Source organism: Phalangium opilio, unplaced genomic scaffold (assembly GCF_054372755.1).
Source record: "Phalangium opilio isolate 3A_F unplaced genomic scaffold, DU_Popi_V2 ptg000206l_1, whole genome shotgun sequence".
NCBI lineage: Eukaryota > Metazoa > Arthropoda > Arachnida > Opiliones > Phalangiidae > Phalangium > Phalangium opilio.
This window is the reverse complement of record NW_028324216.1, coordinates 764,377-966,802: the sequence shown is the minus strand read 5'-3', so window position 1 is coordinate 966,802 and position 202,426 is coordinate 764,377. Positions and strand designations below refer to the sequence as shown.

The 202,426-nt window shown below is 36.1% G+C and overlaps 10 protein-coding genes and 2 long non-coding RNA genes across 15 annotated transcripts; 1 reads left to right on the top strand and 11 right to left on the bottom strand.

Moving 5' to 3' along the window:
• Nucleotides 1-6,827: 6,827 nt before the first annotated feature.
• LOC149621416 (fatty acid synthase-like) lies at nt 6,828-60,926 on the bottom strand. Its single transcript, XM_089853856.1, has 15 exons — nt 60,809-60,926; nt 17,347-17,763; nt 16,624-17,121; nt 16,322-16,555; nt 15,417-16,262; nt 14,742-15,327; nt 13,874-14,679; nt 12,454-13,812; nt 12,167-12,388; nt 11,650-12,099; nt 10,395-11,582; nt 9,791-10,326; nt 9,423-9,713; nt 8,800-9,054; nt 6,828-8,585 (listed from the first exon to the last, which is right to left on the bottom strand). The coding sequence occupies exons 1-15, from the start codon at nt 60,897-60,899 to the stop codon at nt 8,469-8,471; spliced, it is 7,896 nt and encodes a 2,631-aa protein (XP_089709982.1). The 5' UTR covers nt 60,900-60,926; the 3' UTR covers nt 6,828-8,468.
• Nucleotides 60,927-88,986: 28,060 nt separating this feature from the next.
• Nucleotides 88,987-90,805, bottom strand: LOC149621415 (uncharacterized). Its single transcript, XM_089853757.1, has 2 exons — nt 90,395-90,805; nt 88,987-90,334 (listed from the first exon to the last, which is right to left on the bottom strand). Exons 1-2 carry the CDS (start codon nt 90,713-90,715, stop codon nt 90,164-90,166), a joined length of 492 nt encoding a protein of 163 aa, XP_089709883.1. The 5' UTR covers nt 90,716-90,805; the 3' UTR covers nt 88,987-90,163.
• On the top strand, nt 90,559-100,742 carry LOC149621414 (uncharacterized). Its single transcript, XR_016375100.1, has 3 exons — nt 90,559-90,701; nt 98,316-99,982; nt 100,609-100,742. It is a non-coding gene; the product is annotated as an uncharacterized LOC149621414 (long non-coding RNA).
• DNAlig1 (DNA ligase 1) lies at nt 97,829-107,076 on the bottom strand. The gene is made up of 10 exons (XM_089853756.1): nt 106,865-107,076; nt 106,716-106,793; nt 105,168-106,646; nt 103,590-103,827; nt 101,753-102,123; nt 100,595-101,003; nt 99,519-99,971; nt 98,308-98,505; nt 98,138-98,230; nt 97,829-98,052 (listed from the first exon to the last, which is right to left on the bottom strand). The coding sequence occupies exons 1-10, from the start codon at nt 107,017-107,019 to the stop codon at nt 97,963-97,965; spliced, it is 3,564 nt and encodes a 1,187-aa protein (XP_089709882.1). The 5' UTR covers nt 107,020-107,076; the 3' UTR covers nt 97,829-97,962.
• A 2,638-nt stretch (nt 107,077-109,714) lies between these two features.
• On the bottom strand, nt 109,715-123,698 carry Helz (Helicase with zinc finger). 2 transcript variants are annotated; one of them, XM_089853754.1, is made up of 12 exons: nt 123,413-123,698; nt 122,970-123,173; nt 122,683-122,866; nt 122,132-122,618; nt 121,759-122,071; nt 120,271-120,578; nt 119,611-119,721; nt 119,192-119,529; nt 118,258-118,600; nt 117,067-117,504; nt 115,569-115,644; nt 109,715-115,207 (listed from the first exon to the last, which is right to left on the bottom strand). In XM_089853754.1, the coding sequence occupies exons 2-12, from the start codon at nt 123,139-123,141 to the stop codon at nt 112,116-112,118; spliced, it is 5,862 nt and encodes a 1,953-aa protein (XP_089709880.1). In that variant the 5' UTR covers nt 123,142-123,173; nt 123,413-123,698; the 3' UTR covers nt 109,715-112,115. The 2 variants fall into 2 exon arrangements, with proteins under 2 accessions (XP_089709880.1, XP_089709881.1); XM_089853755.1 differs by having other exon boundaries at nt 123,501-123,698.
• Nucleotides 123,699-124,454: 756 nt separating this feature from the next.
• On the bottom strand, nt 124,455-140,136 carry LOC149621411 (uncharacterized). 2 transcript variants are annotated; one of them, XM_089853817.1, is made up of 12 exons: nt 139,408-140,136; nt 138,697-138,784; nt 138,387-138,423; nt 136,366-136,407; nt 134,272-134,360; nt 134,061-134,190; nt 133,852-133,970; nt 133,598-133,767; nt 132,116-132,662; nt 130,513-130,967; nt 129,402-129,960; nt 124,455-128,413 (listed from the first exon to the last, which is right to left on the bottom strand). In XM_089853817.1, exons 1-12 carry the CDS (start codon nt 139,571-139,573, stop codon nt 124,837-124,839), a joined length of 5,979 nt encoding a protein of 1,992 aa, XP_089709943.1. In that variant the 5' UTR covers nt 139,574-140,136; the 3' UTR covers nt 124,455-124,836. The 2 variants fall into 2 exon arrangements, with proteins under 2 accessions (XP_089709943.1, XP_089709944.1); XM_089853818.1 differs by having other exon boundaries at nt 134,061-134,175.
• Nucleotides 140,137-140,329: 193 nt separating this feature from the next.
• Nucleotides 140,330-142,626, bottom strand: LOC149621410 (organic anion transporter 3-like). Its single transcript, XM_089853775.1, has 9 exons — nt 142,473-142,626; nt 142,234-142,337; nt 141,923-142,077; nt 141,686-141,854; nt 141,475-141,622; nt 140,997-141,333; nt 140,827-140,943; nt 140,559-140,763; nt 140,330-140,495 (listed from the first exon to the last, which is right to left on the bottom strand). Exons 1-9 carry the CDS (start codon nt 142,584-142,586, stop codon nt 140,399-140,401), a joined length of 1,446 nt encoding a protein of 481 aa, XP_089709901.1. The 5' UTR covers nt 142,587-142,626; the 3' UTR covers nt 140,330-140,398.
• Nucleotides 142,621-143,335, bottom strand: LOC149621409 (uncharacterized). The gene is made up of 4 exons (XR_016375102.1): nt 143,215-143,335; nt 142,986-143,153; nt 142,687-142,910; nt 142,621-142,639 (listed from the first exon to the last, which is right to left on the bottom strand). It is a non-coding gene; the product is annotated as an uncharacterized LOC149621409 (long non-coding RNA).
• A 3,489-nt stretch (nt 143,336-146,824) lies between these two features.
• LOC149621408 (organic cation transporter protein-like) lies at nt 146,825-153,709 on the bottom strand. The gene is made up of 10 exons (XM_089853774.1): nt 153,662-153,709; nt 152,737-153,111; nt 151,886-152,144; nt 151,642-151,810; nt 150,493-150,640; nt 150,284-150,381; nt 149,656-149,870; nt 149,407-149,588; nt 149,015-149,154; nt 146,825-148,393 (listed from the first exon to the last, which is right to left on the bottom strand). Exons 2-10 carry the CDS (start codon nt 153,109-153,111, stop codon nt 148,321-148,323), a joined length of 1,659 nt encoding a protein of 552 aa, XP_089709900.1. The 5' UTR covers nt 153,662-153,709; the 3' UTR covers nt 146,825-148,320.
• Nucleotides 153,710-153,863: 154 nt separating this feature from the next.
• On the bottom strand, nt 153,864-155,494 carry LOC149621407 (longistatin-like). Its single transcript, XM_089853776.1, has 4 exons — nt 154,925-155,494; nt 154,522-154,608; nt 154,340-154,440; nt 153,864-154,277 (listed from the first exon to the last, which is right to left on the bottom strand). Exons 1-4 carry the CDS (start codon nt 155,131-155,133, stop codon nt 154,165-154,167), a joined length of 510 nt encoding a protein of 169 aa, XP_089709902.1. The 5' UTR covers nt 155,134-155,494; the 3' UTR covers nt 153,864-154,164.
• A 694-nt stretch (nt 155,495-156,188) lies between these two features.
• On the bottom strand, nt 156,189-191,790 carry Myo10A (unconventional myosin 10A). Of its 2 annotated transcripts, none has more exons than XM_089853772.1 (30): nt 191,458-191,790; nt 179,279-179,407; nt 176,850-177,049; nt 176,672-176,735; nt 175,081-175,265; nt 174,788-174,988; nt 174,648-174,711; nt 174,092-174,367; nt 173,912-174,028; nt 173,227-173,838; nt 172,702-173,148; nt 172,439-172,614; nt 172,243-172,327; nt 170,185-170,592; nt 169,527-169,932; nt 168,843-169,122; nt 167,602-167,872; nt 165,226-167,364; nt 163,308-165,156; nt 162,616-162,924; nt 162,016-162,519; nt 159,583-159,878; nt 159,091-159,498; nt 158,875-158,957; nt 158,399-158,799; nt 157,823-158,120; nt 157,265-157,454; nt 157,106-157,189; nt 156,818-156,952; nt 156,189-156,730 (listed from the first exon to the last, which is right to left on the bottom strand). In XM_089853772.1, the coding sequence occupies exons 2-30, from the start codon at nt 179,342-179,344 to the stop codon at nt 156,614-156,616; spliced, it is 10,671 nt and encodes a 3,556-aa protein (XP_089709898.1). In that variant the 5' UTR covers nt 179,345-179,407; nt 191,458-191,790; the 3' UTR covers nt 156,189-156,613. The 2 variants fall into 2 exon arrangements, with proteins under 2 accessions (XP_089709898.1, XP_089709899.1); XM_089853773.1 differs by having other exon boundaries at nt 173,912-174,013.
• Nucleotides 191,791-193,488: 1,698 nt separating this feature from the next.
• Nucleotides 193,489-201,048, bottom strand: LOC149621405 (uncharacterized). The gene is made up of 3 exons (XM_089853854.1): nt 200,562-201,048; nt 195,866-197,168; nt 193,489-195,785 (listed from the first exon to the last, which is right to left on the bottom strand). Exons 2-3 carry the CDS (start codon nt 197,121-197,123, stop codon nt 193,870-193,872), a joined length of 3,174 nt encoding a protein of 1,057 aa, XP_089709980.1. The 5' UTR covers nt 197,124-197,168; nt 200,562-201,048; the 3' UTR covers nt 193,489-193,869.
• Nucleotides 201,049-202,426: the final 1,378 nt, after the last annotated feature.

Here is a 202,426-nt window from a genome sequence, read left to right as displayed (position 1 = left end):
CAATAAACAATGATATACAATACAGGAATCGATATAATATTTACAGTTAAACAGTTAAACACTTAAACAATTGACTAAGTACATCGACGAATTGCAGAACAGGCTAAGGTGGGCTTTGTTGGCGCAAATTGGCCCATTGTCGGAGAATGCTTTTTGTCGTCCCTACCAATTCTAAGTGTAGCCCCTCGCCAAGCGCCAGGGTATCCTCAATCGCGGGCAACCCAAAGGTCCTAAACGGCGCCCTCGCCAACTCCAGGGCTGGACATTCCAAGATGACATGCGCTATGTCCTCTTTGACCGCGCCACAAAGAGGGCAACTAGTATCTCCGGTCCCAAAAATGTGGGACAAGCGTTCGCTGGTTGGCAAGGCCCCCGTCCTAGCAAGGAAGAAATAGCCACTCGCGAGAGAATTGTCGTAGAACGACTCTAGGCTCGGGCTTTCCTTCAGGCTGTAAAGGGTTAAGCTCGGATGACGAGCAAGCTCCATCCGCCATCTTGCCTGGGAAGTAGCTACCACCGCTCTATCTATTTCTAGGTACCATTCATGCAGCGATGCAATAGAGCTGCGCGACAAGCCGGCGCCATATCTTTCGTGTAGGTATTCTAACCTCTTTAGCCATGTAGTTTTACGGCGCATCGTGCGAACATAGCGATACACCCAATGCGCGACGCGAGTCTCCGCCATAAACCACAACCTCCCGAGATACCGCAGCTTACTCTTGGCCTCCCTCTCCTCAAACTCGGACCACGCCATTTCACCCTTGACGGCTGCATAGGCCGTCATGAAATTTCCCCCCAACGCAGCTTTCCCAACCGAAAACTGGGCCCTATCTAATCGTCGACATGTATCCGCGCTTATACACAGGACGTCATTGGAGTAGGTTAGGGCCGGGACCGCTACCGCCTTCCATAGAGTTCTCATGACGCTATATTTGTTGTAGGAATGCAACGCTTTGTGCTTAATAGCGCCAGCCAAACGGTTTGCCTTCGCCGCCAAACTAATCTCCTGGCTCTCCATGGAGTGGCGTCCACTGTTAAATTTCACACCTAGGTATGTCACCTCTAGCACTTCCGCCAAAACCCCACCCTGTAAATAAATGGGGTCCGTCCCGCCAGGTGTTGGTGAAGTGTTCGCGAAGACGACACATTTGTCTGTGCTAAAGGTCAATCCATACTCGATCGCGTACGACCCACAGATATCCAGAATGGCTTGTAGATAGACCCTTGACTCAGCCACAGCAAAAATATCGTCAGCGAAGAAACCACCCGGGATCCTTTTTTCCTCATAGGCACTGCCAGGGTAACGAAGAGGGAACCCATAATTGCATTTACTGAGGGCCCTATCTAAGGGTTCCAGGTATAGCGCAAATAAAAGTGGAGACAAGGGACACCCCTGCTTCAAACCCACCCCGCTAGGCATAAAGTCCGTGACATCCCCTCCAAACCAGAAGCGATATTTTACGCCGTCGTAAAGTCTAGCCAAGAGATTTACGAAGCTAACAGGAATGCCCAAGTACCTTAGGGTCGCCCACAATCGCGGACGGCAGACACTGTCGTAGGCCTTACGTAAGTCCAGAAACGCGAAAAACACTGGGCGTTGCTCAATTCGCGCAATGTCCATCAACTGCGAAACAACAAATAAACTATCCGACCCTCTCCTATCCCTCCTGAACCCGTTCTGCAGCTCCCCCATAATACTGTTTTCCTCGACAAATCGTTCGAGCCGAGTCTTTAAAATCGCCATGAAGACCTTCGATACACATTGGGAAAGGGCTATTGGACGGAACGATGCGATATTCTCAATGTCTTTTCCCCCACCTTTGAATAATAACTTAATTTCTGTGAGCCCCCACGAGTCGGGAATAGTAGACTGTTGCATGATATCATTAAACAATTCACACAAAACGCGTCGCGAGTAATCGTCCAGATGTTTTAGAAGGTCATAGGATATTGAGTCCTCGCCTGCAGATTTCCCCGTGGGTAGGGCTTTTAAAACTGCGTCAATTTCCTGAACCTGAATGTCCTCAACAAGAGAGAGATTGGGATCGATACTTCGCTGTTCAATTGGGATGGTAAGGGATGCGTGGCACTGAAGGAAAGCGGCTTCCTCCGCGCGGAAGAATTCTAAAACCCTCGTTCGTATTGCGGCCGGGCCTGATAATACCGTGCAACCATCGTCCGCCTTCACCGCCGCGACGGTCTGAGTCTGAGGTGGTGGGTTAAATAACCGCCAGAATTTTTTACTCGCCAAACGTTTATCCGACAGGATATCGCGTTCCGTAGCTCGGTTAACTTCTCCAATCTTACGCGCAACAAGCTGTGCCACGCTCCGTTTCAGTTCGCGATAGGAATTCCAGAGCTGCGATATATATTCCGGCGAAACTGTATTGTCAAGACGACGACCCTCACGCGCTGCTTTACGGTACCGACGGTTCGCCTCCTTGCGTTTATTAATGGCCATCTTCACTTCAGGGTCGAACCAATGCTTCAGCGGTTTTCGCGTGCCAGTCCCCGACGTACGGCCCAGCGTATCAGATGCTGCGGAAATCACGGTAGCCTGAAAATCGTCCAGCGTCAAGGACGGCCTACCACGCAGCGCTTCATGAGTCGCCATTTTGAAGTTCTCCATTTTTACCGGGTCACTGGTCCTCCAACGCGGGCGGCACGAAACCGGACCCACCTTCGTGTGACGTCTTACCGAGACATCTAAGGTCAGAGTTATGGCGTTATGGTCGCTACCGAGGCTAATAAGACCGTCTTCATCAATATCCATGCGCGATAAAAGGGAGAGGAACTGATCATTCCCAAGAGCATAATCAATGGTAGTCGACAGCCCCCGAGCCGACCAAGTGGTCTTGCCGACACATACTTCGCTGAGGGTATTTATGATCGTTAGGTCGTGATCCATAACCCAAGTAATTAGTTTACGACCAGTCAAATTTTCGCGACCATCCAAGTCTGGAATGTGGGCGTTAAAATCACCCAAGATGCAAAGCGGTTTGCGACCATGGGCATTTAGATGGGCTAGATCTCTGGCAAGACATTGAAAAATACTTTCGTTCCAACTTGCCATGGCCCCTGTAGAAATGTTTACACTGCCTTGCATTAATGTATTGCATGCGAAGACAGCATTTAGGCGGAATTCATCCCATGTTAAACGTACGGCCCCTGTAGAAATGTTTACACTGCTGCACTTCATCCAAAGTTTTAAGCAAAAGCAAACACCAAACCTAATTTAAATTAATTTATTAAAATCGTGCGTAGGATTAGGCTTAAGTGCTCAACATATTAATTAAAATTATATTAATACTTTAATATTTATCTTGTTTATCTACACACTTATGAAATATAAAGCAAAAACAACAACAAAGTTTAAGCCTTCGTTTCTAAAAATATTGTTAGGTTTATTAATAATGACTTAAGTCTTTTCTCGCGCTAAGCCTTGGTTAAATAACAATAACACAAAATCGGGCTTGAAAGGGAGTGACCTGGTAACCTTGAACTTTGTGTCCCTTTTTTAGCCCTAAACTTGCGGGGGATGTAAAAGGGGGGGTTGTCATTTAGGACCCTCCCTCCGTGACCCTATGACCTTTGTAATCTCCGAAATGTTTTAAGCCTTTGCCTATTTCTGTCACGTTAACTTAGGATGTACCAAGGCTTACCCTTATCAGGTTGAATTTGATCGTAGAGTGGTTTTAATTTATTCTAGTTAAAGTGTCGTTGCTGTGTTTAGTTAGGGTAGAGTGAAACCAGGTTAAGGTGGGAATGAGTTTTTATACGGGGGTATGGGTTTTATAGTGGTGTGAGGTTAGTTTGACGTTATAATGGTACACCAATGGAGTTAGGCGTTGAATGTAGTATTGATTTTTCACCGCTGACCTAGAATCGCTAGTCAGGCTTGATTGTCTGTGAGTTAAAGGCGTTTATATTGGTAAGTTTTAAGGTTTATGTCTTGCCAACACTAATTGACTGTATATATTATACATTCGTTTAAAAATTTGCAAGATTTCTTGAAGAAATAAAAACAGTTAAAATATTTGATTAAATATACTAATACGATATTTAATGAATTTTAAATTTGATTTCTTTGAAGAAAAAAAATGGAATTTTATATTAAATTTTAGATTTAATGGAAGATTAAATATTCAAATTAGGTTGATAGGCTTAGATATTTGTTTTGAATTAAAAAAGTTTTTTTTAATTTATATTAAAGGTTAGATTTAATGGCAAATTAAATATTTAAAATTATGTTTAATAAGAAGGTTGAAATTCGAAAATAGGTTTAGATATTTGTTTTGAATTAAAAGAATTTTATATTTTATATTAAAGGTTAGATTTAATGGAAAATTAAATATTTAAAATTATGTTTAATAAGAAGGTTGAAATTCCAAAACAGGCTTAGCTGTTTGTTTTCAGTTAAAAATTTGTTTATTTGGTATTTAAAGTTAAGTTAAAATGGAAATTCGTTTGCGATATTTTTACGTTTGATTTTAGGCTTAGATGATTCGAATTTAATGTGTTTTGTATTGGGAATTAGGCTTAACTGATTTGAAATTAAATGGGGAAAATGATTTTATCTCCTAGCTGTTGTGTAGAACGGTGAGGAGAAATTTACGTCTAAATTGAGAAGTTCTACGTGTCGCATCCTATTAATGTTCAAAGCGTAGCTCGTTAGTAGGCCTAATTAGAAACTAGCCCTTGTGTACGGTGATTTAATTTTAAAGGGAAGGTGAAAGGTAAATAAAGGACCATTCTGCGTGTAGTGAAACATCCAGAAAACACCTCGGAATGATTTTAAAATTCAAATGAGATTTCATTCGAGAGAAACCGCGAGCGTGCGCTTTTAAAGTTCAAAGGTCAATATTTTACACACCTGCGCGTGAATCTCTGAACTGTATATCATCTTAGCATTAGGCTTAACGAAATATGAATGACGTAACGGAGACCGAGGTCAACACGTTTAAAAGGGTTCCCAAAAACAACTCCGAAGCCATAAATTATTATAAGAAACCCAATAAAGGGTATGCTGCAGTACAATAACAGACTAACGATTATAACGTAGTATCTTTTACTAGTTATATTAGTTGGAGATACGCTAATTTTGAAATCAAGGCGATATCCGTCTTAATTGCTTTTAAGGTCTTAAAAGGTTTCGTAACCTTTGCAAGCGTACAAAGGAAAGCGCTTTTAATTGTTTAGAAGACTGGAGGTCATTTGAAATCATTAAGTGAACGATTCACCATCCTTAAGTTATCCACTTTAGTTACCTGTACAGGGTGTTCTTCCAAAAAGGACTCAGGTTAATTGTTGGAACGAAGCACATACAGTGTGTGGGAAAACGTGGTTCTATGGGAAATCATTAATCAATTTTGAGAATCGAAAATGTAACTTCTATACTTCTATGACCATTGACCAGTAGATTTTGAATGCCCCAAGTTATGATTGGACATTGGAAGAGTGTTTTACGGATGACCCCCTTAAATTTATTTAATTAATTAAATTAATTAATGGCTTTGGACGCTACTAATTTGGGAGAACCTGAAAATAAAATTAAGTTTTTAAAATTTTCAAATAAAATATGTTTGAACCTTATGGTTCTTGGCGTTAGTTTAGTTTTTATTTATTTTTGGGTTTCTTTTTTTACCTTTTTCTGAAGAAGATAAATGGTCTGTCGATAAAAATGACCGTTGGTTAGTTGGGCCGGATCCCCCGCTAGGTTTTGAGGTCACCAACGGGATTATTGAGTCCAAAAATAGACCGCAAAGATAAATGAGTTTCCCGAACTGAGAATGATGACGTTCCTATGGCTACCAACTTGCAACTTTTTGCTAAAACTAGATCCTTTTTCTACCCCGAATTTTTCTTGTTTTCTTAATTTTTTTGGGGGGGACATAAGCCTTAAGGTTTATCAGAAAATATGATTTTATTGAAGAAATATTGTGAATTTAAACTGATTTTAACTTATTTCTTAATTTTTATTTTTATTTTCATTTGTGAAGTAAAATTAAATTAGAAGTTTTTGGCTTTAAAAATCTTTTGGAAAATTCTTGATTCTTGGAAATTTTGAGGGTTGGTATTTAAAACACTCCAATCCAATGTTCAATCATAACTTGTGTTAGGGTGTGCTTGCATCCCTTATGGGGACATTCAAAATGTACTGCTCATAGAAGTTACATTTGCGATTCTCAAAATTGATCGATTTCCTATAGAATCATCCATCCCACTCAATGCATGTTCTTCGGTACCTGTATTGTTATATGAGTGATTATGTGGAGAAGTGACACTACGTTTTATTGTTATTAAGATTATAACGCTGTTAAAGGTAAGCCGCTGTCATTACTAAATCCCATTTGTGTTTTGAGACATAGGTTGGCTCTAAAGTCAATCGATTATTGATTTGAAACACCTTCGTTTTACAATAGGAAATATGTTACTTTGTGGGTTTATATTTTTAAGTTAAATTATAGTATTTAATTAGTATAATTTCTTTAATTAAACTAAGATAATTAACTGACATAAATTTAAAATCTCGGTAGATTGCGTTGGTTAATTTAGTTTGAAACCGAATCCATAGAAATATATTGATTGATTCGAGGGAGTTACATCATAAGAGTGTAATATCAATGGCAAATAGAATTCACAGAAAGTAAGCTGGTACTGTGAAGGTTAATGAAAGCCTTAGGTAGTAGCAACACCTGGTGGCTGATAGATGAAATTCTAAACTTCACGAAGATAGTTCTAAGTATTTGTTGAAAGGTTAATGAGAACATATCAATAATTAATAAACAATTAAAAGAAAAACAATTAATATTTTAAGAGAAAAAACTTTATTTTATGTTACATTATTATTTATATTACATAGTTTCGCGGCGTTTTTAACTTTTATTTCTTAACAACATTTGGGCAGTTCATTTATTTATTTATTTATTTATTTCGTTTTTTTCTATAATTTTAAAATTTATTTCCCAAAAACTTAGAAAATATATTTTTTAAACTTGATTCGAAAATAAATCATACACAAAAACAATCAGCACCTAATTGCCCTGTCAACGTATCGCGCGCCATTTTAAAATCATTCCTAATTAATCGACATTAATCCTAACGCGCAATTAAAGTATAACGAAGAAAAAATAACATTAAAAAAATTAAATAAATTTAATGCAATAATAATAATAATTAATAATACCGATAGTCATGGGGTTTTAAGCCAAACAATTTATTTAAACAATATATATTGAGTTTGGAGTTAATTAACCCAAATATAATTAATATTGGATTAATTAAGCTCATCCTTAATTAAAAATATCACGTTTGGTTGTTTATTTTATTTAATTACTGTATATACTTTTAAAATATAATAATTATAATTATATACTTTTTAAAATGTAATAATTATAAGTTTAATGTTAATTAATAGTAGCTCAACAACTCCGGCCTTCCACTGTACTAATTAGTCACTTGTCAGTCGTTACTAATTAGTTAATTGGGGAAAAATAATTAAAGAAATAATCAAAATTGTTTTTTAACGTCAACTTCGAAATATTTCTGTCGTCTGCTAGATTGTCTGATTATTTTCGCCTCTATTTTGTGTAGAAAAAGCAGACGATATTTGTTTCTTATAACAAACAAATTCACTAACTTTAATTAGATGCAATTATAAATAAAACTTGAAATTAAATATACTTAATGTTAATTAAAGGGGGTATTCTTGTAAGCGTACGTCTCTCATGAAATAATTAAAAATGATATTAATTTGAGCTTTTAATAATAATAATTCATATTAATTAAGGTAATTAAACCGTATAATGTTAATTAAAACGAGTAATTTATGGTTAATTAATTAATTAAGTTTAAATATTTCAAAACTTACGATTATGATTTTTTTTTCTATATTTTTAAATATTTCCAAAAGTACATAATTTGAAGTAAACAAATGACGTTTGGGGTGACGTCATATCATAATACTTCAAATTTATATATTTCTGTTAATATTATTAATTAACTTTTATCGTATCAAAACGCTAATTACCCATTTAATAATTTAGAATCTATAACCCTAAACGATTTTCAACAACTCCAGTTAATATTTAATTTATTTTAATTATCCTTAATTATGAAGGCTTTTAATTGGTCCACCTATTTAATTTTTTTTATTCATTTCCTATTAATTTTCTTTTAAATTTTAGCCGTATAAAAAGCTGTTCATTTAATAATTTGTATTTTACGTAAAAACACATACGTATCAACTCTAAATTATTAATTCTGTTTTTTGTTTTTTCACAATTAACACATTTTAATTAATTATACATTAAATTTTGTATAATTAATTGTCCTCATGATTTCTTTCAGCACTTGTATTTCATAGTTTGTTTTCCTTTTAAAGTCTATTTTGTCGTTTTAATTTGTTTATTTATTTAATTGGGCACTGTTTAAAATGTTTATAAGTTTTTTTTATAATTTTTTTTACCCTAGTTGTTAATTGTGAGTTCGTTGAGAAGGGTTGCAACGTTAACCGCGCTGTCCGCTTGGAGAAACGTTTCATGGGTTCCTTCAACGCATTCGACTCGCACTTTACCACTGCACATCTGTAAGTTTAATTAATAGTTCATTAGTAATTGTTTAATTATTTCTCGATTGCGATGTCAGATTTAAGGTGGGTTTAAAATTCAAATTAGTTTTGACGTTTCATAGATAATTTGAAATTTGCGTAATGCCCTGCCTTCTTGTTAAATAAATTAGTGAACGCCTAGCCTAGTTGGGGTCAAAGTTCATACATAAGAAGGTATTCATGAGACTTACTTCGGTCAAACCGTAATCTTGGGACAAATGTCCAGTTAGTACTCTGTTTTCTTTGGCCTTGATGAGTGTAATATCTCCGTTATATTTGGCCGAAGCCCTGTATTTGTCGCAAACCAGTAGTTTTCGACTGAACGAGAATACAGCGTTTTCCAAGTCTGTCGTGTCGTATTCCGCTCCGGCGACCTCGGCTACTCGCTTGACCGCCGCTTGTTTTTGGGCTTCCCACGTTGGTAAACTTATTAATTCGTTTCTTATCTGCGTGGAAATAATAAACGTGAAATTACAAAAATGAACGAACCACCACTGACCGCCGGACACAGGGGTCAAGAAAATTTACCTTAACTTAAAGATATTTTTATTTTATTTGAAAGAGCATATAAAACCATGAATATTTCAAATTGGAACCATGTATCTACCTACAATATTAACGAAGATACGAGCAATTCAGTTTTATAATTGTACCCACGCGTTAGGCCTTTAAAGCATATCTGACGTAATATGTTGTGGGGACTGTGATTGGCCACCTTAGATCGGTCTATCTTCTTTAATATTATAGATGGATATATGGTTCCAATTTGTAATTTTCACAATTTTATATGTTCTTTCGATTAAAGATAACTTACCCCAACTGGATCAATGTCCATGAACCACATCATGATGGTAATGAGAGCCATGACTTGTACTTCAGATTCCTGATACTTGTCTCTGAATCTCATTTTGAATTTTTCGGTATGAGCTGCCAAGAATTTTGGTGAACCTTCCATTAAGGTTAGAGAGGAAACAGCACCGTCTATCGTTCCTTTTTCTTTCATGGCTTGAGCTTGTAATTGCAAGGACATTTCGAAAGCGACAACGGCTCCGAATGAATAACCGCATAAGTTGTAGGGACCTTCAGGTTGAATGGCTTGGATTTGCTGTTCAAATTGATTTTGATTAATTTAGTTTTAAATCTATAAAGAAGTACTTTTATTTGATGGCAAGTGTTAAGTACCTTTAAGAAGAAGGTAGCCGTATCTTCAATCCTGTTTAAGGGGACATTATTGGTACATTGCAATCCGTAGGTCCTTCTCGTTAAATGCGTCTTAACGGTGTCAAACGCCACAACGAATCCCTCAATGGGATGTACCATAAATAGTGGTCTGTCTTGTCCAACTTCGCTGTCATTTAGAGTGACTATCGTTTCAGTTGGCATGAAACTGGGTATGAGGACGGGTAATTTAAAGGGGTTTTCTGTTAAAGACTTCTGTCTCTTGAATCCTGGTCTGTTTTTGTTTTGTATTTGAATGTCGTTCATAATGGCAGCCGCCGCTCCATTGGCACCACCGCCGTTTCCTCCGCTGATTGTTACGGTGCCTCCATTCTCGATCTCACCTAATTGGCGAATACTGACGTGTCGTATCTCTTGCATGGACAACTGCAAATCAAAGTCCCGTTCAAGGGTCTGTTTAACTTCTACACCCATTAAGGAATCCATTCCTAATTCGCCAAGGGTTGTGTCAGGGTTAAGGGATGAGGCGTCTTGTAAACCTGTTGAGGATTGAAATTCAGATTAAGACTTTTAAAAAGGACATGATGGAATTTTAATCGCGACTTACCTAATATTCTGGCGATCATGTCCAAAATTCCTTTACTGTTTTTCCCCTTGTTTGATTTTCTTTCCGCTGGTACGATGCTAGATACGACTGTGTTCTTTTGTTGCAAAAATAGTTCCAATGTATTTAGGCACGAATGTATTCTCTGTGGTAAGGTTCCTCCAATGACAATGTCATTTCCACCCATGGTTTCTTGGACTACGCCAACGTCTCCAACTGCTCCCCATTGAATGGCCAAACCAGGTAGACCATCCTGTTGTCTTCTTTCGCATATCCTTTCCATGACGGAGTTGGCGTAACCGTAATTACTCTGTCCGGCGTTACCGCGTCCGCAACTGACTGAAGAGAAGACCACGAAGTAGTTCAACTCCGGGCACAATGACCGTGAAAGTTTGTCCAGGTTCGTGCTGGCTTGGACCTTTGGCGCACAGACCTTTTGGAAGTCTTCTGGCGTTAGGTTTTCTAATAATCCGTCCTTAAGTACCATGGCTAAGTTGAAGATACCACCGACTGGTCCCAAGGAGCTGGCAATGTTTATTAGGTTGGTTGCTGATTGGATTGAGACGCTGTCTTCATTGGAGACTTCGACTTTAACGCCGCGTTTCCTCCAACGTTCCAGACACATTTTTTGGTATCCGGTAGTTGGTCCACTTCGGGAAGTTAGAACCATTTGACGAGCACCTCTTTCTATCAACCATAAGGCCAGTTCAATTCCGAATCCTCCCAAACCTCCAATTATGACGTATGTCTTCTTCGGATTACATACTACTCGCGTCATGGCGGGTACTTTCAAAGGTTGAGGTACTGTCTTAGGTGATTCTGATTCCTCACTGCGAACCTTTAGGACAACCTTTCCGATGTGTTTACCACTGGCCATGTATCTGAAAGCTTCCTCAACTTGGTGTTTTTCAAAGACGGATGTGTCCAATGGTCTCACTGTTCCATTGGCGATTCCTTCATTGACTAAGTCAACTACTTGACGTTTGTAGGCGGGACTAACGTGGTCCCCGAATAGGGCGTCCAATAAGATGCCGTGGAATGTGATATTACGTAAAAATGCGGACATTCCTAATGGATTATTGCTAGACAAGTCGAATTTTCCTATTTCCAAAAAGCGACCGTGGTATGCTAAACAACGAACACTCGCTTGAAGTTTTTCTTCAGCTAAGGAGTTGAGGACCACATCGACTCCTGGAAAGATTATTTAAAGGGAAATTTAGTACCCTGAAGTTGGCAATCATCGGATTTATTACTGTACCTCGTCCATCTGTGGCCATTAATATATCATTTTCGAATGACATATCTCGGGAATTACTGAAATTATTGTCAGTCAACTGTGGGAACTTTTTCTTCAAGTATTCTCTCTTCTGTTCCGAACCGACGGTGGTGTATACTTCGCAACCGTAAGACAAGGCAATGCTGATGGCAGCTTGTCCAACACCTCCACTTCCGGAATGGATTAGAACAGCTTCTCCCGGTTGAAGATTTCCTCTGACCACCAACGCGTAGTAGGCCGTCGAATAGGCCACGGGAACGGTACACGCTTGTTCCAGCGTCCAGTTGTCCGGGACTTTCCATAAGAAGTTAGGATCAACTATGACTGAAGTGGCCATACCCATGGCAGGAACCAAACCCATGACGCGATTGCCTTTCCCGTCGCGTCCAGCGAATTCCAAACCTAGAAGGCACTCGGCTGTGGCTAGGTCGCCTGTGTTAAAACACCCATTTATTAGTGTCTTGTTTGTTAATTAACAATATAGTTCTTAATTACTTACCGGGGATTGCATCAGGTGGTAATTTTCCAATTGCTAACATGATATCTCTGAAGTTTAATGGACAGTAATAAACGTGGCACATTTCGCCGTCCTTCTTCAAGGTAGATGGCGTTTCATTCCAGAAGTTAAGTGATGATTCAATCCAACGCAAACTAGACAAATCTCCTCTGGTTAGGACATTCAAGTAGGCATGGTATGTGTCCACCGTTTGTTGTAATTGACCTGGAATTAAAATCCAGCAACGTTAAACTCCAACAACTTAAAGAGCTCAGTAATCAAGTAATTACCTTGAGGAATAGTGACGTGTCTGTAGGAACCTAGTTGACCATTTCTGATAACATTCACAACTAAATCCTTTCGGAGGATATCAGAATACCTTTCATCTTGGAGGTCGAAATTTTCGTTGGTTCCCACATTAAACAGGCACCGTAGAATGGCCCCACCTGGTTCTTGTCTCAAACATTTTATAGCACCCATTACTCCACTTAATGGGTCATTTTGAGAGACCAACCATATGGTTTGTCCTGGTTCAGGTTTTTCTTGTAGTTCTTTGACCTTGTCTTTAAGTTCGGTGACCCATTCAAAGTCATCCTTATCCTTAATCGTGATTGCAGTTGGGATTTGTCCCTCTCTTTGTTTGCTAAGTTTCTTAATCAAGTACGAGGTTGCAGTCATTGAATCTGACTTCTTGCTGACAATTGCAAGTCCTAAGTCCCCGCATGCTTTTTCTATTTTTTCTTCTTGTCTTTCTACGAACGATTGTTCGGTTACAACAGCCAGGAATGTTTCAGCCGGTGTCACGTGGGTTCGTTCCACCAATAAGATGAACCCATCGTCCTTAACAATCTTTGTCAAGTCAGTCAGTACCGATTTGGGCGTTTTACCGTAATAGAATGTATCTTTAGCGATGACAAGGTCCACTTCTCCTGGGCCTTTACCTTCGGAGTTCAAATCCCACTTCAGAACATTAACATCTTCGGGTACTTTGTCCTCGGGTGATGGCTCTTCCGTATTGGCAACAATGTAATTGGTCTGTAGAAGTAAATGCGAGCCTTGTAGGAGTTGAAGTACTTGTTCACTCAAACGCATCTTGGGGCTAAGTTCAACGACACTGAGTTTGCGTCCGGTTAAGTTCTCGGCTACGATGTCCAGCGCTGGTCGTAAAACACGTTCATTTAGAATGGCGGTGAAGAGGATATCTTTCCCTATGTTTTTATCGTTTTCCGCTATGACGTTTTTGACGTTGTCTCTTAGTCCATTGTCAACTGTTGTGGATTTTAAAACGGTCTTCAATATGGATAACAGGACGTGGTTTTCCGCCGGTGACTCCAAGTAGTTTTTGATAACATCATCGGGGGCTTCCTTAAAACCGTTCATTACTTCGCTGATTTGCGCCTTGCTTTTACCACTCGCTTCTAGAATACGGCGAGCAACCGCGGAGCAAACTTCAATGTATTCCTCTAACTTGTCCCGTTGAGATTCGGTAATTAGGTTGGTTTCGTTGTGAGGAATGAAATTGTAACTTTCAAGTATTGGTGCCGATTGCATTAAACGACGTCTGGGGAAAATACTGGTCTTCATGCGTTGGACCTCAATACCTCCTGATGTACAGTACTTCAAGTTTAAGTAGTTCTTGCATGGAATTTCTGGAAAATAACAAGTGGTTACAACCATCATGATATTTGAGGCAAAGTTTATAGTACTTACCGTTGTTTTCTTCCTCGACACATTTTAAATGCAACTTAGGATCGACTCTAACGTAGGTGACCGTCGTGGGTAAATACAAGGCCCTCTTATCCTTGGACAAGCATGAAAATTGCAACATATTGTCCATGAAAACAACCCAATTATTGCTCCACTTAATCTTGGACAGTTGAGCTTTGTGGTCTGATTCGAGTACATTTTGGAAAGTTGGTCCATAATCGTAACCTCTTAGTCGTAACTCCTTGTAAACATCTTTGCCGCTTAGTTTAATTTCGGACGGTACAATCGGGTACCGTTCAAGCTTGTTTTGATGTACAAGCACCTCTCCTTCCGGTATATAAACCCGCCCGGAAGTGACAACAGCATTACCCTCTGATATTTCAAACTCTCCGCTGATTTCCATGATTTTAACCATGAATTTCACTGTTCCCGTCTTGGGTAAAACAGTAGCTCTCTTGAATTGTACATTCTCAAAACACACTGGCAGTTCCTCGAAGTTCTTGTTCCTGAGTTTGGCTATAGCCTTCCAGGTCAGGACCAAGTACCCAGTAGCTGGGAAGAGCACCGTACCATCGATGCAATGTCCAACTAAGTAATAATCTTGGGAACTGGGGTCAGAGACGTCAATTTCGACGACGCATTCGGATGCGCGACCTGACCCGAAGTACTTTTCCCAAGTTGCGACTGTCCACGTTTGAGAATGGTCCCATTCGACCAAAGGTGAGAGCATTGGTGTACCACGTGGTACTGGGAAGGTTACGGATGGATAGAATTTCTTGATATTTGGGTTCAAACCAAGTTGGTACAATCTGTTAAAGTTAGCTTTTAAATATAATCTGATTATACTTAAAACCTTAAGCCTTTTACTTACTTTCCAATTCCGGAAAGAAAGAATTCCATATTATCGGGATGGTTTTTCTTCAATAATCCAACAGTGGCGCAAGCAGAACCCAAATTTCTCTTAAGGACGGATTGTAGTAGACAATGAGGAGCTAATTCGATCAGGAGGGCATTTTTGGGGGCTTGCATAACGGCTTCGTAAAACAGAACAGGCGACAATAAGTTGTTAACGTGGTAATCTGCTGAACACAGTTTGGCAAAGGGTTTGTCCATATCATCCTTATGAACTGACGAACTGATCCATCGGGAACTACGCGGTTTGGGGTTAGGTATTATCTTCTCTAACGCTGGCTTCAAAATTGGTCCCGTATTTGCCATATATGGGCTATGGAAGGCAATTCCGCAACTGTCAACTTCGCGAGCGAAGATATTCTCGGCTTTTAATTCTTCGACGAATTTCGCCACCAAATCGGCTGGACCCGAAACTGTAATTGTGTCTTCGGCATTGTGGCATGATGGGACGATGTTTTCGGGACATCGTTTCTTAGCTTCTTCCCACGTCATACCAACAGCGGCCATACCACCAAGCACCATCGATGCTTCGTCAACGCATGTACCTGAATTGGGAAATAATTGTAAAATTAAGTACCAAGTATCCAATTACGATTTTAACCAGCAACGAACTATTTTTGCGTTGGACACCTACCTCTCCAATAAGCCGCTAAGACGGTTTGTTCTTTCGTAAAACATCCATCGGCATAAGCGCAACCCAACTCTCCACCGGAGTGTCCAACAATTCCTTCTGGGTGTATACCCAAGTAACTTAAGGTATCCACTAACGCAACTTGAACAGCGGCGATGGCAGTGAAGGATGCCGCTGTAGTTTTGACTACTTCTTTATCGGGGTTGGTTAACAAGTCTATCAAGTCAACACCAACGGTCTTCAAGGGAATCGTCAGCTCATGAATGGTCTTGGCAAAGACATCCAATTTCATTAGATCCCTAGCCATACCAGGCCATTGGCTACCCATTCCTGAGAAGACGAACCAGATTGGTCGTTTCTCCAAGGTGTTTCTTTCCACAGATTTGACTAAAGGCTTGCTATCAACGCCACTTTCGGTTGAATCAATAGCGTAACCTCTGAATGGCATACTTGAAGTTGGCGCCTTAGCGATATCGTCCAGCATGGCTGCGGCTTCCGGTGTAATCTTTCCGGCTTCTATTTCGGCTTGGATTTTTTTAACAGCAGATTCGGTTCTACCGCAAGTTAGGTGTAATCGCGGTAGTTGATATTCGTTTAAGTCTTGTATGGCTGGAGTTATGGGCTTCTTCGGACTGGGATTCGATCGTAAGATGACGTGAACGTTAGCACCTCCAAATCCGAAACAGTTGACGCCTACTAATCCACCATTCCAGACTGTTGGTTCATCAACGACTCTTAATCGACCATCTAGCAATGCTGGTATGTTAGGACTTGGTTCGAAGTAGTGTAAATTCGGTGGAATGACACCTTCTTCCATAGCAATTAATACTTTGGCAATTGAGCATAAACCTTTAATCGAAAAGATAAATTAGTTACTAAGTACTTAAGGTATTTGACTTAACACTTACCAGATGCTGGTTCTGAATGTCCCATATTAGACTTAACGGATCCAACCATCAAAGGACCTTCTCTACCCTTTTTACAAAATACTTCAGCGATGGCTCCGGCTTCTTGCGGGTCTCCAACTTTGGTACCCGTTCCATGGGCCTCAACGTAAGCTACGGTTGATGGGTCAATACCGGCTTCACTGTAAATCGTCTCCAAGAGATATTTTTGAACTTCTCCAGATGGGAACGTCACTCCTAAGAAATAATTGTATTTTATGATAATACTGAAAACATTCCGGATACTGGAACTTTCTAAATCATACCTTCTGGTTTGGAACCATCGGTATTTGTCTTGGCATGAACCACTGTGGCGTATATCCTTCTAGCTGAGCTGGATTTTTGAAGAAAGATGACAGAGGCAGCTTCGCTTCTAACGTATCCATCTCCAGCTGCGTCGAACGTCTTGCATTTGCCATCAGGGGCCAACATTCCCAGTTTATGGAAAGCCAATGAGGATGTGGGCATCAGGCATAAACTAACACCGCCAACAACGGCCGCGTCGCATTGATTGCTTCTCAATGCCTCGACGGCTTGTTCCAGAGCTAACAAACTTGAGGAACACGCGGTATCGATGGAGAAACTTGGTCCTTTGAAGTCAAACGCGAATGATATTCGATTGGAGAACATGGCCCTGCAACATCCGGTTAGGCCGTAACCATTAATGGCTTCTGGGTTGACGGAGAATGCCGCGTCGCTTTCCGATGCGCTGCAACCAACGTAAACACCCGTTCTGGTACCTCTTAAAGCGTGTGGATCGAAACCTGTAAAGTTAAATGGATTTAAGCTTACTTCATTGCGTTCAAATCCTTTCAGAAGGGATTGGCTTCGTTTAATTTGGTCGAAAAGGGGTTTCGAAGCTTTAATAACCACTGTATTAGCTGAAAATGCTTCTGTTTGATCCTTATTGGGGTCAAAGACTATTTCGGTCTCCAGACCTATAACTTCCGATTTAACCCCGCCATCTTATTTAACGAAACATATCTTACCAGCGTCAATGATCGCTTCGTAGGTCAACTCCAATAACATTCTTAATTGAGGATCCATGGCGTGACTCTGTTTTGGATGAACTCCGAAAAACGCGGCGTCGAATTTCGATAGCTCTCTAAGTTTTCCGTTTCGAGTTGGTAATCCGAATAGACCCGGTTGCCATCTTCGGTCGTCTTCGGTGACCAAATCCTTCTTGGAGAAGAGATTCTCCTTGAATTCGGCTATGGAATCGGATTCCGGGAATCGACCGGAAATGCCACTGATGACGATCTCTTCCGTCATGTCCCAGGTAGGCATTCTGGCCGGAAGTAAAGGGAATGTTGGTTGGCGTTGAAGGATTCCTAGTTTTTGACCTTCTGCTCCTTCGTGAAGGTCGGACGACGGAGGTGGAACCCCCTCGTTAGCCGGCATTGCGACTATAATTAAAAATAAATAAATTTCACATTAATTTAAATTTTTTCAAAGATTTTAATAAATGATTAGTAATCAAATATTTTCTACTTATACGATAATTTCACATCTATACTTATGCTTAAATATTTGAAACAAAAGTTTACGTTCTTAAGCTAATCATAATTAAAGATAATTTAATAATTATATTTATATATAATTTTTCTTTCATTACAGAACTAATTCAACAGAGGAACAATGTTTCCACATTATCGACCCAATCATCTGTCCAATCCATCCAAAAACTCTAATTCCCATTTCACAGTTACAATTGCTGACGGTTACGACTTAATTCATTTCAAAGTAAACAAAAGCATCACCACCACAACAACAACATAATTAGGCTTTTGGTAAGTACACGGTTCTTTATTTTACTCCAAACAAATTAAGGTTGCGGTTAAATTTTCCTCGGAATCGAACGAACCATTTTGCTGTATCGATTACGATCGATTAGAAAAGTGGGGAAAGACCAAAAAGAAAATCACTCGATAGACTTATCAAAAGTGCGTGTGCCAACATTGACCCAGTATTATAATTGATGACCTTTCAATTCTCGTAACAAAACCATCCTTCAACCCCAAACTACAAGAAGAAAACAAACACGAAACGTTTTTTAAAGGTATAACGAATCATTTGTAAGGTTACGATGTGGTTTCACTAAAGGGGAGGGGCTTAGCGAAGAAGATGTTGTGACGTTACTTATTGTAGCGTGAAATCAAATCGAAACGTTTATTAAAGGTAGGTCACACTAATTTTATTTATTTTTTACATTATTCTATGTGGTTTCATAAAAGGGGAGGGGCTTAGCAGAGAAAGTATTGCATGACGTCACGAGATTTGACTTAACTAGTTTCTCGTGATTTTTAAATTTCACAAAATGTTTAAAAACCTTATTTTTTCTAATAATCTTTTGATCTACTGGAGTAGGCCATTTTATGACGTAGTTGGTATAATTGCATTGTACCTTTATCATGATCCAGCCAATGAAAGAAAGGCGATGATAAATATATCAATTTATTTTCTTTTAAAAAAGAATAAGTTTAAACTAAAGTAGATCTAAGAATCGAATTTTAGGCTTAAGAAAAAGAGCGGGCATTTATTTCGTTAAGTGTGTTTCTGACGCCTGTATAGATTTTCGATTTTATTAGATTCGATAATTTGAGAAGCAGAGGGGAATCCCTATCGTAAATTTTCCACCTTAAGCCTTTGCTCTGTGATTAATTTCGCAAAATTTTAGGCTTAGGTGGTAATCTCGGTTAGAATTCCCAAGTTCCTAAGGGGGGTTTTCTAATACCGTTAAGCCTTGTTTCAACTTCTCGATTGATGGCTACCTCTACTCTCTAGTATCGTCTTTATTAGACCATCCACCTGCCCAGTATGACGTCACGGTCATTTCGTCGTCTTACACGTTAATTCCCCTTAATTAAATGAGACGCGATTTAACACTTTAATCTCAAACGGGCAGCAGTGACATTTTGACAAGATGAAACAACCAAAGGTATTTCCAAGATATTCGAAATAGGCCAAGGAGTTGAATGTTTGAAACGTTCCCATGGAAACCAAGCTAAGCTATGTTTTAGAACGTCTCGCGCGAAGTCACGTAAAAATTGTTTCTTGTAGTCTTTGTTAGGCCTAATTTTTCAATTTAGGCTTAACAATGTTTATTTGTTAAATTAATGAAGGCAAAGAATCGTGGAGAATTTACCCATCATTCCTTTCGACAGTTTTAAGTTTGTCATTTCTTAAAACTTACAGATCGAGATTGTACAGTTTTGAAAATTTAATAATTAGGCTTAACAAAATTGGCGGGAAATATTTATTTCTGTAAATCAAAACAAAGAAAACCTTAAAGATAGTTATCTTAGTTTACCATCCCTTTAAAGGGAAGATAACCCCACATCGATTTACCCTTTACCAAAACGACAAAATGCTTTTAAAACTTTTCGCCCATGCTATAACTTTTAGTTTCTGAAATATTTTAAAAAAATTCCAAAGAAACTTTGTCACTATCTATGACTATCCTGCATACATGACGCGACGTACGTGTTTTGAATATCGAAGTCGCATTTCCTGTTAGCGACATTCACAGTCGTATAATAATACCGAGGGACAAATCACAAAGTCAAGGATTAGGGTATGAATCTCACAGAAGACAGTGTGTAAACCCGATCATACTTGGTGATTGGCCCCTTGTCACAATACCGATGACGTCATCCCGATGAAAAATTTGAATAACAAAATATATCAATAGTATAATCCTACTACAGTTGCATGGTAGAGCCCAAAAAAATATAAAGATTCCCTATGAATCGATCCTAGATTTCTTATAAGACCCTGTTGAGACCGAAATATATCTAGATATTCTGTACTTAGACCCCTGTAGGAGATTTAACCTCAATAGATGATATCAGAATTGTTTTATTTTTACCATGAATATTATACCAAGAAGTGATATGTAGTTTATTAGTAAGGTTTCCCACAGTTCAGTTCAAACAGTTCAGTTTTCGGTTCAGTTCAGTTATTTTCGGTTTCAGTTTAGGCCCTAAACTGATTTGATTGCTTCAGTTCAGTTTCAGTTTGCAAATCTCCAAACTGATCAGTTTTCAGTTCGGTTCGGTTTATTTCTTAAACTGAACTGATGAAAACTGAACTGAAGAGATAGTTAAGTACTCTTTCGATCTATCGCGAGAAACGATATCAATACGTTCCCACAAACATTAGTAGAACAATAGAAAACTGGCATCGTTTAGTATTGCATGCTGGATGATATTTTGGGGGATGTGTCGCGTAAATTAAGATACCTTATTAGTGTCGCGTATATTTCATCATTTATGTCTCTCTGCATAGAAATAAGCTATTAATTTAAGTCCCGTGATTAGCTGGGACCCTCTGCAGAGAGACACAGGCTAAAAGAATACCAAAAATTAGTAACTAAAAAGGGTATCATAATTAGTTAATTAGTCAAAATTAAATTGTTCAATGTTAATAATTTGTAGTTAGTGAAATAAACATGACTTTTAAGGGGTGGAACTTCACGATTCCAAAATACTTAGTAGTAGTAGAAAATGTTAGCGGTTAATAGTTACAATCTGGGTATTTTCGGCCTCTGACACCGAATTTTTCTTCTTGATAACCTCTGAAGGGGTTTTCGGTTCAGTTCAGTTATAACTGAAAACTGAACTGATCAGTTCGGTTTCCTGGCTGAACCGAACTGATAATTTCAGTTCAGTTTCAGTTCTTGAAAATCTTAACTGAAAAGTTTCAGTTCAGTTTCAGTTTTAGTCCAAAACCGATTTGAACCGAACTGTGGGAAACCTTATTTATTAGGGAGAAGGTATGAATTTGCCCCACATTTATAATTCAGCTTTATCTACAGTCCAATCGTTACGTAGGTCCGGAGTTAATCCCCGCCTCTAAATTATACAACCAGCATCTCATTGGTTCTTGAAAACTCACGTCAGCGCGACCAACGCGAATGATAAAAAAAATTACAGTCATATTTTCCGACTGAGGAGTGGCTGGCGAAATAGCCCGGGGCCTCCTTTTACGTCCCCCCTTGTATTTTGAAAGGGGGACTGTATGGGACTATGGCCTAGCGCGAATACTTAGGCATCTTCTCCCTAATAAACTAGATATCACTTCTTGAGTTATGCCACTAGACTTATCAGAAACACCCATAAATCTACTACATTCTATATTCATGGAATAAATCCATGACTTCATGACGGCATATCAGTAAAGCCGGTCGTTAGTGAAGAGAGAGAAAGCGAAAAAATATATTCAATCGGAATCTTATTTCTTATTCCGGAAATAATGAGTTTCTCTTCCGCCCTCTTTTTCGCAACAACTGTTCGACTTATTTGAATTAATGAATAGAACTTAGTCCCGGGAGAGAATCAAGGTAAGTGGGTGCTTAGTAATCCACCCCCTGTAGCCTTTAATTTTATTCAAATTCAATTTCCAAAAAATAAGTAAAAAGAGAGATAGATATGATACAAAATATTTTTTGATTAAAAGAAATATTTGGAATTTCCAGAAAATAGGCTTAAGATGGGAGGAAAACTTGTCTAATTTTTTGAAAGAAATTCTAGATTTAAAGGTCGAGGTTCAAGTAACGAAAACGGAGCTTTAATAATCCTTTATCGGATTTTGTCTAACTAGTGTCATATTTTTAATTTTATATTTTTTTGTTGGATCTCAACCTTTAACCTCACTATTTGTTGAAGCTCCTGTCTTATCTGAGCAAAATGAGTTTGAAGCTTGAAGCTTATCTTAATTGCTGCCTGAATTTTTGGGTGTTTTGTTGGTGGGCAAACTTCTCAAGCTTGATCTAAGCACGAAACGTGCTCGAGGGTTCGTTCATCTTTTGGCAGAATACAAAAGAAATCCTTATCTTCAAAAGTTCTGTTGGGTTTGGGCTTCGTTTCTTCTTTCTCAATTAAGTTACTGAAGCGTTTGTAATTAAAATAAAAAAATTGTGGGTTATTATATGTGTATTGTGAACTCGTGGGTGTCAGACTCGTTTGAAGTATGTCTTTATTACTTAGATTGAGTTTTGTTGAGTGTAGTTTTTAGCAGTTTCGAGTAGGGCTTTTCAAGAGCTTCAAAATGAAACAAACCGCGTCCAAATCGGTTCGTAATTAAGGAAGTTGGAAATTTTCAAACTTGTGTTGATGACGTCATGAAAAAACATGGAAAGTTTGACTTAAATTTTTTATTTATGCTATTGTTCGGGTAGGGAATTTCAAGAGCTACTAAATGAGACTAACCGCGTCCAAATCGGTTCATAATTAAGGAAGTTGGAAATTTTCAAATTCATGTTGAATCGTGACGTCACCAGAAAACATGGAGGAAGTTTGAAAATTTCCAACTTTTTTATTTATGGCTCGATTTTGACGCGGTTGATTTTGTTTCGAAGCTTAAAGTGAGATCTATTCGAATCAGCTTAGAGACAAAATGTAAGTAAATCGCCTCATACCAAATAATCACAGAAAACGAAATTCAAACTTAAAACCTTTAAACACTGAATTTGAACATCAAAAGAGAACGCCTGGAACTAAACCAGTTATATTTTCAATTTCACTGAGTAAAGAAAAAGCAAATTGAAAAGAGCAACGAGAAAATTAAGTTTGTGAAATATTCGTCGGGATTAAACAATGGAAGGGAACTTAAACTTAATTTGAAAAATGTCCCCGAGCTCAGGCACTTTTATAATAAACTGAGAAACAAATATTCTACAATCCCAATTTTCCTAGCTTCCATGCTTATGAATTTAAACAAATGGCATGTAATATATTTCGCAAATGGAAAATCCCCTTATTTCTAAACGAAATTGAACCTGAAGCTAAAACGTATCGCAGAGAGTATTATAGATTGTAGTACTTAAGAATGACCGCATCATGACTGAAAACCGTTCAGTAAATGGGTGGAGCTTAGTCCCCTTAGTATTTAGCTCCTCCCCTTTAATGTTTCAACCAATAAATAGCACGAAAAAGCAATACCGCTATATATACTATGTGTTTCATCATTTGAAGTTCAATACAGCCATTCCTAAGCACTACATTCAATCAATTCCTGTAAAGACACGTGACAATGATAATATGAACCCATTTTATTAATAACCACGCCCATAATGAACTTGCACATAAATTACACAGTGTAGTTGTAAAAATTATCGAAATAATTGTTGTAAAATAGAACCGTCTAGGAATAAAGCTATGTCCGAAGCCTTAGTGTGACGTCACTGTAGAACCAAAGTGGTAGTGCCCACTGCCAAAGCTAAGCAGGTGACCTAGGCACTGACGTCATAACTGAGATAGCTCTGTTTTAGCTTCTAAAAAGTTTCCCAAGATAAGTATTACCACATTTTTGAAGCATTTTCTTATTCTTAAGGAAATATAAAAATAATTCTATTTGAATTAAATTTTCTCGTTTCTCCAAACTCAAACGCCCGAAATTATTCGCTGATGTCATGTAAACCAGGTTCCCCAAACCCTCATTCCCCTACTCTGTTTCTTAATGCTTGAATACCCCCGAGATTCGGACGGGAACGTCTATGCCCCATTAGAAGTTTATTAGATCCTTTAGAAGTAGTAACGTTTCGCGTTTTTTAAAGTCAACGGTCGAAATTTATCACCTAGCGCCATCTTTAACAGATTACCCTTTAATAGGCCCTTTTGAAAAGTCAGGTATATAAATTCAAACAATAGTCTAGTGCTACCACGAACATTCTCGTGACGTCACACCCTCCTATCTCTTGCCTCAGTTTTTGGCAACCATATTGGAAGACGTCAGATCAGGCCATACACTATCGATATTGACGTCACGTCCCCGTAGCTCCTCCCCTTTTAGTACAACTCTACAAGGACCAAATTTCGTGCAGGACTGGTAACGTTAAAGCATTGACGTCGCGTCCCTTAGCTCCTCCCCTTTCAGTACCACTATAAGGACTGGTAACGTTAAAGCCCTCTCTAAGGTCTTTGCATCATCCCCATACTTGAACCTTCCCTGTTAACCCAATATTAAGCAGACGATACTGGAGGCTCTGTTCATTACTACGACGCTTAAAATTTTGAGTCTCATAAACTTCTGTTATAGCAGCGTACGAAACGAAACGATCCGTGAAACACTGAAGCTCCATAGACGTGCCATGCCAAGGCCTATATTACCCTGCCAAGGCTTATGTTACCTGTTAAGGTAAAATTTTTCTTTGAATCCCTGTCCTTGTCAGGCAATTTCGTGAACGTATTTTTCAATTATTTGAAAGGCGGACTCCGTGCCGCCGCCGCTGCCGTCTTTACTAATTAGTTTTACACTAAATTAAGACGAAAGAACTCAGTCTAGTCTTTGAGACGCTTTTAACATACCAAGGTTTAATAGAAACTTTAAAAAAAGGGGGGAGGCGAAGTATAGTCTGCTTCATTTAGGCTTAAGACGGAGCATTTATAGGACGGTGTGTTGATAACAAAGACTATAGATTGAGCTACAACGTTACCAGTCCTGTGCACCAAATTTGGATGGTCCGTATTGTTCGAAGCCTTAACTAAATTAAATAAGTCTTTGTTGACCACATACCCATAAAATTTTTGTCTCCAGTAGTCAAGGTGCTCAACACACCAGACTTTTCAAAAGGATTTATTGTAATTTAGTATTCTAAGCCTCCAAAGGACTATAGTTCCAGTTCCACCTTTTAAAAATTGGTCTGGAGAAAATTTTATCGTTTTGAAGTAAATTCTAATTAATACGGTTTCCTGTCTCTCTTTCTCTCTCAAGAGTTTTTAAATTAATTAGGCAGGTACTTTATTTAATTAAGTTATATGTATATATACTAAATGAATGTGTTTCTTTCCCTCTGCATCTCTAAAATTAATTAAATATGCTAATTATGTCAAATTGGAATATGTTTAAGGTATAACAGCAAATATTATAATGATAAGGACCGTCTTAAACTGTTTGTTTGTTTATTTATAACTCGTGAAGTGTGTGTTAAGATTACATAACTTATTTATAATATAATAATTCAGGGTGTTACCAAACATAGATTTAATTTTAGAAGTAGGAATGGAGAACAGAGTAATCTGAGCGTCTATTGAAGAGTAGCCTACTTGATCACGCGTCAGTCAGGCATGATTGAGTGAGCTATGGCTAACGAGGTGGCGCCATCTTAACACAAACTATAAACCCTTACACGAATTTTTTACGTAGTCGTTTACACGTGCGTTCTAACGTAAAATTTTGTCTAGTCTGAACAGGCCTTTAAAAGTAGGCGTGGCCTAATAAAAAAATTATTCGTTTTATAACGAAAGTCATCGAAGAGAGAGATAAATCGAATCACGTCATGAAATATGTACATAGATACAAATTCAATTTCAAAAACCCTTCGGTATATACATATGTACAATATGATGAGAAATAACCTTATTTCATGTTCAGTTTGAATTCCACTGTCTTTAGATGTTAGAACATTTGTAAGATTATATTTTTCTCCTTTTCTGTGACAAGCATAGACGTGTGTTTGCCACGCTAGACTATTCAATCATCCGTTAGGGTTAGAGTTAGGCTTAGCCAAGCACTGACTAGCATTACGTTATTTGCCTATCTTGCTCCAAACACAATTTTTTCATCCCCCTTCTCAAGGAAAATGGCAATTCTAAGGAAGAGGTTATTTCTCTTACCAGAAGTAAGATGATTTACCATAAGTGCTTGCTTAAGAATTTGTACCTAGTTTAATAGTCTGTCCTACTCATTTTTAAAATGATTGGGGCGCAGTGTCGTCTGCTTGGAATCGAGTTAAAACGGAACATTGATTGGATATGTGGACACACAGAAGATAGAGATGGCTACAAGTTACTAGTCTTGTACCAAATTCCAGTCTCTACACCGACTCTCGAAGAGGGTTATTTCTCAAGTAGCAGACGATGCTAAGCTAAACAGACATATTTTTTGATTGAAAAGATATACCAAAGTGTCATACTTTCGATTGCTTTATTACTTATGATATGCAAGGAATAAGGAAAAAGTCTCACGGTATAATATAAGGAAATAAATGTACGAGTGAGGTTGACCATAAAGTCTTTTATAAATTCAATACACTCTGACCTCAATACGCACTGACAAGTAAGCTTGTCTATCTTCAATACAACATTCTTTCCTTCTTTAGGGTATGTCTGTCTGAGGACAGATCCTACGTCCAGTGCCATGCACCTAATCAGAAATTCAAAACGCGTCTCGTCTCCGAGAAGAGACTCTTGAAGTTAAGGCGCGAACTGAATTGGACTAAACTGTACACTGGCCCCATGGATATAAAGTGCGTGGAAAATTGCGCCCAAAATCCCATGTCAATATACAGTAAGGAAACAGTGAACCGGATGTTTGCTTTTGGCGGGAACAAGCTCGTGCAACTATACCTCATTCGTAACTTGCGCGTGACCACGATGGCGGGAAAAAAAGCTCGTGCAACTCTAGCGCTTTCGACCAAGGTTTCGAAAGCGCGGGAAACACGATGGCGGGAAAAAAGCTCGTGTAACTATAGGCCTACCTCTTTCGAAAGCGCGGGAAACACGATGGCGGGAAAAAGCTCGTGCGACTGTACCTCATTCAAAAGCGCGGGAAAAAGCTCGTGCTTGGGTTAAGCCTTAAAAAGGAGATGTATACACCACTTTTTCCAATAAAATCACGTGCCAACCCGGCGATTTCTATTCAACCACGCGCTGCTGAGGAAGCAACTCTCTCAGGGGAAATCCTCTTCCGGAATAAATTTTTCCCGCCAAAATTCTCCGGGCCCTAGTTTTTGTCAGTTTGACCTTTCGCGACCCCCTAGGGAATAGGAGCAAAAAATAATATCCCTATTGCGAAGGCCTACGCTTAATTGGGTTGCTAGCAAAGGCGGTTCTGTCTAATTTAGGAAGAGATGTGTTGACAGTGACATTAGTAACAATGTAAGAGTATCCAACAAAAAAAGGCGGGAAATTGTTTTGGGGGAAAAAGGCGCCAAACCCAACAATCATTGATCGGATATCGCTGCGCCCCTTTTTCCGTTTTTTATGTAGACAAATTGCGCGCTGTGGAATGACATCACTTCCGGTCATTTCCGGAGAAGCCAATAAGAGTGATACACTGACAGAGAGCCAACCGGATGTATTAATGGGTTTTCCGGATTGAGACAAAAGAACTGTGTAGTCAATATGTCTTGTTTCTTTTTTCCCGGACTTTTTATTAAGCCTAATGGATTAAACGTTAACGTTTTATTTTCATCAGTAGAGACGAAATATAAAAGATTTAGGGAATAGAACACATTGAAAAACATTAAGACCTTGAGGTTTAACTCGGGTTCTATTAGAGATACGGGGATGTCCTTTGAGTATGTTATAGTCCTATTTGTCCCCTATCCAACGATACTAAAAACTTGAGGATCGAGTAAAAAGGGGCCGAGTAATTAAGTAAAATGTTCATAACCATACCCACCATAGGAATAGCATTACACCCAACTTTGCAGGCTCATAACTCTGGTTCTAATAGAGATACGGGGATGTCCTTTGAGTATCTCATAGTCCTATTTGTCCCCTTTCCAACCATACTAAAAACTTGAGGATCGAGTAAAAAGGGGCCGAGTAATTGAACAAAATGTTCATAAACATTCTCTCCATAGCATCCTCCATGTATGGGGAAAAACCTGGAAAACTCAGGAAAATCGGTTTTCCAAAAGTTGTATGAGCCCTGGTTGGTCCCATCCCATCTTGCCGGGTTTAGTGACAATATCGATATAGCTGCGCTGCGAATCTGGGGCATAACATACTCTGCGAAAACATCCAAACCATCCCAGAATCTCGGTAGATGTGCACCGATCATCTTAAAAGTACATCAGTTTAGTTTCTGCCTATGGTAACTTTGGTATTGGGACAGTGTTTTAAGGGAACTTGAAGGGCCTGGCTAAGTTGAATTTGAAATATTGCAAAGATCAGCTCTTACAAGCGGAACCCGTTGAAGCGTGACAGGCCGACCTAACAACATTTTACCGGGGAAAAGCGAACTTGAGAGTGTAACGCTTTATAAATGACCCAACCCTTTCATCCATACAGAAGTTTCCATCTACCTTGACCCTTTTTATAAAGGGAGTAACACAAGTATTCCTAAAAATGTTAAGGAAACCTTGCAGGAGAGAGAGAGGTTTGAGGTGAGATCAAGAAGTGATATCTAGTTTACTAGGGAAAAGGTATAAATTCGCCTCCACATTTATAATTTAGCTTTATCTCCAGTCCAAACGTATAGTAGGTCCGGAGTTAATCCCCGCCTCTAAATTACAACCAGCATCTCATTGGTTCTTGAAAACTCACGTCAGCGCAACACGAATGACGAAAATTACAGTCATATTTTCCGACTGAGGAGAGGCTGCGAAATAGCCCGGGGCCTCCTTTTACGTCCCCCCTTGTATTTTGAAAGGGGGGACTGTCTGAGACTATGGCGTGCGAGTACTTAGGCATCTTATACCTTCTCCCTAGTAAACTAGATATCACTTCTTGGGCCATGTACGGCAATGAGAATTTTGTTAACAAGAAGGCGGGGCGTTACGCGATTGGTCGGAGGTGATAATTTCAAATTATCTCTGTAGATAAGACCAGACTTCCGTTTGTAATGTTAAACGAAAGAAATCGTACTTTTTAGGGTTATCTTCCTATAGGAAAAGCATTTTTTTTTCAAGTTTATGCTGATTGGTCTATTAATTAGTAGAAGAATCTGTTTAAAAAAAAAGATCCCTGGATTTTTTCCTTTTACCCTCCCTTGAATATGTGTTTTTTCGTTCTTTGCTTGGGTTCCATATTGGGGGCAAACTTGGATTATCTCCCATGTTTGTGCAACCGTATTTGATAAAATAAGAAAAGGTGATGCGGATGAATACACGGTGTTAAAGTTCCTAAGAAAGAAAGTGTATTTAGTTATTTACTTTAGCTTACAAAGGCTTAGCTTAGGGTCTAGTCTAGCTCGATTGGACCAATATTTGCATAAAATGAGTTTTCTTTATATACTACACTTTAGAAAAAAGAGCTTTGCCAGATGTTTATTTGCATAAATTTCGACACAATATACTTCCAAGTTAAACACAGCGTTTTAGCTAGCTAGTCTTTCTAAATCTATTGAGTTTCCCTACTATTTCTAGTGGTTTTCCTTCCAAATTTCCCCCTGTTTTGATTTTGTATAAAACTCAAGAAGAGATTTTTCAAAAATTACTTTTTTTTTATAGTAAAAACAATGGTCTCACTTTCTATAAATTCTATTTACTCTTGTTACTAAATGTTTCCACCGGGGTTCGCTAAACATTTACGTAACCAGAAGGTATTGTTTTTTATTTTCTTTTCTCAAAAAATGTTTTGAAATTAGTTGGAAAACCACTAAAACAGCTGTTTTTTAGTAACAACAAGGAAGTAGAAAAGAAGAAAAATAAAATCAAAGAGGTTCGAGTATTAGCATAATTGTTCGCTTTACCGAAAGTTTTAAAACTACAACCTTAAAATTGCTTTTTTTTTTGTTCGGTTTTTTTTTTGTACTTTCTCAAAATTCTTTAGTGAAATAATTTTTTTTTCATAAAATCTATATTTTTATAACTATTTTTAAAAGGAAATGTGAAATAGAGTATTTAATAATTAATAATTAATTAATTATTTAAAATTTCTAATTAATAAAAGATACATCTTACAACCAGAGTATCTAACCCCTTGGATAAAAATACCAAAGATGTTAGCACAGACATAAGACCAAGGACTAAAAAGTTTTATTTTAAAATTTAAACCGAGCGTTAGACCATCCATGCATATTGTTGAAGAGTTTGGAAATATTTTAACTAAAACACACGTATAACCCCTTCTTTAAAATTTGATCGCTTACCATGTCGGTTGACACTAAATATCAAGGTAAATATAGATTATATACCTTAAGTTATACTGTAAAGTTATGGTAGAACATATCTATATATAAAATTGCGTAACATCTGTGCCCTTAAATCATCGGAGGCTGACTTGACTTTCGCGCCCTTTTACTTTTCGCGCCTTTTCTACTTCAGACTAAGGGCGCGTTCAGTAACGCTCAACGGAGGCTCCGTTGAATGCGCATTCGCCACTGAACGATTTTCCGAACTTCCGGTTTGACGTCACGATTGTAAGCGAAGAGGCATCGCAGTCATCGGCTGTAAGAGCCGATTACTTCGTTGAGCAACGCATTTGTGACGTAGCAGCAATGGAGGAAACTTATCTCCCTGAATGATTTCGAGAAGTTAATTTGACGGATAATTTCGGAACTATTTATAAAATCGGTGTAGCAGCGACTGAATACGAATGAATAATGTCTGTTAATTATTTTATGAAATTTTTTTCGATTATATCTATGAAGCTTAAAAAGTTATTGGGTTTTAAAGCTTAAGCCTTGGCTAAGTTACTGGTCAGAGTTTTCTCTTATTTCGGCTAGCAGGCCCTCGCATATCCATTTCCATGAACAGTAAGCAGACGATACAACGTAAAGTTTGCAAAAAACCGTTCAGTAGCCTAATACGTCACATGACATCACGTTGATCAACGGAGCTCAACGCGTTTGGTCTCCGTTGAGCGTTACTGAACGCACCCTTAATGATAAGGCTCTCTACCGGTGCGTTGCACCAAGGAAATTCGTCTGCTTCTTAAGCGAAGCTCATTTCTTGAAGTACTAAGTACTTAGATTTATCCAAAAGCAAATGAAAATAATGGAAAGTGTGATACAGACTCAGAGCAATCATGATTGTCTCTGTTTCACTACCATAAATGTATTAACTGCCCCTGGTGGTATATTAGGGAATTATTTAAAACTCGTGTAGTATTGCGTCGCAAACTAAACTTACTCTATTAGTAGACCTACAGACCAATTATTGCTACTATATTTCAAACGAAAAACGTATTAACTGCCCCCTAGAGGAATTTAAAGCTACTCTACAAATTACGAACTTCTGTCGCTTTGTGTTTAAGCGAAACTGTTACGTAATGGAGTCTACATAAATAGGAAAAAAATGGAAATAAATTTTCCGCATGGCGGCGTTGCTAGGCAACTAATTTTTGTCATTTTAGTGGCGTTTGATAAATGGTACCGGATATTAACCCATCTTACGAAATCTTAAGCGTTAATCTTCTAGAAACTAAACTTGGCGTTCAACTTTCTTATAAAGATAAGGAGGCGATACAGTTCGCTAAGTGTTTGTTAATAGTGTGTAAGTAAGGGATTCAAATTGATTAATTATAATAACCTTCGCAATCCACTTCCCAGGTCATCTTTTGACTTCATTAAATAATTAAAGTCGAACAGAGTATTCGATATGATCGATTTAATGCGTACATACCGGTTTGGGTTTTAGTTATAATTCGCTTTTCATTACGCCCAAGTATTGACTGTATTAATCATTGTAACTCGTATATTATTATTAATTTCATTGGGAAAGTTCTATGTTGTTTATATTGGGAAAAGGGTGGTATTAGCGTCTTATGCGTGGAAAGTGTTACTGGGATGAACCAGGAATACATACAGCTACTAGGAATCATTGTGCGTGTCTCATAATTCTTATGACGTCTTTCTAACTGTGATTTCATTGGTTGGTAGCAAGCTCTTCCCACAAAACGCTGCCTAGGCATGTTGGGTGAAAATGGCTACTACGCAATCATTCCAATCTACTGTATGTATTCCCGGATGAACTTGCAGTTGTTTTTTGACATTTCCATCTTGGCCTGGGATTCGTTATTAATTAACAAGAGTCAAGACGGTCATCTATCAAGTGTTTTTTCTAAGACTAAAATACCCTAACAATAGACTTAGTCAACAATGGACTTCTGTATTAGTTTATTGCCAATATCAAGTAACTTTTAGGGTTAGGAAAGGTCAGTAGTTATTGCGGTTTTGCTTTGAAGCCTTGAAGTATTTATAACCAGAGAATGAAGACCCAATTACAGTCTTAAAATACCATATTTCATAATGGGGTAAGTGGTCTGGTACATTTAAACATTGGCATACTTAGCCTGTAACTAAAATGCTTTAGAATAGGTTGTAAGAAATGGAGACAAGTCTTATCTTTTTTATTTGTATTTGTGTTTGTGGTTTTATTTCAAGTCCCTGCCTTTGTGTGTATTAGTTCAACCAAAAAACTAGTAATATAAAATTCTCCTATTTTTTTTATTTAAAAACGCAAATTTTACATTATTAACTTTATGAACACCCCCTTAAAAGTATTGGTTAATTTAAACGACCTTGAAATTTTAACCATACATAAAGCGATTAATAAGGGGGTCATCCATAAATATCATCCTCAAGTTAGTTATGGATTATTATTATATTGATTTGTAGCTTCATTTTTTTTCTTATGGGTAATCATTGGCTGCCATCCATCAACGTCATAACGATGGAACAGGGACATCATATACTGACTGCTAAGTAGCCTAGGGGGGGGACTAAATCGGGTGCAATTTTATATGTTGGAAAAGGGAGAATGTATGTATGTGTGTATATCCCTCATGATGCAGATTTTGATTGATTTCCTATGCCCGCGTTACATGACAACCAATTTGGCCCTTTTTGGATGTATATATCCTTTCTTTATCCCTTAGGTTTTAGGGGTTTTCTTGAAGAGATAAGGATAAAAGTGTGTTAGTTAGAAGTGATGAAAGTTGTGAAATTATATTTCGAATCTTGTGATGCCAAGAAATAGTATAAAACTCAAGGAATATGCTGTGTTCCTTTTAACATAATTTAACCAAAATTACGTCATAGCCAATAGAGAAACATTTATTTTGAATTAATTTAAGTTCAATTAACGAATTAGTTTTAAATTAGCACACTATCTCTTTAACAATAAATAGTTCAACTTAATGAACCAATTGACATCGTAGAACTATCGCTAGAAAATCTAGAAACATTTGTTTATTTAAATTTTTAATTACGCTTCAGTAATGAATTTGAAATTAACACACTTAATTTTATACTTAATTAATAATTATAACACACTATCTCTTTAACAATAAACAGTTCAACTTAATCAACCAAATGACATCGTAGAACTGTCCCTATCCAATCTAGAAATGTTTCAAATTAACACAAGTTTAAAAACCAACACTCTTCAATTCAAACGCGACTTCCAAAATGCTCAAATAGTATAATTCACTATTAATAATAACCTTCACCTAATTTACTTCTGACAAGGGTGAGATATCTTATATAACCTCCTCTTTTTCTATTACCCCAATGTCAGTTTAACTTGAAAGCGATGTTAAACGAAGGGGGTCATCATTTAATATCGCTACAGTTTAAGCCAGGTTAAAAATGACCTTTCAAGATAGCTACCGATTAAAATTATTCAACCGTTCTTAAATGGATGGGTTATGAACCATCCCGAACCATCCTTATTTTTTTCAACCCATTTAACTTACTAACAAAGTTAAATTGAAAATTAACAGCCCATTTTCACCCCCTATTGGTACTATATTTTTATGTAAATAGAGAGTTTAAGAAACTAACCGAAAACTGCCATAGGAAAAATTGGCGCGAGAACTGTCACGTGGGCTTACCTTAATTTGCGTTTTTCATTTCAAATTAGGTTTAAAACTTAGTCAATATAAAGTACAATACTTCTTAAGACGTTACTCTGTTTTTGCCTGTTAGTTACTTAATAAACTTTCTCTCTCTAATTTTAGACCAAAAATAGGCTAAATTTATCATTAGGCTTAACAAGTTAACACGTCTATGCCGTTTTCGGCTCCATGGTGGCAGATGGTTAGCTGCCAATGGAAAACGGCATTAAACTCTCGAATCTCAAACTGTAGTCCAAAAAGAGGCCAATAGTAGGCCAATAATTTCATTTATTTAAACTTTGAAACACGCTCCCCGCTGGGTTGATATTTTGGCCTAATTTTAGTCATTAGCAGGTTTGATTGGATCGGGTGTTGTTCGCGATACTTCAAACGGTCGTTCTTAATTAATTATGAAGTGTTTTAATTAATTAATTAATTAATTACTAATTAAGCGCGTAGTCTAGCCTCAAATATCAAAGGAATTTAACGTAAGTTTCCTCTCTATATATAATTAATTAAATTGTAGAAGGAAATTAGTTGCTAAGCCTTGGTTGTTATAAACGTTCTTCAATTTTGCTTAGTAATGCTTGCATTTATACTGAAAAACAACTAACAACCAGCAGCATAAGCATAACAAGTTCCCAACCCAATTTAGTTATTTAACCCTTGGCTTTAATGATATTAATAAGCCTTGGCCACCTTAACCACTTATTTTACTAAGCCTTGGTTACTTATTATTCAACTTTCGATATTACGTTACGTTACACCCACCCACTTTAGCGGATGTCTACCTATGGACGGTAATAAGTAATGTTTTGGGTTCAGGGTTAAGCTAGGCCTTGGCTAATCTTTAGATATACAGTATAGATAGGTACCTACGCGATTGGGTTGTTTAAACTGTTCAAGGGTAATAGGTCAATAGCATTACAAATTTTTAGAATCCTCCTTAAATACATAATAAATCTTTAAAGTAAGAAAAAAGAAATCTTAACAGCGAGCTGATTAGTATGTCGTAACCGATTTCAATTTTCAACCATGACCAACTCAGATTTGGTTTTATTTATTATTTTTATATCGATACGAAGGTTATTATATAATTAATTTACGATTGAAATATTTGAAACGTGTGTTGGGCAAATTTCAAGCAAGGATGTGAATTTTTTTCTTTGCAAAAATTACCCCTTTCATTTTAATATAAACAAACATGAAATGTTTTCTGTCTGTCTGTTTATAACGCAAGGGATTTTCATGCCCCTATTCATGTTATCCACGTGGTCTAGGGATTTTTACGGGGCCATTTTAAGTTATACACCTGATCAAGTATTTTCACGCGCCTATTTCAAGTTATGCACGTGATCAAGTATTTTCACGCGCCTATTTCAAGTTATGCACGTGATCAAGTATTTTCAAGCGCCTATTTCATGTTATGCACGTGATCAAGTATTTTCAAGCGCCTATTTCATGTTATCCACGTGATCAAGTATTTTCAAGCGCCTATTTCATGTTATCCACGTGATCAAGTATTTTTACGCGCCTATTTCAAGCTATCCACGTGGTCTAGGGATTTTTACGCGCCTACTTCAAGTTATGCACGTGATCAAGTATTTTCAAGCGCCTATTTCATGTTATCCACGTGATCAAGTATTTTCAAGCGCCTATTTCATGTTATCCACGTGATCAAGTATTTTTACGCGCCTATTTCAAGCTATCCACGTGGTCTAGGGATTTTTACGCGCCTACTTCAAGTTATGCACGTGATCAAGTATTTTCAAGCGCCTATTTCAAGTTATGCACGTGATTTAGGGATTTTTATGCTGTATGTAAAGAAAAAATTAAAAGCAAGGAGTACTAAAGATAGTAGCGCAATAGTGTTTGAATAAATTATGTTATGAAATGTCTAATATTTATAGATACATTGTATTTAAATTATAATGGATAACGTGTAGACCTTAGCCAGACGTAGCAGACTATAAATAATATATGTCTACATGTAATTGTCTAACTCGGACTCTAATGATTCTTGAGGTTATCCAGGTATGAAAGTAATTGATTGTAATGATAGACATCACCGCCGCGTTAGGTAAGGGGGACCTGCTGGGTCATTTCCAATCCATTAGGTTCAGGTAATCATTCAAATCAAGTGGAGTTGATAGCACCTGTTAATCTATTCCCTTTGCTTATCTCTGTTAGAGATAAAGAGTGGTTATAGCTTTGCACTCGCTATCATTTCATCATGAGATAAGTGTATATGGATTGGTAATGCTATGCCACCATGCGAACCCCTAGATCTTGTTCGGGGAAATTGCTAGAAACCATTTTATTTCGAGGGGTTGGATACTCTAAGACAAAATTTTCGTTTTTCTGGTTCACCGAATTTCCTTGCATTTCTAGGCGCCATCTATAGGGAGATTTTCATTTTGAGACTTAGAAAAAGCTAAATATTCTTTGTGGGAATTAATTTTGCATTTAAAAGCTCAAAAATAGCTAGATATTCTCTATGGGAATTCATTTTGGGTTTAAAATATCAAATTTATAGGTATTCTCTAACTGAATCTCTATAAAAAGTTCATTCTCTATGGGACTTAATTTAAACATAATAATATAATAAACTTCTCTATTTTCTCTATCGTAATTTAGCATTAGCATCTCAAAAATCTTAATTGTTAATTCTTCATGGGAATTAACGTTAAAATTAAAGAAAAATCTCTGGTAATTCTATGGGAGTTATCATTTGAATTTGAAAACATCAAATAATGACTACATTCTCAAAAACACTAGTAAATCTCAATAGCAATCAATTTATTATAAAATATTCTCTATGGGATTAAACTTACCATTAAATCGAACTCAAAATCGCGGTTAGTATCCAACCCCTTGTTTTTACCTTTACCTTTACCTTTGGCTCGAAGCTACGAGAAGTCAATTCTAATACCAATATCACTTTACACCAATATCAAAGGCTTCGAAACCCTTTGGTTACATTTCACCCAATGCCAAGATCAAAATGACAGAAAATATATATAAATATATATTTGATTACAGTCTGCGTTTGCTCTTAGAAACAAAGGGTGCTTTTATACTCCATTAATACATAAATAAATCATTCTTAGAGTGTAATATGTTATACGGTTGAAGGGTTAAAAAAGTCATTGGGTCATTTCGCCTGGGCGCCTCGCGACGCTTCATGAAATAGCTACTTTTTCTCTTTTGAAATAAAAACTACATTAAGTCTATTGTTTAATACTTTAATTGGGATATCATTATATTTAAATAACTTAAGTATTCTTCCATTTAATGGAGAAAATACCCATTTAAGTTGGCTCGAATCATAAATGAATAATTTTTCTATAAGTTCCTAAGACCGGGCACCGAGGAAAGTGTTTAAAAAATATTTCACTAGCCACGCCCACAATGCCCAACCACATGAAGAGGTTCATTTTTAAACTCTTAAAATTCTTAGACAATGTAAAATACCCATTTAAGTTGGTTTGAATGATAAAATGAATTATTTGTTCTATAAGTTCCAAAGACCGGGCACCGAGGAAGTGTTCAAAAAATATTTCACTAGCCACGCCCACAATGTCCAACCACATGAACATATATTCTTGTAGCGTCGACAAACTCGGTATTTTTAGCTCGGAATTGGTTTTGATATTGGAGTATTGGTTGTTTAAATCGGATTGGTGTTATATAGCGTTGCCTGCTATTGATTTTATGGCCTCGTGCCAGAAAATGAATTGCAGTCTATAGCGATTGGAAAACCTCTTCGGGGTCAAAATGGGTCAACTTACAACACGCAAAAAGGCTTAGGATTCTAGAGCTCCATTTCGGAGACAAAAATGACATCAATTCAAACATTACAGATAAAAAACTATGTCCATAAACGTTTCACTTGGCATAGTTTCTATTTTCACGAGATTTCAGTCATGTGACTGGACTCTATGGGAGTAAAATTTCACGAGATTTCTATCACGTGACTTTACGGGAATCAGTGAAGCTCCACGTGACTTCATATTGCACGTTCGCAATTCTCGCGGTTTTAAAACTTTATTCAAAATATTTCGAAGAATCTTTGAATGTTAATTTATGTTTGTATAGGAAATTCTTTACTGTTTTTCAATAATATTTTACCCAAATTATTTCGAAAGGATTACGTACATCCATTAATTATTCAATTATACCGGCCAATATTGGTCTAAAATTTTTTGGAATTATTTTGCTTAATAATGAAGTTACAACATCACACATCTCCAAGAAAACATTGACCTACTAAACCTTATTTAGTTTTAGATAATAAAAAAAATCGGGTGATTTTCTTTAAATGGACTTGTGTCAAGGCAGTGTTCTTCTTCACTAATAAATCCACTCTTAGTGTGAGTAAATATAGCCTAAATTTCTTCCAACTGTGCATACAAAACGTTTGTACAAACTTCAAAGTGATACTGTCACACTCACAGACCTTTCTTAAAGTTCGAATTGAAAATCGACTCATTTTCGTTAGTTAGGAAACACGTAGTATAACAGGGTTACCATGTTTTATTTCAAAATTTCATGACGTCCTAGGTTGTCTACTCTAAACTCTTACCTAACCAAATTTAATGCCACTAAAATGTTATGGTGCACTCTAAAAATCTAGTATTTGAAGCTAAGAATAAACATCTTAGGCCTTGGTCAAGAAATAAAATCTGCTTGTCATCCTTACTTTATGGGAAAAAGTAAAGATACTGTTAAGCCTTGGCCCACTTTTTAGGGGGGAATAAATTCTTCGGTATCGGGTGTCTGTGTCTCAATTCAATTTAATCTAATCATTTCCCGCTTCTCTTTGCTTAATTTCATTAGTATTCGAAGCGTTTCCCGCCAAAAACTAGACTTAAGCCTAACAAAGAAAAAGGTGTAGAAGAAGAAAGGAAAGGGCTAACCGGATTAATCAGTTCTTTGTTCAGAACTAAATGTTTGTTAGGGTTCGTGTTAAAAGATGTATATAGCGGCCTGAGAGTCTAGAAAGTTTGAAACGATCCCTGATTGGATGTTAGCTAGAGGCGATAACTAATGTCGACCAATCGATATATAGTCCGTGTTTAACAAGCTACGACGTTAACTTGCTTTATTAACGACATTTTTTCCTTCCTTTCTTAACCCTAATATTTAACCCTAATTAGAACCTCGCGACTCCTTCATAATTTTAGCGTCAAACATTGGTCTATGTTTGTTTTATTTCACCTAAGCCTAACGCGACAATTTTGGTGCCAAATATTGGTCTGTTTATTTTATTCGACCTAAGCCTAATGCTACAATTTTGGCGCCAAATATTGGTCTATATTTATTTTATTTCACCTAAGCCTAATGCATCAATTTTGGTGCCAAATATTGGTATACATTTATTATTTTTCGCTAAGCCTAAAGTTTCAAAAACGCGCGCCATGCCAATAATTTTCGCGCCAAATTTGCTAAGCCTAAAGTAAAAAATAAAAAACGCACGCGAGACTCTAAACCGCTGTCACTTTTGGCGCCAAAAAAAAACCTATCGTATTAATGTCACGTGGAGTTTTTTCTCCCGCCCTAAAAATGTTACACGTAATTGCTTGTATTTGACTATCAGTTAACAATGAAATGCCTGAAAATTTGCGAAATTTATTGGAAATTTAAACAATGTACTTTATTAGCGCGTTGAAGTAAGTTTGAAATAATACCTTTGGTTACGTGGACTTGAATCAACTTAACCTTTTACTAAAAAAAATTTCATTGATTTTTGGAGTTGAACTCTATCCGGAAGAAAATTGGGGTGAATGTCAAATTAACTTGGCAGTGAAGTAGAAGGTGTCAATCGTTATCGGTCAATAAGGTAATCGAAGCATTATCTAAGTTGAAATGCTCGTATTAAAGTTAAGTTGACGCGTAAACCCTCTTGTATGCGATCCTATCGAATTTCGGTCCAATCAAAAAGGTTTTTCTTTTTTTATTTTTCTCAGCCCCTTATATAAATTTGGAGGACCCCCAAAAATTCAACTTGTTTACTTAAGCGCCCTTTACGTTAGGGTCCCCTTTTGTTAACTTAAGTTGTCCAATATTTGTTGTATATAAAAAATGTACTATTATACTTTAACATATAGCTCGAGAATTTTTAAAAGAAGTATTGATGTTTTAAATGATTGTAAATTTTAAGAATAATTAATTTTTAAATATTAATTTGCTTATTTGTTAGTGAAGTTTTGGTAATCATGCAACGAGGTCACGTGACCTTTGGCCCCAATTTGAATTTAATTCGATTTACATTTTAAAAATCGTACGTTTCCATGTTTGAAATGTTGATTAACAATCAATTAAAATGGTTACCTAATCAAAATAAATTTTTACCAACTAACTAAGCCTAGGTCCTATCTTTTTAGGCAAGGCCCGCTCCAATTAGCTTCCTACTGGAGTCCATTTAGCTACATTAAAGACCTGCAGTAAGCCTTTGTGCCCAATAAGATCAAAGGAATAAAGGAACCCTTGGTCAACCACACGACCATCACCTAAGGAACGCTTTTATCCTATTAACTTTCAACCTTACCTAATCCTCACCAAACAAACCAACCTTAGACGCGTGGCGTGGGTGTAGGTCTAGGTCTACGTTACAGATACCGGTACTATATGCTTGTAGATGTTTTTGGCGGGTAAAATCGTGCGGAAAGCGCGGGAAAATCCCATACAGTCCCTCGTGTTTATAGAAAACTAGGAAAAATTCCAATAGAAAACGTGATCCTTCGTAAATTCGAAATTCGAAATTCAAAATCTCAGGGTGTTTTCACGAGACAAATTTTAGTCATGTTCGCATTAATATAGTTGCAATTTAAAAAATCGAAAATTCTTAATTAAAAGTCATAATTTTTGATTTATTGTTTAAATAGATACCTCCGTGATTAAAATATGGTCACATATTAATTTTTTTCGTAACTGGACAAACGCTAAGATGAAATTAATTACGATTTGTTTAATGTGAAAATTGTTACGTGTATGAACAGAGCTAAAACTCGAGTAGAAATGTTCTCGAGAGCTCGAGGGGCTTTTTGGAGTACGATTCTAATTAAGGAGTATTATATCTTAACAACCCGTTTCCAACACGCTTTCAAGTTAAGTTGTGGCCGCTTGACAGGCTTTTATTGCCTATAAAACCAGGGTTACGACAATTTAAGTATCGCAATCCCTTGGTTTTGAGCGCTTTTAAACCCCTGAAGGGGCTTGAGCCCCGAACGATCGTCGTTCGTAATCACAGAGAGAATTATGAACGGGAGTGGAAACTGTGCTGTTTTTTCTCTTTCCACACCATCAGTTCAAATAGCGGCAACCCAACCTCATGATTAGTTTTGAACAAAGTCGTATGGGATGTTCCTAAGGATTTTTAGGAACTCAACTTATACTGACTGTAAAGAAGGCCTTATACTGACTGTAAAGAAGGCCTTAGACTTATTGAAAATCGATCTACGCCTCTGAAATCCCCTTTAATTGGGGATAATTGGGTGTTTCAGTCTTAAGCCTTGGCGATGTGTTATATTTAACAGTTAGAAATAAGTTTCGGTATGTAATTTTGAAAAGGGACCAGTTGAAAGTTAGTTGCCTTAAATTCAATTTATGCTCAATAGATAAATTACACACATGGAGGATTCATACCATTTACACCAGGAGGCCGGGCTACCCTGTAGGACTGAAACCCGTCTGCTTTGGTCCTTCAGGTAGCCAGGCCCTCTGGTGTAAATGGTATGAGTCCTTCATGTGTATAGAGAGCTTTCAGTTGGAGAAGGAGTTGAGTCTCGTGACATAATTTAGGCTGCCATATTGGTGGTGGGTTTAAAGCAGGAATGAAGCTGAGACCACCTAAATTGGCTCCAGAACAGCGGTAAGACTTGGGTTGGGAAGGTGTGACGTATTACTATCCCATCTGAAAGCTCTCTATATAGAAGCCCCTTTTGAGCATAGGGTAGTGCTGACCTTTTAGAAACGTTTGCGAATTTTACAATAGAGCTGCAAAAATAAGCCCAGTTAATTCCAGATGAGAAGCAAACATCATAAGGGCGATGAGGTCACCATCTTGGGGTATTTCCATGACACCAACCAAGAAGCACCACCGTTAGAGGCAGCGCAAGTTGGCTATAACCATCCATAGCGTGTAGTGCATGAACTCGCCTGAACTCCATTTGGTGTTGCCTCTTGGTTGGCGCCCGCCAGGAGAAATAAGGTTACCTTAGAGGGTGGGTAGCCCCGCCCATCTGCGATGGTTTTTGTGCAGGTAATTATTGGAATGGTCTATTTAGTCCTATTTAGACCGAAAAAGAAAATAAACCCTAAAGTAACTTTGATGTCTTGACAGATTTTATTTTTTTGTTGGTAAGAAAGATGCGGTCCCCCCAAATCGATAAAGAATATTATCTGCCATCAAAATATGTCAGTCGACTTGCTTGCAGTTCTTTTAAGTCATAGCAAGAGATCTAAGGGTAGTAGTTTCTTATCTTTTTGGCCGTAGGATCTTGCCGCCGCGAACTCAGCGAAACTTTTATGAAAGGGATTGGTTGGATTGGTTTGGGGGAAAACGCAACAGACACTTATCCGAGACTCGTCAGTTTTCCTTACAATTACTGACAACCAAGTCCTAACTCGTTACTGAAACTGAATATAATTGGTTGAGGGGAAATAGATATAACCGTTCCGTAATTAGATTTAGATCAATGTGCGTAACTTATGACACGTCTGATTTGGTTATCTTTAGAAAGGCCGATTAGAAGCTCCAAGGCCTAAGTATCACTTTCCCACCATTTTAAGGCATCTTTACTCGAGCCTAACACTTGCACTTCCCCCAAGTTCCCCGCCAATTCTGCCTAAACCTAATGCTAGTACTTTCCCGTCAATTCTTTCTAATCCTTACACTAGTACTTTCCCGCCAGTTCTTCTTAAGCCTAACGCTTGTACTTTCCCGCCAATTCTTCTGAAGCCTAAGACACTAGTATTTTCCCGCCATTTCTTCCTCAGCCTAAAACACTAGTACTTTCCCCCAAATTCTTCCTCATCCTAAAACACTAGTACTTTCCCCCAAATTCTTCCTCATCCTAAAACACTAGTACTTTCCCCCAAATTCTTCCTCATCCTAAAACACTAGTACTTTCCCCCAAATTCTTCCTCATCCTAAAACACTAGAACTTTCCCCCAAATTCTTCCTCATCCTAAAACACTAGAACTTTCCCTCAAATTCTTCCTCATCCTAAAACACTAGAACTTTCCCCCATATTCTTCCTAAGCCTAACACTAGTACTTTCTCCGCCAATTCCTAAGCCTAACTTCCAGTAAAATTAGCATTTTTTCTATTAAATTCGTTTAATAATCGAATTTAAAGTAGATTACGTGGAGTCGAAACGTATATAAAGTTATAATAAAAAGGGTGTTCAAAAATGAAATATGGAACTAGATAAGGGGTTCATCTTTAAGGCGTGTCTATTTTTTGACACTTCTAAGCCTCGGGACTTGCCACGAACTTTATCAAAGTTTAATACACTCACACCTCTTTTTTTTATTTCACTGATAAAATAATACCCATGTATTGATTCGTAGAAGACTCAATCCCCTAAGCCTTTGAACTACTTTTTTTAAAGGAGCAGTATCACATGGTTAAATATAATACACACCCTTTGTTGTCAAACTCTCTATACTTCAATGCATTCTATTCCTGATAATTGTCCTTTAAAACTTGGTTCCCTTTATTATTCACTCAGGCTCCCTTGACAGGGCTGGGCTCTCTTGTCTAATCTATATTTTGAATATTTTAAATTGAAATTTATTTAGCGTATAGTTTGATTTTAGTCCCGGTGGAGGGCGCCACCAGCCACCATATTTCGGGGGGTATTTCCCATGAGACACCACTCAGCCAAGGCTCAGAAAGAACCCCAGACGTTATTATTAAAGAAATAAATTCAAAAAACAAAAAATAAATAAAATCTTATCTTGGGAGACTGGGTACCTGTTCTGTTCTCATACCTGAGTTCGTTGAAAAAAAAAATTCCCAAAATTCTATAGAACGTTTTTCAAAATTCACGGTCAATGATTTTCAACTGTACAATATTTTCTTTTTTCTTTATCTTCATAAAGAGTCTGAAAAATCTCTATTGAACAAAATATCAGCAAAGGCTTAACGCTTGAATATACCTATAGACCAAATCCCACGTGATAGGAAGTTAGGCTTAGCTCTCTAAATCAATTCAAAACTCTTCTTCTTCTTAAAGATTAATTTACGATTACACACGTAATAATGTTAGCGCGTGTCACATGGTTTCACGAGACACGATCTGTCCTAACCTAGTTACATTGTAATCATTTTACCGCGAGCTCACGTGAATTACGTAATATCACGCGCTCAAACAATTTTTCTTTCTTTATTTCCCGCCAAAATTGATGCGCACGTGCGATTAGCGCGCGCTTTTCAAAGGCGCGCCATAATTTGGCGGGAGATGGGTGTAGGTTTCCCATACAATGTTACGGATTGTGGTTGGTATCTATCTCGTTTAATAGCTTTAAAATGAATAGAAAGTATAGTCCCATTATTATTACCCCCAAATGGAATTTATTAATAGATTTCGGAGACGATGAAATATTCCAATTTTGGACAAAGGCCGTCGTCCGCCGCTTGTATTATATTATTATTACATTTGGGTGCGAAGTAATTTATATATGTATACATATACATATATATATTTGAAAAGAGGAACTGCTGAAACCGCTTTTGAAACGTCCTCAATTCAATTGTGCATTATGCTTTTATCATCCATAAGTTTATAAGATATGTTGTTGGTTCCATAAGTTTGTAAATTCTGGTAACTTAGAAACTGGAGCTTGTAATTTTGAAGTGAATGAGGTAGGTCATAGATTCAGGGTAAAGCGACGTACGCCTGGTGAGTGAGGCGCTGCTGTCAAAGGCCTAATTAGTAATGCAGACTAAAATAGGAGCTATAAGGAACTTAAGTCCTGCAAAATTAATTAACCCACCGAGTGTAGTAAGTACTTCAATTGACTCGCTTCCGTCGTTCTCCTTCTCGAACTAGTTATCTCGAGCTGTAAGTCTCTAGGAGGTAGCATTACGAATATTATAGCTCGTGTCATACTTATCATGTAACATATCTTATAAACTTATGCCTTAGCTAATAAAGAATCTACACAGGGTTTTTCTTATGGGTCTGCCAAAATTAAAGGGTTAAACTGAATGGAAAGGGTTAAAGAACATTTAGTTGCTATTGGTAGACTTATCAAAATCCACCTGTATTTTCCATAAATGTATATATTCTTAGCTATATTTTTGCTATTTAAGTATCTTAATGGGATATAATATAACATAATTTATGCAAATGTAATGTAGCTTAGGTAGTTGTGTGTGGCATCCAATGTTACATATGGATGGGGCTCAATGATTCCTGTTAGCTGTATGTATTCCTGGTTATAGCGAAACAATGTATTCCTTTTCCCGTGAAATATCAAAAATTTCTTAGGGGTTCCTTGATATATTCTATTGTTTGTAATACCTGGGAGGGTTGTAATTTTTGCGCCATGGGATTGACATAGTTCACCTTTCGCTTCCCAGGTGGCGCCATTCCCAACACCAAACGATTTCCCTTAGATCTTAACCCTTTCTTAGTTTTGATCGCGACTCGAGACAAAAATTGAATGACAATATGTTGTAAGTCAAATTCGTCTGTTATTTAATTTCGATTAATTTTGTTTGAACCTTGGAAAGCGAAGTCTAACGTCGAGAACTTATAGTCACTCGTTGTAATCACTTCATGTGTGTACTAAGTACTCTTAATTGAGGCGCAGTAAATCTTAGTGGTTGGCCCCTCTTTTAATGTAGTCGACGTGAAATTTCAATGTTTGTCATGCGCTTACAGAGAGCACTTTCCACATCTATAATTTCTAGGGCCATAAGTTCATAAGATATGTTCCATTTATAAGTTTGTAAAGTCTGGTAACTTAGAAACTGGAGCTTGTAATTTTGAAGTGATAGCCTAGGTAGGTCATAGATTCGAGGTAAAGCGACGTACGCCTGGTGAATGAGGCGTTGCTGTCAAAGGCCTAATTAGTAATGCAGACTAAATAGGAGCTAGATGGAATTAAGTCCTGATACAAAATTAATTAACCACCACCGAGTGTAGTAAGTACTTCAACTGGCTCGCTTCCGCCGTTCTCCTTCTCGAACTAGTTATCTCGAGCTGTAAATCTCTAGGTGGTAGCATTACGAATAGTATAGCTAGTGTCATACTTATCATGTAACATATCTCATAAACTTATGCTAGTTTAAACCGTTTAAAAATCGAATTCTTTCTATAAAAGTAAAAGGGAAAATTCACCTAAATTGTACTTGCAACGTTATTGCTTTTAAAACGACTTTATTTTCGACCTTTTTGGCGATAGATCGATCTCCCCGGGCGCTATACCGGAGAGAGAGAAAGAGAGAGAGAGAGAGAGGGAGGGACAGAGAGAGGGAGAGAGAGAGAGAAATTCACAATGTTAGAACTATCTATCCATCCATTCCCCTTCCAGCCTCTTACCATCATCTCCTCCTACCATCTTTCTCCTCCATCCGTTGCTGCTCTTGGGCTTCCGTCACTCTTTTAGATCCCCCCTCTCTCTCCTTCCCCCTAGTTCCTGCCAACCTGCCACTGTCTTCTTTACAACCGCCACTATATACACTCTCACGTTTTCCCCAACTGAAGTTAACAAATAGAAGTTGCTGTTGCTTAGAAAAAAGGCCGTCGTCCGCCGCTTGTATTATATTATTATTACATTTGGGTGCGAAGTAATTTATATATGTATACATATACATATATATATTTGAAAAGAGGAACTGCTGAAACCGCTTTTGAAACGTCCTCAATTCAATTGTGCATTATGCTTTTATCATCCATAAGTTTATAAGATATGTTGTTGGTTCCATAAGTTTGTAAATTCTGGTAACTTAGAAACTGGAGCTTGTAATTTTGAAGTGAATGAGGTAGGTCATAGATTCAGGGTAAAGCGACGTACGCCTGGTGAGTGAGGCGCTGCTGTCAAAGGCCTAATTAGTAATGCAGACTAAAATAGGAGCTATAAGGAACTTAAGTCCTGCAAAATTAATTAACCCACCGAGTGTAGTAAGTACTTCAATTGACTCGCTTCCGTCGTTCTCCTTCTCGAACTAGTTATCTCGAGCTGTAAGTCTCTAGGAGGTAGCATTACGAATATTATAGCTCGTGTCATACTTATCATGTAACATATCTTATAAACTTATGCCTTAGCTAATAAAGAATCTACACAGGGTTTTTCTTATGGGTCTGCCAAAATTAAAGGGTTAAACTGAATGGAAAGGGTTAAAGAACATTTAGTTGCTATTGGTAGACTTATCAAAATCCACCTGTATTTTCCATAAATGTATATATTCTTAGCTATATTTTTGCTATTTAAGTATCTTAATGGGATATAATATAACATAATTTATGCAAATGTAATGTAGCTTAGGTAGTTGTGTGTGGCATCCAATGTTACATCCCCCATAGAACTTAATACAGTCAAAGAAGGGGGGATGCCATTACTCTATACTTTGGAATATCGCGAGGAATTTAGGCGTGACCTTCTATCTTTTAAATATAAAGAGGTAACGTGCAACGGCGCGCGGGAGGATACTTATGACGTCATCATCATCGTAGTCGGCGTCGTCCCATATTAGATTCTAATCGCTTCTATTTCGTTTTGTTTCGTATTATTTTAATCCTACGTTGCTATACTATAGAAAAATTTCTGCATGCAATTTAAGATGGTTAACAACTTCTGTATTCGTTCATATACAGGGTGTAAAACATCCCTGCAGTGTTCAATTGTAACTTGTGCTATTAGGGGGTGCATGCATCCCTTATGGGGGAAATTCAAAATCGGCTGCTCATAGAACTATAGAAGTATAGAGTTATACATTTTCTATTCTCAAAATTGATCAATGATTTCCTATAGAACCATCCACGTTATCCCACTCCCTGTACGTACTTCGGGGTCCTATAATTACACCCTCCCTTTTTGGAATAACACACCCTGTATATAAATGTATTGGGAAAAGACCTGGTATCGGATTTAGTGAACCGTGATATGGAAATAACATTGAATGCATTTCTATATATTTATTTAGAAAACAAATTTGTGTTTCGAGGAATTTATTGGCTTGGGAATGTTTGGGAAATTGTTTGAAGGAAAATGAACAAATGAATTTTAGGAATTAGGCGGTCAGTTGAATTAAATCTTATTTAGTTTAATAGTAAAGTTTAAACTAGGTTAACTGTCATAGAATCTCCGTGGTTTCGGCTGCTTTTAGCAAAGGCAAATATTATTTACAGAAAGTAAGCTAGTCTCTGGGTTAACGTGTTTAGTCTCTCTCTTTCTCTCTCATTCTAGCTTCTTAATTAGTCTGTATGGACCAATTTGACCGACCAATCAGTGATTGCAATCAGATCTACTTTAATATTATACACATATTACAGTATGCAGTTATCTATGTGATCACATTTAATTTCCCTCTATACCCAGCTGCAGAAAATAGCAGTAGCCAACAACTGCTCCAATTCGGTTGGTGATTGGTGACATAATTTGTTAATTCATGTGGTGAATTTTGAGCCTGCATGCAGCGTAATTGACACACGGGAAAAATTAATTAATGAGTTAGAATGATTATATTTTAATTGCTTCAATTGGAGTGATTATTAGCAAGCATAGATTAGATTTAGTTGTAGTGGTAGACCTGCAACACGTGGTTGGTGGCTGGTAAAGAAGATTAGATTTAAGGTGATATTGCATGATTGAAATCATACTCCCTTATGACTATAGTAATAATAATAATACCCCAGTTTTAAATTCCCCTAATATAGCCTACCACGTGGGGAAGGCAAAAATAGTTCTTTATGAATCATATACCTTACTTTCTTTTATATCTATTTACTCCTGGTATAAATAAACCGAACCAACACGACAAAACAGATTTTAAAAATATAAAGCGAACAAAATATCGATGACAAGAAAAATGTTTTTTTAGAAGTTGTAGTACGAATCCAAACAAATTGGGCGGGAATTTTGGTAAAACACGAGATCTAGTATTTGGCGCGCTCTTTTATATGTAAATCATAACGAAAAATTGGGCGCGTGCGTGGAGCGAGACGAACGACCAGAATGCGGAAGCTCGCGCTAAAAAAAAGTTAAAATTCCTTTTTTAAAATCCGAAATCAGAATCAGCCGATCGGGATCGACCCCACCACTTCCACCCCCTCAATTTTGGGCGGGATAAAAAATGAAGAACATAATCTCGCGCCACTTTTAAAGGTAACCTAGAATTTCAATTCTAATACCGGTATCTTTATATCTATCTATATATATGTTTTCATTGCCGGTTCTGTGTGTGTTGTGTTTTATTTATTTTTTTTATTATTTTTTCTTTAAATCCAGTTTTATTTTTATATCCAGGTTGTTCTTCTAAAAAGTTCGAAGGTTGAATACATGTAGGATATTTTAAGCATTTTAAAGGGAGAGTGAAAATTAAAATTAAGTGATTTTTTAAAAAACAAGATTCTTGTAGTAATTATAAAGACTAACCTGTGCACATATAGTGAAACATTAATGGAAATACCTTCGAATAATTTGAAATTTGCATTTCCGACCAATCACGTAACGTTTAAAAAATTACGTGGCAGCCTCCCTTTAAGTACGCAACCAATCACGTAACGTTCTGCCTTCTTGTCAACAAAATTTACGTGTGGTACTCTCCCTTTAAGTTCAGCCAAAATTTTCTTGCATACCAGAGTCAGAGTGTGTTAATATCGACCGCTCAAGGCTGTTTTTTAATTAACTTGTAATTAAATAAATTTTTAATTAATTTTAATTAATATAATATACACAAATATAATTCCGCCAGCAACTTTCTTAAAGTTAAAGGGGGGGGGTCCAATAAGAGAGCATTTGACAAACTTACTCAATTAATATTAAAATATCCCCCAAAACTTGGTTAGTTAAAACCATCCTTAAGTCATTTTTCTTTCACGACCTTTTGACCCCGTTCCGTTTAGCCTCTTGGGAGGGAAAGGGAGAGGCAAGGCTTAGCTACCAAGACAATCTATCTATACCCTACCACAAATCGAAATTGGGTTCGAGATTTGCAATGGGTCCTCATTCCCCATCCATGCTTATGGAGTTTGGTATGTTTCCAGGAATGCATACAGCTACTAGGACTTATTATGTCTCCCATGTTAATTTCCATGCTGGTTTTATGGGCGGGCTTGAGAACTTACTAAACGTCCCGTCGCCTATTAATAATTCTGATGGCGTCAGAATTTCTAACTGCGATTTCAAATGTTACAGTTGGTAGTAGCAACGCGAATTGCAGCAAGATAGGTTATATTTTTCGCTTGGGTAAAATTCGTCATATATTATGATTAGTCCATAGCTAGCTCTTCCCACAAAAGCTGCCTAGATACGTTGAGAAATTAAAATGGCAAGTACACAATAATTCCTTTTATCTGTATGAATTTCCGATGTTGTCGATTAGTCAAGGGCCAAGGCTTAGCTAGTTTAACATAAACTCTCCCCCCCCCGAAAGTTATTTGCATAAAACCCGTTTAACTTAATGAACTTAGATGCTCGCGAACTGAATGTATTCTAGTTGGTTTTGTTGACTTTGGGCGCCGCCAACAGTTTTAGGTTTTGAATAATTGCGCTTCAAACGGAGTTTTCTCACTATTACAAGCAAGGGGGTATGAATTTTTACAAAAATATTAGTATGAAATTTAATTATTCCAAAAGTTTACCTACGTTTTTATTTTGTTATTAAAACATTTAAAATAAATAAATAAATGGGAATTTTTCATTTGATTGGCTTTAATAATAATAATATTTTTGTGGTTTTTAAATATTAGTTGTACCATAAGTTCATAAGATATGTTCCTTTCATAAGTTAAAATGGTCTTTTTGAAATTCCTTGAGTTTGATAATAAATTTTTGAAATTCCCTGAAAATCTTATTCGAACTCCCTGATAATGCCAGGATTTTCCCTGAATTTCCACAGTAACTCAAATATCTCCAAAATATTTAAAAGTCTTGTCATATTAAAAATTTCGAAACTAGAAATTTTGTTAAAAGTTTCAAATGGGAGTGTTTAAAAATATAAAAATTATGATTAACGAGCTCGAACTTTAAAATTGATACGAGGGACTAATCACTCTGTGTAATTACACGCGGTACTTCAAAGAGATTACGTTGTAATCTTTAAAACCCTTTAGTATTCAAAACAGAGTGATTAGCCCTTCGATTTCAGTTGGGAAGGCTTCCCAAAATTTCAATCGATTGAAAATTTGCCTAAAACCCGTCCCCTTAATTAGGATAAAGTAAAATTTTATGCAAATTCAATTTGTCTTTTAGACTTAAAACTTATTAACTTTTACTATAGAGTGCATTAACTTTAATCACTCTAATTAAGTTTACGCTATTATAACTTAGTAGTAGCTTTTTAAATTTTTGTGACGTTTCTTCCCCTGGGCAGCTCTTTTTGATTGGTTTAATTTTCAGTTTCATACAAAGGCTTAATTAGGATATTAATTTTATTTTTTAATATATGGGCGAATGAGATTTTTGAAAGCATTGTATTTTAATTTAAACTATTATTTTAGATGAATCGAAAATTATTAAATTAAATCTAATAATTTAATAATCTTAAGTAAAATAATTAGTAATTAAATAAAAATAAATATACAGTCTTACGTGGATCGTTAATTAATAAAATTTAAATTAATAATTAAGTATTTTATTATTAATTATTAATAAAAATAATTAAAAATTTAAAAATAAAAATTAAAACTTACAAGAACATCCTGTGCTGTATAACTCAGCCGTGGCATTCCGAAAATACCATCCAACCATAATTATAATTAATTATGATTAAAATCCAATTAAATAAATTAATTAGTGAAAAATCACAACTTCTTATTATTAATATTTTTTTGCACAAACACTTTAACTAATAACTAGAACATATTTAAATCATCCCTTATCGCACTCAATTAGCTAAATATTTAATTAGTTTAAACGTATACTGAAGAATTAAAGTTATAACAACAACACCTCACCACGAAATAAACAACTTTAAATATTAATTAGTAATTAAACTGTTGTTTTTCTAAAAACAAATTTCCCGTCTAGGAAGGGAACACTCTTAAGAACTTGTTAACGAATGACCGATTTGATATAACCAACCGTACTGTCGTATTCAGAATTTGAAATGAGATATTTTCCACGCCTGTGACTTCGCTAAATATTTGGGTTTCAATACAAAATATAATTCAGTACTACTCCCTATACCTTGTGAATAAATAGTACCAGGAAAGTTTTGTGGTTGAAAAAAAAAAAAAAAAAGACTGAAAAACATTTGCACTGTACAGTGTGGTGTGGAAGAAATTCGGCATAATAAGATACCAACTGAACAAAAATAGGTATGGTTTAATGCAGACTATATGAAACTGTAAGTTCTGAGAGACTGACTGATAATTAAAGCCCAGGCCAAACCGCTTCATCTAGAAGGTTGAAATTTTGCAGGGATCTTAATAGTTATATGGAGATTCGGGTTCCACACAATACCAACCGAAAAAATAGGTATGGTTTACTGCAGACTATATGAAACTATAAGTTCTGAGAGACTGACTGATAATTAAAGCCCAGGCCAAACCGCTTCATTTAGAAGGTTGAATTTTTGCAGGGACCTTAATGTTATAAAGAGATTCGAGTTCGACACAATACCAACCGACAAAATAGGTATGGTTAACTGCAGACTATGTGAAACTGTTAGGTGTTCAAGTACCTGCTGTTTGATCGATTTATAATCAACCCCACGCCCAAACCGCTTTGTATAAAAGGCTGAAATTTTGTAGGGACGTTACTCTTAAATAGTAGGTACGCTCTACGAAATATTGTTTCAATCCGTCGCCATCTTGAAAAATGGCGGTCAGAATTGTAACCTAAACCTTATTTATGTAATAACGTCTGTGCATTTCAACCGATTTGAATAATAATTAATACTATGGTTCCCCATATTATATAGAATAGATTTATTGCTTTTATGTTCTAATTTGTCGCCATGTTTTAAAATGGCGGCCGGAAAAGTGACCTAAACCTTTATAAAATGTTGATTGCGCTTTTCAACCTTTCCCACTAATATTTAGTTACACTGGTTTCCTTTATATTATAATATAATATATAAGAAGTAGAATCAGTAATCATTGTACAGGGAGTTTAAGAGTGATTAGCCCCTTTATTTTAAACTCTGTAATTAACTTAATTATGAATGAAGAAAAACAACGATGATTTCCGGTTCTCTTTTCGCTTTCAAAGAATTCTGTGTCCCTCAAGGCGTCTTAGGATATAAACGTTCTACCTCAAAATAGAAATAATTTTAATAGATAGTACGATTTTCCTTTTTGACCTCAATTCGACCCCCCTCCCCCCGTTTTTTGCACTAATCCAGCCCATACGCTATAAAAAAGTGTTTACAATTTTAACCACTAAATCTTTCAATCTAAGATCATATTAAGTACGATAGTTGAAACGTGTACTATCGTTTAGTAATAAAATTAAGCTGAATTAACGCTTTGGTTTATGGTGCAAAGATAAGTTGACGTCGACGCTTTAGGAAACACGTGTTGAAGCGCGTGATTTTGGGGGAATTTTAATTTGAATGAAAATAACACGAAATTGGCGGGAAATTTTGAAAAATTGACAAACGTGGATATGAGAAATATGTAAAGATTTTTAGGCTTTTTGTAATTTTGAAGTGAATGAGGTAGGTCATAGATTCAGGGTAAAGCGACGTACGCCTGGTGAGTGAGGCGCTGCTGTCAAAGGCCTAATTAGTAATGCAGACTAAAATAGGAGCTATAAGGAACTTAAGTCTTGCAAAATTAATTAACCCACCGAGTGTAGAAAGTACTTCAATTGACTCGCTTCCGTCGTTCTCCTTCTCGAACTAGTTATCTCGAGCTGTAAGTCTCTAGGAGGTAGCATTACGAATAATATAGGTAGTGTCATACTTATCATGTAACGTATCTTATAAACTTATGATTAGCCTAACTCTATTACTTACGCTATAACGTGAAAACTCAAAGATTTTTAGAGTGATTTTAGGGAATATTTTAATTCATATGAGAACAACAGACTTTTTGTAAAAAGTTCTATAAACCTTTGCTGCAGTGCTAATACTAAATTTAAAAAAATTTTAGCACTTAATTGACGATATTTGCTAAAGGAAATGTCACTTTAATGTTAAAATTTGTGACGTTCTTCGTTACAATATAATTTCTAGGAAAAAAATATTGTTTATTTATGTTTAAAAAATTTTTATATTTATTTTTACATGCTTTTCACGGACCGTCGTCTATTTGATTTGAAAATTGCTAGATTTTAAAAAACCAAGAAATCTTTTTGAAAGTATTTGAAAAGGGAAATCACGACGTGCATGCTCTAAAAATACATTTTTTGGTAATACCGCAAATTAAGATACTATGGGTTTTTCCCCCTATAATTTTGACCCCTTTAAAAGCTATCGGATTTTCCGGTTACCGGTGCGGTGCATGTTGGGATATTTAAAGTAACGAAAGTGAAATTCTTCGAATAACAACTTGGTGGTTATTGAGTATTGACCCCAATTTACAGCTTGGGTTAGTTATTCTACTGTCATGTAGCAGTTTTCCTACCATTACAATAATAGTCTGCTGAACATTGACGAAAAGATAGAGGTTTTTTTTTGGTAGGGGGAAAACTACTAGATTATAGTAGAATAATACTACACGCAATTTGTATTTTACTCTAATGTAGTAGTTTTCCTCCTACTACCTGGGAAATGTTAGGATGTTAATGACAAAATTCGTGTAATGATACTCTATTAAATACCATGGGGAAAAGATGATTAAGGTTTAGTTGGGTGGGTAGGGTTTAAACCACTATTTTAGTAGAATAATACTGTCATTATGGTACTATAGAGGGAAAAACACTATATTGCATTGGGAAAGATCCTACCATGGTCTTTAATATCTAAACTATCCTGGTTTACAAATTCCAATCGTTCAAAACAACTACACGTGCATTATTCATTATGTTGTAGTAGAAAAATACTATTCGTATGGTACTATAGAGGGAAAAACTCTATATTTCAGTAGGAAAAATCCTCCCATGGTCTCGAATATCTAAACTACCGTGTTTACAAATTTCAAATTTTCAAAACAACTACACGTGTATTATTCTTTGACAGTTGTTATTGTGAACTGTTTTTCCCTTATCTAAATTTTGCCAACCCTCAAGATTAAAATTAAGTCGATATTAAATTATTTCCGGTGCCAAAGGCCTAAAACTTTAATTTATCCATAATAACAAGCTACATAATATTATGTTACCGTATTCTATTCCTTTTTTTCCTATTACTATTAGAAAAGACAACATTGCCTCTAGCCTGAGAATCGGAATAAGCTACAAAATATATCCGGCCTATACTTTTTAATATTACTGGGGGGGGGGACACATACTCTAGTTTTGGACAAGCTCATTCAACTTATTGTTGGTCAAGTGCGCTTGAATTGGAGTACATTTCGGGCGAGGTTAATTCCCTTTTATGACAACTTATTTAGACCACAGATTACTATTTTGGCCGCTATTTTTACAAATGACTGCGGATTTAAACCAAAATTTACACAGCTGTAGTATAGAATTTAACGAACAAGTGTACGAAATTTCATTTAAATCGGTTGAAAATTACGACGTGTTTTAGAAAAATGCACAATCGGGAAATTAAATATTTAGAGTCTGAACATTGATGATACGTTTTTGGTCGCCATTTTTACAAATGACTGCGGATTTAAACCAAAATTTACACAGCTTCAGTATAGAACATAACAAACAAGTGTTGCAAGTTTCATTTAAATCGGTTGCAAATTACGACCTCAGTAACAAAAATGCACAAACGGGAATTTAAAATTTCGAGTCTGAATGCTGAGACTACCTTTTTGGCCGCCATTTTCACAAATGACAGCGGATTTAAACCAAAATTTACACAACTCTAGTATAGAATATAACAAACAAGTGTGCAAAATTTCATTTAAATCGGTTGAAAACTGTGGAGTCAGTAAGAAAATTGCACAAACGGGAAATTCCAATTTCTTAGTAATTTCACATTACGAACTGCTCTTAAACGTATAGCCTGAATTCTCTCAAATATTCATAACGTATTATTCTGTCTGTGTAAGGAAAATATTGTTCCAGACACTCTACTACGTCTCTCTACGGCGCCTCTAGCGGTTTTTACACAACAAAGGAGTTTATACACTGACTTTTGTATTTTATTATTTACTCTCGTAACGAGGAAATTGTGTTTTTCTTTCGATTATTTCACGCTTGCAATTGAAAATTTATCTAGCGAAAATAACTTGCACCCTGGCGCAAAAGAAAAACCCATCCGTCCACCTACGCGGCACCACTATACCTGTTCACAAAGTATCATACATTTGAAAAAATTATGCTTGCGTAAACTAACATAAGTTTAGTAATTCAACTTTATAAGTTTATAGCGCATTGTACCATGACGTTACGGGGGTAACTAGGTCGATTTTTAATATTATTATTATTTCTTATTATTTGGATAAGGGTACCATCTTTTAATTGAGAAGAGAATTAAATTAGTTTAATTTGATTTAGATTTAAGATTAAATTAGATTCAAATAGTGCGTGAAAAATTATTATTATTTTTTCTTTTTTTGAAAATAGCTAGAGTTTTTAAAAAATATTCTAAAGATGACCAGATAATTAAAAATAAATTATAATTTTTTTTTGCGTTACAAATTTAGTTGGCATAAATTATGATTGCAGGACTTCAGCTTAGGGGAAATAAATTAATTACAAGTATTTGAAATTAATTAATTTCTCGGAAGTGACCTTGATATACCACCATCCAGAAAACAGAGTTAGTAATCACCCAATAAACTATATCATTACACTAAGTTGCTAATGGACTATGAAGTAATGCAAACGTAAGGTTCAGTTTCTGAAAAATGCGAGGGTTCACGTAAAAAATCAAAGAAAAATAAATACAGTGTGTTTCAAAAAGGTTGGTGAAGTACAATAGATTCTATTGACAACCGTAAAACACTCCAATCCAATGTTCAATCATAACTTGTGTTAGGGGGTGCATGTATCCCTTATGGGACAAAATCCGCTGTTCATTTCGACTCAAAATTTATGATTTCCCATAGAACCCATCCCACTGCAAGTATTTCAATCCTATTATTGCACCCTTCCTTTTTGTAACACACCCTGTATAGAAAAGAAAAGACTTAAAAAAACTACAACCACCCGCCCTTCAGTTTTACTGAGCTGTTTTTCGTTATGACCTATCACCGATTAAAATCACATTTTTCCTCTCTGTTTCCATGGTAACCATCCAGGATGGAAGATGGGGAAGATGGAGTTAGAAAAACGGGAGAGTTTACATCTCACTCTTGATCCCCTTGTAGTAGCAATGATTCTCCTTCTCCCATCCTCTTGCATCCGTTTAATGCGCTTTTATTTCACAGAAACAGAAAAAAAGAGACCCTAACCCAACCCTACATATAAGAGAAAAATAAAAAATAAGAGACCAAGGCTTAGCAGAGATGAGAAAGAGAGGTTCACTAAGCCTAACTTAAACTTTACTACAAGTTCTTCCAGACTCTATTTAAAATCGTATATAAGAAAAAAGGGGTCTGAGGGCTAGAAAATCCCTTAAAAATGAGTGTTTTTATCCAGTGCTCTGTTGTAATATTGTGTATAAAAGATTGAAGTTGAGGGAGTTTATTTCGGTATATGGTTTATTTGGTTTTAGTTTAAGGCCTCGTGATGTTCTATGGGTTTTAGAGATTGGTGGTTGCTATGGAAACAAGGCCTAGCTACTTATGGTCTGTCTCGAGATTCTTGTTTTGTAATTCGGGATGTTTCTACTTTCCTAGTTTGTTTAAAAATTGTCACACTTATTGTGGATTAAGATGGAGATTTTAAATGTTGTAAATAAAAGATGCGGGGAGATTGGTTGCTATGGAAACGATCTCCCGCCATTATATATAGTAGAAGAAAATCAGGTTTCCATGGAAACCATCTCGCGCCAATTTATAAAATAGAGAAACAGGTTACCATGGAAACCATCTCGTGCTAATTTATAAAATAGAGAAACAGGTTACCATGGAAACCATTTCGCGCCAATTCCAATTTATAGAAACCGGTTACCATGGAAACCATTTCGCGCGCCAATTCCAATTTATAGAAACAGGTTACCATGGAAACCATTTCGCGCGCCAATTCCAATTTATAGAAACAGGTTACCATGGAAACCATTTCTCGCGCCAATTCCAATTTATAGAAACAGATTACCATGGAAACCATTTCGCGCCAATTCCAATATACAGAAACAGGTTACCATGGAAACCATCTCCCCGCCATTTTATAGAATACAGAAAACAGGTTGCAATATCTCGCGCCAATTTATACAGGTTGTACTGGAAATAACCCCTTGCCCCAGTTTATAAAATAGTCTTGAGAAACAGGTAACCATGGAAACGGATCTCGCGCCAATTCCAATTCCAATTTACTCGGACAGAAGTAACCATGGCAACCACCACCAAATCCCATTTTTATATTGCACGTGATATCAAAATTCACGAGGCTTTTTAAACCATATAAAAGAGAATTTATATAGTTGCTTATGCCTTTTTGTGGGATTTTAAGTATTTAATCTGCTCGTAACATCTAAGCATCTAAAAGAATATAAAATTCCTTCCAAATATCTCTTCCCCCTCCCCTCCGGAGTCGTCTGCTCTAGAAGAGTACAGAAAAAAGGGAAAAGCAAGCTCAAAACCCTAATGGGAGTAGTGGAATTACCGAACGGCAAAGGGTTAAAAGGTCTCCCCGAAGGATATGTTTCAAAATAATCGTTTTATGTTCTTACTATATTAGCCTTTTGGGGTCTGGTCTGCCCACTAAATTTTACTCTCGATTTTTATCGTGTAAATCCTCTAAGGACTACAAAGCCCTAAACTTTTCGAAATTAATCATAAGTCAATACTTCGCCCCTATAAGTAAGTAACCCATTTTATAGACGTGATAAATTATGAATAGAAGCTTTCAAAAGGGGTGGGGCGAAGTATCGTCTGCTAGATTTAGGGGTTAGGACTTTATGTAAGCACAAGGACGTTAGATTGGACCTTCAGAGTCATCAGTCCACTACCAAATTTGAATGGTTTGTATTGTTTGAAGCCACTTCTACCGTCTTTAAATGGATCATCCGAAGTACAACACTCCAATGTTCAATCCGGGATATATGCAATTTTAGAAGTAGGAATGGAGAACGGGGTTTGTATTTACTTCAGTTATTCCGACTCATAGACCACCCAGTATAGAGCCCCTCCCTCCAACACGTAACGAAAAGTTTAAATCATATCTTATTGGCTGCTCACTTAAACTATACGTTTTGATGACGTTGCTGACGCGGATGGCGAAAAATACTACGTAATTCCTTTTTACCTCTGTCGCTATGACCCTCCCGCCTCTTCTTTCATACTCCCCCCCGGTCCCGTGGAAGGGGGTCCGGGACTTAGACGCGCGCCCAGATATTACTCTGTTCTCCATTCCTACTTCCAAAATTAAATCTATCCTTGGTTCTATGTTGAATCATAACTTGTGTTGGGGTGTGTATGCATCCCTTATGGGTCATTCAAAATCGGCTAAGTAAAGATGTTACATTTTTGATTCTAAAAATTGATGATTTCCCATAGAACCACATTATCCCACTCACTCATTGTACTAATTCAGTCCCTCCCTTTTAGGAATAAAACAATGTATTTTTAATTAATACACGCGTTTCTTTTCTTTCTAGTCTGCAATTAAGTATTTAAATGCGTTATCCCCCCCCCCTTACAAACGGTTAATTTTTAACGGTTTTAATGTAAGGTGTATTCATTAAGACGATAAAAGCGATAAAATCTAAATTCTTTTTTTGTTGCAAATAGTTGATGACTAAGCTAGGTATAAGAATACCTGTACATTATGCGGGTATAACTATAAAGGTACACCGGCGGGGCCGTGGGTTCAATACTTGGGGATTTCTTTTTTTTTTTTACTTTTGCAATTGTCTTAATCATTATTTATTTAATTAATTTATGCATTTATTCGTCTTGAAGGGATAGTATAGCGTTGATATAAATATAAATATAATATAATTCTAAATTGAGTCATTCATTCTGTTTCTATTATGTTATTTAGTAATGGAAACGTTTGATTTTTTTTTTAAGAAAATTATACAATGTGTTTGCGATATTTTGAAGTAAACAATACTTTTTGCTTTTCTTCTGTAGTTACGCAACAAAAATTTGTTTTTAAATTAATTCATTATTAGAAAATATTAAATTTAAAATAAATTTATTAAATTTTAATTGTTCTTTTCGTGCCACGATTGTCGAAATATTAGAAATATAAATTAATTACATCTCAATTTAAGTTAATTTGTCGTTAATTAGTAAGTAATATATACATTTATCACGTCACGGTAATTATCAAGGGGTAAATTACCACAGTAATTACGCAGCCTCAATTTTTGTATAAATATCGTAATTATTTTATAATTTACTAAATATCTAACACTTATTAACCGACGCAACGTAATTTGAGCAGACAAATTTACCAAATTACGGTAATTCAAGGGTAATTTGCACCATGGTAATTACATCCCCTCAATTTTTGAATAAACCGTAATTCACAACAATATCTAATCCACACATTACGCGACATAATATATTCAATTTAAGGAAACTTTTTGGCAAAAATTTCCTTTAAAATAAAAAACACACATTTAAAGATAAGATTTTGACTGTCTTACCTTGCAATCTCCTAAACCTTTGTAGCTGTCTTCCAACACCGGTTCCTAACAGTTCGTCTAATGTAAAACACTGAGTTGGCCGCGTCAACATTTTTTCCTTTTTTTCTTTATTTCTTTTTTCAATTCAACTATATATTTTTTTTAAAATATCTCACATTGAACCTACAATTCATTTCCACCCCCAACGAAACTTGTAAACCGGAATTGGGAATTTAACTTCGGATCTTAAAATTTTCAAAATCCAAATAATATAAAAAATAAAAAAATAAATCAAAATCCAAGACCTCTTCAAAGTTCGAAAATTCAAAAATTCTTTTAAATAAAAAAAAAGAAGAAAATAATAACTAGCCTTAAGGTATTTAAAAATAAATTGCCACTGTTATTGTTAGATCCGTTTTTCTATTTTTCAATAGTGTTTTCCAATTTCCACTAGAGTAAATTTGAAATTTAACTACGGTTATTGTAAAGTATTTATTTTATATTATTGCACTATTAAAGGCGGGTATTAATCTCGCGCTTAAATTCAATCGAAATGCACCGTTGGTAAAAGTCTCGTGATCTTGAAAGCGCGCGCGAGATTTTCTGTATGGTCTGTTTTTTTTATTTACGCCTATAATCCTCCAGCCTTTATCAACGTTTAAAATATTAGTACTTTCAAAGGCGGGGGATGTTAACGCGCCGTATTACAACCGAAATGGGGGTTATTTATGTTAAATAAAAACGCGAGAAACTAGTAAATCCACGTTCTTAAACAAAGGAAGATTTTTAAACCGTTAACTTTAACGGATGCAAAAGCGTTGCCTTTTAAAGAGAAAATACGCGCCTTTTTTTACTACTACTATTATTATTATTTGGCGGGACTTTTTGGCGGGAAATAAAAAGGTTAACCCTATTTTACAGCGCGCGCTACTTAACGCTTGAAGATTTCATTTTTTCTTGCTAAATACATTGCAAATACATATTTCGTTGACTCATTACGGTATATATTTGGATAGACCATTATTTTAAATGGAGGTGGTGGTCTACACCCGACGCGCCTACAGGCGGTGAGTTTTTGAACTTGTAAAGCTTTATAACACTGCGAAAAGCAGCTCACCTGACGCGATCTGTAGCGTCGACATCATGGGAGTGAGTCTCAAACGGATCTGAGTGGAGCGAAACCTTTCTCCGGAGATGAGTCTCTCTCTCTCTCAGAGGCTGGAAGAGGATGCTTTTCCGGAGAAGGGGAATTTTCCCGAGGGGTACGACACTTCGGGGGAATTTTAATTGAGGTTTGTACGTAGAAACGTCTATTTCAATATGCAGGTATTTTCCAAAAAGGGCTCAGGGTATAATTATAGGACATAGTGGGATGCGTGGAAGGTTCTATGGGAAATCTATCAATTTTGAGGGTCAAAAATGTAACTCTATACTTCTTTCTATGAGCAGACGATTTTGAATGTCCCCATAAGGGATGCATGCACTCCCTAACACAAGTTATGATTGAACATTGGAGAAGTGATATCTAGTCTACTAGGGAGAAGGTATAAATTCTCCACATTTATAATCTAGCTTTATCTCCAATCCAAACGTATAGTAGGTCCGGAGTTAATCCCGGCCGCCTCTAAATTACAACCAGCATCTCATTGGTTCTTGAAAACTCACGTCAACGCAACAAACGCGAATGACGAAAATTACAGTCATATTTTCCGACTGAGGAGAGGAGGCGAAATAGCCCGGTCTCCTCCTTTTACGTCCCCCCTTGTATTTTGAAAGGGGGACTGGGACTATGGCACGCGAATACTTTGGAATCTTATACCTTCCCCCTAATAAATTAGATATCGCTTCTTGATTGAACATTGGAGAAGTGTTTTAGGGATGACCCCTTAATTAAATTTGATTAAGAAACTGATGCTATAAGGGGTCATCGGTGAAACACTTAAATAAATCATAACTTCTGTTAGGGTGTGCATGCATCCCTTATGGGGCATACAAAAATGGCTGGTCATAAGAAAGATTTCCCTTAGAACCACGCATCCCACTCCCTGCACTTCGGCTCCCTTTTGGAATACCCTGTAGAGTGTTTAGCCCCTCGGGAAATCAGTTTCTACCGTGAAGCACCAGCATCTTCGGATGAAAGTACTCTAAATGATTCGAAAGGGTTGAGATTGTTCTTTTATACTGACTTGAGTTTTTATCGTGAAAGAAAATAATTCAATTTAATTGAAATACTTTGCATTTAAACCATGACTACTCGGCTTTGAAATACAGTAAACATTCCCGTTGAAAATTGAAACATTTTCGAATAATAAATTTTAATGAGTGATCTTAACCGCTTTCAATCTCTCGGAGCTAATTAACTAATTAATTACATATTTTCTTAATACTGAAAGCTTTGATCTTAATTAAATTTTTTTTTTTGTAACTTCGTAAATTGAAGTATGTTTATTTTAATTAATTTCTCAAAAGATTTGACCTGATTTTCGTGACAATTTAACAATTTTGTAACAAATCTTGAGACAGGGTTTCGCGATCGAGATTAAATTTTAATTGAATGTTTTGGGACATGCGCAATAGTGATTCCATCCAGAAGATTGTATTGTATTGTAGGACCGCTTTTGCAATTTTATAGAACCATCTGAGATTCAATATTGAACCTTTCCCTCCAGAAGATGAAACCCAGCAGTCCTATAATTCTTAATTCCTATATGAAATCCTATATTTTTTTAACCTGTCCTATATTATCACCTATAATTTCACGAAAGGTACCCCCCCCCACCACAATATTCTATAGTTTAGACTTAAGTCGAAGTTCTTCAACTCTTCCAGAATTATTTTGCTTTGCGAAGATTTTGGATGAGTTACAGCAAGAATACATACAGCTACTAGGAATAATTGTGTACATTTCTTTTTCACTCAACGTATCTAGGCAACGCGTTCTCAAGCCCGGTATACCACCCACAAATTAACACTGGATATATGGATGGGGCTCAATGATTCCTGTTAGCTGTATGTATTCCTGGTTATAGCGAAACAATGTATTCCTTTTCCCGTGAAATATCAAAAATTTCTTAGGGGTTCCTTGATATATTCTATTGTTTGTAATACCTGGGAGGGTTGTAATTTTTGCGCCATGGGATTGACATAGTTCACCTTTCGCTTCCCAGGTGGCGCCATTCCCAACACCAAACGATTTCCCTTAGATCTTAACCCTTTCTTAGTTTTGATCGCGACTCGAGACAAAAATTGAATGACAATATGTTGTAAGTCAAATTCGTCTGTTATTTAATTTCGATTAATTTTGTTTGAACCTTGGAAAGCGAAGTCTAACGTCGAGAACTTATAGTCACTCGTTGTAATCACTTTATGTGTGTACTAAAAGGATTAAGTACTCTTAATTGAGGCGCAGTAAATCTTTGTGGTTGGCCCCTCGTTTAATGTAGTCGATGTGAAATTTCAATGTTTGTCATGAGCTTACAGAGGAGCTCTTCCCACATCTATAATTTCTGTGACCATAAGTTCATAAGATATGTTCCCCATAAGTTTGTAAAGTCTGGTAACTTAGAAACTGGAGCTTGTAATTTTGAAGTGACAGCCTAGGTAGGTCATGGATTCGAGGTAAAGCGACGTACGCCTGGTGCATGAGGCGCTGCTGTCAAAGGCCTAATTAGTAATTCAGACTAAATAGGAGCTAGATGGAACTTAAGTCCTGCAAAATTAATTAACCACCACCGAGTGTAGTAAGTACTTCAATTGACTCGCTTCCGTCGTTCTCCTTCTCGAACTAGTTATCTCGAACTGTAAATCTCTAGGAGGTAGCATTGCGAATAGTATAGCTAATGTCATACTTATCACGTAACATATCACTTATAAACTTATGCTAGTTTAAACCGTTTAAAAATCGAATTCTTTCTATAGTAGGAAAACGGGAAAATCCACCTAAATTGCACTTGCAACATTATTGCTTTTAAAACGACTTTATTTTCGACCTTTTTGGCGATAGATCGATCTCCCCGGGCGCTATACCGGAGAAGGAGAGAGAGAAAGAGAGAGGGAGAGAGAGAGAAAGAGAGAGAAATTCACAATGTTAGAACTATCTATCCATCCTTTCCCCTTCCAGCCTCTTACCATCATCTCCTCCTACCATCTTTCTCCTCCATCCGTTGCTGCTCTTGGGCTTCCGTCACTCTTTTAGATCCCCCATCTCTCTCCCCACCCATAGTTCCTGCCAACCTGCCACTGTCTTCTTTACAACCGCCACTATATACACTCTCACGTTTTCCCCAACTGAAGTTAACAAATAGAAGTTGCTTAGAAATAACTCACCAGGGATAGATTTAATTTTAGAAGTAGGAATGGATTGAACGGTTAGTATTTACTTCAGTCCGACTCATAGACCACCCAGTATAGAGCCCCTCCCTCCAACACGTCGTTACGAAAAGTTTAAATTATCTTATTGGCTGCTCACTTAAACTATACGTTTTGATGACGTTGCTGATGCGGAGACGGTGAAAAATACTACGTAATTCCTTTTTACCTCCGTCGCCTGCTATGACACGCCTCTTCTTTCATACTCCCCGTCCCGTGGAAGGGGGGGTCCGGGACTTTGACGCGCGCCCAGATATTACTCTGTTCTCCATTCCTACTTCTAAAATTAAATCTATCCCTGGTCCAACTTACATAAGGTTATGAGCTTCGGTACAATTTCCTTCTGTTTTTGGATTGTCTCAGCTCGGGTTTCATTTTCCTATAACACGCGGTAGTATGGGGTTTTTCCTGTCCATATTGAATTGGCGCCTGATTAAATTTTTGGCGGGAAACCTCCAAGGTATTTCATTTTTTTTTTCTCGGTTCTTCAGGTGAGTTTTTTGTTTTTAGACATATGCTACTACTATCATATACTCTACAGGAGGTTTATGCAGGGCTACCAGACAGTTGGAGAACCAAGCTTAGTAAATAAATATACAGCATTTCTTTTTAACTTATATGATTATTATTATTATTATTAACTTATGAAACGCATTATTTACTTGTTGGGCGAAACTCCAAATTTCACAAGAAAACAATTTTCTGTTTTAAATAAATATGTCGGTAATAAATATTTTTAAAATATTCAAAGTAGTACATTTTAAGTAATAATTTAGTCAGATTTATATAAATATAAACAAATAGTTAAATTTAATAACAATAATAATAATAATTTTAATAAAGAAATGCTTACCATTATATTAAATAAATTAATCAAAATAAACCAGGCTAATTTAATTTGTATTAGCTTTAGTGAAAACATAATTGTCATTAAGAAAGCGTTAAGATGTTTGTCAAATTTCTTTTTTCTTCTCTTGCCTTTCTTGGGTCGCTGGAGAATACCATTTCCTCAAGTACTGGTGGCCATGTATGTTTCCCCACGAATTTTAACCCCAACAGGCACCTTATGTTATTTACCCATTGACCTTTAATACAGTGGAAGCTATTTCACTGCCATTTCTATCTAACCATAAACTACTTCTCTCTCTCTGGAAGTTGATAGCTTTTCTTTTGCACACCAATTTCGCCTTTATAAAATCATTTCGACCACGAAATTGTTCTTTGGTCAAGTGTCTCTCAAGCCAAGTCTCCCAGGATTAAGTATGAATTGAGTCATGTACTTCATGAATATGTAATTCCAAGATATTTACGACATACTCCAACCAGTCAAGTTTTAATTTTCTATCTCTAGCTTATTTTATTAATTTGTCTGTAGACCAATTTGACCAATCAGTGATTGCAGATCTACTTTAATATTATACACATATTACTGTATGCAGTTATCTTTGTCATCACATTTAATTTCCCTCTATACCCTGCTGCAGAAAATAGCAGTAGCCAACAACTGCTCCAATTCAGTTGGTGATTGGTGACATAATTTGTTAATTCATGTTGAATTTTGAGCCTGCATGCATGCGTAATTTACACACGGGAAAAATTAATTAATGAGTTAGAATGATTATATTGTAATTGCTTCAATTGGAGTAATTATTATTATTATCCCATAAATTAGATTTAGTTGTAGTGATAGACGTGAAATTAACACCTGGTGGTGGCAATGCATGATTGAAATCATACTCCTACATACATTTCCTGGAGAAATTGAAGTTATTCTTGCGGTAACGTTATTACAAGAAAAGAACAGTTGTCGCCTTGGACTCTGGTACAATTTCCAGGTGAAATTTGATGGAGAAATACCCTGGCAATGTCTGTAAGGTCATCATCGTTTCGTGTCCTTTATGGCGGCGTAGAGAACTTTGTGTTTTCTTAGTTGTCCTTGGGCTTTGTACTTTTTTTTGGCTATGATGACCGGACACTGTCCCGGCTTCTCTCTAATGATTTGGCTTATTATTTTACGATAAAAGCAAGCGCAATGCGTGATGTTGTTGCCTGTATATTGTTGTATTGGCAATTCAACTATACGCGACACGACGACAAAGTCATTGTCAACAACATTTTGTTTCTCAAAAAAGGGTTGAGGGGCCGTCCATAAATGAACGAATACAAATTGAAAGTATTTATTTGTGTAAATTCAGTGACTTTCGAGTTTTCAAGGGTTACTTGTATATTTTTGACTTAGTTTGGGGGAAGTTTTCGTTTATAGTTTAGCATCAAATTTATCCTAAAATTTAGTTGTCTCTTTTTATGATAGAGATCACATTTGATTAGACATGTTCACCGAAATTGCTTCAAAGGCTCGCTCAGGATTTTTTTATATTAATTATATCATTTAGTTTAATTAAGTTCCTCTGAATTTTCAAAGTAAAATCCAATTTGTTATTTTTTACCGATCTTTTTGACCTTTCTATAAAATTCCCCAGTTCCATAACATTTTTGACCTATTCGGACCATTCTCTGACTTTTCCACGTGTTCCATAGCCTCCAGGCAACCCTGACCAAGTCTTAAGGAAAAATCCATTAATCCCCAAGTACTTAACCCAAACCCATCTAGCTTGTCTCTCTCATCTTCCTAACAAAAACATTCAAAGTCGAGGGTCAAAGGTTATCAGGTCGAAACTGATTAAGGTCTCCAACGAGATAGGGGGGGGTGACGTAATAAGGAAGGTGCATGGGCGAGTCAGTAACTCGGAGACTGACCACTGGTCCATACTGAAGATGGCATGCAATACCTCCTTTGAAACCGCTTGCTTGACTGGTCAACCGGCTTATAACCCAGGTACAATAAAACTTGACCATTCTCGTTATGTGAATTAATAACCATTCGTAACTTCGGTAAGGCTGTAAGGTAAGATTGTCCGAGAGGAACGACGTCTTTCGCGTTACGACTTGCAATAAAATACCGGCGGCGGCCTTCCGGAGAATAAGTACAATAAAATCGTAGGTTTGACTGCGAAACTCAAGTATCTTTGTCTGTAAGGTTAATTGAAGTTAAGTGTTTTCTGTTGTAAAGTTTATAAGTACTGTCTGTAATTCACTGCTATACCACCGTGGCCGGCCACTTTTGTATCTTGTTCTTCGTTTCAGTCTGAGATTGCTTTAGTTACGTGTTTAAATGTATGGTTTAGTTGCGTTTGGTTTAAAAGCAATCTTAGGTAGGGCTAAGGTGCCATTCAAACTATAGGTTTTATTATCCAGGAACCACATAGCCACATAACCGTGGATTTAGTAGAATAAAGGTGTCGGACAGTTAGGGTTAGAAACCTGCATTGTAAATCCTAAATCTACTTTACCAGCCACTAACCACGTGTTGCAGGTCTACTACTACAACTAAATATAATCTATGCTTGCTAATAATCACTCCAATTGAAGCAATTAAAATATAATCACTCTAACTCATTAATTAATTTTTCCCGTGTGTCAATTATATACGCATGCAGGCTCAAAATTCAACATGAATTAACATGAATTATGTCACCAATCACCAACCGAATTGGAGCAGTTGTTGGAAACTGCTATTTTCTGCAGCAGGGTATAGAGGGAAATTAAATGTGATCACAAAGATAACTGCATACACTAATATGTATAATATTAAAGTAGATCTGATTACAATCACTGATTGGTCAAATTGGTCAATACAGACAAATTAGGAAGCTAGAGAGAGGAAGAAATACATAGACTTCAAGTAGTGCCTATTTAGTTACTTTCTGTTATATTTATTTGCCTTTGTTATTACTAATACTTAAACCCAAGATGGTTGCAATCTATGGTTATTTATTTACAAGTTTCCGACCTCTTTGTATTGGGAATAAAATAAAATATTATTATTCTTTACTTTCTTTTGGGTGTTGGAATATTTTTCATGGTCAGTTTTGACCATATAGTAACCTTACCAATTCTACGAGTTAACCCTATATGGTTAGCCCTTTTCTTCAGTATCATTTCAAACTGAAATCAAATCAGTACTATACCAACGTATGCAGATTTTTCTGGATTTAATGTGATGCCCTCAACTTCGAGAGGATTTGTTTCAAGATTTTTATGAGCTCCAATATATATATATATATATATATATATATATAGTGTAGTTTATACATTGCAGTAGGAATATACTATATTATGTATTGATATATACAGGGTGTTATTCCAAAAAGGGAGGGTTTAATTATAAGACCAATATGTTCAGTGAGTGGGATGCAAGGTTCTATGGGAAATCATCCATTTTTTTAAGTCGAAAATGTGACTTGTACTTCTGCCAAGAAGTGATATCTAGTTTATTAGGGAGAAGGTATAAATTCGCCTGCACATTTCCAGCTTTATCTCCAGTCCAAACGTTACGTAGGTCCGGAGTTAATCCCCGCCGCCTCTAAATTACAACCAGCAATCATCTCATTGGTTCTTGAAAACTCACGTCAGCGCGACGCGAATGACAAAAATTACAGTCATATTTTCCGACTGAGGAGAGGCTGCGAAATAGTCCAGCCTCCTTTTACGTCCCCCCTTTGTATTTTGAAAGGGGGACTGGGACTATGGCGCCATGCGCGAATACTTAGGCATCTTATACCTTCTCCCTAATAAACTATAGATATCACTTCTTGCTTCTACTTATGATATTTTGCTCTATATGTGTCATCCCATATATTTAAGGACATTACCGTCTAGTATAGACCAAAAATCGATTTACAAGACGTAAAACCATGATGTTGTCTAAGCTTCATTAGTGGATTAGACCTTAACGGGGTCGCAATCCTGCAAAGATGACATTGTTATGTACACAGAGACATTTTCGGTTATGTACTTAAACGCACCAACACTTTGCGCCTAAACCGTAGACTACAGGGTGTGTGGTTCAAAAAGGGTCCTGGTAATCATAGGGTACAGTTAGTGAGTGGGATAACATTGTTCTATGGGAAATCATCAAACAATTTTGAGGATCGAAAATGTAACTCTATACTACTTTCTATTACCAGCCTGTTTTGAATGCATGCACACCCTAACACAAGTTATGATTCGAATTGAACATTGTGGGAGTGTTTTACACACTGTATTTGAACGCTATTCCCCTGATAGCGATCATAAATAGACTGGAAGTCATAAGTAAGTCGAAAATAGTGTATTGTTTTCATATTCTAACTCCCCCTTATATATTGAAGCACTTTTGGTGGGACCGTCGAAGGAAGCTTACAAACTCAATTATTTCCATAGTAGGCCTATAGCTTCGTCAGCGATAAGGAAAACCATCAATTAAAATCAACTGGCGCGTGAAACGGACGAACGAACGAACGAACGACGTTCGGTGAAAGTAAAGGGGTTGGAAAAAAGGGCGCCAAATCGCTCGCGTGGTTCAATTTCCCGCCTTTCCTCTTAACCCTTTTTCCCGCCATTTAGCTCGTGCTCGCGATGTATTGATTAGAAACGAAACAAAAGAGTAGTAGACAGAACAGAACAGAAAGCAGCCTTCCCCAAGCTCGTGCCATATTTCATTAAAACCTACTGCTATGGAAGAAGATGGCGCGAAATTTTTCCCGCTCAAATTCTATATAAGCACGTGCGTATGTTTGAAAGGTCGTGTTCGTATTATCGAGATAGGATCTAAATTAAGAAATAAATAAACTATGATATATTTCTAGACAAATGACAATTTTGAATTTGAAAGGAGTTTGTTTAAATGTGTAGATGTTTTTGGTTTTCTAATGATTTTGAAGTTATTTGTTGAAGTTAGTGGGGTGTGATTGGGTTCACTGAAGGGGCTAAATAACTTTGAGCGCGCTTCAGAGTTGTTGCAAAACAAATATATTTCAAATTAGGCCTAGTTCTAGCGTGGCGTTGTTCCCAAAACCCCGGCTTGACCTTACTTGACCTCACCTCGGTAGGAACGCAAAACCTGTGCAATTAAAAATCCCGCTAATAATTAAGACTCAGAGAAATTATAGACCGAAAAGTAGGCCTTGGGTGGTAATTCTCGTTTTCTGGGTTTCAAATTATTATCAGGCGACTGGTACTAGGAATTATAACAAAAATAATCACTTTGTGGTAGGCCTTTCTTAATTACTTCATTAAGTCGACGGTCGTCCAATCCCGGGCGGATTTAGGGGTTGGTCTCGCTTCGGTCACTCTTTCCCCCGCTCTCCCCCCTCTCTCGCAAGGTATAAGGTAACGTGTTAGGTTACTAGCCTCCCGGGCATCTTTGGGCCTTAGGTAAGATCACATCGCACGTTTCCATGGTAACCCCTACATCCCTCATCACGTATCCCGGTAGCTTCATAGTCTTAACGCTGTCATATGTAAATTTATTTTGATCTAAGTTTAGGCGATAAGACGGTAACTTGACCCCCACCCCATAGTATGTTCGGTTAGGTCATGTAAGGTTAGGTTTAGGTTGTTGTAAACTTTGGCTCAGGTTTTGTTAGGCTTGGGTTAGGTTTGCTGAAGGTTTTGTTAGGGTTAGTCAAAGGTTGGGTTATATTAGGGTTTGGCAAAGGTTGGGTTTTGCTAGGGTTTTGATAAGGTTGGGTTTTGTTAGGTTTTGGAAAGGTTGGGTTTTGTTAGGGTTAGGGCAAAGGTTGGGTTTTGTTAGGGGGGGGTAGCCCTAAGCTACTTTAAAACGGTACGATCTCAATCTAGGTGTGCTTGAACGACTTTCAGTTTCAGTATAAGCACTTGCACGATTAACATTGCAAACATATTGAGAAAGATGCAAACTTGGATAAAGATAATTTTACTTATGACGCTGGGAATACTGAAGTTTTGATCCGAGCTTACTGAGAAGTGCCTTCATATGAGCTTTATTGCAACTGTATTGCCAACGGAATCGAGTTCTAAATGCGAAGTGTATCGTATTGCCAATGTTATCTTAATTATTCCCAATGCAAGCTTATAGCGTGTAAACTCCAGCAAAGAGTATGCAAACTCCAAGACCTTGGAGTAGTAATGTGTACAGTCAACTCCAGGTATTGCTTTCTCTTTGGTATTAGAGATTTTGTGAACAGGGATAGAGATTATGGCGCCATCCTTACAGTGGCGCGAGATTTAGAAACTTGAAACTCCTGTTGTTGGTATACGAGCTTGGTTCCCGCCATTTATAATCATCCCATTTTGGTGCAATTTCAAAATAAGAAACACGTGGGTTATGAAAAAAATTCTCGCGCTTGATTCCCGCCATTTTTAGTGCTTGCATTTTGGCGCAATTTAAATAAAACATACGTGTCTTTCGCACGTGGTTTATGGTAAAAAAATTCTCGCGCTTAATTCCCGCCATTTTTAGTGCGTGCATTTTGGCGCAATTTAAAGGAAACACGTGTCTTTCGCGTTCGCACGTGGTTTATGGTAAAAAAATTCAGTGCACAATTTTGATTCCCGCCAATTTTAAGTTATTTCATTTCGCGCAATAACTTATCTCTGTCGCACGTGGTAAATGTATTAAAAGTAAGTTATTAAGTCTCGTGAAGAGTTTTGCACAACCATTTTTTAAAAATATTTTATTGCGCCTATATGGGAGTCCGATTACAGGAAAACTATGTCAAAAAAGTCTCGTGTTATAAACATTAAACTTATATTTTCCGTTCCGGTATGGATTAACATAAGATTATCTACGCTTGAGTACGTAACACTCGAGTGGAAGTTACACACTGCCCTACTACCGTACTAGCTACCACTATCTAATAATATTACTGGCTGAAATGTACCACGTGGACTGTATTATTAGACTTAATCATTATCCTTACCTAAAGCATTTACATTCTGGGGAAATCCGAATGGTTTTACTTTTTATGGATTTAAGTAATATAGCTTTAGTTAACGCGTTTTTCCGATTTTAAGCCTCCATACTTAATTAATCATCCTTGGTTTTACATGTACTGTATATTCAACGGTGGAAGCAAAGAGTATTGATTATGTTTAAGATTGGAGTGGTTATTAAAATAATTTATTTTAATTTCAAATTTGGTTGTAACTGAGGGGGATTAAGTGTGGAATGCAAATAATATCCACTTAAAAATGTGTGAATATTAATTTAGGGCATGAGTTAATAATATATGTTACGTTATAACTATGACACTAGATATACAATTCGTAATGCTACCTAGAGATTTACAGCTCGAGATAACTAGTTCGAGAAGGAGAACGACGGAAGCGAGTCAATTGAAGTCCTAAGTACATTCGGTGGTTAATTAATTTTGCAGGACTTCTTCCATCTAGCTCTCCTATTTAGTCTGTATTACTAATTAGGCCTTTGACAGCAGCGCCTCATGCACCAGGCGTACGTCGCTTTCCCTCGAATCTATGACCAACCTCACGCACTCACTTCAAAATTACAAGCTCCAGTTTCTAAGTTACCAGACTTTACAAACTTATGGATGGCCAACATATCTTATAAACTTATGTTTAAAGGCATATTTATTTTAATATAAATTATTCTTTATTACTAAATAAAAATGAGGACAGAAATATATGGGAAATTTTGGTAAAATTCTTGTAAATTTCTTCTACAAAATTTTATTTAATATAAAATATACAAAATGTTTAAAAGTGAAAGTAAGATTGAGATTGTATTAAAGCGTTTCTCGAAATCTCTCTTAAATTTCTTATTTATTTTATCTACGTTGACCCACTAAGAACATTTTCAACTGCACTAGCGAATTATTAAACAAATAAAATAAACACTAGAATTTTTTTTTCAAAAAATTTAATTCAACTCTCCATTTAATCTAGTCCCATTTCTTCATATTTATTCTTTAATAGTTAAACAATAGCTCTTATATTATCTTCAAGAAAACGTAATAGATGATTAATGGGTTGGTAACCTAGCTTTTCTTTAATTAATTTTTTTTCTTTTATAATATTAAATCATAAGTTTATAAGATATGTTGTTGGCCATAAGTTTGTAATCTCTGGTAACTTAGAAACTGGAGCTTGTAATTTTGAAGTGAATGAGGTAAGTCATAGATTCGAGGTAAAGCGACGTACGCCTGGTGCATGAGGCGCTGCTGTCAAAGGCCCAATTAGTAATGCAGACTAAATAGGAGCTATATGGAACTTAAGTCCTGCAAAATTAATTAAACACCACCGAGTGTAGTAAGTACTTCAATTGACTCGCTTCCGTCGTTCTCCTTCTCGAACTAGTTATCTCGAGAACTGTAAGTCTCTAGGAGGTAGCATTACTAACTGTATAGTTAGTGTCATACTTATCATGTAACATATCACTTATAAACTTATGATAAGTTATATGTTCATGATTTGTTTACATTTTTAGACCTAAAAATTAATTTTTAAATATTTTACTTTATTTTTTACAGCCTGTTTAATTTGGTGGCAAAGTTTTGGGTCATTTGTTGTGAAAATTTCGTGGATATCAGATAACAACTCCCGAATGGTAATTACACGATAAATTGAAGATATGACGTACAAAAGATAAACATCATATGGTGAGTTTATTTCAAAAGTTATTTATTGTTATTATTACCAGGAATATACAGGGTGTTTATGATAGGTCAGAAACACCCTGTATGGTAAACATTGCGCCAAGTGTTTGTTTATAAACCATATCTCAAATAACCCTTACATATTAACACCTTTTATTATAAACCCCAGTTTTTATTATCAAAGACTTCCGTGCTGTGATTAGAGAGTTGGGATTAAATTATTATATTAAAAACACTTTCAATTTCAATTTCAATTTCTCTCTCTGAAATGATTCGCTGGGGAACAGTCATAAATGGGTCCTCAATTTTTTAAGTATTGACTATGAAATCGGTGTCAAAAATATACCGAATTGTATAGGTTCGTTAATGCAAGAAATATGCTAGCCATTTTTGAATACAACACAATTGAGTACCATATAGATTCAATCAGGCAAAAATTCTTAAAAAGATGAAAGTATGTTTTCTAAATGAAATGAAACTAGTTTTTTATATAAATTATAAAATATAAAATATTATATTCATCGTAATTGAAAAAATATTCAGAAAGAGGTCCCAATTATATAGAGAGAAAATCTCTTTTAAAATTTTTAAAGTTATCTAACCTCAAAAATACTTATACCAAATAATAATAATGTGAAAGTAATTATGCACTGGGGTAGGTTAAAGAAAGCTTTTAGTATTAGTGTAGTCTCAATATGATTTACGACTTACTCCAACTTCTACTGCAAGTCTATGTATTTCTTTGTCTCTCTCATTCTAGCTTGTTAATTTGTCTGTAGACCAATTTGACCAACCAATCAGTGATTGTAATCAGATCTACTTTAATATTATCAGATATTAGTGTATGCAGTTATCTTTGTCATCACAGTTAATTTTCCCTCTATGCCCAGCTGCAGAAAATAGCAGTAGCAACAACTGCTCCAATTCGGTTGGTGATTGGTGACATAATTTGTTAATTCATGTTGAATTTTGAGCCTGCATGCAGCGTAATTAACACACGGGGGAAAAATTAATTAATGAGTTAGAATGATTATATTTTAATTGCTTCAATTGGAGTAATTATTATCCCATAGATTAGATTTAATTTTAGTAGACCTGCAACACTCAGAAACAATGTGTAGAGCCAGTATCACACGTTTAACACTGATATTTTTAATCGATTCCATTGAAAATGATCGATTAAAATACATAACCAATGTTTCGATTAAAAATTTTATTTCATTTTAATGAAAAATCAACTCCTAGATTATTACTCCCTGCTTTCATGTGTGCAATCACGCGTGAATCTAATTACGTTCATTATCATATTTCACCTTATTTTTAAATCGGTTTTAACAACGTACTCTCTTCTCTTAAAATGAGATCCAATCTCAATTGACAATACCATTTAACCTAACTCTAACGCACGCTTAATGGGTTAAGTATATCTTTAACTTTAAGACAGTGCAAACTTGAATTGACTAGGGGATTACGGTAATGACAGATAAATGAATAAATTGTATCCGTTCTTATGGGAAGTTAACATTACCTGTCATTCAACGTCTGTCATTATTCATAAACGTATAATTTAAATAATCTAATGACTTCCGTAAACCAGACAAACGTTATTATCGCCTTTTATTGTTATTACCTTTATTAAGGAATGCATACAGCTACTAGGAATAATGGTGTACCTGCCTGTTTCACTCAACGTATCTATTTGGACTTTGTGGGAGGAGCTAGACTAATTGTGACGTATTTTACCTTGTGAATTATATATCTAGCTACGCTTTGCCACCTTACGCACGTCTGCACTTTAGGGCCGAAATTTAATGCACAAATTAAATTTTTATTACTCGAAATCGAAATATTTCAATAATTTTAAAATATTTAATATTATAATTACATTATTTACTATCTATTAATGGGTCAAGTTAAATTAAAGGTATCATTTAAATTAAAATCAGCGTGAACTTCGGAAATTCCATTGTTCCGCGTTTTGAACTAGTTTAAAGTTATTGAAATGTATTGTTTTACGTGACTATTTTAAATTTAATTTCTTGACACGTGGCCGTGACAGTTCTTATCAAAAGTATCATTGTCACGAGCGTATTATCAATTATTTAACAAGGCAATATAATTATCCGTCTGGAACCAACCCCTAATTTTGAAATTGTTTAACTTAATTTCGCACGTGCTTGTGTGGTTTATTTTCGATTTCAATATTTTAAAGGGACTGTACCACCCGAAACTCTTGTTAGAATGAGATATAAAGGGGGCTAGATAAATTTCCTCCCCTTTTAAGTTTAAGTTTAACTTTCACTGCGCATGCGCTTGGTGTTGCCAGTAATTTGTTATTAGAGCGTCTGCTTCAAGTTATTGGACACTGAATGATAGTTACTGGGATCGAACAGAATACTACAAGCTTTTTAGGACTTCCGTTGTAGAAAGTGTTTGGTTGAATTGATATGCACACGTCACAAATGACTGGCAACACTTGTTGTTGGACGTTACTGTATCATTTCAATTTATCTATCATATTTTTAAAAATATAATTTTTGAAAGTGCAATGTTTTTTTTAACAAGGTTAAAAAAGTACGTTTGAATTGAGAATAGTTTTCAGGCTAGGCGGATTGATACAATTTACACTGCAGGAGGCCAGACTACATGGCACTGCACTTTGTCCACCAAGTGTAAATGGTATCAATCCTCCTTGTATTAAAACTATATATACATATATAAATTCTTTTATTTGATAATGTTCCTTTAATGCGTATAAAATTTTATTGTACCAGCCGTTATGGTACCACTTCACGGATTTATATCGCGTTCACGCTAGATGGATAATTGATTAGGGGTGACACTGTACCTTTAAAAAATTAAAATTTTGATTGTTTCAACTTCCTGAACTCTTTAAGGATCAATTTTACTTCGAAAACAAAGCATTTAAAGTTGAACTAGATCATTAAGCGATTATATTAGCTGATTTACATCCAAAAATTATTTAACGTGAGCGTGAAAGCGTAATAAGGGGGAAAATTTTTTTCGTGAAAGTCCATAGTGAATATTTTAACATAGTAAATACTTTACGTTTGGTACAATCATTCAAGCGATAAAATTATTATAGTTGTTAATTAACCACCACCACGTTAATGTAGATTTAAAGATTTGAAGAAAAAAAGGGAATATGAAATGATAGGTAACAATTTTTATTTTATTTTCTTGGTAAGAAAAGGGATTATGAACTGGCAAATAATTATTATGCTTATAAAATAAAGGGGGTATGGATATTTCCTTCCCCCCGTTTATTAACATTAACTGCGCATGCGCTCCAGGGTTGTCCTCACACTAACTAATGATAAAATAATATGAAAATTATCTTCTTCATTTATTAAAATTATTTAAAATAAGTTTAATTTTTTTTCCAACACTAATTTTTCTAATTAGAAACCTCCAACTACTTAGCGGTTTTTACAAAGGAAAACTCATTATTTTATCAAAGTTATCATTAGGTTTTAGTAGACATTCAAACTTAAGTTTAATAAATAATTAACCGAAGCTTTTAGATATTTTTTGTTTATGATTAAAGATCCGCAAACTTTTAACTAATAAAAGGAATAAATAAAGCTACTAGGAATCATTGTGCCCTAAAATATATATCCCATGTTAATTTCTATGAATTCGGGATTTGTGGGTATACTGGGCTTGAGAACTTACTACACGTGTGACGCCTATTAATAATTCTGATGGCTGAGATTTCAAATGTTACAGTTGGTATCAACGCGAGGTCAGGCAAGGGGCATGCAGCGAGATAGGTTATATTATTCGCTAGGAAAAATTCCTCTACCTAACCCCTCCCACAATAACCGCCTAGATATGTTGAGAAAAAATTGTTATACGTTATTATTCCAATTATCTGTATGCATTCCTGCAATAATAACAATAGAATATCTATCTATTAAAACATTATAACTAATTAAAGATATATTATTACTGTTATATAATTCAAGGCTTAGCGTACCTTTCCCAAACCTTATGCTTTACAATAACTGTAATTAAACTTTATTTTTTTTTTTCATTACGCTAGGATGAGTTTAGAAACATGTTTTTGTTTAAACGTAATGTAGTTGTAATTTAAGATGTTTTTAGTAAAAATAAGAAAACGAAATCTCGCCTTAAGGACGCATAATTAAGTTATTTTTAAAGCATGACTAGCGTGGGAAAAAAAATAATAAAATATTTTTACTATTTTATTATTTTATTATTTTTAAGAAAATGTTTTCAAAGATTTTGTTTTTGAGAATCGTTGGAGAGTAAATTATCGTATTTTATCGATACTTTCGATTTAAAAAACTCTAATGTGTTATTTTAAAATCAGCCCTGACATATTACATAAAAATATCCACATTTCGGCATTGAAATATTTAGTAATAATTTTATATTTTAGCTGTAAAATATTATATATTAAATTTGAAAAATTTTACTTTTTATTACGTTTTTTATGGTCAAGGAATTTATAACCCCTTAATATAAATAGGATAGGAAATCCGTAACTCGAGAATATGGTATATCAAGGTCACTAGGACAGCGTAATTTAATACTGGCGACTCAAAAAATTATCACTTTCTAGTCCCATTTACTAATATAGAGTTGCTTGAAGTGGTAGGTAAAGTTATGAAATTTTAAGTATTTCGTCAATGTTAGAGGAAAGGAAGATTTACGTGTTTAAAATAAATAATTATGTGCCATGACTGAATTTGAATTTGCGTGTTAAAATTAACTGAGTTATATGATTTCAAATAACTCGCTTAATTTAATTTAAATTAAATTAATGTTTAACTGAGTTGGCAAATCAGTGGCTCTATATCAGCATTCCCCTAGAGTTGTTTGTTAGATCTTTAAACTCATTGAAGAATCTTAATTACTAACTTAAGTAATTAAGTATATATAAACAACTGCATTATTTATGATACTTTTTTTAAAATGTCTTGTTGATTTAATTACTTAAGTTCATGATTATAAAATTAAAATTATGTAGTTTCCCCCTTTTTTAAGTACTAAGTTTAAATGGATATAATGAATGAAAAGTTTGTTTAATGTGCACAATAAAAACTAATTACGTATATATAGAGAATAATATTATAATGAGCCGAATTTATTTAAATTTAAATTAAAATAAATAATTTTAAAGATTCGATGAAAATTTTCAAATTTTTACTAATTTTTATAATTAAACGAATTATTATCATTAAATTAATTCTAACTGTAAATAATATTATAAATTTTTGACTAAACTGTGCTAAATTCACCAAAAAAATAAATACCAACACCTGATTAAACATAATACTCTCTTAATCTCAATAACTAAATACTTTTAAATTAAATTCAATTAAATTAACATAACTAATACTAATTCCGACCATATTTACCAAAAAAAAATAAAAATAAATAAATAAAATTTAGAAGATAAAAATAAATATTATTAAACTTACCTTAAAATTCGGTGCAAATTTCAACGCAAAAGTTATTCAATTCAACTTAAACACTTTGATTCTTAAAACCTTTTGAGTTCAGAACAAATCACACGGATATAGTTTCACTATACGGTTTTTTTAAATAATCGGAATTAACCCGGATTTTAATATTTTAAATAAATTAAGACAATAAAAAGTTAAAAAAAATTCACGCACTATTGCCAATTAATTAAAATAAAACGAAAAATTGTTATTATTCTAAAACCGTTAAACCGTTAATCTTTAGAAAAATTTTAACACGGTTATTAATTATTAAATTTTTGTAGAAAAATAATAGCGTAACGTTATAAGATAGTTATAACTGATTTTTGTAGTCAACTTAACTTTGACGTGAAAAGAGAATTTTATGTGACCGTTCACCGTGAAAGTCTCAGGTATATTTGAGAATGTTTTGAACCAAAATTTATCTACTTTCACTTTTTCCCGCTGATTTTTAAGTGGCAGGAATCGAGAACCATCCGATTCCTTGATTTTTATTTTATTTATTTTTTTATTCTTTTTCAAATTTACGTCCCTCCCTCTCTATCTCTTTCTCTCTCTCTTGAAGAAGGTGCTTACTTACTTTCGCCGTGTGTTAATAGTCGTTTTAAAACTGCCCCAAGTGATGGGGAGGGGGATGAGAAAAATTTTAAGGGAAATTTTTAAGGTCAGATTTACCTAGTGGCTAGGGAAATTTTTTTGATTGAATAATAACAGACTACGATCTCTTAGCTGCTACATCGCGTTCGAAGCAGCACTATATCGATTGTTTTAGTTTAATTACTAAATGGATGAGATGTAACTTGAGTTTATGATTTTAGCGCGTGAATTATGTATTTTAGAAATTGCACGAGATTTTTTAATCTGTTTAATTTCAAACTGCTGCACGAGATTTAGTGAGTTAATTGCGGTGTTTTAAACTGCTGCACGAGAGTTAAGCGCCTGAAACTACGTGGTTTTAAACTGCCACTGGGTTTTTGGCGCCTGAAACTACGCGGTTTTAAACTGGCACTGGGTTTTTGGCGCCTGAAACTACGCGGTTTTGAACTGATACTGGGTTTTTGGCGCCTGAAACTACGCGGTTTTAAACTGATACTGGGTTTTTGGCGCCTGAAACTAGGCGGTTTTAAACTGGCACTGGGTTTTGGCACGTGAAATTACGCGGTTTTAAACTGAGACGAGATTTTAGCGCGTGAAACTACGCGGTTTTAAACTGAGACGAGATTTTAGCGCGTGAAACTACGCGGTTTTAAACTGAGACGAGATTTTAGCGCGTGAAACTACGCGGTTTTAAACTGAGACGAGATTTTAGCGCGTGAAACTACGCGGTTTTAAACTGAGACGAGATTTTAGCGCGTGAAACTACGCGGTTTTAAACTGAGACGAGATTTCAGCGCTTCACTACGCGGTTTTAAACTGAGACGAGATTTTAGCGCGTGAAACTACGCGGTTTTAAACTGAGACGAGATTTCAGCGCTTCACTACGCGGTTTTAAACTGAGACGAGATTTCAGCGCTTCACTACGCGGTTTTAAACTGAGACGAGATTTTAGCGCGTGAAACTACGCGGTTTTAAACTGAGACGAGATTTTAGCGCGTGAAACTACGCGGTTTTAAACTGAGACGAGATTTCAGCGCTTCACTACGCGGTTTTAAACTGAGACGAGATTTCAGCGCGTGAAACTACGCGGTTTCAAACTGAGCCGAGATATTACCGCGTGAAACTACGCGGTTTTAAACTGAGACGAGATTTTACCGCGTGAAACTACTCGGTTTTAAACTGGCACGAGATTTTAGCGCGTGAAACTACGCGATTTTAAACTGGCACAGTGTTTTGGCGCCTGAAACTACGCGATTTTAAACTGGAACGATGTTTTTTAAGCGTGAAATACATAGTTTATTAACCAAATTTCGCATTATTGTAGCTTAAGATAGTTTTAATTCTCTGCTAACTTCACAGATTAAATTAAACATTTATATTACTTCTAGGTATTTAAAAAGCCAATTCCAAATTAGTCAATTAAACAAATCAATAGCGAGTTTAAAGTCTGTAAAATAAATAATTAAACTCTGCCTTTAAAAAGACAGATGTAAATATTTTCATTATAAAATGTGGAATAAATACAGCTGTATTTATTCCTGGTATAATAAAGAGTATAAATCTCTTTTAATTATTACACCTAAGGTGAATCTAAATTAAATCTCGAATTAATGATTTTTAAAATACTCTGGGGAATTCCGGTGTTGTTTGAAAAAATATTATTCACTCTCCTTTAATCCCTTGAGGGCATAATGATCTTCTAGAATAATTTTATAAGGGATTTTACGTGTAATTAGGAGGTTGGTTTAGTTACTTCTTTTATTTTTTAATGGATATATCTCGAGTGGAAAACTTTTCATTTTGCGATGGGTTTTAGTACTGGGTTTTTATGCCTTGTACGGGGAATTTTTGAATTTAAGGATTTTATTTTAAAAAAGGGTTTTTTCGTGTCGTAGTCAATATGTTAAATGGTTGGAAAGTTTGTTATCGTGACCCCTGCACGCAAGCTATTTAACCTTGATTGAATGGAGGTTAATTCTAACTGTCACTTCTATCAAAGGCTTGAAAATGCCATGGATCTTTATATGGGATGGGAAAAGTGGGAGAGCTCTTAGTCAGACCACACGTGTTGATTGGTGTCCTTAAGATGATATTTTCTTTCAACCTTATTTTCTCGTGCCATGGTTGATGTAGAACCAAGTTCTTGGTACCATTATATAGAGGACAATTGTATTTATCATACCCCCAAAGCTTTTCATCGTGTCATTTAAAATACCAGAGTTCTGACGTCACAAAGTTTAGGACGAATATTTACAAAAAAAAACTTACTAGCCCAATTTTGTCTATTTTCTGACATCTTCACAATAGTGTTATTTATACGAGTCTGGGCCCGAGTATTTAGTACAGTTAAGGGGCTTAGCTTTAAATGCGCATGCGCTTCAGGGACGGGTTGCCAGGGACGGTATGTTGACAACAAAGGCGTTAGAGAAGGGCTTCAATGTTGCTAGTCCCTGAACCAAATTTGTGTCGTTCGTAATGGGTTTGAAGCCATTCATATCTTAATTTAAATAAGCCTTTGTTGACAAACAAACCCATCAATGTCCCTTCCATCTTAAAAATCACATGATGGTCAACACACCGGACTCTGCACCTGAATATTTTTAAAATTAACGTAAATTATGTTTTGATATGTACGCAAAGGTATGAATGAACTCCAAAGAAAACGAATAATATTTACGATTTATTTAAGTTGGTCCGGAATGTTTTCGTGAATTATGACTGAACAACCTCTCCTATTGTTTCCTATATAATCATATTGAGAGGTTGGTCATTTCCTCATAGTTACCTCTATACAGGGTGTTTGTGAAAGGTCCATCAATAATGAAAGGGCGTATTTATTGGGCCATTTTGAGTCGAAAATGTTCTATGACATTTTTCCGTTCGGGCCACTGTTTTCAAGTTATGATTGGAGTAATTTACGGATGACCCCTTAAATTTAATTAAGAAATTGAAAGACAGCGCTAATTTAATGAAGGGGTCATCCCTAAAATATTCAAATCATAACTCGAAAACCGTGGCTCGGACGGCAAAATGTCATAGAACATTTTCGACTCAAAATGGCCCAATAAATACGCCCTTTCATTATTGATGGACTTTTCACAAACACCCTGTATAACAAAGAAATAAAAGTTAAAGTTTTTCCTTAATTTATATTAAAAATTGTCCGACCCCTTCGTAATTGTTTAGGAGATAAAGAATACTTTTAAATCTAATTTAACGTTTTTTTATAAAGAATTGGAATAAATTTTTAAAGTAGTTTGATGCCGATGACCTATTATGATTTAATAATACCTAATATCGAATTTTATTTAAAAAGAAAGAAAGCAAGCGCAATTTTTAATATTTTTCTAGTTCTTACAAGATGTTAAGAGACTAAGTATTTACTTCAATCATTAGTGGTTTTTCTGAAATTAACCATTATTTTTTCTAGTAATATCAAAGGCAAATAGAGCTAATAGAAAGTGAGCAGGGCACTGTGGACGTTAATAAAAACCTTAAGTAGTAGTGTGGTTTACGACGTACACCAACTGCAAGTCTCTATTTCTTTCTCTCTCTAGCTTCTTAATTTGTCTGTAGAACAATTTGACCAATCAGTGATTGCAGATCTACTTTAATATTATACATATTACTGTATGCGGTTATCTTTGTCATCACATTTAATTTCCCTCTATACCCTGCTGCAGAAAATAGCAGTAACCAACAACTGCTCCAATTCGGTGATTGGTGACATAATTTGTTCATTGGTGACATAATTTGTTCATTCATGTTGAATTTTGAGCCTGCATGCAGCGTAATTGACACACGGGAAAAATTAATTAATGAGTTAGAATGATTATATTTTAATTGCTTCAATTGGAGTGATTATTAGCAAGCATAGATTAGAATTCGTTGTAGTAGACCTGCAACACCTGGTTGGTGGCTGGTAAATGAAATACTATTTTCGGTTTCCCTTATTACTTTCTGTTACTTCTATTTGCATTTGATAAGATGCCAAATAACTTTAACTAACCTTAACTAATTATTATGATAAATTAAAATTAAAAAATAATTTTTATTCTTTTTTTCTTTCTTCTCAAAACCCAGAATTAAGTTTGATTGAAAAGTAATAATATTTTTTTTCATTTGCGAGTACGTGTTTTTAATGCCAAATTTAAACATTTTGCTTTAGGCAATTAAGTGAAATTGAGTTGGAATTTACATCGCTTTTGGTAAGGATTGGCGGCTTGGGAAAACCCCAACTTGATCCGGGTTATTTTTAAAATATTTTATTAGGATGTTCATGTCACGATAGACGTAACATTGCATAAGTTTATAAGATATATTCCTTCCATAAGTATGACACTACCTATAGTATATTTGGTAATGCTACCTCCTAGAGACTTACAGCTCGAGATAACTTGTTCGAGAAGGAGAACGACGGAAGCGAGTCAATTGAAGTAGTACTTACTACACTCGGTGGTGGTTAATTAATTTTGTATCAGGACTTAAGTTCCATCTAGCTCCTATTTAGTCCATGCATTACTAATTAGGCCTTTGACAGCAGCGCCTCACGCACCAGGCGTACGTCGCTTTACCTCGAATCTATGACCTACCTCACTCCTCACTTCAAAATTACAAGCTCCAGTTTCTAAGTTACCAGACATAACAAACTTATAAATGGAACATATCTTATGAACTTATGGTAACACTGCCACTGTAGACAGTTCTAGAGAGACACTTAGGCTAGGTAGATTTTGAGAAAAATATGTTTTGCCAAAGTTAAGATTGCCTTGGGCCTAAAGAGTTGGTGGTTGACGTTCTTAAGACAAACGTTCGTGTTGTTTTGAATGAGTCCCTTCAAAGGGAAGATGAAGTGTTCTTGCTTAATCGATTCTACTAATTATGAAACCATTCTGCATATAGCATAAGTTCATAAGATATGTTCCATCCATAAGTTTGTAAAATCTGGTAACTTAGAAACTGGAGCTTGTAATTTTGAAGTGACAGCCTAGGTAGGTCATGAATTCGAGGTAAAGCGACGTACGCCTGGTGCATGAGGCGCTGCTGTCAAAGGCCTAATTAGTAATGCAGACTAAATAGGAGCTAGATGGAAGAAGTCCTGCAAAATTAATTAACCACCGAGTGTAGTAAGTACTTCAATTCTCCCTCTAACCAGTTATCTCGAGCTGTAAGTCTATTGGTACCATTACTAACATTATAGGTAGTGTCATACTTATAAATTTATGGTTTACCTATTACGAAAATTTATCATTATAATATTTGACGTCATAGACTGTGTTTGTGCCACGTGTATATACTTTTATATAATTTTATATTGAATAATATTTTATATATTGGGAACACGTATTATTGATGAGGAATTAAATTCCTCAAAAAATATTGACATTTGATAAACCTAACAAAGACCAGAGAGAGAGAGAAAGTTCAAATACACGATATTTATTTCAACCTGACCTATTTTATGTATGTTTTTCGACCCTATTTCATACTAATTTAGCCTATTAATGTGAAAGAGAAAGTTGTTTTTAATTTCGACAATATTTTGGTTTTAAATATACTTAATTGAAAATGTAAAATTTGATTTATTAATTAATAACTTAGTTAAGCATCGACGTAATTACGAGCTAGGTTTCAGTCTTTCCTTCATGTTTTAAAAGTCTGTCTTAGTACGTGTAGATAAGTGTTGCCAGTCATTTGTGACGTGCATTTCAATTCAATTCAACTCTATCTAAAACAGAAGTCCTTAAAAGCTTGTAGTGTTCGGTTAGATTCAGTAATTACCATTCAGTGTCCAATTACTTGTAGATTCTCTAATAATAAATTACTGGCAGCCCTGAAGCGCATGCGCAGTTAAAGTTAAGAACAAGGGGAATTAATTTCTCTAGACTCTTTAGCTCATTTATTAAATTTGTGAACAAAAAAAAATCATTTTAATCCAAACTTTATTTATGTTCCACTGCCCCTTTAAATTACTTATCTGTCAATACATATGGATGGTTATTATAATTAAAGCAAACAATGCTCTAGTTTAAATTAATTTAAGAACGAACCTATTAATTAATTAATTTAATTAGTAATTAGTAATTATTTAAAACCATTATAAGTTAATGACAACCCTATCTAAAGTCTGGAATTCAAGAGGGCAAACACATTTTTTCATAAATAACTATTTAGCTAAATTAAGATTAATGAAATAATATTGAGATAATAAATTTTCAAGTTATAGCCAAACGTAATCTATTACATCATAATTAAACTTGTAACATAAACAACTCCTCAATGGGATTATTTTAAAATTAAATAAGAAAAAAATCCGAAATGAGGTTAAGTAAGAATGGTATCAACATCGGGTGATTTTCTGACGATCTTGAAATATCGTACATGATATAGCTTTGCTACGTGAATCTCCTACCAAATACTTCCGTTTATCCCTTCCGGCTAAGAAACCTAGTTCCTCTTTTAATAACAGAACCAGGAATGCATACAGCTACTAGGAATCATTGTGTATACCCATGTTAATATCTATGAATTCGGGTTTTGTGGGTATACAGCGGGCTTGGGAACTTACTACACGTCGTCACGCCTAATAATAATTCTGGACTTCGTCTTTCTTACTGCAATTTCATTGGTTAGTAGCAACGCTAGGTCCTAGACACGCCCTAGTAACAGGAAGCGAGATAGGTTATATTATCGCTTGGGTAAAATTCGTCATAGATAATGATTAGTCTAGCTAGCTCCCCCCCCCCACAAAAGCTGCCTATATACGTTGAGTGAAAATGGCTTACTACACAATTATTCCTAGTAGCCATATGAATTCCTGACTTACGTGGGGTCTTGTTTCGATTTTTATCATATTTTATTTTGGGTGGTTTGGGGGCTAGTTTACTTTCTATAACCCAAGTTATTTAGGTTATATAATGGGGGTTAAGGTTAGCAATGATTTGTATGAGTTCTTAATTGATTTTTTTTTTTTCAAATTATTTCTCGACCTCTGTTAGGATCCTAGAAGGTCGTGTAAAAGTCAGGGGATTTTAACAAAGTCAGGGATTTTGAGTTAAGTATAGAAAATTTCTTGTATTTTCAAAAATTCCCGTTGTTTCACTGTTTTCAAGTTAAGATTGTAAAGAGAATTTTACGGATGACCCCTTAAGAAACTGATTAAGACAATGATTTCTAATTTAATTTAATTAAGGGGTCATCCCTAAAACACTGAGTCAAATCATAACTCTAAAACAGGGTGTCCCTTGTGGTAAACAAAATGGAGAAAGAAGTATAGATGTTACATTTTCGACTCAAATCGATTTCCCAAAGAATTAGCATCGCCCTTTATTTATGCCACAACAGACTTATTAGAAACACCCTGTATACTAAAGACTTTCCCTTGTATTCATTAATACTCTTTGGTTACAAGTATGACCTTTCACCAAAGTTGGTAAGGTCAATAAAGATCTTAGATAGCTTTTAAGTATTTAAATAATTTTCAAAGAAATCTTTAACCAGTTATTTATTTTCAAAGAATTCCTCTCTAACCAAGTATTTATTTTCAAAGATTCCTCTCTAACCAAGTATTTATTTTCAAAGATACCTCTAACCTAAACAAAACAGACACCCTATTGACCAACCAACTAAATTCATGGCGATTTTAACCTTGGTTAAGTACTGGCATTGAATTCCAAATTAGTTAGTGGAGAAAAACACAACCCCAATTTTCTAGTTGTGGTGGTAATTTACCCAACCAAAAAATAAAAATTAACGAAACTTAGAGATTAAGTAACTGATAATAAATTAATCGTGGGATCGGATACACAAATGGGCGTTTTGGGCAGTTTAACCCCCCCCCCAGTGTTGCCAGGCCTTAGAATCAAAATATTGCATAGAGATATGTTTATAAGATATGTTACATAAGTATGACACTAGATAATGCTAGAGAGTTGCTTACAGCTCGAGCTAGTTGAAGTCCTAAGTACACTCGGTGGTTAATTAATTTTGCAGGACTTAAGTTCCATCTAGCTCCTATTTAGTCTACAATCATTACTAATTAGGGCTTTGACAGCAGCGCCTCATGCACCAGGCGTACGTCAGTCGCTTTACCTCGAATCTATGACCATACCTCACTCACTTCAAAATTACAAGCTCCAGTTTCTAAGTTACCAGAGATTAACAAACTTATAAATGGAACATATCTTATGAACTTATGGTTTGAATCAGTACTTGACCAACTTGAATTCCAGAGGGCCTGAGCTGAGGTAGAGGGCTAAACCTTTAATATTTAAATTTTAATTTTAATTAAAATAAATTAATTTACACAAAAATACAGGCGTTAGTAAAAGTAAACAAAGAATTTTTTAAATATCTATTTTGCATATTAAAATACGACTAGAGACATTTCCTCTTAATTGAATTAATTAATGTATTAAAAAATCAGTTAGTATTTGCAATAACGTCAGTATATTTCGTGGAAAAGCCCTTGGCCCCTTTTAAAAAGAGTTTTAGATCGAGTAACAGTTTTCAACCCCCGCTCGAACGTGTTCTGGAACGTGTTGTTTTTCAAAATTTTAAAATAACAATTTTTTAGCAATAGTAGAAAAACAGTTAATTTATTTTTAATTTCCCTTGGTAATTTACCCTAAAAACATTCAAATTAATAATATGTTAATTAAAAGATAATGTGTTTTTTAATCGTAAACATAGTAATCTAATTTTCAATTTTTTAAAAACTTACCGTAGTCAAATTAAAAACCACTATTATTATTTTCAAAAACTAGCAGCAAATTTTCCAGACATTTTTTTATTTCACTAAAGATAAAGTTAAGATATTGTTTAAGAAATATTGAAGGTCATTATATTTTTAAATGTCTAATGCGTTAGGGTTAGACCAAGCATATGATCGATCTGTTATTATCGTTAAGGTTATTTAATCGATTCTATTATCGTGTCTATGTTCATTATTTTTATCGTATTGTAATTATTTTACGGTTTATGAATATTTTCAGGATAAAAATATATGAATTTAAAATAAGGTATCGTTGCTTAAATTAGCTTTAAATATTTTGTGATTATTTTAAACAAATCCCAAAGAAATGTGTTGTTTTGGTAAGACGACGGTTTTGTTGATCAAAAACCCAAGGCCCAAGAAACGTTCTGTTAAGCCTAAACGCAGTACTGAGTACTTAACTATGATTGATTTTACTATGTTTAAAATTTAAAGGTCCTAGATATGATTGGCTAAGCCTAGTTTGAAGTTGAATACGTAGTGTTTACGTCACGGATGCTAAGCCTAGTTTGAAAATAGTCACTAAGCCTAGTTTGAAATTCGTCGCTAAGCCTAGTTTGAAAATGAAACTTTAGAACTGTTTATATTATAAATTAAATATATATATTTATTTATTTATTTATTCATAAAACCATACAATTTGTTTAAAACTTTGATAAGTAATAGTCTATAGGTGGTATTTAGCTGGTATTGGTTGGGTGTAAGCACTTTTCCCGGTTATCTTGGCCTGAGGAATTTTGAACAAGTAACGGGTCAACTTGACACGTGGTGTTATGGTTCTCAGAGTATAGGGAGCTTTATAGACTTTGGGTTTGAGTTGAATAATTGGTTTGGGTACCTATAAGACAAAGGTTTAAGTACACTTATCCCCACAACACCCTTGTTAAGCCTAACTTACCAAAAAGATCGGTTGAGGTACTTTAAAGAGGACATCACGTTGCTTCACGATTGGTTTCGGTGCCTCGATGATAGGTGATGGTAAATCGAGGTACAAGTCTTTATTTTCGATTCTGTTGCCAGGCAAAACGATGTTGGAATGAGGAATATCAACTACTTCCGGTGGACCTTTGGGTAGGGTGATTGCTGGCGCCTTGACATCCAGATGAGGAACTGGTACGTCCCAACGCGAGGGTGCAAGTTGGTGAAAGCCAGATGATTTCTGAGCGTCAACTTGAAGACTGACAGCTGTTAAAGACAAGACTAGGGTAAGCAGAAACATTTTTAACAGTTCTGGTACAATTCCACTCTGATTATCGGTTGCTTCTGCGGGGTATTGGTTAATGTCGGTGCTCTTTATATGTGGGCCTATTATCCTTCTAGAATATTTAGTTTCCTTTCTCAAGTTATTTTTATGAAAGTTTGAACGTCAATTGAGATCAATTACACTTCAGATATTGTTTCACTAGATTTCAAAATACTTTGTTCATTTTAAAGGCAGAGGCCCCATAAGTTAATAAAGATATGTTCCTTCCATAAGTATGACACTACCGATACTTCGTAATGCTAGAGACTTCCTGAGAGCTACACGCGACAATTGACATATCTTATGAACTTATGTCGCTCGTATAGTTAAATCTGGATTTTGTTGGCAATAGACAAGGGGGGCAGTTACGTTTTTGGCTGCCATTTTCTAAGATGGCCGCTGATTTTAACCAAAATTTATACAGCTCTGCATAAAGATATAATAAACCAATGTGCAAAATTTAAACGTAATCGGTTAAAATTTAGGGTAGCTATCGCGTAAGTAAAAAGGTGATTACTTATCTGGCCGCCATTTTCCAAGATGGCCACCGATTAAAACCAAAATTTAACTTATACAGCTCTACCTTAAGATATAACGAATTAATGTATAAAATCTCAGGTGAATCGGATGGAATTTAAGGTAGTTAAAGGCGTCTAAGTAATATTTATTACTGTTCTGTCAATCATTTTTCAAGGTAACTGTTCAGATTTAAATGAAATTTTTCATCTCGGCCTGATTCATAATTTCAATCGACTTGATTGAAGTTTTGAAGTGCAGCTACTTAACGCCAAAATCAGAAAATCAGCAAATCAAAGCTTAAATAAATAAAAACAACAAATATATACACACATTTTCCAAATAAGTAGTTTTAAGCGCATGATTGATAAATATTGTTTATGATTTCATATTTTAAGATAAAAATTATTTTAGAAAAGAAAAAAAGTGGTAAACCTTGAACAGGATTATTATTTAAAATCGAATGTATTCCCATCATTGCAAACTCTCAAATTATCGTCCAGGTTGGCTTGTCAAAAACCTATTTAATACTACCAAATTACACGGTACATTGATTGACCATTCATTTGGGGTAAAACCCATAAATAACAATCTTATATATAAGTATGCCTGACGGAGAGAACTGTTACTTGTGTCCTTGAACTTGATATGGAATTAGGATTTCTTTATTTTACAGTCATTCCAAGGGACTCAAAGCGTATGGTATCTGTATGTCTAGGAAATTATATAGGTGGCACATGGAATGGTTTTTTGTGCAGTTTGTATCAAAGCCCTTTATTTACCTTTTCAAAAATTCTGGTGTTGTTGTCTATAAATAAATTCGAAAGCGAGGCCGCCATTGGAGTACCCTCCCTCTCACCAAGAAGCTCCATCAGAATTTGTCTATAGACTGAACCATAAGTTCATAAAATATGTTCCTTCCATAAGTATGACACTATACCTATACTATTCATAATGCTAGAGACTTATAGCTCGGGCTAATTCAAGAACGACGGAAGCGAGTCAATTGAAGTACTACACTCGGTGGTTAATTAATTTTGCAGGACTTCTTCCAATCTAGCTCCTATTTAGTCCATGCATTACTAATTGGGCCTTTGACAGCAGCGCCTCATGCACCAGCTGGCGTATGTCGCTTTACCTCGAATCTATGACCTACCTCACTCCTCACTTCAAAATTACAAGCTCCAGTTTCTAAGTTACCAGTGACAAACTTATGGTACATATCTTATGAACTTATGTTATTATGTATACATTTTTGAAGGTTAAATTTGTTCCATTTTCAAAGCATTCGTGTCATTTCAACTTGCTTTCACTGCAAGCACGAGTTGTAACTAATTTGCAATACGTTAGTAGCTAACTTGAAACGTGTTTTATTTGTTAGTTTAAAAAGCGAATGACCATTACCCTTTTTAAGAATTCTGAATACGTTATTGTGTATTATTGCGAAACTGTGTATAGGCCAGCCAATTTTGAGTTTAAATAAGTTTTGCCTGGATTTATAGTGACGTAAGTCAGTACGGCGTAGTTTTGTATTCTGCTATAGATTCATGAAAAGACTTCAATCATTATGACATGTTTTTTTGGCGTCAAAATTTTGACTTTGTAACTCATCAATTTTAGGGATATTAAAATTATGGAGGAAAAAGTATTGAAAATATTCGTGACAAATTGTTATTTTAAATTAAATTACTCGTTGTATCAAAAGCAAATAGAGCTGAGGGAAAGTAAGGCGATGGCGACGAAACAGTAAGCTTCTTCGATGCATGAAAAGGGGGTAGGCAACGCTCTGTATCGAGCCGTCTCTGCGCACTCTCTGGTCGCAAAATTCCAAGAGCTTAAAATTTTAAAATTATTAAAGAAATATTTTTATTTAATCAACATACTAAACCCTAAATTCTTAAACTTTAAAATACATAAAAGTTTTATTGTAACTTTCCAAGCGTGTAAATACGGCTCGCGAAGTTAACACATAATTCATATGTAACAACTATAATTTCTTTAAGTATAATCATATTATGAAAGAGACATTTTATAGTTAAAGATTGGCGGGAAATTTACGCGCGAACTTTTAACCCAAAAATATTGGTAATTTCAATTGATATTTCAAACTATAACCATTTTTAACAAGTTTCACGTCCATTTCTATAAACCAACTAATTTGTTTTAGATTTCTGGATAATTTTCCAATTCTTACCAATATGTTATAGTTTTTGAGAGCCTTGAAAGATTTCCATAAAAAAATAGGCAAGATTTAAATTCCACAGGTGCAACTTCCAAAACTAGAAATATTATTTTTTTATATTTCGAATTTTTTTCAAGGTGTTTTAACATTTTTCGTTACACTCCTGTAGAGATATGTGACATATGTCAATACACATAATTATAATAATATTTATAACCAGAAATACATAATTTAAACTTAGTATAAAACAAATCAAAATTTACATTTTGAATATCTAAAAATTTCGACTTAAACACGTACCATATCAATTTCAGAACTTCTTCTAGACGAATACAGGGTGTACTGTCAAAAAGGAAGGGTAATTAAAAGGTAAAACACTCCAATCCTATGTTCAATGTTCATAACTTGTGTTAGGGGGTGCATGCATCCCTTACTGGGACATTTAAAATCGGCAGCTCATAGAAAGAAAGAAGTATAGAGATTCTCAAAATTCATTGATTTCCCATAGAACCACGCATCCCACTCACTGTATGTATTTCAGCCCTATAATTATACCCTCCTTTTTTTGGAAGAACACCCTGTATATTTTATAGTTTATTACACATACCAGGATTATATTTAATATCACATGTTTCAAAAATTGTACATGAAAAAAATATATATTTTACTTTAGCTATAGTTATATAAATTATGCCTTGATGCAACTACAGGATTCATAAAATAAGATTATGAATTTTATCCGCTTCAGGTAGACCATCATAATATATTTTATATAAAATGAGTTGAACCTTGAAATATATTTCTGTGAATGAGTTAAGCCCCTTTAAGTTACTTCCCTTTATATATGTATAAATTTGACCCAAAGTAGTGTAGTCCAAGGACTGTCAAACTTACTAAGTATAATTATTTTACGTGTGTCCTACGCAATTTTCGCCCAAGTAGACGTTGTAACACCAAGAAGCCATATCTAGTTTATTAGGGAGAAGGTATAAGATGCCTAAGTATTCGCGCGAGGCCATAGTCCCAGTCCCCCTTTCAAAATACAAGGGGGGACGTAATAGGAGGCCCCGGGATATTTCGCAGCCTCTCATCAGTCGGAAAATATGACACTAATTTTATTATCATTCGCGTTGGTCGCGCTGACGTGAGTTTTCAAGAACCAATGAGATGCTGGCTGGTTGTAATTTAGAGGCGGCGGGGATTAACTCCGGACCTACGTAACGTTTGGACTGGAGATAAAGCTAGGCTATAAATGTGGCGAATTTATACCTTCTCCCTAATAAACTAGATATCACTTCTTGGTAACACGTTGCACACGCTCGCTGACCTTACTGTTACATTTAATTCTATCAGAAGGGGATAATTGAAGAAGTTTGACACTCTGTAGAAGTCCTCTTCGGTTTAGTGTAACCTTGCTATAATAAATGTTAATTCTGATGTTAGGAGTAAGGTTATAATACTTCTCGTTATTTGAAAAAAAAATTCAGGAATTTGAAAATATTTGCACAATTACCTACGTATTTATCCCATCAATAATACCACTAATTTTATTTTTTAACTCTATCATCTTTAAGTAACAATTTAAAATATTTAACCATCCTTGAACTTAAAGTTATTAACCCCTTGATCCCAATAACCATGAAAACGCACGGAAACCTTTTTATTACACGCATATTTTATAGTGTCCTTTTTAGTACCCAAGTACTTTTGGTGGTTTTCTTCAAACGCCTTTGACAAAGTAATGTTAAAATTAAATACCTATGGAGTTACAGAAAATAATATGTCGTTATAGGGCCTAGGCCTAACTATTTAAAACCCATATTTAACTTAAAATATTATATATATTATAATACATTTTATTTAGAACTTGAAAACAAGTTTAATGGGTGTTTTTATTAGCGCTCCATGGTTTCCAAATATGTGGAAAAACAACCCTTGACCGGCGGATTAAATAAATGTGAGTCCACCCCGCTAGGCTTAGAAATATACTGTTTGGGAAATCACTACAAAACGTGACAGTTTTACTAAAAAATCTTTCAAAGAAAAAAAACTGCAAAACACGTGGATTAATTTCCCGCCAAAATAATGTTTTTTTGAGCGCGCGCTCCCGTTTCACAATAATCAAGGCTACTGAGGTGTAAGGACGGTCTTCCCGCGCAAATTGAACGTTTTTCCCGCCATATTTTGTTGCACGTGACCTTGTGTCCGAATAATATATTTTATCTTCCTACCTCGGTTTTAAATAAGTTTTTGACAACAACTATCAAAATGCATTTCACAATATTTATTGAATTTTTAATTCATATTAACTTTAAAAATATTAAATAGTTTTTTACCAATTTGACCTAATATTAATTAGGTTAAATAAGGGTTAAAGGAAATTTTAGGAGTAAAAAGCAATAATTTAGAAATGCATTTAACCATTTCCTTTATTTTCGCAAGAATTCGACTTTTGCCCTACTTTTTTTAAAAATAACATTGGCGAGATTTTAAATCAAAATACTTAATTACTCTTAAATTAACTGTCAGACGATTTAATTATTAGTCTCATATTATTCTTCATGATTAGACGTATAATTGGTCAAATTTTGGTTACAATTGACCGTACCATTAAGGAGAAACGTGGACTTTGCGATACTGATAACGCCAAAATTAAAATAATTAATATTTCCGAAACTAATTAACATATTAAAAAAATACCGATACCGGTACATTTTTCATTAGTAGGCGTATACTTGATTAAATTTTAGTAGACATTGACCCTTCCCTTGAGGAGGAAAGTAGACTTTTGTTTGACCTTCACGCCGGAGACCACGATTCAAACACGTGATGATTACCTAATCAAAGTCCTGAACCGGTTAACGACCATTCCGACGGGTCTTCCCATAGCAACGAGAAAATCCAAATTTGTAAGAAATAATTTTATGAATATTTTAAACCCTAACACCAAAATTTCATTAAAAATATGCAATGTAACATAAGTTTATAAGATACGTTACACTATAAGTATGACACTAACTATACTATTCGTAATGCTACCTAGAGACTTACAGCTCGAGATAACTAGTTCGAGAACGATTAACTACACTTGGTTAATTAATTTTGCCGGACTTAATTCCATCTAGCTCTTATTTAGTGGCAAACTTATGGAACATATTTTATAAACTTATGATATTTATAATATTCAAATTAAACTCCTCTAAATGCATGCATTATTTTTTAATCATATTTATTAAAATATGATTAAAAGATTAAAACGAATAGCAAGTTACTCTAAATAAATATTAAATAATAAATTTTAAATCAATAGTTATATAACATATAACAGCTTTAACTTGTATTTAATCTTGATAACTTTAAAAAACTAATCGTGGAAATTTTAATCTTGGGTTTTTAAACATTCGTCGGTGCATCAGCCGGGCTGCAAATACTATCTCTCTGGGATTTTCCAAATAGCTTATAAATTTTAAAGAGCCCGAATAATATTTTAAAGTCACTGATCTCTCTCTTAGATAATTTAAAATTTGCATTTTAAACTCTTTTCACTCGAAGATGAACACGTGGAATAAAACGTGTCGATATAAAAAATAACATTTTGAGTGTTTCAAAAGGGAGGGTTTAATTATAGAACAGAAGTACAATGATGGAAAATCATCCAGATTATTTTATGGATGACCCCTTAAATTTAAGTATGAAAAATTAGCTCGGAAACCTTAGCGTCCTATTGCCAAAGCAAGAAGCGATATCTAGATTACTAGGGAGAAGGTATAAGTGGCTTTAGTATTCGCGCGCCATAGTCCTGCAGTCCCCCTTTCAAAATACAAGGGGGGGGGACGTAAAAGGAGGCTGGGCTATTTTGCCTCTCCTCAGTCGGAAAATATCACTGTAATTTTCGTCATTCGCTTCGGTCGCGCCAGAGAGAATTTAGAAGGGGAGTGGAAGGCCCCCCTTTGACTCTATTAAACGTGATGACGCCCAAACAAGATGTCGCGTTGAGCTTTTTGGGGTAGGCGAGTTTCCGGTCACATGTTCTGAAATCTCTCTGTTACAAAGGCGTCATACCGGAAATCGACCTGCCTAGATAACGTTTAGCAGACGACGTTGCGCTACATTCCAAACCACCCCTTCCAATCCCCTTCTAAATTCTCTCTGGTCGCGCTGACGTCAGTTTTCAAGAACCGATTAGGCGGGGATTAACTCCAGACCTATGTTTGGACTGGAGATACCTTCTCCCTAGTAAACTAGATATCGCTTCTTGGCCAAAACTAAGCCCGTGACGTTTTACATAAGCACTGACGTCACAACTGAGATAGCTCTATTACCCTTTTTGAAACACAAGCTGTATAGTAATTAAACTTGATCCCGATAATGAATTGAAGTAAAATAAATAAATATTTTTTTATTTATTTACGAAGACAACAAAACAAAATTTATTGAAAAAGTGTTTACAAAATTAAAATTCACATAGAAACGAAACAAATGTAATTAAAGACACCGGAAGAAAATTATTAATTACAATAATTAATTAGTACAAATCTTCATCGTCATCCGCGAACTTATGTTCCTTCTTTTCTTGATTTTTAACTTGAGTTTGATTACTGTACATATCAGCAACCTTTTAATTAAAATTAAAAATAATTAAAACGATTAAAATTGCCATTAAAAATGATTAAAACGATTAAAAAGTAATGAAAAAGTACCTGACTCGCGCTTGTAGCGTTTTCTGGTTTCTTATCATCCCTTATTCTTAAAAATCTGGGAAATCTCATGGAAATTCCCTTTTCAGGGTCAACCTAATATTTAATTAAATTTAATTTTAACTATGGTAATTAAAATTAAATATAATTAAAGTAATTATTTCAAAGTTTACAATTCCAGCGGCCGCTTTGTGTACGGGTGATATTGAAAAATCGGCGCATTTAACTTCCCAAACTTGAACGGCATCGAACCATTCATCAGGAGCTAAACCGTGATCATAACGATAGTACGACTTTGGATTTGGTATGACGTGTTGCTTTAAGAAGGTTGTATGTTTTTCTAATTGTTCGTCTTTGAAACCAGTACCGATCTAATTAAAATGTTAATTAATAACCAATTAACGCGTTAATTCAATTAAACATAATAGTTTATTTTTAATTTAGGGAATTTTTCTACACTAATTAATACTAAATGGTGGCAGAAGCAACAAGCTCCCAACCAATGAGAGGACGGTAAAGTGGCAGAAGCAATTAGCTCCCAACCAATGAGAAGACGGTAAAGTGGCAGAAGCAACTAATTCCCAACCAATGAGAAAACGGTAAAGTGGCAGAAGCAACTAATTCCCAACCAATGAGAAAACGGTAAAGTAGCAGAAGCAACTAACTCCCAACCAATGAGAAGACGGTAAAGTGGCAGAAGCTACTAGCTTTCAACCAATGAGAAGACGGTAAAGTGGCAGAAGCTACTAGCTTTCAACCAATGAGAAAACGGTAAGGTGGCACAAGCTACTAACTCTCAACCAATGAGAAACCGGTAAACTGGCAGAAGCAACTAACTCCCAACCAATGAGAAGACGGTAAACTGGCAGAAGCTACTAACTCTCAACCAATGAGAAGACGGTAAAGCGGCAGAAGCAACTAGCTCCCAACCAATGAGAAGACTGTAAAGTGACAGAAGCTACTAACTCTCAACCAATGAGAAGACTGTAAAGTGACAGAACTAACTCCCTAAACCAATGAGAAGACGGTAAAGCGGCAGAAGCTACTAATTCCCAACCAATGAGAAGACGGTAACTTGGCAGAAGCAACTCCCAACCAATGAGAAGACGGTAAAGTAGCAGAAGCAACTAACTACCAATCCCAACCAATAAACCCGTATTATTAATAACATAATTTTCAAAGTAACCTTAGAGCACTATCAAAGCCACGCCGGTCCATTTCGCGCTCTAGCCTTACAGTGATACCATAATACTTTTTCAACATAAAATTCAACATAACCTTAGACCGCTACCAAAGGCATCAAGTCTCGTTCTACCCCTAATATCGCGATGCGCTTAAACCGAATTAACATAAGCTTTTAATTAAAAATAATAATAATAATTACCTTGCAAATGGTTTGAAATTCCTCATTCTCTTCATCATAACAGGCCAATAAGAATCCTCCGTAAGTTCCAGTACGTTTACCTTTCCCGAAGTATCCACCGATGACAACTAAATCCAAGGTATCTCCAACTCCGTCCAAGTAATCCTTTTTTAACTTTAACCAATTCCGGGATCGTTTTGATATTTCGTAAGTGGCGTCTTTATCTAATGTTTTAACCATTAATCCTTCGCAATTTCCTTTAATCGATTCTTCTAGGAACAGTTCGATGTCTTCCAACGTATTTCCGTCCATGGATTGAGCAAAGGTAACTTCGTTCTCGACTTCGATTAAAGCGCTTTTTAATAAATCTCGTCGTTCTCCCAATGGTTTTCGAACCAATGATTCCCCGTTCAGGAATAAGATGTCGAAGACGAAGACGCACACTTGCACTTTAATTTCGGCCTCGTTCGCATTCTATTCAAAGAGTAGGTTTTGTGTGTAAATAAGTAATTAACGCGCGGTTTTGTGTGTAAATAAGTAATTAACGCCCGGTTTTGTGTGTAAATAAATAATTAACGCGCGATTTTGTGTGTAAATAATTAATTAACGCGCGATTTTGTGTGTAAATAATTAATTAACGCGCGATTTTGTGTGTAAATAATTTATTAAATCGCGGTTTTGTGTGTAAATAATTAATTAAATCGCGGTTTTGTGTGTAAATAATTAATTAAATCGCGGTTTTGTGTGTAAATAATTAATTAAATCGCGGTTTTGTGTGTAAATAAGTAATTAACTCGCGGTTTTGTGTGTAAATAATTAATTAAATCGCGGTTTTGTGTGTAAATAAGTAATTAACGCGCGGTTTTGTGTGTAAATAAGTAATTAACGCGCGATTTTGTGTGTAAATAAGTAATTAACGCGCGATTTTGTGTGTAAATAAGTAATTAACGCGCGATTTTGTGTGTAAATAATTAATTAACGCGCGGTTGTGTGTGTAAATAAGTAATTAACGCGCGATTTTGTGTGTAAATAATTAATTAACGCGCGGTTCTATGTAAATTAATGATTTCAAAATTAATAAAGACTTGGCAATTAACCTTTCGTTTTCTAGTGCTTAAAATTTGGAAGGGCAAAATGGTCTTATTCTCAGTATCCCAGGCAACGGCTTCGCTATCCAGAATACAGGATTTCGTCGTTTCTTTCAAAGCTTTGGGCATTCTTGAAATGATGTCCGGATATTTTGAGGTATTATCTTCCTGATTTCGACTAAATATTTTAATTTGTCCATTCTCCAGGACGTGAATTTGAGCTCGTTCCCCGTCGTATTTATATTCGCAGGTGAATTTGGCGTTATCGAAACGGCGTAGAACTTCCACTATCTCTTTAGTCGGATGAGCCAGCATTGGTTTTAACGGTACACCCGGTACTAACGGACATTTTTCAGGTAAGGCTGATATGCCGTGTTTTAAAATTACTGGGATTATTTGGTCGTAGTTCGGGCATTCACTGAAAAGTAATTAAAAATTAATGATATTAATGTATTTAATGTGTAACTAACGCTATTAATGTGTAATTAACGGTATCAATGTGTAAATTAACGGTATCAATGTGTAAATTAACGCTATTAATGTGTAATTAACGCTATTAATGTGTAATTAACGCTATTAATGTGTAATTAACGCTATTAATGTGTAATTAAAGCTATTAATGTGTAATTAAAGCTATCAATGTTTGATTAACGGTATCAATGTGTGATTAACGGTATCAATGTGTGATTAACCGTATTAATGTGTGATTAACGGTATTAATGTGCAATTAACGGTATTAATGTGTAATTAACGCTATTTATGTGTAATTAACGGTATCAATGTGTAATTAACTGTATTAATGTGTAATTAACGCTATTAATGTGTAATTAACGGTATTAATGTGTAATTAACGGTATCAATGTGTAATTAACTGTATTAATGAGTAATTAACTGTATTAATGTGTAATTAACTGTATTAATGTGTAATTAACGCAATTAATGTGTAATTAACTGTATTAATGTGTAATTAACGCGATTAATGTGTAATTAACGCAATCAATGTGTAATTAACGCAATCAATGTGTAATTAACGCAATCAATGTGTAATTAACGCAATCAATGTGTAATTAACGCAATCAATGTGTAATTAACGCAATCAATGTGTAATTAACGCAATTAATGTATAATTAACGGTATTAAAGTGTAAATAATTAAAAGTTAATTTACCAATAAGTTGTTTTTAAAATGAGAGCCTCTTCTTGAAGTTTACGTTTAAATGATTCGGGTGAAATTCCTTTTGAAGCATCAATGATTTCAGGAGGGTAACTTTGATTGGGAGGCGTCACTGTAGCCGCTTGCGCTAAGGCCATTAAGACCGACTGCTCGGCTAAACCGATACGGAGTTTTCCACTCAAAGATCTGATTAAGAATCTGGCCTCGGAATGTTGACATGCCACGAACATGCTTTGTATCTTTTCAACTTTCTTTCCCATAACGGATGTTCCCGCCATTTGAGCAATTTCTTTTAATTTTGAGAAAACGTGTTTGACTGTAAGTTTAGGAGGAGCGAACATGATGCGTTGATTACTACGAGAAGTCTACCGGGGAAAAAGGTAAGTCAAATTTGAATAATTATTTTTTAACCAAGGTTGTAACTTTGAAGTTAATTTGCTTTTCTTCCTTCAACAATAACAACCCATTTCCAAATTCCTTGCCATTCCCTTCAACAATAACAACCCATTTCCAAATTCCTTGCCATTCCCTTCAACAATTACAACCCATTTCCAAATTCCTTGCAATTCCCTTCAACAATAACAACCCATTTCCAAATTCCTTGCCATCCCCTTCAACAATAACAACCCATTTCCAAATTCCTTGCCATCCCCTTCAACAATAACAACCCATTTCCAAATTCCTTGCCATCCCCTTCAACAATAACAACCCATTTCCAAATTCCTTGCCATTCCCTTCAACAATAACAACCCATTTCCAAATTCCTTGCCATCCCCTTCAACAATAACAACCCATTTCCAAATTCCTTGCCATCCCCTTCAACAATAACAACCCATTTCCAAATTCCTTGCCATCCCCTTCAACAATAACAACCCATTTCCAAATTCCTTGCCATTCCCTTCAACAATAACAACCCATTTCCAAATTCCTTGCAATTCCCTTCAACAATAACAACCCGTTTTCCAAATTCCTTGCAATTCCCTTCAACAATAACAACCCGTTTCCAAATTCCTTGCCATCCCCTTCAACAATAACAACCCATTTCCAAATTCCTTGCCATTCCCTTCAACAATAACAACCCATTTCCAAATTCCTTGCCATCCCCTTAAACAATAACAACCCATTTCCAAATTCCTTGCCATCCCCTTCAACAATAACAACCCATTTCCAAATTCCTTGCCATCCCCTTCAACAATAACAACCCATTTCCAAATTCCTTGCCATTCCCTTCAACAATAACAACCCATTTCCAAATTCCTTGCCATCCCCTTCAACAATAACAACCCATTTCCAAATTCCTTGCCATCCCCTTCAACAATAACAACCCATTTCCAAATTCCTTGCCATTCCCTTCAACAATAACAACCCATTTCCAAATTCCTTGCCATCCCCTTCAACAATAACAACCCATTTCCAAATTCCTTGCCATCCCCTTCAACAATAACAACCCATTTCCAAATTCCTTGCCATCCCCTTCAACAATAACAACCCATTTCCAAATTCCTTGCAATTCCCTTCAACCTGCCTTCAACAATAACAACCCGTTTTCCAAATTCCTTGCAATTCCCTTCAACAATAACAACCCATTTCCAAATTCCTTGCAATTCCCTTCAACAATAACAACCCGTTTTCCAAATTCCTTGCAATTCCCTTCAACAATAACAACCCGTTTCCAAATTCCTTGCAATTCCCTTCAACAATAACAACCCATTTCCAAATTCCTCACGATTTCCAAACCCAATATAAGTAGGCCTATAAAGTATAATCAATATAAGCTTCAAAGTTACAATTATAGCTTCTAATGAGCACGAATTACTAATAATGAAATCACCTCAGCTACAATACCGAGATCTCCTTTAATGCTAACATCCACTTTTAACTTCTCAACTGTTCGTCCCGTTGCTTGAGCAACAGCTTTGTACAACAACATATCCCCAACCCCTAACTCTAAACCCTCGCTTTCTGGCGCCACGCGATTAAGGCACAGATAAATTGACCCTAAAAGGTCATCTGGAGACAGTACAATAACGGATCTGAAGTAATTTGACAATATTTCAATCATACGAAGCCTGCAATAAATTAAATTAAATTAATTTTAAATCTAGGAGGTTAAATTAATTAATACAATCAGGGTTCATACAACTTTTGGAAAACAAATTTCCCTGAGATTTCCAGGTTTTTCCCCACATACTTCCCTGAATTTTCCAGAGTTACGAGCCTCCAAAGTTTAGTGTAATGCTATTCCTATGGAGATGGTTGTTTGTTTACGTTTTGCTTAATTACTCGGCCCCTGTTTACTCAATCCCCAAATTTTTAGTATGGTTAGATGGGGGATAAATAGGACTATAACATACTCAAAGGACATCCCCGTATCTCTAGTAGAACCAGAGTTACGAGCCTCCAAAGTTGGGTCTAATGCTATTCCTATGGAGGGGCAAGTTTACGTTTTGCTTAATTACTCGGCCCCTGTTTGTCGTAGCCCCAAGTTTTTAGTATGGTTGGATGGGGGACAAATTGGACTATAACATACTCAAAGGACATCCCCGTATCTCTAGTAGAAAAAGAGTTATGAGCCTCCAAAGTTGGGTCTAATGCTATTCCTATGGAGGGGTTGTTTGTTTACGTTTTGCTTAATTACTCGGCCCCAGTTTGTCGTAGCCCCAAGTTTTTAGTATGGTTAGATGGGGGACAAATTGGACCATAACATACTCAAAGGACATCCCCGTATCTCTAGTAGAAAAAGAGTTATGAGCCTCCAAAGTTGGGTCTAATGCTATTCCTATGGAGGGGTTGTTTGTTTACGTTTTGCTTAATTACTCGGCCCCTGTTTGTCGTAGCCCCAAGTTTTTAGTATGGTTAGATGGGGGACAAATTGGACTACAACATACTCAAAGGACATCCCCGTATCTTTAGTAGAACCAGAGTTACGAGCCTCCAAAGTTGGGTCTAATGTTAATCCTATGGAGGGGTTTGATTGTTTACGTTTCGCTTAATTACTCGGCCCCTGTTTGTCGTAGCCCAAAGTTTTTAGTATTGTTGGATGGGGGGCAATTAGGACTATAACATACTCAAAGGGTATCCCCGTATCTCTAATAGAACCAGAGTTATGAGCTGCCAAAGTATAGTGTAATGTTAATCCTATGGAGGGTATGTTCACGAACATTTTGCTTAATTACTCGGCCCCTGTTTGACACAAATTTCCCTGATTTCCCTGAATTTTACTAAAAATTCGAAGTTTCCCTGAATTTTACTAAAAATTCAAAATTTCCCTGAATTTTACTAAAAATTCGAAATTTCCCTGAATTTTCCATGAGGTTTTTGTCAACTATTTATTTCCCTTATTTTTCCAGGTTTTCCAGGTTTGTATGAACCCTGTACAATTGCGTTTATTATTATTTTAATTCCCAACCTAGCGGAGGTTTCCTCTATCAGTTCAAAAGTTCTAGCCAGGGCTAAATAGGGTACATTTTCCCCCTTTTTCCATATTGCATCATCTATTGGATGGTATTTTGTTAGGGCAGGGTTGTAAAGGTCTTTTTTGGGTGCTGATTCCTTTGTTTCTTGAGGTTTTGAACCTTTAGCACCCGCTCCAAAGAAAGGATGAATTTTAACAGGTGTTTTATCATCCGATAAATCCATTTTCTCAGTTTTTATCTGAGTTTTGGCTGATTTAACATCAGTTTCCTCATCAGAATCAGAAGAGGCCAATTTTGAGGTTTTTCTGATTTTTTTTCCATTTTTGTCTGCTTTAATATCAGTTTCCTCATCAGATGAGTTGATTTTGGTGGTTTTGTTAGATTTAGAAGCCATTTCGTTATCGTTAGAGGCCAATTTTGAGGTTTTTATGCCTTTTTTACCATTTTTGTCTGATTTAATATCAGTTTCCTCATCAGATGAGTTTATTTTGGAGGTTTTCTTCCCATTTTTGTCTGATTTAATATCAGTTTCTTCATCAGATGAGTTTATTTTGGAGGTTTTGTTAGATTTTGAAGCTTTTTCGTTATCGTTAAAGGCCAATTTTGAGGTTTTTCTGCCTTTTTTATCATTTTTGTCTGATTTAATGTCAGTTTCCTCATCAGATGAGTTTAATTTAGAAGTTTTCTTCCCATTTTTGTCTGATTTAATATCAGTTTCTTCATCAGATGAGTTTATTTTGGAGGTTTTGTTCGATTTAGAAGCTTTTTCGTTATCGGAAGAGGCCAATTTTGAGGTTTTTCTGCTTTTTTTCCCTTTTTTGTCTGATTTAATGTCAGTTTCCTCATCAGATGAGTTGATTTTGGAAGTTTTCTTCCCATTTTTGTCTGATTTAACATCAGTTTCCTCATCAGATGAGGTGATTTTGGAGGTTTTGTTAGATTTTGAAGCTTTTTCGTTATCAGAAGAGGCCATTTTTGAGGTTTTTCTGCCTTTTATACCATTTTTGTCTGATTTAATGTCAGTTTCCTCATCAGACGAGTTGATTTTGAAGGTTTTCTTAGATTTTGAAGCTATTTCATTATCGGAAGCGGATGGTTTTGAGGTTATCCCACTGTCATCATGTGAGGCATCAATTTTAGAAGGTGTTGAGTTTTCAACAAAGTTTTCTTGTTCTCTAGTTTCCTCTTTCCAATTTTCATCAGGATTTAATTGTTCTGATATTTCATCAATTTCGTTGTTCATCTTTTCAGTTTCTTTCAGATTTTTTCTACTAATTTTGAAGCTATCATCCTTATCCTTTTCCTCTCGATCATCGATGTCCTTATTTGATTGGTCTTTCGTAGTTTTCCTTATCTTAGAGGATTTCAAACCCTTCGCTTCCTGATTTTCATCATCACTCTCCGATAAAACCATTTTCTTCCTCTTTGCGGTAGTTTTAATTGGCGATTGCGAGTCCTCATCCTTTACAGTACTATCGGAGAAATCGGTAACTATAGTTCAAAATATATAAATTAACAGTTAAACTTGGGATATTTTGTACCTTAAACTCTCTTGTTTAATTTTAATTGGTGATTTTTCGATCGTAGTTTTCTCAATATTACTCGATTTGAAGAAGGATCTAAAAAAAAATCAAATTAACGTTAATAGAAAAACAATTTATACTCTAAGCCTTGGCTAATTTTTACTTACAGGATTGATTTTTGAGCCATATTCGATTTATTACACCGAAAATATCGTTGTAAATTGGTGTCAATAAATTTACGTGATCTCGGATTTAATATTCCATTACAAAAAAGCCGATAATTCGATAAATAATTAGGTATAATTGCCAGTGATCTAAACATGCAAGTTTCTCTCTCTAGAAGCGAGAAGCGTGAAATTTTGGCGCCAAAAGTTAAAAAAAAAAAAAGAAAAAAGAAAAAGAAAAAAAAAAATTCAAATTCGAAAATGACGCAAATGCCGTTTTTACCTGAAAACTCTATGCTTTATGCTGTTTTGTTGTGTTTTAAGATGTTTTATACTATTCTGTGCTCTTTTATGTTTTATACTATTTTGTTCTCTTTTGTTTTATTCAATGTTATGCTCTTTTATAATGTGTTTTATTGTGTTTTATAGTTTATCCATGGATGAAGGATGCGCGTGAGGAAATTTGTTTTCACGCTATAGGATCGGCAACTCCCTATCTCGAACGACAGAATATTCTGTATATACTCTGTTACAACGTCGGTTGTCAGCACGCGTAAAGCTAGGTCTCTATGTAACGTAGCTTTGTACGTGCTGTCAAGAGACAAAAAACTTCAGAATCTTCAGGATTTAAAATATCCGCGAGTTTTTTAGCTCGAATGCACGGACCTCTAGGCCTAGTTTCAAATACGCGTAGTAGGCTGTAGGTAATTTCACACGTATTTGAAACTAAGGCCTAGAGGTCCGTGCACTCGAGCTAAAAAACTCGCGGATATTTTAAATCCTGAAGATCCTGAAGTTTTTTGTCTCTTGACAGCACGTACAAAGCTACGTTACATAGAGAAATAGCTTTGCGCGTGCTGACAACCTACGTTGTAACAGAGTGTATACAGAATATTCTGTCGCTCGAGATAGGGAGTTGCCTATCCTGTAGAGTGAAAACAAATTTCCTCACGCGCATCCTTCATCCATGGTTTATCATTGTGTTTTGTAGTTTATTATTGTGTTTTATAGTTTATTATTGTGTTTTATGTTTTATCATTGTGTTTTATAGTTTATTATTGTGTTTTATAGTTTATTATTGTGTTTTATGCTTAATTATTGTGTTTTATGCTTTATTATTGTGTTTTATAGTTCATTATTGTGTTTTATAGTTTATTATTGTGTTTTTTTAGTTTGTTATTGTGTTTTATGTTTTATTATTGTGTTTTATGCTTTATTATTGTGTTTTATAGTTCATTATTGTGTTTTATAGTTTATTATTGTGTTTTTTGTTAGTTTGTTATTGTGTTTTGTAGTTTATTATTGTGTTTTGTAGTTTATTATTGTGTTTTATAGTTTATTATTGTGTTTTATGCTTCATTATTGTGTTTTATAGTTCATTATTGTGTTTTATAGTTTATTATTGTGTTTTGTAGTTTATTATTGTGTTTTGTAGTTTATTATTGTGTTTTATAGTTCATTATTGTGTTTTATAGTTTATTATTGTGTTTTTGTGTTTTATAGTTCATTATTGTGTTTTATAGTTTATTATTGTGTTTTTGTGTTTTATAGTTTATTATGAATGAACTTTACAATATAAACTTATGCCGACACATACTTATCGCATCTTATAAATTTGATAGTTTTAGCAGAAGTATATAATACTTCTCTTCGAGAGAAGTGTACCACAAAGCGGGGTAAGTGTAACGTCATTCTTCCCAACATCGGAACATTTGGAGCAAGGTTACTAAACCGAATCACATACGCGATAAATAGTTCCCTCATAATTAGTCTATTTGCGTTAAACTATTTGGCAAGACGCACTTGTGGATTTTTGTTTCACCCCAAGACGAGGTTAGGGAGTTGATTGCTGAGGATTTAATACCAAACAGTTATAGAATTCACCTTACGGTGAGATGCCCAATTGCCCATCTGTAGTTTCTTGAGCGGGAGAGCAAACAAAAAGGGTGAGCCTGGGAAGAATGACGTTACATAACTAATGTATTAAGATGATACAGAGTGGCATCCTTCTTCTATTATCCCCTTCTGGTTTTAGTGATTATCCCCTCGATGAATTTACAACATAGACTTATACCGACAAGTGCATAGTCCAATTTGTCCCCCATCCAACCATACTAAAAACTTAGGGCTACGACAAACAGGGGCCGAGTAATTAAGCAAAACGTAAACAAACAACCCCTCATAGGAATAGCATTGGAGGCTCGTAACTCTTTAAAATTCAGGGAAGCATGTGGGGAAAAACCTGGAAATCTCAGGGAAGTTTGTTTCCCAAAAGTTGTATGAACCCTGGTATAGACTAAATAGGAAGATGTAGCTGAAAGTCTCAAACATTACGAAGCATAGGAAGTGTCATACTTATGGAACAACGAGTCATTTCTCCTTTGACAACGACCTTTTTTGGACATTTCTCCTTTGACAACGACAAATGTGGACATTTCTCCAATGACAACGACATTTTTGGAAGTAATCGAGTAGCAATGCAAAGACTTTATCTAGTATCTCAGAGAGAAGGTATAAATTCGCCAGATTTCCAGCTTTATCTCCAGTCCAAACGTAGGTCCGGAGTCAATCCCCGTCTCTAAATTACAACCAGCATCTCATTGGTTCTTGAAAACTCACGTCAGCGCGACGACAAAAATTACGTATTTTCCGACTGAGGAGAGGCTGCGAAATAGCCCGGCGCCTCCTTTTACGTCCCCCCTTGTATTTTGAAAGGGGGACTGGGACTATGGCGCGCGAATACAAAGGCATCTTATACCTTCTCTCTGAGATACTGATATAACTTCTTGACCTTATCAAATGAGCCAGGAGAATAGATTAGAAAATCCGGAATTTTGGCAGAAAAAAAACAAGTTTCATTTTAATCTGCCTAAAAAAAATTTATTGTACTTTTCTTATGATTATACAGCTGACAAAAAATAAAAGAAAAAACCCAGAATTTTTTTTTAAAAAAAAATTAAACACAAATTCAAAAAAAAAAAAAAAAAAATTATGCACACCAGCTAGATTAATATTAATATTAATATTATTTTGGGTTAAATTTACACCGTGATTTTAAGTCCTAAACATACGTTTCAAAAATGCAATTAAAAGCAAATGATAAATGCAATTCACACCATATTAACACGATTATTTAAAAGCCAATAAGTATTAATTAATTTTTTTTTGGTTATATTCTTTAGCGTCTTAAAATTCAATTTAATCTGGTTTTTGTTTGTTTAGTTTATTTGTTTGTTTGTAAACATCTTTAAGTGTTTTTAATATAGCAAGGAGGGGGGGGACTCGAATATTAATTTCAAATATATTTTAATTAAAATATAATTAATCAGCTAGATTAATTAATTAATTAATTAATTAAAATTAACAAATTTTAACCGAAATGTTTTTTTGCCATTACCTTAAAACCTATGTTTTTATTTACTGTATAACAATATTGTACAAATAACGTTAATGCAGAATAATTATAATTGACATTTAAGTTTGTTAATAATTGTTAATTATTATTTGTTTTTTTTTGGTATTTTTTTAATTTTTATTTTTTTGTGTAATTTTTTTTATACTCACAATTTATTTATTTTTTTTTGTAAGGATTATTATTTTTCAAGGAAAAATTCCGTAAATGTTTTTTTTTTGTATTAAATCTAAAACTTACTCTACATATTTTTTTACGCTAATTTGCGATTTAAATTTGTTTTTTTTTTCAATTATTTCTGTCCTTTTACATCAAACACACAATTAGTACAAAAACACATGATGTAAATTACTCGTTTATTTTTTCTTCAAGAGGACTTACTTTTTTTGTTTTTTAGGAATTGTCATTGTTGTTATTTTGTTGTTGTATTTGTATTTTTTTTTTTTACAAAATTTACAAGTTGTTTTTACGTTTTTAATCATTTTTTTTTCAATTATGGTTAATTTTTTTTTTTAATTTTAATTTGCAAATGGGGGGGGGGGGTGGAATTCTTTAATTTTAATTTTAACGAGATTCAAAAAAAAAAAAATTAAAGAATACGGATGAATTAGAATTTTAGCTAATTTAAAATTTCATCTTTAACGAAATATTCAAATAATTTAATGTTTTTTTTTTATTTAATAATTAAACTTACCGTTAACAAATGATTAACGTCATAGCTTCGCGGAGTTCATTGAATTAAACCAATTAATAACTGAATTATCTTAACATTAATTAGCTAGGATAATACTTAACTAAATTGTAATTAAAACTTAGCTTCGAAGTTCAAATTATTTAAAAAATTATCCTCTGAAAACTAAGCTATTATTTTTTAAATAATTGAACACGTCATCAACAGTAAAAGTCATGTATTAGGCCTTGGTAATTAAAAAACAAAGGCTTAGCTAAGGATAAAATAACTGCAACAGAATAAACGTGATATGATTATTATATATTTGCTTACGTAAGGTTTAGGGTTAGGTTTATATTATACCATAAATGTATGTTGTTTTCAATGTTTTCCTTTTTTTTGTGAATTTTTTTTTTCGTTTATTTATTTATTTGTTTGTTTGTTTATCAGCTTGTTTACGTGTATTATTATTTACTATAACCACTATTTACATTTAAAATTTTAAACGTATAGTTAGAGAGTGTGTATGTGAAGACGAAATGAATAATATATAGGGGTAGGAAAAAAAATAATCAAAATTAAACAAATCCTATATAAATAATTACAAATTCCACAATAGGAACATAATATTACATACATATTTTTTTTTGAATTTTTTTTGTCGGTTTTTGGTACTTTTTTTTGGTATTTTTTTATTTTATTTTTATATTGGGTGTATTTTTTATTTTTTTGATAATTTTTTGCTATTTTAGGAAATTTTTTAGAATTTTTTTTTATTATTTTTTTTTGGTTTTTTTAATTTTTAATTTTTTTTTGGAGTTTTTTTTTTTAAATTTTTATGATATTTTACACAATCAAAAAATTCACGATTATTAAGTTATAATAATTACGCCTAGATTATTATAAGGCTATAGATTATAATAGAACACTATGACCCAAAAAATCCGTTAAAGATAAAGTCAAACCACCGGAATTTTTAATTACAAAAATTTTAATATCGTAAAGAAAATGATTAATTAATTAAAAAAAAATTTGATGTAAAATTTTTTACATCATTTCACATTCTTTACGATGTTATTTAAGAAATTTAAAAAAATCGGGATTTACGATACCTTTACCGCGATTATCAAACTTTTTTTTTTTTCAAAAGCTACGGGCGTCGGTCGTATCATTCAAAAGACGTTACTATATAAACCCTTACTATCTTCATTATCATTGGTTAAAATGGTTTTATGATGAAAAAGGTTAAAACCTCCGCCAGCTGATCGTAACTCGTTCTTATCCAGAGTTAGACGCGTTCCAAGAAGATGTTCCGAAGACTCTGGTTGCATTCCTCCTCCGTGGGAATGGATACCATTGGCCATATGTCCCAATAATCGACTCTCCGTTAAGGGTGGCATCATATTACTCATATTCCCGCCACCACCACCAAAAATTGAGGGTGGTCCGTGACCAGGTCGAAAACCTTTCATATCAGGGTGATGTTGTTGTTGTTGTTGTTGCGAGGCTTGTTCCTGATTGGATGCCGCCGCCATAATTGGTCCCATGGCTGCTGCAACGGAGTACGACCCAAAAGGTGGCATGGGTTGACGATCAAGCTGGTGCCTTTCAAACAGTTCGTTTTCAGAAAGGGCACGGCCAAAGACATTCTGATGTTGAAGAGCGGCTTGTACTTGAGGAGGAGGTGGTGGTGGTGGTCCTTGAGAGGAATGAGATTGAGGGTTGTTCCGAGGAAATACGGGTTCGGCCCACACTTTCTGACTGACTTGAAGAAGTTTCTCCAAGGCGTAATCTTGAGATGGTGAAGAATTCTGGGGTCCCCCGGGGTCTTTATGAATAAGGGGTGATTGGGGACCATTTTGTGGTCCAGATTGTTGTTGGGGTTGGGGTATCATATTGGTATTTTGATGACGGTTTTGATCCGGGATGGGTATTCCGCCCTTGTTGAATCCTCTATCGTTATTCATTGGTTTGATATTCATTTGAGAAACCCGTTCGGATAGCGCGGCAGCCTCTTCGAATTGTAACTGCCGGGTCATGTAACTATCGGAGAATCCATTAGCGTGGGTAAAATTCTCCTCGCGAAGTTTCTGACGATGACGTTCTTGTAGCATTAAACCTCGTTGGATTAAACCTTCGTTACCACCACCACCAGGCACGTTCATACCATTCATGCTATTCAAGGAATTAATTCCGTTAATTCCGACCAAGTTTCCTGTCCCGCCAGCCAATAACACGGCTTCCAATTGTTCCAGAGTAATGGCGTGGTTCGAAGGCAAGGATCTCCTTCTAGGAAACCCATTCTCAACAATGGGTTCCAAGAAAGGATCGTTGTTAAACCGTGGCGGGGGGAAAACTCCACGGTCTTGAAAGTGTTCTTGTTGATTCATTTCATTCGAGGAAATTAACGAATTCATTCCTGGATGTCTCCCAGTGGCGGCCATCATGGGTGGTATACCACCGTTCATACCGCCAAGACCATTGAGTCCATTCATCCCGTTGAGACCTTCGAAATTGTTGAAGCCCTTGACGGGGAGGCCATCAACGGTTGTCGTGAACATTCTGGGGTGCGGAAATTGTAAATGAGGGGGTGGTGGGTGAGGTTGTTGCTGCTGCTGTTGTTGTTGTTGAGGATGGTGAGGATGATGTCCTCCAAATTCCTCAGGATTCAAAAACCGTTCCTGATGTTGTTGTTGTTGTAACTGTTGATGTTGGTTAAAATGCCCGTTAAAGTTGACTCCCGTATCGTGATTCATTTGATGTTGTTGTTGAATCGGAGGTTGCTGTTGTTGTTGTTGATTAAGATGAAGTTGTTGAAGTTGGTGCGGGTTGTTTTCATCGAGATCTTGAATATGAACGTTGCCGTTTCTCTGAGAACCAACGGGATTGGGTAATCCAACTTGATTGTTGTTGTTACCGCCTTCCAAACTATTCCTTCTCGGCATCTGATTAAAAACGTGTTGCTGAAACGCTTCCAGAAAGCACAGTCTTTGTTTTTGTTCGTTGGTCAGCATCGATTCATTTTTAAACTCTCGATTCGCTCCTCCTCCAAAGACACCAACTCCAAGACCTAATCGATCGTTTCGGGATAACTGTTGAGGTGGTCCGGCACCACCAACACCACCACCGCCGAACCCTGATAAGGGATCGATCAATTTCATCTTTTCGCTCATTCTTAGGTAACGTTCAGGGTACATTCGACTGTTCTTAACCTGTTGTAGATTGGTAATTCTATCCCCCGAGCCATCGTCCGAATCACTCGCGGACACCATAGGGGACGAGTCATTACCCATTTGACTTCGATACGCCGCCACCATTTGCATCGACTTCAAATTTTGACGAAGGTTATTGGAGTTTTGGTTAAGAATCGAACCATTATCGATAAACCCTTCGGATGAAGAAGTTGAGGAATTCTTCGCGGCGGCTTTCTCGTACGCTCTCTGCGCCGAAACTAATTTACTCATGTCACGGTTACCAGGGACTCCCGGCATAGAATTACTCATAGAAACGTTCGGTGGTGGTCCTTGATTGGGGTTTCCTTTATTACCACCCATCCACCATGGTGGATAACCGTAAGGCGGACCGTTATAGGGTACCGGCATGAAATGGGGAGGGGGTGGCGGGAATGGCATACCCATATACGGATAGGAGAGAGAATAAGGGTCCGGAAATGGTCCCATGTAGACGCCGGGTGGCATACCATCTTGTTGAGGTACTTGAGAGGAGTTAGAGTTTGAGTTCGCGGCGGCGGTGGTACCACCGTTAGGGTAGCAATTAGGCGGGACCATTTGTTGATTGCCAAAATTTTGGGGTGGCGGTGGAGTGCCGAAAAAACTAGAGCAACCGTTAGCGACGGCGTTACTGCCCGCGTTAGACGCGTTGGCGATATTATTGGCGTTAACTTTAACCCTCATACGACGCGGTACAAATTCGGGCGCTAATGGGTTCAACATGTAAGTTTTCTTAAGTTCTAGACCATCCAATTGGGTCTGTAAAGTTTGCCAAGATATACCGTACAAACTGTCATTATCGTAACAAATACGAATAAATTTTTCCCACAATTTTCGACACTTTCCCATCGAGCAAAGCGAAACGGGATCCCCCACAACCGCGACTAGAGATTGACCCCTAGTTATGGCCGTGTTGAGAAGTCGGGCGTTTGAAAGGAAACCGTAGTCAAGTTCCTCGCCCGTAATACTTTTGCCCGATCCGCACGTTTGTAAGGTTCGAACAGTGCTTAAAACAATCGCTCTGAATTGTTTACCTATTTGTAAAAAGTTGCGAAAGAAAACAAACACGCAACTGTTTAGAAATTTGATGGTGCACGTGGTTAAGCTTTTGTGCTACGCGTCACGTTACGTTATACCGCCTAAAACGTATGTAGAAAAACACTACCACGACATTAAGCTTAAAATCAAGTTAAACTAAGCTTATAAACGAATTAAGTTAACAATTAACTGTTAGATATTCCCTGACTACTAAAATAATTTAAAATCTGAGGCTCACTAGTCAAGTTGACAACTTAAAGAATATTCTTATGTTACAGCCCTGCACGCGACCCGCGATTTTGCACTATTTGGTGCACAATACGTTTTTCGCTTCAATAGTAACGCAAAATCACCTACCTTGAACATTTAATACTCTCTCGACGGAGACATGATGTAGCTTTCTTTTTCGCAACTCTGTCCTAATCCTAACCACCTAAAACCAACAAACAAGATTGCACCTCAGCTACGGCCCAAAAACCAATGATCAATACCCCCCCCCCCACGCAACTACAGTCTAAACAACAAATGAGCAATAAGTCCCCCAAGTACGGCCCAAAAAACAAATGATCAATAGTACGGCCCAAACAACAAGTGATCAATAGTACGGCCCAAAAAAACAAATGATCAATAGTACGGACCAAAAAAACAAATGATCAATAGTACGGACCAAAAAAACAAATGATCAATAGTACGGACCAAAAAAACAAATGATCAATAGTACGGCCCAAAAAAACAAATGATCAATAGTACGGCCCAAAAAAACAAATGATCAATAGTACGGACCAAAAAAAACAAATGATCAATAGTACGGCCCAAAAAAAGCAAATGATCAATAGTACGGCCCAAAAAAAGCAAATGATCAATAGTACGGCCCGAAAAAACAAATGATCAAAAGTACGGCCCAAAAACACAAATGATCAATAATACGGCCCAAACAGCAAATGATCAATAACCCCCTCAACAAAGGCCCAAAATACGATCAATAATCCTCCCCCTTAACAACAGTCCAAAAACAAATGATCAAGAACGGCCTAAACAACAAACGATCAATAACCCTCAACAAGTACGGCCCAAATAACAAACGATCAATAACCCCCAACAAGTACGGCCCAAATAACAAATGATCAATAACCCCCAACAAGTACGGCCCAAATAACAAACGATCAATAACCCCCAACAAGTACGGCCCAAATAACAAATGATCAATAACCCCCAACAAGTACGGCCCAAATAACAAACGATCAATAACCCCCAACAAGTACGGCCCAAATAACAAATGATCAATAACCCCCAACAAGTACGGCCCAAATAACAAACGATCAATAACCCCCAACAAGTACGGCCCAAATAACAAATGATCAATAACCCCCAACAAGTACGGCCCAAATAACAAACGATCAATAACCCCCAACAAGTACGGCCCAAATAACAAATGATCAATAACCCCCAACAAGTACGGCCCAAATAACAAATGATCAATAACCCCCAACAAGTACGGCCCAAATAACAAACGATCAATAACCCCCAACAAGTACGGCCCAAATAACAAATGATCAATAACCCCCAACAAGTACGGCCCAAAATCAAATGATCAATAAAAACCTCAAGAACGGCGCCCAAAAACAAATGATCAATAAAAACCTCAAGAACGGCGCCCAAAATCAAATGATCAATAAAAACCTCAAGAACGGCGCCCAAAATCAAATGATCAATAAAAACCTCAAGAACGGCGCCCAAAATCAAATGATCAATAAAAACCTCAAGAACGGCGCCCAAAAACAAATGATCAACACTGCTCACGAAAACAAATGATCAAAACGGCCCCCAAAAACAAATGATCAAAATAGCAACATACCTGATCATAATAGGGTGTGACAACACCAATACTAGCGTCGTTAACGGCTCCCCATTCTGCAGGCCAGCTTTTATGAATTTCGAGTACCCTTTCGGCCACTTCGTAGACCTCCGAGTTATTATAATAGGCCGTGCTATTAGTATCTTGTACGTCTTCGCCTCTAGCCGTGAAAAAGGTCAATGGGAAGAATGTCTTGTGTTTGGGTTGATCTTTGCTGGCCAGTAGACTGTTCTGGTAGAACATATCGGAGGTATATTGGACGATGGCTTTATGAGAGCGATAATTCTCGCAAAGCAAGATTTTGCAAGGATAATCTCGCTTATAAAGATCAAATAGCCTTTCCAGGAGTGATAGCTGCAAGTTTTTCACTTGAGCAAACGGAGAGTAAACTTCCGGACTCAGTTGCATGTGATCACCCGCTAAAGCGATTCTAGTATCCTATTTCAAAAAATAGTCAACATTGTCCCCTTAGAATCACGCAAGTATTATAAGAAATCCCCCATTTATATGAAAACATTTAAAGTCCTTTAGTTTCGCCCTCATTTTGAGAATACCCGACATTTCGCGAATACCCGACGTTTCGCCCTCATTTGGAGAATACCCGACACTTCTCCCTCATTTAGAGGAATACCCGACACTTCTCCCTCATTTAACGAATACCCGACACTTCTCCCTCATTTAGCGAATACCCGACAGTTCGCCCTCATTTTCCGAATACCCGACACTTCGCCCTCATTTTCCGAATCCCCGACACCTCGCCCTCATTTCGCGAATCCCCGACACTTCGCCCTCATTATCCGAACACCCGACACTTCGCCCTCATTTAGCGAATACCCGACACTTCGCACTCATTTCGCGAATACCCGACACTTCGCCCTCATTTCGCGAATACCCGACACTTCGCCCTCATTTCGCGAATACCCGACACTTCGGCCTCATTTAGCGAATACCCGACACTTCTCCCTCATTTAGCGAATACCCGACACTTCGCACTCATTTCGCGAATACCCGACACTTCGCCCTCATTTCGCGAATACCCGACACTTCGGCCTCATTTAGCGAATACCCGACACTTCTCCCTCATTTCGCGAATACCCGACATTTCTCCCGCATTTTGCAAATTCCCAAAACGTATCCATAATTTTGCAAATCCCAACTCTTCTTATACAAATGTAAAAAAAAAGATCTTACCATTCCAGCCAGGGCTAAGGGCATAATGGCTTCACTTTCCATAGCTTGGGCCGCTTCATCTATCAAAATATGAGTGAAAAACTTCTTGGAGAGATTCAAGGCGACCAAATATCTCGAACTGCTCAAGGTGGTGACGACTATCTTCCTTTTCTCCAAGTCTTCGACAGTTGGCAACCGAAATGTGATGCTAGATTCTTTCTCATTGACTAAACAATATTGTAAAACTGTAGGATGAACGGTAGCCACCCATCGATGTTGATAATAAACCCTTAAAGGTTCCGCCTCTGGGTGACCATCCTCAACAAAGGGATGGAGGTATTCGCGAATGTAAATGTCTGCAGCGCTGTTAAATAATTAAACATCGAATTAGTACTTACTTGACCTTCTAAGCCTATTTCCAATCTATACTAGGCCTATTTTCCATTTATACAACCTTCACTAAGCCGATTTCCAATTTATACAACCTTCACTAAGCCGATTTCCAATTTATACAACCTTCCCTAAACCGATTTCCAATTTATACAACCTTCCCTAAGCCTATTTTCCATTTATACAACCTTCCCTAAGCCGATTTCCAATTTATACAACCTTCCCTAAGCCGATTTCCAATTTATACAACTTTCATTAGGCCCGTTTTTCATTTATACAACCTTCTTCAGGCCCGTTTATCATTTATACAAACCTTCCCTAGGCCCGTTTATCATTTATACAACCTTCCTTAGGCCCGTTTATCATTTATACAACCTTCCTTAGGCCCGTTCATCATTTATACAAACCTTCCCTAGGCCCGTTTATCAATTATACAAACCTTCCCTAGGCCCGTTTATCATTTATACAACCTTCCTCAGGCCCCGTTTATCATTTATACAACCTTCCTCAGGCCCCGTTTATCATTTATACAACTGTAACCTTCTTCAGGTTAGTTAATTCTTACCTATTTGAATGTGTACACACTAGAACTCTATTTTCGGGATTTTTCAATAGAGATTTGACAGCTTGGGCTAAGGTGAACGTTTTCCCCGTTCCAAATGGTCCAATAATTAAAATTGGCGGCAGACGAATACTTGTGGGGGCGCAAATGGCGGTAATGGCTTCCTTTTGTTTGGGATTTAATCTATCATCGAGTGCCGGATCCCAAGGTGGATTTTTAGGATTTGCCAGCGGGATTTCGATCCTCTTTTCAATATCGGGGAAAACTAAACCAACTGGACCCAAAACGTCAACGGAATAATGCATTTCGCAAAAGGGCATTCGATTTAATTGAAATTGAACCTAAAATATTGTATAAAGACGATTAATTTGACCTATAATTAATTATACACTTTATACACTTTAGGGAAATAAATAATTTACCTCGGCAACGTATTCCCTATCAGGTTTTAAGTTAAACTCTGTGACGCATTGTTTGGGAAGTCTTAAGTAGATCATTTTCTTGCCTTTATCTTCAATAATGGCTTCAAAAACCTTTTCACGAGTTAAAAAAACATTTTCACGAGTTAAAAAAAACATTTTCACGAGTTAAAAAAAACATTTTCACGAGTTAAAAAAAACATTTTCACGAGTTAAAAAACATTTTCACGAGTTAAAAAACATTTTCGCGAGTTAAAAAACATTTTCGCGAGTTAAAAAACATTTTCACGAGTTAAAAAACATTTTCACGAGTTAAAAAAAAACATTTTCACGAGTTAAAAAAACATTTTCACGAGTTAAAAAACATTTTCACGAGTTAAAAAAAAACATTTTCACGAGTTAAAACACATTTTCACGAGTTAAAAAAAAACATTTTCACGAGTTAAAAAAACATTTTCACGAGTTAAAAAAAACATTTTCGCGAGTTAAAAAACATTTTCGCGAGTTAAAAAACATTTTCGCGAGTTAAAAAACATTTTCACGAGTTAAAAAACATTTTCACGAGTTAAAAAACATTTTCACGAGTTAAAAAACATTCAAATTAATTAACTATTAAAGTCTAACTAATTCCCGTGAAATCCCGTGAAAATTGTATAACATTACCTTTCTTTTGCCTTGAGGAGGTTCCACTTTCTTTGACACTGGTACAATGGGGGCCAAAAAGACGGAACTACAATTTGTCTGAATCATTCTACCGGCCGGTAAATCTTCCGAAACTTCCGAGCTCAATTTCATACAAGCGTAGAGTTCACCCTTCTGAGCGTATTTCATAATGGAAGTCGTTCCAGGAGCTAATATATAGCTATCAACCAATTGCAATTTAGAAGAGACGTTAAACCTAGCAATCAAATTGTACTGAGCCATTTCCTCAATATACAGGAGTTCGTGAAATCGGGATTTGTACATGTCCTCTGTGAAAAAGTGTATAAAAATTATTGGTCGGGTACTTGAAAAATTCCCCTATAGGGTATAGGGTCGGGTACCCGGTTTTTTGAAGGGTGTATAATTAATGTTTAAAACTATAAGCCCCGTGCGTGAGTAGTGATTTTTGGGTTTCAGGTCGGGTACTCAAAAGATTTCCTATAGGGTATAGGGTCGGGTACCCGGATTTTTGAAGGGTGTATAATTAATGTTTAAAACTATAAGCCATGCGCGAGTAGTGATTTTTGGGTTTCAGGTCGGGTACTCAAAAGATTTCCTATAGGGTATAGGGTCGGGTACCCGGATTTTTGAAGGGTGTATAATTAATGTTTAAAACTATAAGCCATGCGCGAGTAGTGATTTTTGGATTTTGGGTCGGGTACTCGAAACATTTCCTATAGGGTATAGGGTAGGGTACCCGGATTTTTGAAGGGTGTATAATTAATGTTTAAAACTATAAGTCCCGTGCGCGAGTAGTGATTTTTGGATTTCGGGTCGGGTACTCGAAAAATTTCCTATAGGGTAGTGGGTCGGGTACCCGGATTTTTTGAAGGGTATATAATTAATGTTTAAAACTATAAGCTATGTGCGAGAAGTGATTTTTGGGTTTCCGGTCGGGTACTCGAAAAATTTCCTATAGGATAGCGGGTCGGGTACCCGAATTTTTGACAGGTACTCGAATAATTAGGCCTTAGCAAAAGTAACATTATCGGGTGTTTTTCGGGTTGCAAAATCATATTAGGTCAATATTTTTTGTGGGAAAATAGTAAATACAGTCCTATAACACTTTTTAAATGCCATCCGTGGTCGGGTACCCGGATTTTTGATAGGTACTCGAATATAATTAGGCCAATCAAAAGTAACATTGTCGGGTGTTTTTCGGGTTGCAAAATCATATTAGGTCAATATTTTTTTGTGGGAAAATAATAAATACAGTCCTATAACACTTTTTATATGCCATCCGTGGTCGGGTACCCGGATTTTTGATAGGTACTGGAATAATTAAGCCTAACAAGAGTATATACTAATAGTCGGGTGTCTTTGGGGTTGCAGTATATTTTTATTAGTTGCAAATAACACTAAGACTATTTTTTATACCCCGCCAGGGGGCCGGGTACCCGATCAGATAACTACCGGGTACCCGCACAGATTTTTCTTTATATTACTTACCGGTAGGTAAAGGACTAGCCACAGCTTGTGTTACGACAAATGTTGCTGGATTAGGAATAGGATAGGAGTTGAATAAACGTAAATCTTCATCGGAATAAGTTTGAGTCTTATTTTCAAAAGGTACGCAAAGAGTGTTGGAACTATTCCATCTTTCAGTTGCGCACAGAACTGTTTCTCTGACTTCTTGAAGCGTGGCTAAATCAGCGGGAGGAACTACATCGACACACAGTTTTTGTTCGATAACAGGATCCACTCCAAAATCGAGAACCAACGATTGACGAAATGTTCCAAAAATATCAGTTTCAAAACGAATCTAATAATAATTAATATTTAATCATTATTGATTAACATTTTAGTCGAAAAGTTTCTTTACCTTAATTATATAAGAGTAAATTCTGTCATTTGTACGAGTGTTCGATGATGAACGTTGAGGATTAATCCATTCTTGACATTCTTGGTCTAATTTAACCGTTTTATCATCGATACTCATAGATTGGAGGCAAAAATACTTCCGATGACTGTCGTATAAAAGACTGACAACGTGAAGAGGAAACTTGGACTCCAAGGAAAAAGTCCAAGCATGGCTGCTATTTTTAGCGGAAAAAGTAGCGAATAACTTCGGATCAACTTGTAGCGATACTCCGTCCAAACTTTCAGAGATGACACTCTCTGGATTGGTTGCTTTAACCCATCTTTCTAATAACTGTTCAGCGTAGGAACTTCCGTTTAAATCCTCTTGTCGTGCTTGTTCTAATTTCCATTCCCGATAAGCCATTCGTTCCTGCCATTCTACTAACTCCGCTTCGCTATGCGCTCCCAAACATTGGTCCCCTAATCTACAACTTCCTTTTGTGTTTATTCTAATGATTTAAAAAGTAATTAATGCATGCAAATTATACGGTTTAATTAGGGTTGAAGACTTACTCGTGACATACTGTTAGATGTTTTCTTTTTAAACCCCTAGGAGGTGGACGAAACACCCATTTTTTATCATCATCTTTTGTTATCGCTAACTGATGGGATTCGGTTGAACAATGAGTTTTAAGTTCGTCATCACTTCCAAAGTTAAGTTTACAATAAAGGCAATAGAAATTGGTTCTTTGTTCGTCTAAAAATATAGGCCCCAAATTTTTATCAACTACGTTAACGGAACGAACGGAGATACGTTAGGCTTAACATTGAAATAAACTAATAAAAGTTATAGAGCTTACTCATTGGATTGTTTTTGCCTTTCCCTTCCTTTCCACCACTGTATTTTTGAGGGCTACCGGTATTTTCACGGTGAGATCTTTCATTTTTCAACTTTTGTTCCGAGTTACTACGACTATTGCCCTTTGAACCATTGTTGTGTTTAGGAGGGTGGTCTCCATTGACGCTATTCATACTTTAAACTCCTTTACCAAGCGATAAAAGCACTGCGTAATTGAACTAAACGTTAAAAATAAGCCTAATTTAAATAAAACGCGATGAAAATTAATTAATTCACACCAACTATCAATCATTAGCGTGATGTTGATAGGCCTAAAGTTTAAACCTATTTGTATAATTCTGACTGCCTCGCCTTTAAAGTAATTTAGGCCTAATTCGATATAAAAATAAGCTTTATAGAACGGGTTTTAAGTGATTATTTAAATCGTAATCGTAAAGTATTTACTTTGTTAGGAATTTATTAGTCAGCTTCTGAGGCGAAGCGTGCTAAGCCTAAATCTGTTAAAACACAAATAAACGAACTGAAGGCCGACCTTCAAGGGCTCCGCACGAAGCTTGGCCACTTATTTTAAGAGATTTCCAACGTTGATTGAATCATTCTAACGTTAAACCAAAGGCACGACTAATCATCCACTCTTATACAATCATAATTAAGCGAGTTATAATAAAAAACAAACCGACATCTATTTCGTTAACTTATGTAAAAAAAAAATTAAAGACTTACGGCCACTCCCTCCGTTTACGCGAGCTCTGATTGGTTAGTCTCCGGAGCTTCACACTTGTATAAAACCAATCAAAAAATTGCATTTTAACCGGAACTTCCGATCAGCCGAAAAAGTACCCATTGGCGCCAAATTTCTATTTTGAAAATCGATAAGCCTAAAATTAATTAATGAAACATAACTTATTTTGAAGTTTTATTTTTTATTGTTTTTTTTTTTCAATATTTTATTATAATAAAAAACAAACCGACATCTATTTCGTTAACTTATGTAAAAAAAAAAATTAAAGACTTACGGCCACTCACTCCGTTTACGCGAGCTCTGATTGGCCAGTCTCCAGAGCTTCACATTTGTATAAAACCAATCAAAAAATTGCATTTTAACCGGAACTTCCGATCAGCCAAAAAAGTACCCGATGCCGCCAAATTTCTATTTTGAAAATCGATAAGCCTAAAATTAATTAATGAAACAAAACTAATTTTAAAGTTTTATTTTTTATTGGTTTTTTTTCCCAATAGTTTATTATAATAAAAACAAACCGACATCTATTTCGTTAACTTATGTAAAAAAAAATTAAAGACTTACGGCCACTCACTGCGTTTACGCGAGCTCTGATTGGTCAGTCTCCAGAGCTTCACACTTGTATAAAACCAATCAAAAAATTGCATTTTAACCAGAACTTCCGATCAGCCGAAAAAGTACCCGATGCCGCCAAATTTCTATTTTGAAAATCGATAAGCCTAAAATTAATTAATGAAACAAAACTAATTTTAAAGTTTTATTTTTTATTGGTTTTTTTTCCAATATTTTATTTATTTTTGCAATTTTTTTTTACAAAACACTAGTATTTACAGTTTTTACGCATATTTTTGGGGGGTTTATTTATTACACGTAATTTTCATAGAAACTAATAGATTTTTACTTTTAACTAGCACACTTTCGCGGATTTAACTTGAATTTCGTGAAAATAAATGAACAAATTTTTATTGTACTTCTTTGTTTTCTTCTTAATAAATGATGTTGAAAAAAATGTACAAATGTACTTTAAAGTTTGAAATAAAGAAAGTTCCACTATTTACTATGATATTCAATAATGTTCTTGTCGGTCTTGTCTTATCAAAACGATTGAGGAAAAACTAAATAAAACCTATCTTCTTACTACAGATGACTGAATTCGAGTATCTTCTTTGTGATCTTTACTACCCGATTTGGAGCTGCTAGTCTTCTTCTTCTTGTGTTTGTGCTTATGTTTCTTGTGCTTCTTATGTTTGTTTCGGTTTCTACGATGCTTTTGATCGGAAGATGGACTTTCGCTCCTTCTTTTCTTCTTGGAGCTCGAATCATAATCCGAAGCGTCACTATCCGAGGAATCGCTAGACGAAACGCTACTCTCCGACGATTTATCGTTTTTCTTCACCTCCTTGTCTCTATCCTTTGTTGTTAATTTTATTGACGACGATTGGTTGGTGGTGGACGAAGGCGCGTCTCTCGCATCCCTGGTTCTTTTACGATTGGCATCTTCTTTCTTAGAAGAAGCCGCTTCAGATCCGCTAGATTTAGGTTTATCTTTGTCTTTATCTTTATCTTTATCCGAGGTCGATTTGGGTTTATCTTGAGTAGAACTAGATGAGGGCTTCTTTGATCGATCCGAAGAAGAAGTTTTGTTCTTATCCGAATGTTTCGCTCCCGATTTTTTATCGCTATCGTCCGAATCGCTAGTTCCGTCGTAATTTGGTTCAAATTTGGATTCATCGTGAGTCGCGTCTTTGGAATGTCTGTGTGAAGATTGATGAGACGAGGATGAATGACCACCGTATCCCTTTGAATGTTTATCTTTATCATCGTGATTTGAGTGCGACGAATGTTTATCGTTCCTTCTACTCGAATCTCTGCTACTGAATTTAGCAGAAGATGAATTTCGATCCCTGGGACTTCTTGATCTCCGTCTATCTCGATCACGATCACGATCACGATCCCTATCTCGATCTCTGTCTTTATCCTTCTCCCTATTCCTATCTTGTTCTTTATCTCTATCTCTGGAGGAACTATATCGATCAGAACTCAGCTTGACAACCCTTGATCGGCGATGATCAGCCAATTCCCTAGTCCGATCTCTGTACGTACTACTAGATGATCGGGAATCATATTGACCTTTTGAACTCGATTCGGCGGTTGTTTTTGTGGTCGAATCAGTCTTGCTTGTAGACGTCGTCGTATCGTTTTCTTTCTTCTCCTTAAAATCGGCGGCCATTTTATGATCTTTGATCGAATCCTTGGGAGTTGGTTCATTATCGAAAATGGGTCCATCTTTCGGGATGGCGTCGGTCTTTTTACTATCCAAGTCGGAACCGCCCCCACCACCGAGTCCATGATCATCTCCTGGTTTTAAACTTTCCGTTTCGAGTTTACTTCCGGAGGCGATTGGTTTATCCGATGTACTTAAGATTCGTTGCTGGATCACTCTTGGTCTAAAAGCCAGGGAATTCTGGGTAAGCGCGGCTTTTAAGGCTTTCTGTAGAATAGCCTTTTCAGCCTTTTGAATGATATCAGTTGAAAGACCCGATTTCGTTTCGTTTGACTTGGTAGCCGATGATAAACTATCAGTTGTCGTTGACGACATATCTTCAAAATCGTCCCGTTCCCATTTAGATAATTCGGGTAATGGCATTAAACTCTCTGGTTTATCCTCCTTAGGCGGCGGTGGCATAATTGCCTTCAATGTTTGATCGGGTGGTTTTTCGTTGCTATACTGCGTAGGATCGATCGGTGTATCGATAATTTTAGTTTCTTCCCTAATTGTCGTGATGGTAATTTCCATTTCGACGTTATCCAACAAGTTGGGTTTGTTAATTGGTTTGCTACTGACTGGTAGATGTATATCTTCCAAATCGTGTATTTTCTTGGGGGTATTAATGGTCAAGGGTATAGTCAAGCCTCCTTCAAAGTCACCACCACCACCATTATTGGGGATACTGGGAGGGTCCCACTTTGGTCCGGTTACCGGTTCCCATTTGGGTGTTGTCTTTTCAGGCGGTTCCCATTTTGGTGTTTTGTCACCTTCCCAATCGGATTTCTTGTTCGGTTCCCAAATAGGGGTTTTGTCCTGTTCCCAAGTGGAATTCGCCTTACCTTCATGTTCTTCCCAATTTGAGGAAGTAGTTTCCTGTTGTTCCCAACTGGATAAGTTTAACTTTGGCTGATCATTTCCTTTAGGCGGTTCTAACAATTCCGATTTGGTAGCAGCGTCATCCTTCTGTTTAAGAATTTCCGGTTGAATTGGTAAACCGTCGGTAATTTCTTTCTTCTGATCGGGTTGGTTCTCTTTAATGGTTGGCAACATTGACATTGAAGAGTTGTTACCACCACCACCACCTTCAGGATCTTTGGAGTCTTTTTTCTTCTTGTTCTTTTTCTTTTTGGGTTTTTCCGATTCACTTCCGGTAACTTGAGACGATGTTTCGTCAGATCCGGATTTCTTCTTCCGTTTTTTCAAACCACCGGATTCACCACCATCTTTGACCTTTTTGTGACGATGTTTGCGATCTTTCTTGCTTTCCTTCTCAGATTTGTCGCCTACATTTTCCGTATTTGTTTTATCAGTAGGCGATCCTTCCTCTCGCTTCAACTTCTCGGCCTTCTTCTCCGCCTTCCTAGCTGCAGCCTCGGCTTTCAATTCCTTCTTCAACTCCTTATCCTTTGACTTATGTCGATGGTGATGAGAAGAAGATTTATCTCTATCTCTGTTTCTATCTGTGGACTTTGATCTACGTTTCGATTCGTCCCTATCTCTATCTCTATCGCGCCGATCGGGTGTTCGGGATCTGGATCTATCTTTACTTCTTCTATCAATAGGGGGTGTTTGGGGTAGACTATCCGGGGTCCAATTGGCGTGATGGTCTCTCGGGTAATGAGGTGGTGGATAAAAACCTCCCCTACCCCTACCTCTTCGCCGTATCCGATTAGGATCATTGAATTTATCAAAACCTTGATCGTATCGATAGTTAGCGTTGTATCTGTGGTGATCACCTTGACGGTAAGGATCGTTGTAATCCTGATAATGATCTCTGTAATAACCCGATCGATCATCTTCAGGGAAATGCTCTCCGGGTGGTGGGAGGTGATGATCGGGTGGGTAACTCCCGGCGGTATTGTACTGATCGGGTGGTTGATATCCCGGATATTCCGGCCCCTGGTGATGAGGTTGTCTTTTAAAATTAGCGGGAGGAGGAGGTCTGGCAGGCGGGTGCGATGGTGCTTGTCCAGGTGCTGGTGGTGTAGGTGGTGGATGACTAGGAGAAGCACTTACGGACTTTCGAGGTCGCGGTGATCGGGACCTTGATCGATAATAATGTCGGCGATAATACTTCCTTCTGGGTGATCGGGAACCAGAATGAAAGCTTCCGCTACGAGATCTCGATCGACTATATGATCTAGAACGATGTCTTGGTCTAGAACGTGATCTTGATCGCGAAAATGATCGACTACGTGATCGGGATTTTGAGCCGCTACTGAAAGATCTAGACCTCGAGGAAGAATAACTGTAAGACCTCGAACGACTTCTGGACCTAGAGCCAGACCAAGATTTTGAGCTTCTATGAGATCTTGACCTGGATCGCGATCCTCTTCGGCGTCGGTGACCCCGTTCGTGACTTCGTCTACGAGAACGGTGACGACCGTGTTTCATCAATTCTCTCGCAAACTCGTCTAACGGATCCCCGAATTTCCTTAAAAGATAGTTGTAACACTAACTTAACAAAACGGACCAGAAACTTGTAACACTAACTTAACAAAACGGACCAGAAACTTGTAACACTAACTTAACAAAACGGACCAGAAACTTGTAACACTAACTTAACAAAACGGACTTAAAAACTTGTAACACTAACTCAACAAAACGGACTTGAAACTTGTAACACTAACTTAACAAAATGGACTCAACACTCAACTACCCGATCCCAAATTTAGTTAAAATGTACTCAACACTCCACTACCCGATCCCAAATTTAGTTAAAATGTACTCAACACTCAACTACCCGATCCCAAAATTAGTTAAAATGTACTCAACACTCAACTACCCGATCCCAAATTTAGTTAAAATGTACTCAACACTCAAAATGTACTCAACACTCAACTACCCGATCCCAAAATTAGTTAAAATGTACTCAACACTCAACTACCCGATCCCAAATTTAGTTAAAATGTACTCAACACTCAACTACCCGATCCCAAATTTAGTTAAAACGTACTCAACACTCAACTACCCGATCCCAAATTTAGTTAAAACGTACTCAACACTCAACTACCCGATCCCAAATTTAGTTAAAATGTACTCAACACTCAACTACCCGATCCCAAATTTAGTTAAAATGTACTCAACACTCAACTACCCGATCCCAAATTTAGTTAAAATGTACTCAACACTCAACTACCCGATCCCAAATTTAGTTAAAATGGACTCAACACTCAACTACCCGATCCCAAATTTAGTTAAAATGGACTCAACACTCAACTACCCGATCCCAAATTTAGTTAAAATGTACTCAACACTCAACTACCCGATCCCAAATTTAGTTAAAATGTACTCAACACTCAACTACCCGATCCCAAATTTAGTTAAAATGTACTCAACACTCAACTACCCGATCCCAAATTTAGTTAAAATGGACTCAACACTCAACTACCCGATCCCAAATTTAGTTAAAATGTACTCACTTTTCTTTGGGTCTTCTTGGATCATACGGATCATCCCTTCTATATGGATCTACATGTCCTGGTGGTCCATGATGCGGTCCTCCATGTCCCGGAGGCGGTGGTCCACCATATTCTTGGGGATAATTTGAAGGAGGGCCACTAGCCATTGAAGTTGGAGGCAATGGATTAGGAGGTCCCACACCAGGCGGCGGTGGTTGACCAGGAGGAGGCAATCCTTGATGAACATGAGGAGGTCCTCCACCCTGTTGAGACGGGAAAGGTGGCGGTGGCCCTCGTCCGGGCGAATGGTGCCTCGGAGGTGGATGATGGCCTGGTGGAGGCGGATGTGGTGGTCCTGGTTGACCAGGAGGATGATTAGGATGGTGGTGATGGTGAGGTGGCGGTGGTCGACCATCTGGAGGGTATCTCGGGTGTTGATAGTATGGGTGTCGTTCGTAATGACCAGGTGGACCATAAGGCCGATTGGGTGGAGGTGGATAGTTATCGTGTCTGTTTGGTGAGTCATAACCAGCACGTCCTGGTGAAGGTGGTCTTCTTGCATGAGGTGGCGGAGGTTGATCTATAGGGGAATTGGATGATCATAAAAGAGATGTTACGAGTGGCAAATGATCACTATAGTAACACTAACAGCAACACCCGATCACTATAGTAACATTAAGAGAAACACCCGATCACTATAGTAACATTAAGAGAAACACCCGATCACTATAGTAACATAAAGAGAAACACCCGATCACTATAGTAACATAAAGAGAAACACCCGATCACTATAGTAACATAAAGAGAAACACCCGATCACTATAGTAACATAAAGAGAAACACCCGATCACTATAGTAACATTAAGAGAAACTCCCGATCACTATAGTAACATTAAGAGAAACTCCTGATCACTATAGTAACATTAAGAGAAACACCCGATCATTATAGTAATATTAAGAGAAACACCCGATCACTATAGTAACATTAAGAGCAACACCCGATCACTATAGTAACATTAAGAGCAACACCCGATCACTATAGTACAATTAAGAGCAACACCCGATCACTATAGTAGCATTAAGAGCAGCAACTGATTACTATTGCAAGAATAAAGGCAAAAACAAAACTTACGATAATTAGGTGGAGGTGGTCCTCTATGATGTCCAGGTGGTGGTGGTAAAGGATGACCAGGCGGAGGATGGCCGCCATAATAATGCGGTTTCCCTCTCATCAATGGATTGGGTGGAGGTGGATAGTTATTTGATTGCATATAAGGAGGTCCTCTGGTCGTGATGGTCGAAATAGGAGTGATGGCGTTTTCATGTTCCTCATTTGGTGGAGGTTCGTGCCGAGCTCCCGCTCTGTAGTGATAAGGGCTGTAATAATTGCCACCGCGATAGTATCCTCTGTATCGTTCTCCATAATGCTGGTAGTGTTGATAATGCGGGCGGTAATGTTGCTGGGAGTGATCGCCATAATGCTCAGATTCATGAGGAAGGGGGAAAGCGTTAGGGTCAGTCTCAAGCAGTGGTTCATCCGCCAAAGGAGTGCTGGCTCGCGTGTCCTCTTCTTCCGCCGTTGTAGTCCTTGAAAAAGATTTTAAAAAACTACTGTAAAGTCACCGGAAAATGGTTTAAAACACCCGATCAATGAGAGAGAAATGATTAAAAACGCTGATCAATCGCGAAAAAACAATTGGACGTGCTGACCAGTAGCGATAAAATTATTTAAAACGACTTTAAATCACGAAACTTTGGTTTAAAACACCCGATCAATGAGAGAGAAATTATTTAAAACGCTGATCAATCGCGAAAAAACAATTGGAAGTGCTGACCAGTAGCGAGAAAATTACTTCAAACGACTTTCAATCACGAAACTAAGATTGAAACACCCGATCAATGAGAGAGAAATTATTTAAAACGACTTTCAATCACGAAACTATGATTTAAAACACCCGATCAATGAGAGAGAAATTATTTAAAACTGCTGATCAATCGCGAAAAAACAATTGGAAGTGCTGACCAGTAGCGAGAAAATTACTTCAAACGACTATCAATCACGAAACTAAGATTTAAAACACCCGATCAATGAGAGAGAAATTATTTAAAACGACTTTCAATCACGAAACTATGATTTAAAACACCCGATCAATGAGAGAAATTATTTAAAACTGCTGATCAATCACGAAACTATGATTTAAAACACCCGATCAATGAGAGAAATTATTTAAAACTGCTGATCAATCACGAAACTATGATTTAAAACACCCGATCAATGAGAGAAATTATTTAAAACTGCTGATCAATCGCGAAAAAACAATTGGAAGTGCTGACCAGTAGCGAGAAAATTATTTAAAACGACTTTCAATCACGAAACTAAGATTTAAAACACCCGATCAATGAAAGAGAAATTATTTAAAACGCTGATCAATCGCGAAACTATGATTTAAAACACCCGATCAATGAGAGAGAAATTATTTAAAACGACTATCAATCACGAAACTAAGATTTAAAACACCCGATCAATGAGAGAGAAATTATTTAAAACGACTATCAATCACGAAACTAAGATTTAAAACACCCGATCAATGAGAGAGAAATTAATTTAAAACGCTGATCAGCCGCGATAAAATGATTTAAAATATTGATCAGCCGCGATAAAAACATAATAATTGAAGAAAAACCACCACAATCATACAACACCAACAAATATAGAATAGAATGTATTGACTTACGCTGGCAACAGAACATTCTCTTCATCTCCGGGCGGCGGCGCATCCTCTTCAACTTGAAAAGTCGTTTCAGGAATCAATTTAGGAGTCGGTTCATTTGTTCCATCCTTTTTCGGGACCGGCAGCAATGGCTCCCTTCTGGCTGGTACAACAACATCCTTCTCACTGTCTTGTCCACCATTATCAGTTTGATCAACATTTTCCTCATTCTCCACTGGGGGAATCAGTTCCTGTGAGTTTTCATTGGTCTCTACCTCGACTTCGACAGCGGGTGAAGCGTTCAAATCAGGTTGAGGCGAATTGTAGTTGGCGGTAGGTTCTGAAGCGACAATTTCGGCTATCTGAGGCGGGAGTACGGGAACCACAGGCTGCGGAGGAGGAGGTGGGGCAGGGATACTACGTTTCATTCTAGTGTATCCAGTCTCGTTCTTGAAGTTAAGTACAGCGGTCCTCAGGAAACGATTAGGGATCAAAGTATCGGGTGAAATGTTCAGTTCGTGACAAGTTGGGCATTCGTGGTTTTCGGAATCCAACAGAGCTTGTCTAACACCTGAGAAAATACAATGTATTCTTTCATGATCACACGGAAATTGTTTGTGATAACGTCGTATTTTTTCATATGATCAGTGTTGTTATAAATGATCACACTCCTGTTTTCAACATGATCGGGCCCGTTTTCCTTATATGATCGGGCTGTTTTCCTTATATGATCGGTTCCGTTTTCCCTATATGATCGGTTCCGTTTTCCCTATACGATCGGGTCCGTTTTCCCTATACGATCGGGTCCGTTTTCCCTATACGATCGGGTCCGTTTTCCCTATACGATCGGGTCCGTTTTCCCTATACGATCGGGTCCGTTTTCCCTATACGATCGGGTCCGTTTTCCCTATACGATCGGGTCCGTTTTCCCTATACGATCGGGTCCGTTTTCCCTATACGATCGGGTCCGTTTTCCCTATACGATCGGGTCCGTTTTCCCTATACGATCGGGTCCGTTTTCCCTATACGATCGGGTCCGTTTTCCCTATACGATCGGGTCCGTTTTCCCTATACAATCGGGTCCGTTTTCCCTTACATGATCGGGTCCGTTTTCCCTTACATGATCGGGTCCGTTTCTCTTACATGATCGGGCCCGTTTTCCTTATATGATCGCGCCCGTTTCCCCTACATGATCGCGCCCGTTTCCCCTATACGATCGCGCCCGTTTCCCCTATACGGTCGCGCCCGTTTTCCCTTACATGATCGGGTCCGTTTCTCTTACATGATCGGGTCCGTTTCTCTTACATGATCGGGCCCGTTTCCCTTACGCGATCGGCCCCGTTTCCCCTATATGATCGGGCCCGTTTCCCCTATATGATCGGGCCCGTTTCCCCTATATGATCGGGCCCGTTTCCCCTATGTGATCACACTGTTTCCCTACATGATCATTGCCATTTCTTGGGGTTCTAAGATGAACTACAATAAAAAATATGATATAATACTTACATTCATCGCAAAAACTGTTGCCGCAACACGGAATAAGAACCGCATCTTGCAACAAATCCCTGCAAACCATGCACAGTAATTCATCAGGCAATTGCGTTTCGGGCTCTGGTTCCGGCTCGGGTTCAATTAAGAAAGGCGGTTTCTCTTTTTTAACCTCTTTATAAGCTTGACTGTAAAGTAAAAAATTAACAAAAAAAAACCGATTAAACAACTTAATTAATTAACATCAATTATTTAAACTGATCAACACGTACTGATCGATCAGTGGTACAGCAAACTCTCCGGTACTGGTTAAAAGCGCCCCTTTATGTTCAGGTCCATCAACTGGTACCATAAAACTTCTGGGAATCCCTGTACTACGTTTTACTTCAAGCTAATCAAAGGACGAAATAGATTAATTACCGGTAATTCCCTAATTAACTCGTAATTAATGAACTATAGGGTTTAAAAATAAATTATTTACATTTGGTCCCACATTATTAGTTGGACAATTCTTAATCCAATGACCGGGTTTCCCGCAACGATAACAAGTATAATTTGGGGGCAAAGGACCCGTCATACTTCTACTTTTAACGTATCTAGAAGATTTAAAACTAATATGTAAATTAGGCTCCCATTTCTTTCTTCGTAATTAATTAAAAAGTATTTAAGAGGATAATTAGGATTTTAAGTACTTTGAAGGATCGTATTCCTGTCCCGATTGGTTCATCATGGCTTTGATCTTTTCTTCCTCCGTTGCATTCGCGTTAACCAAATCCGCCGTCTATTGGGAAGTATTGGTTGGTTTTTACGATTCCGTTACAAAATGTTAATTTGAACAGTTTTAAACCATTCTTTTTCCATGAGCATATTAGGCCTAACGGTTTTGTTTCGATGCAAATTTAAACCCAACAGTTCATTGAAATATTTGAATGTAAAGTTCTGTTACATTGAGTTAACAAAACATTAATGCATACGCGATATTTACACCATAATGTAAAGAAAAGTAGGTCTAGGTCTAGGGTTTGTACAAGACCTAAAAACTAATCTTTCCTGGAATATTTCAATTCGCGAAAAATTACGAACGTTTCCATGAATTCCGTGAAATAAAGAGCTTAAGACGAAATCCCGCATTAACAGTAGTAATTTCTACAATTGTTTAAATTTGCAGGTTCAAGACCTAAAAATAATCTTTCCTGGAATATTTCGCGAAAAATTACGAACGTTTCCATGAATTCCATGAAATAAGAGCTTAAGACGAAATCCCTCATTAACAGTAGTAATTTCTATAATTGTTTAAATTTGCAGGTTCAAGACCTAAAAATAATCTTTCCTGGAATATTTCGCGAAATATTACGAACATTTCCATGAATTCCATGAAATAAGAGCTTAGACGAAATCCCGGATTAACAGTAGTAATTTCTACAATTGTTTAAACTTGCAGGTTCGATTTTTGTTAATTAAAAGAACTTTTAACGATAATTCCTTATGGGGAAAAAATATGGATATTTCCATGAACTCCGAGGATTAGAAAAGTCCTTGATCAACAGTAAAATGTTTCAAAAACTTCAAAATTGATCAACTTTAAAGGTTAAATACGACTTTTATCGAGAATTCGGTAAAAATAATTAAATTTCAAATAAACACGTCATTTAAATGAATTTCAAGGTCTGTACAAACCCTACAATTACTAGCCCCGTGAAAGTACCCGGCAATTACCCGACCGGGTCGGCTAAGCGTCCCGATACCCGAAAACCTAATTTCTTTTTCCCGCGCATAAGTACAAGTTATGATTTATGCTTCGGGAAAACACCCGACTATTGGTACTTCTGCGTGGCCTACTTTTTCAAAAATCCGGGTATCCGGCCTGATACTTTATTGGGAATTTTAAGTACCTATACTCGACCCAAAAAACCAAAAATCACTACCCTCTCAGGGCTAACAATTACCCATAAACCATATTTATAACATTAACATATTATTACGGGTACCCGACCGATACTCTATAGGGAATTTTTAAGTACTCGGCCCAAAACCCACTACCGCACAGGACGGGTACCCGACCGATAATCTATAGGAAATTTTAAGTACTCGACGCAAAACCAGCTACTCGCACAGGGCGAGTACCCGACCGATAATCTATAGGAAATTTTTAAGCACTCGGCCCAAAACCCACTACCGCACAGGACGGGTACCCGACCGATACTCTTTAGGGAATATTTAAGTACCTGTACTCGATCCAAAACCCAAAAAAATCACTACCCTCACATGGCTAACCATTACCCATAACCATGTACATAAGATTAACCTAAAATTACGGGTACCCGCACGATACTCTGTAGGGCATTTTTAAGTACCTGTACTCGACCCAAAACCCAAAAAAATGACTACCCTCACAGGGCTAGCCATTACCCATAACCATAACATTAACATAAAATTCCGGGTATCCGACCTGATATTCTATAGGGTCGGGTACCCGACCGATACTCTATAGGCAATTTTTAAGTACCTGTACTCGATCCAAAACCCAAAAAAATCACTACCCTCACATGGCTAACCATTACCCATAACCATGTACATAACATTAACAAAAAATTCCGGGTACCCGACCCGATACTCTATAGGGTCGGGTACCCGCACAGGGCCTCAAAAAAATTCGAAACTTGTAAGAAAATTCATACGTATTATCTAATTTTGTACCATAATATGCAAATGAAGAAAGAACAATTTTATCCACTGTAATACTTGAATATTAAAAAAAATATAAATTAAAACACGAGTAAAACTACCTTGGACAGCTTGTCAAACCCATAATGGCTCGGAGAATTGCTCTGCTCAAGTGAAAAAAGACAAAATTATAAAACCTAACCGGCAAAAACTGACGCGAGTGGAATTAATTAATTTTGAGGATGGGAAATAATTATTAATTACTTTTTATGGAAGAAATTAATGTAATAAAAAGATAGAAAAAGAGTAGAGGAGAGATTTGTACCTTTTTTGTGGTTAATACTCTAATGTCTATTTATACTCATTTTATTTAATAATTTAATTTATAAAATCCCGAAAAGGCCTAACTATCTTTAAAGCTACGTTTGTAAAGCAGGGATTTGATTTGAATAAATTAATAATTTCCACGATACCGAGAATTAAGATTTAACTCTGAATTAAGTAAGTTTAACTGGAAAAAAATTAAATTAGCACACTTTTTGTTGAAAGTGCGATCTTTTAATTAACTTTTAGGGTTCTAACAATAAATGTTTTAGAAACAATTAAACCCTTCCATGACCCAAAATTAAATTAAACCTTTGTCCATCCGTAACTCCAATGAACCCCAACCAGTTTTAAAGGGTGCTGCTGCATCCCCATGAACTTTTGCATACCTGTTCATTATCACATGCACAGCATCAAGAACCCATTTAAAACATGAGAACAATTTAACATAGAATTAGGCAGTTGCTTTTGCAATTGCATTGCCGTGGAGCCACATTGACAATTTTAGGAGGAGTACTCTGAATCTCTGAAAACTGAAATATGTTCTCAAGAATTCTATTGGTTCCTGGTACAAAGTGAAATATGTTCTCAAGAATTGTATTTGTTCTTGGTACAAAGTGAAACATGTTCTCAAGAATTCAATTTGTTCCTGGTACAAAGTGAAATATGTTCTCAAGAATTCTATTTGTTCCTAGTACAAAGTGAAATATGTTCTCAAGAGTTGTATGGGTTCTTGATAATGTCAAATAAACTAATATGAAACGTTCATTTAACCCTTTTGTTCTCATAAATTCGTTAGAACCCTAAAATAAACCACCAAATCCCTGCTTAATAAACTAAATAACCTAAATAATCTTAAGAACTTCACGTCACTATAATAATTGGGGTTATATTTTTTTTAAAAATGTAGGTGTTTGAAAGACATTTTATTTTGTAAACTAACATGTTATATATTTTATTTAAAAACCACCAAAAATACTTTGATTTTCTAATTTTTCTTTTAAACTTTCTTGGATATTTTTTTTTGTTTTAAACCGATTTAAATCTTTTGAGATATTAAATTATTCAACTTTAAATAAATAAATAAATAAATAAGTATTAATCTTTTTTTGTCCCGATTTTGAATAATATTTTAGGTTTCACGATAACGGCATAATATTTTTTTCTTGTTTTTTTAACGGTATTTTTTTTTCTTTAAATACCTTTTTTTATAAAAATAAATTTATAGGATTTAAAGGCAATTTTTTAATAAAGTTTTGCCAACTTTAACGAGTCGCGTAATGTAAGTGAGGGGGAACTTAATGAGATCATTTTAAGTAATAAAAAAAAAGAATTAAAACACTTAATTAATTAAAGATATAGGATTCATAGAAAAATAAATAATTTTTGGAAATAAATTGTACATGGGAATATTTTTAAAACCACATGTACAATATTAAAGGTTGTTATTCGTATTTGGTTGTTTTTTTGTTTTTTTTTTTTAAATATTGGTTTTTCTTTATGATTTTTTTTTTTGGGTTTTTTTGGTTTTTGCTTTAGCAAATTTGTGCAAATTCAAGGAACATTGCAATTTGCAAATGAAGGCAAAATAATATATTGTTATTTATATTTTAAATATATAAATTGCAACCCGTATTTTTGTTCAAAAATGGAGTATACTAAAATTGTATACCACTTTTTAACAACAATTTTCTCTCTATTTTAGAAAGAGAAATATATAGCGTAGCAACCCGGTATTTTTTAAAAAGTTTAGTTAATTAAAAAAATTTTAGAAAATAAGTGAACATATTTAATTAAGTATTGCGCCACTTATACATACGTCCTGAGATGCAGATTGACCCAAATCACCTCGATCCCTAAAAACATTACAAATAAGTTACATTTTTTCATGTCAAACGTGATTTAAGTCTAATTAAGGTAATTTTTTGATGATAAATGTTAAAATAAGTGTAAATATTGTAACTTTAAACTGTTTAAATGTTAAAAGAGGCTAAAGTCTAAATTTAAAACTGGTAAACTAACAAATAGAGCAAAAAAACGGGACCTCAAAAGTGTATGAAGCAAAAAAAAAAAAAAAAAAAAAAGTAGACCAAAAAAAATTTTTTTATAGAAAAAAAAAATGAACTAACCAAGATTTTTTTGTTGGATTTGCAACAGGAATCCTGGAAATCACCACTGATGTATTTTTAGGGATCAAATCATCGTCTTTTTCATATACTTTAATTTAAAACATTAATTATAATTAATTACCAAATTTTGTTAAATTAACTTTAATTTTAAGTCTAAAAGACAATGGGGCCAATTCTCTAACTTTTTAAGCGAGTTATCGCATGTGATAACTATCGTCTAAAGGGTTGATGCCAACCTCGTGAGTTCTATGAGAGCACGCTATCTAAATAGGTGATTAGTCATAGGTGTCATCAAACCTTGAACGAAAATCGGTGTATGTCTCGTGAATTCCGCTCGTGCTAATAAACAAAAAAGTGGGCAAGTTTATTTTTTACCGTCTTTAATATTCACGAGAGTGATAACTTATCGAAAGGGTTTAAACTGGTCGATAAGTTATCCCTTGCTTTATAACCAAAGACGGTAAAAAATAAACGTGCCCAGCTTGTTTTTTATTAGCACGAGCGGAATTCACGAGACATCCACCGATTTTCGTTCAAGGCTTGATGACACACATAAATAATAGCCTATTCAGCTCTCGCGCTCTCATAGAACACACGAGGTTGACATCAACCCTTTAGACGATAGTTATCACTTGCGATAACTCGCTTAAAAAGTTAGAGAATTGCCCCCAATGTTTGTTTGTTAAAATAAATTTAAATAATCTTTCTTACCTTCTTTGGTTTGAGCATTAGTTATCTGCAGATCGAAATCGGCGCTTTTGCCTATTTTTTTCTGTTGTAATATACTCTTTTTCAAGTCTCCCACCGATATATGTAAACCATCAAATGTTACAGTATCATACTCCAAGCTACTTTTGAACTTATAATGTACCGACATTTTTGTAAAGTTCAGGCTTCAAACATTCTTCGTAAACTACTAACTACAACATTCCCAAAACCTTTCTAAATTAAGATTAACTAATCTTTAAAAGTAATAAATGATTACTAATCATTAATCATTGTTTGTTGTTTTAGAAGAGCGGAGTCTATATTTTTATATTGATCAGTTAATTCATAACAAAGTTACAAGTTTATTTATAGCTTACATATCGCGATAATAAACCCGGTTAATTAATATTAATCGTCAAATAAGTTTTTGTCTCTTAATTTCGGTTTTTTTGTCCAAATTTAATGTTAAGAAGCTTTGTTTATCATTAAATAATCCAAGGCTTACCCGCCAGGTGCCAAGGCCTAAGTTACTCTACGTCGCAAATAGTTTTTAAAACACTTTCACACCGCACAATTGATCACTATTTGAAGAATACACTCTCTCGGAATGATATTTACGTCGAATATTAAAATAATCACCACTAATTAACTACACAGTGGGTAATTAATTACACAAATTGACGCCGAATTGAAATAACTCTACTTCCTCGATGGCGCCGGCAAAAAAAACTGTTTTCTCCAAGAATCTACGGGGTTCGAATGTGTTAATTCAGAATTATAATTTTGGCCAATAATCTATTAGGATTTTGGGGCCACATGACTGACCAGTCCGACCTATGAGACTTCGGTCCGTTAGTGACGTAAAAATTCCGGGAAATTCAAAGTACGATTTTCATGATTTCATTAAAGATAAACACAGAATTAGGGTTTAAAATATTTATTAAATAATGTAACACTCATTAATATAAAGCTCTCTTATTAAATATAGTTATAATTAAAATCTAGTGACAGTTTCCTCTAAAATATTATCACCAAACGCAGTATAGAAAACTGAATTTTTGGTCGTGGTTTCTTTGTGTTCTTTTGACTTTCTGAAAAGTTAATTAACATGAATTTTAGACTTAAATTAAGGCCTAATAATTAACTTAACATACTTTCCAAACTCTTCCCCTTCTTTTAAAGTTTCGGGAAGGTATGAACCTTTAGTTTCGGGCAAAATTAACACCAAAAAAGCGTTTAAAATTGCTAAAAAACCGAAAACACCCATGGGAACCATAAAATCATTTCCTTCGCCTAATTCCTTCATGAAAGGCGATATCATAGAGCCCACACGCGCGAAAAAACTGCAGGACGTGAAGCCTAAATGAAGAGAACAACTTAAGCCTATTTTTAATTACGGTTAAGCCTAACTCAAGTCTTTACCTACGCTCCTAATTTTAGTTGGAAACAACTCAGATGTATAAACGTACATAATAGACATAGCAGACGATACAAAACACATTCCAATCGTAGCGAAAACTATTTTAGCCCATACTAAGCCTAAAAATTAAAACAGTTAGGCCTTGGTTAAACATTAAGGCGGGAAAACTTACTGGAACCATTTGAAGCTGGCGTAAAGGGTGTCACTACTATGCAAGAAACGCCAACTCCAAATAAGGAAATCATTAGGGACTTTCTTCTACCAATATAAGTTATGGCAAAATGAACCAAAATTCGACTAGGGAATAAAACGGCGCCAAATATGGCCATTGTCACAAAAGGATGGTGACCCCTTCCTAAACCATCATTGGCGTTCAGTGACAGTCCGTAATAAACGAATAGAACAACTGTCCATGTGAAAAATAGGACCAAACTCTTTTTACGCATGTTGGGCGTAATTAAGAGATGGTAGATGCTGTACTTGTCCTTTCTAGCACCACCGGAAGTGGCCTGTAATTGAACGAATAGATTAGTCCACTCCTAACTCTCAGAGTCTCAGTTTTCACCAAGATGTAAACAAACAGTCGTCTACTTAGTTTGAATGAAAGAAGTTAAGCCTAATGGAGTTTTTCTGAAAGCTTAGCAACTCACTTGTTTCATAATAACGGCCAAATTATTATTAGTTTCCTCAAACCCTTGTTTTTTAGGTTTGCCGTTAATTTTCATGGCTTCTTTTAAGACCTTTTCGGCTCTAGAACTTCCGGTGGACAGCAGCCATCTTGGAGATTCGGGTAGAAACCTGTAATCAACGCAAAGATGACAACATAATCATAATTATATACTTTGCACGCGACAAACTTACAATGATAGAACGAATAACAGCGCAACTGGTACGGAATACGCCAGTTGTAACTGACGCCAACTTCTCAACCAATAAGCCAATCCTGGTAAGATTAGGAACCCAAAACAGTAACCAAAACCGTCAACCATCGCTATAATTGAGCGCCATTTTGTGCCGGTGGATTCCATCACTATAATAAGAGCGTAGTATAAATTTACTTCTACTTTATGAACTTCTGTTTTTCACGAATGTACTTACGTAAGATATACAAGGCGTTTGTAAAGCCAGTTTTACCAAATCCAACGAAAAACTGAGCGCAACTAAACACCAAGAAATTTCCAGAATAAGTGCAAATGAATGTTGATACCAAAAATATGAAATTGGAGCATAATATCACTGGTTTTCTACCAAACCTTTAATTAAAATTAGTGGTATAAAAATTAGAATAGATTAATATAATCACAAGTTCATAAGGTAATGTTACTTAGCTCCCAGTAAGTTTCTACGTAGCATTACGAAGTGTCATACTTATCATGTAACAAATCTTATAAACTTATGGTTGTATTTACCAATCGGCTAGAAGTCCAAATAGTAAACAAGCAGTCATAAAACCAGCCATTAATATGGTTCGGCTTAGGGATATGTACCAGGACTTGTCGCAAACTAAACCAAACTACAAAATAAACAATAACTATTAAATACATACTCCAATTAAAACATAGTATCAATAAATTAAAATAATTAATTAAAATGTGTTAATTTATATTAATTAACCAATAAAAACTAATAATTTAAAATATAAACTTGCCTCTTCAGTTATAGTGGACACGAAAACAGAATGATCAAACTCCCACTCTGTACAATTACTCGGCGGTGGTGCAGTAATATTAACATTATCACTTATGAACATATCACTCTCCATCGCTTTCCCGCGTTTCTTGCACTGATGTCTTGGTTTAATTAACGCTAATTCCTCTTCATCAACATCCATTACCGTAGATGACAAATTAGCTACTAAATACCCGGACGTTTCACCAGCCCCTTCGACAATTCCGAATTCCACGGAAGTTGAGGCCTTTTTACACCAATAATCCACATCCGGTGCAATATAAACTGTCCCTAGGATATGTCCGGTCCCTATTAACTGGGACACGAGTGCGACAAACAGGATAAAAAATTGCCATTTGCCAAAATTTCCGATAACATCATTCAAATCCAGAGGTTTAAATGTATCTATAGTTTCAGACTAAAGAGAAATTTAGATTATGTTAAAAATAGCCTAAATAGTTTTGGGTAAACGCTTTTAAACGCAAATTCATACCTTCATCTTCAAGCTCTCAAAAAACTGACTGAAATGTGAAGCCTAAATCATGGTTATCTTTAATAAAAGGCAAACCGAAATTCGACTCGAATTGTTTTTGCGGGTTTTTGTTTTCCCCCTTGCACTGGACCTTAGAAGTAATGAATTCTTCTCAAGGATTACCTATAGCTGAAGAAGAACAGACTAAATATAAATATATCTTTATGATAATTTATTTATAATATAATACTTTAAGTAGACGTATTATTTTAAAAAATCCATTAAGGCTTGTATTTCAAGGCATAAATAACATAACAAATATAAATATGACACTTCCAGAGCTTGGCTGTAATACTAAAAGTCTTAAAAAGGCTACCCCATCATGCCATCGTTAGGGGCAACGCCAATAGAGCTGTCTCATTAGTCTTAGTGTGACGTCACCCATGATATTTGCATATTCAACCAAAAAGGTACCAAACATGGCGACCCACTGTTAAAACTAAGCCCGTGACGTTTTACCTAGACACTGACGTCACAACTGAGATAGTGTCGCATTAACACTTTCTCTAGCCCCCCTTTAACTGCGCATGCGCTTTAGGGCTGCAGAGTAATTAGTTATTAGAGCATCTTCAGGTAATTGGACACTGAATCGAACAGAATACTACAAACTTTTCAGGACTTCTGTTGCAGATAGCGTTTGGTTGAATTGCACACGTCACAAATGACTGGCAACACTAGTTAAGGCACGCTATATATATTTAGCAAACGATACTACGCCCCGCCCCCTTTTGAAACTTGGGGTGGGGTCTATTTTTAACGTTGAGAGGTGATACCTACCTACTTATTTTTGTTATATTACTTTTGTTGGAATTAGTTTTATTTGAAGACTGACTATAATATTCGCACGAGTGGATTTTAAATATATTACATTCAAAGGAGATATTAATTTCAAATATTTCAGAAAATACGTTTAACTTTTTTATTATCTGTTTTTGTTTAAGGTTATTTTTTAAAACATAAAAACCCAACGTGAAGAATACTACACTAAAATGCGTGTTTTAAATATGGTTGCTCGATCAAAGTCGATGTTATTAAATGAAGTATCTTTGTTTAATCATGCATCAAGTCCAAAACTCATCTAAACTTCTATTGAACTGAATACTATTTAGGATTGGTATCAAAGGCAAATAGAAGTAACGGGAAGTGCACTTGGCACTGTGTAGTAGTGTATTCTCAGTATGCTCTCTCTAGCTTCCTAATAGGCCTTTATAGAAAGTTCTAAAGGAATTATGGGTACTTGTCCCCTCTTGTAGTTCAAACTGAGTCAGTTCAGTTCAGCCAGTTTTGTGTTATAAAAAACACGAACTGGAGGCAAGATTTGGAGAGATAAAGCAGACTGATAAAATGGTGGGCTTTTTTTAACGCGTTTGTTCTTCGTTTGTGTTTCTCTACTTTGTGCCAGCAAATCTTATTCATATTATGCCGAACTATTCTAATGTTGATATTTGATACTCGTATGAATTTATAATGATTAGATCTAACGTAAAGTATATTTATTTAAGAATTTTGATCTAAGCCTTGGTTGTTGAGTTTAGTGACGTCACTTCCGAGAGGATTTTGGTGACGTATGGCTGTTATAATGCGCAGGCGCGGCGGGACAAATCAACAAGGTGCGCAAGCCGTAAAAACTTTCTATAAAGGCCTATTTGTCTGTAGACCAATTTGACCAATCAGTGATTGCAGTATTATCCCGTAGTAGAATGCATGTAATTTTATTTGATAACACACTCCATTATTTCTAATTGCCTTTGATGATACCTGAATTCTTCGTATTGTTTATACAAACTTTGCCTCGGGTAAATTCAAGGGCAACTCAAGTTCATTATTGAAGCTCTACTAGAAATTCTACTGTTGGAAAGGACACTTAACTGATTTCCCTGTATCTCTTATAGAACCATATTGTTAACGCTTTCTTTACCTAATTTGCTTAATTACTGCTTAATTACTCAATCCCTAATTATTGTAACCCCAAGTAATTAGTACCGTTAGAAAGGACAGAAGTTGGGCTATGACATACTCAAAGGACATCCCTGTATCTCTTATAGAACCAGAGTTAATATACTTCAAAGTCAAGCTGTCATATGGATTGGGGCTGGGAGAATTAACCCTATCTTTATCTAATTTGCTTAATTACTTCAGCCCTAATTGTTATAACCCCAAGTAATTAGTACCGTTACAAAGGACAGAAGTTTGGCTATGACATACTCAAAGGACTTCCCTGTATCTATCATAGAACCAGAGTTATAAGACTTCAAAGTCAAGCTGTCATAACTATTGGGGCTAGGAGAATTAACGCTATCATTACCTAATTTGCTTAATTACTCAGGCCCTAAGTGTTATAACCCCAAGTAATTAGTACCGTTAGAAAGAACAAAAGTTGGGCTATAACATACTCAAAGGACATCCCTGTATCTCTTATAGAACCAGAGTTAAAGCACTTCGAAGTTGAAGTTTCAATAAAAAAATTCTTTAAAAGGAGAGATCGAAACTTCCACAATAATTTACTAAAAAACTATACGTACCAAACCAGCGAAAAATCCAGAACAGAAACAATAAACTCAACATCAAATCCTATAGTCTACAAAAATAAAATAAGAATATTTTCACGAGCAATTAATAATCAAAAATAGAACGCATAAAAATTGGAACCCAATCAACAAACCATGACAATGAAAACAGAAGCTACTATTCCAACACTTTACTAAAATATAAACAAAAGATATTTTTAAACTGATATCGCACCAACGTCGTAAATTTAGTTCAAAAAATTACTCTGAACTTGAGGAAAATAATAATGATCTCACCCCCTACCTGAGGCCAGTAACTTTTTTTAGCTCCAAAGACCCAAAAGAGTTAAAGAAATACTGGTTTCTCGTAAGTCAAAACTTACGTAACAACGTTAATCTTACACCACTGAGTAATTTTATTGGAGTCGTAGTTAAATATGCCTTAGAATTACCTTAAATATTGCTTGGTATCCTGATATATTACTCCATGGTTACAGAAAAAGCGGCAACTTGAAAACCGCGTTAATATAATTTATAAAAAAAAATGCTATTTTGTACAGAAAAAAAAAACATTAAGTTATTCTATGGAGGGTTGATGACTCTAGAGCGGTTTCAAGTTGAAGTTTAGGCAGTTAAAAAAACATCCATGGGTTGCCATGGGGAAGATGTGGTTCCTTTAATTGATTATTATATAATTAGAATATTCATAAAAATGGGGATCTAATTATGATATTGTATTAATGTCTGTCAATATAAAACCGTTTTGTTGAAGAGGGAATTATATTTGCTTTACCAAATTAGTTGGCATAAATTATGATTACAGGACTTCAGCTTAGGGGGGATACATTAATTTACTTCCCCCATGCCCTAATTGGTGAGCCCACCTTTAAACAGAGTGATTATACTTAGAAAATAATTAATTTCTTGAAAAGGACCTTGATATACCATGTCCTAATTTATTCCGTCCCCTCAAACACGTCTACCTTAATTAATAAAGTGATCATTATAAAAATAATTTGACCTTGATATACCTACCATCCTGTCCCAAACTTTAAACAGTGACCTTGATATATCAGATAAACTTAATTCAAACCCCATTTTAGATTCACAAACGCACACCTACCTTTAAACAGTTTGTTTTCTAAAAATTAATTTAAAATTCGTGACCTTGATATACTTCAATCCTTACCTTTGTTGCGCAATCCATAAAAGCCCACGTGTCTTCAATTACGCCGCTGAAGTCCCCCTTTTAATTAAAATCATTAATCAGACGCATTAAAAACAACTCAATGATTAATTGACTGTAAATTAAAAATATATATTTGAATTAATACTGTAAAAAATTTTTTTTTAAAAAATCGGTACAGAAATTTAATAAAAAAATGGATGGCAAAAACATTAATTTTTTTTTAAAAACGTAATACAATTTAACATGAAACAATTAAACAATCCAAGGTACAACTATTAAAATTAACCTTCGTAACAAAATTATGTTAATATAGTTTGAATTAATTAAGAATTAATACTTAACCTTGTTGAAAAGTTTAAAAAGAAGAAAGAAACATAATAATAAACCTTTCAATCTTATTTAATTATCTTACGATTAATCTCACTTAAAATCACGGCGTTAATCGTGTTTAAGGCACAATTATCATCACTAATTTGCTCTAGCTAGAAAAAAATATGAAATAACAACCCGTTGTCTCATTTGCATTTCAAATTTTTTATAAACATTTTTTATAAATTTTATTCTAAATTCTATATTTTTATTATATAGGCCTATATTCTATCATAGGTTTATGTGTTCCATCCATAAGTATGACACTGGTAATGGTTACTGAGATCTAGTCGGAAATAAAAATAAGGTAGGGGGAGGGGGCAATATAGTCTGCTAGTTGACGGTATGTGAACACAAAGACACTAGATATGACTTCAAAGTTAGCTAGTCCATCAAATTTGGTCCTTATTGTTGTGAACTTACGTCTTTGTGGTCCAGAAATATTTTACCCCGACTTTTGAAAAGGTAGACCTATTAAGTAGTGTCATACTTACAGAATAAGTATTATATAAACTTATGTTCTTATATTAACTGTTTTAATCTTATAAGGGGTACAAAATCTCGTTGTTCTTAATGTATTTTCGATCCCTTTTAAGCCTGCAACAATTATTTCAACACGAAAAATATTAACTATTTCTCAATCTTAAAAGGGATTCAAAACCTCTTTGTTCTATGTGCATTTCCAACCCCTTTTAAGCCTGCAACTTTACTAAACTATTTATATATTTCAGACGTAAAGTATTAACCGAGTTTCAGTCTTAAAAGGGGTTCAAAACCTCGTTGTTCTCAGTGCATTTCTAACCCTTTCTAAGTCTACAACTCTATTTATAAACTATTTAATAATTTTAATTAAAACTTTGTGTAACCCGTTTCCGTTTTGGTAGCAAATTCTAAAATAATAGTTAATTTTTTTTTTAAGTACTAACTTTGCAATCTTAAAAATGACACAAAAATGTGTTAGAAAAACAGTCAATTCTTACCACCTTTCAAGCCTACAAATTGTGCATTGTTTGTTTATTTATTTATTTCTTATAAAAGTGTTAAATTGAAAGTTTATAAAAAAACACGTCTTATATAAAAATGTGTATAAGTCCCCATAACCAATTAACGATAAACAAATTAATAATTATTACAAATAACAGAACGCAGCTTGCGTGATAATTGTATTAAAACTAATTAATTTCATCTAATACTGGATATGATTAAGATTACTTAATCGGCATTAATTTAATTAATCCTTTAAATTAGTCATATTGATCGATTCAGAATCGCGGTTTGCGATGTTTTCCGACGAAATATTTTTCCTAATTAAAATAATTAAAATTTTGATGAAAACATATTAATTAAAATTAATTTATTTAACCTGGTTGTAGCTAAGGGTCAAATTTGATTAAAATGAAACATCATTTTATATAATGAATAATTAAAACCAGGGATAGATTTAATTTTAGAAGTAGGAATGGAGAACGGTTAGTATTTACTTCAGTCCAACTCATAGACCACCCAGTATAGAGCCCCTCCCTCCAACACGTAACGAAAAGTTAAAATTATCTTATTGGCTGCTCACTTAAACTACGTTTTGATGTCGTTGCTGATGGGGACGGCGAAAAATATGTAATTCCTTTTTACCTCTGTCGCTATGACCCGCCTCTTCTTTCATACCCCTCCGTTCCGTGGAAGGGGGTCCGGGACTTTGACGCACGTGCCCAGATTACTCTGTTCTCCATTCCTACTTCTAAAATTAAATCTATCCCTGATAGAAGTATAATGAATAATCAAAACCAATAGCCCAGTATAAGACGTTAGGTTTCATGATATCTTACAAGACCCCGACCGCCGAAGTCACGACAAAAATCTGACCCTTTTCTACTACCAGAAGTCCATAATGTGATGGACTCCTACTACAATAGTATATAAAACCCTACGTTTCAAACTGCTCCGCATCTTCAATGGTATCAGGAAGTTTACGATTATTAGTTTCAGGCAATAACAGTATTAAAAGACCACTGGTAATTGAAAGACCACCGTACAGCCAAAATGGAACGCTGGGACTTGTATAATGTCCCTAAGAAATATATACACAAGTGTCCCTCAATACACAGGATGTTCCCAACCAAAAAGGACTCAAGGGTTTAATTATAGAGCCGAAGTACATGAAGTGAGTGGGATGAGTGGATGGTTCTATGGGAAATCATCAATTTTAAGAATCGAAAATGTATAACTCTATACTTCTATCTATGAGTAGCCGATTTTGAATGCATGTACTTCGGCTCTATAATTAAACCCAAGGTTCCATTTGGGAACAGCAATAACATACCAATTCTCTAGTAAAAGGCGCAATAATGGACCCTATTTTGGACCACAAAGAACTTGAACCCATGGCAACTGTGCGTACAACCGTAGGATAAACCTCGGCAGAGTAAACATAGATAACGGCGTATGAAGCCGTAATACAAAACTTCCCAATCATAGCCAAAGTCGTTCTTAACCATGCCAAATCTTAATTATTAATTTTTTTTAGTTTTAATTTAATTTTAATCCTATTCGATTAATTTTAATATAATACCATTCGGTACTGGGATGGTAGCGATACAGGCTAAACCACCAATAACCATAAAGGCCATTTGGGGATATCTTCGACCCAAATATCTCAAGATAAATATTGATATTATGTAAGCTGGGAATTCAACTGCACCCGATATGGCGAAGTTTATGAAAGGGTCACCTTCCAATTCGTTTGTGTTTAGAGATAGACCGTAAAAAATGAAGGCATTCACAAACCTTCAGTCATAAAAAATACATCGTTTACAATGCGATATAAATGCTTTTATCCAGGAATAAATACAGCTACTAGGAATCATTGTGTACTGACATTTTTCTTAACGTACCTAGGCAGCTTTATTGAGGGAGGAGCTAGCAAGACTAATCATTACGTATAACGAAATTTACCCAAGCGAATAATATAACCTATCTCGCTGTGCATCTTGCCTGACACTGCGTTTCTATAAACCAATGAAATCACATTTAGAAAGACGCCATAAGAATTATTAATAGGCGTCACGTGACGTGTGTAGTAAGTTCTCAAGGCCGGTGTATACCCACAAAACCCGATTTCATAGAAATTAACGGGATACAATAATTCCTAGTTGCTGTATGTATCCCTGATCTCACGATTTAATAATTAGTTAACTAACCAATTAAAATATATCACAAGTGTTTTACGTCTTAAATTAGACGATTTCATGAGATCTAATATCGTAGCTTTTTTATTTTCGGTCATTGCTTCGTGATCCTTAATTGTATTTAATTAAATTATGTTAATTGGGTTCGTATTATGAAGTTAATCGTATACACCCACGTTCAATATTCATGGGTGTATAAGAGTTAATTCATTATTTACAACCTTCTTCATGGTTTCGAATAGAAAACCCAAGGATTCATCCAAATCGTCGGTATTAACTTTATTTCGTTTAGCCGCTTTTGTTATTATGGCTTTTGCTTCGTCGTATTTCCCGTTAAGAACTAACCAGCGAGGGGATTCTGGCATTAACCTTATAATACCATACTTAATTATTAATTAAATACGGGAATTAAAATTAAACAAGTTTGTACGCCCATTGATACCCTTAAAACGGAAGTTAATTACTTCTAATCCTCAGAAGTATAAGACTCGCAACATATTCAAAACCTTCTGTTTGTATATTAGTCCAGTTCATCCCGCCACCTACGGCATTTGGTTTGAACGCCCCTCCCCTCCCCATTTCGACAGGCAAAACATTTGAACACGCTTATTTCGACCGGAAAAACGTTCGGACACGTCCATTTCGACCGTCAAAACATTCGAACACGCCCATTTCGACCGGAAAAACCTTCGAACACGCCCATTTCGACCGGAAAAACCTTCGAACACGCCCATTTCGACCGGAAAAACCTTCGAACACGCCCATTTCGACCGGAAAAACCTTCGAACACGCCCATTTCGACCGGAAAAACCTTCGAACACGCCCATTTCGACCGGAAAAACCTTCGAACACGCCCATTTCGACCGGAAAAACCTTCGAACACGCCCATTTCGACCGGAAAAACCTTCGAACACGCCCATTTCGACCGGAAAAACCTTCGAACACGCCCATTTCGACCGGAAAAACCTTCGAACACGCCCATTTCGACCGGAAAAACCTTCGAACACGCCCATTTCGACCGGAAAAACCTTCGAACACGCCCATTTCGACCGGAAAAACCTTCGAACACGCCCATTTCGACCGGAAAAACCTTCGAACACGCCCATTTCGACCGGAAAAACCTTCGAACACGCCCATTTCGACCGGAAAAACCTTCGAACACGCCCATTTCGACCGGAAAAACCTTCGAACACGCCCATTTCGACCGGAAAAACCTTCGCACACGCCCATTTCGACCGGAAAAACATTCGAACACGCCCACTTCTCCCGGTAAACCCATTCGAACACGCCCACTTTTCCCCCTCAACCTTTGAACACGCCCATTTCAAAAGGTACCAATGGAGCCCAAAAATGTAACTCTTTGAAATTACCAATAAAGGGAAACTAAAGATACAACAGGAACAGTGATGGCTAGTTGAATATACATCCATTCTCTCAACCAATACGCAATAGCGGGTAAAATTACGTAACCCGTTGCCCAGCCTAACTCCAAGGCTATACCCAAAATAGGACGTAGGGATGGCCCAACCACCTCCATTACTAAAAACAATACAGGGTTATCATCCCAGGGACTAAATAAGAATTAATTAAGAAAGATAGAAGTCTTATAATTACAAAGAACAAAATCGTTCAGAAACAACCCAGTTGTTCCCAAAGCTAGAACGAAACGGCAAATGGCAAAAACTAAGAATGAAGGGGAAAAGGCGCAAATAACGCCAGCGACCAATAAAAATATGGCGGCGATCAAGATCATCGGTCTACGACCGTATCGGTCGGATAAATGGGTTAGACAAACGGCCGCTACCAAATTGCCGATCATATAAGAACTTTGGGCCATAGAAACTTTCCAAGAGTCATCGCAAACAAGATCCCACTGCAAACCAGTTAATCCTCCTTATACAATTTTCATCATCCCTCCACCTAGGACTCAAGGAGGACAGACGTCACGGGGTGAGTGAGGGAGACTTCGACTGCCCGTGCTGCTTAGAGCAAAGAGGAGAGCGAGCGAGAGAGAGGAAAACAGGAGATAGAAACGCGCTTTATAAAATCCACTGAAAAATAGGACCGGGGGGGGGGTACGTTTAGTTTCAGGACGCATGGGGGGATGGACCTCAGCGTCTCTGTCATCCCCTACGTCAACTTACGCGCTAGAGAGAAAGATGCGCGCTTAGGGGCCGCGGCGTACAGTAGATTTACCCCCCCCCCCCCGTTTTCACCACGCATGAATGCCGGCTGCCTCTACTGATTCTCTCTCCTCTTTGCTTAGAGCTCAGTGTTAAAGCTCTAAAAAATGCTTTAAGCCTTAACCAAAAAATAAAACGAGCAGACGATGACGATGTGCGCGGAATTAGTTGCGCGGCAAAGAGGTGGGAAGTTGGGAACCACGGCGCGTTTTTATGGGAAACCGGTCAGTCGAATTGTCCCTCCCGCACCTCTATCCTCTCCTAGCCTTGAGAATCACTTACCTCCTCAGTTATTGTGGACCGATACACCGAGTTGTCATACTCCCAACTGGTACAGGTTTCCGTTGAATTCGTTCCAACTATGGTGGTAAAATCATCTGATAACATATATTTCTCGCACTGGCTGAATTCCATCTTGCCGTTGACGTTGACAAGAGGCGCACTCAAATTTCTCCATTCAGTAACACTTAAACGCGATAAATTTACCGGTTTTTCACACCAAAAGTCTATTTTGGGGGCTATAAACGGTACCACCATATGTTGCCACGCTACTAGTAAAGCCACGAAAAAAACTACCGCGAATATACGACCCTGAAAGGCACCGTAAGGTCCGAATATGTCCGTTACGTCACGTGGTTTTAATTTTGTATCAGCCATCTGTAATAATGGAATTATTTCGGAGAACTTAACTAACATACACTCTCGTTATAATTATACGAGAACAATAAATTAGTTATCTATTTTATCGTTGCTTTATTGTAGCCTACGTGTTATCATTTCGAAATAAAAAGAACTAATAAAAATGCGAGGGGCTACAATAAATGTCTAATTTCAAAAAACATATTAAATTAAATTATTATTCATTCTTACCAGCTTAAATTTATGTTTAAACATTCCTAATTCTTCAATTTAATAATTTAAAATGATAAAATATAATAACACGCGTTATATAATGCATAAAAGTACAGTAGGTGTAAAGTAGGGGTAGAGATCACGTTTTAGATACAGCTGTGGAACCCCTCGAAATCAAAACAAATAAAAATACACATGTTTTGACCAAGGCTTAGCAATGAAACTTCAAATACTACACATTTAATCTGTTTAAATACTTAATTATGGGTTATTGTCATGTATTGTATCTAAGGGGGTTTATTTCTCGTAAAATATCTTTGTTTAAATTAATTTAATTTAAATTAAATTAACTTACTTTAATTTTCTTCTCTTGGGCCGTCCCCACTTCCACCACGACGATCGACGAAACTCATTCACTTAACCTAATTCCCGCTTCGGCTGGGTAATAAACTAGTGACATCTAGTGGCACTAAATTTAATTATTTAATTTAAAAATTTACTAAATTTTTCATAAAATTAAATGCTTAATATGTTATAATTAAATTAAAATTATTTATTTAAATGTAAATTTTGCATATTATTACTAAATGTTTTTATGACAGCAGATGGCAGGATAAGATTATCAAAAACTGGCGTTTAATACAAATATTTGAATAAATAGTACTGTAATTAACTTTAATTGAAACTGTAAACAAGTAAACATGAATATGACAGAATAATAATATTAAGAAGAACCGGCGCAGTTTGAATTTTCTCTAAAACGTTTTGTTTATAGTCTTTTAGCAGCTTAGAAAGCTAAAATCATCAATAAATTAACCCGGTTTTTCAATGAATTCGCCCTAGAATGACCTTCTCAACTTATGGTTTGGGTTCTGGGTCTCCTGTTTGTGGTTTTAAGGTGGTCTTCATTTCGGGATATGACAAAAATCCGTCGTTGTCACCGTCCAATTCCAAAACGGCATCCACGTTACCTAACCAATTAAATAAAACATTAAAATTAAACAACTTCATTAATAATTTAAACTTTAATTACCAGTAAGTTCCTCGACTGTCAGATTGGTCCCCGTTGCATGCTGAACAACCGCCAGTATCTCTAAACCATCCAATTTGGCATTATCATCGAAATCGTGCATTCTAGAATGATAAAATAAACAAAATCAATACGTTAACAATAGTCTACAGCATAACCCTATCAAATAAAACCAAAGATTTTACCGGAACATATAGAACAGTGTTTCTTCTTGACTTAGCTCTCCTTTACCCGATAATTCTATAACTGTTTGCAGATCTTCTTTAACATGACTAACGTGACAAATAAAGTAATTAATAGTAAATTGAAATTAATTATTAAAAAACCAATAAACAATTCCATAAATAAACTGAGCGAAAATTGAAGTCCTACACTCGGTTTAGTCTACCTTTGACAACACCTCACCAGGCGTCGCTTTACCCTGAATCTATGACCTACCTCACTCACTTCAAAATTACAAGCTCCAGTTTCTAAGTTACGATTGACAAACTTATGGATGGCCAACATATCTTATAAACTTATGCTATAAGGAATATCTCTTGGAAAAACTCCAAAAAGATTAAAAAATTGGAACTTAATTGAACTCACTCTATATCTCGAATAAAATCTTGTACGCCCCATTTTCGTTCTAATTGGCTCTTCAATGCAACTGAGTTTGGGTCCGTGGGAGCAGCAGGTGCTGGACCTTTATGTTCATGTCCGGCGTGTCCATTTGTCTCCGAAATCAATATACAAATGGTTAATAATACTAGTAATACAAGGGACGCCGAGCCTCGAGAAGCCACGTTATTATCCATAACGTCGTTCTAGTCTATCACACGTCTCATATAATAAAACTATAGCTCCTATCGCCTGTAACGAGCAACAGGTGTTTTCCTGACGTGGTTGCTTGCTGTAGTAAAATATAAAACCGTATCTGGATTACCTGTACATGTCATCAGGAATGCATATAGCTAATTGGAATAATTGTGTACACCCATGTACAGTATCTCCCATGTCAATTTCTATATGCGGGTTTTATGGGTATACCGGGCTTGAGAACTTACTACACGTCACTGACGCCTATTAATAACTCTGATGGCGTCTTTCTAACTGCCATTTTCAAATGTTGCAGTTGGTAGTAGCAACGCGAGTTCCTAGGCTTGCGCGCTATGCGCAAGGTGCAACCGGCAGCGAGATAGGTTATATTATTAGCTTGGATAAAATTCGTCATACATTATGATTAGACTAGCTAACTCCTCCCACAAAAGCTGCCCAGATACGTTGAGTGAAAAATGGCACGTACACAATTATTCCAATTAGCTATATGTATTCCTGGTAATATAATTTAATATTGAACATTTTTATGAAGAAAAATTGTTTATCACTGAGAGGAACCAGGACTAAGCCTATATAAGTGTTAATTTATTTTTTATGAATTTAGTAAGGAAATGGTTAATATCGTTTTAATTCCTACCTTTGGCTCTATTGGCTTCAAATTATTGGATATATTATTTAGATTGGTAATTAAAACAGTTCAGTGACATGTAATGGTTGCTGTCAGGAAGTTGTAGAGATGATACTGAGAATATGAACTTGAATATGAATGGGAAATGATTTTTTCTTTTGCTATGAAATTCGCGCATGCCCATTGGAGTCCCGCCCATACACAACACGTTGTACATCCATTAATTATAAAGAAGACACTAAGAATACTTACCTCCCATGAGTAGAGATGAAACGTCACGTCGTGGACGGTTAGTTACTTACCACAATTCAATATGGCGACGCTTGGACCACATGACGTGAAAATTATATGAAACAATCACTTACCTTTGAAGCAACGTTAATTAATTAAATGAATACCAGTTAATTAAATCGTTTATAAGTTTAATATTAAACAAAATTTACGCTTAGAAAAAAATAATGTACAAAATGTACAATATAACGAACATATTTGTGGGGGGTAAAAAAACAGTCAAAGAAAAACACAGAAATATTTCTATATTTGCCTCATCATTATCAAACCGATGTAATTTAGTTTCAATTAAGTATTTCAATTTAATTTTTTTTGTTTAAAAATATCTAAATTAATTACCAGAATATGTAAATATTCTTATTGTTGTTGAAAATTAAATTTTAAAACCATTAAAAATTATTTGGGATTTTCATTTCTTTTTGAGACAGAATTTGGGCGTGGAATAAATACGTATTTTAGTTTTCATCAAAAACATAACCAACGGAGGAATTTTTCGATAAAAATGTTAAATTTTCATTTCTTTTTTGTAAAAAACAATTTTACTTATCAATATGGCGAGATAAAGTGACGTCACGCGGGGCGTCACCACGTGATCTGTTACGTTGTTTTTGTTCCGTATTAATGTATTGTCGGATTAAACGTGAAACTTCGTGGGCCTAAAAATAGAGTGGTGTTTTCGCGAATGAAGTTAGTAATTAATTAAGACCGGTTTTAGTCGATTATTTTTAGGTTAATTAGCTTACCTGATCAGTTTGTATTCGAGTTATCTTTTGAACCATAAGATTGCCGCATTTCATGTCCAAGAATAAAGTACCATCTTCAGCTCTGACCTTTCTTGTGGAAATAACTTCCGCGAAGGGGTATTTCCAAACAGTTTCCTGTAATATGAATTAAACGTATCGAAAACATTAAGTAAAGGGCAGTTTGGCTTCTATAACCATATAACGCGTAAGTTTGTGTCTACCATAGGGGTTTATAGTCCCTTACTTATGTATAGTATCGTATAGCCTTATGTATAAATAAAAACTTACATGCGTGACAACGTCTAAGAAATGAACGCCATCTTTATTCAGAGCTAGTATGTGTTCAGGATGTTGAGTATCTCCACGAATCCACTGCAAAGAAACAATATATTGACGATGAGGGCATTGGACCTTTGTTTTGTAAGGAGGGGTTTTAGAAAATCTTACCTTAACGGCGAAGAAACAAGAGCCAAATAGCGGCCATTTATGTAAAATGTCCAAACACTGAGCTTTGGCCTCTGTTGTATTAAGGGCGGTCATATCCAACCAGTTTCTTTGGACCATTTCAACCCATTGAGCAGGACGCACGTCTTTGCAAGATAGTACTGGTTTCGGTAGTAAGTACTTCACTTCGTCCCTAATAGAAACACGGTGACAAAATGGTAAATTTGGAATTTGTTCTGAAAGCAGGCTTAGCACAAATCGTTTTACATCATGAATATTAGCTTCTATTTACTTACAATAAAACGTTAAACTAATTATTCAACTATAATTGACATAAACTAAACCAGTATTTCAAAATTATTTCGCCTACCCTAAGAATTTGACATTCGTACTAAAATTATGCTTAACAAAGTGACGCTTAAATCGATTAACATCACGTTTATAAACTAATATATACTTAAAATAAAGTAACTAACTAATTAATTAACCATCAATTAACAAAAATATATGCATATTTTTCAACTTCTACGCAATTTGAAAGAGAAATATGGTAAAACTTACTTCGTGGGCACATGTTCCATATCAGCTGCTCTATGCAGTAAGGCAGCCACTCTGGCTATATCAGGCACTGTACTTTCGGGCAATTTTGATTCGGCTGGCATAATGAGTAGTAAGCCTTCTAAGTAATCTGGGGCAACTTGATTAAAGATGACCTCTATGTAACTGGGGTTATCTAAACGTAATGGATGCCACCAAACCGATCGGCAGAAAATCAAGTAGAACATTTGACCATTCTTCAAAAGCTCCGTTGTAACGTCCAAAATATATTCTTCTTTGTTCAATGGCATTGTATATGGATCTGCAAACATTTTCACGAAAAGAAACCCATAAATGTTTTCCCATAGAAATAACATGGAAACGAGTAGACATTTTGTCCAACGGTTAATTAAATAACTATAAGTCTGTCAAGTTTGAAAATAATTTTAAATGGAAGATTAAAGTTTAAATAAGTGCCATTTTAAGTTTCATTAAGAACGGTTAAGTATTTGTTACAAAACAATTAAGAGAACAGAGCCTAAAAAACTAGGCCTAACTTTGAAAATATTTTACAAATGGCGAAAGAAAATTAAGTCTTACCTCCTTCAACAATACAATAAAGAGAGAATTCCTCCATCTCAGCTTCAGTTCGGACATTAAGAACGGTACATATCTCTTCAACGATGTCCTGGACAACCGTTGTCGACTTGGTGTTGATGACTCGTTCGGTTCCTCCAGGCAAACGGTAAATTTGGCGTTTAGAGTTCCTTCCAGCAGAAATGGCCGCGATCTCTTCGATACTGGGGACATTCTTGCGTCCTCCGTACTTCAAAGTCTTTCTCAGGTTATGCAAACAGACCAAGGCAGTTCCGTGATAGGCTCTTCGTTTGTCATAAGCGGCCGTTTCCAAGTATTTGATTAGGTATGGTTTGAGCGCTTCTGTGCATTCGAAATAGGCACCGATAATTGAGAACAGTCTCCAACCTCGTTGACAACTGTCCCTGGTTTTAAACAAGGTACAAATGATTTAAATTCCCAATTATAAAAATATATTGAAGTTTAAATCATGTACTTACGGTTTAGAACTTTTATTGTTTGTTGTCTGTTTCATTATTTGGCAATAAACCTCGTCCCTTAGTTGAGGATGTTTGTGACAGTTCTGTGTACATAAAATGATGTAAACATTTTAAGTTACTAGGCCTGGTTCTAGTTGAGGACATAAAGCAAGGATGCCACACAGAGATTCTGATATAAACCTGTGACGACCCTTCAACAAGTTAAACGTTACTTACGACAAGTATGGTGTAGACGCAATCGACTTCACTTTGACCTTTAGCCATGGGGTAATCACCCATGTACCTCATAATGGCAATAAAACATTCCAAGCTAAGTTTATTTAGTTCGGCAGCGTCATATTTGAGCAAAGAGGCTTGAATGGGCGATTTCGTGTACTTGACCAGATCGGACAACTCCTTCCACGTCCAATCAGAGTCTTTACCCTTTTTGCCTTTCTTCTTTTGAGACTTCAATGTCTCAATCATCTTAATGGAACCCCGAATTGAACCGTCTCGGGTCCTCAACATCTCGTATTTGTCCAAACTTTCCCGGAAGTTGAACAATGCAAATTGCAACAGTGAATACTTGCCATCGTTCATTTGGGTAGTTTGACTGATGTCGCTTTTGCAGTCCTCGACGTGTTCCTGTTGACATTATTATCATTTAAGACATGGCTTCACAACTCTTTTGTCTACCAGTTACGAGGGAGTTGACAAAATTCAACTTACCACTTTGCTTTCGACCCATAAAGGTGCCGCACTCTCCTCAGGTCCGTGTCCATTTTGGACGACTTCATCGTGAATACTTTCATTTTGAACATGTTGCGAATGTCTAACTTGTTGAGCGTGAGCTTGAGCTTGATAATTACTCGAAGTTGTTCGTTCCGACACAACTTCGTCAACGGCGACAGTATGTCCTTTACGTTGTTGCTCGGGTTGTGCTGGTGGTTGGCGACCGAGTGGTAGGACGTATTCGCATGGAAATATACCACTTTCACCAGAATCCAAGACGCCAAATAACCAACCTAATAAAGAAATAATGATGGTCTTCACTCAAAAATTTAGTCCGAAGTTTAAGAACAAAATTCTAATGGACTCCTCAACACCAGTTCAGTCAATATGCCTGTCTGTTAATTTCTCTGCGAGAGCTTAATGGAAGGGTCTATAGCTCTGGAACCCCTTCAGCAGTAATAGACTTAAGATAATTACATCCAAATAGTCTATTAAAATAATTGAATAATAATCGCACCGATTGACACCAAAATCTAATCGCATATTCTACAAACGTTTCTTGATAACCGTTGAAAACTTCAAAGCATTTGAACCCAAAATCCAAACTACACGAGTTATTAAGTCACAAAGTTTTAAACAAACAAATCGGTCAAAACCACGCACCACCTCTAAAATTCATTAAAAATTTACTCCCTCCCACTCCCAAACATAATTTTAAGTTTAAAATTCAAAATGGTGGCTATGGCTTAGCGTTTCAAACTTGTAAAAAGAAAACGATAATGAAAACCGAGTGACCTAAGAATTCCAAGTAAAATAAATGAATGTATGAAGGATACCCTTGGTTAAATCCCGCTATTGAATAATGTTTTTGCATAAAAGAGAATTTAAGGTCTTCAGAAGTCATATTGTCGACCCACAGCCAAGCGGGGAACTTGAAAGACTTCCAAAATCACTGACGCGTGCATTTTCGGAATTTTAAAATCCACGCGCTGCCACTGAGGAACAGCTGGTCTATTGCAACCACCATAAACGATTTCAAATCGGATGTTTGGGGACTAGCTGGACATAATGAAATCATAAGAAACAATAGTACCTCAATATCTATATACATTGGAGGAGTGTTTTCCAATGACCCCCTTAAATTTAACATAGGAAACTGAACACACAACTAAGGGGTCATCCCTAAATCACTCTTCTAATGTTCATAACCTGCAAATGGTCTCCAATTTTATGCTAATAAACCTAGCTAATTAGGGTTGAAATTAACAATTTAAAACTTGGGCTCCATTTATCCAAAATGAATAGGCGCTTATTTAAATGTAATATTAAAATACTATAGTGGCAGAGCTGAGGGTTTATTAGTTGAATGGAGTAAGGGAAAGTAACATTGTATGACACGGTTTGATTTTTTAGCTATACAATATAACCGGACGTGGACCATTGTATCCGTAACACATTTGATTTGATCGGTTCAGCCCTTTTAAATGACTTCCGGTATTAGTTAATATACATATATATATTAGAATTTGTGTTAGAATAATTAACATTGCGTTAATTATTTAAAGGCTATAACTTAAAGTAAATAAAAACTAAAAACAAACTTTAACCATTCTAATTATGGGTGTAAATACTTGCACGATTAAAATCCGTAGTAACAGTTAACCGAGGTGCTAACCACTCTCGAATGAACGCCGATTAGGCCGAGTGAGTGACCATACCCTCGTTCTTAACCATTTTTAAAGATTTTCAATACAATGCAACAATACAAATGCATAAGAATAATAAAAAAAAATTCTAATCTTAAATATGGATAACAATTGCCATTAAAACCCACGTGTTTTCCAACGAAATTAAGTCCGTTAAAGAGCGCCACAATTTCACAAAAACGAGTAAATAAAAACTTACGTTTCAAAAACAGAAGCATTTGAAGTATTTTCGAACGCCTACTATCTATCAGGTCATTTTTAAAATCAAATACTATACTGTTTATACCATACCGTTGGTACAACGCGTCTTTCGGTGGTCTTCGCGGGTTTACTATCTCTACCGTAATGAGATGTTTTATTTATTAAAGGGAAGCCCACTATGAACGGTCGGGCGAATACCAAACCCCACCGCGCCTATAAAAAAATGCTTGTTTCATTACCGGGCAACCGTGACCCTTTGTTTTGTCAGATAATAAAATATTTCCTAGTAAAGAACAGAGAGGGAGGGGGATACAATAGGATATTAGAATATTATATGGGTTTGTTTGCACGTCACCTGACGTCATGCTCTCTCTCAGAGCACGTGGTAACATCCGCCGATTATTTTCACATCTGTTTTCTCTTTTATTTAATACCATGGACTTTAATAACATAAGTTTATAACCGACGTTCCGTGTAAGTTGCAACGAGACTTCAAAAAAAAATAATAAGGTTTGGGACTTACCCTTATCCAAATGCATATTCCTATTGTTGACGACTTGAATGACGTCTCCCTTCTGGAAACTAAGAAGTGTCGATTCTCTGGTGACGTAATCAGCGACCGCTCTGACGTATTCGTGTCCACCTTGAGCGGATTCCATACTGAATTTCTCGATCATGTTACGGATTTGCTCGGCTTTGTGCGAGTACAGCGTCATCCATCCTCCGTTCCTCAAGAGTATTTGCAAAGTACTTGGACGTGGGACTGCAACTTCGGCGATGTCTTCGAAACTAAGCGTGTCCAAGACGCGAGAGTAATCGCAAATAGCGTCGCGTTCTCGACGAACCAATCGCACGCCGCTATGAGAGACGCCGAGTAATTGGACATTGGGTAGATTACGACCGCCGGATACTGGGAAAAGTCTGGAGAAGTAGGTCGGGAAGTCTTTGGCCATGTCCACTAAACTACGTTTCACGGCCAATTTGTGTTGACTAGAGTTTACATTGGCGAAAGTGATGCCGTAACTTTCTGCAAAGAAATAATTTTGACCAAGAATTTATAAACAACCATCGTTAAGTTTCAATTGCTTTTCCCCAAGGCCCAAGTTAAACTTAATTAACTTACCCATTAATTGCGTCAGCTTCCTTTTCTCCTCACGGTTCAACCGTATACAAGCAGGAGCCGTAACGTCTTGGGCGATTTGACAGAAGACAAGATGTAATAGCAAGGGATTGTCCAATTTTTCAGTTGGTGTGAAGACTTCTTTGCGAACGCGTAATTGCCAGGGTACTTTGGAGTAAGTCAAAAACGGCGCGCCGTTTGGTCCGTACAAAGTGGTCTTTATGTTATCAGCAGGGCCTCGTTGGCTGGCGATGTCTAAACCAGGCGGTGGTGCCGAATCAACTGGCTTCAAGAATTCGGAGCTTTCCTCAACTACGTAAATTGAAAAATTCAAGGCAACAAGATAAGAATACAATCGGCAAATTAATTTCTTTAAAAGGCAATAACCTTAAGTTTAATTTCAATAATGTATTCATAAACTTTAAAAATTCTAAAAGCAATGAACCGAGACGTTTTAAGTAAGCTATAGTGCTATAGTCTTTCAGCGTCTTAGAAGCTACCGACTTCTATAGAATAATATGTTTTTAAAATAGATGTTTTGCTAATTTTCAAGTGTCTCAAAGACTATGCTAAGGGGGAGCCTCGCATCTTTTAACGAGCACGTTAAGGTTAACTCTAGCATAAACAGATAACTATTAAGTCTCCATTCCATACAGGAATAATTTCGAACTTATTTGAGTTAAAACAACACTTACATTCAATCCTGTCATTGCTAGATATCCTTTTCTGATTGGGTCTGTAAGGTTCTATGGGTTGAGGTGGCTCCTTCCTGCGTCCCAAAGGTGGTGAACTTGGAGGATAGTAGCCACTCGAAGCCGCGATGGATGGTGGTCCATGATGATGGTGATGTCCGTGAGGACCAACTGGTGGCGGAGGAGGCGGTGGCATATTGGGATGTCCCTTCTTCCTGGTCGGCGAATGAGCGCTATGAGTGTACATCGATTGAGGCATCATTCCACCGTTAGTGTACGCACTACGAGAGGAGGCCAAACTCTCTTCATAAACGACACTACGAGACGCTTGCGAAGATGTCTGGTCATATTGGGTCGGTAACTGACTGTACTGTCTGGAAGAAGTTGACATTCCATATTCGGCCGCGATGGTACTCGGAATTCCCTTAGTTGTAGGTTGGGCCAAGGGATGTCCCAGTTCCTCTCGACGTTCCCTCATCTCCCGACTTGCGCGTTCCATACGTTCAACTTGACTCTTAACCAAATTTTCAACCGAAAAATCTGGAATTTCCTCCTTACGTTCAGGTGGATAGATAAAGCCTTGAGGTGGTTGTTGAACCGGTTGATAACCGTTGTTATCATAACTCATTTGAAAATGTCTATCAGCCCGACCTCTCGGCGCGACGTCTACGGCGTCACCACGTCCAAAAGTACCTTTCAACTTGGCTTCTATGATGTTTTTACGGTTTTCCTCTAGTTTTTTCACAGGATCCGGTACTGATTCCGATTCAGAGACTCGCTGACCACCTTGAGGACTCGTATCGTCTTTATCCTTAGGGAATGGGAACATTGGCACTCTCGTGTCCTTCTTGGTTGAACGGACACTGTGGTCCAGCGTTAACTGTTCCAATTTACTTCTCATTTCAGAACTTATTCTCAGTTTACCGACGCTACCTGGTCCCGGTTTACTCAAGGCGCCTTCGAAGGCCCGTACAACGTCTTTTTTAGGTTTGACAGCGCGAGGTGGTTCAGAGAGTAGAGACTCCTGCGATTTTTGACTCTTCATTCTTTGGGTTGTAATTGGAGCATCTTGTAGCAAATTAGGCTCGCTGTTGAAACGTTTACCCATCATGGAGTGATGATCAACTTGATTCATGTTCGGGATTTCTGGAAAATCAACCACGTCACTGCGCTGGTGGTGGTGGTGGTGATGTTGTTGTTGTTGTTGCTGCTGCTGCTGCTGTTGTTGTTGATTATTGTAGGCAGCCATATGTCTTTGATCAATGGCCGATTCAGAAACCCTTTGGGATCTGACTTCCATTCTTCCTGTTTCTTGAGGGCCCTCTTGTTGATCATATTGCCCGGGTTGGGGTGGCATTGGTCCAGCCGGTGCACCGTCCTCTCTAGGTGGTGGCCATCTCCATTTACCTATCCTAACGGTCTTAGCTCTGCCATATACGTCAGGGTACCTTCCATTTTCATCTGGCATTGGGGGTGGTGGGGGAGGAGGTGGTGGTGGCGGAGGTGGTATGCCCATCATCCTTGGCGCTTGCGAACGCGGAACGTATGGTTGTGGAGGTGAATCGTCGTGTCCAGCTTTGCTCCTTAGTTCGGACATGACGTCACCAAACACGTCACGATTTGAATAACCTTGCTGACCTTTTTGAGGACTGGTTGGAGTAGAATGTTGATGAGTTGGAGTGGACTTAACTGGGGTCATCGAAGCTAATTGTAATGAGGCGGCGTTCATAGGAGTTCCCATTTGTAACATGGCTGGTGGGAAGCCCATTGCATTCGGGGTTCCTAAGTTACCGGATAAATTTGGTGCTTCAGTTAGCAAACTTGATTCGTTAGCTTCGGGCGAGGTTGGTACCTTTTTTGATTAATTAATCAAGATATTAATTGTTGATGCGTTAAGATATGTTAATATGATAATACTCACAGCATTTTGAAGCAGATTCTGTAACGCCGCATTTTGATGCAATAATTGTTGCTGGATTTGCAAATTTTGTTGGACAGCGGTTGCCAAAAACGCACGTTGATGCATTTGCATCATTTGTTGCTGCATCAACTGTTGTTGAATCAATTGCGAAGGGCCCACCATTGGAACTGTCATTCCAGCGACATTATATAGAGGCAAATACGGTACTTGATTCACTTGGTTCATCTGACTCGTTTGAGGACTTTGTATTCCGGTAGACGGTGGACTTCCTCCCAAACTAAACATGGACATATTGGTATTTATGGATGGAGGTCCCATTCCGGACATGGCGTTCATGGCGTTCATCGCATTCATGGCACCCATAGCACCTAATCCACCCATACCTCCCATACCATTAAACCCGCCCATTCCTTGTGGTAAATTGACATTGATCATTGGAGGAGACATCGGGAATCCCGCGTTCGGGTTAATACCTAAAGGCATTGTTAGTCCCGCCATCGACCCGGGTGTCATCGAGGCAGGATTCTGTTGCGTCTCAACAGCAATTTGTCCTCCTCCTTTCAAAGCGGTTGCCATGGCTTGTGGATTACTTAATCCATAAATATCTTCATCAACAAGTACTGGTCTAAATATATCATCCAAGTACTGATCCAAATCGGACGTGGTGGAACCTGGCCCGAATCTGATAGTGGTCTTATTGATGACTTCACCATTTTTAGATTCCGAGCTGGCACCTTCTAAATTGTCTCCACCACCTTTTAACTTGCGTCCTAATCGGTTAGGGTCTGTCAAATCCGGAAACTCATCTTCGAACAAGTCATCGAATACATCAGCGATGAATTTACTTTCGGGACTTTCATCACCGCCCTTATTTACAACTATAGGTGGCGGAGGTGGTAAGTAAAACGCCTGTGGTTTGAACTTCCCTCCTTGTGCTGGTAAACGTTCGGGACTTGGTATGTATAATTTCAAATCAGAACGTTCCGATTGTGAATTCTTAGAACTTGAGGATTGTCCCTTGATAGCAGTCGCTAAGGATCTCGCGTCACTAAGTTCATCCAAATCACCATCAAGTACTGGGTTAAATAAGTCATCAAGGTACTGATCAAGATCCGATGTATGCGATGGTATCCTAACGTTTTTAACATGTGACGCTAAAGACGGTGCCTCCGAAGTATCAGATAATGCTGAACTTCTAGCACCGGAGTATTCCGCCTCACGATTGCGGTCGATATGTGCCTTAGTGGATTGAGAGTATACTCGAGGTGGTGCCGCCTTAGCCGTGTATTTGACGTATCTCGAGCTTTCAGCAGTACTTCCGCCTATCCCGCTACTTCTACCATATCGTGAATTATCATTATCCAAATCATCTCGCCCTAACGGTGTCTCAAGACCTCTCAGATCCCCGATATCAAACTCTGGGAAGTCAATTCCACCGTTTGAGTTACGGGAACTAGGTCGTGAAGGACTATGCCGACTGTAGTCATCTTCAGTTGGTACAATATGAATTTCACGATGACTCGAATGTTTTCTAGGCGGGTCACGTGGCGAATTGTGACTATGGTGGCTATGGCCATGACTATGACCATTATGGTTGCTATTCCCACCACTAGCTTCATCAAGTGACATCCTGGAGTGACCAAGGTCTCCGCTACTCTTGGACAACTTACGGGAACCTTCTTTAACGAAGTATCGTCCATTAAGTGCCGATGTTGATAAACCTAACTCCTGCCAAGGATCTGCGTTGGGACTTGATGGTAAACTCGCGGGTATTGGTGGTGGAGGAATCGATGGTCGTTGGACATCGAGGGATTTTGGCGGATCACTATTCCTCGTGGGTGGTTTTGGAGGATCCTTGGATTTTAAGTAACGTTTGTTGAGTTTACTGGTTTCCGATAATGCCACGCCTCCTGTAATGGATGAGTTACCACCCTCACTGGCAACACGATGTTGTCCCCGGCTAGCAACGCGACCATTTGAAACTTCTACTTGATGCGAATGCATATCGTCAACACGGTCCAGTTCAGTCGCTGACGCGGTTGTCGGGTCGAAATAACGGCCATTAAGAGCGCTCGACCTTGATAAACCTAAATCCATATTCGCTACTGGATCGTCAAGTAATTGATCCAGGGAACGACTCTGCGTCAAGAAAAAATTAAAGTCCTTAAAAACATGCCCAACAAGTACAATGTCACGCATTTGTCAAAGGCATGAGAACATATCACATATTGTATCATTTGACCAATTCCGTCATAACTTTGCTAATTTTCAACCGATTTTAACGCGGTTTGTTTCATTTTAAAGCTTATAAAGACCTTTATCATAATTACAAGTATTTAACCTTAATTGTTTGCGAAAAAAATAATTAAATCTCACCTTTAATTTCTGTTGTGGCGTAATCCTCCTATCGACTTCCTCGGGGTACTCAAAAACGGAAGTATGACTGACGTGATGTTCAACCGCAACCCGTTGTTCTTCTCGCCTCCTATTAGAAGGTGGTAACAAGGGGGCCGGAACAGGATTAGTATGTCGTGGGGGAGGCGGTACACTACGATGTACCGGCGACGCTGGTCTTTGTCGTATCGGAGCTGGTAAGGCTTCTTCAACTTCTATTTCGAATGTGTTGAAACGATGCGGATTGTGAGGCCTGTAAACAACTCTAGTTAGAAATACTGAACAGTTTTCCTCATAGATTCATAATTAATATAAGAATGCTCAAGTCCTTTATTTAACGAGATCTCGCGGTCAGTTTTAGCTAAGAGTTAGATGTTTAAGAAAGAGATTTTCGCTAAGAAGGGGAAAGACTCAACGATGCGAGACCGTTTTTTCGATTTAATACAAGTCCTGCTATGTACTCGAATTTAGATTTATTTAAAAACTTTCCTGAAACTAGGGTGTAATGACCACCAAAACGCCAGCACAAGTTGAAAGTAATTTTACACATTTTTCTGGTGGTGACGTTTAAGGCGTTACGAAACGGTGATTTTGAGGGTCATGGTAAGAAAAGTTTAGTTCTATTATACCTAATTTATGAATCGAGGAAGACTTATTATAACAGTTATATTTTCTATTGTATCGGACAAAAACCTTTAGATAATGAAAGCGGCTTTGCTTTTACAATAGACTAAAAAATAAAACGATTGATAAGTGTCTCGTGTTTTTTACCAAACTCCTGAACTACATATCGCTTAAGATACTCAAATAAGGCCTAACTATCAGTGATTAAACATATTGGCTAGAACACGGATTTATAAAATATGTTCGGTGTACACAAAATACTTATCAACTTTTTAAAAGTCTACGAAATGGTAAAGCCTACTTCAAAAGCCCGAAGCTTCAAACTATAAACAAAGCGAACTTCAAAAGCCATAAGCTTCAAACCATTAACAAAACTTACTTCAAAAACCATAAGCTTACTTCACGAAACTAAGCTTGAAACCATAAACAAAGCTAACTTCAAAAACCTTAAGCTTTAAACCATCAACAAAGCTAACTTCACGGAAATCATAGACAACTACAAAAACGTTATAACCACCCAAAACAATTAAAGACAGAAACACCCACAACCCATAACCAACTTCACAGAAAAGAAAATTAAATAATTAAACGAAACTTACGAAGCTGTCCAAGCCGAATGTTTCCTGGCGGACGAATCCTTATTAACCTTATTAGCGGAGACCAAGAAGTAAGACTTGCAAACGGGGAAAGCCGGAGGAATCTCAGTCTCGGCAATCAAATCCAAGACGTAGTCGCACCCGTTCAACTCGTAAGAGTCACCATCATCATGGAGGTCAACTGTCCATCCGTAAGTCTCTTCAATACCTCTGGCTTTTAAAACGGCCGCAGCGAAATCTTCACCGGTTGTGAATGATTCAACAGGACCAGGTAGACTACCGCCTAGTAATGAATAAATGTAAAGAAGCCCAAAGAATTTAGTAATTCTTATCATAAAAACATCCCATTGAGATAACGACGATAAAATGTTACACGAATCAATTGCGTTAACGACATGAATGTATACACTCGTATCAATGTGGATTACTTTCACTAATCCATATAAGACCCGAGACAGTAATGGTGGCATTATTACTTAAAATATTCATGAGTATATTTGAATAAATTCAATCCTATCTCTTAAATTGCAAAATATTTTCTTTAACTATTCCTTTGCGTAAGTTTTATAGTTATCTACTATTTAGGCTTTTAAATGACTATTATCATAAGTTCACAAGATATGTTCCATAAGTTGGTCACGTGTTCCATGCATTAAAATTTACAACAGAAGTAAATGTTCAACTTACCATCAGCGAAATGAGCTTCCAAAGCCATATTTGATTTTCTGGTATTAGCTTTCCATTCCAGGAGACAAGGTGGGTACGTTCGGACATTGTTGGGCTCGACTTTGTCAGTTTGTAGCAGTTTGTTCTGACAGTATCCTTTGTAACCATCTAGAGCGCAGTCTGAGACGTATTTCAGTTGGTACTTGTAAAGTACCGGTGATGGTGCGAAACAACTGAGACAGTTGGCCATAAGAAGCCACCCTCTTTCGTTGTTGGCAGTGTTTTCGTTTTTCCATGTTTGGTTGCATAATTGGCACAAGATTTCGTCCCTCAGAGCTTCGTTTTGAAGGCCCTTTTGAACGATGTAGTCTCCCAAAGCCCGTTCTTTTTTCCCCGACAAATTATTGTCATTCATAAACCTCAGAATCTGTAAGGTTAAGATGGAAACGACTGTTCAATTCGAGGAGTTCGCTAAGCCTTTCATCTACATAAAAAGAGTCCTTTGTTTATCTAAGCCTAGTTTCATCTACATATAAAGAGTCCTTTGTTTAGCTAAGCCTAGTTTCATCTACATATAAAGAGTCCTTTGTTTAGCTAAGCCTACTTTCGTCTATTTATAAAAACCCTCCAAATTAATTAAGCCTAATTTCAAACAATGATATAAAAACTCAAAACTTACCAATTTAAAGATAGCCAAAGATTCCTGGTAATCGGCCTCGCTGTTTTTGGCTAAAAACGGTGTTTTTATGGGTTCCCTTTTCATAGCCCAAATGTGAGCTTTGAAATATACGTTGGTGAACTTTGTGAAGCCATGTTGGTCCACGTCGTTCGGTAAACGACGTTGCAACGCTTTCGGTAGCGGTTTGGCCACTTGACCGACGCATTTTATAACGTTTTTATCGTTTTGGGTGCATTGCCAATCTTCTAATTTGCTGAAAATGAAGGCCAACTCCGCCGGTATCTCAAGATGGTTGACACCGGCCACAGCGCGGGAAACCCGTTCTTGTTCCTCACGCTGGGCACGTTCTTTGGCGCGTTCCAATGCCACGCGATCGGCCTCTTGCTTTCGAGCCAAGATAGCTTTGATCTGTTAAGAAATTAAGCATTTAACAGGGTATTAACTTACGATCCTTCAAATAACACGACTAGATCTTGAAAAGAACTTCAAAAAAAGCGCAAGAACGTTAAAATTGGACCAGAAATAAGAAAGTTACATCATTTTGAAAATGTTTCGGCTTTTGATATGTGACATCATAATTACCGATTGTAAATGCATAATTAAATGTAATTAAATAACATATTAAACATAACAGAAAGACCATCATATAAAGTCACCTATAACTAACCCTTCAATATTTAATTACAACCGGCGTCACATGACGTCACCATGACACGTTTTTCTCTCCATGACGCGTTTTTCAAAAACCATTTTTCAAATCATCATAACTTTCTTAATAATGGTCCAATTTAAACGCAATTACGCTCAAATTAAAGCTAAATTCAAGCTTTATAATTAACTACAATTAAATTAAATCAAAATCATCACCCCTTCCGCGAGAAGACCATAATCTAACATCTAGGTTCTTCTTCAATATATATTTCTTAGGGAACTACATGTATATCGACACGAGACCACAATCACATCACCATATCAGACCGAACCAATCTCCTAAGTGTCGCGTCACCAACAAAATAATTAAAACTCTTCGACAAACTTGAATTGGTAAGGAAACCAAAAAGGGGGAACGTTTCGGGGAGCCCTCGAAAAAAATACTAGCATCTCTTTGAGACTTTTTCCTCAATTGTAAGACACAACTAGCTAGCACCTTGGGGCGCCAACAGGAACCCCCTGCTAAGAGACATTGAGCTCAACCGAACTTCTTCAGGGAGTGCTTAGTCATCCGTGACAACGATACCATTTTAAGGAGATCACTTTCATATCATAGTTTTATATCCCTTGAGTGGCATGAAAGTAACGCCAAAAATATGCATAGGGGAAACAGGTTTATAATGGGAAAGATGTCATAGGCTCATAGCAATAAGAGGCTTAAACAGTATGGTTGTATTTTTAATAGTGACATTCAATAAGTTTAATGGTGTTATAATGTAAATGGAGATAACATTTACTGTCGTAAGAGGAATGCATATAGCTATTTGGAATTATTGTGCTACAGCCGTTTTCACTCAACGTATCTAGGCGGGTTTGGAGCACAATTATTCCAAGTAGCTGTATGTATTCGTGGTCATAACTACGGATTTTGTGGGAGATTAGTGTACCTATGATGCCTTTTTGACGCCTCAATTTTGTTGTGACAAATATCTTTTGAGGAAAGCGGGGAAAAGTCGGCTTAAGCTTCTTAGAGAGCTTGGTTTTGGAGGGAAGGGTGTTGGGTTCAGAGGGACAGATCATAGTAACCGGTCTATAGAACAATACGAGTAATAATATCAATTTTTGCCTGAATCGAATAAAGGCATCATTGAGAGGATAACTGCCATGGGTAGAACTGACCTCACCAACTAAGGCAAAATATGGATTTGCGCAGTACAGCTTACCAACAACAAATATATTTTAAATTATTCCACCCAAGTGCAATGTTCTGAGACGCGACGTTTTACGACCCTATCTAAGTTTTATAACCCAAGTTGTGGTTTCAGGACCAAATTTTAATTATACGCGAACCCCACCTTGGCTAACTATACCCACTTCTAAAAGTAACAAAACTTTATAACAACTTACTTTTTCATATTCACGTTTCTGTCTATACATCCGGTAAGTAGCTTGAGCTCTAAGAACGCCTTTTCGAACCTTGGTGTATTTAGTTCTAATGAAAACAATGAATAAATTATGATAATTATTAGACGCGTGATAATGAACTTTCAACATTTATAATAAGAATAATAAAAAGAATAAACAACATTGAAAGTTTATTTACCTGTCTCGATAAGCACGGTACGTTTTCTGAATCGTAACAGCACCGCGTTTCATCGCGACGTACTTGCGTCTGGCCAAGTACCCTTTGACGTAGCGTTGAATAGTTACCACAGAACCACGAAGTATTTGAGCACGTTGGGTCTCTAAATTTTGTTCCAAGGCTTCGCGTAGAAATACCTTAAAAATAGAGGGGGGGGGGAGAGAAAAATGTAACTTCATGTCGCGTTGTAACCATCATGGTCCTTAAACGACAAGACAACTTACTTTACTGGCTCCAAGTTGATAATTGCCTCTAGCTTCTTCAACTCTATCCAGGATAACACGACACACTTCCTTGGTTGGTGCACCTCTCGGAAGCCTTCCAGGTCCAAGACATCTGTATCTTTCAGCAAATGGTGTGAACTTCATGCGAACGGGGTATCCTTGCTTTCGAATTCTAATTGTCTCCAACATGCCAGTGTATCGTAATTGTTCCAGGACGATCGGCATGTCGAATTTAGACGGTGCCTTCTCGTTGTTGGGTTTAATACAACGTACAAACCATGGATTGCAACGCGACATCGTTTCAAGTAATTGCGTCAAAGAATCCTGGAATCTAGCAGCCACAGTTGGCGCCCGTGGCTTCATGGTGACAAAGCGACCGTCACTTCGGTTTGATATCTTAGCGGCTTCGTTGCTGGTCCTTAGGTCTTGGAACATCCGAGATATCATCTGTAAGGAACAAGTCACTCACCTTTCAGTTCCCGAAGTACTCAAAGTTCTCAAAGACAAAAACGGCAAGTAACTTACCGGTAGCTGACTGCTAACCAACAAGTCCATGACGTCACCCCTCAATGTATCTCTGTTTTTATCCAAAAATCCATCGACGGAATACCACACTTGTCCGGCATAATGTTTAATACCGAATTCCATCGAGGACATCCTTGGTCGACTGTACAATTCATTGAGGGCGTGATTGTAATGACATTTCTCCAAGAAGGACAAGTCGGTCGCTTTGGGGAAATTGCTTTCGTCATCCAAGAGAGGGAAGATTCCCACTGGTTTCTTTCCAATCAGATTCAACAGGGCGTGGTTATCAGTGAAGGTGATGGACTGCCATTCGATCTTTTCTCTGACGTATTCCTGTTGTTCCAACTTGAAGACGTGTTTGTTGAAATGAAACTGCAAGTTCTCGTTGGCGTAATTGATGCAGAGTTGTTCGAAGCTGTTTTCTTTAAAGTCTTCGAATCCGAAGATATCCAAGATGGCGATGCAAGTCTTGTCGCCCTTGCAGACGATGCGGTTTATTCTTTGAACCAACCATGAGAACAGTGTCGAATATAACGACTTGGCCACCGCGTCACGGGCGTCAAGGGCTTGGTCGATGTTTAATGGTGTAATCATTTTTTCGTTGCGAGTTTCCTAAGGATTGGTAAATCAGTTCAATTCCTCTTTGAACTGTTAAATTATTGGATAAACCGTTGCAAGTACTTACTGTTGTTCTGGCAGTCAAGGCACGATGAATTCCTTCGACGGACAACTTGAGCAAATGCGAGACCCATCTTATTTCAGCGTCACTTCCAATTTCAACACCCTCCTGGCCATGTTTCAACTATAAGTTAAAAGCCTTCAGAATTCCCAAGCATTGCCCAAAACCAAAAGCGGCAAGACTGACCTGTTTGCGATGGAAATAAACATTGCCTAAGTGGAGAACAGCGGCCAACATGCGTAAAATAGCGTCTTGTTCTTCCAAAGTGAATCCAAGTACTTGCATAGCGGCTAACAATGATCTGTAATTTTCACCATCATTTTTCGAGGGAATTTCCGGATTTCCACCTTGGTTTAAGTAAAAGTATTTCTCGGCCGTTTGTAGACCGTATTTCTCCTTTTCTTGGTCGCTAAGACCCGATAACATCTCGTAGAAAACGTGGTAGTTACGTTCCTCGGGTGCCTGAAGAATTGAAAAATATGTTCAAACACGTGGTTAGTCAATCTCGTGCGCAAAAAAAAATTGGCGGGAAGTTGCACCACGTGGCAAGAACACACGTGCATGGATCGAATATGACCCTATACAATTTTGAGCCCAAGAAAGTTAAATTCACGTGAATTGAACACGCGCTCAAAAATTAAGGCGGAAGTTGCGTCCACGTTGCAAAACGCACGTGCGTCATGCAGGAGATTCTAGAACTGACATCGCGTGCCACCCAATGAAAAACAGAACATATCCATACCTGAGTCACAATTCTTGATTTTTCCAATAGATAATCCGTAGTTTTCGCACCAGTTATAACACCACTGTAATTACAACGACGACACTTAGTACTTGCCTCCTATCTTAACTTGATATAAATAATCTTAATTATGTACTTACTCCTTAAAATAAACCTCCAAATACTTTCCAAATCGACTTGAATTATCATTTCTGACTGTCTTAGCATTTCCAAACGACTCTAACAATGGACTGGCTTCGAGTATCTGTTCGGTAATTAGATTACTCGGACTTTTATTAACAGCGGCCAAGTACTGCATAATTAATTTGGTCGATTCTGTTTTACCACTACCACTTTCACCACTGTAATTAGTAAAATAATTATAATTAAAGTTATTAATGAGAGCGTAACTTTTAATTTTAATTACGGATGAGAGAAATAAATAATTACATACCTGATGATCACGACTTGATTTTCATTATCTTTAGTAATACGTGTGTAAGCTGAGCTTCCAATAGCGAATAAATGTGGTGGTAAGGTACCAAGGATCTGAGCTTCATAACGTTTGACAACATCCAAGCCATAAATATCGGATACTTTGTAAGGGTTCACCGATATTAGAATACTCCCAGTGTAAGTCTAAAAGAAAATAATAACAAATTATTTGATTAATTGTTTTAATTTGTTTCAAAAATTTAATTGACTTTATTCAAATTTCCTTGATCATCTGAAGTCATTAATTTTGCGCTGACCAATTTTAATCGCGCACTTTTATTTGGTCAGTTTAACTATCGAATGACCAGTACCAAATACATTACTTCATTATTTACCCAACCATGCAATATTAAATTCCCTGACTTTTAATATTACAATTTTAAAAATTCCCTGACACTTTATAGAACCCACTTCCAAAAATCCCTGACGCATCGTTTACCACAAATACTTAATAAAAACCCCATGGAACTAATTAAAATAAAAATTATAATTGGCATGCTAAAATTTCTTTGTGAAAAACTAAACCAATACAAAATTAAAAAGAAAAATTCTTAATAAAATACCGAACGTTAATTTCAAGAAATAAAATTTTAATTAATTTAAATTAAATTAATAACTTCCGCTTGTATTCTACCTAATCTTAATAAACGAAACCTAACAATAACGATACACAGTTAATTGAAAACAACGCAAGTGCTAAACTTTCTAAAAGAAAGGAAAAAACAATTTCTTAAAAAAATATATTTATAATAAAATAAATAATTTGTTATATGAACTGACCCGTTTTCTAGACTTGAATACGATTTAAAAAAATAGGCGTTATCTCTTCACATAATAATAATAATAATACTTTTAAGAAAAGAATTCCCGACTCTAGGAGTTTGTAAAAGACCCTCTCTCTGAAATGAAACCATTTGGATGACGTGCTGAGTTGAACAAAACGTTCGCTCGCTCGTCCAAATGGGATGGGTTTGAAAGTGTGTCCAATTCAGTCCGAACTAACTTTAATTGACCAGAAAATATGGGACAAGTCTTTCTTTCTTTGCCTTTAAGAATCAACTTCTTAAGAGAGTCTCTACCCATCTCGCGACGGTTGCTTTTTGTTATCAATTAAATTGGTGGTTATATAAGAAAACGTGTCGACATTTTTTAATATTTCTTTCTTTTTTATCTATTTTTTTAATTTTCAGGATGTTTGATATTTAAAGGAAGACTCTCTGTTTCGGGATGGGATGATAAATTTTGGATGGTTTTATATTTGAATAGAGGTTAATATGGGCTTTCAAATGAGACCAAGTACGATGAAATCGGATTGTAATTAAGGAAGTTATTAATTGTTTTAAAAATAGGCTTAGAATTAGGTTTTTAATTTAATTTAATTAAAATAATTAATATTGAGGTGGAATGATTTTGTGTGATTTTATATTTTAATAGAGTTTAACACGGGCTTTCAAATGAGACCAAGTACAATAAAATAGGATGGTAATTAAGAAGGATACGAATATTTAAATATAATTATAACAATTAATATAAACAAATTAGATACTTACATAAATGTTATCTTTGTCATATCGGATTTTCAAATTCCATAGTAAAGATGCTTCATTCAAATCCCTGTTTCAAAGTACATTTCAAAATTGAAATTGTTAAATAACTTCTTCGCTATAGTTTTGGTGGTGTCGACATAGATGGAATTGATTGACCTATGACCTATAGATAAGGACTTACCCTAAATGTATCATGTCATCCACACCACTTATCCCCAAATCCTGTCGTTTTTGAACAGAGGTCATGTTGTGTAAAGTGAACTGTTGAGCTTTCCCATTTATCATGGCTTGAACGGTTATGACTTGAGCTGGTCGGTTGAACTCCACGACCTCGCCTGGTAACACGTAACCAATTCCGGGGTCGAACCATACCAACTCCCCCTGAAATTGACAATAAAGATTGGATGGATGTAGTTTTGGAACCAAACAATTTTTCGGTTTAGTTAGTGTATCACCAAAAGCATATAGAGATAATAGAAAGTAGTTAGACACTGGAGAGTGATGCGCTAAAAGGAACTTGAGAAATTTCCCTCCCCCGTTTCTTAACTTTAACTGCGCATGCGCTTCAGGGTTTCCAGTAAGATCATCTCTTGCACGTAATTAGACACTGAATGATAATTTCTGAATCGAACGGAATACTACAAGCTTTTCTGTATCTGCATAAGATCAGAAGATATGTTCAATGATAAGTTTGTAAAGTCTGGTAACTTAGAAACTGGAGCTTGCAATTTTGAAGTGAGTGAGGTAGGTCATAGATTCCAGGTAAAACGACGTACGCCTGGTGCATGAGCAAACACGAGACTAATTTCTAGTTTAAATGATCATTGCAAAGACACTTCGTACGAGTTATTCCCCAAAATATCCAATATTGTGCATGAGGCGCTGCTGTCAAAGGCCTAAATAGTAATGCAGACTAAACAGGAGCTAGATGGAATTAAGTACTGCAAAATTAATTAACCACCACCGAGTGTAGTAAGTACTTCAATTGACTCGCTTCCGTCGTTCTCCTTCTCGAACTATAGTTATCTCGAGCTGTAAGTCTCTAGGTAGCAATACGAAGCGTCCTATAGGTTGTGTCATACTTATGGAAGGAACATATCACTTATAAACTTATGATAACCGCATGCAGATATGTCAATTGCAAGTTACTATTACCATCAAGGGCAATACAATATCGAACCATAGACATTAAAAAACCCTATACTACAAAATAAAAAATTCCAATAACAAAAATAACTTCAAAATATTGAAAAATAAAGATTGGAGAATTTAACCGGACCGGTTCTCTAAAGGATAAGACAATTTTCCTTGCGGCTAAATTATTTTTCACATGCTTCGGTTTATAAAAACATATTAAAAATATAAACTATATTTTTTCTACAACGTGAAGTTAAAAGCGGTCATGGTCTACTAGTAATTTAATTTAAAATCCCAACTTTTTATTTTAACGTCATGGCATCCAATGATATTTATCCATAAGCCGTTATATTATGAAAGGAGGGAAGCTGCCATCATCAGGAATTATTTTTAAGGAATTTGAAATATTTGACCCCTTCAAACAAAGAGATCAATAGATAACTGGAAATACTTATGCAATTAAAAGTTTTATGACCATATCTTTATCTTTAGTATTTTTAATGATTAGTAAACCAATTTTTTAATGAGATAAATATTAAATTTGATTAATCGATTGATTAAGGACAATAAAGTCATAGTTTGGTAGTTTTTCAACCCTTTCACAATTTAAAAGTTAATAAATTGGTTTCGTGGCGATGGTTTTACAACGCCCTGTTATAAAACTTCAGTCAAAGATTTTGCGCGCTAAAAAAACATGAACGTGGATGTCACGCCTGATGACGTAACCGGGTCATAGGGTGTTTTAAACATAAAAACCTAAAATTCTAAAGACACCGCCCATAAAGCTTAAAAAATTAGGCAAAAGCAAAAGAACTGTATTTTAAGGTGGCACTAAGCCTAGACTCATTTGTTATTTGACAAGTACAGAATCGAGTGCTCGTCCTTAGTCGAGTAACTCATAGTTTGGTGCTCTCCAAATACCGAAATCTTATATTTAACAGAGCGATTTTACACAACAAAATCAGGGCTGAAGTACATCCCAATTATTCGCTAGTTGACAAGTACCGAATCTAGTGCTCGTCTTCAGCCGAGTAACTCATCGGCGAATATTCATTAGACTCTAGTTCGGAACTCTCCAAATACCGAAATCTAATATTTAACACAACAAAATCGGGGCTGAAGTACATCCCAATTATTCGCTATTTGACAAGTACCGAATCTATTGCTCGTCTTCAGCCGAGTACCCCATCGGCGATTAGTCATTACACATCTCAATACCCAACTCTTATATTTAACAGAGCGATATAACACACAACAAAATCCTGACTGTATCCCACTTCAATCACTCGCTATTTCCCAAGTACCGAATCGGGTTCTCGCTTTAAAACGATTAACTCATCCATAATCAGAGTCTATTAGAGTCTTTCCAAGACCCAAAAGCCCTTCAAATACCGATTACGTTTCACAGAGCGAACGAATTTAAACGAGAAAATCCTAAATAAATATACCGTAATATAATAAATATCATCTTACCGGACTAAAGTCCACGAGGACAGTTGCAGTGGCCATGGTGCCAGGGTCTTCGGAATTAGTCACCATTTGGACCCGAATATTACCGTCACACCATTAGTGCCATATTGGCTCAAGAAAACGAGGCGCCAACTGAAAAAGAATTAACCAAAAACAAAATTGAAATTAAAATTATTAAATATTCAAAAACACGTACCGGAGCCACAAGTAAGCAAGCGAGAGACAAATTACAAACAGCATGTGTCTACTACGGTTTTATTACAACGGCGATTTCAACGGGGCAAAGTACAAAATAATTGAAAGTTCTTTCTGTACCTTAACGAGTATAAGTTGAAAAAAAAATAATTTGACACTACGGGAATGCATACAGCCACTAGGAGTCATTGTGTACATGCCATTTTATCAACTTATCTAAGCAACTTTTTGTGGGAGGAGTTAGCTAGACTAATCATTATGAATATGGTTTTGAATTACTTGAAAGTGGTAATAGGCCAAAATAGATCAAATTCTGGTAGACATTAAATATATATTTTTACTTGTAGAGCAAGTAAAATATTATTATTATACTCTAAACAAGAAATTAATTTTGGCGTTACCAAATTAGTTGGCATTAATTATGATTGCGGGATTTCAGCTTAGGGGGAATTCATTCACCCTAATTGGCGAGCCTACCTTTAAACATGGTGATTATACTTTGAAAATAATTAATTAATTTCTTAGTTGAAAGTGACCTTGATATACCAAGCACCATCCAGAAAACAATACAGAACAGATCCCTTACGTTCCCACCCCCAACGTTACGCGTACCTATATGATCTTTATTAATATTCGGCGAGTTGACTGAATGACCAGTTGAAGTTTATTCCGTTGATGTACCCTAATTAGTGTTAACGCTAATCGTTAATTAATAAATTTATTTCCTCGAGCTGATCTATCTATTGCGTACCGTTAATCCCTTATTATTTATATTTTAATTTAATTTGTAAGTGGACAAAGAAATCTCGAATTCATGCATGCGCCCCTCAACCAGAAACAGTCTAGTAACAGTTTCAAAACCCATCCCCTATAGGGAATATTCATAATAATAATATCATTAGCATACCCATAACTTATTTAGAGTAATATAGGGTTATATAGGCCTAATTATCGAAAATCTAAATTTAATTGACGAAAAAAAAACTATATCCGTTTTTATAAAGAAGAATTTCTAAAAAAAATCTAGGCCAACTTCAACGCAATATTCTTGGAAAATCATAGCTATACATTTTTCCCTAGCCTAGCCTATAGCCGGCTTTTGGTTATAAAGTATGTCATAACATACTCTAATGGCAAGCCACGTTATTCCCTCATAGACTTAAATACCTGTTTGCCATTACTTAGCTCTTCCTAATGAGTATCTAAGATTCCCACCTTTTCAAACATTTTATTTTTTTTTTAAATATCTTAAAGGTACATTCTTTCAATTTCAAACTGGTTTAAAGAAAAATGGCCATACAAAAGGGGAAAACATTTTGAAGGTATAGTTTCATAAGAACTGATTAGCTAACAAGCTTCCATTATAAAGTATGAGCTCATAGACGGTGTACTCCAAAAAGGACTTCAGGGTAGTTATGCAGTGAGTGGGAAATCATCAATTTTGAGGATCGAAAATGTAACTCTATACTTCTTATACTATGACCAGCCGATTTTGAATGTCCCATAAGGGATATACCCCCTTTAATGTGTTTTAATAATGAGACTAGTCCTTTAAAGATGGTTTAGGTACATACGTTTTGTCTATACACTAATGCTTGTAGTCCCCTATGTAATTTACTAAATAAATTATTAAAATAAAAAAAAATATTATTTCAGATTGTTTTCTTTTTTTCTAAGATAATAATTGATATTTGAATGAAGCTCTAATGATGTTATTAAACGGGTTTTAAAAGGAAGATGAGTAAGCAACGAAATTTGATGATTTACTTAATTGATTTGATTAATAATTGTGACGTCATTCAAGTTCAAGGAAATGCTCAAATGTGCCTTATACCAAGGGCTAATCAGTATCATATTTCCTGTACAATATCAGACATTTTTGTAAATGCTAAACACAATCCAGAAGAGTTATTGAAGTTCAAGAAAATGTTCATTTGTGTCTTCATAAAGAGGGGCTAATCACCCTTAAATTTCGTGAACACTAAGCAGATATTTTTGAAGGTGTTAAACACAACCTAGAATAGTAATTTAAGATCAAGAAAATGTGCAATTAAGCTTAATAACGAGGGGCTAATCACCCTTAAATTCCTAGTACACTATCATATAATTTTGTAAATGTTAAACACAATCTAGAAGATTCATTAAAGTTCAAGAAAATATGCAATTCTGCCTAACAACGAGGGGCTAATCACCCTTAAATCTTCACTACACAAGCACTGTTTGATTTAAAAACACCCAAAATATCATACCGCCTTGAAAATATGTAAAAAATGTAGATGTAGTTGAAAGAAAAAAAAACTTCCGTAAAATCTTTTCAAGGTGATCGAACATAATTCTGTTTTTCCCGGCTCCTCATACCTTTACCCAATGTTAAAATGTCGTCAAACCCTTCTCGTACGAGCGTGACTACCTTCCTTCAACAACCCATGCCTTTGTTTTTACCTGGGTGCCTCTTACGCGAGGGTGGAGAACCCAATTCAACCTCCTCCCCTTACCGCCACCTTAGAGATGCTAAAGGCCGAGATCCAAAAGAGCCAGTGGGTTCTATGCAATAGGAAAACCGAAAATGAGCGTCAAACTGAAAGCCCTTTGCAAGGTACGGGTGGGTTCCAGGTAGGGCCGGATTAAGGGGCACTGGCCCCCTGGCGAGAGGCTTTTTGGGGGCGCATTGAGTGGAACTTTTCCCCACTAGCAACATTTGATGTTCCTTTTTTCCCGGCTTGAGGGGGCTCATATTATTTCGGCCCCGGGTGCAAAATTGCTTAATCCGGCCCTGGTTCTAGGCGAACTGAAACCCTGCAAAGTGGATGGGTGGGTTCTGGGCGAACTGAATATCAAAACAGAAGTGGCGTTTTATTGTTCATTTTCAGTTGCCTAGATCTGTATCTACAACTCATTTCATTCTGCGGATCTCGACCTTTAAAAATTGAAGTTTCTTATTTACATAAATAACTTCAGTATGAACTTGAAAGGTCACGTGTATAGTCAGTGTTTTACCATTTACGCTCCTAACCGTAAATGTGTAACGTCGCGTTATGTCCCCGTTTCAAAAAACGCCGGAAAGAAAATACGGAAACATCATGCATATTTGAACCGAAAACAGTTTGCGTGGAATTTGACACTATATTACACACAGGTATTTAGGATATATTTGTTAGTTCGAGGGGCAACTCACAATCGGTCTTCAACAGTCTTTTAATCATCATTAAACTAATCTAATTATATTCAATTTACTTTTATCAGAAGGTGATTGGAAGGGGAATCTGTTCATCTTTCATCATAGTCAAATTACACTAAATAATTGATATTTTAGTTACTTTTAAATATTTGTGTAGATATTGTGATTTTATTTATATGGAGTGACGTGCCCCTCGGAATTATGAATATTTAAAAATATTTTATAGGGTTAAATATTTGTCTTTACGCGTCTGTGACTTCTTTATAGAAGGAATTAGGAAATTGGGGAGTAAAGAGTTGACATTCAAAGTTTATAAATAGATACAAGAGTTTAAGGAAAGCTATTTAAAAAATATTGTAATAAATTAAATGTTCCATATTGTTTTTAAAAACATAATATTAAATAAATAAAATGTTCTATATTGTTATAAAGATGATATCAAATTTGGTTGGTGAATTAATTGGCCACACAATTATTTTGTTTTAATTAATTTAAATTAAATTAATTAACAAAGATTAATTAATGTTACGTAAATATATATTAAAAAAATTTTAGAGTTGATTTTCTAAGTCTAAAATGATCATTTTTAAAAGCAATACACTTAAATATAAAGTCTTGGGAAGAATCATGTTACATAACTAATGTATTAAGAGAATACAGTGTGTCACACTTCTTCTATTATCCCCTTCTGCTTATCTTCTTCAATAATTATCATTACTCTATCTCTTTCTTGATTAAACTAGAAATCAAAATTCAAGTTTCTATAGAAGTAATCCTGAATTCTAATTTAACTGAACAACAAATCAAAATATTCAGAAAATCATTAAAAATTCCATTCTACCAAATCTAAATCATTAGAATAAAAAACACAACAAAAAAATGTATTTCCCCCTTTTATAGACAATAGCAAAAAAACATAATTAAAATAAAATAATAGAAATATTCTCTTCCGGTATATATTTGTTGAATATATCGTTAGTCCATCCATCAAATGTCAACTGGACGTTGTCACAAACGTAATAATAAAAAAAAAAATAAAAAAGTTGAAGCGACAATAAAATGTCATTTCCTCAAAATGATGTTTTGATAAGTTATAAGAGAAATTGTTCGTACGAGAGCTGAAACTTGATTTCCCCAAAATTGAAGTGAAATCTCGTGTTTTTTCTTTACGTGAGATACAGGGTGTTTTACAAAAAGGGTAATAATAATTATAGGGCCGTGGTAAACAGTCCAATCCAATGTTCAAAATCATAACTTGTGTTAGTGGTTGGTGCATGCATCCCTTATGGGTCATTCAAAATCGACTGAGTATAGAAGTATAGATTACATTACATTTTCGATTCTCAAAAATTGATCAATGATTTCCCATTGAACCATCCACGCATCCCACTCACTGTATGTACAGTACTTCGCTTCTCCCTTTTAAAACACCCTGTATATTAACCTTAGAGAGATACGAGATGGTTTTTCTTAACGTATTTTCATTCATGGTTATATACTCTAGAATTAAGATAATTTCTTTCCTTATTGTAGATTTTTTAAGGGAAAAAAATTACTAATCTTTTCTTTGGGTAGTTACTTCAAGGGCGAACCATTATTTCCAAAAAGTAATAGGAACGAACCAGTGGGTTGGATGGCCTTTCACTAAAACTAATTAGCATATGTTTCCTATACCTATTTATGTTAAGGTACTCTTTACGAGTACATTATATCAAAGAAAACATAAATATATACATAGCAAAAGGTATTATAAAAATCTAATCTATCTATGATAATATAATAATGACTCCAATTGAAGCAATTAAAATATAATCATTCTAACTCATTAATTAATTTTTCCCGTGTGTCAATGCATGCAGGCTCAAAATTCAAAACATGAATTAACAAATTATGTCACCAATCACCAACCGAATTGGAGCAGTTGTTGGCTACTGCTATTTTCTGCAGCAGGGTACAGAGGGAAATTAAATGTGATGACAAGATAACTGCATACAGTAATATCTGATAATATTAAAGTAGATCTGATTTCAATCACTGATTGTTTGGTCAAATTGGTCTACAGACAAATTAAGAAGCTGTAGAGAGATTCAAAGAATTATCTAGACTTGCAGTAGAAGTTGGAGTACGTCCCAAACCCTATTGGGACTGACTACACAAAAGGCTTTCAAATTCAATACCTCTTCAGTGCCTACCTAATTACTTTCCGATTATTGAAACCTATTTACCTTTGATATTACTTTGTTGCAGACTAAATGTGAAGGATTTTTAAGTAACTTGCGACAGAGACAAGAAAAGAAACGAAGACTTTTGAGGAAACCATGGGAGACAATTCCACGTACTGTGAAATTGGCATGAAGTAGTTTGGGGAGATGGAAACTTAACTTTCGAAAACCCACGAGTGACCAACCATGCGTGAAAACGAGTCAACTTTTCCTTACAATAAGTGTCTATCTCATGCCTAATACTCCATGGCGATTATAGTGTTACAGTACCTTGAAATTAAAACCGAAGTAAGGTAGACTTAATCGAGATGGACTTTGAGTACATGATTACGATGTTGCAAACCTGCATGAAGAGAAGGTGTATTTTGAGAAACGTCTAATCTATTTTTTGATTGTGACCTCGCTTGAATCGTGACGTGTTTCCGGTTTTTTGGGTTTTAGATAATATTACGTCATCATACAATGAAAGTTAAGGCCCATTAATACACAAGACTAAAATCTTACGTTAATCGTGAGTTTAGTTTAGTAAAGATGGGTTCATGTTTAGTTAAGGCAGAAGTGTATAATATGCTTCTCTTTGAGAGAAGTGTACCAACCACAAAGCGGGGTAATTGTATAACATGATTCTTACCAACATCATTTTACATTTGGAGTGCACAAACACCATGTATAAATTAATTTAAAAGTGCACAAGCACACATGTTTAGTTACCGCAGAAGTATATAATATGCTTCTCTTCGAGAGAAGTGTATACCAACCACAAAGCGGGTACTGTAATTAGAATTAACATTTGGAGTGCACAAACACCATGTATAAATTAATTTAAAAGTGCATAACCACATATGTTCAATACAATCAAGAGAAAATGTTCAATCATTAACATTTACCGGTCAAAATACTCATAAGGAAAATGTTAAATTTCAAAGCTTGTATTCACGCCGTAAAATCGAGTACGATTTGTGGTTTAGGATAATTTTGTCAAATATTTTTTTATAGATATTAAAAATTGAATTAACAACCCGATCAATGATACACATTTTTTTCCTGAAAGTTTCGAATAAATCGAATATATTGAATTTATTTTTTTAAATTTAATAATATGCGTGAAGCGATTATCTTTCCTTCCCCATTGTACTACAACTTTTAATACATTTCCAAAAGTAGGATATTGGAACCGTTGAATTAATTTATCAGACAAAAAAGACCCTAATTAAAAATTCATATTCGTTTTTTTTTCTTTAATTTTTTATGACAGTAATTTTGGATCATTTATTTAAAATTGTGCCGATAACCTTTATTATTATTAAATTTTTTTGCACCTTTTTAATTCATACTTGATATGAATAATAGATTGATATTTTAGAATTATTCGTGAAGGGTTTAGGGGGAAAACTACTGTATTACAGTAGGATCATACTAACCATCAATATTTGTGCGTAATTACGGTAAAAAATTAAATTTAATTACGAAACTGAACACACAATGAGTTCTAATTTAATTCAGGGGTCATTGGTAAATTGGGGTTTTATAATTACACTTAAGTCCTTTTTGAACACGACACACCCTGCATCAACAACCTAATCCAAATACAAACAGACACAACATCACAGAAAGTTGATACCTGTTCATACTAAAATAATATCTTAGTATCTCAATACACAAGTATAGTATTTCAAATTCATACCAAGAAGTGATATCTAGTTTACTAGGGAGAAGGTATAAGATGCCTAAGTATTAACGCGCCATAGTCCCAGTCCCCCTTTCAAAACACAAGGGGGGACGTAAAAGGAGGTCCCGGGCTATTTCGCAGCCTCTCCTCAGTCGGAAAATATGACTGTAATTTTCGTCATTCGCGTTGGCCGCGCTGACGTGAGTTTTCAAGAACCAATGAGATGATTGCTGGTTGTAATTTAAAGGCGACGGGGATTAACTCAGGACCTACAATACGTTTGGACTGGAGATAAAGCTAGATTATAAATGTGGTGCGAATTTATACCTTCTCCCTAGTAAACTAGATATCACTTCTTGTTCATACCAAACACATTACTAAAAAAAATAAGGGATATAAATTAGTATATTAATAACGTTCATTTCGAAATTGAGGTCATTATCAAATTGGTTTGATTTAAGTGTTGGAACCATTTTGCAAAAATGTATTAGAGGGTACGCAGACTTCATTCAGTTAATATTAAAAAGGAGGAAAATTGGTATATTATATCTTAAGATGGTGGAACTTAACAAAAGGGAATAACGCCCCGAAGGAAGAGCCAAAACGGTGATCGTGAAAGATTGGTCCGATACATATTTGTGTTGGCCCATTTTAGGACGCGTTATTTGACCCCCTTTTTTATTATTTTTTTATTTTAATCAAATGCCGACTTTGAAAAATATTTTTATCAGATTTATTAATAATTTCAAATACTTTAATAACGGAAATCCTAATTATTTTTTTTTTAAATTTTTCGTTTTTAATTGTTTTCAAATTAAGGATTTTACGAGATTATTTAAATTTAGCGCTGTTAATATTTATATGTTAAGTATATTTATTATTTAAGATGGTATTTTTGGTTGTAACTTGTAATAGAATGGGGTGTGGTTAGGTTTACTTACGGAAACACGTTTTAGGCCTACGGTAAAATGTTACTTTTAGCAGTATAGTGGTGTTTTTAGGAAAATAATTTTACGTGAATATTTTTATAATTTTAACGTTTCGTGAGACAGGAGTTTGTTTTGGTTTCTTTATAATTCAAGGTGATTTTTATGAGAATCGTGATTATTAGGCTAGCTTGTTCGTACCAATAGGCTTAAATCTCTCGTGAGAGTCGTTGTGAAAATAGGCTTAACAAATATCTCAAGAAAACTCCTGAAATTAGGCCTTACAAACCCACAAAACATGCCTAAAATTAGGCTTAACATCGCAAGAAAAAAATACTAAATATTAGCCTTAACATCAGTAGACATATCGGTAAATATTTAGACATAACATCAAGAGAAACATCGCCTAAAAATTAGGCCTAATCTTCAGGAGAAACAGGCTTATCATTAAAAGAAACATACCCTAAAAATTAGGCTTAACATCACTTGAAACATACCCTAAAAATTAGGCTTAACATCACTTGAAACATACCCTAAAAATTAGGCTTAACATCACTTGAAACATACCCTAAAAATTAGGCTTAACATCACTTGAAACATACCCTAAAAATTAGGCTTAACATCACTTGAAACATACCCTAAAAATTAGGCTTAACATCACTTGAAACATACCCTAAAAATTAGGCTTAACATCACTTAAAACATACCCTAAAAATTAGGCTTAACATCACTTGAAACATACCCTAAAAATTAGGCTTAACATCACTTGAAACATACCCTAAAAATTAGGCTTAACATCACTTGAAACATACCCTAAAAATTAGGCTTAACATCACTTGAAACATACCCTAAAAATTAGGCTTAACATCACTTGAAACATCCACTAAAAATTAGGCTTAACATCACTTGAAACATCCACTAAAAATTAGGCTTAACATCACTTGAAACATACCCTAAAAATTAGGCTTAACATCACTTGAAACATCCACTAAAAATTAGGCTTAACATCACTTGAAACATACCCTAAAAATTAGGCTTAACATCACTTGAAACATCCACTAAAAATTAGGCTTAGAATCACATGAAACACCCTTAAAAATTTTGGCTTAAAATTACAAGAAAAACCCTTAAAAATTAGGCTTAAAATCACGAGAAACATCCTCAAACCATCCTTAAAAAATCTCACACCAACCATCCTAAAAAAAAATAGGCCTAGAACCATGCATCCACCTTTTAAGATTTATAAGTGAAGTGTTGTACCAGTTAAATTAAATTTTTTTAGGACAACTCCGGTAATGGAGATAGCATCTCAATATAAATTTCCATAGTCTCTAATACAGTCATAGACGGTTATCTGCTATTCCCTTACAAAAGTACCTCATCCTATCTCATCCCAAATAAAAACTTGACGCATTCTACGTGAATCAAACGTCCTCCGGCGAAAGTTAGATTTTACTAAAACGGATTCATATAAATTTTTTTTGGGATATTTGCTAAAACAAGTTTTGGAGTTTTCTGCTAGAGAGAGGCCATGCCTTTACTTGATGGAGAAGCCAAAATTCTAGTTCCCAAAACTTGATAAACCTATTGGACCATTACAATTAAGTCTTTTAAAAAGTTAGTTAACAAATTAAAGATTGCATGGTTTTTGTTCTTTTGTTCAAATTGTTTGATTATATAGTTAATTTTTTTCTTTTATCTCTGTTTTGAATTAAATTGGTTTGACCGTCATGTTATGTGGGTAATAATTAGGTTTATGTCAAAGGTTTCTTCAAGTTCATTGTTAAATTAATTATTTTGGGTAATTAATACCATAGGTAGATTTTGGGTCAAGCTTAATGGGTTTGTAATTTATGGTGATTAAAAACCGTTTCATTGTGTTTTAATTTTGAATTGAAATTTATCTAGAGCTTTTTATTTCAGTATGAATTCCATTTTCATCGTAAGCATGAATTAAATGTAAAATTTTCACTTTAATCTGTGAATTTCAAGTGAAATTTTCATCACAATATATGAATTTGAAGTTCTAAACACGAAGTCAAGAGTTAAAATTCCATTGTAAACACTAATTTCACGTGATCAAGTGGATCAAAGCAAATTTAGCCTTTTCTATAGAATAGAAAAACCGAGACAAATTTCACTTTCGAGGGAATGTTAAAAATGTTTGTAAGAAGTGGTGGTTGTCGAAAAAAAAAGGAAAGCTTATCAGAGCATAGAAGATAATTAAGACTACACGAAATATTAGGATTCATTTCACCTCATAAGCGTGAAATATCGCGTCTCGAAAAGTTTCCCTAAAAAGACTGAAAATATGTCAATACCAGACCATTTATGTTTGGCGGCGATTTATCATGGTTAAAAGGTGTTTGACCTCGTAATCGATAAGCCTAATTACACGTCTTTACTAAGCCTAATTCATGGTGAAAATCATAATATCTAAGCCTAATTCATGGTAAAAGACATAATAACTAAGCCTAATTCATGGTGAGAGACAATAATTAAATTTAATTTACGGTAAAAGACTATAACTAAGCGTAATTCATGGTGAAAAACATAATAACTAAGCCTAATTCATGGTAAAAGACATAATAACTAAGCCTAATTCATGGTAAAAGATAAAATAACTAAGCCTAATTCATGGTGAGAGACAATTAAATCTAATTTATGGTAAAAGACATAATAACTAAGCCTAATTCATGGTGAAAAACATAATAATTAAGCCTAATTTATAGTTTAGGACCTTTTATAATAACTAAACCTATTTTGAAACGCAACGCTTAATCAAATTAAAGTGTTTGAATCGATCATTAACTCGAAACATGACCTTAAGTCGATTTAAATACACCATGCAACCAATTTATATTTCTAAGTTGGAATTTAGGTTGAGTTTAATGTTTAAATATTATCATAAGGCTGTCGTTTGTGTTCATGACACAGCAAAGCATTGGCACGCATTTCATTAGGGTATACCATAGAACGCAAGGTTAATGGGTCACCATTTAGGGGTACAACTGGCTTTCTCTGTTGCTAAGCCTCGATAAACGATTTTCCCTAATAACAGGGTCAAATTCGAGTTATTCAGAAAAAAGACTGGATTATCTTTAGGATCGAATGAAAGCGGGTCTCGCTCAGAATGCAACAAAAGACTCGTTTTCGTACGGCCTATTGTGTATACTGTTTTGTCTCGTGACGTCACGAACGCTAAATTGTTGTCTTGTGACGTCAGAAACGCTACTTTGCATAAGAATTCAATTTCCAATGTTATTAAGCAGAAATATTTCGTTTTTTAGTTAGCAGGGTCTTTATTAACCTATCTGTCCGTCTGTGTGTAACGTTTTAACAGACTTTGGCTTAGAAACATAATTAGTAACGGGTATCTGATCCCCCCTTAGTATCCACGGTGAGTTAGGTTAGCTTAAGTTAGGTAAGGTTGGGTCGTAGATACCGAATGGATTTCACAAGTCACAAATGACTGGCAACACTTGATATTCACACTATCCATCAGAGTTAGGTTAGGTTTATACTTTAAAGGTTAGGTTAGGGTTGGTTTATTACGTTTATAAACACAGTAAAGTGTACAAGCAAGGATAATAAAGCATGGAGTGGAAATAAACAATTTAAAGGCAACCTTTGATAATTTAGAATACAATCGGAATTGAGTCTACTAGTTTAAATTTAAACATATGAACAATGATACATCATAACTTTCTCATTAATTAGATAAACAACAATTAAATTAAAATTATACCTATTTAGGCTAAGGCCTTAAAACCCGCGGTAACTACAAACACCTTAAAACCACTCTAACAAAACCTAAGCATAACATCAACTTACAAACCGCAATTAACTAAAAATAAACTAATTAACAAACACAATCAAGTCTCTAGCTAAGCCTTTACCTACTTAATTAGTTAAAAATTTCAAACGCAATTCAAGCAATAAAATAGTAACACCCTTAAAACTCCTTGACGTAAACGTAAAAAATGGCCTACCTTTTAAAAGACTCAGAGAGAGAGAGAGAGTTTTTTAAAACTTCTGTTAACCCTTGGCTTGTTTAAAATCCGTCTTCGGAAAATGTGTACTAAAATCCACAATAAAATTCAAAGATATCCACAAAACCGATGTTACACAATTACACGAGGATCACCCCTAATTAAAATACAAACTTAATTAAATCTAAAAACTAATTAAAGAAACAGCGACTGAAGCCTCCGCGTTTAATTTCTAACAAGTGCTTGTTCAAATTCAAAGTTAAAATATTCTTAAAAACGCGGGAGCGCCACGCACGCTACAAGTTTGAAAGTTTTCAAGAAAATGTTCCGATTCCTTCAAGATTGGTCTCCCCCCTTTGCCCCCCCCCCTCTTCTGCTAGGCCTAACTCCGCCCCCCTCTACCTACCTGGGCGGCTAGATCTAAAATACAGGTATAAAATGCATTAGACTCGCAACAGGTAAAAACTGAGGGGTTCGGTACTATGATGGAACCAAAAAAAATGTAAAGACAAATAAAGAATTTTTTTTGGCGTTATCAAAATAGTTGGCATAAATTATGATTTTAGGACTTTAGCTTAGGGGGATACCCTAATTGGCCAGCTAATTAATTTCTTAATTGAAAGTGACCTTGATATACCACCATTCAGAAAACAATACAGATCCCTTATGTCCCAAGTTAGGCGTACCTATGATCTTTATTATTGTCAGCGAGTTTACTGAATGAGCAAGTGAAGTTCCGTTGATGTACCCTAATTAGTGTTAACGCTAATCGTTAATTAATTAATTAATTTCCTACCGTTAATCCCTTATCATATATATTTTAAGCAATTAAATAAAACTTACGGGAGTGTTTGTCCCCTCGACATGTTCTTTCTTTAAAAAAAGGCACCTCAACTAAACCCCTACTACGACTTCAAGTCCCCCGTTCAATGAAATACCATAAAAATTCGGCAAACACCTTATTGGTTCGTTCAAAATTTTTGGCCCCCTTTAATATATGCTAGCTGTTTTTAAAGGGATCATAAATATTTTGGGTAAAAAAATGCCTACCCTCCTCCCATCCATGTCTGTTATGTTACGTGGTTTGCCTCGTCACGTAGTTAAGTAGTAGAGTCTGGAAAATACCATACCCCCTTAGGGATACGTGGAATTAATTAAATTCATCTTTGGAAAACTGGTTTTGGTTGTGTTTCGTTTAGTTATGCACTGGCAATAAAGGTGGGTTGGTTAAAAGGTAAATTTATGGGGATGGACAAACTTACTTGTCAGTGTGTGGGAAGAGAGTAGCGGTATTAGGCCTTGGTTTAAGTTAAGTTGACGTTATACTACGCCCGCATGAATAGGCCTAACAGTCTTAATGTATTCTATGGAGTTTCTAGCAATAGAAATTTGACCTTTACGGCTGTCACTTTTTGACATATTAGTAAGTGAGAATGTTTGCATTGCGGTGTGGTGTGGTGTGGGTTTTCGTGGTTTTTTTATTTTTAAGCCTTGGCCTAAACTGAGTTTGAATAGTTAAGCCTAAATATAATAATCACCAATTATAATTTTAATAAATAATCTTCAAGGTTTTCTTTTAGCTAATTAGGGTAGGTAATTGGATCGTATTTGGCTAGTAATTTACATAATTGGTTATGAGTAATTGTCGCTGACCCTAATTTGATCATAGACGCCTTAGACGGCGTTAGTCTGGTTTCAAACTTAGCGCCTTTCAAAGTCGCATCGAGCTTACTATGTACCCAGCGACATCTAGGGTGAATATTAATTTTTACAGAATTAAGAGTAACAATTAATATTAATTAAGCAAAAAATTGTATTTTGTGTCAGATAAGAATAACTTAATTTCTAAATTAAATTAAATGCACTTTTACTTAAAATAATTTTTCTTGCATACAAGGAGTTTCAATATAGGAGTCGAAACTTTGAGACAGGAGTCGCAGCTTCATTTAAAATATTGTTGTAGTCCACAACTTAAAGTAAATTTTAGTATAGTTAAAATTAACTTGCTGTAAAATTAAACAGGAAAATACATAAAAATGCTAGAATATTTTTATTTTCACACAAATTTTATGATATCGAAAAAAACTGAACATTTAAAAACATTTATGAACAGAAAATAGAAAAAATATATTTATGTACATATAATACACGACTAGGGAATCTTTATACATTTGGTTACTGTTTAGTTAATTTTAATAGTTAAAAACATTAATTTTTCGAGCATATAAAAATATACTTTAATTTTTGGCTTTAGAGGCATAGTGTTTCACCGTTTGTTAAAAACTGCATTCAAAAATTTACACATTGTTAAAAAATAAAATATTTCAAAAATTAAACATTTCTTGGTGGCCAATAAGAAGTCATTTGGTTCAAGTTAAGTCATTGGCACAAATCTTCCGAGTACTTATTAAATCAGTACAAAGTTTCCATGCCATCTTGTAATTGTTGAAATGAGGACATTGGTGGATTGACGACGACCTTGGCGGGGTTATTGTGTAATACCGCTCTCTGATTAGCTATTACCGTTGAAGGGGGCGGAGTTTTAAGTTCGCTTGTTAAGGAACTAGTTGAAGTAATTGTGGCGTTACGATGGATCATGACGCTTGATGACGGGTAAGTAGAGTTCGAGTTAAGACTAGAGGTTCTATAAGCGTGTCTCTTGGTCAGTGCTTGTACTCTCTCACCGAGATGTTTCTTAACTTTGCGATTACAAGTAAAAGCCACGAAAATGAACAGTCCTTGTAAAGTATTTAGGAATATGAAGGCGTACCATATGGCGTCAATGTTCAAGTACCCGGCAACCAATCCGACAGCCCATGTTAAACCCATCATAACAGCCAATCTCAAGTACAGTTTAAAATTCCGTCTTGATGAAGTTGTGCAACTGTAGTTTTTGGCCGTACTCTGCGTCGTGGTCAGTACCATCCTGGCGCTGGACACGAACAATATTATATTGACAACCATAATGGCGATTAACGGTGCGGCAAAGAAGACAAGTAAAGCCTCGCGTTGCGCAAACCAACAAGATCGAACGGCGAATTGGGGTTGGTATTCAACAGGCATTCCTTGTACGTTATCCACAATTAAGACAGTTACCAAGGCCACCGCTGATGAACCCCAAGAGTATATCGAGTACCCCAAGAATCTCTTCCATTGTCTTCCATTAGATACACGTAACTCCCTCGTGGCTAATCTTAGTGTCCTCCAAACATCGAAGGACATCGCGCTCATCCAGAAAAAGGACGCCAAGAAAAAGAAGTACATTGCGGCAGCGACTACCAGACATGACGTCTTCGAAATGGTACTGAATTGGCCAGTGATAAAGGCCATGTACGCCATTAGAAGAGAGAAGGATAGTGCCGCAAGGTTGTTCGTTGATAAGTTACGCATTTCCGGTACCAAAAGGTAAACGATTAGATGTAGGACCAAGCACAGTATCGAAATACCAAGACCTATGAAGGTTATGTAACCCATGGCAGGGTCGAATTTGGACTTCTGTTCATCTTGGGTTATATTCTGAAAGAATGCGCAAACCAGGGCTTGTTCCTCGACGATTAAGAAGTTTCTCCTATCGTAAATCTTCCCGAAGGCAGGTGCCGAGAGCGAACCATTTTCAAGTAACTTATACTGATTGGGGTCCAAGCCTATTTTAGTGCAGTTGATGAATTCTGGGTTGTAATCATATTGAACGCTACTGTCCGCCACGTATTGACGGTTATCTTCGTAGTCCAGGATCTGCGGAGGCTCTCCTAAGTTGACCAATGACGAATTGATTTCCAAATCATCAGGTTTTAAGGTGACCGGAAGTTGGGTGGTTGTATTTAACTTGACAATAATGTCGGATGAATTTTTTTCATAGTACTCAGCGAGACTCAAGTTTGCCTTCGTGGTTGGGGTTGTTTCCTCTGTGTCGTACAATTCTGTGGCTGTTTCTTGGGACATAATGGTACTGATGGTTTCAGTTGAAGCTATAACCGACACGCTGTAAGGATTGGTCGTAATTTCATCAGGCGGATGAGTGACAACCGTCATACGATAAGGATAGTAAGGTTGGGATGTTGGTGGTTCAACGGTGGTAACATCATCGTTTTGAAGACCCATTACGATGGTTGGTGATTCATCCAGTATAGTCGTATCAGTTGAGTTATCATTATCTTCATCCCCCAAGGGGACAACGACAAAGTTGTCTAAGGTTCCGTTTGTTTCTGATGGCACCTCGGTGGTTGTTAAGGGTATGCTTGTTGTGGTTGATTGGGCAGTGGTAGAGTTGATGGTTGGTATTTCAACAACAGGCGATTGAGTTGTCAACGGTTCCAGCGCAAATGTAGCTATAATGAAAATAATACGTTAGTTTAAGACCATCGACATTAGAAAGAGCTCTTTCAAGGAATATTTCATAAGTACTTACCCAAGGAAGTATCCGTTGACTTTAAATCAATTACAGACTTTCCTAGGACATCAGTATCACCAGTAGCTTCGTCATTAACCGGGAAGGTGATTTTCTCGTTACTGCTTGAAACGGGGCTGGTGTTGATGGGTACGCATTTATTGTCCTTGACTACCAACCACGGGAATCCGCATAAAATCTTCTTGCACGTCTTATGAAACGGGTCAAAAATCTGTCCGGATGGACAGGCATTATTCGTGCCCACAGTACCACCTTTAGGGTCGTGAAAATCCAACAGAACCGAGAAGGCTTCATTATTGAATGTCCTCGCTTGGAACCCGGCCTTTCCTTTGGGTGGTGTGCAAGTCAACTTCTTCGTGTCTTCGCCGTTGCAAATTGCGCAATGAGCGTTACGGTACCCTTTACCATTGCCTCTAACGTAAATTGCACCCTGATACGCCTTGCATTTCTTCGAAACTACAGTATCATTCCAATTGGAACTACATTTTGTGATCAACCCAGGTCTACAAGAATGTACAGTTTCCTCCAACCCTTTTGGCACCATGGGGTATATCGTGGCATCGTAGAAGTACCGTTGACCATCGTCTCCGAATAACCAAAGACCCCAACGTGTCGAATCAGTGTTAAACTCAAGGTTCTTTTTAATATAATCGCTGGTAATGTTGCCATGAGATGAGTTGTACGATCTGAGATTGGTAAACTCAACCAATGGTTGCCATATCGTAATAGAGGTTGCGTTTTCAGAGTTGCATTCTGCGCAGTAATAGTTCTTGTAAGTCGTTCCGGAGACGCGGTTAGTAACCGGCATAAACGATAAAGGGTTCGTGTAATCTTCACGGTTACTTTGACATTTGTCCACGGTGTCCCTTGGACCAGTCCAATGTCCGGGACAAGAATCCTTGACGTAAATATACCCGATGTTTATGTAACTCAAACAAGCGAATTTGTTATTTTGACGCAAAGATATGAACGGTGGTTTACGAACATGCGCATCAATGCAACAATTATCGTAAACGACGCACGCGTTATCGCAACCGCAAGTTTGGTCACGTGTATCGTCGATACGGCGTCCACGCGTGACGCACGTGTCTTTAGGATGACACGAGGCGTTTAAAGACCTTAGTTCTTCGTAATCAAGTCCATTATTAAACGGACGTATCCTTGTCCTTGGTGCATCCGTTGGAAAGACAAAGTCTTGGGTAAGTACTTGACCCAATAAGACCGTACATATTAAGTACTTGAGGAATGTGTCCGTCATTTTGTTGAAAAATAAAAATTGTAAATTTCGAATGCGTTTATTCACCTGTAAAATAAAATAAGGAAAATTTAATATAAAAGATTTAAAATAGGTAGTAATTCTTAATCAATTAAGATTATGATTTTGAAATCAGGTAGTAGAGATGAAAAAAATCTTTGAAATTTTTAGCGGTGGTTTCGAGGTAACAGGTAAGTATCCTGTTTATTCAAGCGCAACTTTAATTAAAATTAAAATTAACGTTACCGGTTTTGCGAAATCGACAAGTTAATACTAAACACATTTTTTATCGCGATAATAATAAATTTAATCGATATTTATCGATGGGTAACGATATTAAATGATCGTAATAAAATTTGCATAAACGTTCTAAATTATTTAAAGGAATTGTGACACGTTTTCTCTCGCCAATAAATATTAATTTAAGATAATTACATTTAAACGGGTTTCGTTAATCTAATTAATTTAATTCACTTTGGATTGAAACAAAACTCGATCTAAAATAAATTAATTTAATTCACTTTGGATTGAAACAAAACTCGATCTAAAATAAATTAATTTAATTCATTTAACTCAAATATCTCTTGGAATATATGACGGTTATAAAGTTTATTATACTCTACAGAAGTTTAGTTTAATTTATTATTCATAATATAATTTTATTTTATCCAATTAATAAAAGGTATTAATTTACCTTTAAGCATATTGAAACGACAGGGAAAATTGCATGGAATTCAATTAAATATTCATTTTATTCATTCCTTAAGCTAGCTAATATAGAAAGACCGTGAAATTTAGATCGTAATAATCGCGTTGTGTTCCAATTAATTATTTAAGGAAATTTTGATAAGAAATTTAAAAGGGGTAAAAAAGAAAAAAATTATTTTTGAATTTAATTTTTTTTAAATTATGCAGGAAAAACGCTAAATATTTAAATAAACACTGCTTTGTTTCACGTCTTAACAACTAAATAGACTAATTAACATAAATATTTATTGAACAGTAAACTAGAGAGATTAATATTAAAGTTCCAAAAATTAAAAATACTGCAAGAATTAATAGAAAAAGACAAAAAAACACCAAAAAATTATGTGAAAAAAAACAGCTCAGTTTTCACACCACAAATAACCGAATAAACTCAACAAATTCAATATTTATTGAACAGTGAATTCACCACCTTCGATAAACACGCGCCAATAATAAAACCGAGGTGTCTAACACTTTTATTCCTTTGCAAAAATTGTAAAGTGTGAGCTCCAAAAATGGTGGTACGATTTTGAGAATCGAAAATGTAACTATACTTAAATTACAAATCATGTATGTTCAGTTTCTCACGTTTAATTTTATGGGGTCATAGGTAAAACACTCCAATCCAATGTTCAATGTTCATAACTTGTGTTAGAGGGTGCATGCATCCCTTACTGGGGACATTCAAAATCGGCTGCTCATAGATACAGGAATAGAGTTAAATTTTCGATCCTCAAAATTTATGATTTACCATCACTGCAACACCCTGTATAACTTTCCATCCATAAAACCACCAGCAGCTGCACCACGCGAGGGTGATTCTTGAAGAGCGCCTAAATCGAGGTTACAGCGCGGTACCTACGTTTCGTTTGCCGACTTGATTAGCCTAATTTTATTTCACGAGTCGTGGTGCGCTTACCACACTTATTTGGGTGGAAAATAACACCGACCCATCCCAAGAGAGAGAGAGAGAGATAGAGAAATAACTTCCTTTTTAAGTTCACCTAGATTCCTGAGTCAACGGTAAAGAAGCTAGCTAGCTATTTAACGAAAATAACGTTAATATTAAAGTTGTTGAATTAGGCGGGGAAATTGGGGAACTAGCATCGTTCGAATATACAAAATCGGGACCACCATCTGGGAAATGCGTTTTTCTGAATATGTGGGGGTTTTCGGTCGGTTTTCTGTGTAGTTTTTAACTAAGGTTGTTTTTTGCTTAAATTTTGAAAATTTTGTAACTTTCAAGATTTCCTGACTTGGTTTATTTGTGCAATTTATTATTTAACTGACTTTTCTACATTAACATATTAAATTGTGTAATTAAAATTGATAATTGTAAATTAATTTTTTAGAAGGTAATTTAGGGAACATTAACGACTTTAGATGGTATTTAAGGGAAAATTAATTACTGTAGACGGTATAATTAGGGAAAATTAACGACTAAAGACATTAATTAGGGAAAAGCGTGGTACAGCCAGTGTGAGAAATTTTGCAATGAGTTGTCTAACTGTGGGAATAATGAAAAAGAATGCAATTGCAGGCACTTGTTGCGACACTAAACCCCACCAATATTTTACCCTGAAAACTTAGTGAAATCGGCATTGCTAAATTATGTATTTAGTAATAAGGGTTCTTTTAACTTCGCGTTCCTATACTTCTTGAGTACTGTATCTACGATGCGTCAAGACGACCACTCCAAAAAAGTTTTTGTCCAGTGACAATGACCTTTGAATTGAAACTGCTCGTAAAACGCTTGCTTTTGTAGCTTTCCTGTGTAATAAACTATAGTCATGGGTAGATTTTTGGGTTTCCGAGCCCACCAGCCAAGTCTTATCAGACCTTGAAACGTCTTTCAAAATTTTCAAAACGCCCCCTTAACACTGACTCCACTGGGTTTTTCTCAAAAGGTCAGTTTTTACCACCAACTGACTGACTCATTGTAAAATACGGGTTTAAGAAATTTAAAAAAGAACATAAATTCAATTATTATGCAAGTGTACAAAAGCAGATATATCACGACCACAATTATCTCCAAGGGTTTTTTTTCAAGTGGAACTTAAAAATGTATTCATGACGCGTGTCTCGAGGGTCTCTTCACTAGCTCAGTGACTGTGAACTGAAGTGATTTAGCATTAAAGTTGATATAGAGCTTATCATTACTTGGTTTAATTAAAATAATTTTAGAGATCTGTTGAGCTACCATAACTTTTTTTATAACTGAAATTAATTATTTATTCAAGTCGAACCAATCACTGTTCGGTAATCTTAGTGGTTTCAAGAACACGTAATAACATAAGACAATAGATCCGTTCCAAGGGTCTAGGGGTGCTTGACCACCATCTAGAAATGACCAGTACTAGTGGTCACCAAATTAAACTTGGAAATACATTAACTTCCTATATAACTAAAAATTAACCCAACACAATATGAAATTCCCTGACTCTTCTTACAATGTGATTTCTAGAACTTCCAGATACTTTGACCTTTTAAATAACCCTTGGTCAGTTTGAAGTACATTATTTCATAAAATCCAACTATGACATCACCCACATATTTTTAATAGAACATACTTAACACAAATCATACAATAAAATTAATCTCAATTAAACTCAACAACAGCGAAACCAAAAATTTCAAAATAATTTTCAATCTCTTACCAACAAATTAAAATAATCAAATCAAATAAATAATTACCTTTTAATTAATTAATTAAACTCCAATCTTCATTAACCGATTGATTAATCACAAATTTAACCATGATCCATATTAAAATGGCTTCAAATACCGAAAACCGTCAAACGCTGGCAACTAGATTCGATAATCAATTCAAAATGAACCACCAAACTCAAACTCTAAATCCGCGTTAACAAATCAAAAGTTTAATTTAGTTAAATCCGGTTCAATTTCGGGCAGGTTTAAAACCGAAAGCTCTTCACTAAGTGATGTCAAAACAATATCCGGTATGGTAGTAGTGTCTTACAACAAAACTAGTGAACTTTCACTAGCTGTTTCTCCATTCAAAGTAATTTGGTCGAGCACTGTCTATATTGTAAACCGTTTCACAATTTTACAATTTTAGAAATTCGCGGAACACTTCGAATACATACGTCTTTTCAAAAATCGAAAATAGGACCACAAAAAAAATCATACTTTTTTTAGCGCTAAGTCAACTATCTTCAAACAAGTTTCGTAGGCGACCGGGGGGAGGGATACTTGAAGATTTTTACGCCCCCTCTCTTGTTATAAAAACTTATCTTAAAGGGATGCTTAAATCCTCGTAAATCTTTATTAATGTAAGTGAAAATTTCTGACTTGACTGATTAATTGTTTATCAACGCCACGCCCAAACCGTTTTAATTACAAGGCTGAAATTTCGCATGGACGTTACTTTTAAGTAGTAGGTACGAACTACGAAATATTTTTCTAATACGTCGCCATCTTGAAAAATGGCGGCTAGAAATGTAACCTAAAACTTCTTTATATAATAACATCCGTTAAGTTCCACAGATTTCTTTAATAATTAGTACACTGGTTTCCTATATCCTATAGATGAGTTTTATGGCTTTTGGAGTTGGTTAGATGGACCGCCATCTTGAAAAATGGCGGCCCAAAAAGTGAAAGCCTTCGTTTCAACTGATTTCACGTTTATTTAGTTCCCCATATCTTATCGCCCCAAAAAAAACCTGATTTGAAATTGGTTAAACAACAAATGCGACTGATTGCTAAATACGTAACTAATACCATTTCAGTTGCCACACTTATGCTATGATTAATTTGAATTTGAAAATATTGCAGAATTTATATTGAATTTTAGTATCCCTTTAATTTCGACTTACCTTTTGACGTCATGCGGAACGAGCCAATAAGCTCTTTAAAGATAGTAGATACCGGTTTTTGTGGGATGATAATATGATATCGTGAAGGGAATTAGGTAATGAATACTTGGTGCTAACTCAATGTTAAAAAAGTGGTATCATTTACCTAGCGGCGAATTTACAATTGCCATGTTAAATATATGATGATTTATAGTTCATCCGCTAGGACTACGTGTTAAAACATCCCATTGAAGTTACCACCAAGTATTCTTAAACCTATTTCACGCGCTTTTTATGAATTTTGGGGGATCTTGGCCCGAATTCTGACTGGGTAATCCCCATTATATTACTCGCTAGTTCTTCACAATGGAGAAAATAGGCCAATTGGAACGGTAAACGTGCATTAATAAACATATTTATCTCAAAATATAATGTTTAAATTTTAAGTTTTTAAGTAACGCGCGTGTTTTGTGTTACACCTCTTTTTGAAATTTATTTCAAGCGACCTTCCCGTTCTATATTTAAATATAAATCCGGGTTAGTTCAGTTCAAATGGTTCATAAAGTTCAAAATATTACGCAAAAATTAACGAAAGTTAAGGAATTTATAACTTTCATTTGTAACTTGTAAATCCGGTTTAGTTTACTTCAAATGATTTATATTGAAGTAAAAAAAAAAACTAAAAACAATTCTACTTACATTAAAAACTTGTATCATAAGTTCATTATAATATCCATTAGATAA

Coding starts and splice junctions, on each gene's coding strand:
- Helz (XM_089853754.1), bottom strand. CDS start 123,141: ATGAATAGCGTCAATGGAGACCACCCTCCTAAACACAACAATGGTTCA. Junction 119,530..119,610: donor ATAGGGAATACGTTGCCGAG/GTAAATTATTTA, acceptor ACAATATTTTAG/GTTCAATTTCAATTAAATCG. Junction 117,505..118,257: donor CCTTAGCCCTGGCTGGAATG/GTAAGATCTTTT, acceptor TTTTTGAAATAG/GATACTAGAATCGCTTTAGC.
- DNAlig1 (XM_089853756.1), bottom strand. CDS start 107,019: ATGTTTAGATCACTGGCAATTATACCTAATTATTTATCGAATTATCGG. Junction 99,972..100,594: donor TAAGCACTAGAAAACGAAAG/GTTAATTGCCAA, acceptor CTCTTTGAATAG/AATGCGAACGAGGCCGAAAT. Junction 98,231..98,307: donor ACAAAGCGGCCGCTGGAATT/GTAAACTTTGAA, acceptor ATTAAATATTAG/GTTGACCCTGAAAAGGGAAT.
- LOC149621416 (XM_089853856.1), bottom strand. CDS start 60,899: ATGTTGACGCGGCCAACTCAGTGTTTTACATTAGACGAACTGTTAGGA. Junction 17,122..17,346: donor CGAAGCGATCATTGACGCTG/GTAAGATATGTT, acceptor TTAACTTTACAG/GTTTCGATCCACACGCTTTA. Junction 9,055..9,422: donor TGGACATTGATCCAGTTGGG/GTAAGTTATCTT, acceptor ATTTCCACGCAG/ATAAGAAACGAATTAATAAG.
- Myo10A (XM_089853772.1), bottom strand. CDS start 179,344: ATGGTGACTAATTCCGAAGACCCTGGCACCATGGCCACTGCAACTGTC. Junction 177,050..179,278: donor TCCTCGTGGACTTTAGTCCG/GTAAGATGATAT, acceptor TGTCAATTTCAG/GGGGAGTTGGTATGGTTCGA. Junction 175,266..176,671: donor ATGACAAAGATAACATTTAT/GTAAGTATCTAA, acceptor ATTTTCTTTTAG/ACTTACACTGGGAGTATTCT.
- LOC149621407 (XM_089853776.1), bottom strand. CDS start 155,133: ATGGATAATAACGTGGCTTCTCGAGGCTCGGCGTCCCTTGTATTACTA. Junction 154,609..154,924: donor GATTTTATTCGAGATATAGA/GTGAGTTCAATT, acceptor TTGTCACGTTAG/TCATGTTAAAGAAGATCTGC. Junction 154,278..154,339: donor GACAGTCGAGGAACTTACTG/GTAATTAAAGTT, acceptor TTAATTGGTTAG/GTAACGTGGATGCCGTTTTG.
- LOC149621411 (XM_089853817.1), bottom strand. CDS start 139,573: ATGTCGGTACATTATAAGTTCAAAAGTAGCTTGGAGTATGATACTGTA. Junction 138,785..139,407: donor TAATGCTCAAACCAAAGAAG/GTAAGAAAGATT, acceptor TTTAAATTAAAG/TATATGAAAAAGACGATGAT. Junction 130,968..132,115: donor GAGAATGTTCTGTTGCCAGC/GTAAGTCAATAC, acceptor ATCTTTTTCAAG/GACTACAACGGCGGAAGAAG.
- LOC149621408 (XM_089853774.1), bottom strand. CDS start 153,111: ATGGCTGATACAAAATTAAAACCACGTGACGTAACGGACATATTCGGA. Junction 152,145..152,736: donor GGTCCACAATAACTGAGGAG/GTAAGTGATTCT, acceptor ACTGGTTTGCAG/TGGGATCTTGTTTGCGATGA. Junction 148,394..149,014: donor GATGCGGAGCAGTTTGAAAC/GTAGGGTTTTAT, acceptor TATTTTAATTAG/GAAAAATATTTCGTCGGAAA.
- LOC149621410 (XM_089853775.1), bottom strand. CDS start 142,586: ATGGAGAGTGATATGTTCATAAGTGATAATGTTAATATTACTGCACCA. Junction 141,334..141,474: donor TGGCCGTTATTATGAAACAA/GTGAGTTGCTAA, acceptor GTTCAATTACAG/GCCACTTCCGGTGGTGCTAG. Junction 140,496..140,558: donor GAAGGGGAAGAGTTTGGAAA/GTATGTTAAGTT, acceptor TTAACTTTTCAG/AAAGTCAAAAGAACACAAAG.
- LOC149621415 (XM_089853757.1), bottom strand. CDS start 90,715: ATGTTTCTGCTTACCCTAGTCTTGTCTTTAACAGCTGTCAGTCTTCAA. Junction 90,335..90,394: donor TACCTCAACCGATCTTTTTG/GTAAGTTAGGCT, acceptor TTTGTCTTATAG/GTACCCAAACCAATTATTCA.
- LOC149621405 (XM_089853854.1), bottom strand. CDS start 197,123: ATGACGGACACATTCCTCAAGTACTTAATATGTACGGTCTTATTGGGT. Junction 195,786..195,865: donor GTCAACGGATACTTCCTTGG/GTAAGTACTTAT, acceptor TTTTCATTATAG/CTACATTTGCGCTGGAACCG.